Consider the following 253,702-nt stretch of genomic DNA (forward strand, 5'->3'; position numbering starts at 1 on the left):
CTGGGATTCAGAGTGGAGGGCAGAATATAAATCCAATGTCTTCTTCTTACTAAGAATTATTATTATTATTATTATTATTATTATTATTATTATTATTATTATTATTATTATTATTATTATTATTATTATTATTATTATTATTACGGACCGTGGGTTGACGACCCCTGCTGTAGATCACCTACTAGGGATGGAGAGGTTGTTAAATCTTCTCCTCTCCCAGCCACACCAAGATACAATGAGGGTACTTTTTCCCCCCTTCCAAAGCCACCCATACAGACTATTCTCAAATAAGGAAATCACAGAAATCTTCTTTCCCTAGTAAAAAGGTAAAGGTAGTCCCCTGTGCAAGCACCAGTCATTTCCGACTCAGGGGTGACGTCACATCACAACATTTTCACGGCAGACTTTTTATGGGGTGGTTTGCCATTGCCTTCCCCAGTCATCTACACTTTCCCCCTAGCAAGCTAGTGTGACGGAAAGCAATGGGTTAACCATAAGCTGAAGACGCACAGGGCTGCGTCAGGTGACCTGAGGGTGGGGGCAAAGTGCTCAGAGCTCTCAGGGAGGGAAAAGTTGGTTGAAGGAGAGAAACTGCTGAGGCAGGAGTTCAGTCAGTTGATGTCTGACAGAGTGGAGGCCTGTCAGAGAAGTCTGTCAGTGGGGACCTGACAGAGACTGAGAGAGTCAGTTAGTGCCGGCCAGAAGGGCTGAGAGGGCAGCTGATCCTGTGAAGAAGCTGGAGACGGAGACGGGGAAGTCTTCCAGAGACTGCCAGCTGGACAAAACCAGCCAAGAGGGCTGTGTGTGTGTGAGTCAGTTAAGACCGGAACGGTCACAAACACCTAGGAACCACTCTGAAGATCTAGTGAGGAGGTTGAGGGAGTGGATGTGGGTCTGAGACACCAAGAAGGGCTGAGAGGAGAGACTTCAGTCGAGGGGTGAGACTAGACACATCAGTCCCAAGAGGCCAGACCTTGGCTAGAGGTGGAGAGTGAGTTGAAGGGAAACTGTGAACCGTGTAACTGTGAAAGACTCAAGAAAGTAAAAGTGATTGTAAAGCCTGAAACAACAGAACAAACGTACTAGCCTATGTAAATATCTCCCATATCCCCAGTTTAAGACTTTTTGTTACAATAAATCTGTGGTTTAAGTTAAAGTTCTCGTGAGCCTATATTTTGTGGGAAGAGCAAACAAAGCTGCTGTGGTCCCATCAAAGAAACAAGTAAAAATACCCCGAAGAGACTAAAATATAGAGATCCAGTGAGGCCGTGAGGCGGGCGCTGCTTTAGCTAGATACTCATTTTACTGACTTCGGAAGGATGGAAGGCTAAATCAACCTTGAGCCGGCTACCTAAACCCAGCTTCCGCTGGGATCAAACTCCGGTCATAAGCAGAGAGAGTTTGACTGCAGATGCATAGGTACCCTACCGCTGTTTCTAGAAACAAAACAACATCTCGGGATCCAAACATGAAAATTCTATTAGGGGTGCCAAATGCGGGTACAAAATTCTGGTTTCCTAGTTTATCCTGGGGACCCAGAAAACTGTTGTACAGAGGGATAGCGGCAGCGTCCCTGTTCCAATCTAGCATCGTGTGTGTGTTTTTCTGAATGGGAGTTGGGGCCCTGATATGGTGACTTCAGCAGCCCTGACTCCCTCAGGCCACTGTGGTGATGTTTTACCTGAGGCTGGGGTTGCCAGCCTCCAGGTGGAGCCTGAAGATTTCCCACTATTACAACTGATCTCCAGACAACGAAGATCAGTTCTGCTGGATAAAATGGCTGCTTTGGAGGGTGGACTGTATGGCATTGTACCATTTTGAAGTCTCTCTCCTCCCCACATCCTGCTTTCTCCAGATTCCACCTCCGAAATCTCCAGTATTTCCCCTCCCAGAGCTGGCAATGGCAACCCTGCAACAGAGATCAGTTCCCCTGGAGAAAATGGCTGTTTTTGGAAGCTTGATTCAGTGACATTGTACCCTGCTGAGGTCCCTCCCCCAACTCTGCCCCTCCCCCCAGACTTCACCCCCCCTCCAAATCTCCAGGTATTTCCGCACCCACAGCTGGCAGCCTTAGGCTCAAACTTCCTCAGGTATGGGATCTGAAGGTAGTTTGTGATAAGAGGCTCCTCTGCCCTACAACAGATGGGAGGCCTCTGCTTCAAAGTTAACGTGAGCACTTCATGCAGACTGTCAGTTCCTCAGCTGTTCCTCTAGAGCCATATCTGGGCAGTGTCCACACTCTCCAGGCCCTTTTACTGCTTGCTGGAGCAGTCTGAAATTGGCAAGGAGCAAAACAGAGCCAGTCAATCTGCCATGAGGGTCGGCTGCAGGCCTGTTCTTGCCTGAAAATGCCATTCCGCATAGCTTGTCTGCGTGTTTATTGAACTGCTTCAGACTGCAGCTGCTCCGGAGGGCTCGGTTTGTTAAACAGACGCCACACACAGGGAGGGCATAACAGGGAGTTGCTTCCAAAACTTGGCTTGAAGTGAAATCTAAACTGAATCTGGAGAGTTTGTTGATCAGAGCTAGGGTCACCAACTATGAGGCTTGGAAAATTTCTAGCGTTTGGCAACGGAGCCTGGGGAGGACAGAGTTTAGGGAGGGGGGAGTTTGGCAGGGGAGGGACCCCTTGATTCCCCTCCCCCCTTTTCAGATTTCCACCTGAACATATACGAACATATGAAGCTGCCTTATACTGAATCAGACCCTCAGTCCATCAAAGTCAGTATTGTCTACTCAGACTGGCAGCGGCTCTCCAGGGTCTCAAAGCTGAGGTTTTTCACACCTATTTGCCAGGAGCCTTTTTAGTTGGAGATGCCAGGGATTGAACCTGGGACCTTCTGCTTACCAAGCAGATGCTCGACCACTGAGCCACCATCCCTTCCCCAATCTGGAAAAAAAAACCTCTTGGAAAAAGGATTGCAGAATTACATGTTGTGTAGTCCTGCCCTGAGTGAACCATATGCAAGCACAGGTTCTGCAAGTAGTTGTGTTGGTTTGCAGACAAATTCCAAAACCACAAATCATGCAATTATCTTCTATTAGGACCAAAATAGTGTGCATCTAATGCACAGTGCAAGCTTTAAACTTCTCTGGAACTGTTCTTCAGGCTGGACATTGGGGGAGCCAAAAAAGCAGGAGGATAAAAAAACATTGTTTCAAAGGGAGGGAGTGGCTCACTAGTAGAGCATCTGGTTTGCGTGCACAAAGTCTCAGGTTCAGTGCCTGGAATCTGCTGGTTTAAAAGGCTCCCATGATGTGAAAGACTTTTACCCTAGATTTTGGAGTGTCAGAGTCTGCAATATTGATCTTGATAGACCAATGGTCTGACTCAATAAAAAGCAGCTTCATGCATTCAAAATACAACGACCTGCACTTGTAATTTTGACATGGAAAACAAGATGTGCTGCAGACTAAATTGGACTAATTTAGATGGCGTTGGATGCAGAACAGGTTTTTAAGTGTACCAAGTTGCTGGAACAAAGGAGGGTGGAAATGCCATTCTTCCTTTGTGAATATGAGAGGCAGCAAAAGGGTAAATATCTCTCCAACATTAAACGAGACGCATAGATCCTGTGCAAGGCAGTGAGCAAAAATGAAACGCGATGCTTCTTATTGAAGCTGGAGGTTAGTTTAAGGTGTTGCGAAAGGTAACGAGCCAGTGGAATTCAAGTGGGTTACAGACAGCCAGTGTCATATAGTGGTTGGAGTGCTGGAGCAGGACAATGGAAACTTGGGTTCAAATCCCCACTCAAATTTATGAAGTCACCTTGAGCCAGTCATTCCTGTCAACCTAACCTACCTCACAGGGTTAAAAGGAAGATAAAAGCTCTATGGATGCTGTTCTGAGTTCCTTGGAGCAAGAGCGGAATTTTAAAAATGTGGTAACTACATATAAGCTACCACAAGGACGGTCTATTATTATAGGGTTGCCAATCTCCAGGTGGGGGCTGGAGATTCTCTGCAATTATAGCTGGTCTCCAGAGTACATAAATATCTTGTTTATTTATTTAAAACATTTATTTCACTTATCCTGAAGAAAAAGGTTTTTTTGGAAGGGAGATTGCCTGGATTAAGATCCCAGTAAGGTCCCTCCCCTCTCCAAAACCCACTCTCCCAGGCTGCACCCTTGAATCTCCAGGTAATTTTGAACATGGAGTCGGCAACCTTAGCTGACATAAGGAAAGATGCAGAATAGTTTTTTGGTGAGAACAACCTTTGGAAAGTTGTTCTCTCTGGATTTGCTAAAAGGTTTCTTCCCCACCACTCTACTCTTGGCAGGTAAACACGAAGAGCAACAGGAAGAAGGAGGAATAGTCTCCAAGAACTTCACTAAGAAAATCCAGTAAGTACAAAGACCCTTCTTGAGCCAGGCTAACTCTAGGCCAAACCAGGCCTGATTTGGTAGTTCTACAAATTGAGCTCCCTGCAATTGGTCCTTTTCATATACCAGGTGTGAGAGAAGCTAATTTGGATTGGGACCATGGCATGAGAGCAGGGCTGGCTCACCTACTAGGCAAACTAGACGCTTGCCTAGGGCACCGGGAGCGAGGATCGCCAAATTGGGCTCTCCCGCCACCCATGACAAACGCCTAGTTTGCCTGCCTGCCTCTCTCCCCTCCGTCACCGCAGCACTTTTCCTTCCCTTTCTGCCTGCCCCCCCCATTGCTGCCGCCGCTCTTTTCCTTCCCGCCCGCCACTGCCGCTGCCATACTTTCCCTTCCCTTCCCATCCGCCCCCACATCACCGCCACCGCTGCTCTTTTCCTTCCCTTCCTGCCTGCCCCCCATTACTGCAGCCGCTGCTGCATTTTTCCTTCCCTCAGGCCAGCCCTAGCCCTTCTAGTGTATCCCTGCGGCTGCCGCCTACTTGCGAGTAGGCAGCAGCTGCTGGGCTACTTGTGATTAGGCAGCAGGCCCAGTGACTGGGGCAGAGCTCTGCTGCCTAGGGCGCCAGAAGGGCTAGGGCCGGCCCTGCATGAGAGAGTGGAAAGGAGTTATGTTCTCCTCTGTGCCTTTTTCCCATCCTGAAATGATGCCACATAGATACTATTTGCCTCAGCCTGGAAACATAACTAGTATCTTTCCCCACATGTAGCAATCCTAAATTGCACCTCTCTTTTCCGACTGGAGCTAATAATAGCGGGGGGGTGGGGAGGGGTGATGCTCTCAGAGCAATGGCACAAAGGGAAAGCGTTAACTCCCTATGTCCCAACACCAATATTAATTAGAATCCACCATGGCTGCTTTATGATGTAATACATAGTTCAGCTCCTACACTATCACTTCTTAAAGCCCTATGCTAGAAAAAACTGAAAATGGAGAACTATGCAACTTGAAAGCAATACAGATGACTGGCTTACCATGGGGTAGTGGTTTCTGTCACAGTTTGGCTTGTCTGTTTCTTTGTTTGGGTATGTGTTACTATAAACAAGCACAGTAACTCAAGCTGGCAAGCACAGCAACTCATGGGCTACCTGTTGTATATAGGGTTGCCAACACAAGGAGATCTCCCAAAATCACAACTGCTCTCTGGACAACAGAAACCAGTTCCTCTGGAGGAAATGGCTGTTTTGGAGAGTGAACTCTATGTCTATGGCGTTAAGCCATGCTGAGGTCTCTCACTTACCCAAAGCCCACCCTCTCCCAGGTCCGCCCCCAAATCTCCAGGAATGTACTAGCCTGGAGTTAGCAACCCTGGTTGTATACACCTGCTCCAGACTCTCCTATGATAGCAAGATTGTCTCCACAAAGTTCATTCCATTCACACATCCTGCTTCCCTCCACCCAGGGCTGGCACATGGGAGTAGGCCAAGTAGGCAACCATCTGGGGCACCACTTGGCCTAGAGACACCATGAGACGGCCCCACGCCCTGCGCCTGCTTCCGTCCTGACTTTGCCGAGGCTTCTGGAAATCAGGTGGCCTCAGCAAAGTTGGGGGGCGTGGCAGCGAGCGCGCTTTGAGAGGGCGCGCTACCTTCCAGACTTTGCTGAGGCCTTCCAAGGCTCGGGCAGACTCGGCAAAATCATGCGTGTGTGACAGTGATGTCATCTCTTGCGCAAATTTAGCAATGGGAGGGGTAGAAAAGCAGGATCTGGCCTGGGGCGTGCGCAGGAACCACATATGTTTTTGCTTCTTCCCTCCCTCCCTTCTTTTATTAACTGTTTTCCCAAGCTCACCATCACCACTAAAATCTGGTTCTGGTTCTGCAAGTATGATACCTATTTGTGGGATTTGATTTATCAGTCAAAGACCATCCATAATATTCTACTATGGATAAGCTCCCTGGCTTTAAAGCATCTGTTTATCTGTGGTTGGGATCATGGTAGCTACAGGACAGGTGTTTCCAGATTTATAACCCACCCTAAGGCCAAGGATGACTCAGAAGAACCTGCAGGTGCTCCCAAATTGTAGGCTCCTGGCCCTTGAAGGAAGGGGAATGTTGAGAAAGCAGGTGGCTGGGTGGGGGTGACTTCCTGCTTAGGCTTAGAGTTACCCTAGAAAGTGACTAATCAGCATCCATTTAAAAATCTATTTAGGAATCCAGGCATCACACTCTCAAGCCCCCACTGTTTACTTTTAAGCACTGAGTCATGCTCCAGAACTTTCTCTGTCTGAGGATTGCAAGGCTCAAAGGATTTTTCGAGATGGAATTGACCCCTGTCTTATTGCCAGCCTGCCCCCAGCACATAGACGCGGCATAGGCAGATGGGGTTTGTGACTCTGCCAACAGGGCAAGGCAGCCTGTAGGGTTGCCAGCCTCCAGGTGGGGCCTGGAGATTTCCAGATGGCAGAGATCAGCTTCCCTGGAGAAAATGGCTGCTTTGAAGGGTGGATGCTATGGCATTGTACTATGCTGAGGCCCCTCTCCTTCCCAAACTCCGCCCTCTCCCAGATCCATCCCCAATGTATCCAAGTATTTTCCAACACAAATCTAGCAACCCTAATTGACTACTAGACTACCAGTGAAATCATAGTAGGCAAGGAGGAGGATGGTGCAGGCTGTAATGTAACCACATACTGCATCTGAAGAAATGAGCAGTGACTCACGAAAGCTCATGCCCCACTACAAATTTTGTTAGTCTTTAAGGTGCTACTGGACTCTTAGACTGATTCCTCATTAGTGGTTGCTCTGCCCCCAGGCTTCTGCTTTTCCCAGCTCAAGTGATCAGTTCCCCACCAGTTGCTGCACAGGCACATTTTGATCCACAGCTCCCTCCAATTTTGCTCGTGGTTTCTTGCTCTTGTTTTCTGGAGAGCAAGAAACCGTGAGGGAAACTGGAGGGAGCCAGGGCTTTTTTTGAGCAAGAATGCACAGGAACGCAGTTCCGGCTGGCTTGGCATCAGGGGGTGTGGCCTAATATGCAAATGAACTTCTGCTGGGCTTTTTCTACAAAAATGCCCTATGCTAAAGAATGGTGATGTCAGGGGGTGTGGCCTAATATGAAAATGAGTTCCTGCTGGGCTTTTTCTACAAAAAAGGCCCTGGAGGAAGCCATGGATCAAAATGCTCCTGTGCAGCAACTGGTGGGGAATTGATCACTTGAGCAGGGGAAAGCAGAAGCCTGGGGGCAGAACAATTACCAGTGAGGAATTAGTATTACTCTTTTCTTCTGCTACAGACAGACTAACATGGTTGGTTACCCATTTCGATCTATTTTCCATTTTGAACATCTTGTTGCATATTTGCTATTTGGTGATTGCTGTTAATACAGTGCAAAGTTGGCCTTTAGATTTTGGGCTAGAACTTGCTGGAGTGAGATGAAATGTAGTGGAGATGGGGAATAGTAATCGAGTCACAGGTGGGGTTGCCAATCTCCAGATGGGGTCTGGTAGGCTTCCCAATCCCCAGGTCCCAGCGGGAGTCATCTGGTTTTACAGTTTTCCCCCGCCCCACAGCCAGCTAGCCGGCGGGGGGAAGCCCCACCCCCCACAGCTCTAGATCTCCGGCAGTTTTAGGGAATTGATCCACGGATATCAGAGGCTCTAGGGGGGCTATGTTTTGAGGTAGAGGCACCAAATTTTCAGTATAGCATCTAGTGCCTCTTCTCAAAATACCTCCCAAGTTTCAAAACGATTGGACCAGGAAGTCCAATTCTATGAGCCCCCAAAGAAGGTGCCCCTATCCTTCATTATTTCCTATGGAAGGAAGGCATTTAAAAAGGTGTGCTGTCCCTTTCAATGTGATGGCCAGAACTCCCTTGGAGTTCAATTATGCTTGTCACAGCCTTGCTCCTGGCTCCACCCCTAATGTCTCCTGGCTCCACCCCCAAAGTCTCCTGGCTCCATCCCCAAAGTCCCCAGATATTTCTTGAATTGGACATGGCAACCCTAGGGTCTGGCGATCTCCTGGAATTACAACTGATCTCCAGCTGACAGGTATCAGTTTCCCGGGCGAAAATGACTGCTTTGGAGGGTGGATTCGATGGCAACATATCTTGCTGAGGTCCCTCCCCTCCCCAAAGCCGACCCTCCCTAGGCTCCACTCCCAAAATCTCCAAACTGGAGTTGGCAACCTTAGTCATGGGATAGCCAGAGCACAAATATGGCTGAACATTTGGGGTGCAAATAGCTTTTGAACCAAGCAGGAAATAACACCTCATCACTCTAAGATCTTTATCCTTCCACTCGAAGCCCTGGGGGGGAGCGGCATAAGCTACACATTATGTTTTCTTTGCTCCCCCCCCCCCCCCCCGGCTCCTGGCGATCAGATGCGTGCTGCAATTTCTGTGCATGGAACTCAGTTCCTTCCCACCCTCAGGGCTGAATGCCTCTTCTAGAAACTTTCTGCCATTCCTTCTTTTACACATTTTTGTATTGAAAATCCTTTCTTTTCTTAGTGTCATAAGGGCTGCCCTTTTAGTCAATCTAAATGTTTCAAATGTATTAAACTAATTAATCTAACCTATGCTCTAGAAGATTCTGTGGGACTGTACCGCATACTAAGAAACTGCTTTCTCCACTCTGCTAAAACCTTGCACCTAAATCAACTAAATCCATGTTGCTTTTAGAATAATTCTGTTACAATGGTTATATTGTTGTGGGGAGGGTGACAAAAGAAAAGAATGTATTTCAAGGACAACATCTAGAAAAACAAGCAATTTATTTTACAGCTTTCGAAAAAGTGTGTGGTTTAAAAAAAAAACAGTTTTTAAAACAATTTCATCTGATGGCAAGGTAGCAAAGATTTACATCAGTAAAGTTGCACTGAAATTACTACGAGTAGAGTATGCGAGTAGTGTAGCGGTTAGAGCAGGGGTGTCAAACGTGCGGCCCAGGGGCCAGATCAGGCCCCCGGGGGGTTCCTATCAGGCCTGTGAGCAAGTCCTCTTTCTTCTCCTTCTCTCGTTTCCTTCTGTGTCACAGCTTGCTTTTCCAGGCTTGCTCAATTGCACAGGAGCTACAGAACAAAGCCTCTATTTTTCCATTGGCTGAGGCTCCTCACTTGGGGAGGAAGTGGGGGGAGGAAGACCTTGCTTTGCCAGACTCTCTCAATTGCATAGCAGAGCTACTGAGCCAAGCCTCTTTTCCTTCCATTGGCTGAGGCTCCATCCCCTCATTATCCCCTGGGGAGGGAGGGAAAGAGACAGCTTCCTTTGCCCAGTTCCCTCGCTCATACAAGTGATATACAAAATCTTTAATTGTATTTGTTTGTGTCCTTTATAAAGTTTATATCTCCGCTGCCTGGCATTACATTTTGACACATATGGACTGGCCCAACAAGGTCTCAGATTCAGCCCTCATAGCAAATGAGTTCGACACCCCTGAGTTAGAGTGTTGGACTAGGATCTGGGAAGTCCAGTTTTGCATCCCCTCTCTGCCATGGACACCTGTTGGGGACCTTGGGCCAGCCGCACATTTAGCCTAACGTTCCTCACTGGCTTGTTGTGAGGACAGAACAGAGGAGAGGAGAATGATGTAAGCTGCTTTGGGTCCCCACAGGGGAGAAAAGCTGTGTATGAATGAAGTAAATAAACACTTCTGGGCTCAAAGCCTGAATGTTTCTCATACTTAAGGGCTCAAGAGGACCTTTCTTTCTATGCATGCCTCTTTGTTCCAACTGCCCCTAACAAATTGTTCTGGTCTCTTTCCCTTGTAAAATTCTGTCCCTGTTTTGCCTTGGAGGGGAGATATTTAGCACGTTTCCATGGGGAAGGACTGTGGCTCAGTAGCAGAACATCTGTTTTTCATAGGGTTGCCAATCCCCAGTTTGGGGAGGGGATCCCCTGGTTTGCAGGCCCTCCCTCCCCTCAGGGTCATCAGAAAGTGTGTGGGGCAGAAATGTCTGTTGGGCACTTCATTATACCCTATGGAGACCAGTTCTCATAGGGTATAACGAAGAATCAATCTGTGGGTATCGGGGGCTCTGAGGGGGCTGTTTTTTTGAGGTAGAGGCACCACATTTTCGGCACAGCTGCCTGGAGCAAAAAAAAATCCTGTCCCTTCAATGGAGGGTTAATAGGATGTTATTTGCCTGGTGAAATATGCCATGAAAGGCTTTGGCTGCCCATTTTCATTAAGCCTCAGTTACAGGGACAAGACATAGGTTCTCCAGTCGTGTTGGCAACCCTGTGGCCCAAGCACAGTTTTGCTACCTTACTGACAAAGAGACCAGTCTTTGTTTCTCTCCTGGGTATTACAACTGCCAGAGAAGGAGCTCCTTTTTTGGACATAGATCATTTCTGCTGTAATGCAAAACGTTCTTGGTTGTTCTTGTGCTAGGCTTAATCTGCCCCAGCAGCCAGTCAAACTGGGGCCTGCCAAGGAATTTACATTGATTTATACAAAGACTTCTCTCACACAAAGCCAGAATTACGATACCAGGAGGATGGGTTTTCCTCAGCAGAAAAGCGCATAACTCTTCTCTCACCTTTCTACCCCTCTTCTTCAATTTCATGCTAAAATAACCCCTATAGTTTAAGCAGGAGATTTCTTTCAGTAATCACTAAACTAGAGCTGGTGGGAAACCTGTCAATAAGTATATTAACTTTTGATAGGGGGACACCCAAGTTCAAATCCCTGCTCAGCCTTAAACCCTGTGGGTGCAAACCTTATTTCTCCATTGTTTAGGAATAGGCTAGAGGTAGAGTTGATCATTTGCCTGTTTAAAGAAAAAAGATTTGGTCAATTGACTGGTCAAATTGGGCAAGTATTTCAAAACTTTTAATTTTATTGGACTAAGTTTTTAAAAAATACTTTAATTATGTTTTTGAGACCCTGCTAATCACAAAAACAAGCTAGTTACTGTGTGCTGCAATGAAATAGACTTTTCAAACCATGTAATGAATTTATTATAACTTTTCTAGGAGGTTTCTACAGCTGCCAGCAATACACTGAACAGCCCTTTGGCTTTTGTCCTGGAACACCAGGGTCAGCCTATGGTCACAAAATTTAAAACAATGGAAATAAAATGGAAATAAAGCAAACAGCAAAACCATTGTCAGTGTTTAAAGGCAGCTGTGCTAAATAGACAGTAAGCCAGCTATTCCTTGTTTGGAGAGGCCTGCAGAGACTGTGTGGTGAGAAGGGAGTCTTTTGCAGAAAAAGCCCAGCAGGAACTCATTTGCATATTAGGCCACACCTGCTGACCAATGTTCCCTCTAAGTTGTGGAGTTTTGTGAGCAAAAATTCTATTGTGTGAGCTACTGGCATTAAAGTTATGAGCCTGCCATTTGGCTACTGCATAAATTAGTTTGTTCTGGGGCCATTTTTCCTGAGCTAAGACAAAAATGTGTGAGCCAGAGGCTAAAAAACTGTGAGCTAGCTCACACAAGCTCACCTTAGAGGGAACAGTGCTTCTGACACTAAGCCAGCCAGAACTGCGTTCCTGTGCATTCCTGCTCAAAAAAAGCCCTGATGGTGAACATGAGATGTTTTGCTAGATTTGCAGCTGCCTTTCTGCAAGCTATTTAACACATTGGTTGGCAGCAAGCCCAGGTCTGATAGGTAACCAGCTACCTGAGCAACTGTGCCCATACAAAAACTTGGTTTTGGTTGCCTTTGCAGTGGGCATTTTTAATTTTACACTTAAAACATTTCGGAAGCATATCCCCAAAATGGAAAAAGTGAAAAAGTCCTCAAGCATGGCCATTCAAATCAGTTAAATGGTCTGTCTACTGTATATGCATGCCAAAGATGCCAATTCTTTTGCTTCAAAAGAAAAGCAAATGGTATGTGCTGATAATATTGCTATGGGTTTTAGGAGAGTTTAGTCTAGGACAGTGAGTTTATGTTTTATTCTGATTTATTTAAAATTCTGTATTTTATCTATATAGACCCTAGGATTACCATTTGCCTGCTTTCTGTGCTGGCACTCAGTATAGCAGTGGGGGGAATATGGAGGGGGATGGAGTTGTATGACACTATGACATCATTTCCACCTGAAAAACTGGAGTGTGCAATGCTCTAGGAGTCTTCCTCATCTACATGATAAAAATCATAGAGATTGGGAGGTTCCTGAAGCTTTGCACAACTTGGTGATGTCACTTCCTGTTTTCCAGCCAGAAATGATGTCACAGTGTTGTACAATGCTACTGACAACTGTCTCTACCCGACTCTGATCCTTGATTGCCAGCTAAGGCCAACATTAATAGGCACACCTGTTAACAAATACCAAAATGCTATAGTGATGGTTTTAAAAAATACTGCAGATGCTGTTAGGTCAAACCAAATTTTCTTGCAATTTAATCCAGAATATGTTCAAGAACAGGTCTTTTAAGTTTGCCCTGAGACTAAATCAGAATACTTAACTCAAGGCCTTTTTTGAGCAGGAACACACAGGAATGCAGTTCTGACTGACTTGGTGCCAGGGAGCGTTGTCTAATATGCAAATGAGTTCCTGCTGGGATTTTTCTACAAAAAAACCCTGACTTCACTAAATGTTCCATTTCATTTTTCCCCCCTAGGCTTCCTGGAGAGGTGGATCCCACCACAGTGTTTGCTTCCTTATCACCAGAGGGGCTGCTGATCATCGAGGGTCCTCAGATACCTCCCTACTACCAGTATGGAGACAGTAGCTATGGTAACGAGATACCCGTGGACAACCAAGAAACCACCTGTGCCTGAAGCCTCTCATTGCATTTCCTCCCCTTCAACCCTTGCTCTTCCCTCCTTGTGTGACTGCGTTCGCCAAAAGCCGATTTGATTTTGTACATTTTCTTATAAGATCCTCTTTTGTAAAAACATGTCCTGCTGCTTCCCAAGTTCTAGTCAGATCTCTGTGTTGTTGGGAGAAGGTGAGTGTCCTGGCACCCTGGAAACCACATGTCCCATGGTTCCTTGTGGCTCAGATACTGTTGTGAGCATGCACAGCTGCATCCCAGGCCTAAAGAAGCCTGGGACATCTATCTCAAGTTGGAGGCTTTTTTTCTCGGGGTGTGTGAGTGTGTGTGTGTGTGTGTAAAATGCCATCAAGTCACAGATGACTTATGGCAACCCTGGCAAGGGCTTTCAAGGCAAGAGAGAAGCAGAGGTAGTTTGCCATTCTGTTCCTCTGTAGAATCGTCCTTGGCAGTCTCCCATCCAAGTACCAAACCCTGCTTAGCTTCCGAGTTCTGACTATATACCATGCTGCCTTCCCTCCCGTTTCCTTCAGCAGCCATTGTTATAACATCTCACATGTTATAACATCCCATATTTTTGATACAGCTCCTGAGGCCCTATAATAGTGGCCTTGAACCAGAGGAACACCATCCAGCAAGACCTGTAGCACTTCCAAACACACTTGAGGCCGATTCTGAGGAGGAAGCTTCCTGAAGACATCCCCAAGGAGCACAGGATGCCAACTTCTGACCCTAGGACTGGTGTTTCAGATCTTTCTGGCAGGGAGCTGGTTCCAAACTATATTGTCAGTTTCCACTGATTCTTCCTACTTGTAGATACTTGAGGTTCCCTCTCCCCCCACCCCTGTCCCCTGGAAGCAGCACTTTTTGGAGATCAGTGGGTAGCAGGAAAGTTCCATACTACTGATGAAAAATTTCATCTGCATCCAACCCAGGGAGTTTAAAAACCCAGATTCATTAACCTACCTAAGGAAGTCTGGATGTTCTACAGGCCCCCAGCTGAGGAGGCAACAGGCTTAAGAGCCTGCAGCTAGCGACTTACTTGCTAGACCTTTAAACTCCATGCACCTCATTCTTAGGTGGCAAAGATGTGGCAGTCATCGGTCTTGCTCAAGGTACCTAAGGGCTTATCGGAAATCCACCCGCTGTGAAAGCCAGACTGCTGCTCTAGCACTCAAAATTGGTTTAGATATGGAATCCCTTGCTATCTACCATGGAACTCACAACCTTTTCTGCTTGCTGTGCCTGTTTGTCTGATCCCAATCTGTACCCTTTTCTTCTTGCCTCTGTCGTCCTTATTTGGCCATCTGAAGTTCTTGCCAAGCCTGATGTGTGTCTTCTAAGAGCTTCAGGCCTAGAATACTAGCCATTGTGCATATGCAGAACCAGATATAGCTCCTGCCTCAAAGGTATCAGCCAAGGAGGTAAAGGATCTCATGGGCAGCAAAAATAATTTCTGCAAGTTCACACACTGCTGGGATAGCCAGCCCTTGTTGAACATTTACCTTGAATTGACCATGATTCTCAGCCCCTTGGATTGTGGGGCTACCAGTGACCCATCAAAACACTTACCAACCTACTACTGATTTTGCACTGAAATTGCTCCTGCAATTGGTCCATCTGAGTTTACAGATGTTTCTGGAGCATCAATGCTGAATTACTGAAGAAGACAAGAACATCTTCATCCTTGAGAGCGGTGGAGCCAGCTGGCATCTCTTCTTCACTACTACCACAACGACCCTTCCAGCGTCAGGATGAGCCAAGCTAGTCTTTTTTTTTACAACTGAGACTGCAACAACATCACAGTGGCTTCTCCTTCCTGTATAAGCACGCTCTCCCACATCAATTAACACCCTTTATGAATCACAGTCCCATCAAGGTCTTACATGCTCCAGTTTTTGTTTATCCAAGTATATAGCAACAAGTCGTCTTTGTCATTTGTTGGATGTCAGTGTATGTGGAATATTTATGGCAATAGGAAGAAATAGCTTTAAATGTTTATTATGGTCCTACCCATATGTCACTTCCCCCATGGAGTAGGGTACTTTGTTTCTATTGAGAAAAAAACACAAGAGTATGTTGTAGACTGACAAGCTGTCAACAGACCAGAACTATTTTAAAAATATATAAGACATAACTGTTTAGACCTATTTCTTTTTCTTTTTTTCAAATGAGATTTGTGCGTTTATTTGATTAATAAATTCAAGGTGAAATTCTTAGCTGTGTACGTTTGAATCTTTACAGTTTAACTTACCTTCTAAGCAGCTAGCAAAGTTTCTGCCATTCTAGCCATGTATTTACGACATTTTCATACTACCCTGTCTCCAAAAATGTACATGATCTTTACCTCCTGTTACTCCTGCAAGAGCCCCATAGACTGGAGTATGTTAGACCAAGAAAGTTGAAAGGTAAACCCAGAAAGACTTGTGGCTGAACAGGTTCCCATATCTTAGGATGAGCTACAATATACATTTTTTGGCAAGTCAAGTCTGCCTTCCCACTCACTCCCCCCCCACCACCATCTCACAAGCATGTGCTCAGCTCCAAATAAGGCAGATAACTCCTCCAGGGGCCATTTTGGCTTGAGAAAATGGCACAGGGGCAGGCAGGAGCTCTTACATGCTGTTTTTCCAAACCAAATTACCTCCCCCCCACCCCCAGTTTTTAAAATGACATTATCTCAGAGGCAGTCAGTCTATGAGCAGCAAAGGCAGCTACCCGGGGCCTCATGCTGTGTGCAGCCACCCACCCCCTAGCCCTCACTGAAGAGGGGCGGCTGGTTTGGCAGCAGTTGCTGCTCTCATCTGCCCCCTCTAGGCCTCCAACAGCTGGCTCAGCAGCAGTGGCCAGAAGGAAGGAAGGGGTGGAAAGAAAGCAACTTTAACTTTAAATGCATTCTCTAAACCACTGGCTGGCTTGGCTTGGAGAAGTGATTTAAAGAGAGAAATGCCTTCTCCAAGCTGTCCAACATGGTGGTGGGTGTTTCAAAAGTGTGTGAGAGCCACATGTGGCTCCTGAGCCACGGTTCGGCCACCCCAGCCATAGAGTATCCATTTTTCTCCAGGGAACTGATATCTGTAGTCTGGAGATAAAGTGTAATCCTGGGGGTTCCTCCAGTTCCACCTGGAGGCTGGCATCCCTATCTGGGGATAACTGATGCGGGGGAGGTGTAGAGTGAAAGCTATCATTTTAACGCTGTAGTGAGCTTACCACAAACACGTTGCGGTTGAAAACAGAACACTGGATTAAAAAAAACTTTCCATCTGATCCAGGAAGGCAAGTTTTATACTTTCTTCTTACAAACAATAACAGGAGCCAAGATTTCATAGCCATGATGTAATTTGACAAGGGAGTGTCATATTTACTCTGTTGTGTAAGGGGGCATTTTGATCCTCATGGGCTTTCACACTGTAAGCTTGTTTTGAGCAGAAAAGATAATTGCCTTGAATCATTCATCTTGCACAATCGCCATCCTTTTTCACTACTACTAGACTCAAACTTTGTTCTGCTGCTTCAGACCAACACGGCTACCCCACCTGAATCAGCTATTCCTGTGACTCTACCAGCTAAATAGGAATGTAGCCAAGCTCTAGGATAATCACTTAGGATTGCCAGCCTTCCAGGTGGAGCCTGGAGATCTCCTGTTTTTACAACTGATCTACAGCTGACAGAGATCTGTTTCCCTGGATAAAATGGCTGCTTTGAAGGGTGGACTCCATGGCATTGTACCATGCTGAGGCCCCTCCCCAAACTCTGCCCTCTCCTGAATCCACCTCCAAAGTCTCCAGATATTTTCCAACGCAGAACTGGCAAACCCTATTTCCACCCCACCTGTGGGAAGAGCTCCTGCCTTCAATGGCAACATAGACAGTTGAGGCTTTCCCTATGCCTTTCTTTTCATACTGGAAAATGCAGTGCCTCTGGAACTTTGACCTGCCATGCAGCTGTTAAAATCATGGTAGTTAAAAAAACAAACACACACATCTCTTGAGTTTGACAAGTTTGGCAGCCCACGAAAAACCTACACTGGCTGACCTGCTACATTTATGTAGTTCATGTAGCTTGTAAGCAGAGTGTTCCTGGCAACTATGGGAAACCCCTCTCTCCTCTAACTTGACTGTCACTAGAGGAAAATTCCATGCTTACTACCTCAAGAATTCTGTGATGATTTCTTGTTACTGGGACAATTAAAACATTGGCATTGGAAGCTTTTAGTGTCTTGTGGTTCTCAATTGTCTAAAACAGGGGTGGCCAACGGTAGCTCTCCAGATGTTTTTTGCCTACAACTCCCATCAGCCCCAGCCATTGGCCATGCTGGCTGGGGCTGATGGGAGTTGTAGGCAAAAAATATTTGGAGAGCTACCGTTGGCCACCCCGGTCTAAAAGAACAGGAACTATTTCCATCTGTAGTTGAAGATGAAGATGAAGATTATATTGGATTTATATCCCGCCCTCCACTCCGAAGAGTCTCAGAGCAGCTCACAATCTCCTTTACCTTCCTCCCCCACAACAGACACCCTGTGAGGTGGGTGGGGCTGGAGAGGGCTCTCACAGCAGCTGCCCTTTCAAGGACAACCTCTGCCAGAGCTATGGCTGACCCAAGGCCATTCCAGCAGGTGCAAGTGGAGGAGTGGGGAATCAAACCTGGTTCTCCCAGATAAGAGTCCGCACACTTAACCACTACACCCAACTGGCTCTCCAGTTACTATTCCACTAGAAAATTCAAGGGCTTCTACATGTTCATATAGAAAAGTGGCAATGATTTACGGGAAATAGAATCTCTAGATCCCTGGGCAAAGTTTTTAAATAATCCTCTACACCATGAAATGCAGATTCAGGTTGGCAACAATCTAAGTCCTCTTGCCAGACATTACATCATGACCTGGAGTGTGATAAGTATATTGTTTTGAATACTGGTTCTCTTTGCATCCATTCTGTTTTCTGAAGATGAGCTAAGAATTCTTCCTCTGAAGCCTAATAGTCAACCTTATTCTAGTTTGGACTGGGTTGTTATAACAGCCTGGGAATAAGGGATGTCAGCCTCCAGGTGGGACCTGGAGGATCCCCTGGAATTACAGCTCATCTCCAGACTACAGAGACTACAGACTCCTAGAGAAAATGGATGCTCTGGAAGGTGGGCTGTATGGCATTTTACTCCACTGAGGTCTCCAGGCTCCATCCCATGGGCACTCCATGAAATTGCTGAGCAGTTGGGTTAGAATGCATAAAAGGAAGTACTTCACCCAAAGAGTGATTAAAACATGGAATTCACTGCCACAGGAGGTGGTGGCAGCTACAAGCATAGATGACTTCAAGAGGGGATTGGATAAACATATGGAGCAGAGGTCCATCAGTGGCTATTAGCCACAAGGTATAGATGGAAGTCTCTTTCTGGGGCAAGTGGTGGGGTAGGGCGGCATATAAATAAAATAAATAAATAAATATTCTTTGGGGGGGGGGCAACAGTGGGAGGGCTTCTAGTGTCCTGGCCCCACTGGTGGACATCCTGATGGCACCTGTTTGTTTGTTTTTTGGCCACTGTATGGCAGAGTGTCGGACTGGATAGGCCATTGGCCCGATCCAACATGGCTTCTCTTATGTTCTTATCGATCCCCAAATGTTCAGGAGTTTCCCAACCTGAATTTGGCAGTTCTGCCCCCCATCTCCCACCAGTTGCTGGGAGCAGGGCTTTTTTTTTCCTGGAAAAAGAGATGCTGGAACTCTGGGAAACAAAGGAGAAACACATGGGTGCCCCTCATGAACTTTTAAACATTTTTTTGAGAATGTTATTTCCACAAAGAGGTTCTATAACTTCATTCCTCCAGAGAAAAAAAGCCCTGGCCAGGAGGGAACCTGGCAACCCTAATCCTCCTAAACTACCATTACCTGGTTCTCAGTCAAATAGTCCCAGTGACTCTGCCATTGCCCCAGGACTTAGCTTGGCTTGTTCATAATCACTAATCTGTGTCCAGGAGAGCAGCCAGTAGAGAATGACACTTCACCCACATGTGTGTGCATAAAAAATGTACTGCTTGAGATGGAATTTAACAGTTGTACCTTGTTTACACTCGAAGTTAATTTTCATGGGCAGGTAAAACCTTGCAGAGCAGGTTTTGCCCATTAACCTCTGGGCTGCCTGGGTGTGAAGGCCTTTCGTATATAGGGCTACCAATAGGCCTGATTAAAAAAAATGTCCTGTCTCTTTAATGGAGGTTTAATGTGTGGAAGTAGACAATGGATGCTTTTCATGGCATAGAATTAAATGCTGTCCTACTAAGCCTCTATCAAGAACAAAGGAGTTGCTTCTTGTGGCCTCAAGACTCATGAGCAAGGGACACACACAAATATTCTAGAAAGAGATTAGTAATCTTCTGTCAGACAGGATGGGTGATGTCTGATGTTACTTAAAGCAGACATGGAGAATTGGAAGAAAGAAAAAGATGTTGCTTTGGAAGGAGAAACCTGGAGGAACAAAAATGGGGGAGGAGAAAAAATAAATGGCTTAGAAAGAGAGGTTTAAATATGGCTTGAAACAGAAATCTGGTAATTTTCATCGAATCATAGAGTTCGAAGGGACCTCAGGGTCATCTAGTCCAACCCCCTGCACAATGCAGGAAACTCACAAATACCTCCCCCTAAATTCACAGGATCTTCATTGGTAGCCAATATAACTACCCTGGCTACCTGTTAACTCACAATCATTCAGGGGTAAATTTAGGAAGAGAAGATTGCTTTTAGTTCCTTACTTGTCCTTTACTCAGTAGTTCCTAGACATTTTCCACAGCTGTATCAATCACTGCAAGATACGAGTTAACGTCACCCATTTATGAAAGAGTGGTAAGCTTCAGAACTACAGTCCAAGCCCTGCTCATGACCTGAGTTTGATTCCGGCAGAAGCTGGTTTCAGGTATCCCGCTCAAGGATGACTCAGCCTTCCATCCTTCTGAGATCAGTAAAATGAGTCCCCAGCTTGCTTGGGAGTAAAGCGTAGATGACTGGGGAAGGCAATGGCAAACTACCCTGTAGAAAGTCTGCCATGAAAATGTCATGATGCGATGTCACCCCAGAGTCGGAAACAACTGGTGCTTGCTCAAGTGACTACCTTTACTTTTCTATTATTTATGAAAACAGTATTATGGTCGTCTGCACCTATATAAAGCTTTTCAGATAAAGCTTCATGATGTTGAAATGGAATAGCATACATACCTTTTCCCATTTGTACAACTTTACATCAGAGGGGGGGGAAATCTGTTAATTTCTGCCTTGAGAAAAGCGACAGTCCTGTTTATGAAAAGCCCTAATTCATATGAGTAGCAATCCAGCAAGCCAAGGGAGGGTTGAGAGTAAAGCCTCTCTCTCTCTTTAATCAAATCTTTATTGAGCTTTTAATCTTCAGATAAATAAAAACCAAGTCCTACTGGGATGTGTTCCTAGAGCATGCCAAATTAATACAGCTGTACAATGGTGGGTACAGAGTGCTGGGCTGTGACCAGAATTGCAGGATGCAGCATCATGGCCTTCAAAGATGTGATGTGTCATTATTGAAAATCATGAAGTGTGAAAGATGCGCCAGTAAACACCTATCATTGTGACGACTCTCTGACAGACAATGCACAGTCACGCAGGCAGCTGCCTTCTACTGAGCTGCGTGGCCTGATGCTGTGGACTCAGAGAGGCCAAAACCACACAATATGTTTTTCCCAGATGTACAGATGTGTTCTGGGAGCTCCATGCTTCCTACATAGGGCTGCCAGATCCAGGCTGTGAAACTTCTGGAAAGTTGGGGATGGAGCCTGGGGAGGACAGGGACTGCAGCAGGTACAATGCCATTAAAGTCCAGCCTTCAAAGCATCCATTTTCTCCAGGGGAACTGATTTCTGTGGTCTGGCAATGAGCTGTAATTCCAGGGCATCCTCAGGTCCCACCTGGAGGCTGGCATCCTGATCAGGCCATTCAGATTGGGACTGTGGCATGCATGGAAAAGAGGTCTTTGACCTCTTCTTGTGTTGCTTTATGTAGCTGAAATAGTCCTGCTGTAAGGGTTAGGGACACTCATACCTGGCAATCCCCTGGAAGGAATTGGGAGAGGATAAAGATGGGTGCACTGGTGCATGTAGGCTTGCCAGCCCCTCACTGGTGGTGGTGGTGGGGGGGTTAATCCCCCGACTCCAGCCAGCAATTCCCTACTGCTTGCTCAGCAGGCCAGTGGGGAGGAAATGGTGCAAACAGCGGGAATGCAAGCAGCACCCTTATGAACTGATGTTATTCCCCATTAGGTTTGCCAGCTCTGGGCTGAGAAATACCTAGATATTTGGTGGGTGGATTCTGAGGAGGTGGGGTTGAGGAGGGGAGAGAATTCAGTAGGGTATAATGCCATAGAATCCACCAGTTGTAATCCCAGGAAATCTCCAGCCACCACCTGGAGATTAGCAACCTTATTCCCTGTCTACCTAGAAGTGACATCAGTGCATTGCCGGGGGACGTTGAAGATGCTCTTGTATTTAGACAAAACTCTGCCATAAAGATTTGCCCAAATGTCAGATCATCCCCAGCATCCCCCCCGCAACTTGCTGATGTCACTTCCAAGTGCATGGGAAATGATGTCAGGACATTGCTGTTAACATCATTGTGTCACTGGCAAGGCCCCACCCTGTAAATTCCCCTGCCAGTTGCCAGGTCCCATACCACTTATTTGAGTGATGGTCAACAGAAATCCTCTCCTTACTTTTTCACCACTGGAAGAGCTGGTCTGATCCAACCTGCTAGACCTTTTTAAAAGACTTATGGGACCCAACCCACCTGCAATTACAAGACAGCGCAGGATGGATAAGGAACAAAGATTCATATACTGAGGTGGTTTATGCAACAAAGTCAAGCTTGTATTAAAATTTTTTAAAAGCATCAGTATTGTACACACAAATGCACAAGAGTGGCTAAGCCACATATATAAAACCTGCAAGAACATTTGGGAGTAAGAAAATAACAAGTGAAAACACATCCAGTTAAACTTAACTTGACTGGAAAACAAAGTAATTTCTTTTAGTACAATCTGGTTCCTTTCTCAGGTCAGCTGCCTGCCTTTCTTAAAGCAGCCAAGCTCTCCAGTACAGATTTCTCTCTTCCCAGGTGCTCTGGCCCTCTTATTTCAGTTCTTGCTCTTTGCTCTCGGATTCCTCTTGTTTATATAGCTTATTGCTGGTACTCCCTCCAATCCTAACCCATCAGGAAAGGGGCATCCCTACTCTTCAATTCTTACCCCCCCCCCCCAAATACTTTAAGCTTCATTTCTCCACTTCCCCAAGGGCCCCTCTTTTTTGGATTCTGTTTCCTAGGCTGACCATATGAACCCTCTGCTTGAACCTGATCAGAATCATTTTTCTCCCCAAAGACAACCATTTTAAACATTAAATAGAACAAGAACCAAATACAAAATGATGGAAATAGTTCTGTTCCTTTACAGTCCTACTGCACTGTTTTTATGCTGCCCTGGCTTTTTACAATTCTCCCTGTGGAACTGGGTCCGCTTGCACATCAGTAAAAACCCTGGTCCCATTTGTACCAGGACTGGGACTTTTGGCCCTTCCTGTGATTTGCAGTCGGTGGGCCAGAGCCTAATGTAAGTGCAGGAAAATGTACTGTACATTGTATTGTAGAAAGCTTTCTTTTTGTTATTCTCTCTACTGATTGTTCTGCCTTTGCACAGCCTGTTAGACCCCTGTTGGGCATTGTAATCTTTCTTCCATTCATTCCTGTATTCAGACTTGTTCCTTTCCCTTTTGAATAGCACGAAATTTTCCCCTCCTACTGTTTTCCAATGGAATGATGCTCAGTCTAGGCTCTGCTCATTGCCTTAAGGAGCCTGTGGTTGTTTGAACCTCTGCATGTTTACTCTAAAGTAAACCCCACATATTTTAGGGAGAAATCTGCAATGGGCAAGACTGCACACATTACAAAAGGGGGGGGGGAGGAAGGAGGGATGGAGAGAGAGAGAAAGCACAATCCTGTTTCATAATACTTTGACACAGAAACCTGAATCTGAAACCATGCATCTATTATGCAAATTAGCTATTTGTTTGGCACAATTTACTCTTTTTCTGATAATAATCTGGAGCGAAAGATACTGCTCTGGGTGGATGCCTCAGAGAGCAAAGCCGCAGCCTGACTGCCCCAGTCATCCTCTATCAGGCTTGAAAGGACATCCCTGGAGCCTGCCTACTCCTGGTGTCTGGAAATAACTACAGCATAGGTGGGCTGTGGGCAAACCTTGGGGCATTAGGACTGCATCTGGATCTCTCTACCCACCTTTGAGGGCTTCAGGTTGTATCCCGGCTTTTTCTGTGTCCAGCACCAGGAAACAAGAAAAGCTAGCATCCAGCTTGGAATGCTAAAAAAATCAGCAGAGACTCAGATGTGGCTGAAGTCTATTTCCCATTCTCCTGCTCTTAATGATACTCACCACAGGCTGCATAACAGTTTTGTGAGAGCACTGGCCTGCTAGCTGATGTTGCAATCTGCCAGGCCAGTTCCCTCCAATAAACTGATAAACACCTTGAGCCTGCATGAAAAGCTTCTGCAGGCTGAATGTGATCCCTTGAGACCATAATATTCTCTCAGGTATAGACCACCAGCAATGCCTAGCTCCTCTGTTACATAAGAATGCCTTTCTTACTTCATAGTCAGTCCGCTTGTGGTAACTAGGCCACAGTTCACTGCTGTAGTGCAAAAGCAGCCAGCCACCTTTGTAAAGCAGAGATCCTCCTCAGAGAGATGAAACAGTATAGGAGATACTAGAACCCAGTTGTCTGAGGAAATGCATAAGGCCTTCATGAGTGAAGGACAATGGATCTAAGCAGAGGGGGCATCTTGATACACACAGAGTTAATTGCTTGGAAGGTTAGGATTTTAAGCTAGCAAGCCTGTGTGTGTGTGTGTCCATTTATGATACTTTGAGAGTTGTAGAAGCTTCAAAATCATATCTATCCCTCTCACCCACCCTTTGCTGATACAGAAGAGAGGATCTTAGAAAATTCTATTAGCAGATATGAATGCTGATATCTTTCATTACTATCCTCTGTAAATCTTCTCAGGTCCTAATTACACAATTACGTCGTTCTTAGTTTGTGTCCAGATCCACCATGAGGACATTCAATCAGACATACACTGTGTATTCTCTACGGGGAACTGAATTCCCAGACACATGATGGGGGATTGTGAAGGTCAGGGTCTTATACGATGCTGAAACAGAGGGGATTGTGAAGGTCAGGGTCTTATACGATGCTGATGTAAAGAGGTAGTGTGTGTCAACCAGTGTGGTCTCCACCTGACAGAGTTAAAAGGCCTTTGAATGTAATGCATTCAGCAACCCTGAGGGGATGGGCAAAGAATAATAACTTTTAATTTCTCCCAGAGATAGGGGAATAAGATATTTCAGAAACTAGGATAGACGTGATGTAACAGTCTTGCTGGACCATTCTTTTTAAGAATACAGTTGATAATCGAGGAGAGCAGAGAGCAGTCAGCAGCCAAGTTTGTGCCCTTGAGGTGAATATTGGCCTTCCCTCAGCCCCAGGGTTCTCATAGTGTAAATGTGAGCTCCTCTCAGAAGTCACAAATCATTCACTAGTTTTCCTAAGATACAGATGCAACCTCTTCCTCAAGTTAACTTGTTTTATCACAAAAAAGAGGTCCCAAGACTTCCAAAGTCTCCTGAGACAAGTTATCTCCCAATGAACTCTGTGGAGATAAAAATCCTACCTCCACACATTCACTGGTTTAACCTGCTGACCCAAGGCAAACTCTGAGACAAGATCCCTCTAGTCTCTTTTTCTCTGAAGGTTCAGACCCTTATCTGAGCTGAGACGGCTTTCTGTCTCTTGCACTCCACTCTCATCTGGCTTCTCCAGTCCTTCCAGGGATCCTGGTTGACTCCAAAATGTTCTGCTCACACACTGAACAGGACTAGATGTGATTGGTGTATTTCAGAAATACCCATATTTGCCCATCTATCACAGGGACCAACCTGGGATAAGGATCAGCACATGCAACTCATGGGGTAGGCGCTCCTTCCTTGGAGGTTATTAAACAGAAGCTAGATGGCCGACAGCAATGAGGATCCTGTGAATTTAGGGGGAGGTATTTGTGATTTTCCTGCATTGTGCAGGGGGTTGGGCTAGATGACCCTGGAGGTCCCTTCCAACTCTTTGATTCTATTATTCTAAGGGGGCCTAAGCCTTCCCCCATACCTTTTTCCCAACCTGTAATTATCCCAGAAGGTACTTGTTTGCTCCATTGGGAAAACTCATATGTGCCTCATCAGTTTACATGGAGACCCACAGTGAGGCAAATAGTGGCTCCCTGGGGCTGTTTCAGATCCTCCTTCCTTCCATCCATCCATTTGTGTTGCAGCTTGCAAACATCTGATGTTCATGTCTTGCAGGTCTCAGACATCTGACATTTATTCTATGTGACTCTTACATTAAGCAGGTTTAGCCTGTAGGCACCTTCATGTATGTTCATGTGTGTGTGTGTGTGCAGAGGCAGGGAAGTTTAGTCATGGCTTTCCTCACGTGCAATCTGAAGTAATCCAGTACATAAGTAGCTGATTCTTTAGACTGAACCCATCAGATTTCACAAAATATTACATGTACACTCTCAAACTTATCTTTGCCATCATAGGTCCTAGAAGATTTATTTCATGTTAATCAAGCGAAGGTTGAGATTCTTAACAAAACAGAACTCCATGACACCTGCAGCTTTTCTGGACACCTGCAAAAGCACAGCATCCCCAGGATATTTATGGAATAAGGAGCTGCACAATCTCAGGACGGACAGGCTCAGTCTGTTAGTGGGGGAGGGGAGTGAGGTCCAGATCTGCATTCATCAGGAAGCAGGACTCCTTCTGCTATATCATGAAACAGTAATGGTTATTGCTGCCAAGAGCGTCGATGAAAATACTCAATGGGTACCTTTCTTGGCATGCTCAGTTCTGCCATCTGTGTCTTACAAACAATTTTCCTTCAGCAGGGAGCAATGCCAGAATTAATATCCATACTGTTTTCTTGTGATATCACAGTTGGTATTCTGGCTTAATTCTCAGACCCAAAAATTCTGGCAGAGATTCTCCAAACATACTTTTTCTTGACTACATGTGTAGGGCATTTGGAGGGCAACCCAGATGGGATGCTGGCTCTCCCATCTTTCTAAACACCTCTCAGTTCCTTATTTCCTTTTCAGTTTTTAAATTCTGAATTTTTAATCCTAAAGCTAGCTAGACTGCTCTTTAAAGGACCACTAAAGCAGCCCAAACTGGGGGTTTCCTGCATGCTTCGGCTTTTGTTATCCATACAGTTGGAAATCTACCCTGCAAATCATGCTAGAGGATGAAGTTTCAATTGATAAGTATGCATTGGCAAATAAAGCCTTATTCAAGGGGTTGCATCAATAAAGATTACTTTAATTTCCTTGCAGCGAAGCAACGCAACCCATAGTGATCTATTTATAGTCTTGTGCTGGCTCAAGCTGTGGTTTATGGCCAGAGCTCTAACATGGTCTTGGAGTCCCAGGTTGTGGAGAGTAAACAACTTCCAATTCACCAGGCTCTTGCATTCATACATCAAGGGAAACCATTGTTTCTTTCAGACCATGAATTCTTTAGTAATGTTCTGCACAAGAAGGATTGAGAGGAGCAGCCAACCAAAAGAAAGAAGCTGTGTTCAAGCCCATCCTGGCAGATTTGCAGCTTAAAGTGACATCTGAATACACTCGGTTTCCTTCATAGAAGAAACAGTAATAGTGTCTCTGAACTGTAGTTACAAGGATACAGGTTGCGCAGGTCTTAGAGAGGTGCAATAGCAATTAACACAAACTGTACGAAATAGTACAGTTATGTCAAGTGAGTTGACAGAGGGCAGCTAATGATTTTAAGTAGAATTCCAGAAATAACAACTAACCACCAATTCTGAACCTCTTTCCCTAAATCTTAAACAATTCTTTGCACAGTTTGGCTGCCAGGCTGCATCTAGTTTTCTCTGAGCTTCTTCATAACATTATTTTTTGCTCCTTCTCTTTCCATGATTTATTTTTTATTTATCTGTGCTTTTTTCAATTGGATCATCAAAGGTGGGTTGAGAAAGCACAGAGAAACAAGGAAGGAACTACAGAAGGAGAAGGAAAGGAAAATGATGTTGTAAGGAGGGCAGAAGCTCAGAAGAGGGGAAAAAAACTCTGCAATATGGCATTCAAAACACAGGAAAATCTCTATGAGCCTGAGAAATGCTCTTAGTTCCCACGCTTTATTAACCCAAGTATCTTGGGAAAAGAAGTTTCAAGACTGAATTTTAAAAGCTTGTCATTCACCAAAGGCTGAGAATCCTCTTTCACACAAGAGCAGCACATTACAGGGCAAAGCATCAGGACTGTGCATTGCCTGTGAATTTCCACGCAACTGTGTGAGGTCAGCAGAGCCACCATGGCAGATATCAGGGCTTGTTTGTGGAGGTATAAGTGCTTAGTTATGGTCTAGACTTGATGGAATCAACTTCTGTGGTTCCTGGGAGTGCATCCTTCACAGGCTCTTTTGCTATTTCTCTATAACCTACCTTTACTTAAGAATTAACACGTTGTATCCGTGTTGGAATACACCTGGAGAAACCTGAGTTTAAATCCTCACTTTGTCATGAAGGTCCTGGAGGACCTTGTGCCAGCTGCTCTTGTTCACAGCCTAATCTACCTAACACAGTTGTTGTGAAGATAAATGGGGGCCTCTGTGTGCTCTCTTGTGGAAGTAAAAATGAACCAGAGAGGGGACGAGTTAGAATGGTGAAGTCATGCAGGCTGGGCGGGATGTGCTGTGAACGCAAAAATAAATGACCTCGAAACTGGAACTAAGCGGTTAGGTTTGGATCAAGCCATGACCAGCTGCAGAGAAAAGATACTAAGAAGTCAGTTTCACTGAAAAATTCCAAGTTTAAATTCTAGTTGCCCAGGCTCATCTGGGGGACTATAAATGTTCTTGGGGGGGAGGCCCTCCCCTTGAATGCTGTATCCTACAATTGTATAATACAGAATTCAACAGTTTTGGAAATTATTTTAGTGTCTTTCTTTGGCACCCTAAACTCCTAGGAAGAAAGGTGAGCAATAGATTCCATAAATATACACTTTCATTATCTGCAGGCTTTTACTAGTTATTTAAAACTTTCCAGTTGAATGTTAGTACACCTGCCACGTCTGGCTTTTTAATACAGCGTTAACAGTACATTGCGTCACCGTTCAATGTCACATAGACCTTCCTATCTATAGGTCTCTTTGGTGGGACAGTTTCCTAAAACAACATGCCATTGCTTACGAATCATGATTACTGGCTAAGCAGGATTGACCCTGGCTAATATTTGGAAGGGTTACTTCCAAGGAATACCAGGGTCATGATGCAAAGGCAGGCAATGGCAAGCCATCTCTGAAACATCTCTTGCCTTAAAACAAGCCTAGCTGGACAATCTTAGTATTCCCTGGCTATTCTACACACAATGCCATACAATTATTATTATTATTATTATTATTATTATTATTATTATTATTATTATTATTATTATTATTGTTGTTGTTGTTGTTGTTGTTGTTGTTGTTGTTGTTGTTGTTGTTATTATTATTATTATTATTACTATTACTATCAACATCCAGAGCTGCTCTTTTCTCTTCACCAGTTGGAATGTTCTTGAGCATTCTGTGACAATATGGTAGCTGATCAGTGCCTGAAGTAGAATGGAGGGGGTGGGGAGTCTGCAGGCAAAGGGCAGGCAGCTACCTACCTACCCTGGGGGATACCAGCCTTCAGATGGGACCTGGGGATCCCTTAGAATCACAGCTCATCTCTAGACTACAGACGTCAAATCCCTTGGAGAAAATAAATTCCTTAGATGGTGAGCTCTGCGGCATTGTAGTCCAGGCTCCATTCCCAAATCTCCAGGAGTTTGTTTCCCAACCTGCATCTGGCAACTCTACCCTCCATCCCCTCCAGTGGCCAGGGAGAATCCAGCAACCCTATACTTTCTCTGGGAGCCTAGTCTGGCTCTGACCCTTCTTCTCTAGCTCCTTCTGTATTTATATATACGCAAGGCTGGCTCCCTCCCTCCCTCCATTCCCGTTAACCTTCGATTTGGCTGTATGCTGCTGCACGGAGAGGAGTCAACTCCTCTAGGAATAGAAAGAGGGCATGTGAGGTCATTCCGTGGCTCGAAGTCTCGGGTAGCAAAAGAGTTTTTGATGTTCTGTTTGCCCTCACCCAGGCTGTTCGATAACGCTTTCAAGCCGTTAGAGCCATAAGAGGAGAAAAGATAATGGCCACTGAGCCAACTACATTACATTTTATGGTTCCGTAGCAATTACGCTGCATTTTATGGTGTCATAACATATTACATTTTATGGCTTAATATCTGCTTTAATACGGAGACGCCAATGCATAGAATCTTAACGAGGGGAGCTGCTCCCGTTTGGAAGGGGAACGGGGGCTTCCGACACGGAGGAGCTGGAGAGGACAATGCAATCGAGACGGGCAATTACCCTCAATGGCTCGGCCTCCCTGCAGCCAGGCGCCTCCACTCCCGGGCCTCTGCTCTCCGTCCTCAGCCCAGCACACACCGAGGAACTGCGAAAACCTATTTTTTTGACAATTACTTTGCATCTGACGCATTCAAATGGAAGAGCCCCTTTGGCTCAATTGGACGGAATTGTTTTCCAAGACGTTTGGAAACACAAACTTTACCCTCGGTACAATTCCTCTGCACTCAGATTAACCTCCACATAACTCTTTAAAAAAGGATCTTGCAGTTTTGAAATATATCATGGCCCAAGCTATGCTTAAGGGTCCAATAGGGTTGCAGCTTCTGGGTGGGGCCTACACATCTGATCTCCCGGAATTACAACCAGTATTCCCTCTAAACTGAGTTAGCGTGAGCTAGCTCACAGATTTTTAGCCTTCAGCTCACACAGTTTTGTCTTAGCTCAGGAAGGATGACCCCAGAGCACACTAATTTATGCAGTAGCTCACAACTTTAATGCCAGTAGCTCACAACTTCATTGCCAGTAGCTCACAAAGTAGAATTTTTGCTTACAAGACTCTGCAGCTTAGAGGGAACATTGATTACACCTTCATCTCCAGACTAGGGAGATCAGTTTTTCTGGAGAAAATAGCTGCTTTGTAGGGTGGACTGCATGTTGGCAGCGGAGGAGAGGACTCACAATAATGGGTTTAAATTAAAGGTGGGACAATACGGGCTGGATATTAGAGAAAACTTTTTCACATTAAGAGTTGTTCAACAGTGGAATCACCTACTGAGGGAGGTGGTGAGCTCCTCCTCACTGGCAGTCTTTAAGCAGTGGCTGGACAGACACTTGTCAGGGATGCTCTAGGCTGATCCTGCATTGAGCAGGAGGTTGGACTAGATCAGGGGTAGCCAAACTTGCGTAATGTGAGCATAGAATAAATGTCAGATGTTTGAGAACCAGAAGACATTAACAAACAGTACACACATAGCTTTATTAAAGCTCTTAATACTTTCTGTGCACAGAAAGATAAAATACATGTGCATGCACTTTACAACATGACTGTGCAAGAAGGAGACTTTTTAAAAATAGCTAGGCATAACAGTCCGCACAAGACCAGCACAGGGAATTATTTTTTGGCACCAGTGGGAGAAGAAAATACACATGTACCATCAGGGCTTTTTTTGAGCAGGAACATACAGGAACGCAGTTCCGGTTGGCTTGGTGTCAGGGGGTGTGACCTAATATGCAAATGATTCCTGCTGGGCTTTTTGTACAAAAAAGCCCTGTGTACTGTACAAATCACTGACCACCGTTTGCATCATTATGGATCTCTCTTTGCCTTGACAGCAAGGTTAGTAAATGCAGCACCTACAAGAGCTATGAAACTGGGGAACCCTGTGCTACCCTCTTTAATTCCATCCCTCCTTCCAATGGCTCCCTTGGCTCTTGTGCTCTCTTTCCCCATTCTAGGTCTCTGTGTGACCTCTGTGGTAGGACTTGCAAAGCCTGCCTATTTTCCCCTCCTTACTCCCTTCAAACACAGCAGAAATACTTGCCAACCTATGGGTCAACACTCAGAGACTGACTGTGGTCACAATGCTTTGTATGTTTACTTGAGAGTAAGCCTGCATTAAGTTCCTCCTTGGTCTCTGGGAGCCACACAATATGTGTGAATGAGTTGCATGTGGCCCCCAAGTTGCAATTTGGCCACCCCTGGACTAGATGGCTTGCATGGCCGCTCCCATCTCTATGATTACACCTCACTGAGCCCACTTCCCTCCACAACCCCACCCTCCCAGGCTCCACCCCCAAATCTCCAGGAATCCCCCCCAATGTTTGAGAACCCTGTAAATAATGGGCTCTTGCAAGAAAAGTGGGGGGATGAAATGAGAGGCTCAAAGAAATATGATAACATCACTGTTTTTTTTCTATTCTGCCAGTACTTAAGGTATAAACTTTTTTGGGAGGGGGATCCAAGTGTCAGAAATGGTTGTTCTGTTCTTTCAGCTCTTTTGCACTGCTCTCCCATGAAGAAGTCTGATGTATGGCAAGCCATTTTAGGGTATTTCCAGTGCCTGCTTGTAGAAGGCGGTGCCAGCAAAGAGACCTGCCCCTTTCTTGTTTGTAGGGCTGCCATCATTCAGGTGGGAGCTGAAGATCTCCCAGTATTGCAGTGGATCTCCAGACGACATCATTCATTCATTAATAAATTAAAACAGTTATTCCACTTCTCCTGGAGAAAATAGCTGCTTTGGAAAGTGGACTGGGTGTGGCATTAGAACCTACTGAGATCGTTCTCCACTCTAAACCTCACCCTCCCAGGCTCCACTCACAAATCTCCAGGTATTTCTGAACCCAGAGTTGGCAGCCAGGAGAACACACAGAAGAGCCTTCTCCCAGGAGACCTTTTGTTAATTGCATGGCTGTTTCTATGGTTCAGGGACGGCAGGCCGCTGTCAGAGGCAGATTGGCCCTATGTGCCTTATCAGAAACATTCCTGGAGAGCTGTTGCCAGGAAGGAACAAGCTGAGCCAAGAGACCCCCTATGGGGCTGGGAGCCCCTGCTTGGCTGGGACCCTGTGGTGGCAACAACAACAAAAAATGGGTGTCATTGATCAGCCTGCTGCCACTGCTCTTATTGCGGTCTGACTCTGAGCTGAACAGACAGCTCCTGCAGAGCTGCCAGCACAGCAAGGGGTCTCTTGGCTCTGCTTCCTCCAGGACCGTTTTAATAGCCTGGTCTGCTTCTTGCTGCTGTTTTCCAGAGGATGGTTTCAATGGCTGCTTTATCCTATGCAGGGGGTTTTTTGAGCAGGAATGCACAGGAACTCAGTTCTGGCTGGCTTGGTGTCAGGGGGTGTGGCCTAATATGTAAATGAATTCCTGCTGGGCTTTTTCTACAAAAAAGCCCTATATGAAACAATGGTGACATCAGGGGGTGTGGCCTAATATGCAAATAAGTTCATGCTGGGCTTTTTCTACCAAGAAAGCCCTGATCTGATGTATGGTTGTTGGCAGGGTTTTTGGGGTAGAAAAAGCCCAGCAGGAACTCATTTGCATATTAGGCCATACCCCCTGCCACCAAGTCAGCTGGAACTGCATTCTTGTACATTCCTGCTAAAAAAAAAAAGCCCTGATTGTTGGTGTACTTTTGTTATCCATCTTGGACTTACAATGTAGTCAAGGGCAATCTAGAAATACTTTGATCAATAATTTTGTGCCAATTTATATTTAGAATGATGGACCCTTGGGATCCATTCCACTCACTGTGGCATGTTCTTCTAGTGCAAGGAGATTTCCACTGATAAATGATGCTCTCCAGAAGAAAACAGAACAAAGGTAAAGTGGTCCTTTGTTTTATTTTGTTGCAGTAGACTAACTTGGCTGCTCCTTTGCAGTCACCAGAGAAGAGTGAAAGAGATCAGATGCTGCACATTTTATCTTTGGTTTTTCTATAACCCTTCTTTATCATTACTATTAAACACCACCTGAAATCAGTTCTGCAGCAACTTGGGCCTATCGTCCAAGTATAGAAGTGCCATCACAGCAAACAGCAGGTGATTCTTGTCACTGATGATCTCCGAGATGATGGTTGAGAGATAAATTCTCTCCAAAAGTTTTGTAAGAGATGATTCTCTATTTAGAGCTAACCCAACTCGATTTTTTTCCTCTCCTCCCTCATCTCTGTGTACCTCTTCACCTCCTTCCCCTCCTTTTATGCATGCAATTTGATTAATCCATGAGGATTAACCTCTCTTTAACTCCTTGATTAGCTGCATTTTAGAACTCCATTTGTTTTCCCTTTTCATCAAGACAGACTAATTTACATCGATATAGACATACTGCAATCTCAAGAAAATCAGTGCAAACGATGAAGAGACATGACTGGCATCTCAATTTCACCTTCCAGATGCAACATCCTTAACACGTGCATTTTGCTTTCACACAGGCACACTATTTGGGTAGGAAGAACTTTTTTTCTCCAGGCAGAGTGGCCAGAACTCAAGTAATGGGCAGCGGGCTGGGGGGGGGGGTGGGAATCTCCTGTGGTATTCCCCTAGGACTTAAATCATAATTTTGATTCCCATTCCTCACTGCAACCAGTGGAAAGAAGTGCTAGAGCAGTAGAATACCTTGAACAGAAAGAACCAGTTCATTAGAGGGTCCTCGGTGCCTGCTGGCTGTGGAAGGTTGTCAAACAGCCTGATTCCCCTCCACCTGGCCCCTGTGGACAGCTGGCAGCAGGAAGCCTGCTGCATCCCTCAAATGGTGGGACAGGTGATAAAGAGAGCATGTGCCAGCTGCCTGGGGAGAGGAGGATGAGCAGCATCTCCCAACCTCCTCCCATTCCCCACCTCCTTGTGCCTGGGGAGGGGAAGTGGGGAATGGGGGGAGGTTGGGAGACACTGCTCATCCTCCTCTCCCCAGGCAGCCCTGCCAGAGGCAAGGGAGACTGGCAGTGTCCTCCTACTCCCCCAACTCCCTGTAGCTCAAGAAACATAACCTTTCTGCCTCCCTGGGGGTGGGGGAGGCGGGGCTTGAGCACCCTTGCTTGGATACCCAAAATCTTCAGGCCAAACTTTTAGAGGTGGTACAGTGATATAATTTTAGACTCTAGCTAATGGTCTTTGGCTAGGGGATCCATTTTTGATAGTAACATATACCTCAAACATAAAGCTATATTCTGCTTTTGGGGCCTAGCAATGTCCCGCTTTTACTGCTGATCTTCAGCTGGCAGAGATCAGCTCCCCTGCAGAAAATAAGGGTAAAGTCTAACAGTGACTGCACAGTTAAAGAATCAAACAAAAACCAAGTCTTTAGGAAATTGTACGAATTTATATCAGAAATTCTCAATTCATGCAATAAAAGAGATCCCGCACATATACAGACCACAAAAATCCATTCTGATATGTCGACTCCTGAAAAATTTGCAACTCCAATAGGGTTAAAAAACCTCCTTCTTCCTTACGGCACACAAGGACTCCAACCAACGACGTTGGCTTCTAAGGTAAAAATCACCTCACATGATCACTAGCTTGAACCATGTTCCACTATAGATAGCTTTTTCGAAAGCTGAATGATAAACCTTAACGCATCATTCTGTCACACTCTTATCAACGTACATTCTTAACTTCTTAAAGACGGCTTCAAGTTAAGAATGGGCGTTGATAAGAGTGTGACAGAATGATGCATTAAGGTTTATGATTTGGCTTTCGAAAAAGCTATCTATAGTGGAACGTGGTTCACGTGAGGTGATTTTTACCTTAGAAGCCGACGTCGTTGGTTGGACTCCTTGTGTGCTGTAAGAAAGAAGGAGGTTTTTTAACCCTATTGGAGTTGCAAATTTTTTCAGGAGTCGACATATCAGAATGGATTTTTGTGGACTGTATATGTGTGGGATCTCTTTTATTGCATAAATTGAGAATTTCTGATATAAATTCGTACAATTTTCTAAAGACTTGGTTTTTGTTCTTTCTGGCACAGTTGATTTTTGTTTGACCCCTGAAGAAAATGGCAGCTTTGACTGTACCGTGCTGAGGCCCCTCCCCTCCCCAAACCCTGCTCTCTCCTGGCTCCACTCCCAAAGTCTCCAGGTATTTTCCAACACAGACCTGGCAACCCCAAGTGGGACATTCTCCTTAGAAGTGCTTTGGAAGTCTTTGGGCTGGATGCAGCTGTCCTTTGGTTCATGCTAAGCTCTGCTGCTAGCTGTGCTGCTCCCAGCAGTGTGGCAGTCTTTAAAAAGCCACCAAACGCTTAGTTGTTTTGGTACCACAGACTGGCACAGTTCTTTTACCAGCCCTTTCCTTTCAACAGCTTACAGATTGCACTGGCAGCATCCCACAGCAAGGCAGAATCTTGTCTGAAAAACCATTTGCTCAAAACTTTTGCAGTTGGTTTTGAAACAAACAAACAAACTGGTTTTTCAAGAGTTGGACATAGGAATATTGCCGGCAATTTTATTTGAACTCATTGGTCTTCTTTTCAAAATAGTCAGGTTGAATCCTTCTTGGAAAATCTGTGGCTGCTCTAGTCCTGAAAATTAGTACAGAAACTAAAGATTTGTATTACTGAAAGCAATGGATGGCCAGTGCAAGGGAAAACAAGGAGAAAATAAAAAGGAAGAAGAAGAAAGTACAAGTCTGGAGGAGGCAGGAGGCATGATATGTGTTCACATAAGCTGTTATTGTTTAGTTTAGTTTAGTTTAGTTTAGTTTATTTGATTTATATCCCGCCCTCCCTGCCAAAGCAGGCTCATGGCGGATCACAATACACAATAAAGTCACAATAAAACAATTAAATTAAACATTAAATTAAAACAGTTAAAACAATTTAAAGAATTGATTGCGAATTTCCATTAGTTACAGATGGCATTCAGTGTTCTTAGACATCCATTTAGATCTAATAATTCTGCAGTTTCAGTTAAAAGCTAGCTGAAATAATATCGTCTTGCAGGCCTTGCGGAACTAAGGTCCCACAAGGCTCTGACCTCCTCAGGCAGTTGGTTCCACCAATGGGGGGCAGCAACTGAAAAGGCTCTTTCTCTGGTTGTTTTCAGTCTTGCCTCCCTTGGCCCAGGAATCGATAGTAAGTTTTGCGTTCCAGATCTAAGTACCCTCTGGGGAACATGTGGGGAGAGACGGTCCCTAAAGTACAATAAATAAGTCAACAAATAAGAATGCGCTAAAGCATTCTTGCTTTTTCCCTTGATATTTCTGCCTAATCCATAGTCTAAAACCTTCTGTTTCTCTGAACAATCGTTCGATGAGCTGGAAAACGAGATGCAAGAGTACAGAAAGGGAAACGTCTGTGAATCTAAATGGTTAACAACTAGGGAATCATGGGAAAGGAGGTGGATGTATGTGGATCACTAGCCAATGTCTGTCTGAGCCCTGGCGCTCAAAATTGTGAAACTGACAAAGAGAAGAGAATCTTCAACTTATGACCTCAAACTGGTTTTTAGAAGGCTGATTACCTTGATGGTAGAAAGAACAGCCATTTTGTGATGCAGTGGAAGGTCTTGTGCCCCCGGCTGTGCTGGCTGTGGCATTGGACACCTCATGCTGTGGTGCTGGTCTCTTAGCCCTCCAAGTATATCAGGTGAATACAGAACAATTTTTTTCCAAGAGGTTTTAAGTGCTTCTCAACCTTATGGCTGAGATCAAATGTAGTACCTGTTCTTATCAGTCTAATATCTAATACATTCTCTGGGTGAGAACTATATATTAAATGGATTTTCGAAAGTGAGAGCTGGAATAGGGGCTTGCTCCATCCACTCCATGCACTGACCTGGTATTGCAGTACCTCCAGGAACTGTGCACCTCCTCTTGGGGAGAATATATATGGTTAAAAAACAGAAGAGAATTTTTGTTTTTCTTTCCTTGCTCATTGTTACATTTTACTTTTAAAAACACCCTGGAATTTCTCACATTCCTCTATCATAAACACTGGCCTTGTTCCATTTACACTGGTGTCCAGTTTGCCTCTGAGCGCTATTCAAGGTGCTGGCTTTAATATTTGAAGCCCTGTGGGGCTTGGGGCAATATACTTTAAGTAACTCCTACTCCCATGTGGACCTGCTCTGGTTATCTTTGGAGGCCCTACTCTGGGTGCTTCCACTATCTGAGGCGAGACAGGTGACAATCCGAGAAAGGGCCTTCTTAGTTGTGGGCCCAAAATGTTGGAACTCTTTCCTCAGGGAGATTCACTTGTCTCCTTTAATTATTGTCTTCCATCAGTGGGTGAAGACTCTTTGGTTTGGTTTGGTGTTCCCCCACTAGCTGTTATTCCTGTGTGTTCACAGACTCCTATGCATTCCTTGGACAGCAAAGACACCATAGACAGTCTGAGCATGGAACATCTCAAAGACACAAAACAAGATCAGAAAACATGGAGAAAGCTGGCCCATAGAATCGCCAAGAGTCGGAAACAACTGAATGGTAAACGTTTTATTGAAATATTGACAGAAAAGAGAAAGGAAGGTGCTACTCCCTCCAGGGGAAGTGTTCTCTGTTGTCTGGACATCAGCTGTAATTCCAGCAGAACTCCACACCCCACCCTAAGGATGGTTGCCCTAACAAGGGGTCAGGATGTTCTCTTCTTCTGTAATCTACTACAACTTGTTGCCAGTGTTCCCTCTAAGCTGAGTTAGCGTGAGCTAGCTCACAGATTTTTAGCCTCCAGCTCATACATCTTTGTCTTAGCTCAGGAAGGATGACCCCAGAGCACACTAATTTATACAGTAGCTCACAAAGTAGAATTTTTGCTTACAAGAACCTGCAGCTTAGAGAGAACATTGAGAATTATTGCTGATCTGATATACTTATGGAGTTTATCACCTTTTAGGTCTGGTGAGAGGGGAGCATTTCTCCTTCCCAGGGAGGGACTGAGCTCCCCCTCCCAATGCAAATTTCCATTTAGGATAGCTTTTTCTTAGCCAGCCATACTTCTGCTGGGGTTGAAACACAGACACAAACTATAGCACTCTCTTGGTGGTCTCCCCCCCCCCCCACCATCACCATCATAGTCAGCCCTCCAATGAGCCAGACAGGTACCCTCCTCTTCCTGTTGCTAAGCAACACCTCACAGACTCTTCACAAAAGCACTCCTTTCCCAAAGGCAACATTGTTAGATCTGTCATTTCTTAAATAATTATGGTTATTTATTATTTCATATAATCAAATAATTAACTAGATGATACAGATCATTCCAGTATACACCCTGGTTTTCTTTTGTTATTGTTAAAGTAATGGAAAGAGAGGGTGGAAGTGGATTTTCAGTCTTCTCTGGGTAGCCTTGGAAGAACAGTCCATGATCAGGGATGTGTGTATTCTATAAAATCACTGAAAAGCAGAGGGAGACTATATTATATTGGGTGCAAACAATTCCATACTTTGTAAAAAGTGAAAGTTCTGATTCTTCAGATAACATATCCCTACAAGCACAGACATCTCTGAAAGTCTAAATGCAATGATCGTTAAATTCTTGGAAACCAGAGGAATTGTGTAGTGGGATTTAAATGGAGGAAGTTCCTTCTTTTCAGGACTTTTTTTGTGATAAGCTAATAGGCAATACTAAACAGAGTTTCATCCTTCTAAACCCATTGATTTCAGAGGACTTAGAACAGTGTAACTGTTTAGATTTATTCTGTAAATATAGAAAATAGAAAATAATAAAATTGCTTGCTTTCATAATATGTACATGCATTCCATAAAATCTCAATTTTTATTGTTACCTTGGGCAGGATATTGTGTTTTAAGTGAAACTAGACCCCACTCTCTTGCCTATAATTTATTGCTGTTCAGGAGAGAGTTTGGTATGGTGTTATCTGCAGCAAATGGATATGTTTTTGGAGGACAGCATTAGGTAATGTATTTGACAAATTGCCTACTCATGACTTACTACCTTTGGTATGTTCTTTCTGCAGTTTTAGTTCTTCTGATGAGGTCATTGGGCCCTGGAGGGATTTTCTGAGCAGGTTTTACAAAGAATGCTTTCCAAGTACTTTAAGAACATGCCAGAAGACTGAATTGCAACTTCTTTTCTGCTTAAGGAATACTCTTGAGGGTGAATTATCATGATTTGTAATCTCGTGATTATAGAAAACAAGTGTGCTAAATAGTACAGAAATTACAAAGACTGTGGGTAATTCCAATTAAAAACAAAAACAACCAGTTGTGTAATTGCTTTTTATTTGTGCCAACCAAAACAGCACACAACAGCAAGCTTGCAAGCGCTCCAGAATTCTTTATCAAGCTGAAGGTTCAGTCAAAACAAAAGAATGGGGTAAAGGACAGAAGAGAATAAAATCTTTATTGATGTTCTATGGCTAGCTAAGTTACTAAAAGATAGTTTTAGGGTTTCATGGAATGTTTCTTCAGGCTCAGCGCTTTTTAAAAAAGCCTGACAAACCCAAAGATTTGCCAAGCAGCAAAGGAGCATGAGGAACGTCTATCTGTAACAGGGGACACTGACTGTTAAGAGAATTCTGAAAGCTGTTTGTAGACTGTTTTTGTTTATTACACTGTTTTGCCATTAGATCCTAACTTTGCATCATTTTACATTCTTGACACTACCCACCAGCTATACGAAGTTCACTTGTATCCCATTCCCTCGCTTGAAGAAATATGCATGCATACAAAAGCTTACATTCTGAATAAAACTTCGTTGGTCTTAAAGGTGCTACTTGACTCCTACTTTGTAGACTGATTATGTTAGGCTTTAACTAGACACAACTAATTTAAAGAGTGTAGCCTTCCCCTCCCCCCACCCCGCCAAGCCCGTCCTGAATCTGCCCAGGATGAATCCTATCCACGTTTCCTCGGGTACAGCCCACACACCTTTCAGAAGCGGCATTTACTGCCGAGTAAACACATAGGGTTGCCAAGTCTGACTCAAGATATATCTGGGTACTTTGGAGGTGGAGCCAGGAGACTTTGGGGGTGGAACCAGGAGCAAGATTGTGACAAGCATCCAAAGGGAGCTCTGGCCATCACATTTAAAGGGACCACACTCCTTTCCTCCATTTGAAATAATGAAAGATAGGGGCACCTTCTTTGGGGTCTCATAGAATTGGACCCCTCAAGCCAATCTTTTTAAAACTTGGGGGGGAGGGGGGTTGAGGAGAGGCACCAGATGCTATGCTGAAAATCTGGCACCTTTACCTCAAAAAACAGACCCCCCCCCCCGAACCCCAGATACCCACGAATCAATTTCCATTATAGCCTATGGGAATCGGTCTCCATAGGGAATAATGGAGTGCCCAGCAGACATTTCCCTCCCCCTCCCGCTTTCTGATGACCCTGAAGCAGGGGGACGGCCTCTAAACCGGGGGATCCCCTGCCCCCACCTGGAGATTGTCAAGATAGAGAGCTCACAGGTATGAGCTCACTTTAAACTTTTGGTGAGCTGCCTGAAGAAGGCACTCCGAAAAGAGGACAGATGCGCAGTCCATTTGCAGCCACACCGTGGAAAGCAGTCATATCTATTTTGGAAATTCTTGGACTTCGTGTAGTTCTGCAAACAAAAAGAGAACATTGTACATTTTTTTGTAAAAAATAATTTCTGGAATACTATTGAATATTGTTTAGTAAAAAATTGTTTTGGTATTATATGTTTTAGTAAAAACCCTCAAAGAGTGTTCTATATTTTTTTTGCCCACCTGGAGATTGGCAACCCTATAAACACGCATTAGGATGGTGCAGTGATCAGCGGGGGGGGGGGGGGGGGAGGATCATTCCGCATCAGATAGCCTTGCCCCCACGAAAACTAATCAGTTAAGTCCACGAATGCAAAAAAAGTTTGCTCCGTTCCTCCAGGAGGAGCCTGCATTCCTCTGCACAAAAATCAGCGTAGGGCAAAATCGCAAGACGGAAACAGCGTCCGCTACAGAAACCACGACTCTCCTCTCTGGTTTCCGGGTTTCTTATGGTGCCCGCAGAAACGGTTGTCAAGGGCAACGCGCGACGCCATTTTTTTCTTCTCCGGCGGCCGCTGCGAGAGTTTCCAAGTCGACTAGGCTGCAAGGGGTTTTGATGCGTCCATGTTGCATGTAGAGGGGGCAGGCCTCGGAAAGCCGGGGAGGGAGGACTGTGGAGACTAGAAGAAGGGGAGGGGGGCTTCTAATGGACGCCTTAGCTGCAGTTTCTTAAAAAAAAAAAGGAAAGTCCCATCTAGGGGGTGGGGATCGGTGGGGAAGCCCCAGTCAGAGAAAGCACCTCCAAATGTGGGGCGGGGAAGAGGCATGCAGAGATTCATAAATACTGGGGAGGAGCGTTTAGAGTAACGGGGTTTACTGAGGTGATCCCTGGGAGAGAATTGTAGTAGCAGCTGGGTTGTCCTGCCGACTGAAACTTCTGAGAATGTGTGCGGCGGGGGGAGAAGTCGTGGGATTTAAATTTGATAGTCCTTAAAGAAAAGAGGGCGGATGTAGTGTTCTGATCTTGGGACTAAGTTAAAGTGTCTGTGCAGTTTCAAAGAGAAATGATTGGCAATGTGGCTGTATGCAGGCACTGGTGTCAGAAGTGGATCTGAAAGCATCCAGGAATGTAGCAAGCTCTTAATTGTGGCAGATGCTGCTTGCTGGGAACAGAGAAGAGGCAGATGAGCTAGCCTTGGCTAGAGATGATATTAGAAAGAGTCAACCAATAACTTTGGTTCATGGTGCACCGAGACGCTGATGCATAAGTTTCCATGCAGCAGCTTGATCTGATTAGAGAAGTTTGGCTATTTGTGCAAGCCTTGGATGATGTGGTTTTATTCCCCTCTTGCTTGTCAGAGCTAGGTGTGCAAAGAACATACATCTTTGCACTAATCCTTGTTGGCCAAAAGAAGTTTGCTTTTTTAAAAATGCTTTTCCCCTAGTTGTCTAAAGTAAGCAAAAAAAAAAAGAGAGCTATTCTGCCTTAGCAGCTGCATGGGGACAGGATTGGCAATAGCAACTGAAGCTGGGGCCTGTTGAAAGAGCTGTTTGACAAGACAGCTGAGTGGCGACACAAAGATGCCAGCGAACCCAAAGACAGACCCTCGTTACTTTGTCCTGATCAAGCCTTTGCCCATCCCTACCCAGAAAGGTCTGAAAGTCCAGGCACGAAGCAGCACCGTCTACAATTGCTGGGACAACACAAGAGAGCATGTTTTCCGGGAGAACTATCGCAGGAGGGTCAAGCAGGTCACTCAGCAAGGCTACTTTACCCCTAGCTGGAGACCTTATCAAGATTTTGGAGAGCCTCTTTACCTTGAACCTAAAAGACTCACTCTCCATGGCCTGGGACAACTGCCCCCGGTAGGTGTGCTGCTCTTCCAATATTTTTCCATTTGGAGGTGTTTTCTGTTATAGTTATTGGGCCTCCTTGTGGCAAGGATGTTTTGTTGGAAAGTCTCTGACCGTGATTATTAAAAGAACAAAGGAAACAGGCCCTCTGTTGCTAAGATGGTGGTGATCGCACCTTTGTAGTATACTAGCATCCTCTGCTGGTAGCCACTTCCTCCTGTGAAGATGCTTTAGGAAGGGGGGAATTTCATACAAATGTTCCCTTGCACCCTGATTCCACTTACTTTTCCAGACTTCAACCTTACTGAGACCTCAAGGCTTCAGGGCAGAACCTGATGGCTTGAGGCTGTGACCTAGTCTGGTGAGTTGTCTGTGCGTGCTTGGGCCTCAAAGTTCTCTTTAGGTGTAGAGGAAGTAATAGCCTTAGCTACTGTGAGTAACAGGCAGTATGAAGCCTCTGGATTGGTCAACCCTGGAATAAATAGTAGGAGCATGGCCTTCTCTCGTCAATGGAACAGGACCTTCTGCTTCTAGCCTTGTGAATCTCTTGGGTGGCCCTTCAGCGAGGAAGGATGAACTTTGATATGGTTACCACTGGTGCCAGCTGGCCATGATCAGCAGAGTTGGAATGCTTTTCAGAACACAGCATTTCCAGTCTTTGAGTGTTTTCTTGGGCAATAACTTTCTGTTATACCTCCCTCCTTGCTATTCTGAGGCTGCCCCAAAATGGTCCAACTGAGCAATCTGCGCATTTGTTTAAGAAGTATGAAATGTCCCAGTTTAGTTTTGGTATCATGCCTCCTTCTCTGCAGAGATGTGCACATGTAAAGCAGGCAGTTCTGATTCATTGCAAGTCAACAAATGCTGCTTCTCAAACAGCATTTTGGTTACCTGATTGTTTCCAAGCGCTGTGTTAAAAAGGTCTGATCTGATTCCTTAGCAGACCTCTGTGTGTGTGTTTGGAGAGTTAATTGCCATGGCAAATTCATCTGCCAAACCCACAGGGGTGGCTTGTTGACTTAAAGAAAAGAGACCTTTTTATTTTGAACACTCAAAACAATTCTGTCCTTTCCAATGTGTACTTTCACCATTGCTCCTGCCCTGCTTTGTATTTATAATAGGATTCTCTTGGGTAATTATGTGCTGTACATAAAGCAGATGTGCAGTGAGATGGATAACTGCATCCACCCACAAAGAAACTGTAGAAGAAAACGAAGCCATTGCTGTTGTCAACATTAGCATTATGTGACTCCTGTAGTTAAAGAGCTACAGGGGCTGCTGTTAAAAATTGCATAGATATGTCCCTGAAGACTCCTTGCTGGCAGCTAATGTATGTGGAAGGGCCAGCAACAGGAGCTTCACTTCTTAGAAGCCCGTAAGACACTATTATTGATGTATGTCACCCAGAGCCCGGCACTAGCTGGGGTGGAGCGATTAATTAAATCAAATAAATAGTAAAAATGATAATAATAAAAAGACATTTTAACTCATTTCTCCCTAGTGCAATAGCAACAGAAGTGCCTCAATTGTGTTTTCTCATAATGCACTTTAGGTGCTTGCACATCCCTTTACTTCCTTTTTACTTGCATAGGGAAGTGAGCAGCTAAGGTGCATATAATGCTGAGAGCTTTGCCCAAAGCTTTTGCTGCAGGTCCTTGGCCTCACTCTGAGCTCACACTGGAGAAAGATGGCAAGCTATTTAAGGGGTAGTGATCTAGGGGTCAAGTGCTTTGACAGGGGCCCTGATAAGAAGACCTTGTGGACAAGGAAATTAAAGTAGGTAGAAACTGGGTTTTAAAACTTTTGTTGGTTTCATGCACCTTTCTTGGTTACTGTTCTAGAGGGGGAGCTACCATGCATAGGAAAAAGGTTAGCCACCCAGAATTCTTCCCGAAAGACTGACACCGCTTTCACACGTTAGCTAATGCGCTTTAACTCTTGTTTGCAGCCACTTGCAAATGGTTGCTAAAGTGCATTTGAATGGAAAGCAGCTGAGTCACAGGGAGGAGTTGTGGCTTTTATCAGTGATAAAATGCCTGTTTTGCATGCAGTTCCCAACAGTTAAAAGCAGGCTGTGAGTGAAGTGCAAGATCTCTGTGTGATAATCTGGAGAGCCGCTGCCAGTCAGAGTGGACACTACTGACCTTGATAGACAGTGACCTGATTTGGTATAAGGGCACTTCATGTGGCTTAGAAGCTCACTTGTATTCTCCAAATGTCAGTTTTCAGCTTGGTGAGGGTTTTGCTTATATCTTTGTTATAAACCCACTGGCTGGCTTGGGCGTGTCTCCCTCAGGCTCAGTTTCCTGGTCTGTTGAGAGGAAATAACTGTGTTTCTCTCATATGTTTCTTATGTGGATTAATGCAACCCCCCCACACCTGTTAAGCACTTCTCTGAATATGGAGTTGAAGAACCCTTGTTCTATGGTAGACAAGTGCTCTGGGGATCCTTGGCTGTTGCCATGGCTCCATGGGAGATGTAACTGAGCATAGCTGCTGCAAATGTATCAGTTGGTTTTATATCAGTTTCACACTGCCTTATAAATGGACAAGTTCCTACTCTCCAGCATTGGATTCAGAATTCCTTCTGAGCAACCAGGCGGGGGGGGGGGGAAGTTTCTGTGATTTCAAGGAGGTGTTTCTTTTTAACTTTCAGACCACCAATATATTCACAAATGTAATTTCAAGAGGATGCTTTTTTCTTTCAGGCCACTAATGTATCTCACATAAGCATGTGGAAGGTGGGAGACAGACTGATTAAAAGCTACCCCCCCTTTTTTTTGCAAGGCTAAGGATGACAGCTTTCTACAGAGAATTCTGGGGATGGTAGTTTGTTATGAGTGTTTAGACTAGTTCACTCTTGGCTAAATATAATCATCTGTACAGAACTGCAGTTCCTAGAGTTCCTTTGAAGAAGAAAGTGGCTGTTACACCAGCTTTAAATTAAGTACAGGGCTTTTTTTGTAGCAGGAACTCCTTTGCTTATTAGGCCATACACCCCTGATGTTGCCAACCCTCCAAGAATTTACGGGGTTCTTAGCACACCACCTACTGTAAGCTCCAGGAGGACTGGCTACATCAGAGGGGTTTGGCCTAATATGCAAGGGAGTTCCTGCTACAAAAAAAAAAGCTTTGAGTACAGGTTATGATCAAAGGCCTTGTATTCAGCAGCACTAAATCCTAAATCAGAAGCACAGGAGGTTTTTTTTGGGGGGGAAGGGCTTATTTTCATTCACAGAGTCATTAGTCTCATGTTTCAGTGGCTTCTTATTATGATGTCTTCCATGCTTTGTGATATGAGGCTAGAAATGTGATGCTTGGAGCTGGTGACCAGCCAACTGCCAGATCAGTGCTCTTTCAGTCACTCATTGCAGTTGAGCTCTGCACAACTGGCATAACTTTCCCCTTGACACTTTTGATCATTTGCCGTGTTTGATTAAAAGCCCACAGTTGTCTGTGGGTGAAGTTTAGAAGTGGACAGGGAAAATGAACTAATTTTTATACTATCACCAGAGCTATTTTTGTGGATGGCCTTGTCCTCCACTATTATCATGCAGCAAGCTACGGCAGTTAGCAATGACAGTTAATGATAAAAATGAGGAATCAGGGATTCCTTATCCAAGTTCACAAAATCCATGCCTGGGTTTGCTTTTTTCTTCTTTGACCGTTTTTAAACTATTGCTCAGTATTTTCTACCATCTGACCTCTGATTAACTTTTCGTCTCAGTTCCAGCATTGTCATCTAAAGGCATGCAGGCCCTTTAGATCCTTCTGGATCTATCAATGGCCTTTGATACAGTTGACCATTTGTTGCTGATCAACCAACTTGCCTTTTTGGGGGAAAGGGGCACTGCACTTGGTTCTCCTTGTTCCTCCAGAGACTCTCTCGGAGAGTTCTGAATTGTGGGGCCTCTTAGGGTTTGATCCTCTTTCCAATGTTATTTAACACACACACGCCCTCTTGCTGAGACTGTCATGAGGTTTGGAGCTGCTGATGACACTCAGTTCTTCCTCCTTCTGGATAAGCTGCTGAAGGCAGGACTCTTGGCACTATCCCAGTGCCTTGATGCAATAGTCCAGTAGTTAAGGGGGGAGCTGCCTGAAGTTGAATCTCTCCAAGACAGAGGTCACATGGCTGGGAAAGACTGAGAGGCTAGCTGGAAGCTCTCTCCCAAGATTCCATGCCAGCTGCACACTCTGTAAAGATCCTCGTGGTGTGGTTGGATTCTGCCTCATCTTTGGATAACAAAACAGGAGAGACCATGAGAGACAAAAATAATCACAGTGCATTGTAATTAAAGCTAATAGCAAAAGTAAATACAAACTTTAAATAACATCACACATAAATATACAGTAGAAACAATATAGCCAAACCATTTATAGTCCAATAGTCAAAAATCTTCCAAGGCATCCACTCCATCAGAGAAGTCTTCATAGATAAAGTCCTAGGTACAGTCTTCTAACAGTATTTCTTTAGGTACCCCAGGACTTCAACAGACTAGGAGACATGCATCCAGAAAAGCCAGAACTAAGACCATAAACCCAACCATCGTTTCAATTCAGATTATTTGTGGTCCTTGCTCTAGTATGGTGATAGCCATATATTTCAATATTATAATGTTATTTGTTTTTATATTGTTTTTACTTTATTAGTTTTAATGTTGTAAGTCACCACAAGACCCTTCGGGTGACTGGCAACTAAAAAAAAGGCAATAAATGAATAAATATTGGGGAGAAATAACTTTTTCCCAAGTAGCCACTTATCAACTCATTAGAACTTTTAAAAAAGAATGTGTATTTTCAGGTGTCCACATATGTTTTTCTGGCCAGCTCTGCCCTTTGTTCTGTTGCACGGGTACAAGAGATTCTGGGTCTGTAACAGCACATGCAGTGTGACAAGCTGGAGCCATATTGAGTTGCTGACAACCTTCAGCTGCAGAAAGGATGATATCATCAGATCTCTGGCATGAACTGGGTAGCCCCAACTTTAGTCAGTTTTTCAAATGGAAAACTCAAGGGGAAGGTTTTTACAGCTTTCTCTTCTCCACCAGCAGATGGAATTCAGTCTCAGAATGGGTTCAGTTACATTCTGTTGGTATGTTTAAGTTATTTCAAAGGTTCCCATTCTTGCTTTATCCTAGGCCAGACCATTTTGTCGCAACTGAGAAGTTAGAATGCCAGTTACAGGTGACACAAATTTTGTACTTGGAAATAGGTTTCTCAGTACAGAAAGTCATGTCTGACGCACAGAAACTTACCATTCTAAATTTCTTGCCTGTCCTTTATCTTCCCTGCCTAATTTACTTTAGGTGTTGGATTGTTTGCTGTTGCTTTTTGTCTCTTTATGTGGTTTCATAACCACCATCAGGTCTACTGTTCCGGTACTGAGTTTTCTGTCTTTTTTAAATGTGCAAATGAACACCTCAGAGTATAGATTTGTACATTCTATGGCTTTCTGGCAGTCCTTCTGCCTTGTCCTCAGTTCCTGTGATATTACTCAGTTGGTTTTCCCAGTATTGGCTTGTCAGTTCAGGGTCTGGGCCTATCCCGATTGTCCCTGCATAGCTCATGGAAGTGTTCAGGGCTGAGAACAACTTGCTCAAGGCTATGCAATAATCCTGTAGCAGAGTTGGGACTTACATCTCATTCTACCTGTGGGAGGGTGGCTTTTGCCCTAAGTTCCTGCTCCCTCTATTTTTGGCCTCCCCTGAAAGTATCTGCCTCTTCTTGTTTATTTATCTATCCCATCTGCATTTGTTATTTCCCCCAGGATGCTCAGGCAGGCGTATTTCCCAGCGGCCCTTGTTTAGGCTGGCAGCTAGTGACTTGCTGCCCATAATTTGCAGCTGAGTGGAGATTGGAACCAGTCCGTGCCCAGCACTCTGTCCACTGAACAAAACTGGCATAACGCTGCCCATTCCATTGCCTCCTTTCCCCTTTTTGTTCTTGCTGTGTCCTTAGTTTCCTTAGCAACTCAACAGGGAGGCAGCAATGCAGCATCTTCTTTGGGGGCTCCCTTCAGGCAACCGACCCTCTTCGCCAGCTCGAGGAGCCGCAGCCTGTCACTTTGAAGCCCATAGGGAACAAGTGGGAGCTGCCCAGTCATGGATGCCTGACATTGCAGTGCCACTTTTGAGCATGGCTGCATTAGAATGGCCAGTTGCCCCCACTGTGAATTTTAAGAAACTTGTAATTTTTTCCACTTCCCTGCGGGGGTTTGCTAAAGATGATACTGTCAGTGAAAACAATGTTTTAATGGCTGTGTGACATGAAAGCCCTGAGACTAATGGAACACAGCCTAGAAATCGAAGCTGAGTGAATGTTTAAGGCTTCTAGACTGCAATTATGATATAGTCTCTGCCTGCAGCTGTCATTACAATCACCAAATGTCAGCAGCGATTAGTTCTCTTTCGGAAGGTCAAATAACAATGGCGAGGACGTCGGAACAACGATAGTGAGCTCTACTGGCAGGCAAAGCATGGGCAGCCCTTTGTTTCTCCCCTAATGCTTTAAACTTGAACTTAGTAAAAATATTGTTCTTTGAGTGTGTTGGTAGACCCTTTCCAGGTTCAAGAAGCAAGAAGTTACTTCCGGCAGAGTTCTTTGAGATTGTTCTCTACTGGAGCTCCACTTTCAGGACTGGCTCCAAATTCTTTCCCCCTGGGTCAAGATTTGTCAACAGGCTATGCTAATGAGCATGAAATGGAGATGGATGAAGCTTACAAACCAAAGGAGAGCTTTAAATTGCTCCCTGCCACCCCCAGCTCTTCAGTGTTCTCCTCGTACTTCACCACCACATGCATCAGGTCCTGGTCCCAGAACAGCATAGTGACTGATCCCACTGCTTCAGCTCACTACTGCTTGAATGGAGATCTCTCCATCTGGCAAACTGGCCAAAGCTACAGGTGTCCCAACTCAAGAAGCTGACCTCTCTGAAGTAAGACTGGCAAAACCTGAGACAAAGTTTTCAGTCCGTGGCACTGAAACTAAGGAATATCTGTCACCTGAAATCCTTGTATCCCTTTCCATTTTGACGTTCTGGTGGAGAGTTAAGACCTTTGGATGGCCTTCTAGCTGCACATGAAGCTGTTTTATACTGAATCATATATATTATACTGATGGACTCTTGGTCCAGGAAGGTCAGTATTGTCTAAAACAGGCAGCAGCTTTCCAGAGCCTTAAGCAGAGGTCTTTCATATCACATATCCTTTTAAGTGGAGATGTCAAGTATTGAACCTGGGAGCCAGCGTGGGGTAGTGGTTAAAAGCAATAGACTGTTATCTGGAGAAATGAGTTTGATTCCCCACTCCTCCGCTTGAAACCAGCTGGGTAACCTTGGGCCAGTTACAGTTCTCTCAGAACTCTCTCAGTCCCACCTACCTCACAGGGTGTCTATTGTGGGGAGAGGAAGAGAAGGCAATTGTAAGCTGCTCTGAGACTCCTTCGGGTAGTGAAGGGCAAGGTATAAATCCAACTATTCTTTTTCTGCATGCAAAGTAAAGACTCTTCCATTAAGCCACAGGCCCTCCCCTAGGTTGATGGATTTTTACAATGATGTTATGCTGAGTTCATATTTATTTATCCCGCCCCTTCTTCACAGGCACTCAGAAAATACAAGAACTGCATTGCTGAATCAGACGAAAACACCATTATTCCAGCATCCTTTTATCAACAACAGCCAGCAAAGGAGCTTCTGGGTGCCCACAAGCAGGAGAATAAGCATCTTCTCCTATGGTCTAATATTCAGAGGTGTACTGGGAGATTCCAGTTAACTGTCTTGACTGACTACTGTTGATTAGGCCTCACAGTGAATTTATTTAATCTTTTTTTTTTCTCTAATACCATCTAAGCTAGTAGCCATCCTCACATTTTGTGGTGTGCGTGCTCCATAATCTCACAAACCCAAATACATGGTGCCGTCTCATGAATATTTCAGTCAAGTCAGTCTGTGTCCATAATCATTCCTACCATCCTCCCACTCTTCAATCCTTTCATTCAGTTTTGGTGAATTTCATATGTTTTCTGCCCTCTTTGCATTTGTCACTTGTGTACATGCTAAGGTTTTTCTTTGCATGAAAGGGTTCTTAAAATCTGCCAGAACCAATCTCCAGAAACCCATTTCCAAGAACCAAAATCAGGCAAACCTCTTTTTTCTTGGTTCAGTCTGCAAATCTCTGGCTCCTTGTTTTCTAAATATTTCAGGCAGTTGTTGTACCTGTCTGGGTGCCAACTTGCAAGTGGGCATAAAGTATGGCTTCTATGATTTGGCTCCTTGTGTGACATTTTAAAAAATCAGCAGGCCAATGTTTTTGTTCTTCTGAGGCTGGACCAGCTGTTGTGTGAGGAATTAGTGCCAAGAGGCTTGTCATGTTGCATTTTTCAAGTTGTCAGGATTTATAGTGTATTTATTTCTTACACTAGAAGCTAGTGTGACACTTGTACATTGAGGTTCTCAAAGTATTACATAACCCCCTTTGGGATGAATTTGGAGGTTGCTGGCCAAATGCTTTGTTCATGATTGCTTTTGAAATTCTCAGTGAGGGCTTAATTTGAGCAAGGTTTAGCCCCGGACCTGTCTGAATTCTACAGTTTAATCCTGGAATTCTAGGAGGAGAGGTTGTGGCTCAGTGATAGTGTTGCTATGAAGAAGATTCCAGGTTCAGTCCTTGACATCTGCAGCTAAAGAGATCAGGAAGAAGATATTGGCTTTATACCCCACCCTATACTCTGTAAGCCACTCTGAGAATCAATCTCCTTTATCTTCCCCGCCACCCCGCACAACAGACAGCCTGTGAGATAGGTGTGGCTGAGAGAGCTCTCCTGGAAGCTGCCCTTTCAAGGACAACTCTGCAATCGCTATGGCTGACCCAAGGCCATTCTAGCAGCTGCAAGTGGAGGAGTGGGGAATCAAACCTGGTTCTCCCAAATAAGAGTCCGCGCGCTTAACCACTATGCCAAACTGGTAGGTAATGTGAAAGACCTGCCCCTAAGACCCTGGAGAGCCACTGTCGCATCTAAGGCCCTGAAGAGCCCTGGAGATAGGACTGACTTTGATGTGTCAGTGGTCTGATTCAGTATAAGGCAGCTTCATGTGTGTTCAGCATGTGAAGGGAATGGTCATCGATCACATGCATCTCAGCTCTTCCGCTGAGGAACTCACAACTACAACTGTTCCTTCAAGCAGTAGGTTGCATGTTTGAGTGGATGATCATAGATAAAATGTCTATCCCTCAAATAAGCTTTAAACACTTTTTTCAAATATCTATAGATCGAGAGCTAGAAAAGATCTCTCATTTGTCCCAGAATATACTTTTATCTGAGAATCCCACTATATCCTGTTACCTGTTGCTATGGGTGAGGCCAATAAAAGGAGGGCATTGTCCAGCGTTGCCTGGATCCAGCTTCTGCTGAGAATCCCTGTCCCAAGGAATGTCTTATATTAAATCGTAATTGTAGTTTGTAATAGATTTTGATTGCTGTGAGCTGTTTCAGGAGTCAAATTTTAGCAGAAAAGTTTTATAAAGAAATATTCTAAGACTTAAGTCTATGTGGGAATCATAACTTCTAACCTACTAACCCACTTCTTACAATCAGGTTTGGGTTAAGAACATAAGAGAAGCCATGTTGGATCAGGCCAATGGCCCATCCAGTCCAACACTCTGTGTCACACAGTGACCAAATATCTATATGTGTGTGTGTCTATGTATATAAATATATATACATAGACACACACACACACACACACTGTGACTAATAGCCACTGATGGACCTCTGCTCCATATTTTTATCCAATCCCCTCTTGAAGCTGGCTATGCTTATAGCTGCCACCACCTCCTGTGGCCGTGAATTCCACATGTTAATCACCCTTTGGGTGAAGAAGTACTTCCTTTTATCCATTTTAACCTGACTGCTCAGCAAGGGCTGGAGCACTTTCCCTATGAAGAAAGGTTGAAACGCTTGGGACTCTTTAGCTTGGAGAAACGTCGACTGCGGGGTGACATGATAGAGGTTTACAAGATAATGCATGGGATGGAGAAAGTAGAGAAAGAAGTACTTTTCTCCCTTTCTCACAATACAAGAACTCGTGGGCATTCGATGAAATTGCTGAGCAGACAGGTTAAAACGGATAAAAGGAAGTACTTCTTCACCCAAAGGGTGATTAACATGTGGAATTCACTGCCACAGGAGGTGGTGGCGGCCACAAGTATAGCCACCTTCAAGAAGGGTTTAGATAAAAATATGGAGCACAGGTCCATCAGTGGCTATTAGCCACAGTGTATGTGTGTATATAAAATTTTTTGCCACTGTGTGACACAGTGTGTTGGACTTGATGGGCCGTTGGCCTGATCCAACATGGCTTCTCTTATGTTCTTAAATCATTAATGAACCAGTTAAAGAGCATGGGACCCAGCACTGAGCCCTGCGGCACCCCACTGTTTACCGTCTTCCACTGCGAAGACTGCCCATTTATACCCACTCTCTGCTTCCTATTAATTAGCCAGTTTTTGATCCACAAGAGGACCTGTCCTTTTACTCCATGACTCTCAAGCTTACTAAGGAGCCTTTGATGAGAAACTTTATCAAAAGCTTTCTGGAAGTGAAGGTAAACAACATCTATTGGGTCCCCTTTGTCCACATGTTTGTTCACCCCTTCAAAGAACTGTAACAGGTTAGTTGATTTCAAACAATTTTTATTAGTAACATATGGCAATATATTCAATTTCTTATATCATTAATAACTACTTTTTAAAATCCCATATATTACTTTCTACCTACCCCTCCCCCCTTTACTTGACCCCTGCTGGTGTACTAAATTCAAAACATCATTTTAAAAGGTACCCCTAATTAAAAAGAACCCAAGTTCATATCTTCCCCCCACTTATACTTAATCATTATCAAAGATTGTCCAATGTCCTTTTATTTTCCATTCTTTTTCTCCGTATCTTCTGAACTTCTTCCACTCTATCTTAAATACTTCTAAATCATAGTCTCTTAAAGTTCTTGTTAACTTATTCATTTCACTCCATGTCATAACTTTAACAATCCAATCCCAAGAACTGTAACAGGTTAGTGAGGCAAGATCTTCCCTTACAGAACCCATTCTGAGTCTTCCTCAATAACTTGTGTTCATCAATGCGCTTACTCATTCTGTCCTTGATAATGGTTTCTACCAACTTTCCTGGTATTGGAGTCAGACTGACAGGCCTGTAATTCTCCTCTGGAGCCCTTTTTAAAGATGGGAGGGACATTTGCTACCTTCCAGTCCTCAGGAACGGAGGCAGATTTCAATGAAAGATTATATATTTTTGTCAGGAGATCCACAAGTTCAATTTTGAGTTCTTTCAGAACTCTTGGATGTATGCCATCCGGACCTGGTGACTTATGAGAGCCAGTTTGGTGTAGTGGTTAAGTGCATGGACTCATATCTGGGAAAACTGGGTTTGATTCCCCACTCCTCCACTTGCACCTGCTGGAATGGCCTTGGGTCAGCCATAGCTCTGGCAGAGGTTGTCCTTGAAAGGGCAGCTGCTGTGAGAGTCCTCTCAGCCCCACCCACCTCACAGGGTGTTTGTTTGGGAGGAAGATAAAGGAGATTGTGAGCCACTCTGAGTGGAGGGCGGAATATAAATCCAATGTCATCTTATTAGTTTTTAATTCGTCGATCAGTTGTAGGACCTCCTCTCTTGTCACCTCAATCTGACTCAGGTTTTTCAACACCCCTTCCAAAATTAGTGGTTCTGGAGCGGGCAAACCCTTCTCATCTTCCACAGTGAAGACGAGGCAAAAAATGCATTCAGATTCTCAGCCATTTTCCTATCCTCCTTCAGTAATCCTTTTACTCCTTGGTCATCCAAGGGCCCCACTGCCTCCCTGGCTGGTTTCCTGCTACTATTATATTTGAAGAAATTTTTATTGTTGGTCTTTATATTTTTTGCAATATGCTCCTCATAGTCCCTTTTTGCCTGCCTGATCACAGTCTTGCATTTGATTTGCCACAGCCTGTGTTCCCTTTTATTAATCTCACTTGGACTAGCTTTCCACCGCTTAAAGGAGTTCTTCTTACCTTTTACAGCTTCCATTACTTTGTTTGTTAACCATGCAGGCCTTTTCTTATACCTGTTTGTGCCTTTCCTAACTTGTGGTATATATTTTATCTGAGCTTCTAGGATTGTAGTTTTAAATAGCCTCCAAGCTTCCCCAAGAGTTTTGACTGTATTTACCTTTCCTTTCAGTTTCCTCTTCACATGCCTCCTCATCTCAGAGAATTTACCCCTTTTAAAGTTAAACATGGTTGTGCTGGTCTTTTGGGGCAACTCCCTATTTATACAAATGGTAAAATCAATAGTGTTATGGTCACTGCTCCCAAGCAGTGCAATCACTTTTACATCTCTCACCAAGTTTTGGGCATTACTTAGGACCAAATCCAGGATCACCCCACCCCTGGTAGGTTCTATGACCATCTGCTCCATAGCACAGACATTGAGAGCATCTAGAAACTCAATCTCTTTCTTTCGACCTGAACACATATTGATCCAATCAATCTGCGGGTAGTTAAAATCACCTATTACAACACAGTTTTTACGTTTAGCCACCATCTTTAATCCTTCCATCATATTATAATCGTCCTCTATCTTTTGATTGGTGGGCGATAACAAACTCCCATAGTTAAATTTCCTTTTGGGCCCTCTATTTCGACACAAAGCATTTCTAGAAGGGAATCTAATTCTCTGACCTCTGTCTTACTGGACTGTATACCCTCTCTGACATACAGAGCCTCCCCACCTCCATCCCTTCCCTTCCCTATCCTTCCGATATAACTTGTATCCAGGAATCACCGTGTCCCAATGATTCTCCTCATTCCACCAAGTTTCTGAAATTCCCACAATGTCTATGTTTTTCCCCAGCACTAAATATTCCAACTCACCAATTTTACTTTGAACACTTGGTAAGCTTGGGTTGGTAAGCTGTGCTCAATACACACTCAGAGATGCCTTGTTCATAAGTTCTCTGAAGTAGTATAGTTTGGAGCTGGTGCAACTTAGTGGCTAAGCTTGTGAACCCTGAACTGGGAATTCTTATCCTTCCATCTACAATAGCGGGATAGTAAGACTGATCTACCTTGATGGCACATTATCTGAGAAAGTTAGTTTTTAAATACCTGGGCAATCAAAAAGGCTGGTTGCTTCCAAGGTTTGTTACATCTGATGAAGTGGACTGCGGCCTATTAAAGCTTCATGTTGCAGTACATTTGCTTTGCCTTTATAGTCCCACAAAAAACTTCTAGGTTTATTGAGATAATATCTAGTAAGTTACAAAAAGTTATTTGTAAATGATAAATATTGCTATATTATAGTTTCCAAATATATACTCATTATGTTTTATTCTGACCTAGGTTTTCCTCCCCCTTCAGCAGTCTCTCATCTAAGAGATCAGTCTGTTTGACACTTACCCAGCCTCATCAGTTCTGCAACACCAGATGTTCCCAAATGGGCACCATTATTAATGGCACTGAAAAAAGCTTATGGGGCCAAGGCCTGCCTGGAATTAAGTCCTTACTCTGGCTGTAGTTTACGTGGTCAACAGTGACTTTGTGAACATGTACCTGACATATTTTTATACTAACCATACTGTGGTGAGGGCTGATTACTTCTAGGTAAATACTTTGCAGAAAGGAAATATCTCCAGTTTCCTCTTGAATGGGGGTGGATGGAAAATGAAACACTGAATGGGATAGATAAAGACCCTAGGAATGGAACCGTTTTGTTGGCAATGTTCAACAAACAAGATTTGGGGAGGGTTGTGGGAAGCAAAAATCTTTGGCGTTCATTCTAACAGCCATGGAAATGGAATGAACAAAGCAAAAGGAATCTGAGAAGCAGAAATAGAGATACTGTGTACAATAGAATATTTTTTATAAAAAAATACAAAAAAGGAAAGCGTTAGCTCATGTGGCTACATTTGAAAAACGCTGTGCTTTTCAGATACCCTGGCTGGGAAGAGAACCAAGACTGACCAAAATAACACAGGGATTCTAAGGCTGTCTGTAAGAATGGCATTAATTGGATTTACATCAGAAATTGCTTTTGCATTTTAATTCCGAAAGGCAGCAATCCAGAACTAATTTACTGCAGAGCAGTCCTGTTAAAGCCATTTGGACTGCTCCGGAAGGAAGAGGGTTGTGGATTTATAGTGGATGGCGTGCAACATTTTCTCAAGAGGCAAGGAAATGGAAAAGGGACCTGGGTGGAAGTGAGAATATAATGGAAGAAAATGAGACCATTGGGTAGCTCTTTTATTTTTCCTAACAGGGGTCCCACCTGAAATTTCCATGCTTCGGCGGGGAGGGCGGGATATAAATACGAAAAATAAATAAATAAATAAGTGTACATAAGCTGAGAAAAGAAGCCTAATACAAGACATTAAGGGCACATGCCCACCAAAGTCAGCAGAGCCTGCTTTGGCAGGGAGGGCGGGATATAAATCAAATCAAATAAATAAAGTTAGGCACTTCAAAGTCCCAGTGATTTCACTGGGCAAGTTCAGCCAGAAAAATAAGAATGCGCTTATGTCTCTCATGCTTTCCAATGTTTCACAAGTGAAAACAGGGACATATTTATAATACACTTATTTTTGTATCAAGGATTGCTGCCTGAATTGCCTCTCAACACACATCATTACTCCATGCGGAAGGTGCCTGTTATATGTCGATGTTGTAACTGGTTATTCTTCAGTAGCATCTGGATGGGGACCCGTGGTAGTCTGCAGCTACAAAATAAAACTAGTCCCTTGGCACCTTAAAGATTAAACAAAATTTGTTTCAGCGGATGCTTTCATGAAACAGAGCTCACTTCATCAGATGCATAAGAGTGCAGATCCATCAGGTCCAATTTATATAGACAACAGAAAGGGGAGGAGGTATGTTTCAGTTATCTGATAATGAATACTAGATTCGAGGCATCTTTACTGTTAAAATTATACTACAAAATCATGATTCTTACAGTATGTTAGCTGTTTGAAATACATTTAAGCAACTTCAATGCATGAAATGGCAAACTGTGCTCAGCCTGGTGTCATGTTTTTACCCACATGGGCATTGGGACCAGTTGTGTCCAGTTCCCAGAGATTTAATTTCCAGAGATCCTTAGGGTGACTGGTGAACATTTAAGGAGGACAAACCTAAGTTTCTTGCATGAATAACATTTTAACATGGAATCCACAGAAGGCAAAAATAGGGGCAGCTTACAAAGATCAGATACCAGAAAACAGTAGCTGTCTATTGTGGATGGAAATAGCATGTGCTCTCTCCTACTGAAATCCATGGGATTTACAAAACACACCACTCAGATGTTATGTCTCACAGTCATTGTTGGAGCTTGTTCCCCAGTAAATGTGTTTAGGAGTTGTAACTGAGTTGGGTCTTGTTCCAACTCTTTAGCTGAAGACCATCAGGATTTTTTTTTCCTTAAGATTAATTCATATCCTATTTGTTCTGCTTTAATTAAGATTCCTTATTTCCAGGGAGATGAGAATTTAGTAAAAATAAATGTGAAACTGAGGGGGAAATGAAAGGGAAACATTAGCAGTTCACATTAATAATGCATACATTAAAAGACTCTTGGGAAAACATACAGTGTAAGTTTAAAACCTCTTTCTAAAATGGCAAAATATGAAGTGTTCCCCCATCCCAGTTAATAAGCCCCAGTGTGGAATAGTATCTGTGCTGTGGAATTAAGCTTCCTGAGAATTTCAGTCTTCATGTCTTTTAAGAAGACTGCAGATTTATACCCTGCCCTTCTCTCTGAATCAGAGACTCAGAGTGGCTTACAATCTCCTATATCTTCTCCCCCCACAACAGACACCCTGTGAGGTGGGTGGGGCTGAGAGGGTTCTCACAACAGCTGCCCTTTTAAAGACAACTCCTACGAGAGCTATGGCTAACCCAAGGCCATTCCAGCAGCTGTAAGTGGAGGAGTGGGGAATCAAATCCAGTTCTTCCAGATAAGAGTCCACACACTTAACCACTACACTAAATTGGCTCTTAAAAAAAATTGCAGACTCTTAGTCTTCAAGGATGCATGGAGATTTGTTGCTGGTACAGAGACTCTAGTTTACACATGTGCAGAGGCTCCTTTGCACATCATAAGAACTTATTTGTTCACTTCAATGGAGGGGATGATATAATCCATGCACAGGGAAGCAAATTCATGGAAGTGAATGGGGAAACCACACCTGCACGAGAGTTCCATGTAGGTAACATGGTAAGATGAGGCCCTGAATCAAGATGAGCAAGCAGAAAAGCCTGTCTTGTTCTGAAGATGTAGCAGGGAAAGACTTCTGTGTGGGCTCAGGCATGGATGGATGGATAAAGGCTCAGGATAAAGAGTTTGTATGCCATCTCTGCTGTGAGCCCTTAAGATACAAGTAGGAGAAAATTAAAATAAAGAAAATGGGCAACATTGGGTGCTGAACCTTACAGGTCCCTAATCATTCTGTTTTTACAGTCTGCTGTAACTGGACGAGCTATCTTATAGACACTCTGGACTTGCAATTCATAGCTGTTGTAGAGTTGCGGCGGGTATGTTCTAGGTTACACTCAGTGTGTAAGGGGCTGTGATGAGGCCCAACAATGCTGGTCAGGAACTTTTGCATACAGTGTATATTTAAAACACTTTAAAAGTCCTGCTCATCTTATCAAGTGTCTTGTTTCCCCATGGTCAGCTGGATGTGTCTCTGAATCCCACAAGGAGGGTATGAAAGCAGTAGCCATTTTTACTGATGCCTATACTCCAGAAGTGGTGTTCAGGTGTTTGCTGCCTCTGATTGTGGAAGTTCTGTTTAAATGGCTACTAACTACTGATAGGCTACTCTTCCATGAATCCCCTTTTCAATTAAGCCAGTTGCCATCACTGTGACCCATCGCAGCAAGTCTCACTTAACTATTTTTGTTTTGGGAAGGGGTACAATTCTCTGTCCCAAACCTACTTCCAGTCCCTCCCAGAATCCTCTGTATTCTGCAACAAGCAAAGCTTCGGGGGAGGAGGAGAGAGTTCAGTGTGCCAGAAGTTCCATGAAAGTAGAAAATTTGAAAGCCAACACACAACGGTAGAGAGAAGGATCTAGCTTTCCAGTTCTCCATGTGGAATCATGTTGCACATAATGACTTTTATGTTTGGTTCAGTTTTGTATTGATTTGTTGCAATTGCTTTGGGCAGTGGTGTCACTTTGCTTGAACTTGGCATTAGAATGGTAAAATACGGATGAATCAAGATAATATTTTAAACTGGGATTTCATCCCAACTTTGCATGCTTACTTTTTTGTGAATGTGCCAATGGACACAGGTGGATCCAGATGAATTTGGAGGGCACCCTCAGAGCATATCCCCAGTGTCCTGGTCACGAATGTTCCTGCTTATTGGGGGGGAAATGTTTTTGCTTGTGCAAGTTTGGCTTCATCTTCTGCAACCTTAATAGAGGTTTTGCTTTGATGAGTCGGAACATGAATCCTTTCTCCTGTTCTTTCTTGTTCAAGGCTGCATGAAAAAGGGCTGTACCTTAAGCAATTGCTGAGGGTGGGGGAGAGAAGGGAAGCATAAAAACCAACGACTGCCCTGGGATTCCATCTAATGCCGCCTATAAAAAGCAGCGTTTCAATCGCAATCTGAGAAGACAAGCAGAGGTCTGCCAGACTCAAAGTGTTTCAAGAGAACTGATTGCTTGTATTTATAGAAAGACAATTCATTTTTACCAGGCAGATTGTTCGTTTGCTGCTGCCCTATTAAGTCTGTCGTACGGCTAATAACTACTCTGCGATGCACACTACCCAGATTCATTTTGATAGCACATTTTAATCTTTTGCGGCTCAGGCCTTTGCAACAGCTCAATTAGGAGGTTTCAGGCTCCCCCTAGTGCCGTTTCCCTGCTTCTGGTGTGGGCTCTATAGTAGATGCATTTGAGTCTGTACTGGATACCGGCAGCATGAGATTTGGCCGGCTGTTTTAGAACGCCGCCACTGGTGCCTGCTTTAGACCTCTTTGTCAAAATTCACTTCTTCTTAGTACAACGCATGTACTGCACTGTCTCCCAGGGCTTACAAGCTTACCTTTAGGATTTCCAGGTTCAGGACTGGATATGGTGATCCACTTGTGCAAGGAGTATGGCTATTTTCTTCTCCCCTGGCAGCCCCTTCCAACTCTGGGGAAACTGATTTCTGGTGTCAGAGGACCCACATGGAGTGATAGTTGTCAAAATTGCTTTTCCTGCCTCTTCCATTGGCTGAGCTTCACGGAAGATGGGGAAGGAGGCAATTTTTCTCACTGACCCACATGGCTATTGTTCTTTGCAGGTCCCACAATGCTGGGAATCCACTTTTCTGGGGTTGGAAAGGACTGCTGGGGAGAGGGGAAGGCTGGGGAAAGTGTCTTCCACTGACATGTCATTGGATCCAACCTCCAGAGTTTGAGAGTCAGACTGATCTAACATATACCCAGGACTTTTTTGTAGAAAAAGTCCAGCAGGAACTAATTTGCATATTAAGCCATGCCCCCAGAACCAGATTAACAATTAGGCCAAGTAGGCACTGGCCTATGGGCCCCCATACCTTTAGGGTCCCCGGACCAGCCCCCCCCCCTGTTTCCCCCCTGCTTGCCATCCTCCCGGCCTGCACGCACAGCCAGCAACTGAGCTGCTCTTTGCCCAACTTGTTTGGCGCGGCTGCTGCTGGTGTTGTCAGCAAGTTTGCCCCTCTCTGCCTCTCCCTTGCAGCTTAGTAAAAGGGGCTTTTAAGAAGGTGGCTGCAGCGGGGTCTGTGGGTGGCATGATCAGCACTCAGACTCAAATAATTTGTGAGGGGGGGCCCAAGATTTCAACTGCCTAGGGGCCTCCACAGGGTTTAATCCGGCACTGCATGTCCCCTGACACCAAGCCAGCCAGAACTGCATTTCTGTGTGTTCCTGCTAAAAAAAAAGCCCTCCATGTACCACTTAAAAGTGTTGTTGAGCCTGATTCCTGCTGTCTCTGTGAACATGTGGAAAACAGAGGTACAGATTTAAATGCATTTGGTCTGTTGTTGTTTTTTTAAATCAACTTGATGGCCATAAAGAAGGTTTAAAATTGTATAATCTCAGCCTAGCTGTGGTTTCTGTGATACCTATGAAATATATAATTTGAGGATATATATTTTTATTTGCCCTTCCTCCAGGGTGATTAACTGGGGAAATCATATCTTGCATATGTTGGCTATAGGGACAATTCCCAAGTGCTTCGAAATGGCCCAAATGAGGAGACGGACCCCTCACTTCTGTTCTTGTGAGCAGTTCTCCATGTTCTCTTGCGCACAAAAGTGAAGCCTTTGAGTTAACGGTTGTTTGTGGAAATAGGCAGCTGATGGATTGTAAGAATCAGTTCTGAGAGAAAGGCGATAATGATTTGTTGCTCGTTTGGAGTCATATAGTGCCCTCTCCTAAGGTCTCAGGGCAACTTTCTGCAGTTTAGTTGTATGTGTGGATCTGTATTTCTTAAATGGCTTACTAAAAATTGACCACATAAATAGACCTTGGGAGGGAGAGGAACAGCGAGGAAAGCATCAGCCATCCCATACATGGAGAATGCTGAGTTCCCCTGTAAGTGGATGAGTGGATCTGCAGGAGCAATGGAGAAGTGATCCATGAGCAAGTGTGTCACTTTTCTTTGCCTTTGTCCCTCGTACAGGCAGGAAATATTGTCTCAACACCCCTGTTTTCCTCCTTCTATCTCTTGGCTGTCCTGTCTAAAGCGGTTAGTCTCATGTTCTTAGTTAAACCAGGCCAGAACACTTGTCATCCTGCCATGTTGCAACTTCAGCGTGCAAGCACAATGCCTGCCTTGGCTATGAATATCTGGGGTTTTCTCATGGCCACCCTTTATTGTTAGCCCTTCCCCCCCCTCTCCTCTGCTCTCCTTTGCCTGAAGTAAGCTACACTTTCTTCATGTGGGTTTTCCTTTTCTGGTCCACAGCTTCCTCTGTCACCTTCCTCTAGCCTAGCTCTGGTTTGCTTCTTACTTCCTAGAACTCTTCATGCTGAGCTGATCAGCCTTCCTTTCCAGAAAAAGATAACATTTCGTATCCCTAGGGCAGGGGTGGGGAACCATTTTTCTGCCAAGGGCCATGTGGATATTTATAACATCATTTGCGGGCCATAAAAATTTATCAACTTAAAAAACAGTGCTCCGCTGAGGAAGAATGATTCAGGCCAGCAAAATTAATGCAAATAATTGTTTTTCTATTTGAAGTCATGTGAGGAGAGCGTAATCTGGCACACACCCACCCGGCCCGCTGCCCTAGGCAAATTCATAGGTCCAGGGCTTTTTTGTAGAAAAAGCCCAGCAGGAACTCAGTAGCATATTAGACCACATCCCCTAATATTAGCATATTAGGTAACACACTCATTAGCATATTAGGCTACACCATCTGGGATAATCAAGTGCAAACTGAACTGGGACAGTAACTTTTCCAGGCCCTGCAGCAATTTTGGCCGGCCAGCCAGGCCCCAGGGAGGCTACCACACAGTACATCTGGGCCCTGTGATTCCCTGCCTGGCCCTGGGGAGGCTGCCACATGACTCAGTTCAGCTCAGCAATCCTCGAGGGCCACACCAAGTGACTTCGAGTGCCGTATATGGCCCTCGGGACGGAGGTTCCCCACCCCTGCCCTAGGGCATTGTGTGGGTTTCCTCAAGCCAAGTTGACCCTTAGCTCTGGGCTTTTTCTGGCATTACCATTAGTGGCACAGGAGCAGCTGCACATTGGCCAGCTCAGAGGACCCCATATTGTGGCTTCCCCCCCCCCCCCCACTTCAGTGTTGTTCCCGTTTATGGAAGGGGCAACACTGATGTGGGAAGGAGCCATGGCATGGATTCCTCCTATGTGACTGTAGACTTCTGGCTTGCCCATTAAAGGTAATACCAAAAAGGGCTCTTCAGTCCACGGTGGTAGAATTTTGCAAACATTCCATTGCTGACAGCTCCCCTCAGAAGATAGATGTTGATGAACGGCTTCAGCCAAACCAAAAGGTGAGAGAGGCTTCAGTCCCATTATATGCCTTAGCATATTGAAGCATACATATTAAAGGATGAACAAGCTACTCCTGGAAGTTTTCCCTCCCTGGATTCCATAGGTGCTTGGCAGTGGCACAATGTACTGATCACATGTTCTGCTCATTTTATAGGAGCTCCTCAGAGATGACGTCTGCTCTGCTCTGGAAGAAGTAGTGGAACTTGAGGAGCCATCAAGTGTTAAGCAGATTCCGACAAAGGTAAATGTAATGTCTCCACTAAGTACCTGTTACTCCCATCCCAATGCACTTAAATCAGTACCTCCCAGCATGGTGTTGCATGTTGGCATGGGAGCAGTGTATTTGTTGCTATGTTTCTTTGGAGTGTAGTTTGAATTTCCTGTGTTATGTCTTCTTGGCCCAAAGGCAGGGCTTAAGCCATATCTGCTATACTCGGTCCATTGGTCTGCAGTGGCTCTGTATGGAAAGCCTTCCTCCCATGTGATTTCTGTTAGAGGTATCTTCCTTTCCAAATTCCGTATTGTGTTATTTGGAGCTTGTCAGGCCAATATTTTAATTTGATTTTGTTGGTATTTTGTATGTGCCCTGTAGCATATTAAGCTTGTGCAAATGAAGTGTCCAGTGCTTTGCTTTTTAAATATTTATATTATGGAATTTTAACTTTTCCCCTCATTCTGGACAAATTTCAAGAGAGGCATATTTGAAGATATTTATTCTGATTTTAATATTTGGTTGTAGTGGTGGTGAAACAGGCAGGTCTAAAAGTTGAGAAGTATGAAGCTGCTTTGAGTAATTTACTGGATTTGTCCAGATGCTTTTGGCTTTCCTTCATCAGATATTTTTCTTGAGCAGTATCATCCCCAAATTTATTTTGGTGTTGACTTTACTGACAACCTTGGAATCTATAGAATGCCCTGTCAGAAAATCAATCAATTAAAACTTTTGGCCTCACTCAAAATCAATTAATCTCTGCCCAGAAATAGTTGCTAAACTCTTTTTGGCTTTTGGCTTTAGTTATTTGCTCTATCCATTACGAATAAAGCTTTGTTGCACTGTTTACAGCATATGGTGACTTTATGAGAGGGACCATGATGATTGGTCCATTCACCAACACATCTAAGTGTTGTAATAATGGCTTTCTTCAACTGCTCTCAGATTGGCCGGGAAAATGTGTGTTAAGGTGATGACTAAGGGACTGAATTCCTAGACACCATAAATGGGTGTGCCTTATAAGAGTTAAATCATGGAAGAGGTTAGATGGAGGATCCTGGACTGGGAGCATGACCTAGTGCTAGATGTGAGTTTTGCTGGAACAATGACCCCAGTGCAGCTGTTCAGCATTTGTGTAAATGGAAAGGTGCCCAACACAACAAAGCCATGTTTGTAGAAAACTTCAACAGCCTTTTGGGGTTGATTGAGAGCATTTGCAAGCATGTGAATAAGGGTGGAAAAGCAGACATTATATTCTTGGAATTCCAAATGAGTTTTTGGCAAGGTCCCAAGTTTTTGCCAAAAGCTCCCAAGTAAGCAATCATGGAATAAGATAATAAGTCTTCTCATGTATTAGAAACTCATTAAATGGCAGGAAGCAGAGAGAGCTAAATAGTTCTTGCAGTGGAGGGAATAAGCAGTGAGGTTCTGCAAGTATCCATATAAGGATCGGTGCTATTTAATGAGTTTATAAATGTTCTAGTCTCAAGTGTGAGCAGTGAAGGGGCCAAGTTTTCAGATGATACCAAATTATTCTGGGTGGTGAAAATCAAAAGGAAATGCAATATAAGGATTGCTCTAAACCGGGTGTGGACAATGAAGTTCAATGTAAATAAGTTTAGAATGACACCCAATGAGGCAAAAAAATCCTAGTTGTGTGAAATGTACTATTGGCAATAGCTGACCATAAAAGAGATGTCCAAATTGTAGTACAGTAGACAGCTCAGTGAAGATGGGTGAACTTAATGTGTGGCAGCTGTGAAAAAGCAAATTCTATTCTAGGTCTTAGGTCCAAGATTGAAAACAAAACTGCCAAGATTGTAATGACATTGTATAGGTCTGTTCTGGTCCAGGTGGTAGCCTGCATCATGAAAGGGAAGAAAGGCAAGCCAAAATAGCTTATGCAGTCCTTAGTCAATTCCTTCCCTCAGTAGCCTTTACCACTGCTGCCAGGTCGACTGTTTTTCTCTTCTTTGCTTCCAGCCAACAGCCTTTTCTTTATAATATTATAAGTTTCTTAAACAACCCAGTAATATTACAACTACCAGACAGCAAGGTGGCTTTAGGCATAGGGTATGAAAACAAAGCCTCAGAAACGTACTGATTTTTATTTTAAGCATGCAATAACACACACACACACACACACACACACAAGTTCTTAAGCAACATATTCAAAACCACAGGAGCATTCAGGGTAAGAAAATTAGATTGTTCCCTGTGTTGCTAGATTCTAAAATAAAAAGTCTTTTAGCTCCATCTGGTTCACTCTTTGCTCTTCTTGCTGTAGCAATGTCCTTATTTCCATGCTTGCTTTGTGGCCTTTAGTTCTTCTTGTTGATATTAATATAGATCAGGGATCCTCAGCCTCTTGAAGCCTGCAGGCACCTTTGCAATTCTGGCACAAGGTGCTGAGCACGACCACAGAGTGGCTGCCGCAAGGAGGCGGAGCCAGCCACCAAATGTCAGAGAGTGAGGTTATGCATAATGGTAATAGTAATTCTCCAACATTTCAGGCAAAAACTTGGTTTAACAGGTTTAATGCATTATAAAATGAACATATTGTTGAAAATTATTTTATTGCATGGAGACATTTTACCTTCTTTGTTCTGTGGTGGCAGTGGCTGCCAAGGTAACTTTTAAAAAACAACACTTGCATAGCCAATCACCTCTTTAGTGGCCAAAAAAGAAGCCTTGCTGGGCAAAAGCCCCACCTGGCCCTATCCATCTTCCAAAAACATTTGGCAAGTGTCGGGGTGCCACAGTCCCTATAGATGCCACGTTGGCAACCCCTGACTTAGATCTTGTACTTCGTCCCAGATCTTGACAGTCAGTGAAGGTATCACTGAATGTCAGTTTCACTTCTCAAAAACTTGCTTTTTAAGTCACTGGGTGACCTTGGGCCAGTTTCTGTCAGACTATCTTGCCTCTTATGGTAATTGTAAGGATGAAACAGAGGAAAGGTGTCACATGTACACCAGCCTGAGCCCCTAGAAGAGAGGGCGAGATTAAATTGTGATTGATTGGTATTGATGACAGTCATTTCCTTTATGCCAGATCATTTCTGTTTTTTTCCTGCAGGAGCCTGAGAAGAAACCTGTACATTTTAGATACCTAGAAAAGGATCTGAGGAGCCTCCATAAAGACCTTGTACACACAAGGTAAGAACAATGATGTTGCAGCACGTGATAATAGGGAAAAGTCTGAAGGAACGCAATAAAGCATCCATTCTGAAGCTAAGTATGCTAAGTGTGGTCAGTTCTGAAATAGGAGGTACCATAGAAAACCTGTGCCTTGAAAGCCAAAGAAATTTCTTTGACAGAAATAAACGGCTTTTGTGAAGAAAGTGAAGGAGTGTAGATGCCATTTAGAGTAGGTGATAACCCTGCTTCCTAGCCTTGATGATCCCATTATCAAGGCCAAGGGCTGATTTTTTTTTTGCCCTTGATTGCAGCTTCTTTGTTCCATAGAACTCAGCGATTTACAATCTCCTTTATCTTCTCCCCCCTCAACAGATACTCAGTGAGGTGGGTTGGGCTGAGAGAGCTGCTTGGCCCCTCCCTGGCTTATGTTTTTTTACATGTGATAATAGCATGTAATATCTTTCAAACTGCTGTTGCTCATTAATGTCACCTCAGTAGGAATAATTTCTTTCTACATAGGATCCTTTGAGCCTCCTGGTGTTTGGTTAGTTAGTGGGTTTGCCATAATAATATATGGAATAGCTTTTGTTGAATCAGGCCAAAGGTCCTTCTAGACTTGTACACCAGACTGTCTTGAATCTGACCTCAGCCCAAGGTTAACTTTAAATAGAGCTCCTTCTGAGTAATACATCCCAAGCTACTTTTCCTCTGACCTGTCATGTTCCGTCCTAGAATCAGAGCACTGGTGTTAGAAAGAGCACCAGAAATGAAACTATCAACTAAGCAGCATGGAGCAAAACTGCTAAATCCTTGTTTAAAAATGTAGAGTAGATCTTTTTGTGTCCTGGGTCTTCTAGGGAATGCATAAGCTCCTTTGCAGCAGCCAGCAAGCTGTTGGTGGGCCATGAGCTACTGAATCCACTTACTCAAAGGTCTTCATAGCTGTTGGAATTTAAACCTATGGATATGGAAGTGCAGCAGACACTACGTATTCCCACTTTATTTATCTGTACTTTTCAGCCCAGTCTTCCCAGAGCTGCTTGCAGCTATTAAAATAAAAAATCACAGATAAAACAGGAATATGTGACTTGAGTATGGCAAGCTCTTCTGGCTCCTGACAGTTGTCGTCACAGTCCAGGTTGCAGTCCCTTCCTTCCAGAGGGCAGCAGCAGAAGGACTTGCAGGTGGACTGACAGTCGAGATGACGCCTCACAGGCTGGTCGATGAGAACGATGCCAGCCCTCAGGAGCCGCCTTTCCATTGCTGTGCATGTTTTCCCTCATGACACAGTGAAATGATAATGTAGGAAAAGTGTCACGTATCAAGTGGCCCTCAGGGACGATGCTTTAAAGCTGAGTTAGAGGTAGCTTAAGATTCATTTGTATTCTCTTTGGAGGGGGACAACTCTTTTGGTGTTTCTGCAGTCTTTAATTTGAATATTAGTCTAACACTCTTACAGCACAAGCATCAAACGGCACTACAAATGTCATGATTTACTACTGCTGTGGTTTGGTAACAGCCTTCTGCAAATAAACACTGACAAATTGCCACTGCCAGCAACAGAAGGGCACACATTATAACACAAGTGTTTCCACGTAGAGTAACTCAGTTTAAAATGTTTACAAGGCATTCTGCAGAGAACAATCCAAGTAAACAAAACAAAGAAGGCTGATACGAATCATTCTTAGAGGAACTGTGATCTTTGACCTGCACAGATACTGTAGCCTAATTCTCCAGAATGGCTAGCTCAGGTTTCCTTATATTAACTTTACTCAGGAGATGTGTGTATGTGGGGAAAGCATTTGAATACTGGGCAGGCACTGAGGTCAGGAGCAAAACAGGAATGTTTTAGTTCTATTAGGTGCTGCCATTTCCCAGAGAATAGGTTGGATTCAATCAACTTTTCTTGTGGTGCAAAAAAGAAGGGCCTTTGACCACTAGGGATCATGGGAACAGCATGGATAAAAAACATGTGGGGTAGGGGCTGTAGCAAGGAAGGAAATTAGGTGAGATTGAGTAAAAAACCTGGCTGGATTTAAGCTGATGACTGAAGAAATTCCTGGCTTTCCAGAGGATGCTAGCTTTCCTAACAACAACAACTAGGAAAACTGATGTGTGGAAATAGAAATGTAAATACACCGTGTAACTGAATCTCAGTAAATACAATATTTAACTACTGTTCTCTGAAGTCCTCTTTACCTTGTGCATAAGTGCTCAAGTATCAGTGAAGTCCATAAACACTATAGTTAAACAATACAAAAATTAAAGTGTAACCCAAGGTCTATAAGAGTCCACACCCGTCTCAAGAATAATTCAACAGGTGGACCACAATTCTGCAGGCCGAAGTTCAGTCCAAACATGACAACATGCTTCCTACGTTAAATTGCATGTTTCAAAAACATACATCTTCCTCTGGTCATGATTTAGTCTGGAACCACTGGTCACAGAAACATTCACATAACAAGGTTGCTTCCACAGTAATTGTGGAAGCAACCTTGTTATGTGAATGTTTCTGTGAGCAGTAGTTCCAGACTAAATCATGACCAGAGGATGATGCATATTTTTGAAATATGCAATTTAATCTAGGAAGCATGTTGTTGCGTTTTGATTGAGTTTTCCTGTTAAGGCAACCCCAGGCTAATAAACAAGTGCTTGACTGTCTTTAAGACATTTCTCGTGACCCCTTGTGAAGAGTGTTCTGTGGAACCACATGGGTCCCAGAGAGCTGTGTGCGCATGTCTGGTGGTGTTCGTGGGAAGTGGGTTTCCAGGTCCCTCCAGGCATCTGGTGAGGGATAGGGGGTGAGCTTACTGGGAGCTGGGAATTTCTTTGCGTATTTCAGCGACGTGCCCACGCGACTTCCAGTGTGACCTGGAAGTGACATCGGGGATATCAGGGCGATGCTCTTGGTTTTGGGCAAAAATTCTATGGTAGAAGCTAATTCTACCATAAAGTTTTTGCCCCCAAACCCTGATATGCCTGTGTCACTTCTAGGTCATGTTGAAGTCACATATGCACATCGTTGGAATGCTGGGTGAGAGCCAGCTTGGTATGGTGGTTAAGAGCAGTAGACTCTAATCTGGAGAACTGGGTTTGATTCTCCAGTCCTCCACATGAAACCAGCTGGGTGACCTTGGGTCAGCCACAGTTCTCTCAGAACTCTTTCAGCCCCACCTACCTCACAGAGTATCGTGAGGAGAGGAAGGGCAGGTGATTGTATGCTGCTTTGAGTAGTGAAGAGTGGGGTGTAGAACCAACTCTTCTTTTTCTTCCTCTTCTGCTTCATTTTTTGGGTAATTTCCTCCCACTAGCCAGCTGATCCAGGGTGGAGAGGTGGGGCCTGATAGTAGGGGAACTCCACTCCCACCGGGGGGTCAGGCACTATGGGGAATCTTTAATGTCAACACATTTACAGCAGGTCCAAGGTCCTAGTTCTTGATTTTTATAGTTCAGGCTCATGGATGATTTCTGGAATACATTGTATGATTTCACACTAGCTGTTTAGTGTGGAATTGTCACTCCATTTTTAAAGACAATCCAGATGAAGATGATGATGTCAGTCTTCTGTTGCGTTCTTCACTCTCTCCAAGGTTTTTCAGACCTGATTTATGGTGATTATTCTGCCAGGCACTGCCAGCCATTGGAGAGTCAAAGAGTTGTAGAAGATTCTCAGGGCTCCTCTCCATTCAAAATTGTGTCCCTTCTTGTCCTTCCAGTATAATTAATTACTTCCTGTTTTATCCTGGCTGTTGGTGACTGTAAATTATAAGCTCCTGTTTGGGATGGGAGTCGATTGGGAATTTAAGTACCGGTTTTCATTTTGTGGGCTGATCCAAACCTTTGCAAATTTTTAACTTTATCTTTATGATAATTATTTCATAGCCATGCTGTTATGATCATAAGTAATAAATGCAAAAAAACCCCCCAAAACCTTCAGACTTAGGCTTGATCCTCAGACAGCGAGAATGCCAGAACCTCAGAGATTTTTTAACATTAAAACATCAGCACACCTGCCTTGCGGAAGGAGTACCCGTTTCTGTTGTAGATGCTGCCTATGGTTTTAATTGATACAAATCCGGTGTGATCACAGGCTATTAAACTTGAGTACTAGTGCTATCTGAATCAGTAGAAATTACATTTAATTGCTTTCTTATCACAACACACACAATTACAAACTACAAACAGTAGGGAGTTGTCAGGTACAGATTTAAGGCAAGATAATTAAAGTCAGGTTTCTCAGTGAAATGGAGCACAGAAGAGTGCAGAATGTTGTTGGCCTGTCCAGTTGTACAGACTTTTAGCAGGGAGTCAGCAGTGGGAGGCAAACTCACATATTTTTGGTAGATGCACAGCCCCCTCCGTCTCAAGCACAGGGTAAATTTGATCTTCCCGTGTAGAGCCAGAGAGTCTGTGCCCCAGGGCTGTACCTCCCACTAGGCGGCTTAGGCAATCACCTAGGCTAGAGTGCTGTGGGTCCAGGGTGCAGAATTGGACTGAGAGAACTTCTCAACCCAGAATTGGCAACGCTGTGTGTTAGTACATGATTTGGAACACAAATGAGGAGCTAAACTGGAGGGAAGCCAGGCTGAATCCATAACAGAAAAGAACCGCATCAGCTCTTGTTTGTAGGTATGTCTGCATCTAGCAAATGGACAGAAGGAACTTTAGGACCAAACTACATCCAGAAGCAGAAGAGAGAGAAACATAGATGGTGGCTGTGACTCAGCAGGTTTAACCCATTCCCCCCCCCCATGCTGTTTTTTTCAATCTATTGCCTTCCCCAGAGCTGTTCTTTGCCATTTGGGTTGGCATTTGAGAGCCCTGGGGCTATTTCTACCACTTAAAACATGCAGGAGATACGATCACAGTTCTGCTAAAGCTATGTTTAGTAGCCCACTATTTGACCTGAGGGACAGAGGAAGGAAGAAAGGCAGCACCAGATATGCTGGAGTGGTACCGAGGACCTCAACACAGAATGTAAGATAAGGAGCCTCTTCGAGAAGTACCCACAGGAAAAATTTATCTTCATACCTTTAAACTCAAAAGCATCTTGAATTTTAAATTGTTCTCTTTTTCTAAAGAAAATCCACAAGCCATTTTAAGCCCTGGAATGTGCGTGTTCCCCATATCTGAAAACACATCTGTGCTGAAGAGGCTGAGCACAGGAAGTTCACTGGGCGAGACCTGGTGTCATGATAGCTAACACCAGATTTTTGCTAGGCTAGTCCTCATGCTATCTATTGCTATTGGACACTTGCCTGGAGCTTCTGATGCTTCTTTCCCGCTGGTCTGATACAGAAATCGCAAACTTCTACACACAGCATTTCTGATGTAAGGCTTGTGTCATGTTGAAGCAGCTGGGCTGAACAGTTCAGGCGGGGGAGAAAGAAAAATAGGTCAGCTAAAGTTCCTAACTGTTTCATCTCCCTTTTCCATACAGTGGAAACACATAAGGATTTATGAATGTGACATATGTCAGCTAAAGTTCCTGTTTCATCTCCAATTTCCATACAGGGGAAACACGTAAGGATTCATGAATGTGATATATGGGCCATAGCTAACATGCTCAGGGTTTCCCACCCCTCCACCCCCGCTCACAACTACACCCTGGTGTCGCTTCTGTGCCTTAATGGGATATATCCTTCCAAGATGGATTAGCGACCTTGGTGGTTGTTCCCACCCCAGAGTGGGGATTGCTCAGACCTGGTCATCGGCTGTGTCAATGCCTGTCACCTCCTCCCACACCAGCCACCAGTCAGGTCTGAGCTGAGTATTAATCTATTATTCATTTATACCCCACCTTTCTTCCCAATGGGGACCCAAAGTGGCTTACATCATTCTCCTCCATTCCATTTTGTCCTAGCTTCAATCCCATGAGCTAAGATAGACTTAGCATATGTGACTGTCCCAAGGTCACCCAGCAAGCTTCCACTGGGGTTGGAACCTGGGTCTCTGTGATCTTAGTGTGACACTCTAACCCCTGTACCACACCGACCCTTGTAGGGCTTATACATGGGAGGGAGGAGCAACAAACCATCCTGACTATGCCCATCAATGCTGCTTTTGGCTATATCCAAGCTGAGAAGCTTCTATACACTGGGGCTCAGTTAGGCTTGCTCCAGGCTCCTAATAGTCCACCGGGAATTTTCATGGTGTCCTGTATAGGTGTCAGGGCCACCTCCCAGGGCCAGAGCAGGGGGGCATGGTATCCTCTTGTACTATCCCTAGGAGACCTGGGTGAAACTCAGCTGGTGCTTTCAAGCACAGAATACCAGTATAAAATCTAGCAGTGCTGCAGAAGCATCAGTGCAGACCTAGGATTCAGCAGGAGCTCACAGGAGTGCAGCTTCTGAACCTTTCCTCCTCCCCACCTACCTTGTTCATTGAATAGTAGGTGCAGCTGCATAACAATAACTGGATTAGGAGATCAGGCAACCAGCTAGGCACCAGGGGCTTTGCCACACCCACAGCAGCCCTGTTTAGTCCTTGGAGAAACCCGTGCCACCCTTTCTCCACTTCTTATATGATTTTGGGCGGCAGGTGGCTTGCTGGCCTTTTGACTGGGGTGGGGTGGCCCAGGAGAGCCCCAGGAGAGTGAGGCCTGCTTGGGCTGGCTGGATTTCTAGCCATCCCAAACAGACCTCGCTCGCCCGGGGCTCTCCTTTTTTGCATCAGGTTGCTTTTGGGTGGGGGGGCATATGCTGATGAACTCCGCCACCTATTTTTCTACAAAACGACCCCTGCATCAGTGTATCATCATTATAAGTTTTAAAAGCTTCATTAAAAAAAACTCACTATCCTCAAGATTTTGTCAATGGAAACTTAGGGGGAGGAGTGCTTTGTTTTCTAAAAAGGGAGGCACTGCATGAGAATCCTGGAAGAGAAGGCCTGCTCCAAGTGTATTGGGATAGGGAGTAGTGGTTCATTGGTGAAGGATAGGTCCTCTGCAAAAATTAGACTGTGATCCTGTTCCTTTGAAGAAGGAACATAGCCAAAGGTTTGTTGCTAAATTAGCGCATTTAGAGAAGAAGAGTGGGGAGCTACAAGATGGACCTGAAAGAAGGATATGCACACTTATGAAACTGCTGCTTCACTAACTTTTGCTGCCTACTGCAGTGCAGATGAACAGGAGTTCATTCTGTAAACCAGTTGTATCCAGTTTATGCCAGAGGGCTTTAGTTTAGCAGGATTGTGTAGGGTGAGGGTCATCGTTTTTCCTTTCAGCAGTTTCTGCAGTGTACCGGAGAAAGTGCTATGGTGAAGCTTAAGCGCCAAGAGTCAGCCGCAAAACCAGACACTCTGCTCAATGTCCTTGAAGTCTTGTTACTACTCTGTACCGATTACCACAGTAATGCATTTTTTATTGCTTTGCTGTGCCAGGTCACTTGAACTGGAATTCTGCCAGGCTTAAATCACTTTGTTTGCTTTCTTCTCTTTCTTTGCAGCCACTGCCCCTCTAAAAACACACCAGCTGAGTCTATAGAAGATAGCCCATTTTCTCCATTTGAATGCTGTCAAGTCTCGGATGCTTTATGTCCCCTATCTCTTCTCTGCAAATCCATTGCATAACTCTCTCTCCCCCCCCCCCCCCCCAATCTTCTGCCTCCCATCCCACACAAACCAGCCTGATGGATCAAGCTGTTTCTGTAGCAGTGATCATGGTAGGGGGGATGATTGGAGTTCAGAGAGAATAAGGGGAACAATCGAGCCGCCGCTTGGGAAGGTGGTATTATCCGCCAATTCTAGTTTCCACTGTAGCTAATGCTTAGTAATGTTAGTTGCTTGGAAACAGATATTCTGTTGCCTTCTTTTACGGTTTGGCGGCCAACACTCTAATTGGCATGCTTCTTGCACTGTCACGGCTGGAGGTTTGCAAAACTCTTTTCCAGAAGAAGAAGAAAAACTTTTCTTTCCCCCCACAAATGACAGCTCACATTAATTAGACAGCAGACAGGAACAGGCAGCTACTGCAGTGTATGGATGGTTGAAATATTATCTATACCATCAGTCATGGAAGGAAACTATTATTTTTGGTACCTGTCAACATCTCCGCCTTCCCTGGTTGTTTTCTTGAGTCTCAATGTCTGCATTTTCCTGCGGTAGAACTCTGTTCTAATTTCATACTAAGGAGCCATTTGTCACTTCTTGGATTTTGCCATCTGTGTAAGGGTTTTACAAAGAGTAATACACCATGATTGACATGTGTGCGCTGCTCTACTGGTGGTTGAACCCAGTGGTAGATGTAAATCTAGGTTTTAGGCTGAGTAAATTCACATGATTTCCTGATTCTGTCACAGTGTCGGCCTGATTAGGTTGTGCCCTTGTGGCAGTTTTTCTTTAAAATGGCATAGGTGGCTACAGGTTGGACCTGTGATCAGGCCAGTGTAGTTTGGCTCTTAGTCCACTCATGTGGCTATAATCTAGTCATCCAGACCATCTCCTTCCATATGTCACTGTGCGTCAACTATGGTAGTCAGGTAGCTACGCATCTGTTGGCTGTCCTACCACTTAGGGTGGCCCATCTGGCTTCAACCAGATCCTGGACCTTTTTCGTTAGAGATCTGGCTTTGTGGAATGGGCTCCTTGAAGGGGGAGCCCCCCCCCCATCCCTGGAGATGCTTCAATTCCTGCCTGTTTGCCAGGGCTTTTGAAAAGGTGTGAATGGTAGGTGTCTTTTAAGGGTGTAGGTGGGGGGACAGAGATCTGAGGTGTGTCGTTTTATTTTGGTTTTAATTGAAAATGTTTTCAAACTGTTGTTTTAAGCGGTCTTGAAGCATGAGGAAAAGAGGGGTCTAAATGTTAGTATTTATTTTGATTTATTATAAACATATTATACCACTTTCCACCCAATTGGGGCACCCAAGGCAGTGTACATTAAAACATTTGAACAGCTTAAAACAGAATTTTTATTATTAAAATGTAATTCAGTAAAACACAGACAATACCAGAAGCAGTGGGGAGGGCCAATAATGGTTACTGGGGGTATGCCAAACAAAACAGAAAAGAAAACAGAAAACAGAAAATGTATTGGTGGGTAGTTTTAATAAATACATGCATGAGCTCTCTTTTTGCTTTTAGAATGGGCAAAAATTGGAGACAGTAGACAAACATGATAATTGTAGTCTTATCAAGTTCTATCATTCCTATTATGGTGTTCTCTTGACATCAGATCAATGCCCAGGAAGTCCTTGTACAGTGAAAGCCTATATGTGTTTGCTTGGAAGTAAGTGCTGAGTTCAGTAACGCTTGCTCCCAAAATAGTACACATAGGACCATCGCTGCATCTACTCACGGTACCAGGATGCTTTCATCTTGGAGGCAAAAACCTGACTTTAATTCATTTGTCATCCTGTATTACAGTTAATGAATTGCTCAGGGGAAAATAAAAGGGTTTAAAGAATAATTAAATTCACATGATGTTACATTAAGCCCTAAAAATGTGCTTATAGTCAACTCGCTGTATACTTTGTTTGCTGCTAGGTCATTTTTATTTTGGTACAACATGAGACTGACCTTTATCTATATTAATGTAATCTTATAAAACAGCTGGAGCTTTCTGCTGAAAATGATTAGCACTCCAAAATCTCTCTTAATTTCCCTACTAACAAAGATATTAGTTTACAAAAAAGGCACGGCCTTTGTCTGGAAGGTGGCGGAAAATCCGTGTTGTGACTTACAGTCGGCTGGAGCTCAATTACTGTAATAAATGTGTTCCAAAGTTCATCTCTAATGCATTTGCATTTTAATGAATGATTCTTACCTCCCCCCTGTCAAGTTGGTAGCAAAGACTAATTTTATTAAGTTGCTATATAAATGAGACTGTTTGAAGTTGGAATATTAACATGCAAATATATTTGCTTTGCCCCATGAAAATGAGCTACTCAAAACAGGTAGGATGATCCTTTTATTTGTACTGCTTCAAATGGCACAGAACAGACTTCCACTCGTTATGGCTTGCCTATGATCCACCAGTCAGAGAAACAATTGCCATTTGCCTGGGATTGCACAGGGCGCGCATATGTGTGTGATTCTATTTCAGTTTATGAACAAATTTGGCTTTGTTCATGATGAGCAGTACCCTGGTTGATTGTCAGGCTCAAACTCACCCTCCCCTTGTACAGTGCGCCCAAGTTCTGTCTTCACTTTTATTCCCATTTGTCGTGATGTCTGGCCACATCACAAACTGACATGTTTTTCTTTCCCTGTGCCTTGGAATTCTTAACCACATTTTTAATCCAGTTAAGAATCCCAGCTATTTCAATAGATGGGACCTGGAGGGAAGGCATTCTTCCAAAGCACCCTGTCCTTGCCACTGCCCACAGTGAGAAGGCATGGATGGCCACAACTGGAGCTGCTGGGTAGAAGCAGCTTGCTAGGAGCAGTGGGGAACCTTCTCAGCCCAAGGATGCTGATCTTGGCCCTGGTCAGAGCGCTTGGAAAGTAAGATCTCAGCCTGAAATTTTGCCGGTCCAGCTTTAAACCTGAGAGCCCTGAACTGATGCATCTCAGCAGCCCCTTGTTTTCTCACAGAGCTTCTCTAAGGCTTCACAGAGAGGCTAAACTTTCTGTAAGAACTGTAGGAACTGAGGTTTGCAGTTTTTCAACCTGAAAATGGTTCCTTGAGAAATGGTGTGTGACACACAAGGGCAAGGTGAAAAAAGGTTCACCTTGAACTTGAGAAGCCCCTCAAAGTCTGTGTCATTTGTTAAGTGTCTCACCCTCGTGGATTTAATGCATTGCTAGTACAAAAGAGGATGGTTCAAACTTGGCACAACCATTACTTTAGGAGGCATGTTACATGCCACAAGATGGATGCGCTTGTCTGATTTGGACAGGATAGCAACGTGTTTTACACACAGGCTGCCGAGCATTCTGTTCTGATGGATCCATTTTGCTGCCATCGTGCATCCTCATTTGTCCATCTCATCTGTCATTCCACAAAAGGCTTTGTTTTAAATAAGAAGGGGGGGGGGGAGAAACCCTTCTACTGGAGACCCACAGCCATAGCAACAGTGGAGCCAATTCTTTTGAATCACGGTGTGAAATTCAAATTGATCCTCTTTTTTTATACTGAAGCCCTTCATTTTTATTTTTTTAGGCTCTAGGTGATATTCTCTTCCTTATTCCCCTTATAGCAAAGGTCAGAAATGTTGTGACTATTGGTGTTCACCAGGCAGAATTAACAATCCCAGATGGGTTTTTTTGTGTGTGTGTTTGGATGTCAGTGTTCACTGGTTTATTCTTATCAGCAAGGAGATCATAGATCTCATTTTGAATACAGCATACTTTCCCTAAGTCTCTTCTCCTAGCTTCTAGGCAGGCCCTGCGTGAGGGAATTCTTTCCACCCAACTGACTTTCCACTTCCCTCACAGCAGTTGGATTGATCTGTTATTTTACAAAATTCCTGTCAGTCCACATCACAAAAATGATGAAACACACCTGCCCTTGTCTGAATCAGTAGGTCAAACTGCAACGTGTTTGGAAATAAAATTACAAAAAGCAGATATGTATATGGTAAAAAGTCTCTAGGAGGGTTCCTCAGACTTTCCAGGTATGAATGCTAGCATCAAGCTGAGACCTTGGAAAGCTCTCCTGGGTGGTTTTGACTTTCAAGCCTGTAAAATATATCCACAGGGAAAAGCTGTATGGCAGGGGTGGCCGACGGTAGCTCTCCAGATGTTTTTTGCCTACAACTCCCATCAGCCCCAGTCAGCATGGCCAATGGCTGGGGCTGATGGGAGTTGTAGGCAAAAAACATCTGGAGAGCTACCGTTGGCCACCCCTGCTGTATGGTGTTTGGTCTCCTTTTGTTGGTCGTCTCCCTCAAATTCATTATTTAATGAGTAGCAATACAGATAACGTGTGACATAAATATTTACGTCACCAAAATGCCCATGCCTGTCTCATATACAAATGGCAGGACAATTTGCAGGGCCACTTTGCTTATACAGAGCACTGAAGGCATATTGTAGGGTTTGGGGGGAAGGGAGAACAGATTTCTGCCTTCCTCACTGTCTATACTCTGACCAAACTGTTTCTTCAGTTTTCTCTAAATCTTGGAAGCAGCTATTATGGTCAGTCCAGGGAAACCCTATTGAACAGGTCAAAACTACCAAATATCTGGGGATTAATTTTTCCTATAATGGGAGCTGGGCAACACATCACAAGTGCGCTCTAACAGTGGCAAGAACTAGTGCCTTGGCTATTGCCCATTTCTTTTATCTGAAAGGGAACCGATATGTCCCTTTGGCACTAAGAGCTTTTAATGCGAAATCTAGCCCCCAACTTTTATATGGTGCCCCCATATGGATCAGTGCCTTCGATCACACCACTGAAGGCCTACGATCCTTCTTTTTGAGGAAAATTCTGGGACTACCCAACTGTGTTCCTTATGCTGCAGTTTGCATGGAAACTGGACTGTTGCTGCTGGAAACTCGCGCCTGGCTTTTGACCTTTAAGTTTTGGCTGCGCCTTTTATTTAATTCTGATCAGAATTCTTTCACCTTTTTGATGCTGATGAACCATTATGCATCCAAATGGTTGACCCTGATCCAAAAGAAAATCACATCAATAGGAATTTCCTTGGATGCATTTTATCTATCCTCTGCTTCTGCGGTATTTCAATCCATCAAACGTAGACTACTAGATATCCAGATGCAACGTCTAACAGGCAGCTCGGAAAACTTGCTCCCCAAGCTATCTGGGTTTATCCCAGATTCCTGGCCTTTTAGCTCCCTATTTCCTCTTTTTAACTGATCCTCACCAAAGAAGAGCATTCATGCTGGCTAGATTTAATGCATTACCATTGGCCATCCTTTTCGGAAGATACCACAGAATCCCCCGCAATCTTAGACGATGCCCTTTTAGTCAAGGAGTCATCAAAACGGTCCCTCATGTTCTTTTGGACTGCCCTTTTTATAGCAGTCCACGTGCAAGATACCTAGATGCACTGCTTTCTGACCATCAAGGCCTTTCTGACAATGCCAAGGTTCGTTTTTTACTCCACGGGAAACACAACTTTGTCATTACTCATGTTGCTTGCTTTTTACAGGTTGCGATCCAAATCAGAGAGGCTTTTACTCATGCATAGCCTACTGCTATTTTATGTCATTTAACTTTTGTAGGTTTTTTAAGGTTTTATTATATTTTCTAGTGTCACTGTTGGTTTTTAAGTATACTGTATTCTTGTATTAATGCCAATAAAGGTCTATGGTATGGAATAGCAATACAGATACGTGTGACATAAATATTTACGTCACCAAAATGCCCATGCCTGTCTCATATACAAATGGCAGGACAATTTGCAGGGCCACTTTGCTTATACAGAGCACTGAAGGCATATTGTAGGGTTTGGGGGAAAAAAGGGGGAACAGATTTCTGCCTTCCTCACTATCTATACTCTGACCAAACTTTTTCTTCAGAGACCCGTTGTAAGGCAGGCAGGGGTCATGTAGGTGGCTGCTAGCCCTTGGCCATCATTTCTTACAATTTTCATTTTTAATCCTACCCTGCTTTCAAGAAGCTTTGAGTGGCTTATGTTGTTCTTTCTCTCCCCTCCCCCATCTTTTGCCTCACCTTGTGAGAAAAGTGCAGCTGAGAGATTAGCAACTAGTCCTGTATCATCCTGTGAGCTGTGTGGGGACTTGAACCCAGATCTTCCCCTATCCTAGTTTGGCACTCCATCAGTCATCACTAAAGAAAGACATTTAGCTATTAGCTATACAAAAGCCGGAAGAGAAGGTAATTTTTGCATGTTATTGTGGCCATTAGGATGTTTTTGGGCCTAGGAAAGATGCCCAGTGCTTGCAGCTGCTTTCAGGGACACCTGATAAATCAGAAAGCTACAAAGCCTTGTCCACTTGCTAACAAGATTCTTCCATTATTAAGTCCTTTCCTCAAACACTGTACCCCTTAATGGTAGACGAACAACTGGGGACGTTACTTGGGCAATTTGAATGCCATTAGCCGTGTTGCACAAGCAAGTCTCAGACCCAATTTGTTTTCATTGTTTGACCATCAAGAAACAGCTCTTGACACAGGCACGTTTTACAGTGATGGGCTTACAAAGAGGATGTCAGCTAGCCCCTCATGGCTAATCCCTCTGTTCTTCCTGCCTTCTGTTTGCAGCGACTGTTAAGAGGCGGTGGGTGCAGTGTTGCAGACAGTTACACTTGAGGAGAATTAGGTTCAAATGTTTCCTCAGCAGTGGACTCGCTGGATGAGATTTAGCAGGTCAGGGCCAAACAGCACATTATATTGGGAATCTTTGATCAGATTGGCTTTTTATTAAGGGGTTGATCCATGGTTTTATGGTCTTCAGCCTGAGGGCCATCTTCTGCGTTTAATGGCTTCCCTTCCCCACTCTGCCTTATAGTTAATGGCCTTTTTAAAGGCCCTGGCTTGTTTTTAATGGGAGTGTGGTTTTATGGTATTGTTCTGGTAGAAGCACCTCAAAGCAGGTCTGTAGAGAGCCAGCATATACATTTTCTAAATAAATAATTCCTTAACAAGAGGGTTAACTTTAAAAAGCAGTCACAGGGGATTCCAGTTTTGATTGGAGTTGCAGTACTTTGGGGGGGGGGGTGTCGAGGCCCTAACTCCTTCCTCTCTATTGAACTCCTCTTCCTTCCTGTGGTTGCTGTTAAACGAAAAGGCAAGAAAACAGCGCTGGCCCTAGACTGTCTTGCACCCTAGGCAAGGCTAACTTCTGTCACACACACACACACCCCGGACTGATAATGTCACTGAATCACATGGGGGGTGCCCAGTTTGGTGCCCCCTGAAGGCTGGCACCCTAGACAGCTGCCTAGTTTGCCTAGTGGTAGGGCCGGCCCTGTAAGCAAAGCTTGTCTCCATCCCCACTGGGGCTAATAGCAGCCACAGTTTGTGCTTTTTTGAGGGGTAATCATGTGGGAGAGAAAGCCATACTTCTGCAACATTGTGCCCCCCTTTCAAATCACAGGGCCCTGAAACTGCTTTTTGTGGATGTCAGTGTTCACTGGTTTATTCTTATCAGTAAGGAAATCACAGATCTCATTTTGAACACAGCATACTTCCCCCAAGTCTCCTCTTGTCCTGGCTTCCAGGCAGGCCTTGTGTGAGGGAATTCTTTCCACCCAACTGACTTTTAAAAATCCTTCTGTCTTTCGTAAATGCTGTAAAATAAATGTCTGAGGCTGCTCCAGAGCTGGGGGAGGCTGGGGAACTGTATTTAGAAGAACGAAGGCATCTTGAGTCTCCCTTTACATGCATCAGAGAACAAAATCTTCAGCGCACACTGGCTGTTTCTGGTAGAAATCAAAGAGAGATAATTATTCCTGAGGAAAAAAAAGAATACCTCTCTATCATATTGCCTTATTTATATACATAAATAAATCTCTATCATTTTACTTTTCATATACTAAAATAAGTACATCAGACATAACATAGTGTGTTACTCAGTTTTTTTCTCCCATCAATGTTTGGTCTCTTGTAATTTTTAACAGGCATTTAATAAACTCTGTGAAGATGGGCCGAGGGTATTTCCACATGATTCACAGAGAAACGCTGGAGAGGAAGAACATGTTTATGTTAGAGCAGGAGAAAGAAGACCAGAGGCGGAGAACTGAATTCCAGCCCCCCAAATATCCAGGATCCTCGTCATCTGAAGAGGACATATCCGATGAAGAAATAACTGAGTAAATTGTTTTCAGGACTTCTCATATGGTGTTCATCTATTGGCATTTTCTTTTCCAAATGCAATGGCACAGCTAGTATCTTTAGGTGTGACTGAGGCTGGGTAAAATTTTCAGCCTAAAGATCCCATGTGGGCCTCTGTCTGTTTTTGAGGGCTCCATGTTGGATACCAGTTCTAAAAAGAAAAGCTATTGCCCAACTTGGAGCCCACAAAAGCACGTGGAGTCTTAGCTGTTGCTGTTCTTTCCCACTCTGCTGCTGTAGGCACCCTCATTTTCAAGTGGTTTAATACTTTTTTGGGAGTGTCAGCCGCTAGCTAATGCTGCAGCCTAGTAGGCTGACACTCCTGACAAATTGTTAAGCAACCTGAGGACCAGAGGAATGGTTCCCACAAGCCGGATTTGTCCCTAGGCTGCAATTTATCCAACACAGAAGGCAGAAGCTGGCAGCAGTCAGTAGGGGAGTTATAACCTATGGGCCAGGATTGTACAAAGACCATCAGTCCTCCAGTTTGTCAGATAGCTTAACCAGTCTTCTGCCAAATTCACTTCTTCCATGCAAGAGAAATGGCAGTGCAATGCACCTGAACGTAATAGGCATGTCCAGACCAGGCAGCGGCTTGCCCTCCTAAAACAAAAACTACAATACTCAGGCTTCTGCCTCCCATGCACAGTACCTTCCCTCTACTGCACTGTTCCTCCATCTCCGTCCAAAGGGGTGGGGTATTGTCCAGCAACTAGTAGCCACCAATTGCCAACAACTATTAATGTCCACTTAAGAAAGTATCTTCCAGTCACCACTGTACATTAAAGAAACACCCTTAAATATTAACTATTGAATAACCTAAGAAAAGGTCAAAGACATTCCTTCTCCACTCAACAGATGCTGTTTGTAACTATATCAGCTCAAACTGGTTGAGAAGGTCCCACGCTCCTCTTTGTTTCTGTAGGTCAAGATACCCTTGAGAATGGAGAGTGCACAGAGGCAGATGGAAAAGTTCAATCAATAATGCCAGAAAAGCACATGCTGCACTTTCGTCTTCTAACAGTTGTCTTTCTCTCTCCCCCCCCGCCCCCCATTCTTAGCTTTTTTTTAACAGAATGTCCCCTTCTGAGGGAGTCGGAGAAAAAGAAGAAGAAAATTATCCGACCTTTCACTCCTGTCCATAACGGATTGATAGCTTCAAAGCATCCGGAAGCGCATTTGTATGTTCTAAGCCGCATCTCCTATGTACAAGAGGAAAATGAGACTTGAGTGGTTAATGCCTCTGCTTCATGGATTTTAGTGTGTGAAAGGGCTAACCATCTTAAAATGTTAAGAGGCCAAATTTTGACTTCAAGCAAGCCAAAAGTAGGACTTCTGTTTGCTGAAGTTGGTCCTTTTATGTTACATACATCTGGACGGTCATGCATCTTTGGCGGCACATAAGCTAATTGCAGCAGCATCTCTCAGGATGTGGCTGTGAAATTCCATTTTTACAGATGCTGGCCTGAATCAAAGCTCTTCAGCAACTCCAAGGCACTCGGGGGAGATCTGTGCAAGCAGAAACTGTCCTTTCAAAATTTGGGGGAAGCTCACATTTATTTCTCTGATATGGGGTGAGGGGTGGGATGGGTTGAGGTGCGGCTGCCTGAGCAGACTTGTGTGCACTTATGTGTGCACACGCCAGAGCTTCTGGCAGCACTAGACTGAGCTACATGTCCAGTTCTCAAACTCATTATTTCAGCTGGTGCTAAGGAGAACATTCATGAGGAAGTAACTTGAGGGTTTTAAAGGCATGGAAACTTCTTGTACTCCCAGCATGCTGCTTTAGTGCAAAACTAGTGGTGCAGAAAGCAGGAAATGGGAAAGACTGCTGTCATTGTTACTCCATTAGTGTGCATGGCACTTTACTGAGTAACAGGCAAGACAACTCCCTGCCCTAAAGAGCGTACAATCTAGTTTTTGTCACAGGAGGGTGCCAGTGAAGGTAAAAAGAACATGCGTTCAGTAGTCTTACAGAGACTTAGATATAGTTTCAATTGTGAGTGTGGATAAAGGGATTGTGGTAAAGATTTCACTGGAAGGATGGGCTCTAAGGAGGAAGGGGTGGAATCAAAGATACCGTATAAATCCATACAGGGAGCATCCTGCCATCAACTCAATCCTCTGGCCATCTGCTTAGCCTTCCTTTCTTCTTCTTCAGGCAGTATTAGATTTGGGAATGTCTGCTCTTGGAAATTCGCTTCTGACACCATGGTAACCTTGACCCACATCATATCTTCTCTTTTGTGCCTCTGTACAATGTTCATACTTTCCTACCCATTGCAAGAATACAGAGATCTATGCTAGATGTGCCTAAGGGCTTGTTGACTTTTGGAACATGTCTTTTCCCCCTTTCAGTATCACTGACTGCATTTGAAACTTCTTTAGGTAGCTCAGTGTAGGCAGAGGCTGCTATTTTGGATTGGAGGGGAAAGTGATCACTGATAGATTAGGGCTGTCATAAAATTGAGCAATAGAATAAATACATCACTATACAATTTTTGAAGTTCAAAAAAAAGTTTTGTTCCATGTTCCTGTTGCCATGGGCAATGGGGACTGTGTTTAGTTTTGAGAAAGTGGTATGCTGGGGTTCTGGCTAAGGCACTCCTGCCACTTCATAGCTGTTACTTCAAAGAAGGGGAAGATGGAAGGAGGTGGTGCAAAATAGGTGCAATTAAAGAAGTGGAAAATGGTTTGTCATATAACACCACACTGGATGCCATTCTTTCTCTATTTCTAACTTGGGAGTTAGTTGGGTGTCTATCACAGGGCCTTCTCTGTGGTTGCACCCCATTTAAGGATCTCCCTCCCAAAGAAACTTTGCCTGTTGCTGCCTTCAGCCTCCCTGGGTGGAGTTTCTTCTGTTTACCTGAGACTTTGGTGCCTCTGTGTGTGTGTGTGTGTGTGTGTGTCTTGAGCTGTTTGTTTTATTTAGGAATATGCTGCTTTTCTCCTGAAGAACCCAGTGGTTTACAGAAATGTTCAAGTTGAATTAAACAATATAAATCAAATAACCATCTTAACAAAAAATAAGTATGTCCTGTTGGTGGTGTTTTATGGGAAAGTGGACAGAGAAAATTGTGCCTTTCCCTTCCATATTTGGAGAGTTCCCCATGGCATTGATGGGCAAGAAAATTCTAGACCAACAGGAGAGAGTATTTCACATAAATCACAATAAATTTGTGAGGCTTACTGCATTCTGTGGAATGCAGTCTGTTTGTGCCTTTCTCTGTCAAATGAGCCCATCTGTCTTCCTTTGTTTTTGACAGTGAGTCCCTGTTTCGGCAGCTCTGCGCTCTCCATTGGTTCTTGGAAGCCTTGACTGTTGAGCCCAATATCAGCATGAAGCCTCTGATCACCTGCTGGAATGCAAAGTGAGCTTGGGTGCAAGTGGGAATGACAGTGGTGGGGAGGTTGAGTCTGGAAAACGGGAGTGGTTGACATGGTAAAAATCTCAGAAGGGGACAAAGTTATGCTTCCATCCTATGGGAGCAGGTGGATTTCACTGCCTTCAACATCTGAGTTTCATCAGACATTGCCACACACATTCAGGTGTAGCTTTGGAGCTTTAAGGGTGTTCAATGAAAGCTAGCTTCTACTGCCAGTACCACCTTGTATTGTTTTCTGCACTCCTGCAGAACTGAAGGACACTCCTAACCCTACCTATAGATACTCCAGGAAGGAATTTTTTTCCCAGTGCTTCTCAAAGACACTTGGTATTTGGACAAAGACAAGCAGCAATACCTAGTCTTCCTGGAGCTGCAAGCTCCCCTTTGTTCATTCATTGAAGCTCAGAATGGTAGTTCTCCAGAGCATTTCACAGAAAGAGTTTTTCCAAGACCTTAGATGGTTTTTAGGCTGGAGGTGGCAGGAATTGGACCTAGTGCCTTTCTTGCACACAAAACATTTGCTCTGCCACTGAGCTACAGCCCCTCCCTTGGAAGAAGAAAGGCATTCTGTAGATACTCAGCAAAAAGTTCATGCACAGATGTGCTGTGCACATTCAAAAAATGGGCTTTGCTGTGAAACATAGTGCCTGTGGCAAACCCCAGGAGGAAATCCAGCAAAAATGGGGTCAAAGCTACCCCTAACAAAAGTGCAGCTGGGAAAATGGAAATCATTATGTTTCCCCCCTCACTTAGGGATTATGGTGGAGGCAGAAATTCCTTCAAGGTGGTCAATAAAGAAAAGAATGTGAAGGCTCGATGGGAGCACTTCCTCACCCACACAAAGGTAACCTGGAAAAGTGTCATTCAATGAGTTTGTTTCCTTTTTGTGCTTTATCTGGTGCTTTGAAAAACTTGGAGCATCTCTGCTCTCACAGATTTTTAATTGGTTTAATAGCCATCCCCTCTTCTGAAGGGAGTCCTTGGAACTGTAGTTCTGTGTGGGAAGCTGTGTGGAAATTCTCAGCAAGCTTGTGCTTTCCCTCCATTTTCCTCCTCAGATGTTAGTTTTCTCTATTCCTCGGGCTGCCAACCTTAAGGTGGGCCCTGGAGTCCCCCTGGTCTATAGAGATCAGTTCCATGGAGAGAGGAAATGACAGCTTTCGAGGGCAGATTCTGTGACATCTTATTCCTTCTGAGTTCCCTCCTAACCCCGCCTCTAAACTCCCAAGCCATACCGCCTCCCTTTGCAGGGCTGCCCTCGATGAAACCTTATGCCTGCACTGATGTTTATGTTAATCATGGTTAACTTCAGACTCAGGTTTGCAATCCGAATCTGAGGCGGACTTATAAACCCTGCTTATAGCTTGCCGTGGTTAAGGTGAACATGGGTATAGACATGATGCTGCTCCCTGGTTAGTTCGGAAAAGGGGGTGAGGAATTCACACCTGAGAGGGGAGGAGAAAGGACAAGGAAGCGCACAAGCTCATAGCAGACGGGCACACTGATCTGTTGACTCTCAGCAACTGGGGCAGACCTTAGTGCATTTGTCTGTGCCTCTTTGGTGACTTCTATTAATTGTCAGATATTTGGCAGAGAAGTAGCAGTTCAGTGGAGTCCAGCCCTCACTTTACACAAAAACGATTCGGAAATTGTTTGGCGCCTGCATGCATTTTATAGCCCACGATCATATCTTAAAGTTTTCCCATTTTAGGACCTATACTCCAGCCAACTGCTTCCTGGTGCAGACAGCACTCCAAAACCCAGCAGGAGAGTTCAGGTGGGATGGGTCATTGCAGCAAAGACAGCAGTTGGCCTCCAATAACACCCAGCTTTCAGATTGCACCTCTTCAGGGGAACCAGACCTTTTGTGAATCCAAAAGATACATGTCTGGGTGCTGTTTTCTTTCTCTCTTTGTTTGTTTGTTTTAAATTAAATTGTCTGTTTCCCTGATTACTAACTACATCGTTGCAAGTTTTAAAAAGAAAAATATGTGGGAATAGGTGTTCTCTGTATCAATAATTATAATTATAATACTTGACAGGCACTAAATAGTGTTCAGCATGCTGAGCAACTGTTATTTGAATCGTGCTTACAACACCCATGTAAGCTAGCTAGGTATAATTATCCCCATATTGTAGTGAAGGAGGCTGGGTCTAAGGGAGCAGTGGCTTGCCTGGGCTCACCAAACAAGTTTGTGACTCAGATGCAATTTAGACTGGAGACTCCCCGGGGCTCACAGTGGTAGCCACAGTACCAAGGACAGACGGTATTACTGTTTGAGAGAGGGTAAGGCTTGCAGGCAAAGGGGGCAGCTCACAGAGTCAGCCACTGCATACCAGTTGTTTTTTCTGGTGAAAAACAGCCCTTGACCCTGATGCACAACAGGCCACCCTCTCTGGATGCTTCCCTAAGGCTTCCCACTGTTCCTTCCAGGGTAGAAGATACACCCAGAAAACATTCCGTGGTCTGGGCCCCAAGAAGTTGTCCAAAAAGGCATCCACCATGAGCCTCTCCAAAATGAGCGGGCTGTCTTCCCCACACAGCAAGACTACTCTGGGCAGCACCAGTTCCCTGACACCTGGTTCTGAAGAGGTGGTCCAGCATTCTTCAGATGGTGCCAAAGAAGGTGAAGAGATGGATTCTAGTTACGGCAAGCCAACTAAGGAAGTGAAGGAAGAGGAAGAGCCTATGAGTTACTGTGAGTTCATTACCACAACCCAAGAGGGGAGGAATGCTGCGATGCAGCTTCTCAGCAGAGAGCACATTCCCATGGAGCAAGACTTGTCCTGACTTTGGGTAGTCCTGCAGCTGCTCTGTTTCTCTTCCTTTTCCATTGCAGCGGGTCAGCATAGACATCATAGCACTGATCCTGGAATGTTATTCAACCTCCTGGGCAACATTTAAGTCTTGTGTTCCCCACCCCCACTTCTGATTCAGCATCAAAGTTCTAGATGAGCAAAACTTTTGATGTGACCATACTTAAGAGGAGCTTTTCCACAGTTTGCTCAAGTTCACAGTCCATTCCAGACCCAACAGTCATCTCTGTTGGGCCCAGCACTTTTGTTCATTTCAGTGGGGAAAGAAGGTGTAAGTGCCTGTGGATCTACTCTTTCTGTGTTGCAAGAGGTTGAAGTAGCCTGGCCATGTGGCAGAGGGCCGGGGCTGGGCTGATGGGTCTGCAAGGTGATCAGGAGGGAAAAGAACTCAGATTGGCAAAAGGGAAGTTGTGAGAGCAGCGGTAAACCAATGTCACCCACAAGAAGGTATTTTATATACTTCTAAAAGGGAGTTGAACAGATGGATGGAGGATAGGTCTGTCATTGGCTGATAGCTCAACAGGGGCTCTGAGTTCACAGGTGAAATGCTTCTGGTTGTCAGATGCTAAGGAGCAGTCAGCAGGGGTGGGATGAAGTCTGTGTGTGCTGTCGTCTGTTGTTGGATTCTCCTGTGGGCAACTGACTTGCAAACGGGATGCTGGACTAGATGGATCATTGGCCTGGTCCAGCATGGCTAGTCTTATGTTTTTATAAGTTACACGTTTTTTAAGGTTTGGGCTATATCTCTAGGATTGTGTCATATGAAAGGGCAGCAGTGTTTAATTTTTAAAAGGGTGCAAGAAACATGGCCTCTATGAGAACCTTTGCCCTAGAAAGAAGCCCTTCTTAGTTTGGAACATGTATCTATACTACCAAACTGAAACTAATATAAGCTCCCAGAGCTTATAGGGAAGTACAGGGCCTACTGTAAGGAGGATTGGCTACATCAGGGTTGTGTGGCCTCTTATGCAAAGGAGTTCCTGCTACAAAAAAAGCCCTGAAAATATATAGTGTCACATGAAATATATGCTGAGTGTGACAGGTCAGGTGTTCAATGCTTGGCAGTAAAGGGGAAACTCTTTGTACCTGTTCAAAAGTACTTTTCCTTATTACAAGGCAACTAAGAACATATTTAATGTCTTAATCCGGAAGTTGCCACAAGTCTCCTTCTTGCTTTTGGGGCTACAGACTAACACAGCTGTTCTTCTGGAATGTCTTTATCCTCTCTGGAAAGTGTGTGGCCAAGTGAGCATGACTAGAAGAGGAGATGTGGCTAGAAAGGCCAACACCAGTCCAGACCTGCAAGAGGTTTGCTCTGCTTAACTCCATAAGAACATAAGAAAAGCCATGTTGGATCAGGCCAATGGCCCATTCAGCCTGGCACTCTGTGTCACACAGTGGCCAGAAAAACCAGGTGCCATCAGGAGGTCCATCAGTGGGGCCAGGACACTAGAAGCTCTCCACTCCAAATAGACGAGGTGGCAAAGCTGAAGAAATGGTGGGCTTGGATTTTTAAAATTTATTTTGTTCTTCTCCAGATTTGCAGACATTGCTCCAGATGATCCATGAAGATGTGGCAAAGAATTTTAGTAAAGAATATTTGATCTCACACCCCAAACCACCCTCGTACGTCACATAACTGGCTTTCATGGAAACGGAAGTATTCCACTGTTTACAAAGCTCTGTGTTTTTTTTATATTCAGGGGAGTAGCAAATTAAATCTAGCATCCCAAATATTTGAGGGTTGCTGTATCACTTTCCATTTTGTTTGCCTTTTTCCCTTTCCATCCTGCTGATTTGTACATGCAGGTATAAATCTGGGACACTGGTGCTGGCCCCAGTCTGTGGGGTGACAATAGTGTCATTGGCAGATCTACAATTACTTTAATGCCGGGATGGCTCCCTGTGATTTTAGAAATGGGTGGCAAGCCCCTAAGCCTGCCCTTCTCCAGCCAGCTAGTAATGCCTCTGACTCCAGGGAGTCCCAAGGGGGCTACTCTACACTATAGCACCAATTAAGGTTTGGGAGAATGTGTACGCTGCTTGTAAGGCCAAATTTGGGGCTTCTTCTCACATCTTTGATTGGAGCTCGGGGCATGTGCATGATTCAAATCACCTTCCTTGCTTTGCAGCATGCTGAGATCCGATCCAGAGAGTGACTTGTCAATCGGACAAAGAGTTAAAAGGTAGGAGTGATGCCATACATGCAGCGATGTGATGGAGCTGTTTGTGACCTCATTCATTCATCCACTTCTTGGGGTCGCGGTTCAGACAAATGCCTTTCCGCATTTCATGCAGGAGTTGTTCCGTGTGAATGTCACAGGAGAACTGTTGGTTCTGCCTCACTGGCAGGACTCTGTGAAATTGTTTCCAGGCCCTTTAAGTACCATGATCCCAATCCTTTAAGGACTTTAAGAGTAATAATCAGCACTTTATATAGTGCTCATAAGCGAACAGGCAGCCAGTGCAGGCTTTTCATTGCCACAGATACACCCTTCATAGCTACCTCTGGATCGTAATGAAGCTGCCGTATTTTGTACCATTGAAGCTTCTGAGAGTCTTCAGAAGCAGCCCCACAAAGGGCATATGGTGCAGCAGTCCAGTCTGGATATGCTCTGAACATAGATAACTAGCTAGACCAGGGGTGTCAGACTCATTTGTTATGAGGGTGAGAGCTGACATTTATACCTTATTGGGTCGGGCCGGGTCATGTGTGTACCTATTTAAGATTAGGTAGCAGGGATATAAACTTTTTAAAGGACACGGACAAACATGACTAAAGATTTTTTTTTAAAAAAAACCCATTAAAATAAAACATGCTTAAAACATTAGCACTTGTTGGTCTTAAAGGTGCTTTCTTTGTATTTCTCCCATGGGATCCAGAGACTGGGCAAAGGAAGCTCTAGCTCTTTCCCTGCCTCTCCAGGGGACCAGAGGGGGAGGCGTCTCAACCAATGGAGAAAATCGAGGTTTTTGCTCGGTAGTTCCTGTGCAATTGAGCAAGCCTTGCAAAACAAGTTGAGATGCAAAAGGAAGCAAGAGAGAGAGAGGAGGCAGACAAAAGCCAGTTGCTTGGGGGCTTGATTTGGCCCCCAGGCCACATGTTTGACACCTCTGAGCTACAGCCTGCTTGTCAGGGCTGAGGGCACTCCAACCAGAGTTGGGCAAAGGCCCTGCATGCCACAGAGAAGCCCTCTCCCTCCATCTGCAGGGCACTAGAACTATGGGGACAGCAGCAAATCTGTTTATATGAAAGGCAGAGGGAAGCTGAGCTCACCCCACTGGACAGTTTGGGCATTTTTTAAAGCAAAAATATGTGATCTGCCATTTCAGTGTACATCCTGCTTTACCTTCAGTCATTGCTGAGTGACTCCCTGGGCTGCATTCCTGATGCAGTATCTTGCTTTGTCTTTCTGTTCAGCTCACATTCGTCTTCAAAGGAGGAGAGAAACAGCTCGGGATTAATGAGAGAAGAAACCCCAGTGGAGCAAAAGCCAAAGAGGTAGAGAGCATCTTGAATTGTGCTTTTCTTAGAGAAGATCAAGGCTTTTTTTTCTGCAGGAGCCCACAGGAGCGGAGCTCTGCCTGGGCTAGCCAGGGCTTTAGCCAGCCCAACCCGCCATGCAGCAGCCATGTGCTCCCAGGCCAGGCAGTGCGGCCTAATATGCAAATGAGCTCCTGCTGGACTTTTTCTACAAAAAAAAAAAAAGCCCTGGAGAGAATCACATAGTGTGCAAGGGTGGGTAAGCAGGGAGGGCTGTGAGGGAGGCAGTTGTCACTCTACAGAAGAGACATGCCACAAAGAGCTCAGTGTTGGATAGGAAAGTTTGCCAGTGTGAATGGGCACAGAAGTAATCTTCAGCAGGCCATTTCTGCTCAGTTGGGAATTTCATGGCAGGCAAGAGAAGCCCAGTTCTGCATCCATCGCAGTGTCACAGTGTTTCAGATCCATTCCACAAGCCAGTGGGTAGCTTGCCTGTCAAACAAATTGTTGACTGAGATGAGAGTTGTACAGCCATCATTTGATGTTGCCAATAAATACTTGGTCCTCAATTTTCCTATGAAGATAGGTTAAAACGCTTGGAACTCTTTAGCTTGGAGAAACGTCGACTGAAGGATGACATGATAGAGGTTTACAAGATTTTGTATGGGATAGAGAAGGTAGAGAAAGTACTTTTCTCCCTTTCTCACAGTATGAGAACTCATGGACATTCAATGAAATTGCTGAGCATTCGGGTTAGAACTGATAAAAGAAAGTACTTCTTCACCCAAAGGTTGATTAACACATGGAATTCACTGTCTCAGGAAGTGGTGGGGCTACAAGCATAGACAGCTTCAAGAGGGGATTGGATAAGCATATGGAGCAGAGGTCCATCAGTGGCTATTAGCCACAGCGTATTGTTGGAATTCTTTGTCTGGGGCAGTGATGCTCTGTATTCTTGGTGCTTGGGGGGGCACAGTGGGAGGGCTTCTAGTGTCCTGGCCCCAGTGGTGGACCTCCTGATGGCACTTGTTTTTTTTGGCCACTGTGTGACGCAGAATGTTGGACTGGATGTGCCATTGGCCTGATCCAACATGACTTCTCTTATGTTCTTAATTCAGGACAATGATAAGGAAGAGACTAGCACCAAAGGGGAGTGGCATGAAGCCATACTCCAAAATAGCAAACTCTAGTATTCTTGAACCTGTACATTAAAGCTGTCCTGTCAGCTTAACTTAGCTCACTGGGCTTTGTCTGGTTTTCTTTTTGCATAGCATTAATTAAAAATGTTGCTGGGTTTCTTTTATTTGCTTTCATCATATTCTAGTTCACTGGCAGTGCAGGTGAGAGAAGATAAAACGACAACAGCAACGTACAAGAAGGAGGACAGCGCAGAAAACCTTGGTAGACCTCACAGGTAGCCATGCCAGACACAAGAGGCTTGCCCTAGTGTCAGTCTGATTGTGAGCAGACTCCTCCCACAAACTGTGACATCATCGAGAAGGCGGAGTTCACAGTCTCTCAGTTCTCACTTGTACCCAGCATTGAACTTTCTTTGATTCGTATGTGCCACTGGACTCAAACCTCATTCCCGTATCCGTTCATTAACTCTTGTATTTGTATGTTAATTTATTGCCATTCCTGAATCTTTCTTGCATCCATTCTCAGTAACAGTCACCCAGCACTTACCCATCTTTATTCTAAGTGGCCCTTCCCGACAGCAAGTTAGGATTTCTGCCTATCCTGTGAGCAGGGGTAAGGCAGACAATCTGATAAGGGTTTGTTTGTCAACCTGTCCTCCAGATGGTGTTGCCATTCATGGTGGAAGTCAGTGTTTTGATCTCCTTCTCCTGCTGTGGGAACGAATAGTTCTGCATACTGCAGACAGTACCAGAATACAGATGGTTCTCTGCTCCTACCTTCCTGACGGACAGGGGACTGAGGGGAGCTCCCTGCTGCTGCTGTGAAAGTCAAGCTACCCGCTCCATTCTAGCAGATTATAATTAATTTGTACCCCACCCTTCATTCGGAGTCTCAGAGTGGCTTAGAATCTCCTTTCCCTTCCTCTCCCCACAACAGACATCCTGTGAGGCAGGAGGGGCTGAGAGAGTTCTTTCAAGAACTGCTCTTGAGAGAGCAGCTCTGAGAAAACCGTGACTGGCCCAGGGTCACCCAGCAGCTGTATGTGGAAGAGTGGGGAACCAAACCCAGTTCTCCAGATTAGAGCCCACCACTCTTAACAAAAACTGGCTCAAACTGGAAGTTTGTCAAGATTGCAGTGATGTGAAGGACTGGGTGACTGAAGAGCCTGCGGCAATGCAAGCCATCCTCATCACCTATATCTTCTATTTTTATCCTACCCTCTCTCCAAGGGGTGGGGGTCCATGGTTCTCCCTCCCCCTCCATTTGATCTGTGAGATAGATTAGGCTGAGGGAAAGTGATAGTGCCTGGGTCACCCAGTGAGTCTTATGGCATAGTCACAATTTGAACCCAGATCTCCCTCATCCTTGGACAGCACTCTCACCACTACCCAACATGTGAGACGCTGGCAGTGATCTGGCCTTCTGGCTCAGAGCAGCAGTTTTTCCATAAATGTTTCCAGCGTCTTATTGTATCTGTAGAAAAAGTTCCCTTTCTAAAGGCTTCATTGTTTTATGAAATGAGTAGCAATGAATGGATGCCATTGTCAATTCAGTACTAGGCAAGTTTCACAGTTTCAAAGTTATAGTTAATTTTTTTTTACATGATTGTCCCTAGAAATTGTGTGACAAGTCCATGCACGTTTCATTGACTGGTAAATTGCAGTGGGGTGGACGGGGGAGAGAATAAAACTGCAGTTCCATAAAATCTGAATTTAAAAAATCAAATTCACCTGATTGGCTGTGAAGGTCAAATCAAAACCAACACAGCATTTCTTATTTATGTTTCCTATCATGTGGTGGAAGGGATGGAACTAACCAGTAAGGGAAGGGAAGCTACAGAGACTGACAGTGAAAATGAGCTGCCCTGCAGTAACAGAGTTACACTTCTCTAAGTCCATGTGATTCTGCTTAGGATGGCACTGCCAATGACCGTGGAAGAAAATTAAATTCTGTGGAAACAGAGGAGTGGACAGCCACACCCACAGCATTCTGTGCACAGGTCTTTGGTTGCACAAAAATTAGTGGCAATGGTTTTCAGTAACTTCAGGGTTTGTTCTTCAAGTTGAATAACATAAGGAACGGAAAGGAGATTGTAAGCTGCTTCGAGGCTTCTTAAAAGGTCCCTTCGTCCCATGGTCTAGTCATGCACCTTCCCCCCCCCCACCTTCTTCCGGTTTCTCAACAGATGCTTATAAGACCTGGCTAGGGTGATTCCAATCCATGTTTGTGAAGCTGTGCAAAAGCAGGAGGTGGGGTGAGTGGGAGGGATTGCTTTTCAAGATTAACCAAGACAGGCTGTGCAGGGTTGTGATTTGGTAGATGTGTAGCACATGGTTCCTACTAGCAGGACACCCCATGCCAGCTGTTCTTGTTTTCAGACCTAAGACCCGATTCTGTTCATTATCCCCATGTGGTTTCCCACGGACAGGGCGATCTGTTTCAAAACTGGCATCAGTACATCACTCAGGCGAAGCTTGTCTCTCCCTTGCTCCAGCAGCCCTTGTAGAGATGCCTGACTGTTGCCTTTGTGTCTCCCTGCTATGCCTCCTTCTCCAGCTCTTTCATCAGGCGAAAGGTGAACCTGTGCAATGAGATGAGGGAGCTGTTTTATGATGTGACCCTGGAATCTGCTTTCAGGCTGCACGACCAGCTGGACATCCTAGAGAGGTACAGGCTTAACACTGTCTTCTGTTTCAAGACCTGTTTGCCCCTCAGATTCATCACAGTCCTCTAGTATCCTTCTCCTACTGCAAGGGTCACTTTCCAGAAAGTACCAGCCATTTGTGTGGCTGTTCTGCTCATTATAACCACACAAAGCTCCCTTTTGTCAAATGAATCTTGCTGTCCCACCGCAACAAATGGACTCAGGCTGCTTCCATGCAGCAGTGAGCCTCCGTGTGGCTCGCATGGCTGCAAATACAGCAGAGCTCTCCCAAGGCAGTTTCCCCAATGCTTCCTTTGCCTCAGCCATCTGTGCCTGCCATTTCCCCCTTGACATAATAGGGCTTTTTTAAAAATCAGGAGTTACTAAGTCACTGTAGTATAATAATGTTATAATGATCTACTGGCACAATTTACTACCTCCTCTGAATTCCCAGCTTTCATTTTTTAAAGTATGTATTTAGTCCTTTTCCTTGTAAAGATGTAAGAGGAACTGTACCAGAGTCAAGGCTAAGAAAGTGGTACCCATGTGGAGTACCATCAAATAGGCTCTTTGTGATCTTTCAAAAAAGATCGTATCAAACACAAGTTTGGGAAAGATGGTAGCAAAGCAAGGGGAAATTCAGGAAACAAACAACTGGGGACAACATTGTGTGAGTGATTAACAAAAAAACCCCCACCATAGTTTGAATGCTGAACTGGAACAAAACCTTTGTATGGAAGCAGCCAGATTGTGTGCTGCCTTGCCACCATTAAAATTAGAAATGCTGCAGAACATGGCCCTGATCACAGAACTCAGCTTCCTAAAGATTCCAGGAATAATATATATATTTAAAAATTTCAAAGTCTCTCAGAGCAGCATAGGTACATTTGGAAGGTTGTAGTGATGCCCAGTAAAATCTTCAAGAGAGACAACAAGATTCGGCAGTCTTTAGCTAAATGGGGCAGTGGCCTGATCAGGTAGAAGGCAGCTTCATATGTTTATAAATAAATACTGTTCCCACCCCCCCCCCAAAAAAAATAATAACCCCAGGCCAGATTTCTAGTCCTTTTGGTTGCAGTGCAAACATGTGCTTGAATGTTTGGGCATTGCTAATAACATCTCAGAAGATTAAAAGGTGATGCGAAAATTTAGACTTTTAGGACATGCCCATTGGGGGAAAGTGGCACTTTTGAACAGTTGGCTCATAGTGATTTTTGTGGGTGATAATTAAGACAGAAGGTAGTTTAATGCTGTTTCTAACCAAGTCAGCTCCCTTCCTTCTCTTCAGAATTCTTTGAACTCTTATCCAAAAGGAGCACTAGGGCCATTCCTTTTTAAAACCTCGCTCGAAGGTTTATTTTTTTAAAGTATACAAGCTGAATTGGCAGGAGGCGAGAAGAGAAGAGCGTACAGAAATACCGGTGTCTGAAGCAAATAACAAAGTTGCGGAAAGACCTCGAGAGAATGAGGCAGGCAGCCCTGGAGCATGAACCAAAGCAGGATGCGGAGGAGGAGAACTGGTAAGAAAGAGCTACAGTCAGCATCCTGGCCACGCCAAGGTTTTGCAGGACAAAGCGTAGAAGAAGAGGTTGACTACCGATAGTCAGCTTTCCTTTAAAAAATAAAAATAAAACAAGTTTCTAGTCCTTGGGCTTGTAAGGATTGAGAAGGTAGCTGTTGCCAGGTGAAATCTCAGAAGGCCCCATAGCTAACAGGTTTTTTTGGGGGGAGAGGGCCCACCCCTCCCACACAATTTATATCATGCAGGAGGGGTGCCCAGGAGCAGCTGTTGCCCACCCTGCACAATTTAAAGGGGCTGCCAGTCAGCTGATTGACAGACTGTAAATCATACTGGAGGGGCTGCAGGAACAAGTGTTGGCCTCCCGCACAATTTAAAGGGCCCACCTACTGCATGGGAGGGGTAGCAGCTGCTCCTGCATGCCCTTCCCATGCGATTTAAATAGTGCAAGATAGGCCCCTGGCCTCTCCAACTTCCTGCTCTCACCCCTGTGGCCCCCTCCCCCCATGGCCCTTAGCTACAGAGCTGAATCTCAGAAGCCAAAGGATTTGCTGTATGTGACTCTACTCAGAAGGGAGAGGAGTTTTCCAGCAGAACAAGATGAGAAACGTTTTTTTTAAAAACCTGCAGAACTAACAAGATAAAATAAGAGAAACTGCGCAAAACGTGGTTAATTTGCACAGGTTAACTAGCATGGCTTCTACGGAGCAATGAATGAGCCTGATGTATCTCTTGTTACAACTGAGAATGCCTGATCTGCAGCTGCAATGGAGAATTCACAGGGAAGTTTCCCCACATTCCCTGCCAGAACCCCACTCCCATGGCCATTGTCCTTCTCCCCTCCTCCGTGCCACTGGAGGGCTTGTTCAGCCTTTTGAAAAAAAAATCAGTACTTGCTAGATCTCTATAGAATTATAATCTGTATACACTACCTACTAGTTCCTCTGAATCACCAACTTTGATTTTTTAAAAGAAGTTACTAGCTCACTTGTTGTTCAGATACTTTTCTCCTATATCTGCAACAAACAGGACTAGAATCTTCTGTTTTAAAAAAGTTGGAGCTTCAGAGGAATCAGTAGATTGTGGCAATTTGACTTCATTTAAATTGCATGTTTTTTGCCAATGGGGTCCCAGAGTGACTTCATTGTTCTCCTCTCTTCCATCTACTCAGCAAGCTTCCATGTCAGAATGGGATTTGAACCTAGGTCTCCCAGATCCTAGTCCAGCTCTCTAACCCTGGCTCTACACTGGCTTGTTAAAATGTTATAAAATCAACTCCTGATAAAAAATAAAATGCTAAAACTTGCCCTTGGGGTGGGGACACAGCAGGGAAAACAGAATTTCTGTGTGGCTCAGGGAAGGAAAATGGCAGTGATGCGGCAGGACCTTAGATTATGCACACCTTCTTGTCCAGACCACTTGATAATGCATTTGGATTGCGCTATTCCCCAGGGTTTTCTTTAAAAAAGCAGGCTTGGAAGAGTGTATAGCAAGGCCAAGCAAAAGAAAATTGGACCATGACATGGTGTGGCTGCCCTATCCCCATCTCAAAACACCGCATTTAGGTAGCTGAAAGACAAAAAAAACTTCTTGTGAAAGAAGTCCAGGCTACCAAAACTTCTACCCAGAGAAAAGCGAGAGGTTTTCCCTGTAAAGATTTGGGCTCAGCTATGGCTCCTGAGACTTCCCGTAAAGCGATTCTGTCTGTGCCAGGTCTTGTGTGCCGTGTGTACTCACAGGGAAAGCTTTGAACCCTGCATAGGTACAGAATCTGAAGTGTCGGGAATCTCAGGTCTGGTCTACACTTGCAGCAAAATGGGATGGCTGCACCACTTTGGTGGTGGTAGAGAGGGACACATTCTGAAACATTCTACTATGTGATGAGAGCGAGAGAAAGTAGAAAAACAGCACAGGTGGCAGAGACCTTAGCAAAACCCTTTCTTCTTGCTGTACTAGTTAGATTTTACATTGATTGCCAGTATCCAGATGGGGCCTGGAGTCCTTTTGAAATTACAGCTGATCTCCAGGTGACAAAGATCAGCTCCCCTGGAGGAAATGGCTGCTTTGGAGGGTGGACTGTATGGCACTGTACCCCACTGAGGTCCCTCACCTCCCCAAATCCCACCCTCGTCAGGCTCCACTCCCTAATCTCCAGAAATTTCCCAGCCAGGAGTTGGCAACCCTAGTTCTACATCAGGTGCATTAAAAACAATAACCCTCAGTCATCTGGTGTTGCTTCAAGGTTTGTTACCCTTCTGGACAAGATCCCCGATGATGTCATGGCAGACCACCGGACCCAAAAAGTCCTGAAGAAGCTGGAAAAGTTTGCCAGAAATCCAGACTTACGAATCCGACCCCCCACCTTCCTGAAAGTCTTGGGGGAACTCCGTGTTTGGGAAATCTGTTCTCCAGACATCTGTGCAGCTATACAGGTAAGAGTCATGCAAGGAAATTGCCCACCTCTTGTTCAGCATTCAGTGATCCAAGGCTAAGTGCTGTTTCTTAAGACCCCCAAATAAAACTCCCATAAAGAATGACATTAGGGTCTGCTGCCAGGGTCTTTGGCTCCACGGCAGGCATTATGTATGGGCATTGGCATCTGCCTGGAAGACTGCACATACTGCCTAGCACTGGCATAGAGCTTTAGAGTGTTCAGAGCGCTTCACAAACGTGATTTGAGCAACCTGCATCTGAACTCTAGGGCAGATCCCAACACTGTTGTGAAGTTCACTAGGCACTCAATCACTGTCTTGCCATAGCCTACTTCAGAGGGTTGTTGTGAGGATAAAAGAAGTCAAGGATGAACCATTATGTCACTGTGTGCTCCTTGGGGGAAGGGTGGGGGGGAATATTTACCAGATTGGGCATAGTACTCAAGTCAACTACATGCCCAAGAAGACACCCTTCATTTTGTTTCCAAGTTGGCTAGATGTGCTCCAACCCAGGGGTTCCTTATTGCCATATCACTCCTACTACATAAGTAGAACTCTTGTGAAATATTCACATGGCACCAGCAGTGCAACATATGAGTGAATGACACAGAAGAGTCTTGCATCCCCTGAGCCTCAGTTAAGTATCATGGCAGCTCTAGCGCAAGACCAGGTGATGAGTCTTGCCCGCATAAAGGCCATCCAAACCCACAAAAAAGCAGTGGAGTGGGAAGGTGATCTCCTTGACATGTGACGGGTTCATACCTCCCTTTGAGAAGCAAACTGAAGCATAGGTTTTTTCCCTTTACCTCTTTCAGGTTTGCATATACAGAGAGCAGTTGGGGAGACACATCTAAACACTGCTCCCCAACAAGAACTCTGAAGATTCATTTCCTTATTTACTTCATTTTTACCCACCTTTCCTCCAAATGGGGCCCCAAAGCAGCTGACCTAGTTCTCCTCTCCTCTGTTTTAGCCACACAACAGCCCTGCTAGGTGGTTTAGACTGAGAGCATGTGAATGACTGACAGTCACCCAGCAGGCTTCCTAGGCAGAGTGGGGATTTGAATGTGGGTCTTCCAGATCCTAGGACAAAATGGGCAGTTGTGTTAGTCTGTAGCAGTAGAAAAGAGCAAGAGTCCAGTAGCACCTTAAAGACTAACAAAATGTGTTAGGCTGTGAACTTTCCTGAGTCACTGCTCATTTCTTCAGTTATAACTAGAATGTGAGTCCAGCTGACCTGTATAATGGAAAGCACACCCACATTCTAGCTGTATCTGAAGAAGTGAGCAATGCCTCAAGAAAGCTCCTATCCTGCCACAAATTTTGATAGTCTTTAAGGTGTTACTGAACTCTTTTCTACAGATTCTCAGCTGACATGCTAATTACTACACTGCTTTGTTAGAACTTCAGCATTAACAGACATTGTTTTTGAAGCAAGTTCAGCTGCACTGTTAATATACACATTCTCTTCTGCTGTCAAAATAAATATTTCCCCTCCCCCATGGCTTTTGCAGTTTTTGCGGGAAAATATTGTGGGGATGCCTGAGGAGGATTACAAACAATGGCTGCAGAGTCGAGTTCCAATCCAGAAACGAGCCCGCAGTGCCCCACCACTATGATCTTGGAGGTACACGGGGATAGCAACATTTTTGAAAGAGATGATGCACTTGCTGTTCAAGAGCTGCAACAGAAGAGCGCAGGGGCAGCCACTGAGATGGCAGGTGCTGAAAAATACATTTCGCTGCTCCTAGGAGATGTGAGGGGGGGGGGAGACATCTTCTGAGTGCAGGAACTGCTCATTCTCGAAGGTTGAGAATTGCAAATTCCCTGCAAATTCAGAACCAGAGAGAATTTGAAACAGCCAAAGCCTGTTTCAAGTTCTTGCTTTGAATTTTTCAATACTATGTTTTTGTTTAAAGTTGTTCATGTTCTACATTTAATTTTTCTAGATTTGGGGGAGGGAGTGAGAAAGGAGCAATCTTATGGAATCGTCTCTGCAACCGTTTTGGGTCAGTGACAGAAACTGGCTGATTAACTTTCTCCATTGTAAAGACTTTGGCACAGTAGAACTGTTGCATCTGTGCTGCATATTTTTCAAATTAAAACTCTGCTTAAACATGTGTTCTTGCAAACTTAATATAATTAGCTTGAGACTCTGGAGAGCCACTGCCAGTCTGAGTACACATTACTGACTTTGATGGACTGAGGGTCTGATTCAGTATAAGGCAGCTTCATATGTTCTATAGCTTCCAGTTGGGGCTTCATTAACATTCTAGTGTTTACTATGTCTGCCCCATCACTGCCACCAAATAGAGGTTACAACTAAATAATCACCAGCAAAATGTTTCAAACAAGAAAAAATTGGGTATGTAATAGTGGTTATTGGGGATAAAAGTATTTGGAGACAATTTCAGCTGCCTGTCTTATGGCAGCTAGAACCAAATCTAGAGCTCAGTGAGATGGTAACCGTGTACCTGAGCTCAAACCATTTGAGCGAGTCCATCTTCATACTACAAAAAAATCCTACATCCTGAAAAATAGCATGTCTGAGATTGCTCTAGCCTAGATTTTTGTTGCAAATATGGAAGTGTTCAGTCATCTGAACTATCACTTCACTGCCTTAGTGAGGGCCAAACTGCACCTATCACTGTTCTACGGCTGTAGCACTAGATGCGTTATTTGCAACCCCGCACGAGCCAGCAGAGCGGGATCACAGCAAAGGTATTCCTGCTCCCCCTCCCCTACCCACAACATCTTCTCGTCTTGAGGCCAACCTGGGTTTGAGACTTCAGTTTGGCAATGTTGTGGTACACAAAGGCCTATTTGTCATGTGATGCTAAAATGGTAGGGTGAATGCTTCAGGGGGGGGGGAGGATATTGAGCCGCTGGTGTGTATGTTTAATAGAGAAGTCTGAAGGTGGGTGTAGAGGGAGAACAGCCTTTGAAAGGCCTTAAGATAAAAATCTCTTTTCTAACCCTGAAACTTGGAGATGTGGCCCAGGTGAATACCACCACAAATGAATTATAGAATTTTAAGTACTCACTGAATGGAGAGTTCCTTTTGCCCATCAGTTTCTTTGGCTGCTCCTAAATTCCTGTTATCACAGGAAAACAAGAGGATGTGTATATATTTAAAAAACTTATCTCATATCTCCCCTTAGTTGTCCTTTTTCTAAACTGCAAAAGCCCCAGACTCTTTGGCCTTTTCTCACAGGAAAGGTACATCAGTCCCTTAATCATCCTGATTGTCCTCTTCCAAACTTTTTTCTACCTCTGCAACACCTGTTTTGAGATATGGGGACCAGGCCTGTAGACAGTACTCCACATAAGGCTTTCACCATAGATCTTTATAGATCAACATTGGCCATTTTATTTTCAGTCCTTTCCCTAATAATCTCCAGCATGAAGTTTGCCCTTTCCCCTGCTGTGGCACAATGAACTGACGTTTTTATCAAGCTAGCCACGACAACCCCAAAGATCTGTCTACCTACCTATCTGTCTTGGCCAGTTCAGACCCCATCAGCATATATTTAAAGTTAGAATTTATAAAAAAAATCACTCCAGTGTGCATCACCTCACATTTCATTTGCCTCCATGTGTCAAAGTGTCACTAGAAAGGAGAAAATTGGAGAACTTCCTGAGAGGAGATTACAGCTGCATTCAACAGTGTCAGTCAAAGACACTCAGAGAATTATGTGTTTCTAGGAGCTCAGTAGCCAGAAGGTCACACACTGAACAGCCTCATAGATCAGGGTGAGGGTGCTGAACAGCCTCTTAGATCAGAGCGAGACCTAATCTAATTAAAATCTTTTAGAGGTCAATGCTGAATATGGTGTAATTATCAAGAAAAGGGGAGTGTCTTCTGACCTCAGATACACATCACTGAATTCTAGCAGTTGTTAAGTGAGGCAATCTATTTCATTTTGTAAAAGAAAGGGAAAAAAACTTTGCCACCAAGGTTCAGTTCAAAGCTTTTTATTAATTAAACTGCCATTTAAACAGCCTGGTTTCCACCCTCCTCCAATGCTAAGGCTCTTCAAATATTTTCACTTACAGTTTTCAGGACTGTAACCGTGAGCAAATCAGCAGTACATCAAAACACCACCGCTTGGCTTTCTGTGAGTTCTAATTCTCATGGACACACACACACATGTTGAGTGGAAATGGCTCCTGTAACACATGGGGGGGGGATTCACCGCAGCAGCAGCTACCAACTGATAGGATTCTCTCTCTTTGCTGTGCATTCTGTATTCCAAAACAAAGGGGCAAATTCTGAATTTATTTTTTTTTTAACTAACAGAACTTTAAGTAAGGCTATTCTGGTATATTCCTTGTATTAAAATACTCCGGAAGCCCTTTTCGTCAGCTCCCATCAGACTTAGCATTTTCAAAAACGAAAACGTTTCCATTGGCTTCGGGTTGAAATGCTGATGCGGTGATGTGCCCCCAGGGGCCACCTTTCCCTTCTGCATCCCCCAAATCACGTCAGGATAGTGTCATCGATCTGTTCGACAGAGTCGGCTTGGCTGGCGAGCTTCTTCAGAGATCGCCGGCAACTCTCGTTCAGCAATTCCAAGCTGGCAGCATCTAGGATCTTGGAGATGGACTGCAAGGAGTAATGCAAAAGGAGAAGTCATTGCTTTCTATTACTCAGCATTAGCATCTATGTTAAACCAGACAAACAACCCATCTAGTTCAGCACTCTGCCTAAGAACAGCTAGCCAAACCCTGCATAGCTTTTTCCCCGGGCACAGCACATTGGCAAAATCCAGTCCCTTACATGAGGGTCTGTTTTTCTGACTGTAGCCCAGCTTAGCTATTCTACATTCCACTTCTTTCTCTTGTTTTTCATCTTGCTCTCCAACCTCTCTGCCCTCATATCCTGTTCTTCTTCTACCTTTACTCCTCCAGCTTCTGGCCACCTGGGAGTCCCTCCCCTTATGATGACACTTATGTCCTGCCTGCCCTTCCTACCACCACTTATGCATGAAGCCTTTGAAATTTTGCCCAGGCAAACACTGGCTTTAATTCATCCCTTGTTACCCTTGTGCTCCAACCTCCCTCAATAGAAGGGAACAACCACTGGTGCCCAACCATACTAGGGGGGAGCTGAAGATCACTGGCTACAATACCTGCAGTCTCCACTATACCAAGTCAATCTGTTCAATCAGTAATGCCCACCTCAGTGGTTGTCAGACACTAGGTCAGGTGCAAAAACTGGGTCACAGCTATTGCAGGTGTGCTATGAAGGCCAAGAGAGAGCAGGTAGAACAGAGTGGGCTAGGATAAAAGCAAGCTTGGGTTTGCCTCTGTATAATGACCATAAATAGCCATTAAAAAAACATAAATGGTTTTTTAATGGCTGAGGAAATGAACATGGGGCATTTATGTTCTACATATAGATCAGGCTTCACTAAGTGTCCTACTCCTGTTGCAAAAAACAAACAAAAAACACCTTTTGAAACGCACACATACCCCTCCTGCCATGTGAAAGGCATTCATTCCTATACCAACACAGAACCTGAGGATGGTTCCTCTCGGCTCTTCCAGTATGTTACACCCACCCTACCTGCCACTATCCTAGCACTGGCGTAGGCAGTGGACAAGAATGCACAAGCTTCAGCCTCTAAGACTGAAGCAGCAGCAGAAACCTCCCAGTGCTTTATGACTGCAGAATACAGGAGTAAATGAAAGGGAAGGCAACTCCCCCACCCAGAATCCAGAAATACCTGAAGCACTTCCTCGCCTTCTCTCATCTTCAGGAGGTTAACAATGGCTTGGTCACTGTAGGCCCTCACGCTGGTGTTCTTGTCTTTTGTGTTGTCCAGAAGGGCTTTGAGGATAGGCTTAGCAGTCTGAGGGTCCAGGGCAGGGAGGGGATTTTTATTTGCCCACCAGATCATCTTTTCTGCAACTAATTTTATATCGCTGGATGGATTCTGGAGACACTGTAGGAAACAAAATATGTACCTTGGTAGGATATAGGACTGGCAAGTCTTATGGATATGGGGGGTGTCAGGGGAAGGAGGAGAAGACCTGGATTCTCTTCTGAACTCTTCTATGAAAACCAGCAGCCTCTCCTCTGGGGCTGTGCATTTTAGGCAATGGGTAGGGCAGCTGCCTCTCAGGAAAGACTGTCCACCACTGGCAGTTCTCTCACTGGAGAGACCTCAGTAAGCTTTCAAGCAAACTCATGTCTATTGTAAAGAGTCCAATAGCACCCTTTAAGACTAACATATTTTGTTGTAGCATAAGCTTTCGAGAAACACAGCTCTGTTTGTCAGATGCCGCTCTCTTCATCAGAGCTGTGTTTCTCAAAAGCTTATGCTGCAGCAAAATTTGTTGGTCTTAATGGTGCTACTGGATTCTTTACTATTTTGCAGGAACAGACTAACACAGCTAACTCCTCTGGATCTATGATTATGTCTATTGTGGCATTCCTGCTGTACTTCAGTTTTCTCTTTCTCTTTTTTGGCATGCTAATTACCCATTCTACAGTAGGTTTCATTTTTGCTTCCACTTGACAGTATGCAAACACCAGGAGACAACAGGAATCATGCAGGCTGTTAGCTCATGTGGAGGCACCCTCTCCAAGAATGCACCCCCAAGGAGACACAAAACACAACTGACTCCTCCATGTCTGCTGGGCAGAAGAGGCAAAAAATGTAGGGAGATTGATGTAGAAGGGTCTGTTCTACTGGCCCAGGATAATAGAGGCATACAGAAATAAATGATTTGAACGCTGATTTATCTGAGCTTGGAGCTCAGGAGACCTGCAGGCACTAGATTCCCAGCCCAGAAGTAGAGTGTATCCAAGGACTGAGAGCACCACTCTGCCCCTTGCAGAGTATATCTGCCTCCAGAGAAAGGAACAGGAATGAACCCAACTGTGGAGGTTGTCCACTGCAGCAAGAAGAATTGACTATGCTGACCAAGAGCCATTTGATTCCATCTTACAATAACGGGCATGCTCGGGTGGTTTTGTTTGAGGAATCCTCACTAGCGTGGGTGTTTCAACCCAGATAGGTCCCCAAATTGTCCGTGTGACAGAGTTACTCGTCTACGGATATCTGAAGCTTCTACAAGACTTCCACTGTATGAGAGGAGCAGCTCATCCCAAGATGTCTTCACTCCCATCTGATGGAGAACCTTTGCTTCCTGTACTCCAACACTCCACAAGGAGAGCAGAAAGCCTCCAAAAGGATATGCTCCAAGTTACAGAAGTTGCACACTCATATCAGGCATACTTAGGGCTGCCTATCAGGAAACAGCTATATGGTCACCAATCGGTCAATTTGCTGTGGAAACCAGCAATCCCACATCTGAAACACTTACCTTAATGAAGAGGTTGGAGAGTTTGGGTGGCAAGTTTCCTGCATTGGCCTCTATGTGGTGTTTCATGAGGAAGCCCATCCCTCTGATGCCGCTGATAGCAATTGGGATCTGCAGTGTCAGGAAGAAAGCAAGAAAGTGAACTGTTGGGGTTGTCTGTAGAAGGCTCTTCTGAGCCAAGCAGGCTTGAGAATTCTGAGCAAATTCCAGTAACGTGCTGCAATTCAGAGATGTATTCAAACACTGTTCTCAAAATGTGGCCTGATTCACTTGGCTGTCAACTTATTTACTGCTCAGCTGAATACATTACATTGTTTATTTACAGCCCACCTTTCCAACAGGCACTCAAGGCAGATTACTCATAGTGAGTCAGTACAATCAAGAAAATACACAACTTCCTTCCCATTATGAGTATTCTACCCAAGATAACGGGATAATGAAGGCCGTGTCTGCAGGGGCTCATTCACAAATGCTTGTGTGAACGCTGTCTCCCCTCAAGCAGATTTCAGTGCTTGCTTAAGAAACAATTCAAAGCCAATTCCCTTGACAGTTACTTTCAGTACTAAAAGAACAAAGTCCAAGCCTAGTGGCACCTTTAAGAACTATAAAGTTTTATTCAAAGTGTGAACTATCATTCTGCTGCTTCGGACCAACACGGCCAATCACCTGAATCGACCTTTCAGTACTATGCTAAAAGTACTGGGGACAATAAACAAAACAAACTGGAGCCCTACTCTGGAGCTCCACAGTCCACACCTTAATCTAACATTCCATTTCCTCCACTCTCTGCCTTTGATCTGCCTCTTCTGTACAGAGAGGCCACAGAAGAATCTGTCAAGCTGCTCTTTGTCTCCTTGAGCCTGAGGCAATTAAAGCCTGTATTCCTTGAGCCTGGGGGACTCTGCCCAGGCAAACTCTGAGCACTGATCAACCCAGTCAGAAGAATAACATGCACCACACTCTTAGGAACACTTTGACTGCAAACTGGGGAGGGGGGTGTTTGCTATATGTTTCACCTCCAAGTGAAACCTCCCCACATGCAGAAAATCAGGGGGGTTCTAGCTTAGTACTCTTTCTGATGTCCTAGACTCTCCACATTCAGTGAGATATTTTTTAAATGTCTAAAACAATCAAACATGCAACGTCCAGCTTCAATTGGAAGCAGGCCACTTCTAAGAATCCAAGTGGTATGATTTTGTTTATTTACTGTGTTTCTTGCTTCTGAGAAAACCCAACTGAAAACCTTACAAGGAGCCCCTAAGAAAAATTTCTCCCAGCCACACCAAGTATGGAGATGCTTACCCGATCAGCGGTGGCATTGCTGAAGATCATTTCATGGACACTGCTACAGTATTTGGGGTCACACACTTTGCCAGAAGCCACGTTGACGGCCACAGAAAGTGCCAAGCTGCGCCCGTGCCTCACCATCCAGTCGATGCCAGAGACATCAGCTGCAAAGGAGGAGCAAGATCCTAAGTGCATCCCCAGCTCAGAAAAGGATCCTTTACGCTGCAATCTCAGTTCTCAAATATCGATATAATTGGACTCGGTGAGGAGGCTCATTTATGTGTAACGTGCCAATGCCACCTTTTCAACCATAACCATCAAATTTAAGCACTTAACTAGACCAGGCAAAGAAAACCAACCTCTGGCATACTGGCCAATTTGATGTCCGCTATCATAGACACTTAGAAAACCCTGATCAGGATTAAGCATACTTTTCCCCATCTCATGGGAATCACTGTTCACAGTCTGCCAAAGCATACCTAATAAATGATTGAGGAGAACGTGGCTCAGTTCTTCTTCAGTCAGAAATGCACATAGCTCCCCCAGGCAGCCAGCTGAGGCCGTGCGGGTGGCATCCTGATAAGGAAAGGAAATGGAACCTTTGAGAAGAAAGATCGCACAGCTGGTTCACACATGCATCTGTCCCTGGATCATGGCAAGGTAGATTTTTTGGCCTCTCCATGAGTTTTCAGTTCTATACTTGAAGTTATTAATGCTGTATATTGAATTAATTTTTTCCCCTCTCCAGGTACAAATTGTAAGTCATGTTGTTTATTTTAATTTTATGCAAAGTTGTTTATTTTTATCAACCAACCAGATGTATAACTTCTTTTTATTGTCATACTTACTCTACTACAGCTTAGGATGGATATGATTATTTTCCTCTTTTCTTGGAATTGTTATAATGTGTTTTTGGTACTTAATAAAAGTTTGAAAAGTGAAGGGGGGGAGGAAAAGAAAAGAAATTCTACCTGGCATCGGTTCTGCAAGGACTCATTTACATTTGCTCATCATCAAGGGATGAACACACATGCACAGACCAGCCCAAAGTTGAGAGAGAATGAGTAAGATTTTTTTTCCCTGCTCTCTCAGCTTGCAGGCCTGAAAGCCAAACTCTGTACTGATGGCTTTATCTGGAGGAGGTTACAAAACTGCCTACAAAAGACAAAAAACTTCCAGGCCTGCAATGCTCCTGCTCTGGTCCCTCACAATGACCCAGCATCAGGCTGGATTCTCCTGCCAATCGGTACCTCATCATGTCCCAGCATGCCTAGAAGCACTGTGGTGATATTCTTCCGGACTGCTGCATCCACTTTGGCCCCGGCTCCCTGAGTCACGAAGCGCAGGGCCTGCAGCATCGTGTCCCTGAAAAGCAAGTGCAAATGTCTGTCAGAGGAGCTCCTCCACCTAGTCCCCACCTCAGAAAAAGGGGGAAGAAAGTCAAATTCCTGTCAGGACCCAGCCCCCTCCCACAGCCAACTCTACCATGAGCCAACCCCTTCAGGAGGTGGATGGGGGCGGGGGGGGCAGGTGAACAGATCCATTTGGTTACAGTCCATTTGGCTGTTCTGCACAAGTCCCAATTCCCCTTCTTGCTCAAGACGGCCTTTTTTAGGGGCTGCAGAAGGGGAAACGAGAGGAGGACATCAGCAAGCTGCCATGTGAAGCATCTGTCACTGATGCCAAAAAGTCTTTGCTCACAGCAGGCGAGACCAAGCTAAGTGTCATGAATAGCACATCAGCTCTCTGAAACCCGGAGTTTCTGAAGGCCTCAGGAGAGTATGAAGATGAGAGCAGCTTTGTGCCAAGGAAAGCAAAGAATGTGTTGCTTTTCCAGCAGCAATGGAAGGGTGAGGGGAAAAGCCAAAGGCAAAGAGGTGATTATGTGATGCCCCATCAGAACTGATAAAAAAAAACCTCTGCCACATTTGCTGAGGAGAAGCTATTTTGGAAGCAACTGCTAGAGGCGGAGGAAAGCACAGTCACATCATCGACAACTTTAATGGCAACCCCAGAGGGTTTCCAAGGCAAGAGACAAACAGGTGGTTTGTGATTCGCTGCCTCTGCACAGCAACCCTGCAATGACTTGGTGGTCAACCATCCAAGTACTCATCAGGGCAGACTCTACTTGGCTTCCGAGATCAAGCTAATCTGGGCCATGCTGGAGACAACCTGAGGATGGACACCACTCAGACCCGGACTGGTCAGGCCCTCCCTTTGTATATGGTGGAACAGCAATAAAATTCTGCCTCTAATGACATGAAGACCCCAGTTGCAGAAACTCTCCTCTGAAGCAGGAAGAAGGCTCCAGAAGGTGGGAACTTTGGGAAGCGGGGTGAAATTCCAATCCCATCTCTACAGGCCTATACTGGCTCTGAGGTTGGAAGAAAACAGGGCTGGATCCGGAGAATAACTTCAGCTGGGGTCTTCCTCAATGATGCCCCTTGGTGCAAACCTCACCATTTGCTGAGGGGGTCCAGGCTATTTTGGGTGCATGTGTGTGTGTGTGTGTGTGTGTGTGTGTGTGTGTGAAAAAGCCTCTAAACCCTTCAGAGGGAAACAGCCTGCCCTCAACAGAGGTGGGAGTTTTTCTCAACCAAAGTTCCAGAAACTTCTAGAAGTGGGAGGGAAAGTTGCTTGTAACAGGCTGCTGTTCTACGCTTTCCACAGCTGTGCATAATGAACAGGCTATAGGCAAAATCAAAACTTTTGGGGCTGAGAGGTGGAAAAATAGCCTTTTAAATAAAGAAAATCTTTGTTGGCTCAGCTTCATTTGAACCCCAGAATGCTAGTCTTGGGGAAAGAGGGTTGAAGTTGTTTTAGCCACACCATTTGATGCTAGCAATGACACAGCAGCAGCTCAAAAAGAATGCCCAGCACTGCCAAGCAAGCAGGACGGGGTGGGGGGAGAAATGCTACAAGGATTCCTTTTTCCTTTGCATGGCCCTGCCTCCCAGCATCCCCTTTTCCACTGACAAAGCCAAAGGGGCATTTTCTGCAGCTGCTTTGACTGCCCGACTCACCTGACTCCAGAATCTTCACTGGTGCGGATGCCATTCAAGAGTTCTGTAAAGAGTGGATCAACTTTGGCATGGATAGTAATCAGCTTGCCGAGGGCATCTGCAGCCTTGAGACGGACCACCCGGTTGGGGTCCTGCAATGCTTTTGTGAAGGTTGTTTGCAGCTGAGGTAAAAAGGGCTTCAAGGCAATGCCCACCTGCACAGGTTGGGGTGGGGGGGGGGGAAAGCAGAGCTGCTAGAAGAGGGTGTGTGGGCCTTTGCAAATGGCACCATGCATGCAGCAACCCATCAAGCCCACATTTCAGTTCAAGCAAATTTAATTCCCAAACAGAAGTCTCTGAAATACAGCAAAAGGCAAGCTGCAAGGAATTTTTGCTCTAAGGAGACCACTGGCTCGCTTAGGAAACATGAAATCACCAGTTTGTTTTTATGGGTAAAATTCCAAGCCTCAGTCTCAGTGGCCAGTGTGAAAAGGTGATGGTGAAACATCCCCCACCCCAAATCAACATTGAGCAACTAAAAGGAAAAAAATAAATTTGAATTCCCCTCCAAATTCCTTGCTTGCAAACTTTCATTCTTCTCCTCTCCCCGTCGCTGCACTCAGGTGTAGGGAAAAATTCCCGTTTCAAAAACAGAACATTGCTGGATAAGCATAAAAAAGATAACCAGCTGTAGTGTGGAATCTGTAATGTGACATCCAAAACGAGGTTAAATATATGCAACTAAAGCCTGGTGGGCACAGGGACTCTTGTAGGTCAACAAGACTGGCCTGTGTTGAACAAGCTTGCTGAGGGCCGTAGCAGAGTTTCAGAGTTCTTTTAAACCATATATTCTGAAATTGGTGCTTTCGCTAGTATCTTCTACAGCAACATTTCATCCCACGCGTACACACACGCAAGATTGAATATTCATATTGGACCAAGACCAGGTTACCAGTCTTACCAGGTTTTCCACTTTTAAAAGCCACAGCTTTTAAAAGCTTGGAAACAGCCACTTTTGTGATTGCCTTTGGGGAGTAAACATCTTCTCCAGATGATTAGGCACAGAAGATTTTTTTTTAAACTGGGTTTCTATTTTCTTTTAGGGCACAAACGGGCATACTGTGGCCATGCTGGCTAGTTTACATGTCCATTGGCTTGTGCTGAAAAGGTTCAGTGAGACTTCCCCACAGGGTTGGGAACTGCATGCTTGATCTGCCACAAGTAATATATATCTCAAGTAGCTGAATTCCTGAAGGCATGGATCAAAGTGACTTGACAGCGAGAGCTTGTGTTTCAAGGTGCTCAGAAATGCTTTCCGCCCCAACCATTTCCCCACTTACCTTGGCCAGCAGAAGGCTGAGGGTTTCCAGAAGAGCCACCTTGACGTTCCAGCTGAACCTGTCTCCCAGAATGCGGATGAGCGGCCCCGTAATGCTCACGACAGAAGGCTTCAGGGCATCCGCAGAGGTCAGTTTAATCACCAGCCCCAAAGCCTTGGCGGCTTCTTCCTTCTGCTCGGAACTGCCCGTCAGGACGCCCTCCCGCAGCACGGGAAGAATAGAAGTCACTCCCTGCGGAAGAAATCAAAGCAGGCAAGCTGGAGGCGGAAAGGGAAATTGGGCTAATGCTGCATTTGCTTCCTGTTCAGCTGAGAGGGGAGGCAAGCAGCAAAGGGTCACGTCCAACTCCTCCATCCCAGAAGGCAGGCCCAGCAGACAAATCCTGTCCTCCCTTCCTGGGGTCAGCTCTGCTTTCTGACCTTCAGCCAGCTGAGTGATCTGCCTGCCTTTTCACCCTTAAGCCTCCCCCTCACTTTGCATTCTCTCCTTCTCCCATTGGATTAGATGGCCAGAAAAGGGAAAGAAAGAGCTGGGAGCCATCCACTAAGGCCAGAGGGTCTCAGACTGGGGGCTGCAACTTTCTCACAGACGGGTCAAGAGGCAAGCAGGGAAGAGAAGGAACAGGGTAAGCTGGAGTTAAGAGGGTGCAGAAGGCTCGATGGGAAATTTGGGGTTGCCTCTGCATGACATGCAAAACGGCAATAAAAGGAAACATTACTATTTATAAATGCTAAACTTGAAACATACAGCATCAACTTGGATTCTTGTGTCTCATGCTGCGGAGGGGGAAAGCAGAATGGATTTAAGTTTGCAAGTGGAGCCCAAAATGTCCGGCACATTTAGAAGTGGGTTCTACTTCAGAAAGTTTGAGAGCCACTAACATAGGCCAAGGTGTCCCCCAGTGTACTATGCTCAATTTCTAACTTGTTTCCTTCTGCCTTTGCTCCCTTCCCCAATTCTCAGAAAGGAAGGAGCACAGCAGACACATTTTCCAGCAGGGCACCTTCCCCCCTTCTCATGGAGGGGTCCAGCAGCCAAGCTCTGGGCCTGCCTACCTCTTTGCTCACCATCCCCAGAGGGAAGGTGGATCTGCAGCGGCCAGGGAAAGGAGCTCCTCCTATCAATGCAGTGGGGAGGAAAGACAGATGGGCCAAAACACACCTGAAAAGAAAGAATCTTCTCTTGCTAACACCCTGCCCCTTTGGCCTTTCCCTGAGGGAAGCATGGAGAAACAAAAAAGGAAGGGTATGGCTCAGTGCTAGAGCATCTGCCTGGCATGTAGAAGATCCCTGGTATCTCTAGTTAAAAGAACTAGATAGGAAATGATGTGACCACCCTCTGATCGTAACATTGGAGAGCTGCTGCCAGTCTGAGTAAAACTACAGTGACTTTAAAGAATCAAGGATTCAGAGCTGCTGCCAGCCTGAGTAGACAATACTGACTTTAACAGACCAAGGGCCTGATTCAGTAGAAAGCAGGTTCATGTGTAGAACTATCCTCTTGCCCCTTAGTGTGATATTCCAGCTGCCATCTGTCTTCCACTTTTCCCCCCTCCGTCCAAAGTGCAGAGAGACAAACAAAGCGGGCTGTGTTGTTGAGCAGAAAGATCTCCCACATGCTGGAGAGCTCTGGTTTCTGCTTCCCACCAACCTCCCCAAGGAAGAGGTGAAGCAGTATCTGGAGATATTCCTGGGGAAGAGGCTTGGCCCACCGCTCCACCATTGAAAACAAGTTATTGCATCATGGAGATAAAGTCTGCTTTCAGTCTGGCTGAAGCACACAGGAAGCCCAAGTCCTTGGTTCAATTAGAACAGATCCTGTGTCCCTGGAACAACTGACAAGCCCATAAGAACATAAGAGAAGCCATGTTGGATCAGGCCAATGGCCCATCCAGTCCAACACTCTGTGTCACACAGTGGCCAATATATGTGTGTGTGTGTATATTCCTTCTTGGGAATGCAGAATCCAGGCACGTGCTCTCCAGCGGCCTCATTCTCCACCATGCGAATACACACACACACACATATATAATGTGGCTAATAGCCACTGATGGACCTCTGCTCCATATTTTTATCCAATCCAATCTTAAAGCTGGCTATGCTTGTAGCCGCCACCACCTCCTGTGGCAGTGAATTCCACATGTTAATCACCCTTTGGGTGAAGAAGTACTTCCTTTTATCCGTTTTAACCTGACTGCTCAGCAATTTCATCGAACGCCCATGAGTTTTTGTATTGTGAGAAAGGGAGAAAAGTACTTCTTTCTCTCCTTTCTCCATCCCATGCATAATCCCATCTGCCATGGAACTAAATGAGTGGCATACACCATTTTTGGGGGGGGAGTCAGGAAGTTCTTTGCCTTTGACTCTGCAAAAAGCAGAAGCCAGCCCTAGTAGACTAGTAGGCCTCAAAGTAAGTTTGGTAGGTGCTGGCAAGATGCTTATACAGAACTGCGCCAGCACTGTGTCAACAGGTTGACCCTCCTGACTTAGTCAGGAACTGCTGTGATGAGCCAAGATCTCGCATGCGCACTTTACCCTGCAACAATTACCTTCTTGGGAATGCAGAATCCAGGCACGTGCTCCCCAGCGGCCTCGTTCCCCACCATGCGAATATCCCTGTGGAGATCCTCAATGAGAGCCAGCTGGTTTCCAGCATCTAATTTCTGCAAAAGGAAGCAGAAACAAGTCCTTATTGTGTGGATGCCCCACAACAAGCAACACTCCCTTGCACTTTCATTAGGAAGGTGACTGCATGCAGGCAGCGGTGAGTTTTCTTTTCACATGTGGTTACTCCAATATAGGGACTGCTTAATGGCACAATCTCTGGCTACAGAGGAAAAACATGTACAGCTTGGAACATGCGTGAACTCATGAGATCCAGGACTTTTTTTGAGCAGGAACGCATAGGAACACAGTTCCAGCTGGCTTGGTGCTGGGAGTGTGGCCTAATATGCAAATGAGTACCTGCTGGGCTTTTTCCTGATGGAATCTGTGCATCTCGTTTGAATGGTAGAGAGGAAGTATATTTTGCCACAGTTTGAGCTAGCTCAGCATTAAGAATGTAGTCCTAAGAGTTGAAATTAAAAAGCCAAATTGGCATGGGAACTTCTTGTTAGAGTCCAAAGTGGGTATTTGTGTTGTACTAACTGGTCACAAAAGCAAGGTCACTTCCCATGTTTTATTTGGAGAGAAAAGCAGGCCCTAAAGGTTTTAAGCCATCATACTTGCCCCAAACACTTTTATGTCCTGTCAGTGAATCCAAGTAATGCCATGAATAACGGCCTAACTATACATATTTGAGGAAGTGTCAAACCTTGAATAGAACTATTTTTGTCTTTTTCCCCATCATGTTTGTTGATTTCAAAGGTCCTACTAGACTCAAACTTTGTTCTAAGGCATAACCATAAACAGCTTATCTTATCTCTGATCCCTAACAAGATATTCTAAAACTCTACAAATGAAGTGAACAATCTGCAACCAGAATAAAGCAACTATGACTTCAGAGGAAATACATCCTGCTCCTAATTTTCTTAATGAACTCCAGTGGCAGAATCTGTAATTTGTAGGGGCAGAGTTTGAACTAGGCTACATGATAGTTTTGGAGGCAAGCCGTATTGATCTACAATAGAATAGTTAGACTCAAGTCCAGAATTACTTTAATGTCCAGCAAGATTTTCAAGGTGTAAACATTTGAGAATGAAAGCTGCCTTTGCCAGCTTACACCCCTGGTCTCTAAGGCCCTACTGTACACAAGTCTAGCTAGACTAGATGAAGATTTCAAACCTACATAAAGCTTTCAATAGTGTCCCAGTACCAGTGAGGGTGGGGATGTTTGCCAGCAGAAACTTAGAGGGGGAAAGCAAGAGAAACTTCTCCCTTCCATCCAGTATTGCAAAGCTAATATCAAATACCATGGAGGCAAATCCAGTGAAGGACTTATAATCACGCAAGAGAACATCTTTCAGAGAACATCTTTCTGTTCTAATTAGTGAGATTAGGACCTTCCTTGATTGGCTCTGCCATGCTATATCTGATACTGATTTCAAAACAATTATTTCCATTAAACTTTGTAATAATATATTTATTACATGAACTCATTCGGTTTGATTTTTTTTAAAAACACTGTTTTGGGGCGCTCTCCTGGTTTCTCAGATCCCATCCCGAGGACAGCAGTCCACCAAGCCTGACCTCCCAGTCACTCCCTCCCAGAAACAGCCTGCCCTCCCTTCCCTGTCCTACCTTGGTGATGGCGTTGAGCGCATCCCAGCTTTCACTCAGAACCATGGGGTTGGTGTCATTGAAGAGCTGGATCAAGCCCAAAACCAGGTTCCGCAGATGGGCCGTGTAGTCGGCCTTTGTCTTGGAACAGTATATGTTCAGGATGGCAGCTGCCGCCTGCCGCAACCCCACCTCTGGGCTGCGAGTGGCCTCCAGCAGGTCTTCGATGATAATCCTCTGCCCAGCCTCGTCTTCCACGGACAGGATGACAGCCTGGCAATTGGCCATCTCCTGAAATGTCAGGGCAGACAAAGCCTTAAGTTTTGGGCCAGGATTTTAACCACCCACAGTAATCTCTCTGAGACAGATGGACATTCAGTGAGAAGATCGAGAATCCCTTTAAGCAGCCTAGACCATGGGTGTCAAACTCATTTGTTAGGAGGGCTGGATCTGACACAAATGGAGCTTTGTGGGGCTGGGCTATGAGTGTCAAAAAAATGCAAGGTAGTGGAGATACAAACTTTATAATGGACACAGACAATTAAAGATATTTTTTTAACTTAGTTTAAGTTGGAAAGGTGGGGGAATAGTGGAATTTTGCAGTGCAATTTTAAACATAAAATATCAAGAAAAAGCACAAGGCTCTGATTCTGTGGAAACAATGAAATGGCATTGTAAACTTCTCCCAACCCCCAGTCTACTCAGATTATCCCCCATTCAGCAGAGATAAACTGGCTGAAAGCATGAACCCTTTGTGTGCAAGGACACAAGTCCAGAAAGTGTAAGTTTAGGTAAGCTGAAAATGTAACCATCTCTGGTCCATTTGAAACCATTGCAGAGCACAGACAAAGCTGTGCTTACAATCCACCCCACATTTTCCTTGCAGCAGCCAGCAAAGAAAGACAGGAAGCGCTGGGGAGCTGAGATTCAGCCTTGGAGCTTCAAAGGCTGGGACCGAAAGAGACTCAGCTTCAAAGGGTAAGAACAGGAGGGGGAGGGGGGGAGAAAAGAGCCCCGCAAGCCTGATCAAAGCCCTGGGCGGGCTGGTTCTGGCCCGCGGGATGGATGTTTGACACCCCTGGCCTAGACTGAATCATCAAATTTCTTACCATTTACCATTTATTTCTGTTGTTCAAGACCAAAAGACAGCAGATCAATGTATTCAAAAGATACAGAAAGATGAATAAAATCTTTTTACCACCAGCTTTGGCTCACGGGCTGCACTTGCTTCACGCTGGTGTTTTCTGCACTCACCTCCTCCTACCCTACCCCGTGACACTTTTCCCATATCCTCTGGTGGCTTCTCACCTGGCAAGAACCCCACTGAGCAGGAAATCTGACCCTCTGAGCACACTGACTTGCCTCAGCCAGGCTTTCTCTGGCCAAGCTTAAAAAACGATAAGGACCATCATGCGCTGCTGCTTCCCATGCCGCAGGGCAGCCCTGCTGTCAGGAAAAGGGAGATTGTACCTCTAGAAAGATTTCCCATTTCCCCATCCCTCCAGAGAGAAGCCATGCCTTTTATGTGGCTCCTCGGCCAGCCAGCCGACCTGCTCTCTTCAGTGTGGGAGATACACCTCCCTGTCTGAAGAAGAGCTGGACTCCCTTCACTTGGGAGTCTCAGAGCAGCTTACAATCTCCTTCCCTTCTTCTCCTCACAAAAGACACCCTGTGAGGTAGGTGGGGTTCTTTCAAAAATTGCTCTTGAGAGAACAGCTCTGAGAGAACTGCGACTGACCCAAGGCCACCCAGCTGGCTGCATGTGGAGGAGTGAGGAATCAAGTCCACTTCTCCAGATCAGAGTCTACCGCTCTTAACCACTACACCAAACTGGCTCTCACCAAGGCTGGATATACTCATCAGTGGGGCTGAAGAAGTCTGCCATCCTCATTTCTATAAAAGAGAGGTAGCTAACAGTAGGCCCCACAAAGCAGCCCATGTTCGTTGTGGCCTGGCTACCTTCATGTCTACAAAGCCCCATCCACCTGCCACTTGGTTTCCACGGATCACTGTGCTGTGCACAAGGGGGCGGTGCCCTGCCATACAGAGAGTTCCATGACATCATATCTTCATAGGGGTTCCTCCACTTGGGAAGCCACATGTGAGTAGCAACTTCCCACATGGTTCTATTAATGCCATACAGTTAACGGTACTCCCGCTGTGGTAGCACAAAACAAACAGGTAGCCTACAGTCCACTGCACACACGTGATTTCCCCTCTTGTGGAACTGCTACTGTGCTGATGGAATTCTGGTTGGCTTCTACACAGCAGCTATTTCATAAGAAGGTGGCCTTGGTGACCAAGCTACTAAAAATCTCCTCAGTCCGAGCCAAAGAAAGAACTTTGCCTCTGCTGAATTCCCTCTCTGAGGACCTACCTGCTGCTCTTCACCTGTCCCAAGCTTCTCCTTCAGTGCTGACATCATGGCAGGCAAGATTACGCCAAGGTGCCGGGTGAGAGCATCCCCAGCCACTGTTGAGAGGAATGCCAGGACCCTCGTGTTCACAGGAGGGGAAATGAGCTAAGGGGGGAAAGACAAGGCTACATTATTGCATATCTTGAATCCATGGCCCTTACGCTGCACTAGCATTAAGCTCTGTTTTGGGGGAACCAAACAAACAATCCTTACTTTGAACTGTGACCAGCGTTCCCTCTCAGCTGAGTTAGTGTGAGCCAGCTCACAGTTTTTTAGCCCCGAGCTCATGCATTTTTGCCTTAGCTCAGGAAATATTACCTCAGAGCAAACTAATTTATGCAGCAGCTCACAAAGTCGAATTTTTGCTCATAAGACTCCACAGCTTAGAAGGAGTATTGACAGTGTCCCCAATTTTTTAAGGACCATTTCATACAAATCCGAAGATACTGGTATTGGATTTCTATCCCACTCTATACTCTGAATCTCAGAGCGGTCACAATCTCCTTTTACCTTCTCCCCCCACAACAGACACCCTGTGAGGTGGGTGGGGCTGAGAGGGCTCTTACAGCAGCTGCCCTTTCAAGGACAACTTCTGCCAGAGCTATGGCTTACTCACGGCCATTCCAGCAGCTGCAAGGATGCCATTAGTTGGACGCTCACCCAGCCACAGTGTTTGGATGACTGAACCTGTGTGATGCACTTGTTTTTTGGGCAGTTTTAAACTTCATATTCATACTTTACATTTGTAAAGGGTAGGCCATGTCTCAGAGATGAAACATATGTCTGCATTGCAAGGAGTTCCAGATTCAATCCCTGGCACCTCCTCTTAAGAAACATCTCTGGGGAAGCCTTGGGAGAGCGGATGCCAGCCGGAGTAGACAATACAGGGTGAGAAGATCAATCACTGGACCCAGCAGGAAGCAGGTTTTGTATATTCAATGCAATCCTAAGCAGAGTTACACCCTTCTGAGCTCAATGAAGACAAAGATTTTGAGAGGTGTCATTCTACTTAGGACTGCATGGCTAGACATCTGGATGCGGTGCATGAACAGGTCCCTTAAGAACAGCTTCAACAATGGAGACAGTGTAAAGAGATGACCTTTCAATGATCTAAGAAACTGTTTGCTGCTATACCTTCGGCACCAGGTAAGGCAGCACCACTCGGCTCTTCACAGCCATAACCTGCTTAAGGCCATCCAGAGCAAACTCAGATGTTTCTCTGTCATCCTAGAGAGGGAGGGAGAAAAACAAAGATCAGGCTTCTAGATGGAATGCCAACACAGCCATGAGCGCTGGCGGTCCAAAAGCGACACAGTGAAGCTCTTCACAAACATGGGATCGAATTTACTTTGCTACCGCCACAGAAGTCCAGATACCTATAACCCTTGGTTCCTGTTACTGCAAGAATCTCTACTCTTAACTGCCCCAAAGGAAAGTAAATGAGGACACAAGAATCATCTTGCTGGATCAGATCAGTCCCAGAATTCATTTCCAAGACCCAGATGCCTCCAGGAAGCTCATAAGCAGGGCCTGCAACTGATATTACCATCCTCAACACCTGAAGCTCAGAAGTCAACTGCATCAGAACATGGAGGTTTCATTTTGCTACAAGAACTCCTAATAAACTCATCTTCCATGAGGTCCCCCAAATTGTCAGTTTTGGTCACTGTTACATTTCCCCCAGTTGCTACCAATCCCGTCCTCCTAAATCTGCCAGTGATACAGAATTTTGTAAACACTCTGAACCCAGCAACATCTCAGTGATTTACCAGCTGCTTCAGCAAGAAGGGCAGGATGTCTTCAAGAGCCTGATATCCAATGGTGGAGTGCAGCTGTTCAAATGTTTTGGCTGCTGCTTCTCTAACCTCTTCTAGGGGGTCGCACAGAGCCTTCCTCACTGTTGGCACCAAGGACTCTGAGAAACACAGCACCTGAAGGGACAACGATTACTCTAGAGGGAATTTGGGAGATGTATCCAAACACCTGAGAAACCAAACAACTTTAACATTTAATTCGCATTAAATTACAACAGATTATTCAGAATAGCTTCATCTTGTAGGGAAAGCTAATCTTAATGCAATATTTTCTATATTCCATTTAAAAAGGAAGCATTCCATTCTTTGTCTCCACAATCTGCAGACAAAACCAAGTCCTTCTAGAGTTGCAAGAGTATTTTCATTTGTCAGAAAGAGGTAGCATGCAAGCCCAATCCCACATCGAACAACATAATCCCAAAACGGCAATGGGTAGAAGAATAATTGGCGGGGGGCAGGGAAGAGAGGGGGAGAGAGAGAGTGAGAGAGAGACGGCAAAAAAAAGCTTCATTCCCTACATTTCTCAATATGGAAATTAAATGCCACATTGAAAGGGGCAGTGAATAAGGAAAGCACAGAGACAAATAAGCAGAGGATACACTGCCCTCTGGTACCAAGTCCTAAATATATACTCTACCCTGAGATTTGTAGGAATCACACAGCCGTTAAGAGGCTCAAGACCCACCAGACTCCCTGCTGTAAAGGGAAGCAAACTTACTGCATCCCTGCTGGTGGACTTCATGATCTCACTCAGCCCAATGCAGACTCCTTGCCTCTTGTCGCTCATCTCAGACCTCAAGCCCTCTTCCAAAATGGGGATGATTTCCGGGAGGATCTTTTCACCCAGTTTTCGGACAAGGTCTCCCAACGTCCGTGCTGCAATCTGCCACCACAGAACAAGAGAGTCAGGGTGAGTTCATTGGGACAGATACAGTTGCAGTTGTTCTAACCCCTGACTTTCCATGTGGAAGAGATTAAAGCCCTATTCTATGTGGCTCTACCTGGTTATACATGGCTCTGCCTTTACATCCTGCTCCTGCTCTCCTCCAGGGTCTACAACATTCAGTGCACTGGATGTCAGATGGACTAGAGGAGCCTTTATGCATCAAGTCCAAAATACACAGGCCTGAGCCATGTGATCCCTATTCCTGCTCCACATCCCCAGTTTGGTGCAGTGGTTAAGTGTGCGGACTCTAAACTGGGAGAACCAGGTTTGATTCCCCACTCCTCCACTTGCACCTGCTGGAATGGCCTGGAGTCAGCCATAGCTCTCGCAGGAGTTGTCCTTGAAAGGGCAGCTGCTGTGAGAGCCCTCTCAGCCCCACCCACCTTACAGGATGTCTGTTGTGGGGGGAGAAGATATAAGAGACTGTAAGCCGCTCTGAGTCTCTGGTTCAGAGAGAAGGGCAGGGTATAAATCTGAGTCTTCTTATTCTCCCAATTGAGGGAGAAGGACCAGGTTTATACATGCTGGATTCCATATTTCAGCATGACGTACATATTTCAACGTGATGTATAATCCCAGAAATATTAGGATTGCACAACATCACTCCTACACCCATAGCAGGTAGAGCCAAATGGGAGCAGGGCTCCTCACAAGTAAGTTCAAAAAGAGCATACATTTACTAACAATGCCAAAATGGCTCCTACATGGTAGGAACAGACCCATCGGTCCAAATACTTAACTGTTCTCTTGTCAGCACAAGTACTGGCCAAGAATCCCAAAAGGAGGCCAAAGAGCGTTGGCAGAATCTCCCGGAGCGTGCGGGGTGTGTTTGAGACAACAATCTTCCAAACGTGCAAGGACGCTTGGCGAACAACCAGCTGGGTATCCGAGCGGCCCATGTACAGCCCTGCCAAGACTCTGTTCCTCCGCTCCACGCCAAGCACATGAATGATGGCCTAGAAAAACAAAATTAACACAAAAAGGAAGTTAACAAGGAAACAGCTATGGGGGGGGGGGTTGCCAATGGAGGACCAGGCAAGAACCCTCTGCCACCTTCTTTTTCTTGTAAATTATTCTGTGGCAGTGGCAGACACAGAAGAATAAACAGCTCTTACTTTATTGGACTGGGCTGTGCCAAAGTTGTCATCCTCAGAGGCAGTTTCTGTGGTCATTTTTCCTGTGACTCCAGAGATGTGGAACAAGAGGTCTCCAAGCAACTGAACAGAGCTAAACCTGAGAAAAAGGAATAAAGACAGCGGGATAAAATCAACCCAGCTGTTACACTTGAACATGCATACACATGGCCAGACCAATTCAGCTGATAGACTAACCCTCCGAGAATTGTTCAGCCATTTTAAAAAATCTTCCTAGTGGCCCCAATTGCATCTTGTAGTATAGAATTCTGTCCTGTGTAGCTCTCAGAAGTCCTAGGCCCACATCCATCCCACTGGCTGCTGTAGGAAGACAGAGACTACCCGCCTACCTGAAAATCAGCATCTCACCTGATGCGCCAAAGGTCGTCAAAGAGACCCTGCTCCAGCTGAGGCAACAGTAGTGCAATGGCTGTCTCGGCATACATGCTTATAATCCTCTGTCCAGCACGCAAGGCTGTGTCTCGCACAAACTCATTCTCGTCTGCCAGTGCCTAAGGAAGTGGATATGAATTATGGGGTGGTACCTTTTGAGGTACAAGACAGAAGCCCCAGGAAAAGTGCAACAACCCATGTCCAGCAGACACGGCTCCCGATAAGCTTAGAAAAAAGCCTCTAACCCCCTAAAAGAAAGGATTCAAACATCCAAACTGCTTCCTACCTTAAGGATACAGGGTATGATGGGTCCAACGTAAGGTATAAACTTCTCCCCGAAGGTAATGGGCAAGTAGTTGAACATCATAATATAACCATCCCGGACATGCGGAGCAATGTCCACTTTGCTTGCTGTAGCCACAATTTCTGGCATCAGTTTCTCCAGTTTTTCTACCCCTAAGCCTGCCATGACTTCAGCCAGACCTATATTGGTAGAAGGAGAGGAGATGGAAACAGTTCAGTGTTATAAAGATGAAGTTATTATAATCAGGGCTGCATGTGTGTTATGTTCCCACAGAAAAGCTGCAGAACGTAGTACTACCCGGAGAATCCAGCTTCCTAACTACCTCAACTTTTATCTCTTTAATATGCATTTCTTTTAGCGTGGACCTCTTGTGGCTTTGATAATTATTCATCATTCCTATGGCACATTTCAATTAAGAAGTATTTGGTAACCTTTACTGAATTAACCTCCGAACAATCTTGAGAGGTCGGGCGATGTATATGGAACACCAAGGCAATTGGTTTCTTGCCCCAGGCTGCCTGGCATGCTCATGGTCCATTACTGACTCTCTCGCACCTCAATTCAGTACTTAACCAAGAAGACAGCGCGAGTCCCTATCATCCCATGCACAATCTGCCAGACGACGTGAAGGGAAAAGGAGAAGAGAACTCCAGCATTGCACAAAGCCAGTCATTCTTACCTTGTGCAGCACCAGATCGATCCACCGAGCTCTGCTCATAGGTCAGGGTCTCCATCAACCAAGGCAGCAAGTCCTCAAAGCAGGACTCACCCATCCCCTTCACCATAGCGCCCAGTGCCTTTGCAGATACCGTGCGCACCTGCAGATTCAAAGAAAGGGGTAATGAGAACTGGAGAGAAGCAAGGAGCCAATAACTCAATGGCAAGCATGCCTTTTGCCCGCACAAGGTTCAACGGCTGCCGTAAGGCTGGGATTCTGGAGAGCTGCTGCCATTCAGAATTGATAGCCCTCCTGAGGAAGATGGGCTGAGAGTTCCTCCTTGGTGCTGCTGGCTCAGTCGGTAAAGCACACAGTTTGTATGCAGATGGTCCCAGGTTCATTCCTAGCACCTCCAATTAACAGGATCTAGGGGAGGGAACTTGTGGGCCTGTCAGAATAAGCAATGCTGTGGTAAATGAGCCACTATTCTGACTCGCTGTAAGGCAGCTTCAGAGGTCTAACAGTAGACTTGTCAGGGAGACATACCTCAGGCACCGGGTCCAACAAAGACGCTTTCAGTCCAGGAGTCACACTGGGCAAATAAGGAGCCAGATCCTGAAACGTGATAATGGGTGAGTTGGAACAATTGCGTGGGGAAAAACTGGACAGGGAAGCAAGGTGGTTGTACCATAAAAAGAAACGCTTGGGGACAGCTCTGAAACAAAATGCATCTGCTGAAGACTCACTCTCAGTTCACTCCCACTGGGTACCACCACCTCCCCAATGCCTATGTGAAGTATGATAAAGGGAAAGGGCAGCAGGTAAGCCTGCCATCCTTGGAGCATGACAGGTCAAAGTTGTGAAACTGCAATTGACAACCCCCCATGCTAGCTTGAAGGAGTGATGTGATCTGCTGCAGCTATGAGGCAGAACCTTTAAATGGCAACAAAGGGACAGAGTACAAGACAGGCAACTCTGCTTAGCAGGAGATACTCCCAGAGAGAACTAACCCAGGAGAACTGTTGCCAGGCTGAGCAGACAATGCTAACCTTAATGGACGAAGGGCCTGGTTCAGTAAAAAGCAGCTTCATGAGTGTTTATGGGTGTGTTCATAATGTACTATATTCCCAGTATGGTACATTACAGTTCCTTAACTGGATCTGCCTGCCCTTCTACAAGGAGCCTACAGCGGAAGAGTCTGTCCTCAGCAGCATACCTTCTGATCCGTCAGTGAATACATATTCCCAATTATCTGGGCTGCCATCTTCCTGGTGTCGGTGGAACGATCTTGGAAAGCTCTCTGGACAATCGGCATGATGAGGGCTAGAGAAGGCGCATCGATGAAATGGACAAATTTGGTGTCCAGCAGAGTCTGCAGACACTTCTGAGTCTTCCTGGAGGGATCCGTCAAGGCATCCAGGAGAACCGGCGCAATTGCTGAGGGTTGGGAAGGAGATGGAACAAGGTCACCGAAAGAGGCCACTGTTGTGCTAACTGCAATGGGATCCCTCTTGATAAAAGGTCTCTCCCACTATGAGAACGACCGTCTTGGATCAGATCAACAATCCATCACGTCTATCATCCTCTTGCAAACAAAGACCAGCAAGATGTCTCTGAGTACTCAGAAACTAGGACCGATTCCACACTTAGCGCTTGCCTCCCTTCTGTGTGTGAGAGCCAGTTTGGTGTAGTGGTTTAGTGTGTGGACTCTTATCTGGGAGAACCAGGTTTGATTCCCCACTCCTCCACTTGCACCTGCTGGAATGGTCTTGGGTTAGACATAGCTATCGCAGGAGTTGTCCTTGAAAGGGCAGCTGCTGTGAGAGCCCTCTCAGCCCCACCCACCTCACAGGGTGTCTGTTGTGGGGGAGGAAAGTAAAGGAGATTGTGAGCTGCTCTGAGACTCTTTGGAGTGGAGGGCGGGATATAAATCCAATATCTTCTTCTTCTTCTTCTCTTTTTCCTGGATTCTGCATTGGCAACTCTGGAGCGGGGCTGCATGCTCCCTGCTTGCTCCCTGTCCCGTGCAAACTCGAGAGCCAAGAACAAGACTTAGACAAAGGCTAATGTGGAATCAGTGTAGGTTCATCCCTCGAGGAGGCTAACCTGGTATGCGTAAGGGTCACAACTAAATAAATTTGATTGTACCATTGGCTTCTTACCCATTTTTTCTTGCTCATGAACAGGACATAAAAGTCCACCCCACTGAGCAGCTGGTATTCAAAAGTATACTATCTCGGAACACAGATGTTCTAGTTAGGCATCATGACTGGCAGCCACTGATAGAATTACATTCACAGAGAACAGATCTTTTCCAAAAGCTGTTCAAGCTAGTAGCCCTCACCATGCCTCATTACAGCAAACTCCACAGTTCTGCATGATGTGAGGTTCTTTCTTTTGTCAGCCCTAAACCTACTGATGGCAGCAAGACACAACGCAACCATCTCCTCAAAAACCTACAACAGGGGGAACCCACCGGGGACTCAAATTGGAGGCCCCAGAATTGCTTCTTCCTAGCTTGCTACACCTTCAAGCCCCAAATGGCACACACAGTCCCAGTGTCTGGCTCCCCATCCATCCTTATCTGCAGTATGTGCTTATGTTCTACCCACCTATTTTGGACATAAAAATCCACAGATATTTACTCCAGCCTAATCAAATGGTTCTGGGGTGTGCCCAGAGATTCCAAAGCTCATGGAAAGGCCCTGTGCTCTCCATGTTTCAATGTTATTATTACACTTATGAGTGGAAATGCTGATGCCCTTGGTCTGAAATATTCTGCATGACAGATGCTTACCTAAAATCTCAGGATTTCTGATAACCGACCCAATCTGCCGGAGCGCCTGCTGCCCTGCCTTCTGGACCTTCACGTGGGAGTCTGTGAGGACTTCGGTGAGTTTTGGCACAATGTTTGGCAAACAGGACGAGAGCTGCTTGGGAGCGCAGTAGGCCATGGCCCCCAGCAATTCCACAGAGCCTGAGGGAGGCAGGAAGTAGGACATTAGCAAACAACTCACTGGAGCAAAGGTAAAAGTCAACTAACTCAGAAGGTTTGGGTGACATTAACTCAGAAGGTTTGTGGACTGTGAGGCTGGGAGTTCTTAAAGTAGAAAGTCAACTGCATCTGACAGGAAAAGAAAGTTCGTACAGAACTGACAGGATTCTCCATTCGCAGGACTGTTTAAGCCTCCTAACTCTTCTTTGCAGGAATAAGACAGATAAAATAAATGTCATGCATTTCAGAAAACACAATTCCAAGGTTGTTAATCTGCCACCTGTGTGACAGTCTGTGGTGAAGAAGATGACCCTCCAGCAACTAAGCACAGAAACCTGACAACAGCAGGGGGTTTATTTCTTTTAATCCATCAATAACTAACTATAGCCATGCACAAAGACAGCTAATGCATTTTTTGTAGGCTGGTAATTTCAGTGGACTTCTTCTCAGTGCTGTGCAAGCTCTGGAGTTATGGAGAGTTATGCAGAAAATAGGAAAGAGATTTAAGAAAACAAGTTGCACATACACAAACTTCTTTCCACCCAGCCATTGAGCAGAACCTTTTTTGCAAACATTGTTTAAAAATCTAAATTGTTTCTGCTACAAGGACTAGAAACTTATTTTATCTCGCACACGGACAAATGCACACAGAGAACCTTTGACTCCAAGCCTGTTTCCCCAATTCCACACTGCAGAGGCACAAATTCCCAGCCTGTTGGCAGCATGAAGCACAAAAGAAAGCAGTTTCCAGATAAAGCCTGGCTGAAGAGGTCAGCCCTCTTGACAACAAGTCAAGGACATCTGACCAAAGATCATACCAGCTTTGGTTCTCCAGGACTCCTCCTCTAGAGCAGCCAACAATGATGGCAGGACCAGCTTCACACCATGGGCACTCAAGTTGCTCATCACTGCTTTGGCACAGTCGTCTGCAGCCTGGAGGAACAGAAGACTGGGTTTAGGATCTGCCTTCCATTTTTGTCACGATCCAACCGTCAAACATAATTCTAACTTGCATTGGAGCAGGATGAGGCTGGCTTCTAGCAATGGCAGTATAAGTGCAGAGGTGGTGCAGGGGAAGGGGAGTGAGGATGAAAACCACAGCCACAGACTCAAGGATAAGAACAGTAACAGTCATGAGTATTCACTCTCATCAGGAGTCAGACTGGATCCTGCTGCTCCCACCCCATTAGGCAGGAACACTCTGGGGTTTTTTGGTGGTGGTGTTGTTCAGGGAGTTTTTTTGTATCTTTGTATTTCTGTGTGCGTGCATGTGTGTGCACACCTGGAAGCCATGGCGATCTCTTGCAATTGATCCCTATTTGGGGGCATGGAGGCTATTCAGAGAGGTGGTTGAAAAAAGTCTGCCCCTGCCTCCAGCTCTGGTATTCTAAGGAGCCAGGGTCAGCCCTGCTTAGCTTCCAAGATCTGATGGGATTGGGCTTGCCTGGGCTATCCAGGTCAGGGCTGATCACTCTGGTTTTTGAAAGTGTTTTATTCTTCTACTGGCAAAAGAAGCTAATCAAACTTGGGTCTCCTAGATCTTAGTGCAATACACTAATCGGTACACAGTGTTGCATACTGTCTGACAGGTCCTGCTCCCTGGCCATGGAGCAACGTAATACCAGGGAGAGGGAGAAACGGGAAGATCCATGGAAAGAAAAGGCAGATTTTGCAAGAGATGCTTATGACCCAATGCATGCAAAGCAGGTGGTCTAGCACTGATCTGTGTTCCACCCCATTCTCAATTATGACCCCTTTCCTTTCAGTAGCAGGAAGCCTATCCTTCTCACTCGGATTCCATGCCATGGAAAAGCAGGTGGAAAGGTTACAGCTCTTTGTCAAACTGCCTGCCTGCTTTCTTGGGAACACCATGCCCCTTACCTCTCGGACGTATTGATTTCCATCTCCAAAGCAGAGCAGCAAGTGGGGTAACACGTGAACCACATAGGGCTCAAAGAGCTTCCCGAGCATGATGCAGAGCATCTCAAAAGCAAACAAGGCCCCTAATGAGAGACAGAACAGTCAACAAGGACAACATATCAGCCAGCCCGCAGCTGAATCATTTGTCTATGCTAATTCTCAGATACTGAACCAGCACACAGCTAATTGAAGGAACACACCCTTAATAATTAAGAGCAATGTAAACTCGACTTGAGTCCTCTGGAGTCAAGCTGCAACCTGACGTCCATAGGCTATGTTCAAATTGCAGCATCTCAGCAGCAGAACCAAGACAAAGTCAGGGATAGCTGCTTTATACCTTCGCTGGAAGCAATGCAGCTATAAATGGCCATATTCAAACTTGCAGCGCCTATCGGGCTGCACTAACAGTACCCCTGGTCTAAGCTATGTAAACAGAGCAGCCCAGGTTGAGGAGAAAAGCATGCTCAACTCACCTTCTCGCCGCCGGAAGTTCTTCTTATCCTGGATGGCATCGGTCAGAGTGGCCATCATTTCCTGCTGCTTCAGGGAGAGGATGCCGAGGCCTTTTACCAGGCCGGCTAGCCCATAGGCGGCCCCTTTCCTTTCAGCGTACTTATCTGATTCCAGCAGCAGCTGCATCAGTTTCTGGATCATTCCTCCCGCATCTTCTTTGATTGCAGGCACAAGAGGTGGAAGGCAGCCGGCCACAGACTCCTGAACCTATGAGAAGTAGCCCTTGATAGGTCACTGGATGTATGCCAACTGACGTAATGCAAAGCTCTGATCTCTACACTCCTAGTAGCTGCAAAAATGGTGATTGCTTTTCATTGGAAACGTCCTGGTCCTCTCCAATTAAAATCTTGGTATGCAAAAATCTGGGAAATCTATGCAATGGACACAATCTCTGATTATGTCACCTCTACAGTAAATTCTAATTCCTCGAATAACCTACTATATAAATGGCTTCCCTTCTCTTCCTAGAGAGCCACTATGGTGTAGTGGTTAAGTGTGCCGACTCTTATTTGGAAGAACCGGGTTTGATTCCCCACTCCTCCACTTGCACCTGCTGGAATGGCCTTGGGTCAGCCATAGCTATCGCAGGAATTGTCCTTGAAAGGGCAGCTGCTGGGAGAGCCCTCTCAGCCCCACTCACCTCACAGGGTGTCTGTTGTGGGGGGAGATGACATAGGAGACTGTAAGCCGCTCTGAGTCTCTGATTCAGGGAGAAGGGCGGGGTATAAATCTGCAATTCTTCTTCTTCTTCCTTGAAGCCTTTTACTATCAGCAGTGTATGGCTAGCTCATTTATTCCTAGTCAGTTTTGTGATGTTATTAACTGCATGTGAAATGTGGTAATAGTTTAAATATTAGTTACATTCTTTGTTAATTGTAATTAAGTCCTTAATATCTACTTATATGCTTAATTTATTTCATTTTATACAGCTCTATGTCTGTAATCTGCCTTTTTAGCTCAATGGGACGGTGGCTCAGTGGTAGAACATCTGCTTGGGAAGCAGAAGGTCCCACGTTCAATCCCTGGCATCTCCAAAAAAGGGTCCAGGCAAACAGGTGTGAAAAACCTCAGCTTGAGACCCTGGAGAATCGCTGCCTGGAGAATCGCTGAGAAGGCAATACTGACTTTGATGGACCAAAGGTCTGATTCAGTATAAGGCAGCTTCATATGTTCATGTTCAATGCTGCATTTGTTGACATTTACTGTTTTTTATTAATTTCAAACAAAAGTTAAAATTAAAAAAATGAACTTCTGATAACTGAAGAATATTATTCCAACACGAATCTCTCCTAATCACATAAGTAGCAGTTCACTGCTCAGTTATCTACATCAAACAGATCTCCAATAGGGTCACACTTCTTTTCTTTTTAAAAAAAAAGTAAAGATGTTTTGACAATTGCTCAGTCTTAAAATATAAAAATGGATTACTGTTTATTGTAAAGGGAAGGTGTTTGTTCCTGTTGGGTCTCTTAGACTTGTGCAATTTTCCGTCCAACTAAAATCTTCCAGAAGGAAAAGTATAAAATACATATAGTTATTACTGCCTTAACTGTTTTGGTAAATGAGTTTTCATCCTCCTGAGAGCATTAAGAAGACAAGTGCGCCCTCAAGTGGCCAACTGTGGATATGCAGCATTTCACTTTTCCCTGGTTTGGATCTAACAGGTTCCACTGCCATTTTAAAGAAACCCTCCAAATTAAAACACACAACAACCCTTTTTACTAAAGGAGAATACTTGAAGCATGACATAGCACCAATCTGAAAGGAAGTTTTACATGTTTTTTACTCCTTCCCCTTGGGGTCTGTTCTAAGCCCTGCTGTGCAGAGGAGGAAGGGCTAGAAATCAAATAAATAAATAAACCCAGCTAACTTCACAAATAGGCTGCCTTTCCCCAAATTTGCCAAAAAATCTACACAGCAAACCTCCAAGACCCCTAAGAAATACAGCTGCATCCTGGTTTTAATACTCCAGTTCAAACTCTGTATGATCCCAGTGCATACTTGTCTACCAATTTCATTATGCCCATCTATGGAACATGAATTATTACTGCCATTACTTGTTCTTTGTCTATTGTTGGACTTTTGCTTTCTTCAGGTTGTATGTGTACTGTGATACATTACTGTTATTATTTACAAAATTTGTAGATAAATAGTATTATATATAAAGTGCCCTAAAAGGTAAAGGTAATCCCCTGTGCAAGCACCAGTCATTTCCAACTCTGGGGTGACATTGCTTTCACAATGTTTTAATGGCAGACTTTTTTACGGGGTGGTTTGCCATTGCCTTCCCCAGTCATTTACATTTTACCCCCAGCAAGCTGGGTGCTCATTTCACCGACCTTGGAAGGATGGAAGGCTGAGTCAACCTTGAGCTGGCTACCTGAACCCAGCTTCCGCTGGGATCGAACTCAGGTTGTGAGCAGAACTTGGACTGCAGTACGGCAGCTGTACCACTCTGTGCCACAGGGCTCTAGAAAATGCCCTACTGAACCACAATAAAATTCAGCCCACTGGGAAAACCATTTGAAACAGCCAAGAAAACTAAACCAAAGTAGGGCCAAAGCAACTTCTTTCCTTTAGGACAATGCCTCAATGGAGGAGCCATCAAAGGCAGACCTCTGCTATGCCTTAGTGCGGAAGGGAGGCAAAAGAGAAGGAAGGACTGCAGGGAATTTAAGTCTTTAAAAATAATAACAGGCACCACTGAAAAAACTGAGGCAGCAGATGCCCAATACCATTTGGCCCCTCCTGCTCAACCCCCCCCCCCCCCACCTGGCTGGGAAATTGCTTTATTTCATTGTTACTGGCAGGGAATTCGTTTACCTGGGAACCCTTGGACCTGATTATACCCAAATATCTACAACTTTGACACAGACCAGGGATGTCATGTTTTTGTAGACAGCCATCTTTATTGCTTTGGATTGGATTCTTTAAAAAGTTTTAAGCTGATTATTGTTATAGTTTTTATGTTGTGATCCACCCTGAGCCCATTCGCAGGGAGGGCAGGATAGAAATTAAATAAATAAATGTTTCAAAATAACAGAACACTTTCGTAGGTGAGCGAGATTTTGCTTAGTATGCTCCCTACAATGGCTTCTTGTGTTTGTACTTGCAAGTTATTGCATGAAGTGGGGACTTGTGCGTATTCTTCATGGGAAGGTCTTCAAATTTGTTCTGCCATTGTGGGAAGAAAGCAGAATACACTACCTGTTGGGATGGAGTGGAGAGTGCCGCTATCAGTTTGGCAACGATTGGTTTCACTTTAGGGTCGCTCTTGTCCAAATGTTTGGCCAGAGACCCCATCAGAATAACCACACTCTGCCTGACGGCATCATAGCTGGCATCGTTCGGTGCGTTCTTCAGGAACTCTTCAAACACTGGCAGCAGGGAGTTAACACTGTCCTGAAAGTCGTCAAGATATTGTTACCCATGACCAGAAGAAAACCCACTTAAGCACAGCTGGGTACTGGAGGTGGAGCCTCTAATCCACAATTAAATCTAAAATTACCCCACAGAAAAATCTGTTCTTTTGTATTTCTGGGAAGGGGGGGGGCGACTATTCGAGAGACTATAATTGCAGGCATTGTTTCCTGCGCTCTCAATTGTTGCAATGGGAGGAGCACAATAAAAGTACCACCAGAAGTAATTCTGAGGGCAGGGGGTCATGGCAGCAGAACAATCTTTTTGCATAAAGTCCCAGGTTCAATCCCTTCCGTCTCCAGTTGAAAAGAATAGTGGATGTTTGGAATGACAAACTTTTCTCTGCCAGAAAAAGGAATGCAGGTTTTTCTGGGAAGATTTTTCGGTTCAAACTGAAATAATGTTAGCAAAATTTAGGTAATATTAGCAAAAGAAGACAAACACACCACTTAGAAGCACTGGGTTTATCCATTTCCTATCCCATGCTTAACCCTTCTACCATGACTGATATGCAGCATAACAGATTGTATTTATATACATGAAGTGGAATTTTTTCCTTATGACCAAGCAAAGAGGTCAGTGTTATTCCAACAGTACAGATGGGAAACTGAGGCTGAGACAATAATGGCTTGTCATTACCAGACCACTTACCAAAGGCTAAGGTGAATCTGAAACTGGGACTTCCTGGTTCAGAGCTCCTGACTTCTACACCATACACGCTTGGGAATGTATTTTCTAAACACTTTTTAACGACCTGGGTTTCAACACTGCACTTCATTCCCTTCTCAGACATCTTATATCGAATAGTGACATGTGGGCCCATCTACAGATCAGGATTAGGCTCATTTACATAAAAGGAAATTTTTTCTACAAACTTGGGTAATGCCCCAGGACTGCAAAAAAATCTGAAAACCAGGAGGGAAAAAAAGATGAATGGACAAAACAGACAAGTTTACAGGGGAAAAAATCCAGGATCTTAAAAAAAAAAATACACAGGAGGGTTAAAAACTCAAAACGATAGCAGCACCTGTAGCATTAAGAAAAAGATGCCCTCGGTGGCTATTGCTAGGCAACCACAACAGTTTTGCCAGCATTCCATTCTGTTACTAAAATGTAGGGAAAGAGAGGAGGGCCCTTTCAAGGCTCTTTTAGCCTTTGAGAAAGGACTCAGTGGGGGCCAGGCCCATCAGCAGCCACTGGGTGACTTGATACCATGCAGTCTGCATAACTCACGCAGGTCCAGCTGCTTGCTATTGTGCAAAAGCAGTTGACGCACTAAAGCCAGAGTGTGGTGTAGTGGTTAAAGTTTCAAACTGTGCTTTGGGAGACTCAGGTTTGAATTCCCACTCTACTGTGGAATCTCAATAGATGACCTTGAATCACTCACACATTCTCAGCCTAACCAACCTCACAGGGTTGTTGTGAGAATAAAATGCAGGAGAGGGAAATCATGTAAGCTGCTTTGGGTCCCAACTGTGGAGAAAGGTAGCATATAATTGAAGTAAATAATATAGTTGAAGATGGGGGGCAGATAAAAGGTGGATGAATTCAAAAGAGAGGAAAAAGCAGGGGAAAGTAAGGATATGGGAGTTGCTAGGAGGTGGGAAAGAGGAAAGTGGAGTAATGGTAGTCCTTGCAGGTTCCCCCCAGTGCAGAACTGGACCAGAGTTTCCAAGGGAAAGGCTGCTGGGGGAGGGAAGGAAGGAAAGCTCAAGGTAGGGAAGCAGATAAAGGTAGGTTGGCTGGTGGCTGGAAAGGAGAGACGCAAGCAGGAAAAGAGGAGAGGGGAATGGAATGGGGGCTTTCAGGAAAGGAAAAGAAAACAGAGCAGAATAGGGGAAACTGGATGGACCCCATAAGTCCTTGCAGGTCTCTCATTTGTACCTACTTGAATGCTAAACAAGAGCTCAAATCCAACTTGCCTTGCCATGGGTATTGAGCGCAGAGAGGGCTGCATCCAGCATGCATTTTCGGACCTCAGGATTGCGATCATTAAGGGCATCAGGGACAAAGAACTGGAAAAGAGGCTTCACCTGTGAGCTATCCAGATGCTGAGAAAGTTTGTTCAGGGCCAAAGCAATGCCACACCTGTGAGGATGACATGCTAGTTATTATAATTTCATCTCACACTATATTTTTTTTAGAGAAGAGAAAGCTTGGAATGTTTTGTTTAGATTAAGAGTGTCAGAATTTAAACAGGGAGTACCTGGCTTCCCACTGGTCAGGTGGAGATTCCGATATCACACGTCCAAGAGCATCCAGAACTGGAGGGGGCCTCTGGTGAGAGAGAAAGAGGTAGAAGTCCATCAGTGGGGGGAACTGCTCAGGCACCATGTGAGGCAGAAACAGCAGTTTCCATCTGCACAGGTAACGTTATTCCTTGGAACTTACATAGAGTTTCTCCTGATAAATCTCCATCAGTTTGGTCATGACTTCCCTGGTTTGGCTTCGGTACTGTTCAACGCCCTTGGAAAGCGCCTCGGCACCTGCCTGCCGCACGGCTTCCTCGTAGTGGATGACATCTTTAATCAGCACCGAACAGATATCCGGCTGCAGCTCCAGCCCCATCGACTCCCACAGCCTGCAAGTAACCAAGGAAGTGAAATGGCCATCCTCCATCTTGCATTGAGACAACAACAATACAGAAAACTTTTTTCAGGGCAGTGTACAACATTCTAATACAGTTCTAAAACATTTACCAGAACTTTTAAGCGTAAAAGTCGCAAGCACTGTATTAAGTTGGGGAAATCACTAATTGGGATTTTATTGTTTTTTTCATGTTTTTAATTATACATTTTAAGTCACCTTGGGCCATGGGGAAAGATGGAATAAACTTCATAGGGAACGTAAAACCTACATTCTGGAGTTTTTGCATTGGATGTGGGAGAAGGGGGAATGACACATGTGAAAACTGAGTATTTTAGAAAAACATGTTCTGGTCCTCCACCACAGCAGAAGATCAAAATACCCCACAACTCAGTGGTTCAGCATGCACTTTGCATGAGGACTGCCCAATTCCTGGCAACTCCAGTTATAAAGTCATCTTAGATAGCAGGTGCTGCGAAAGACATTTCTCTGCCTGGGACTCTGAAGATCTGCTGGCAGTAAAAGTGGGCAAATGCTCCAATTCAGCCAAAGGCAACTTGGTTTGTTCACAGGTCATGAACATACTACTTCAGGTCCCAGAGAAACGATAACCACTCGCCATTTGAACTATTTTCCTGAGGGAGAAAAAAAGGCCAAAAATTATACCTCACCTCTCTGCCAACTTTCGAATTTCTTCTTCCTTGTCAAAGTTCACCACCCAGAGACGGCGCAAGAGGTTGAGCCCATTCTTCTCATCGCTATCTGGAGTTGGCAGCACCATCTGTAACTCCATCAATCCCTGAACAGAAATCAACCAGACAAATCAGCGCAAAGCTTATCTTCCGTTTCCCCACTGCTTGGCATCTCAAGGCTTCCATCTGTCTGGAGAAAGCTAAACTAGGAAGTGGCTGAACTCTCTCTTCCAGCGCTTGCAATTTGCATGTTGAGCTGTTCACCCATTGCTCCACATGAGCAGCATCATACTTCTATGTGTCACTCTTTTCACTGCCTTTCTTACTATGGCAGACAGCCACAACCACAGGATGCTGCAAAGAATGCAAGGAAATTTTGACAGTGGCCAGACTATGCAATGTTCACAATCAAGGAATTAAGACAATGGCTCTCCCTTTTTTTTGTTCCCCGGTACCTGGCATCCCCCTTGATCCTGAACACTGGATTTAATAGTCCCGGTCATCCTTCCATATTCATAATCCCCTAGGGGAGTTGTCCACCTGCCCCCTCATCACTGTTTTCCATCAGCAAGCAAAGTCCCTTCTGTTTTGTCTGGTGTACCCTCATTGACTGACCCTTCTTCTTTGTTCTTTGCTTATTTATATGATGTTTGTTATATAACATTTTTTAAAATGGTGCCACCTCAAGGGCCCTAATTCAGCCCAAAAGCAGCACACTTTTGGTTTAGGTAAATAAATTTAGCATAAACTTCAAGACATGAGGAGGCGTGAAGGATGGTAGCAAGCAAAGAACCCCTCCTGTCCAAGAGAGGATGTGATTCCAACGGACCCGGAGAGCTGCATCGCGAACGTTCATGCATGGAGACTGAAGGGCTTGGAGGAGCACATCGATTTCCTCTTGCTCTGCATAGGCACAACCATCCTCTCCACTGCTGCTGGCGCACAAAGCTGTCAGTGCATTCGAAGCCAAAACCTGAGAAATGTCGACGGATTTAGAATGACTACCCAAAATTCACTTTCACAACTTGAAGATTTATTTGAGTTATTCATATGCTGCCTTCTGAAGTTTGAGAACTGCCCAGAATAGAGATCATATAAATGAGCTAACCCCAGCACTGTTCTAAGTGAATTCTTTGCTATACAACTTCTCTCAAAGCTATCCCTGGCCAAGGAAAACCTGCCCACTCCCCATCCCAACTAGTAAGAAAAAACAGCATATTCTCATGAGATCAAAAGTTCTACAGGGATCCTTGAACCAAAGAAATTCTAATCCAGGGTTGGCCAAATGTAAAAGCCACATAGAATAAATGTCAGATGTTTGAAGAAGAAGAAGATATTGGATTTATATCCCGCCCTCCACTCCGAAGAGTCTCAGAGTGGCTCACAATCTCCTTTACCTTCCTCCCCCACAACAGACACCCTGTGAGGTGGGTGGGGCTGGAGAGGGCTCTCACAGCAGCTGCCCTTTCAAGGACAACCTCTGCCAGGGCTATGGCTGACCCAAGGCCATGCTAGCAGGTGCAAGTGGAGGAGTGGGGAATCAAACCCGGTTCTCCCAGATAAGAGTCCGCACACTTAACCACTACACCAAACTGGCTTGAGAGCCAAGCTGTTTGAGAGCCGCAAGACATGAAAATTACACATGTCTTTATTAAAACTCTTAATACTTCCTTTGCACAGAAAGATAAAATACATATGTATGCACTTTACAACATGACCACACTAGAAGGAGATTTTTAAAAAAACAAAAGCTGGACATAACGGTCCCCATAAGACCAGCATAGGGAAAGGTTAGGGAATTATTTTTTGTGGGAAAAGGAAACACACCTGTACCATATAAATCACTGTAAATAACAACTCCAACAAGAGCTATGAAATTAAGGTGGAACCATGCACAGCACTCTAATTCCACCCCTCCTTCTAGTGGCTCCCTTGGCTCTTGTGCTTTCTTCCCCTGTTCTAGGTCTCCAGGCGACCTCCAGGCAACCTCTGTGGTGGAGGAGAAGAGCTTGCAAGCCTGCCCATTTCCCTCTCCTTCCCAATTCACACATGGCACTCAGAGGCTGACTGAGGTCCTGATGTTAAGCACACTTATTTGAGAGTAAGCCCGCATTAAGTTCCTCCTCAACCTCTGTGAGACACATAATATATGTGAAAAATCTGCATGTGGCTCCCAAGTCACAGTTTGACTATCCCTATTCTAATTAATGGATTATGAAGTACATTAACGGTGGGCAACTAGCCACCTTGCCAAGTACTGCCTGTTTAAGAATGGCATCTGATTCCCCCAAGGTCTCATGAAGAAGTCCTCCCTACCCTGCCTAACAGATATTTCTGGAGTTATTGGCCAAATGCACAACTACTCAGCACCACAGGGCCATCCATGCACTAGAACTGGGATGGCCAATGTCTATAATCCTGAGCACTACTCCATAGTCCCAGACAAGGGCTGGAAGGGGCCAACTCCATGAAGAAGTTGGCACCACATTGCAGAAAGGGCTTCCCAGTGAGTGAAATGCTTGTGCTCAAAGAACATCCAAAACAGATATTATGTAGTGTTAGAAGTACAGAATTCCTATTGCTAACAATTCGAAAACATTAGTGAGGTCATCAGGGACAAAGGGGCAGTAACTCCGATAGCCTGCATTTGACCCACAGGCTACCTTTTGGCCATACCTACACTGAAATAACTGGCCAATTCACCTGCAATCGTGGAGAGCCGGTTCCAATCACTTTAGTCAGGAGCAGCAGCATATCTGTACGAGGCAGTAACTCAGGACCGTTCTGACAAGCATTGAAAAAACACAAAAAAGCAAAGCATGAACATTTGTCATGAAAATGCCTTCATCTTATTACTGAGAGCAGCAGCAGCACAACCCACGGGGAACAGACAGCTCGCAATCAAAGTTAAGTGCTCCTCTGTCCAGGACCTGGGACTTGGCAACTATTGTATTTCCCTCCATAAGCAAAAAAAAAAAAAAAATACAAAAAAGGGAGGAAGAAAGAACTTTCTGGGGTATAAGTCAAGGAAATCGCAAGGACTTTTTTGCCATCTGGTCGCAGCCAACTTACAGACACCCTGTAGGATTTTTGAGACAAGTGATTAGGCTGAGGTGGTTTGCCACTGCCCGCCTCTGCGTAGCATTCCTGCACTTCCTTAGCCATCTCCCATCCAAGTACTAATCAGGGCTGACCCTCTTTAAGCTTCGAAGAGGTCAGGTCATCCAAGCCAGTCAAATGGATGGGGAAGAATTTAAAAGCGCCCTGGTGTGCCTGAATGACAATAACTTAGGAAGAAGATGATTGGGGACCATGATGCTGGAGGAGGCCTGGGAGTAGCTCTCAAACCAAGAAGTGCCAGATGGGAAAGAGAGTGAGCGTGCAGACCAGTAAGTTTCACATTTTAGATTTTCTTTCCCAAACTTCACATATTTTTGGTTTACCTTTTTTAACCATATGTTTAATAATGGTTTCTGTTTATCATACGTTAGTTAACATTCTGTTTACCAGGACTCACTCAGAGCCTGCGCGAATGAGAAGGTTTCAAAAGCACAAAAAAGGGTAAAGATGCCTCTGCACATTTCTGGAAGACAGAACCAACTCTAACCTCATCAACCAGCAAACTCTGGTTATTTGTAGATGACCGAAGCTGTGCATGCACTGTGATGGTCTGCAGAACCTTGACCAGAAGTTCTTCTTTCTCTTCACTATCATTGGGAGTTTCCAGCAGCACCATCTTTAGAAGAGGAAAAACTAAGGAAAATGCTGGAGCCGATAATGGCACAGGGCCTGCAAGGAGCAGAAGAAAACCAAGAAATGTCAGTGAGGAAAGCAGCTTCCACACATGCTGTGGGGCAGGCAGAATGCTTTGGCTTGTTGCATCAGAGTGCTGGGCAAGGACAACAGTTTTAACCTAGCCCTCTCCTCACTAAGCTAGTTGTCTTTCATGTTGAGGAACCATTCAAAATGAAGGGCAGGACCATGGTTCATTCGGCTTTGCAAGCAGAAGGCCTCAGGCTCAATCCATGCCTTCTTCACATAAACGATCCCAGGGAGCAGGTGTTTGGAAAAGCCCTTCTCTGACTGGGTCCATTGGAAAGCCAGTGATGATCAGACCACTAACAATACTCCCTCTAAGCTGTGGAGTCTTGCGAGCAAAAATTGAACATATGAAGCTGCCTTATACTGAATCAGACCTTTGGTCTATCAAAGTCAGTATTGTCTTCTCAGACTGGCAGCGGCTCTCCAGGGTTTTCCACACCTATTTGCCTGGACCCTTTTTTGGAGATGCCAGGGATTGAACCTGGGACCTTCTGCTTCCCAAGCAGATGCTCTACCACTGAGCCACCATCCCTCCAGAATCCCTCAAAAATTCTACTTTGTGAGCTACTGGCATTAAAGCTGTGAGTTAGCCATTTGGCTACTGCATAAATTAGTTTGCTCTGGAGCCACTTTTCCTGAACTAAGCCAAAAATGTGTGAGCTGGAGATTAAAAAACTGTGAGCTAGCTCACACTAACTCAGTTCAAAGGGAAGACTGAGACCACACAATACAAAGCTAGAAAGACCAATGTTCTGGTCTAGAAAAGTCAGCTCCCTTTGAGATCTGCCACCTATAGTCACAAGTGATGAGGAGCACTCTGCCACCCCCGTAGATGCCTCAATCTGCTGAATGTATAGATAAGGCCAAAGCTACCTCTGTAACAAAGTTTGGGGCTTGACTAGCACATGGAGGATCTTTTTCTGTTTCAGTTGAAAGCAAGCAAGCAAACAAAAAAGACCCAAGAGATGAAAGCAAAGTTTCCACAAATTGAAAAATCTGAAAGTTGCCTCACCAGCTGCCTCCCCCTTGCTCATCCGGCCAGGAACAGTGTTTGCGTGAAGCAAGTTAACCACTCGATGGACAGCAGTGGGCAGGTCTTCCTGGCACCAGGATTCTTCCAAATCACACTCCGGCTTCATCAACCGCAGAGTCACATGACTCACTAAGGTCCCTGCAAAAAGGGGAAGAACAGCAGGAACTTGGGATTTGGCTTGCTGCAAGGGTAGTCTTACAGATGCAGACAAGAAGCCAACAACAACAAAAGAATGTTAGAAAGCTGCACTGCTGTGGCAGTACCACTGAATAAAGAACACAAACTGTGCTCTGGCACATTTGGTTAAAGCTCCATATTCTTGACTTTCTTTTAAAATGCAGTGGGGCCATTTTTATTCTTGGAGGCCAGAACAGGAATGGGGAAGAAGACAAGAGACCTCTTCAAGAAAGGCACCAGCGGAAACAGAAGTTATGAGAGAGGGTACTCAGGTTATGAAAGTTATGTGAAAGGTTTAGAGAGTTATGTGAGAGGGTACTTAGCAGCTCAGGGTACTCTTTTCCTCTAGGTGAAAACGAGGAACTCCCTCTCACCAGCAGGGGGCTAAACACACAACTCAGAGCTCTGCCTACATAGCTGCTCCCTCCAGGGAGAAAACAATGCTTGCGGGCTGAGCTTGGACCATAAGTGGCCAGCTGACTTGTTTTGTTTGGCACACAGACTATGTGATCAATAACTTCAGGGATGGGAGTGCAGATGCATACTGGAGCCAAGGTGGATGAGTGGAGAGGAGACTTCACACGTCAAGGTTTCTGCCCCTTTACTCTTATGAACACGTCTGCAGAGCACCACCATAAAAACATTACTCCTGCTATAAATTGCCAGTCAAGGGCTGGCAACCCCAAAGCACTATGGAGGGTGGGGCTTACCCAAATGGCATCCACTGATGTTGCAGTGCCACATCCTGCTGTGTAACCAATGAGACAATGTCACCTGGGTTACACAGCAGAAAGTGATGTCACAGCACCAACAGATGCAATTGTTGCTCCTGTTTTTCTCCCACTCCCTATGGAGCAGCAGCAGGAGGCAGAGGTGATTGATGCTATGCTAGCTATGCTTTGTGTGCAGGGACAGGATTTTGCCTTTTCTCTGGCTCTGCTCATGCTGCAAAACTAACGCAGCTGGCCTTTTTTGCCCTTGCTCAGATCACAGCAAGGCTCCTGTTAAAACACTGGCTGTCAAGTAGGGCCCACCTTAGCAGCTTTCTTATTCTAAACGAAAATCTGCAGACAACATTGATGTCTTAATTGCTGTTAAGTCATATGCCCTGTTAGTTTTTCATGATAACATTCTAGTGAGCTTTATTTCATGTAAGCCATTTTGAGCCTCTTGGGAAAAGTACCGTAGTTTAATAAAACCGAAGCTTTATCAACACTAACCAAAAGTCTTCAAGTGAGCAGGCATCACACAAGACGCCAAAGAAAGGAAAGGGGTCTTAATCCGTGGAGCAGCCAATGGTGATTTTAAGAGAGGCAGGAAGGAGCCAACGAGAGCAGGGATGTACTGAGAGAGACCAGGTGGGTTCCTCTTTAGAACGGCATCTAGAAGACCCAACATGAATTCCAATTCATCATCGAGCTGCAAGAAGACACAACAGAGGTTACTTTCGAAACATGATCTAAAGAGAAAGCCAGCGTGTTCTGAATGAGAACATACACATAAATGCACTCCTGTATTTTGTCAGGGCAAACACAGAACAAACCATCAAAGAGTCCCATGGCATACATTTTTATCCTGTCCTTCCCCCAAGGAACTCACAGCAGCATACATCGTTGCTTATTTCACATTTTATCCTTACATCATCTCATGAGGTAAGCTAGGCTGGGACAGTATAACTGGACCCAAGATCACCCCATGAGTTCCTGGTAGGGTTGCCAGGTCGAATTCAAGGAATATCAGGGCACTCTGGGAGTGGAGCCAGGAGTAAGGGTGTGACAAGCAGAACTGAATTCCAATGTGAGTTCTGGCCATCACAGTTAAAGGGACTGCACACCTTTTAAATGCCTTCCCTCCATTGGAAATAATGAAGGGTAGGGGCACCTTCTTTTGGGGTTCATAGAACTGGACCCCCTGGTCCAATCTTTTTGAAACTTGGAGGATGTTTTGAGGAGAGGTACCGGATGCTATGCTGCAAATTTGGTGCCTCTACCTCAAAAAACAGCCCTCACCCCAAGCCCCAGATACCCACAGATAAATTCTCCATTATACCCTATGGAAATTAGACTCCATAGGGAATAATGGAATGCCCAGCAGACATTTCCCTCCCTCCACCACTTTCAGACAGCCTTGAAGCAGGGGGAGGGCCTCCAAACCGGGGGATCCCCTGCCCCCACCTGGAGATTGGCAGCCCGAGTTCCTGGCCCATTTCTACAACCCAGGTGCTGGGTGGAAACATTCAGCTATCACTGACAGGAATGGGGTGCCTGCCTGCGCTCCTGTGACAGAAATCCTAAAGCTTGCTAAGCTTAAGAGTGCCATTGCCAGGTGCTTGACGAAGGTGGGGCTACATTGTATATGGCTCTGATCAGTAAAAGGAGCCTCTGACATCAGAGGCGGAGATTTGCACAGGATTGGAGAAATCAGTTTGTCATTCTTGGAAAGGAGGCTGGTTTAGGTCCAACTTCATTTAGCATAAATATATATGGGCATCTGGGATTTTCCCTTGTTTTTAGTCTCCAGCGAAACTGGGTCCACAGGAAGTTGGGAAGGAGTTATGGACTCCTCTGATTTCTTGTTACTGCAACAAACTTTGCATATGCTCTAAGAAGTCATCTACAGCATAGGTAATGTAACTTTAGCTTAGTAAGTTCAGCTGTATTGCTTTTCATTTTAATATATCTGTGCTGTTGTTGCTATGTGCTTTTCTTTGTATTTTGTTTTGCCTTTTCCACCCCCTTTAGATCCAACTACCTTTCCCCTTTTCCCCTTTCTTTTATGATAAACCCTTGTATAAATACTTTTTTTTTGCTTTGCTTAGATCAATCTATTGCGATGAGATATTTCTCTTAATCTCTCCCCCACGTGCTAGACTGCAAAGGTTGGTTATAAATTATTGCTATTGCTCTACTACTGTGCTAGAAGACTACCCTCAGCAGGTCAGTCTACAGGTTCTCAGAAGGACCTGAGTGATAGCAGCTGGTTACCAGCGGACTTTCCAAGGAACCTTTGGTCTAACGAGTTCCAAGCAAGGAAAGGCACCACTTTCCCCTTCCTACTGTAACAGTCTCAAGTCTTCATCTAAACCAACATCATTCTCTCCAGAATGATGAAGAAACAGAATCCAGGAGAGGATTACGTGAAGGATTCCTTCTATGCAATTTGCCAAGGGCAGGAAGTCAACTGGAGGAAATTGGGAGGTCAACCAAGTGCTTCTCCTGACTCTTTTACTTCCCCAAGAAAAATAAAGCACTACATTAGCGACACAATTGCAGTGAGGGATGAATCCGCTGTCCAACCTGACAGTGAGGTGGGGGAATGCAACACGTCTGTTAACAAAACATGCAGAGACACCACAATCCCCAGGTATCCTTGCAGCACAGAGATCCTTTTTGAACCTATTCTGCCTGTCATCACAGCAAGCATTTTGCTGGAATTGTGAACGCCCAACCAGGGTCTGGGTTTAGCCCAACTCTGTCCTCACTTGCCTCTTTCAGTTCCTTCCTGGTACGGGATTCCTTTTCCAACTGGGCATTCAGCATCTCCTTCTGCTTGCTTGTGAGCTGGACCTCTTCCTTAATCCCTTTCTTCTTCTTTATCTCCTGCAGAAGACCAGTCAAGTTATTTTGTTAATAGGGAAACCACCTTCAGAAATGTAAAGCTAATGAATAAGCATGAGAAACAAAAGGAGACTTAAAGACAGACCTAAGGTGGATGCAGCAGCAAAATGTGTTTGGGGAGAATCTGGTGCCTTAAGGGGCTTGTTGGGAGTAGCCTGGGGCCCTAAGGGGCTTACTGCTAGCCCTGGGCTTTTCCCATGCAGTAGAAGCACAGCCACCCACTGGAATTAACCCATTCCTGGAACATATTAATGACTCCTCCCTGGATCACACTCCACCTGTACTTAGTGAAAACACCTAATAAATTTGGATCATATACAATCATGGCATCTTGGAAACCATTGCATTCCACTGTTCTTCAACTACTGTTTTATCTCTGTTTGTCTTTCCACCTCTCAGGTTATTTGTCGTTTTCACAAAGCCACCCAAAGTCGGTGCTCAGACTTAAGAGAGCAAAGATAACAAGCTTCAAAGACTGCCTGTGCTACTAGTTTGATTAACCTTTCCAGCATTTTTTTAAACAAACATGATCACATCCTCTGCCCTGCCTTCCTCCAAGGAACTCAAGGTGACCTATATGGAATTCTTCCTAAGTTGCTGCCTCTAAAGCAAGCCAAGGTTGATAGATGGTGACTGGCTACAGAGTTCAAGAGGAATTTGTACCTGTACCTCTCCACCACAATATGTTGCCTATGGCTGAAGACAGCTTTTAATTAGCCTGGCCTCTTATTAAGAGGGGATTGGATAAAAATATGGAGCAGAGGTCCATCAGTGGCTATTAGCCACAGTATGTATATATACTGTATATATATATACTTTATATATATGTATGTGTGTGTGTGTGTGTATGTATATACACACACACACATATATTGGCCACTGTGTGACAGAGAGTGTTGGACTGGATGGGCCATTGGCCTGATCCAACATGGATTCTCTTATGTTCTTCTGCTCACTCCCCCTTAGGGAAAAGCAAACTGACTCAGACATCATCTGAAATTGTCACTGAAATTGTTTTACTGTTTTTAACATTTTTAAATTTGACTATGTTTGTTATTTTGAAAGTTGTACACCACCCTGCACCCTGAGCCCCAAGTAAGGGGAAAGGTGGTCTAAACATCTAACAAATCAGCTCTCCGTTAATTTCTGCAGCACATAAAGCCTCACCTCCTTCAGCTCCAGCTCAATGATCTGTTCCTTGAAAGAATAGGCCTTGTTCTCCCGTTTCATGTTGGCCTTTTTCAGGCTGTCTTGTTGTGCACTGACACAGAAAAATACAGAGGAACATGAACTACAAGAGCAATTTCAAAAAATCAATTCTGCTACAGTCACTCATCCACCCACCCCTTGGCACAGTAACGTCTCTGAACACCCCAAAAATGTTACACATCAAATCTAATCAAATTTTATTCTTATATCCCGCCCTCCCCCGCCAAAAGGCGGGCTCAGGGCGGCTCACAGACATGGCGCGCCATGATTTAGTTAAAACAGATAAACAATACTTTAAATATGGTACAGTTACATAAATTAATTAAAATAAATAAAAATAGGTGCTATAAATTCTATCAATCCCAGTTACATCGTATCATACATCAGTTTCAATTATACATAAGATGGCTAAAGTTGCAATAATTTAATCCATTTTTCACCTTTGCAAGATGGATTTGTCATACAGCTCCCCTTCAGGGGTCTTCATGATGGCAAACTCCTCTAGCGTCACCTGACCCAGAGCGGGGTTTTCCAGAGAGGTGGAAATGGTGCTGATCACTTGAGGGAGCACCCTGCCAGGAGACAGGGTGGAGAGCAAGCCCACTGCATTCAGAGAGGACTATCAAAGAAAAGAGGTAGATTAAAACTCCCATCACAATTCCATATTGCAGTACCATTTCAGCGTGCTAGTGCCCAGGGCTGAGTGCCCTCAGGGGAAAAACATTACAATTCTACAGAACAACAAACCACAAGGAGCTACATACTTCACCCTTGTGTAAATATGCATCAAGGTATTTCTTATCCTGCAGAGTAAGACTGCAGATTAAAGTATTCTGCATAACTTGCTTGGGTTTTGCTCGTCTTGGGGTAGCAATGGAGCTGTGGTTCCCAGTGCAGCAGGCACTACTGCTTATTTAGAAGCAGATTTTTGAAGTCAAAATCTATTTACTGAAATGCAGCAGGGAGTCATTTGGAGAGGGGCCATCCAGGGCACATGCTATACATCCACAGATCCAAATTCTGATAGCTCAAACGGGAAGACTCTTGCTCAAGGCTCTGAAGAGCTACAGCATGTTTCACCATATGACTGACCTAGAAAGAGCAATAGTCTCCCTCATCCTGAGGTAGCCGCATACCTTCCCAGCCGTCCCACTCCCAAACACATGCTTGCTCAAAGATATCCCTGGAAACCATTCCCAAAGAATGAAACTGGTTACCTTATTCATGGGTCTTTGAGCCACGATTCGGTCAAAAATGTTCCCTAGATGTTTGGTGACGAAATCTTCGGGGCTGAGCTTCATCTTGATCAGGAGGGCTGGCCATAGACCAGACTGCCCTGCCACTGGAAGAGAGAAATGGCTAAAAGTGACTTAGAGGAGATTCCAATGCACACCCACCCTGGCCTCTGAGAAGACAAGACAAGCCCACGTCCAATGGCAGTCCCCCAAAAAACTCACCTAAGGAAGGATGATTGCTTACAAGTAGCATCTCCAAGGCCAGCTGCTCCTTCTCCTCGGGATCTGCATCCAGCCCTGCCACACACGAGACCACGCACAACATCTCCCGAAGGACTCGAGGGGGGATGTATGTTCTCCCCTGTTCAGACAGTTCCCCAGACTCTGTCACCAGCGCCTCGGCTGGAAGCACCTTGGGGAGGACAATAGCCAGTTTAAGGCCTCGTGGAATGACACAAGGACCACTGCTACTGCAGTGTATGAGCTGGGGGGAGGTATCACTCCTAAAAATGGAGCCCCTAAACCCCTTGGGTGCAGAGAGGGCATAACAGGATAGAGATAGGAAGGAAAAATACAGTGCAGCAGAAGGTGGAGGTTGAGCGAGTATGATGCATCAAGACGGGTAGCCATGTTAGTCTGTCTGGAGCAGTAGAAAAGAGCAAGAGTCCAGGAGCACCTTAAAGACTAACAACATTTGTGGCAGGGGAGGAGCTTTCGTTAGTCACAGCTCACTTCTTCAGATATAGCTCATTACCAATGCTGATTTCTCCATGCCTACTACCCCTCTGCATGTGACGCCTAATCCAATCATGCCTTCTACCATCAATCACCTTCAATTGTCATTTGGCATCTGAAATCACTCCACTCTCCAAGATATAAGGATAGACGGATTCACACGCTAGCTGTACCTGGAGAAGTGAGCACCTTAAAGACTAACAAAATTTGTGACACGGTATGATCATTCCAATTCCATAATTCTATGTGGGTGGTTCATGAGTAGGGAAAGAACACATGGGGAGGTGGTGGGGAAGGGACCCCCAATCCTCTTTTGCTAAGAGAGCAGGGAATGCAACTTCTAAAACAAAGCTTGCTTTTTACCACTTTATATGGATTTCTATTACAAATCATCTACTGCCTAATTAACTGGGGGCAAATCAATTCCTGTTACTCACTTGTCTTCAACCCTTGGGTCAGAGCCTCAAATGGGTCACAAGGCCTCAGTATCTGGGCTGCAAAGCCCTCGTACTTGTGGTTGCCACTTTCTGAAAGGACCTGCTGCTGGTGCACATGCTTAGAGAGCAAGGGCTACTAGATGTCCTGTTCCTTAGCATATATACTGAGGATAGTGAGAAAAGGTCACACATTGATGTAGAGGCTTCCTTCAGGACTCTGCCCCTTGGCTTGCTTCTGACTATACTACAGTTTTGGATACTGGGTTTATACTTTATTTCCCTAGCTCTCTTTGAGCCAAACTATACATTACCTTTCTCCAAGCATTTTCACATTCCCTGCAACCACACACCACCAGCAGACTCCCCCCTCAGGCAGTTACCTCATGCAAAACTATGCTGGGGGGGGGGGATACTCTCCATGGAGCAGCAAAATTACACACCCCCCCTCCAGTGTGGTTATTGTTTAAGAAAACTGCTAGAGGGGGGAGGCAGGAACCCTTCTTCCCTCTTTCTGCGGCACCATTCCAAATCTGTTTGGGCCCTCGTCTTTTCTTTTTAAAAAAAAGCAGTTCCCCACAGCTGCTGGCTGACTATGGGGAAACACATTAAAAAGATCATGCATAAATTGACGCTCTGTCTGCTGTGAATGGTTCTTGCCTGGACACCAGTGAGGACTTGTGTGGCAAAAAAATAATCCAATGCTAAGTCGTTATTATAACAAGATTGCATTTGTAACAACAATCATTCATACATCAATGACAATACAATGTCATAACAATTCACATATCTTATTCATATATTCATAGTCCATACTAAAAAAACACCTCATGAGTCGTCTGAGAAATCCTGCCAGCAAGTCCTCCGTGACATGCTGATATAGCAATTTTGAGTTTATTTATTATATCAGCATGTCAAGCCTCTGGCTGAAGAAGGTTTAAATACCAAAACCAGTGCCTTTGCTTCTACTTCTGCTTCAAATGTCTCACGGAGGACTTGCTGGCAAGATTTCTCAGATGACTCATGAGGTGTTTTTCCTAATATGGACTATGACTATATGTGTAAGAGACTGACACATGAGTTCTTATGACATTATTTATTGTCACTGATGTATGAATGATTGTTGTTACAAGTACAATCTTCTTACAATAATAAGCATTCGATTATTTTTTGCCACACAGTTGTCATTCGTATTGCATTTACACTTTAAACCGTGTTTCTGTTTTTGTTATATGGAAACCAGTGAGGCCATAACTCTGGCTCCTTGTCTTCCTGTCATGTGACCATGATGTCAACTTCTTGCAAAGAGTTCCTGGGACTTAAAGGTGGGGCTCAGCATTTTCCAGGCCTCAGTGAACGAACACTGATTAAACACTGCAGCCCTGCTAACATTATCTTGCCACTTCCAGTTAACCGACCCATCCTGCACAGCAAGTCCAAGAAGCTGGAGAAACGTTAAACTTCCAGCTAGACCAGGGAACATTTACCTTATGAGAACTGAGAACTGCTTTCAGCTCTTCTAAGAGCCCGTAAGCCAACTTGAAACCTCCAGGCAAGGCCAAGAGCTTTCTTGCAGTCTGTTGGGCAAGCCTCCGGACACACCACGGCCGACTGAGAAGGACTGCGGAAAAGGCTTTGTGATACTGTCTGAAACGAGAGAGCACAAGGTAGGAAGGGGAAGGGGCAGATGGCTGGCAGAACGGCCAAGTGAAAAAAGGATCCTGGTCGTAGTTTTGACAGTGTCTTCACTTAAAAAGCTCAGTTCAAGTTTATGCTGCCCAAGCTCCTTATCCCTCCCTTAAACCCTCCTTCCTTCTGTGCCGAAGGTGTCTCTGTTGCCCAAACCCCCAGGGTGCTGGTAGGAAGGTTCAGTCAGGAAGGGAGTTATATTACTGTCTGGAAAGACTGTCATACTCCTCCCATAATCTGACCATTCTGACAGGTACATAATAAGCCTGGCCTGCCAACAGAATTACCTTTGCATGGTCTCCCCTACACCTCTAGACTGGCCTTAAACCCTCATACGATTGCATGAGGGGAAGAACTCCCCTTGTTTCCCACTTGAATTAAGACACTGAGATGTCCAGGCTCCGGGTTTCAAATTACCTATAAAAAGAGCTCCCAGCCACTGTTCTTTGTTTTGTTTTGTTCAGTTCAGTGATTTAATCCATGTGCTGTTCTGACTAGGGAGGAGACCCGACCCATGGCCAACACTATTAGGAAATACATCCAGTTAGCTAAATGATTTATATTCTTGTTTCCTTCTTGCCTTTGTGAGTTTTATCTGCATTCTTCATGGCTTCTCAGTTAGAGCTATACTAATTCTACCACCACTCATCCACTTCCTTTTTTGTACTCAAATAATCTTCTGCTTTTGCTTGAACTAAATTGCTGCCATTTTGTTTTTACATAGCTTTCTATACATGCCCTGGAAATTCCTCGGCATTGCACTACTATTTTGGGGGAACAAGGAAAGGGCTACCTTTCCATCACAGGGATGTTAGCACAAACGGATTCCTGTTCAGAGTCCTGAATCAAGAAATATAGCCATAGACACATTTCTTTCTGTAGCATTCCATGACTGGTGGCAATAGGGGAAAAAATATTTCCCCCCCCCCCTCTTGCCAGGTCTTTGGGCTTCCTATACCAGCCTGAGGAATAATCCTGAGTGCAACCAGAAGCATTTCTAGTGAAGAAAGAAAGCAGAAAACACCTGTACAGCAAACAAATGAGATCAGAGCTAAGCATCTATTACTCCTGCATTTGAAAGCATTCAGTCTGATCATGGACAGATGTGTAAGCTTAAAGGGCAAGATTCGAAGAGTAGCAGATTCACATCTAGCCCAGAAACTTGTGTATTGCACTGTTTTTAATTTTGTAAGCTATTCTGGGTTCCTAACAGAGACAAGAGCAGAGTTACAAATTCTCAAGTAAATAAACCCCTTTCCTTAGGCCACCATAAAGGTATTGGACTGAAGGGAAAGCAAACCAAACAATACATACTGGACTTTAGCACCAGGCAGCCGATGCTCATGGTCCAAGAGGAGGCGCTCTGTCAGCTGCAGGACAGTACACATTGCTGCAGAAAACAACAACATAGAATGATGTGGGTTTGGCCAGGGCTGCAAGTGTTACATGTTGCCACAGGACCACAGAATCTGTCTTCCTAAAAATCCCAATGTTCATGTTACTTCTCAAAACTTTAAATGAGCAAGTTTCAGTTTGCTTCTGTTTTTTTAAGGACAACTTTCTAGCCTGTGGCTGCTGAGCATCACACAAGAGAGGCAATGCATTTTCTTGAAAAGATCTTTTAAGACATTGAGAAGTAAGGTTCTTCAGGTATGCAGAGGTCTTTTGGGAGCTTCAGCATTCAAAGCACAGATGAATGTGGGTCAAGCTGATGGGTGACCTAAACAAGTGTGCAGTTTTTGCCCAGAAAAGAAGCCGTGGGAAAGCTTGTGGTTAATAAGCCTTTTAAATCAAAGGGGGATGGGTGTCTTAATCCACTGTACAAGTATGCTTGAAACAAAGGATTGGAGAGATCTTTCACTTTGCCCCATCCTTTAAACTTATAGTTTCACCAAACTATAGCATGCCCCAAGCAGAGGAAGATGGAGATACAGTCACATGACAAAAGGAAATTTGAGGGCAACTTCTGAAATATTACAACTCACCTTCTTCAGATGCAGATTGCAGGAATTTCTCTGAAGTGAAAATCTGCTTTTTCTCATCCAGAATCAGTTGCCAGAAGCTATTTAGTTTGTTTTCTGAGAAGCAAAGTAAGGGAAGAGTGTTGTGTGAGCAAGACAAGAAGAGAGTCCTTTGCAAGGATCTCTGGCAGACCAGGCTGCTCTTGTCAATTGGGGTACTTCTTACTATTCCATATTAAAACTGATACCTTTTATTAACTAAGATTAAAAACCCTTTGATTTACCCAAACAAGCACCCTCCCTCACTGGCCTAATTTAAATGGGTGTTTGCAGGAGTTTGCTTTTCTTGTTGTAAAATGTGTGTCACTTTGGCGCAGAATTATTTCAGAGCACGAAAATTCACACCCACCTGAAGCTTAACAGGTCAAATAAAAAAGTCTGGAAGTGTTTTCATACACAGCCCAATTTAGGCTTTTACAAAGCCTGCAAGGGGAATGAACTCCATTGCTCAAGAGCAGACACTCCTCTCTCCAATCACATGCTATCCATAGCACATTTATTTAAAAGCATTTATGTGTCCCCTGTCCACTCAATAGGGTCCCCAAGGCGGCAAATTATCAAAGCATTAAAGCATTTCAACACTGCAGAGGCATTGTTTAAAGAGCATGCTTGTGATCAAAATTCCATGATGCAATTCTGGTCCAATAAGGATGTGACGTTCCAGAGACTATGTACTTTCCTCTCTGCTTAACACGATTGTATATGGATCTGCATTTAAGGTCAGCATTTATTGTAGAACTGTCCTATAGTTCTCTAAGAAATGGATAACAGTTGTTTCATTTATCCTTTCAAAAGGAAGGAACCCAGAACTGGCAGTCCTGCACACCAGACTATAAAAAGGTTTACCCCTTAGCATTTTCCAACCAGTACTAACCTGCATAGTTTTAATGAAAATCTGAAGCCTGTATCTATGCTTTGGGCGAGAGTGAACCTTGGTAAGCATTAACTATGTTCAATGGCCAGGCCCACACAATTTTTTACATTACTTATTGCCACTGAGCGGGGAGGGAACATTCAAATGGAAAAGACTGTGTATCTCTGCAGTTTGTGTGTGTGTATGTGTAAAGTGCCATCATTTTGTGTTTCTGCAGCTTGTGTGTAAAGCACCACCAAGCTGCAGCTGACTCACAGCAACCTCAAAGTGTTTTCAAGGCAAGAAACATTCAGACGAGGTTTCCTATTACCTGTCTCTGCATAGCAACCCTGGTATTCCTTATAGGTCTCCCATTCAAATACTAACCAGGACCAACCCTGCTTAGCTTCTGAGATCTAGTTAGCCTGGGCCATCCTGCAGTTTAACCCCTTTCCAATTTCTTCATCATGGCTAACTGGTGGGCACAAAGTATTGTGGGCTTAGGGCAAGACTCAACAAATTCCAGGTTACCAGGTCTCCATGGTGCCTTGAAATTCCTCTGCAGCATCTAGCAAGCTGCTTTGGATCTCCACTGGGGAGAAAGGCAGGATATAAATTAAATAATTAAATAAATTGCAGGGAGCATCATATGGAAGCGGGCACATGTTGTTTAGGGCTTTGTGAAAAGCTAAAACCAGCACCTTGAGATTGGCTTGGAAACATATAAAACAGGGCAACTGCATTACAACAGAAGGGCTTCTGAATGATGCAGCCAGCTTAACACAAGTTCATCTCTGCCTATTCTTCCTAAGCGATCACATCACAAAGAAAACTTCAGAGTCAAAAGGAAAACTCTTAAAAACGAAGAACCATTTCAGGCCTCCAGGGATCTGCTCAAAAGATTACCTATTTGTGCGTCAGTCACAGACAGCCTGCAAATCAGCAAAGCTGCTGCAACGCCTTCTGTTACGAGGGGAACCTGAGTGCTCTGCGCCGCTGCTTTCTCGACGGTCTGGATCAGCAAAGGCAGCAAGTCTAGTCCCTGAAAAAGTACATTTCCTGTAGGGAATAAGAAGGAGGAAAGCAGCACATCAGGAATCCTTTTTCCAGAACTGCACTGAAACAGGATGTTAAAAAGATCCATTGTTACCATAATAGGCAGAACATCCCAGAAAGACTCTCTACAGTATTTGGATTTCTCTAAAGTCAGTGGTTTTCAAACTGTGTTCTCAGGTCAGTGGTGCTCAACCAGAGGTATGCAGAAACAATCTTGGCAGGATGCAGGGTCTTCATAACAGTTACTAAGAATTTGCTCTCCCTCAATCCTGGTAATACTACTTCAGGTTTTTTATCTTTTGTATTTTACATTGTATTATCTTTGCATTTTACAGTTCTACAGCATCCTGGCAACCATTAAACACTGAGGAGGAGGAGGAGTATGCAAACTAGTTAAACAATGAAGATCACCCTATTTATGATGTCTCTATGCAGTCTTGTTTGTTTATACCATAACAGGAGACAGTTCATCATCAGGAAAAAAAGGGGAGGCTGACTTTGAGAAATCTAACACATCATGGCTGTGCCTTAGAATGTGTGCAATTCTTCTGCAGTTTGAGAGAAAACAATTATAAGCTAACACAGCTGACAATCAGCGTGATCTGTACTTGCAATCAAAGTACCATAAGTATCAGAAAATATAACTTGCAGATGGTTAGGAGAAACCAACTATGTCTGAATTATGAGTACCTTCAGCGAACAAGGAGAAACCTTACCTTTGAAAGATGACAGCATGCACTGGAGATAGGCATGTCTCACAGCTGAAGTACAGGTTTTAAGGCTGAAGGCTTTCTTGAACCATTCAATCAGCTGCTTGGGCACCTCAGTGGTGAAACGGGTACACCAGAGAGCAAGGACAGAGATGGCATGAACCAGGGTACCTTCATGGACTGATGAGAGAGGAAAAAACAACACAAGACTTGGGTTGCATCCAGATGCAACGAACAAATCGTATCAAACAACAGTCGCACTTTAGAATTGTGCACTTAAAGGAAGAGAGAAAAATGAAGAGATGCTGACCTTCCTGCTGTAGGAATGGGATGAAAAGTTCTGCCATAGCTGTGCTTAAAGCTTGGTTGGATGACCCAGAAACTGCATGATGGCTACAGCTGCCAATCCCTAGAAGCAAAAAGGGAAAAAAATGAATTCTAGATTAAAGTTTCTTCTCTTGTTTGTGGTAACACGTTATACTGGCCGCAAAGTTCAGAAAGACTATGGACAGCCATTGCTTATCAAAGTAGCTAGCGTTGTACTAGACAGACCAACGGTCAGATTTGCTGCAAGGCAACTAGCAAGATCTCTCCCTGCAATCACAAGGATCAAAAAGGCATCAATGAAAAAAATGCCTGGGTTCCACATCTGGTCTCACAGAAGACATACCAGCTGGGATTACCAGATTATCTGGAGCACCCACACAGAATTCGTACCTGAGAGGACACTGATCTTCTGTGCCACAACCGTCAGCTTCCCTTCAGCACCTATCAACAAATATTAGGGGAGAATTGGAGACTCAGAGTTGGAAGAGAGACATGACAACCATCAAAATTGACCCTGCACACTGGAACTGCCCACTGTTCAAACAGATTCAGTGGCTAAAGAGAGGGCAGTTTCTGCTGATATGTGCAAAGCATGAGATGGAACAAAAGAATGAACACAGGAAAGGCAATGGAGTCCAGTTTTTAATGCTCCTTCACATTAAAAACTCCATGGAAAACAGAGAGCTAGTGCAGCAGGAAGAAAAATTCTGCCCACTTTTCCCTTGCTTTGCTTGTTTTCTGTTTGCAGTTGGGGGGCGGGGTCATATGTAGAGAAGCATTTTGAAATGCAAGTGAAGCAGTACAGTCCATACACTATATCATTCTACCACTTCATTCCCCTGCATGTATGAACCAGGCAGGGAAGGGGAATGCCAGAAAAGCCTGAACTGACTACACAGAAGTCACTGCAAGGAATGATATGGGCCAAAAACATAATTTATTATTTTATTTATTTCATTTACTTCAGTTATAGCCTCCCTTGTTCACTGAGACTCAAGGCAGATTATGGAAAATAAAGCAACCAGACAGAAAAGAACTCCAATTAGCAGTGCAAAAGGACTAGGATTACAAAACTGAACAACAATGCAAAACAACTGTTTAAAGCATGAAATACCATAATAGAGAAAGCAGGTATTAAAAGGTGTAAAACAATGCATTAAAGGGAAAGAGTTATATACAAAAGACATTGCAACTGGTTGCACACCTATCCCTAAATTTATACTGTAATTTAAATTTTAAATTTTAATATAATCGCTGCTTTAGGAAATGTATTTTAATGGTTATGTTGTATTTATTGTTATATCATGGTGTGACCCACGTCCTGTAAGCCGCCCTGAGCCTGCTTCGGCAGGGAGGGCAGGGTATAAATAAAAATGTATTATTATTATTATGAGGCAATCCCATATGCTATTCCAATATACTACAGTTCTAATCCCTTTACAAAAATGCCCTCCTGAACATGTCTGTTTTGCACATTCTGCAGAATGACAGAAGTGGGGGAGGGGGCTTGTTGACCCTTCCTACAAGGGGGGAGCCACCACTGCACATGAACAAGCAGTTGCTGGACCATTTGCCGGTTGGCGCCTTCAGAAGGTTTTGCTCATATGCCCCAAAAGTAAATACTGCTGCATTTTCAGCCCTCCCCATTACCTGATCAACTCACACAATCCAGCTCCACGGTACCCCAAAATCAGAAATTAGGTACTTTGCAGGAGAGGTCTCCTACAAAGTAAGATAGCTGCAGGAGCCACCAGCAGGCCAGTCAAAAGAACTATAACAATAACTAACTCCCCAAGGAAGGAATGTTAAAATCCTTGCCCCAAGGAAAGAGCCACTCACCTCCCAGAATGGCAAAGAGGTGCCTCCCAAGTGACTCCACCGTTGATGGGTCACTGCACTGCCGAGCCAAATTCTTTAATGCGACTATAGCTTCGTCCATCAGCTGAGAACTGTTGGATTTCAACTGGCCTAAAATCAAACACAAAAATAGCAAATCTCATAAATATATAGCGTGCAAATTACTTTTCTGAAAGGGGGCTTGGGGAATGGAAGACAAGAGCATAAGTGCAATCTGGTTGATTTCTAAAAAATATTAAAGGCTGCTATTTTGATGTAATATATGTGATGAAACCAAGGCTGATAATGCAAGAAGGAGTTTCTTAAACCGATGGATCATATGCCTTTTAATAAAAAAAAAAACCCTGATTCATTTAATTAAAGTTGGGAATCACCAAAACTTCTATATATGCCATTATGAGATACTGGGGCTGTGCTGGAGATCACTAACAATTTAATAAAAGTTATCACTGTTAGCTGGAAGGAAGTGCAAGTAACAAGCCAGAACAAAAACAGACACAAAACAAAAAGAAAACAATCAACAGCATCATCTTTTAAAATTCATCCTCACAGATTAGCACTGGCCTCTGACTAATTAATAAAACTGTAAAGCAACTGCACCAGTTAAATGTTGCTGTTCTATTTTAGTTTGATCAAAAGCAGGTATGTCAATGCACAAGGGTGGTAGGGAGAGGATGGACATTCATGCATGCCTCCAGTAGAAGTCTCAGATCTATATGGGAACACCGTCACTAATCTCAAAGCATCCATATAACATATGGATATATGTAGCTGCCTTATACTGAATCAGACCCTTGGTCCATCAAAGTCAGTATTGTCTACTCAGACTGGCAGCGGCTCTCCAGGGTCTCAAGCTGAGGTTTTTCACACCTATTTGCCTGGACCCTTTTTTTGGAGATGCCAGGGATTGAACCTGAGACCTTCTGCTTATGAAGCAGATGCTCTACCACTGAGCCACCGTCCCTCCCCAATCCATGGTCACCCAGCAAGCTTCATGGCAGGCAAGCCTTCAAATATGCTGCCGTAAGCCATTTAGGGGTTTTTAGGAAACATCTATGAACTGGGACTAGAAGCAAACTGGCAATCAAGTGTATATTTTGTTTCAATGGCAAGATTTGTTCTCAATCAATCACATGAACTGTTCCATCTTTCCACAAAGCAACTGTCTTCTGTGTGAAATGGGTGCCGAGCATCAAAGGCTTGGAGGAACAATTCCATTTCTGTTAAAACAAAATTATTCTCCTCCTTCCTCCCAATGCTAAGCAGTGCAGGGATGGTGCAAACAGTGCTGCAGTAACTGGGGGGAATTTCCTGCGGGGTTCCACATTTGCAAACGACATAACTTACTGGCCAAGCCTTTCACTAGGTCCAGAGCATACTGGCTGAGGTCAAGGGTTACAGATGCCAACAGACAGGAGATCGCTGAAGAAAGAGGACAGAAAAAGGCATTAAAGTTGTTGGTTTCCTGGCATGGCCTATGAGGCTACCAAAGTCAGCTGCAACATGAGCACTTCCCATATGCCCAGAGTAGCCAGATAAGGCAGCCTAGCAGACAACAGTTCAGATGCTGCCTAATCCAATGAATAACCAGGCTTCACTCTTGCCCAGGCACTCAAGCACCAAGGATAAAAATAAAATCTGCAAGGTGGCCAGAAGCACTGAAATCCCAAGGAGATAAAAAAAACCCTGGTCACAGATCTTAACTCAGCTGAACCCACTGTGAGAAATCACAGCCACTCACTTTCAATGGCATTCTCAGGGCTCCGCAGCAGGGACTTTTGCAAGGCTGGTAACATGAGGTCCTTAAATTCAGAATGAGACATGTATCGAAGCAGAGGAGCACAGCTGTCCTGCAAGAAACCCAGAGTTGATAATATGGAATACAACGTACACAGCTATAGGAAGAAGTAGGAGCCAGTCAACCCCAGACAAAACATTTTTCCTTGGAGGATAAGAAAAAAAATCACGTCTGCCTTCCTAACAAACAGAGAAGCCAACTGGACTATTGGATGGAGTCAAGCAGGGAGAATAATAATTTGCCTGGCCGCATGGGGAAGATAGGAACCCTCCCTTCCACACACAGTGAGTGGGCGTTCACTCCGCTGCAAAAGAACTGCCTTGCCAGATCAAACAAAAGTTTTGTCTCATTCAGCCTTTTCTTGCCAACAGTGACTAGCCAGGCAGCTTAAAAAAAAAAAAGGGGTAAAGGTAGTCCCCTGTGCAAGCACCAGTCATTTCCAACTCTGGGGTGATATCGCATCATGACATTTTCATGGCAGACTTTTTACGGGGTGGTTTGCCGTTGCCTTCCCCAGTCATCTACACTTTCCCCCCAGCAAGCTGGGTACTCATTTTACCGACCTCAGAAGTATGGAAGGCTGAGTCAACCTTGAGCCGGATACCTGAACCCAGCTTCCACCGGGATTGAACTCAGGTTGTGAGCAGAGTTTGACTGCAGTACTGCAGCTTTACCACTCTGCGCCACGGGGCTCTTCCCAGATAGTTGTGCGAGCTCACAAACTGGGAACAGAGGTGATGGGCAATGGCTGTTTCTCCCCACATGCACACACCTTGAGTACTGAACCCAAATAAACCTTTGGTTTGGAGGTGAAGTTCAGCTGAACACATTCAGTCAACCATCACCATGGAACAACCCTGGAGTAGGGAAGTTTCATTTGGGTTCAGGGGAAACATGGTATTTTGCCCCTGGAAGCACAGATACAGCAAGGAACTCAGCTGTTTAATGTGCATACTGCTAGAAATCTGTGTAAGTGAGAAGCAGGTAATCTGTGCTATAATACGCACACACTTCTCTCTTTTCTCAGATGGTTTAACAACTAATGTGCCTCAACTAACTGCAAAAAAAAGCAGGGGGAAACAGACCAAAAGTTTTCCCCTGATAAACCCTACAGTTCTGTAGCAGGCTTTGAGGGTTTCTAGATTCCAACTTATTTGACAACTGCACTATCACCACCACACACACCAAGAGCATCAAGCTATTTTCATATTAGGTTCAGGGAATTCAAATAGATATAATACACTTAAAGAAAAGTCTAATGAAAAACTAGTGGGGAATTCAAATAGATATAATACACATAAAAGAAAAGTCTAATGAAAAACTAGTGGCATGACATTTGATATATGAGCACCATTACTAATGTTTTAGAGGAAAGCCAGGTGATTTTTTTAAAAAGTCTGAAATTGACTATTATACTTGACATTTATAACAATATAAACTGCGTAGATAAGTGGGGAGAAAGAAAAACTCTCCAGCTGCATTAGAACTTAGATTACCCAATGAAAATGACCAGCAGTAGTATCAGGACAGAAGTGGGGGATGGAGTTCTTCTTTTATATAGTTAACTTATGGAGTCTGCTGCTACAAAAACTGGTAATGGCCATTGGCTTAGGTGGTTTTAAACAAAATCATGGAGGGCAAATCCATCAACGCCTACTAGCCACAACAGCTAAAGAGATTAAATATACTTAAGAACATAAGAGAAGTCATGTTGGATCAGGCCAATGGCCCATCCAGTCCAACACTCTGTGTCACACAGTGGCCAAAAAAACCCAAGTGCCATCAGGAGGTTCACATGGGGCTAGAAGCCCTTCCACTTTGCCCCCCCCCAAGTACCAAGAATACAGAGCATCACTGCCCCAGACAGTTCCAACAATATGCTCTGGCTAATAGCCACTGATGGACGTCTACTCCATATTTTTATCCAGTCCCCTCAAGCGCCCCAAGCGTTTTAACCTTTCTTCATAGGGAAAGTGTTCCAAACCTTTAATCATTCTAGTTGCCCCTTTCTGAACTTTTTTCAATGCTATAATATCCTTTTTGAGGTGCGGTGACCAGAATTGTACACAATGTTCCAAATGAGACTGCACCATCGATTTATACAGGAGCATTATGATACTGGCTAATTTGTTTTCAATTCCCTTCCTAATAATTCCCAGCATGGCATTGGCCTTTTTTTTTTTGCAATCACACACTGTCTTGACATTTTCAGTGAGTTATCTACCACGACCTCAAAATATCACCTGCTGAGCAGGGAAGAGGAGTTAGAAAACGAGAAAACCATGTTCATGGGCTTTGCAGAAGCATCTGGCTGGTCACTGCTGGAGAAAAGGATACTGCAGTAGACAGGCCTTTGGTCAGATCAAGCAGGACTTTGCTTAGGCAATGCTTGTTCAGACAAGATAGGTTTAGAGCTTTTTGTGGAGTAATTCTTGGACTTAGTTGCCAGCTGTGACTCTCTCTTTCTCACCAGTAGATGCTTCTGAGGCTTTGTCTTGCTCATCAGGATGGTCTTCATGTAGAAATCAAGGAGGGAACTCTGAAGAAGCAGAAACACTCCAGTTACGTACCTACAACAACACACACTATGCACTTTGCAGAAAAGCCAGAGAATAAGGAGTCTCAAATTGCTTACCATAACTACTCTGCTCTGGTCCCAACTGCAGGTTTTCCCCTTGAGTGAAAGCTCAGCCTCTAGTGACGTGCTGTAACTTTCTCACATCCCAAGCCCACCTTCCATACTCACCTTGTATCTGTTAATGATGCCGAGCTCTTTCTGGCTGGTACAAAACTGTACCAGCAGCCCCAACATGGCTGCATAGCCCTGGTTGGCTTCCAGGCCAAGAATGACAGAGAGGTACTTATCCACCAGCCCAGGGTTCTAAGGAGAAAACCAAGTAAAAGATCAAGAAAGTTAGTCCAAGACAGGCCCAAACCATCCAATTAATGTGAGCTAGACTTTCAGAAGCTGGACTTCACCTCTTTCCAAAGCCTGTTCAGTTTCTTTACAGCCCCATCCACCACAGGCTTGCGAGAGCCACCCAGTACCTCCAACAGCAGCACACACTGGACTTCCACCTGTTAAGAAAGAATGGGCCAGTGTAAGCCAGTGATACAAAATGGTTTCAAAGCCACATCTGGTTCCTTGACATGCTACTTGTGGCGTATCAGGGAAGCCAGAATACCATCTAGAGAACTGATTAGCAGATCTGAGTTTCATCACAGAAAAAAAAGAAAACCAGTCTTGTATGCTAGCGTATACGCATGCAGCTGTACAACCATATACTCCTTTTTAAGACCACTGTGCAAAAGGTTCTGAAGGTTGGATACAGCAGGATATATCAAAAGCCACAACAGTCTAATAATAAAGACTCCCTTTGGAGGTGGGGAGAATCCCACCTCTTCCCAACCCTAGATGAACTTCACATTCTGTATCATGGAGCCTACACATACAGGGCTAAATTGCACAGATTTCCTCCTCCACCACTCCTTGCCTCCAAGCATCAATCCCTTGAAGATGAGAAAGTCCAACAACCCAGACAAAAGTTATAGCAGCATGCAAAGAAGAAAGCCCCAACCAAGAAAAGCCGATTACACCAAAGCTGAGTATATCAAAATCAAGATCCTTACCAGCTTCTCCCAGGTTTCTCCTTGCCTCTTGTCATGTGTGGGGAAGACTATGCGAACCAGCAGACAAGTCCAGGATAAGGCCAGTGAAGCTGCAGATCCATTGCTCTTACTGTCACACAAGGAGGATGAAGGGAATGAGCCTATGACTGCAATGACACTATTCGGGGCCACAAATCGAGGCCAATCGTGTTTCTCAGGCTGCTGCTTCTTTTATTAGGTTCTAAAAACTGTCCACCTCTGAACAAAGAAAACCAAAAAGTCTTCAGTTGTGCTCTGCATGTGTGGGGAAGGGCTGAAAGAGAGCAGGATCGTAAGAATTAACCAGGTTCATAAGAATTAACCAGGTTCATGTCTGCTGCAATTAGACAAACAGTTCATCACATCTGAAGAGTTATGAATTGTTTGTGGGCATGGATCTGGTTAATGACTATGACCATGCCCTCCCTGCCTCCGTCTCTTCATGTGCAGAGCATAACTGAAGACTTCCTGGGTTTTCAAAGTCTTCTATCTAATTCCAGTTTGCCTTGATCTAAAAATGCCAGCTCTCAGATAAACCAGAGATCTCTGGACTGGAATCCTAAACTATGGTTTTCTCAGCAGAAAGAGCAAGAGTTTGGTAGCACCTTAAAGACTAACAAAATTTGTGGCAGGGTATGAACTTTTGAGAGTCATGAGTGACTCATGAAAATTCATACTCTGCCATAAATATTGTTAGTCTTTAAGGTGCTACTGGACTGAAGTTAGTCTTTATGGGGCCACTGGACTGAAGTAAGCAGTGACTCGTGAAAACTCATACCCTGCCACAAATTTTGTTAGTCTTTAAGGTGCTACTGGACTCTTGCTTGTTTCTGCTGCTTCAGACAGACTAACAAAGCTACTCATCTTGAGCTATGGTTTTCTCAGATATAAAAACAAAATGCATTTAAAGTTGAAAACTTCCAAATGTAAGGATCCTTCACAAGCAGAGAGGGGGCGTGCAAACACAGCAACCCATCACATCTGTGCTCATCCCAAACAAACAGAAGCTTAAGACGTCTAGATGTAGCCTCTTGGTTTTTAACCTTGCTGTCATGAGTATTCTCTCTTTTTTTTTCCATACAAAGGCCAGTGCAGTTATAACTGTGAGCCACAATTTTGGGAGCAGACTACAGGACCACATGCACACTCCCCCAACTGCTCTCCTTTTTCACAAGAATTCTCCCCGTGACCATCTTCCATGGCTTGGTGATATCCTGGGCCTTTGCAAAACCCAGTTAAAAGCACAGCAGACCTCAATTAAGGATGTACTAAGAGTTTAAATTCCAAGCCTTTCAGAAGCAGCCCCATTCAACCTGTGCTGGCAAACAGGCAGACACGCACAATGCTAAACCATGGAAGAGAAAGAAGTTTGAGTGATTCTTACCACTATGCAATTGTCCTTCCAGTACTGTCAAAACAAGTCAGCAGCCCTCTCACAAAAATAAAGTTTACATTTCAAGCTAAGACTCAGAAGGTGACCATCAGCTTTCCTGAAAACGGCTCTCCAGTGCCACAAGCAATGCATTCAGCTCTCACCTGGGTCCTCCAGCCTTGCTGCTGATTCCCGAGGACTGCAGGGACTGCAGGAGGTTCTTTGCGGTTGCTTCTGGTTGGCTTTCAGCAAGTTGCTGAAGGGCAGACTGGAGGGCTCTGTGGGATGCTGCATCTCTAGTGAGAGAAATTGAAATGAGGGGCTGCAGAACTCATCAGCTGCTCATGCTCACAAAATAACCATTCCAAGGACTTCGTCACCCATCTGGTCAAAAGCTCTTTTCTCCTTGCCACTTCAATGCTGAACGTTTACCAGTCATCCCAGGTCTCAACTAATCTACAGAAGCTCAGCTGCACAGAGCAAGGCATCAATACCACCAAGACTTACAGACTGCTCAAGGAAAGCAGCAGCTTTCCAAATATTTCTTGAACAAGTCCCTAAAACTTATATTTTGAAAAGGATGTGGCTGTGCTCCCAAAGAGAACCTGGAAACTGCTAGGAAAGGCAGATCCAGCACAATGAATCATATCATCATCTCAGAACTCTCTGGTGTGAGCTTTAAGGAAAAGCACAGGATGTATGAATGGACAAATGTCTAGCCCATCAAGTCTGTCTTCCACGGCAACCAGCCATAAACCTTCAGAATGTTCACAAGCAGAACTTGAAAGCAATGCTCTTCCCCATTCACAAATATATACTGACAAGCTGACCCAAAAATCTAAGATCATCTATCTCTTTATGGAACATCTTGAATTCCAGCAAGTACAAAGCAACTTAGTTTGGATAGGATGTCAGACTCTGCAATCCTAACCTCTCACCTGTATCGATGAAGAGTGAGGCAGAACAGCTTACAGAGGCCTTTCACTGCACCTTCTGGCAGATCTGAAATGGATTAGATCCCCAAGAGTTATTTGTCAATCTGTATTATCTGGTACATGAACATATGAAATTGCCTTATACAGATTCAGAAAATGGGTCCCTCTAATCCATTACTGTCTGACTAGCAGAAGCCCTACAGGATCTCAAGCACAGAGAAGTCTTTCCCAGCCTCACTACCTTTGATTCTGTTTTAACCGAGGATGTCAGAAATTGAACCTGGAGCCTTGTGCATGAAAAGCATGTACTTTGCCACTAAGCCAAGGCTCTTCCTTCGGATTGTTAAATTTTTTTCAAAGTATCACCAATAACTACACTTCAGTCACTATCACAGGGATGCAGAAGTGGGCACAGTCCTTCTTCCATTATACAGCTCAAGGCACTGTACATGGGATTTCCAGGAGGTGACCCATCTAGGTACTGTCCACAAGCAGCCCTGCTCAGATTTAGCAAGAATGTTGAAAGATCTCCCAGCTATCAGCATCCATCTTAGTTACAGTTGCCTTCTTATGAACTCCCAAAGAGCTACTGGCAAAATGGGAAGGGGGAAATTTCATCTTGGCTAGGGTTCCCAAGTCAATACTACCTTGTTGACAAGTGTGAGTCAGACATCTTGTCATCCCCAGCCCTGACAATATAAAACAATATACTACTCATTGATACAGCGAACAATTAACAAAAAACCCTTAGATGTCACCACTTCAGAAAACCCAGAATACCAGTCCTTAAAATAAATCTCTGGAATTTACTTCATTCCTTGAGACTAAATTGATTCCCTTGGTCAGCACCCAGGTTTCTGGAAGCAAATGGAGGGGGCCGGGCCCAATGTTTCAACTTGTATGACTTTTTGAAAGAGCCCAACAGTCATTCCTGATGCAGCTTCCTCCACACTTCTTTTGCCTCCATGTAGGCAAGGAACAGCCAACTGACATGCATCAATCAAGGGGCTGGTTTTGGCCCAGTGGCCTCCAATCACTAAACCAATTATATATATTGGTGATTTCAAGGAGGAGGAAGAGACTGACTTTATACCCCACCCTTCACTCGGAGTGGCTTACAATCTCCTTTCCCTTCCCCACAACAGACACCCTGTGAGGTAAGTGGACCTGAGAGAGCTCTTTCAAGAACTGCTCCTGAGAAAGAAGCTCTTTCAAGAACTCTGACTGACCCAAGATCACTCAGCAGGTTCTTGTGGAGGAGTGTGGAATCAAACGCGGTTTTCCCAGATTAGAGTCTGCGCACTTAACCACCACTCCAAACTAGATCTAAGCCACCTCAAGCAGGATTCTGAAGAGGCTGCACAGAAATAAAAATAATAATTTACTGCTTTTATAGCAAAACAAATATACCTTTTCCAGTGATGCATCTTCCAAGTTCACTGAGGATTTCTCTTCGTTCCTTCACACTGGATGTGGTCACTTTCACTGCAAACCTCTTCAGGGTTTCAGAAACCTAAAGTAAACAATTGAAAAGCAGGGTGGAATGAACAACCAAAGTAAGAGGAGTCCACGATTAGACCAGAAGTCTATGCAGATCAACATTCTGTTTCTTCACAGTGGTTAACTAGATAGCCACAAGCAGGGAAGTTACTCTGGAATCCTCCCCTACAACTGCTGTACTATCTTTGAACACAGAGTTTCATTTAATCATCATGGCTAATAACTTCTGACAAATCTATTTTCCATGAGTTTGTCTACTCCCTTTAAAACCAGCTAAGTTAGTCGCCATTGGTACATCTGGCAACAACATAGAACTAAATTACACTCTGTAAAAAGAAGTGCTTTCTGTTGTCTGTCTTGAATTTACTGCCTATCCACTTCATTAAATTTGAATTCTAGTGTCATGGAACAGACAGAAAAAGTACCCAAGGACAAAATAGGCAAAGAGATCCAAGCTGATGCATCTATACCAAGCCTGAAAAGAACTGCTAACCTGGCTGTCTGAAGTGTATAAGAAGGGCCTACAGAGAAATGATGGTTCTTGCATATGATGGTTCTTACCACAAATGACTAAAATAAGTATGCATGGACAAAACAGGTAGTACAAAATGTGGGCGTATTTGTAAAATTGGCCAACAAGTAGCTTTATTCAGTGACACCACACAACCTGAGATAGCACAAGATTAAAACTTCCAGCTGATGGATAGTACTAATGAATTTGCCTGCACAGACTTTCTGCCTCATTTGTATATCACATGGATCACCTGCAAGATCACCTCAGGGAGATAAGAATCCAAACAACCAGAAATCCTGCTACTTCCTGGCTATGGTGTGTTCTTGTTTGTTGTCTCTCCTGTTCTTTGTGAACTGGGAGAGGGGGGAATCTACATGTACAGCAAGTTGTAGATATAATACATTTAAGAGCAACTATAAAATCAGGCAAAGGGGGAGTGGTTTGGGATATAGAATTATAAAATGGTGCCACTGACATGAAGAACTGAAAGCCATAAGGCTTGTGCATAAGAAAATAATTGGGATCAAAGTACAGTGCTAGCAGGGATAAACCCAGAAAATAAAACCAGAGATAACTAGGGAAGCATGTGGAGGAGGCTAGGTTATGACAACAAGAACTCCAGTTTCCCATACATATTTTAATAATCCTTACAGTAACATTTTAAGATAGTTCTAGCCTCTTGCCATATTACAGATGAAGAGGCTGAAAAGATAATAGCTTGACAAAGACAACCTACTGAGTTCATTGCCAGAGCAGGGTTTGAATTAGGTCCTTTTCTCATCTTAGCTATTTCTAACTTTCCATAGTACAATAAAAAAGTAATTCCATAGCATGAAGCACTGCATTTTAAACAGTCAAATTACTGTTATACTATTATTATATACTGCTTTTTAATTTTATCTGGCACAAGACTCAGGGGAGCATATGTAGCTCCTGCACCACCACACATACACACACAAAAAAACAACATGCAAAGTAGGTCTTCCTGCGTCTGGCAGTCTATCCAATACATCAAATATGTACCACCACTACTGATATAATATTTTAATGTATTCAGTTTCAGGACATCCCCAGCCTAACTTACATCACCAAGTTGATGTGAGGATAAAATGGAGGCAAGGAAAACCATGCAAGCCACTTTGGGTTGCCACTGAGAAGAAAGACAGGGCATAAAGGAAGGAAGCCATCATAATCCCTGTTTTACAGTTGACTGTGAATATCAGTTCTACTGAAGGTCAAAAAATGGACACATAACCCATCAATGATAGTGGACATAACCACTAGAACCAACATGGCTTCTAAGATATAACATTCATTGACAGGAATGTTATTTCAGGGGGTAGTCAAGTAGGTCGGCAATAGAAAACAGCTAGATCCAAGTCCAGTAGCACCTTAAAGACCAACAAGATTTTTCAAAGTATGTATCTTGAAAGCGTTATGTACTTTTATAAAATTACATATGATTCAGGAGGGAAAAGCATAATGACAGAATGACTATCCCTGGTTTTAACACTTGAACTCAGGGCCAGTCATTGAAACTAATGTGCAGTAGATTTGGGGTAAACAAATTCCCAGCCACAAGTGACAGCTCGCCTTACAAGGAAAGGAGTCAGATTCCTGGCTTATTTAATACCTTATTTAAAGGTAGCATATCCCTAATACAATTTGCTGAGACAATACCAGAGGTTGGACTCTACACCCTGCTCGTGGGCTTCTCAAAGGCAGCTGATTAAACACTGTGGAAAAGCAGTAGAATGAACTTCGGTCAGACCTGCCAGGTCTCTTGCGTCCTTAAAACAAACTAGGCGGCCACAGTTCTCAACCCTAAAGGAAACCCGCTTTCTTTTCCCTCCTCCTCCTCTATTAAAACAAGGACTCTTCAAGCAGACTGAACTACCCCTCCCCACCCTGTCAAAGGACCGTGAACCTCCTCGTGACAGGTTAGCAGGAAAGAAGGGGGACAGACAGAAGCCGTTTCAAGCCCAAGAAAAGGAGGTCGAGGGAGCCAACCGCCCTCGCCTGCTCAACCTGGGCTCCGTTCGCCCCTCTCCTCTTGCCAGCCCCCCACCGCAGCACCCACCTGCGTGTCAGCCGCCATAGCGCCGGCTCCGACCCGGAAACAGTATCAACATCGCATGCCGTGTGGTTGGCGCAGTGTGCTTACGTCAAAAGCCCGTCAGCGTACGAAAGAACGAGAAAGGCCTGCGCCGCCTGCCACGCCCTCAGACTTTCCTCTCCCTTTCTACAGTTGCTAAGCGACAAGGCGGGGGGGGACAGGGAGAGGGTCCTTTTAACAATATTCGATTAGGCTATAAGTGTATCTTTCCTATACAGAAGTCCTGATGCGCGAAGCGGGGCGCTGCTGGACTGCTGTTTTATTTTACTACAGTAGACTAACACTCTTACCCCCCTGGTAACCTCACCATACAGATATTTTGTGTAGGGTTATAAAAATAAACAGCAAGAATCGTGGGATGTAGGAAACACTGTGAAATGTTGTTATGTAAAAATTAAAATCTAATTCATTAGTTAGGTGAACAATGTTCCCTCTAAGCTGCAGTCTTGTGAGCAAAAATTCTACTGAGCTACTGACATTAAAGTTGTGAGCTACTGCATAAATTAGTATGCTCTGGGGTCATTCTTCCTGAGCTAAGACAAAAATGTGTGAGCTGGATGCTAAGAATCTGTGAGCTAGCTCACACTAACTCAGCTTAGAACAGGGGGTGTAGAACTCATTTGTTATGAGGGACGGAGCTGACATAAATGAGACCTTGTTGGGCCAAGCCATGTCGGGCGGGGCCATGTGTGTACCTATTTAAGATTAGGTAGCAGAGATATACATTTTATAAAGAACACAAACATATATGTATATTTATTTATAAAATTTCTCTTTGCTATATATATTTTAATTTTTTAAAAAACAACTTAAAACATGCTTAAAACGTTAGCACTCATTGGTCTTAAAGAGCTCTGGCTTTTTCCTTCCTTCCCCAGGTGACTGGTAGGGGAGGAGCCTCAGCCAACAGAAGGAAGAGAGGCTTGGCTCAGCTCTGCTGTGCAATTGAGAGCCTGGCAAAGCAAGCTCTTCCTCCTTAAGGGAGGAGCCTCAGCCAATGGAGAAAAGAGGTTTTGCTCTGTAGCTGCTGTGCAATTGAGCAAGCCTTGCAAAGCAAGCTGTTATGCAGAAGGAAGAGATAGGGAAAAGGAAGATGACAGCCAGTTGCTCAGGGGCCTGATAGGAGCCCTCCAAGGGCCTGACTCAGCCCCCGAATTGCATATTTGACACCCCTGGCTTAGAGAGAACACTGTAGGTAGGTGAACATCTGTAACGGGGAGGTCCCTGGTTTTATTAAGAGAATTGGGGTAGTAGTTAGATAAAAACCCTATATTCCAGTTCAAATTTGTGGGAGTGTGGAAACTTTGCTAGATCAGACTGACACAGCTGCTTCTTTCCAGTGACATTACATTTAATTACTGATTTGTGTCCCCTATGAGGATCCAAAGCAGCTTCCTGTATTCCTGGTTCTCCCTTTTAACCAGCCAATAACTCAGTGAGGTAGGTGACTGTCCCAGGGTCACCCAGAACACTTCTAATGGCAACCTGGGTTTCCCAGATCCTCATCTACCACGCTAACCACACCTACTCTCTTTAGAACGAACTACTTACAACTACTTCTAAAAGTCATAGAACAGTGATCTACTTTTCAGGTTTCTCGGATCTCTGAGGCAGCCGAAATGTCCACCACCACAAAATGGTGGACTGGGGGGGGGGCGGTGTTGTATTGTGTCTTTAATGAAGGCAACAGAAAATACTTCTCCACACCATTCACTAACTTTTCAAATTTACAAGTTGCTATGAAGGCTTCTAAAATATGTGCCTTCAAAGATTACAGTTCCTACGGTTATCAATAGAACTGTGGGGAATTCCTGGAGATCTGGGGTAGCACTGGGAAGGCTTGTATTTGTGGAATGGAGTTCAGCAGTGATGTAATTCCACATAATAAAATAATAATCATATGGCACTGTGTATGGTATAGCCAGGAGATCCAAGTTCTGGCAGCCAAGTTCTAACTCTCTTGCAGCAAGCTAGACTTATTTGGGGGGACTGAGAGAGCTCTGAACTGTGACTGACTCCAAGGTCACCTTCATGTGGAGGGCAGACTCTTACCCAGTTCCCCAGATTAGAGTCTGCCACTCAACCACCAGATGTTTATCAAGTAAGCATATAATGTAAATCAATCTTTTTGTTAATGCAAGAATTTCATGTCCACTGTTCTTGGTCTTCTAGGGTGCCTTCTTTTGGTGCTTTGTACTTAATTAACTGCTGGTTTTTACTCTCAAATGGACACCATCTTTCCTCCTTCTTAAAGGCTAAAGTGAAACCCACTCCCAATTTATCAAATCACGTTTGTTGTCCACACAAAGGAGGCAGAAAACAAACCTCAAGCATAGCATTAAACACTTCTCCTCCACTGGGGCTTTCATACACGTCATATTTTAGATGGTCCTAAGAAGGCACTAAATGAGTTACTTTTTGCTTGCTTAGGTGGAGTATGGTACTGTAATACCTTTTCCCCAACAGTCTGGACCGGACATGTAAATTGAAGTCTACAAATATCAAAAAGGACAGATTGTTGTGTTAGTCTTTACATCAAAATTATACAGGAGCCTAGTAAACATCTTGCTGCATAAAGTTGCATCTCATAAACTCCAACTCACAAATGCTATGCTGGAATTTTAGCTTTTAAGGTGGTATTGACTTTGTCAGATTCAACACAGGCACCTCTATCAAACTTGCCCACTGTTATGTATCATTTGGTTGGTCTTAATAAAAGGTATTATGTGAACTGGTGTTTATCAAAGGCCAGGCAAAAGTTAGAACTCAAATTTATAGAAATTTACGAAATCTATCCAAATACTTTCAATGACGCTTGCAGTGTTGAAGTTGTTCCATGCAATACACTCCAGTCTACATGCGGCAATCTCCTTCAAGCCACTGTACAAGAATGAGTTGAGGTTAGAAGTGCTACAAGTAATCATTGATACTGACAAATCTGAGTTCTGGCAGATAATATTGGCATTGTCAGAAATGCTGCAGTGAGCTATAAACCTCTCTAAAAGGGCCTTTGCAAAATAAACTGAAAGTGGTTTTGTTTTTTTACATTTTTATCAGGGGGAAGTATATTTATTACACAATAACACTGGAATCAAGCAGTTTATTCCCAAACCCCACCCAAGACTGAGCGGATTGTGAGGTTTTTTCCTCCCTCTGTTCAGTTCAGAGAACAGCAGCCCAAGGAAAACCTGCTCTGTAACCCACAAAATCTGGTCATCACTCAATCCAGATCCCAAGGTTAGAACTTAAATCATAGGCAAGACCATTACATGCCTCATCTTCTGAAAGCAGACACTGCAATATGACACAGGTGTATAGAGAAGTAATCTTTATTCTTATTCTTTCGCTCTGCTCTGGTTGGCACATGACACAAACCAGCAGTTTAGTCAAATAGACCAAATCCCATGTCTTCATCAGACTCTTCAGATTCTTCTTTCACTTCTTCCTTGGCTGGGGCTGCTGCAGCAGGAGCAGCAGTCTCAGCTGCCACTGGGGCAGCCGCCACAAAAGCTGAAGGATCAGCCAGGAAGGCCTTCACCTATTAAGGGGGCAAAAGGCACCAATTAGTTTCAAACAAAGATGAAGTGGATCCACTTAGTATCCTCCACAGGATCCATCAAAAATGACATTTGTGTCCCTTGTAAGGAAGCCATTTGCTTTCTAAAGATCCAAGTGGAAATGACTTAAGGCAAAACACAGACAGATTGAAAACAAGATCTGAGCCTTGGAAACCTCATACACTCAGGGCTGAACATGTGACATAATCCCATTAACACAATAAAAAGTCACTGGGTGTGGTAACTGCCAAAATGCAGCTTCTTCCAAAATCTTAAGCCACATTCATTTAAGCTTCTAGTCCTTCTGTTTGCAGAGGTGAATATATGAAAGATGTGGACAGTGCCTGAGGCAATCTCAGAAGCCAGAAGTTACTAAACGTGTTTTCCACTAGTTAAGAATAAGGCTTCAGTCCTCTGTATTAAAAGAGTGCCCTGCTCATGAGCAGACAAAAGCAGATTACATATCATAATGCTAACGTGCTGCATTATAATGACCGCTGCTGGTTGAAAGTGTTGTCACAGCTGATTTATGGCAACCCTGTAGGGTTTCCAAGGCAAGAGATCTTCAGAGGTAGTTTGCCATTGCCTGCCTCTGCATCACAATCCTGGTATTCCTTGGAGGTCTCTCATCCATTTACTTGCCAGCGCCAACCCTGCTTAGCTTCCAAGATCTGGCAAGATCAGCTTAGCCTGTGATTATAATTATTAGCTTCCTCCACTGCAAATATTTGGATTACTCTCACAATTTGAAAAAATGGAGTGTTCAAAGCACTTTACAAATACAACAAGTAAGCCTTACAATGCTCCTGTATGATGGGCCACTATAATCCTCACCAAGCAGATAGAGAAGCTTGCTTTAAGTCTACCCAGTTTGTCTGTAGCTCCAATCAATTAACTGAATAGGGGACTTTGTAAATACACACCCCGCACACATTCCACAGGACTCTAAATGCCAGTTCTCACATAGTTCTGGTCATAGGACAGTTTAAAGTTCAACAACCTGCACCCCAGAACCAAGCTTAATCAAATCAGTTAGGAGCTGTGCTATAAGCATTAGAACTACTTCAAAACTTCTATTCAGGCTTTTTACCTTTTCAGCCAATGGGAAAGAGTAATCAGTTTCCACAGCCACAGCCAAGACTCGTTTGTACCCATTGATGATGGAGTGGGGCACAGAAGCAACAGTTGGGTAGCCAATTTGCAGGCAGACACTGGCAACATTACGGACACCCTAAAAGAGGCAAAACGTGTTGAGTCTCAGGATGCAATTCCCAGCTCTACAATGGTAATTGCAACATGGTGGGCCACAATTCACAATACAAATGAAAGAAGGATCTGTTTCCAAAAATGCCACTTGTTATACAACCTCTCTACAGTCAATTGGCCGTCATCGAACCAGCCAGTTTTAACTAGGGGCTATTAGACAAAACTGCAAATTTTGCTCAACTGCTTCTAAAAACTTGCAAATACAAATGTATCTCGCTTATGCTAAATCAAATCATAGTTCCAACTAGCACAGCAACTCTTCTAGGCCCCAGGAAGAGGTCTTTCCCTGCCCCCTACACTCCTGGATCCTTCCAAACTGGAAACTGCTGGAACTGAGCCTGACAGCTCACACAATCAAAGCAAGTTTTTTACCACGGACCCACACAAGCGCCATCAACAGTCCTGTGTTTTGCACCCTACACACCAACATATGCACATGAGAGAAGCATCTCTTACTTCCAGGAAACGCTTGTGTAAGGCCTCCTCAGTGATGTCCAAAACTTCAGGGTTGTAAATGCTGCCATTGTCAAACACCTGCTGGATGACGAGCCCAAAGGAGAAGGGTGAGATGTTCAACATGTTCAGCAGTGTGGCTTCACTGGCACCCACTTTGTCTCCAGTCTTGATCAGCTGCACATCACTCTAAGAAATGACACAAAAGACATGTGATTCCACCACCACAGTACACAGCCCCAACAGTCTGGAAAAAATATTTTAGGAACGCCCCTAAAATAAACAAGCACTGCCCAGCAAATGATTCTAGATAAGCACCAGCTCATTCTACATGTTGTCCAAAACAACAAGAAAGCTGATGCCCAATCGAGAGATGGTATCATCATGGGCCTTACCAGGATTTCAATGGTGCCCCTGGAGATCTTGGTGGTGATGCCCAAAGCTTGGAAGAAGGAGGTCTTCTCAGGACCCAGCCCTGTGTTCTGGGCTGGCACAGTAACATCACAAGGCGCAATAGCACCAGCACGAGCAGCAGCTGGCACCTAAAGAAAAAAAAACAGAAAATCCATTGGTTTTTGTAGTCCTGCAAAAGTTACAGCCATTTCTTTTTAAAATCACTGAGCAAATCAGGACACTGCCCCAATGGCTCAAGCTGCAAGATCCATCCATCACAGACTCTTATAGAGGTGCTCCCACCCTCACAGGATGAACACTCTGACACTCTTTCCTTACAGCTCATTATTAATGGCACTTTAAATTACAGCTGATTTGTCCTTTACCTTATTGGCCAACAACATGTCCCGGATTTCCGTCAGATCCTCCTTTGTGAACACAAACCCCACGTTGCCACGAATATGAGGAAGAAGCCTAAAAAAGCAGGAAAGATGGTATTTGCATAGTCAACACACTGCATCATCCCACCTAGAATAATTGTCAAAAGGTAAACCAGTACTAGCCCTGCACAACAGATTAAAGAACGAGTATCAGGCTAGTCTACAACATCCTTGTGAGTTTATTGAAGGCAAGATTCAAACTCAGAATTATACCAGCTGATAGAATGACTAGGTATAAAATATTTGGTCTCAGCAAGTCAGCAGGAGACCCTGTCATCTTTCTCAGTCCTCCCACCAGTCAGAAAGTGAGCTGGCCAACTAGGATATGCTATTCAACATCAGAGACCCTTTTTCACCAAAAGACCAGAACTGCTCACTTCTCCAGAGCAGGATTGTTTTCCAGGTGTCCTCGGATAGCCTTGCGCATCATGGTGTTCTTCCCCATCAGGACGACAGCCTTCCCACGCAAAGACATACGGATTTGTTGCATTTGTTTGGAACCAACGTTGTCTGCTCCCACGATGAAACATTTTGGATAATCATCCAAGAGTTGCTACAGAAGCAAACGACAACAAAAAAGCCATGAAGAATTTCAGACTTGAGACCAGCACTTTGTGGTCTGGTAAAGAAGGTGCATTTTTTTCATGACAACTGTCACCACTAGGGGTTCTTACATGAAACTTAAGGCTTCAAACTTGATCCACTATCAGCACTCTATAAGTGTCTTAAAATGAAGTCACTCCTTCAACAGCAGGTAACTACAAAGGAAAAAATATTTCCTACACATCCAATGCATGCTTCTGAAGCATTCAAATCAACTTCTGAAAGTGACATCTCAAAGTCAGAAGTTGGTACTTGTGCAGTTTTTTTCCCACAGGCCTATTTCTTAAAGTTCAACCGATACTGAGAATTATTCTATCACATCACGAAATAAGTACTACCACCTGAACAGTCTATCGTGCGCTGTAAGAGCTCAGTATGCTATCAGTAATGGGCTTCCATTGTTAACGCTGTCTAACTTTGAGACAAAAACACACTCTACACATGCTCAAGAAACCTTCACTTAACGCTATGGACCACATTGCATAAAGCCGTTCCTTCGGAGCACTCCGCAAGTATTTGCAAACCCCCACTATTAATACCCTCAGCCTGACTACTGGCTCTGGTTATAAGAAAGCACTCTATGCGTGCTCAGAAGAACCCTGTCCCTTCCCGCCTCCAATGACGCCCCTCGCGGAGAACTCACGATAATCTTAAGGAAGTAGTTGGACTTCCACGTGGCTCGGTCTTCCCTGGGCATCGCGGTGACCCAAGGATCGCGCAGCGGCGGCGGTTTAAAGACAAGGGATGTTACCTGGATAAGGGAGAGGAAGATGAGTCAGCACCATTGACCTGAGCTGCAGCCACGGCCGCCCCACCATCGGCCTTGCCTAACCCAATTTCTCCTAGGCCGCAGCCTAAAGGCCCAACGGGCCTCCTACACTCACCTCACTCACGAGGCCTCCGTGGAACAAAAGGGCGAACGCCGCCACCTCCCTCCTTTATATACTCGGCGCGCCGCAACCAATCAGCAACAAGCACAAACTTCCTTTCCGCCTCGCAGTTAATTGGGCGAGCGGAGATGGCCAATAAAAGGGGAGGGAAAGAGAAGGCGACTGTTGTATGTGATTGGCTTTGGAAACTATCCTTCCAACAGGAGCTCCACCTCTTAAAAGTAGAAGCCAGAAACACCGACATAGCGTCTTGCAGGCGCGCCCTGCTGGTGGGCGTACTTAAACGCTCGCTGAGTTGTGGAAAACTTTTCAAAACTGCAGTCTTGTGAAGTTCCGTAGGAGTTAGCGATTAAGTGGGACTTGCTTTTCAACAAACATGGAAAGGGTTAGGCGGCTAGTGCAGCAGCTTTGCTATTAATATGCATACTGCAACGTTATTATTAAATATAATACCGTTTTCGCACACAACTTACCTCGCAGTCACAATCCTGTTCCCTCTGCAGCATCCAGCCGGATTTCCCACCATCTGTGCCGGAGTTACAGTTAGTGCCGCGGCTTTTGCATAGCAAACGTAAACCGCTAAAACCCAATAAATAATGCACTTAGAAAAAAACTTTCAGCGAATGTTCCAATTTGATTTTGCCAGTCACACAGTAAAACCCAGTTGGAATGTGGTTTGAAAAGTGCATTATTTAGTGTCTTAAACCTTCAAGGGCTACAAGCTTCCTGCATATTTTTACATTTATATTGTTTTGTGTATGTATTTAAATTAGCAGACTGAGTGGAAGTCACTATCAAATCTTAAATTGTTTCCCAGTACCTCATTTAAGTCTCAAATCAGCAGACTTCTTTAAAACAAGTGACTGATCCCTCAAATAAGCTGTGAAACACCCTGTATCCTACATCCCCATGATCTGCTGACTGCCCCCTGCAAAACACAATTATAACTAGTCCAAAATTTTATTTGGCAACTCATTTTAATATGCGATGCCTCCTGCAAAACCCTGGTTCCTTATTCATGGGTGCAAGGGTGGCTGGGAATACCCTTATTTTAAAACAATACTTTGGATCAGACAGAATGGAGGATTATTTCATAGAGGACAGAAACTCTTCTGTGAGGGTGTCTCAATTGGCATGGCTAGAATGACTGGGGTTCAAAACTAGTAATCCTTATTCATAGGTATACCGGCAAGGAAAATGCTGAATCTTAAGTGAGAATGAAGCTGCAGTCGGTTCTGTTTCTACTGCAAATAATGTAAAAAAAAAATCATTCTCTTTTGCTTCCATTGTACAAGAGGAGCAGGGGAGCTATGAATCTGAGTGGCAAGGCCAACAAGACAGAGAGCACCTTCCCCTTGTAGGTTGCCTCAGTTCTCTAATGGACCCAGTTCCTCCCTTTGGCTCTTATGGTTTTCTGCCCATCAACACTGCTACCGAGCACTTTTTTGGTAGAAAAAAAAAACAGCAGAAGCTTCCCCATGCCTTTCCAGTGCTGAAGCCATTGGAAAGGTGTTTAAAGAAGCCTCCCCACGCCTTCCTCAGCATGCCAGCTGGAGCCTTGGTCAGCCGAGACGGAGCTCTGCTCCTGCGTGCTCCTGCCCAAAAAAAGCCCTGCTGCAAAGAGCAGAGGGCCATCCCAAGAGAGAGAACTTATCATTACCTCTTGCCCAAAGCTTCATTTTTGTGCAAGTCACACATTTAATTTCACTTTATTTCCAGTCCACCTTTCTCTTCACCCAGCTGCAACTACCCCAGGCCTTCACACATGCAGTTCCAACCTTCCCCAACTTGCAGCTGTGCAGGAAGAAACAAAAAAGCTATCTCCTTGGAGTGCTGAGCTTCCAAGGAGTGTGAAAGAATTGTTGCTCTGCTCTCTTCACGACAGAGAAGACAGGACCTATCAGCTCCTGTTGTAGGGACCGCTATACCAACTGGGATGAAAAAGTACCTGGAGAATGTAGGACTGGGCAGTGGTCTTGTGCTTTGCTTTTTCACTACAAGGTACTCCTTTCTCCCAAAAGGAAAAGAGAGATAAGATCAGTACTGTCCACCAAGGGAAGGGGGAACACCCAGCTTTGCTAATCCCTGATTCCAGCACTGAATATGAACCTTACCTCTAGCATATTGTAAAACCTTCACAGACCAGCAAGGCTAAGATCTGAACTATGAGCATGTAGCCAATTAGCACAATTTTTTCGTCTGAACTTACAAAGTAGGTTTTATTTGATGTTAAATGTTTATTAAATTTACATCCTGCCCTTCCCAAAGTAAGATGAGGAGCAAGCTCCAGTTCCCAAAATAGTTTGTTCTCATTGATCCATGTGTTTACAACCTACAGTGTGATTAGGTTTCTAGCAGATTACTTAAATTCAACCCATTACCCTGGGAGGATAACCAATAATCTACATATACTTGGTAAGGACACTGAAAATTATGGCAAAATTTTATTAGCATCATCACAGGAATTTTAAAAGGGGGAAAAGGCAGAATTAGAAGTTTACAAAGTAGAGGGGGAGGAGAGAAAATATGTCAACCCACAGAAGAACCTCCCCCACTTGCCCTTCCCAGAACGGTTGTAGATTGAGACTCCTTTCATTCTTATATTGTACAAGAGTTAAATAGAGAACAAAGGCATACAGAGGCAACAGTTTACAGAGTGCAGAAAAGATTTTTCTTCAGAGAAAACCATGGCACATCTTCCTCTGATACTCAGCTGCCACTCTGTGAGGCTCCAATACTATAGATAAAATGTCCCAGACTTCCAAAAGATGTAAATTCACACAAATTCACACAAACCTCTACAGCCTGATCAATCCAATGTTGGCCCTAGGCTGAAGCCAGAACATGTAACTTATATGGTGAACCCAATGTGGATCTGCAAAGTGAATTCATGGGACAAATTCATTCTTCCAGTTTCCCGGGAAAACTTGCCTTTTTTGATTGGCTGGTCCTTGTGACAATCACAAAGCCACACCCCCTGTTCCCCAGAGCAACACTTTATGTTTTTTGTTTTTAATAAGCAATAAGTGGATCACTAAGCCAGGGAACTGGGAAAGAAAAGACTGAAATCTTGCCTGAAGTTTGATGAGGAGGGAAGGAAAAATGTGCTGGCACCTGATCCAAGTAAGTTTGTCAGCAGACATGATGGGGAAGGAGAAAGCAGAGCTTACCCTGCAGCAGAAAAGTATGATCAACTCTTGGGAGAAGATGGGAGTAGATCTTACCCCTATACTGAGCAATTTTTTTTAATTAAAATACCTTTACCCCACGGTTTACCCAGGACTTTTTCCCCAGCAGGAATGCAATTCTGGCTGGTTTGGCATAAGGGGACATGGCTTAATATAAAAATGAGTTCATGTTGGACTTTTTCTACAAAAAAAAAGCCCTGTGTGAAACAATGGTGACATCAGGGATGTGTGGCCTAATATACAATGAGTTCCTGCTGGGCTTTTTCTACAAAAAAAAGCCCTGCCTGTACCCCACCCCTGACCAATAGCCCAGGCCAGCTCGATCCTGTCAGATCTTGGAACCTAAACAGGGACAAACTCCAAGGAATACCAGGGGTATGACGCAGAGGCAGGCAATGACAAAGCCACCTCTGAAATGTCTCTTGCCTAAAAACAAAGTCTAGCTCACCACGTAGTGGTACATAATGCTAAAAGAGCTAGAACTTCTGGCTGCCAAACAATCTTAGGATCTCCTAGTTATATTACACACAATGCCATATGGTAATTATTACCCCCATCTTTTCTTTTGGTTCATGTCTGAAGCCTTCTCCCAATCTAAGGAGATTTCTTGCAAATTAAGCGGCTCTTCCCCTGGAGAAAGAGTCACTTAAAGTGAAAGAAGGCTTCTTAGGCTGGAGGCAGGGTACTTGGAGGATGGATGAATGCACTCAGATATGTCTGCCTTCACCCTTCATTCCAAACTTCATTGGACCAACCCAATGGACTGTTCTCAAAACTGCTTAAGATCTGGCAGTATTTTTGCAAGCCACTATGTTGCTTCATTCCCCATTCTATTTGGTAATGCAACTGGCTACAGAAAACGTACACGAGCTGGTTAAAAAGCAGCCACATACAAAATTTAGTGACTCATTCTTCCTTGTTATAGATACAAACTCCTCCTCCTCCTCCATTTGGTTCTCAGTTTGCAAAACTTAAGCCTGCCTAACTGTGCCCCACAATCAGAGGTGAAGGGAGCACCCTCGGTTTAGATACCTGCCATCTGAAGACAGAGAGCCCTCAGATACTAACACACAGGGGTTGAATTCTAGCAGGAGTTCCTTTGCATATTAGGCCACACACCCCTGATGTAGCCAATCCTCCAAAAGCTTACCAAAAAGAGCCTTATAAGCTCTTGGAGGATTGGCTACATCAGGGGTGTGTGGCCTAAAATGCGAAGGAGCTCCTGCTAGAATTCCACCCCTGCTAACACATGAATGGCCAGGTGGCGGGAAGCTCCAGTGGCACAGGAAAAGGGTACTTATACCACGCCTGGACTAGAACAGAAGGGCATCCAGGGTTGAATGTAGCATAGAACCAGGCTGGTACACCTGTTACTCTCTCCATTTCTACTTGCTTCTTTGCGTGCTCAGTAGCAACAAAAGTACACCAAGGCACCAATGCGGATGCATGCATATACACGCATACATACTTCAATGCACACTAGAGTTGCAGTCTCTTAGACTTTGGACATGAGATATGGTACATTTGTCCAAAAAAGGCTAGCTACCGCCACCACAGTAGCATTATATGGCATGTTGATATGCAGGGCCTAACATTAGCCACTGACAGAGATGATAAAACTTGACCCCAGATGGGTTAGCTTGGAGCTCTTTCTCCCTAGTGAAGGAAGTTCAGACTCGCCTAAAATTCCAGATCTCTAGCTTTGAGAGAAAGGCGAGTAATTCCAAATACAGCAGTTTACAGGTCATTTTTTTTTTAAAGTCATTTCCAGTTGAGCGCTGATCAATACAAAAGCTACTTACTAAGCAAACAACAAAAAAACCAAACCAATCCATCTCTCTTTCACACATGCACACAAATACACAAACACACACACTGCTTGCATTCTCTTCTCCCACCCCCAACCCCCCGGTTTCTTTCTTTCTTTTCTTTTTTTTTTACAAAAGACAAGTTATTTTAATAGTTGTGTTTAACAAAAGCACTGAGGCTATAAGATGCAGGAACCAACACACCTGGGGCCCTGCCCAGAACAATCAGATATGAAAGTCATCAGTTGAAAATTATTTTTTTAAAAAACCTAAATTTCATTTCAAGATATTTAAAAGTTCTGCTATTAATTCAATACTCAGTGTAGAAATCAACATTCCCCCCTCAGATCCAGCCCACCCACCCCCAAACACACAGTATTCGGTTTAATAGCAAAAAGTCAGTCATCTCTCACACAAACCACTGCAGAGAGGGAGAACTGAAGGATTCATTAAACTAGTAAGTCAACAGATGAAAGGATTATTGCTCAGAAGTTCTCCTCGAAAGGGCACATTAAACAAGAGCAAGAGAGTGACTTGTTTAATAAGGACAGAGAAAGGACAAAAGCTAATGCTAATATAGCTTAAGTTTCTCTTGCCTTCTGGAGGAAATCAGAAAATGGGTTGCATCCTGGCATGAAAACTTCACTCTCCAGGAGGGCTGGGATGACCTGCTTATCTGGATTTTCTCATACAATAATTGTATTATTGTTTTATGCCCACTCAAAGCACCTGGAATTGGAGAATGATTGGGAATGGGTGGTAGCAATAGTGGAGAATTTAGCATCCCAGGAAAAGAGCGATGTCCCCATTTCAGGAAGGTGAACACACAGAATCAGTACTTCCTGTGCATAACATATGGGGGCAAAATGCCTGGTATCCCTCCTGACACTTCCAACTCAGAGGCAAAGGCTGGAAAGCACTGTTCCCTCTAAGCTGGGCACATGAGCAGCCACTCATTAACTCAGGAAGCCCTGCTCAGCAACAATCTGGAGTCATGCAGGGTCATGAGAACCAGTTTGGTGTAGTGGTTAAGTGCGCGGACTCTTATCTGGGAGGACCGGGTTTGATTCCTCTCTCCTCCACTTACACCTGCTGGAATGGCCTTGGGTCAGCCATAGCCTTCACAGGAGCTGTCCTTAAAAGGGCAGCTGCTGTAAAAGCTCTCTCAGCCCCACCTACCTCACAGGGTGTTTGTTGTGGCGGGGGGGGGGAGGTAGATTGTGACCGCTCTGAGAGTCTGAGATTCAGAGTATAGGGCAGGATATAAATCCAATATCTTCTTCTTGCACTGCCCATTTTAAGATTACAACAGTTATATTCTGCTCAGGATGTGAACCACTCCACTCAGTAGGGGGGAAATTAGAAGGAACATTGGCGGAAAGAGAGCTGAATGCATGTCTGTGCCACTGAAATCACCACCCAGAATCTTGCACAGATCAGCACCTACAAATATAGCTCTCGTAGTACCTCCCTGGAAAATGGGATCTCTACTCTCCTGTTCTCCCATGTGTTCTTGGGAGAGAAAAATTCACACCTCCTGTCTCCAAGCTGAATCCATTTTGCACAGTCTGAATCCTCACTATCAAGAACACACAATGCAACCAGCCCAGGCTTGTCTTTCAAAACCCTCCCACATGAATCCCCTTGGCTTGGCTCAGCTGTCAGTCTGCGCCATTAGCAGCAGCCCTCAGCATTCCCCTGCTAAAAATACACCTTTGAACTGAATGGACCATTGGACATCTCTCTCTGGATTCCTCCTCTTTCCAAAGCAGCAGGTAAGCATCCCTGTCCCATTTCATTCTACCCTTCACATACACACACACCACACACACACACATATCCTTCTCCTCTTCCAGCCCACCTAGGCCACTGGTGGCTGAATTGTGGCCATGTTCAAAGAGCTGGGTTCTTCCTGACAGAATAGCAAAACAACGCTGACTCCAGCCTTTAACAGAAGAGTTTCAGGAAGCAGTTCTGGCAGTAGGGCTTGTCATTCTGCTCCTTGAAGGTTCCTTTGTTGAGCTGCTTGAGACAGAAGGCACAGACGAAGTGTTCCGGATGAAATTTCTTGGCCATCGCAGTAATGCAACGCCCTGTGATGGGCTTCTGGCAGCCGGAGCACAGCGAGCCACGGCGCTCGTGGTAATGCACCTCACAGTAAGGCTGCCCATCATGTTCAAAGAAGCTGCCATTGACAAAGGGAGTGAAACATTCCTATGAGGGAGGAGAAGGGCATCATCAGCAAATTAAGGGAAAAGAAAAAAGCACAGCGTTAGTTGCAAAGAGAGGCTCCATTCTAGGGAACATCAAGAGCAATTCTTACTCCACTCTAAAGAAGACAGAGGAGGTAAGCAGCCATTACTGCATCAGCCGTTTCCCAGTGTTTTTTTTTTAATAGAGGCAACCAGTTTGTTCCAGCAGCTTTAAAAATCTGTAAGGCCAAACTAATACCACAGTTATTGTATGGTATTCCAACTTGGATTAATGCCTTTGAGTCCAATATCAAAAGAGTTCAGTCCAAATTTGTTAGGAAAATCATGGGCTTACCATTCTGCGTCTCATTTGCCACTCTTTGTCTAGAAACAGGCCTCAGTATGTTAGAAACTAGAGCATGGCTTATGTCAATCAAATATTGGCTACATGTGCACTATTCCACTAACTGTGGGAGTTATTTATATCAAATGCCTCGTCCAAATGGATTTCCTGCTCAGAGATGAAAATAATCACCTTAGGTTTGTCTATGGATTCTCTTTATATGCTTCCTCTTACAAACGCATATTATTTAATTAAACGCAGATATTGAATTATAAAAACTAATGAGTGCTGCAAATAAATCTTGCTGCCCTCTGAATTTTGGAATTTCCCCAACTATTGGTTATTTGCCTTCTTATTAAACAACTCTCCATGTTCCAAAATTGTGTAGAGCATTTACCCTTGCCAGATGCAATACAATTCCATCAGCAGTTATCTATGGTAGATATACAAAAATCCCACTTTTATTAAGACTTTGTATATGTAATTTAAAACAATGAGAGCTTTCACAGTTCTGCAGGGCCTGTAAAATGGCACTCTTCCGCCATGCCTTCCCGTAATGGTAACTCCTATAGCAACAAATTAGGCCCATAAATCTAAACATTACTCTGGATTTATCTTACCATGCTATGGCAACCTGGGGTCCTCTTTGGAACATCTAATACTGACCATCCAGTTATATTGTTTCCATTGAAATGTTAACTGTTTGTATGAACTACTGCACTAGCACCTATTGATACTGATGTTTTAATAATTGTTTTTATGTTTTATTGCTGTTTTATCTTGTTTGGTTATTGTTTGACCCCAACCTGTAAGCCGCCCTCAGCCTGCCTTCGGTGGGCAGGGCAGGATATTAAATAAATAAATAAATAAATAAAATGATTATTGCAGAATACTACAATCCTATTCCATTATAGGGACATCCTCTTGGAGCGTTCTAATCTGATACAGATTAGAATGCCCTTCTGAACATCATTGTTTTGCACATTCTTCAGAATGACAGAAGTAATTTTGAAGCAAAGAAAGCTAATATTATTCATTTGAAAGTTTTCCGAGACATGTTAAATTTCTGCAATCTTTGGGGTGTTTCAGAAGCTAATCGTATTTCTTTTATACGGACAATGGTTAATATGGGGATGTAGCCATCCTTCTGCCCCACTTTCTCCTCTATAATACCAATGGCAGCCTTGGGGATAAGCAATTTCAAAGGAAGGAAAGGAAGGGGAAAATCTGAGGTGCACTTACCCGGCAGACAAAACACTCAGGGTGCCAAAGGGTATTCAAGGCGGAGATGTAATTTTCCAGGATGGCCCGGGCACAACCTCCACATTTTGGGGCAAACATGTCAAAGTAATCCTTGCGACAGTAGGCCTTACCATCTTTCTCATGAAAGCCTGCCATGGGAGGAAGAGACAAAACAAAAAAGTCAGCTCGAGCTTGACCTTTGTACTTTAGCCTATAATCTTGCAAATTTATAAACTATTTTTCTGAAGGTCAAATTGGTATACAGAAAATACAACAAATTAAGATAAAAAATTAAAAGAACCAATGCAAGCCCCCCACACACACACACATACACAAAATTACTATTGTAACAAACAGAAAATGCCCAGTTGAAATACTAGGCTGCAAGGTGGAAGGTCTGAAAAAATAAGAACATGATTGCTTAGTATGAAAAATTCCACAAAGATATTGCTCAATGACCCATCTTGAACACTGTTGGTGCAGTGCTGGATTTGAGAAAAGAAAAACAGAGAGGGGAAAGAAACATAACCCAAAAACTGGAATCAAGAACCTAAAGGTTAATATACAATAAGGGCCAAAAATTAAAAGCAGAATTTAAAATAACAGCCCAAAATACGTGTATTTATTACTGAAAGTTAAAAGCATTTAGAGGCCCATCATTAGAATCCTGTGCTGCATTTGGTCTGAGCTTACATTGATTTAACATCCTAAAAGGGTAGGAACTGGTGTAAATCTTCTCAAAAACCTTTAACAAAGGGTCACAAAGGAGAAAGTGCTTCTTGGAGATTCTCCCCTCGAAGCTACATATTGCATTATTCAAGAGGAAAAAATGGGAGGTAAGCTGCAGCACATTCGTTGACATTAAACAGGTCATTTCTCTTTGGGGGAGGCTCAGAGAATGCATTCCATCGTCACAAGGTTTAATCAATAGTCAGATTTAGATTAGAAACACTAGCTGGTGATTCCTGAAGAGGTCTTGCTGATTTTGTGCCATTTGGATTGTTCAAAGTGATTCAGATACTGTGGCATGATCCCTATTTCTACTATTTGTTATACTGAATACTTTTAATACAGACAAGGGTGAACTGAAGCGTTGGCTTGTCATGCCAAATTGCTGTGAGAAGGACTAAAACTTGGATTTCCAACTTCTTACATCACAGCAATCCATTTGATGTATATTTCAAATATCAGCAGTTCCCTATTCTTGGAAACATCAAGCATGCATATGAAGCTGCTCTGTACTGAGCAATACCTACTCAGGTCAGTACCGCTTACTTTGAAGGGCAGCTGCTCAGGTCTTCCCCAGCATCTACTACCTAAGAACCTTCAGCTGGAGATGCCTGGGAGTGAACCTGGGGAGCTCAGCACGAAAAGCACGTGCTTCAGCACTGAGCCAGAGCTCCTTCATTCACAGCATTTTTGAATGGAGAGTAAGTTTTGAGCTAGGGTTTGGGTGAGCAGTCAGATCTTTGACTCCAACTGATTGTGACTGCAGCGGAGTTGCAGATTTTGGCAGTTAGCAAAATTGTCTTTGGGCTTATGAAAGTTTAATTTCAGATATGCTGTGCTTTTTTGTGTTAAGTGCCATCAAACTGCTTCCGACTTATAGTGATCTTATGAATAAATAACCTCCAAAACCTATTGTTAACAGCCATTCACAGGCCTTGCAAATTGCAGACTGTGGCTTCTTTTTGGTTTTTTTTCTAAATATGTGTGTGCGTGTGTGCACCTGGAAGTCACGGTAACCTCTGGTGACTGTCCCTACTGGGGGCCTGCAGGAATTGCAGTGTGGTGGTTGAATAAAGCCTGCCCCTGTCTTCCCGAGTCGACTGCTGGTATTTCAAGGTCTTCCATCCAAGTATTTGCCAGAGTTGACCCTGCTTAACTTCTGAGATCTGACGAGATCAGGCTTGCCCAGGCTATCCGGGTCTGCGCTGACTGTGGGTTCTTTTATTGAGTCAATCCATCTCATTATTGAGTCCCTCTTTTCCCACTGCCTTCAGCTTTATTGTCTAGCACTGCCTAGCATTGTCTTTTCCAGTGGCTCATTTTCTCATAATGTGATCAAAGTATGACGGTCTCAATTTGGTCATTTTAGCTTCTAGGGAGAGTTCAGGCTTGGTTTGATCTAGAACCCACTAACAAACTGATCTCTCTGTGACTCATTTTTTTCACACAGCACCTCTGATTCCTGAAAACAGCACTAAACAACCATATGCAATCATACTGCCCTAAGATGATTTGCTCTACACAGTTTTTTTGTGATGACATTAAGAATTATTGCAGCATAATGGCTAGGAGAGATGGTGCTATGGATTAGAAAGTCCCCAGTTCAAATCTTACTTCTGCCACTGAACATAATAGGTAGACTTAGGAAAGCCACTCTTTCTTTTAGAATCCCCATCCACACTATGGGCATAATAATGACTGCAATACTCACAAGGTGTTATAAAATTTACAAGGTAACCTTGGGGACCCTAAACTAGGTGGAAAGGCAGCATACAAATGCTTTAAATTAAAATACATATATATTCTTTATTTTTAGTTGTGTGTGTACATGTACGGGATATTTTTTGAATTCTTGTCTACATGTATGCGAAGTTCTCTGAACCCCCAACAGCATTATGTAACTACTAGATGTTTCTATTATTAAGGTTACCCAAATGGGCTATGGACTAGAATGGTCCAAGCTAGCATATTGTCAGATTCAGAAACTAACCAGGCCCCGGTTAGCAACTGGATGAGAGACCACTAGGGAAATCCAAAGTCATTGCACAAAAGCAGACAATGGTCAACCACCTCTGAGACTTTTTTGCCTTGGAAACCCCCATGAGGAGTCACCATGACGACTGCGATTTGAAAGCACTTTATGTACAAAAAAGGGACACAACATTAAGTTTTTTGCATTGCAAAAAAGTGGCCACAGTTTCAGCACCAGCCACTGTATTTTAGTATCTTTTCATTATTCCTGAAATGCAATACTTGGAGGTGGTTTCAAAAGATAGCTGTGTCGGTCTGAAGAAGAAGAGCTAGATTCGAAGTCTGAATAGGCTGTGTTGGTCTGAAGAAGAAGAGCCACCTTACACACCAACAAAAGTTTCAGGGTATCTGTTGGAGGCAACTTTGACTCTCTAAAGTTCATACTCCAAAAACCTTGTTGGTTTCTAAGATGCTACTAGACTTGAACCTGGCAGTTCTGCTTGGAGGCAATTTAACACATTTGGTTTGCATGATTTGTCAGTCAGCCTCAACAAACATACCTTCAGGGCCAAAGAATGCTCCACACTGTGCACAGAAGAAGTGTTCTGGGTGCCATGTCCGATCCAGTGCTGTCACCACTTTCTGATAGGGAGAAACCATAAGCGTTACGCATGTGGCCAAAATTAAAATGACATAGCAGTCAAGGTGGTGAACTAGGATCTGAGAGACCTAGGTTCAAATCCCAACTCTGGATGACCACTAGGCCAGTTCCCTCCACTCAGTCTAAACAACCCTGTGAAGGAAGTGTGGGGATAAAATGGAGGAAGGGAGAATGATGTACACTGCTCTGAGCTCCTGGTTGCAAGGGAAGCCAGACAAAAGCATACTAACTTTAATAAATAAATCAGACCTGGGGAGTATGGGGGAATACAAGAAGTAACCAGAGCAGGAATGCATTTCAACCTGGGGAGCTGAATTCATCTGTGAGACTGACCTGCTAGCCATTTATGGCCCCCCATCTGCAGATAAGTAAATTCACACATGGAGGCTAAACAGAGGTTTCTGCAAACTCAAAGGACCCCCTAGGTGTGCTGAAAATTCTGAAATCAATATATAAGGGGTTATGATAGACCTTTAAAGGATGCACTAGCCTGTAAATGGTGGACACCTGCATTGCTGATAAGGATAGTACTTACTATGGCGTTCCTACTATTATGCGTGCTAATGAGAGAAAGCTAGGGTGAGTGATTCAGACAGTGAGACATAAATAATTTTCATATTTTTCAAGTTATGAGTATTTGTAGTATGCCCTATCTGCATGTTATGTGGTTACTGTTTTGTAGAATTCATTTGGCACTAGTGGACCTGGAAAACCTGTACAATACTCATAAGAATGGTCCCTAGAAGAAGGATTTGAGATCCGAAACGGCTTGCAAAGCGGACTGGTTCTCTGTTGGACCATCTATTTTTTATACTGGACTGAATGTAATTGAGTGGCTTTCAGTCACATAAGGGCAGTAGGAGCACTGAGTAACTTCTGAGGTTTTAACTTGGTGATACGTACTGATAATATTCATTTTGTATTTGATACTTATCATTCACAACAAGTTAAAATTGCATTTTACATGGAGAGTTCTTTCTTTTTGTTGTGGCTTAGTCTCTCCTCCGTGGTCCCGTTTACATTGTGACGGCATTGGGCCCTGCAGCAGAGGAGGATGCCAGCAGCTGCCTATCAACCACAATGAAAAAATGCCGGCAGCAAAGCTGGGCCAGCCTCAGCACAGAGGGATGTTGACTGCTGCTCTGGCCCAGATGCAGCAGTGGTTGCTGGCAGTCTGTGCAGACCTAGTGGGAGCAGAGAAGGACGTTGGCCACCACTGTGGACCAGGGTGCAGAGGGTGCTGCCAGATGCTGTGGGCCCAGGCACAGCAGCAAACAATGCTGGCAACCACTGAGCGGTGGTGGAGCCTCACCAGCTTCAGTGATGGGGAGCATATGGGATTCCCCCCCACAAGACTCCCACTCCCCCCACTGAGCCATAAGGTGTGGGGAATTGGCACTAATGGGGGTGAGGGATTTCTCCCACACACAAGTATCACGGGTCCCCACCTGTGAAATTCTAGAATTTTCCAATCCTCAGCCTTCTTGGAAGATGTCTTACAAAAGAGCATTTCCACTGCCTACTCAAACAACATGAGCACATGAAGTTCCTTCATGCTGAATCAGATTAGTGGTTGGTCAAGGTCAGTGTTGTCTGCTCAGACTGGCAGCTGCTCTCCAGGCAGAGGTCTTTCACATCACCTAGTCCTTTTAACTGGAGATTGATCCTGTGACCTTCTGCATGCAAAGCAGATGCTCTACCACTCTAACTTCTATACCACACTGTCCAACTCCTCAGTAGTTTACAGCAAGATAAGGGACAGGGGACAAACAATATTGAGACATTGAAGAGATTAATCGCCTTATAGTCCTGTGACCTCACAACCATCACAGCCTAGAAATGTTTTTTAAAAGTGAACTGAGAAAGTGGTAGGCAGAGACATCACAGGTTAAGACCCAGACAGAGAACTGAAGACAAATGGAATGCTAAACAGCGAGTAAAACTTAAAGAACGCCATTGGAAATAACAGTTCCTCTGCCCCAACCATTGATTGCATTCTTGTTGTGATGAGGCATTTGAAGCCTACAAAGGTGACCACAAGGACAGAACCAAGAATGGACAGATTATTATAAAGCAATTAGACTGTGATCTTGGCTAAATACCCTGAAGGGTGTAAACTTGACATGTCTTTGGCATAAGGCCAAAGGAATTCTAAACCTACCACCTGAAATAATCCTGATATATAAGCTCAGAATTTTCCCACCTGTTTCATTTCTGCAGGTGGGGCCTGTGGCTCAGTGGCAGAGTATCTGCTCTGAATGCAGAAGGTCCCAGGTTTGAGCTCCAGCATCTCCACTTAACAGATCATGTAGCAGATGATATGAGAAACCTCTGATTAAGACTCCAGATAGCTAATGCTAGCCTTGACAGATCAATGGTCTGACTTACTATAAAATGTTTTGTTAAGTCCTCAAAGACTGAATTCTTTAAAAAACAAAACCCTGCTTTTAAATATTTGTATAAGGCATCTGGTATCAAAAGCCTCTCGTATTCTAAAATACCCAAGGAACCAGCTTTTCCCCATATGAGCCTGTGACACAAATTATGACATGCAGACAAGCAAGCCCCAACTGGAGGCTGCCCCATTCTAAAAAGTGAGTACTGCAGTGCCACAGGCTTGGGCCATCTTCATGAACCAGCTCAGAATGCTTCATCCCTCCAAGCCTTTTTGCAAGGTAGGCAAAGTCTGGCAAAATATTTGCTTCATGTCACTGTTATGATTTGGAGGTACTAGATTTAATTGTATCAGTTCATACTGTCACTTATTATAGCAATATGGCAGGGGTGGCCAACGGTAGCTCTCCAGATGTTTTTTGCCTACAACTCCCATCAGCCGCAGCCAGGATGGCCAATAGCTGGGGCTGATGGGAGTTGTAGGCAAAAAACATCTGGAGAGCTACCGTTGGCCACCCCTGCAATATGGTATTGAATTCTTTCTACTGTTCTGAGTTTCGGAAGAACAGCATAGGTGCTTTGAGACACACAGATCAAGACTGGAACTGACAAAAATGAAGGCTGTGAGTGACTCTATAAGCATGCATGATGCCAAGCTAGACTACAACCTATAAGGAGATGAGGGGTCTCCTTGACTATTGTGCAGCAGTTTTCAGAGGGTAGTCATGTTGGTCTACAGTAGAACAGCTACATTCAAGTGCAGTAGCACCTCAGAGAAAGATTTTCAGGGTATCAGATACTACGCAGCAGATTCTGTGCGATAGCCAGGATACAGTTAATCCTAATTTAAAGGTTACTGGTTACTGGTTGAACCAGCAAAAAAGAAAAAATATATACTAATTAAAGTATGTGCTATTGAAGATAATGTGACTGCAGCTTCTCTATTACATAATATGGAAGAGTCCATCAAAACAGGCAAAAATTAGCACAGATTTGCTCAAATTAGCATAAAGATCTGGCTGACTTCTTGGTCCATACCTCTAGACCCTCACCAGCTACACCTCTACATTGTCTCCAAACACCACAGGTAAGTAAATGCAAGAATGTCTACCTATTAAAAACTGGTGTAGCTTGGTGGTTGAGAGCATACAAGGTTGAAGTCATGAACTCAAGGAAAGCCCTCTCAGCCTCTGCTTTCACTTGTAACAGGGCCTAACTTCCAAGGTGGTTGTACAAATTAGCTAAAACTGCTCAGATCCAGAATATTTCCGATATCTTTTTACCCATCCATTAATTTCCTCAGCTGAGGCCCTGCTCCAGCTTCCTCCTTTTTTAGACAACAAGAAGCAGGGCCTTTTAGTGGTGGTGCCCCAAACTTGGAATACCCTCCCCCCAGCACTAAACCTGATTTTTTTTTCTGACCTCAGAAGGCCTTTTTTGTTCCGTCATGCTTTTATATTAGCTTTTCTATGTCGTTCTTGCCACTTAAAATTGCTGTGATTATATGAACTGTTTTAGAATACTTTTATATTGTTCTTTATAAGAGATGGATTTTCAGGGTATCAGAGATGGATTTTTCATTGTGGCACTTCCTCCTGCCTGGCACTGTGTACAATCAGTTCTGTTTGCCTGAGTCTTTTTAATGTTTACTCGTCTTGAACTGCTTCATATCTGTTGTTTTACTTGGTTTTATTTTATGACTGTGATCAGTCTGCTAAAGACTTCACAGTGACTGAAACTGGTTTGTTATTAAATCAATCCATTATTAAAAGTCTTCAGCTGATGTACTTTGCTAATTTCATATGTTTCCATTGACAACCCTGAAGGCCATGGGTTGGATGTCATGTGTCCATAGCAAGAAGCCTCCCATTATGAGAGATTCACCTCTTGCAAAACAAAATAAACTCCACAGTTGCCTTAACTAACCCCTTAGCAATCATCTTTTGCAGCAGGGAAAAATTTGCCTGGAGTGGGGGGGGGAGTGTCACAACTTGCAGATGGATCCATGGGAACCCATATATGATGGAAAGGCAGGGTTTTAAAAGAAACCTTGCATATATATGTGCATTATCATAAAACGCAACATGATAGTCGGAACTGGATTGCCAACAATCACTGAATAAGATAACAGAAAGGAAAACACAGTGTATTAAAGGGCAAGAACAAAACCAAACCACAGTAAATACTGGCTGATAAACTAATGAAATATATCCTGACCTCTTATTCAGTAACTCATTCCATTATTTGTGAAAAACATTTATAAGTCAGAAGAATAGCAAAATGAATTCAAGTATAAACATAGTTGTCACAAAATACCACACAATTACTGACTTAATAGCCACTTATAATGAGAAGCCGGAATCTGCGTTTCTAATCTCTATTGATGCTGAGAAGGCATTTGATCGTGTGGACAGAGGGTTCCTGAGGAAGACGATGACATACCTGGGCTTTCCGGAAGAATTCCTTCGGTGGACCCAGTTGATATATCAGAATGCGACCTCGAGAATTAGAGTCAATGGAGAGCAGTCTGGAGTAGTCGATCTGGCATGCGGCACAAGACAGGGGTGTCCGCTTTCCCCACTCCTGTTCAATATCTGCATTGAGCCTCTCGCCCAGGCGGTGCGCCAAAGGACGAACATATATGGTATGAAGCACGGTCTCAGCGAATTTAAAATTCTGTTATATGCAGACGATGCCCTTTTGATGGTGACTGAGCCAGAGTCCTCTTTTCCAGCAATTATTAAGCTTACTGAAGAATTCAGCCAACTTGCAGGCTACAAAGTGAATTGGGGGAAAACTGAGGTACTCCAAGTGGGCGGTAAGAAGATTCCTGAGGCAGTTGGAAGGCGGTTTAGACTTCAGGAGGACTCGATTCAATACTTAGGAATACAAATTCCCAATCGAAGTCAAAACTTAGTGGGGATGAATTTTAGAAAGCTCCTGGAGAAAACACAAGCTGACTTCACCCGATGGAAACCCATCCCATTGTCATTGTGGGGTAAAGTGAATGCCCTTAAGATGGTTACATTCCCCCGCTTCTTTTATGTTCTCCGAGGTCTCCATCAGTATATTCCGCAGAAGTGGTTTAAAAGAGTCAATACTCTAATAACAAACTTCTTGTGGGAAGGGAAAAGGCCACGACTTTCCTTGGCTAGGCTCCAGCTCCCAATTGATCAAGGTGGCTTTGGTATGCCAGACTTAAGTGTATACCATAGGGCCTATATGTTGGCAAGTGTTAGTAAGTGGAGGCAAGATGTAGGGAAGGAATCTCCAGACTGGGTGGCCCTCGAGGCTTCAACAGTGGCCCCTCTTTCTACGCTAGAGGTTTTGGGTTCGAAGCACTACCAAGGGGAAGTATTGCTTCCAGCAATTCAGGCCACCAGGCGATTATGGCAGCTAATAGGGTCCAAGCAAGGCTTTAACGCCTTCTTACATGGATCAATGACTCTTTGGGGAAACCCAGAATTGAGGATCGGAGGGTGCCAAGTGGTTTGGAAGGGTTGGATTGAAAAAGGGATAACAACTCTTGATCATCTACGAGACCCAAACAGAGAAGAATTCTGGACATTTAAGGAGCTTCAAGACAAGTATAATCTTGAATCTAACCAATGGCTACATTATTACCAAATAAAGATGGCGCTGACGCAGCTGCTGGGTCCGGATGCCTTGGCTGCCCCTGATCCACCATCCCTTTTAGCTGTATTAAGGCGGACATGGCAGCAAGATAATCCAGTGCAAGCCCTGTACACGTACTTTCGATATGGGACGCAACAACAACAGTTAATTGAAGAATTACGGGTAAAATGGGCAGATGAACTGAACCTTAGTATTCTACCATTCCAATGGTTCACAATCAACAGGGCGATCCGAAAAGTTTCTAAAGATCAACGCTTGATATTAATTCAGCAAAAAATTCATTTCCGTATTTACTGGACACCTGTTCGACTACACAAATTTAACCTCTTGACTTCACCAGCATGTTGGCGATGCCAGGGAGGTGAAGCGGGGCTAAGCCACATGATTTGGTCATGCCCGGTGCTGCTTGATTTCTGGGGCGATATACTCAGGTGGATAAACCGCGTATTGGGAGGTCAGCACAGATTCACAGCCATGCAAGTTCTTTTAAACTACTTCCCGTCAGCATGGGTGTTGTCTCGCCCACAGCGATATTGGGGATTTCGGGCACTGATGACGGCAAAGAGGATAATCATGCAGATGTGGAGAACGGAATTTTCAGGAACCGTAGCGCAATGGCTGGAGGACATGCTGCGATTGGCGGTGGATGAAAGGCTGGTCTACCGACGAATGATGCAACAACAACAATTCGAGGACATTTGGGCACCGTTTTTGGCGGCTGTCAATAATTTACAGGGTCCGGGATGTGAATTTGAACATAGTTCCCTCTAGGCTGTGGGGGCCAAGGTGGTCCAGAGAGCTATATCAAGTATTAGGCATACAATAGGCAGAGATAGATAAGTATGGGCAACAAGGGTGATGGGTCACAGGGTGCTGGATGAGTGGATAATTGTGAACTACGTAATTTTTTGTTTGTTTAATTGTTAAATATTTATTATTACTATGGATCTGTTACATATACTAATTTCAATAAATGATGAATATATAAGGAAAAAAACAAAACAAAATACCACACAATGTAGAAAATTGAATAAAACGCAATGTTGACTAAATCAACTTTATACAGAACATCTGAACAATTCCAAATAGAAACTGCATCAAGAAATTGCATCTATGTAGTTGATTTGACTTTGAGGAAGACCATCAGTGAAACAAGATGAAACCTGGGTGTTTGTCAGTCGGAACTTCCATTGATTTTTGATGCAATTTCTGTTTGGAACTGTTCAGATGTTCCATGTAAAGTTGATTTTGTCAGCATTATGATTTATTCAATTTTCTATCCACATAGTGGTATTTTGTGAAAATTATATTTATACTTCAATTAATTTTGCCATTCACCTGACTTATAAATGCTTTATACAATTGATGGGATGAGTTATTGAATAAGAGATCAGGAAACACTGTTTTAGATAACGATCACTGACTAACCAAAGGATAAAGCACAGCTAAGCAGGTTTGATGTAGCCCACAGGCCACCTACTCAGAAATAAAAGCCAGCATGGCATTGAAAGTTAAAGTGTTGGACCAAGATCTGAGAGACCCAGGTTCACATACCCCCTCTGACATGGAAACTCACTGGGTGACCTTGCGCCAGGTCTTACTTAGAGCCAGTTTGGTATAGTAGTTAAGTGTGCAGACTCTCATCTGGGAGAACTAGGTTTGATTCCCCACTCTTCCGCTTGCATCTGCTGGAATGGCTTTGGCATAACTTCAGCATAGCTCTTGTAGAGCAGTCCTTGAAAGGGCAGCTTCTGGGAGAGCTCTCTCAGCCCCACCTACCTCACAAGGTGTCTGTTGTGGGGGAGGATGGTTAAGGAGATTGTAAGCCACTCTGAGATTCAGAGTGAAAGGCAGGGTATAAATCCAATATCATCTTTTTCTTACAACTCAACCTACCACACAGAGTTTGGTTGTGGTGCAGATAAAATGAGGCAAATGACGCTAAGTGGCTTTGGGTCTCCAAATACACTGGATATAAATTAATATATACACAAATCCAAATGCATATAGAGCACTACACACATATCAGGGACTCACATCCAAGATGGGGCCATTGCAGTAGTAGCAGCGTGGAGAGAAGAGGTTATGATAGTCCTTCTCGCAGTAGGGCTGACTGTCGCGTTCAAAGAAGTTCCGCGACCCTATCTCCTCCTGGCAATGGGTACAGACAAAGTGCTCAGGGTGCCACGTCTTCCCCATCGCTGTAACAACCTGAAGGGGGTGAGGGGAGAGGAGAGGAAAGAAGAGAGACCTGACTTCAGCAGATGCTTCACCTCCCAGGTGTGGGCATCTCACATGACAACTCATCAGGCAGAGCTCAGCACAAATCAGAGAATCTTCTACTAACTCGGGTGGATCCTTGGACTGGGGTAGCATGAAAACTGAATTACCTATCATCTCAGGAGAGGGCAGTCCCTCAAGGGCAGGGCAGAGGTCACTGGAGGAGCTTACAGCGTACCTGGCCAGTGGATAAATAGAGTACTTCAGTTTCTTCGGCATCACCAGTCCATTCATCCATTTGCTTTTAAAAGCCCTCCCAGGTATAGCTCAAGATTCTCCCATTGGGGGATGGTTTCTTCAGACTCACCTGCCCAGCAATTGGTTTCTTGCACGCTCCGCAGACACCTTTGGCGACTGTCGCTACTCCGAGTTTGTTCAAGTCAGATTGGAGGCTTCCGAGCATGCTGTCCAACTGGCTGCCAGGCTTTGGAGGAGTTGAGGATGGGTAGCTATTCCCACCTTTCCCTTGGGACATGAACTGCAAGAGAGAGCCAAATCAGAGAGTGTAAGATGAGCATTCTGCTTTAAGCCCTTCTCCTCACAGAAGACCACCATGCCTTCTTGTGATCTCTTGGAAGTGGATAGGAGAATTACTATCTCAGACACAAAACTCAAGCACAGAATGCAGCGAAGACTTAAAAGAACAAGGCCAGAATGAGAGATTTCAAGAACTCTGTCAGAGCAAGCTGCCCAAACCAAGAAAGTGAATGGTTTGAGTATCTCCAAGAGCAACTATTAACAAGCAAAAGACGCGTCCTAAGCAGATTAAATAGATAAACGGTTATGTGAGCTAATGGTAGGGGGCTTTAAAAATTTCTCAGGAAGACAGGTAAGGATACTTTCCAAAACAAACTGCTTTGTAAATAAACAATGCCAAAAACGTGCAAGAAAGCCACACAATATACTTATATATTACTTTTTTAAAATTATGGAATTCAGGACAACATACACAGGATTCTCCCTTCAGGCACTGACCAGGTAGAAACCTATTCAGCTTTAGCACAGCTGTCACATCATGCGCCCTCAGTCCAAATGCTGAGGCAGTGAGTATTATCTCTTCAACATGAATCAGAAGTTAATCTGTGACTCAGCTGTAAGTATATGAGGATTTATGCTGCACACTTTTAAATACTGTCTTTTAGGGAAAGAAAATATGCCTAATCTGCCAGCTGTTCCAATGAAGACTGGGGCAGGGAGGGAACCAACGGAGAAGGACAAGCACACCACAAACCCCACCTCATACATGCACAGACATGTACAGAACATGTACATATGCACCCTGCCATGAGCTTCTATGGCAAAAACATGATCAAGATGTGATGGCATCGCTTTACTCTGCTCTGGTAAGACATCACCTGGAGTATTGTGTTCAGTTTTGGGCACCACATTTTAAGAAGGATATAGACAAGCTGGAATGGGTCCAGAGGAGGGCAACAAAGACCAAGTCCTATGAGGAAATGTTGAAGGAGCTGGGGATTTTTAGCATGGAGAAGAGACGGCCGAGAGGTTATATGATCACCATCTTCAAGTACTCGAAGGGCTGTCATATAGAGGATGGTGTGGAATTGTTTTCTGTGGCCCAGGAAGGTAGGACCAGAACCAATGGGTTGAAATTAAATCAAAAGAGTTTCTGGCTCAACTTTAGGAAGAACTTCCTGACCGTTACAGCGATTCCTCAGTGGAACAGGCTTCCTTGGGAGGTGGTGGGTTCTCCTTCCTTGGAGGTTTTTAAACAGAGGCTAGATGGCCATCTAACAGCAATGAAGATCCTGTGAATTTAGGGGGAAGTGTTTGTGAGTTTCCTGCATTATGCAGGGGGTTGGACTAGATGACCCTAGAAGTCCCTTCCAACTCTATGATTCTATGTCTCAAACAGTCATTTTGCCCTTCAGAGCTTGTGGCAACAAAATTCCTCCTTTTGCCTTCTTCTCCTAGAAAAGTCAGTTCATGCTCAGTATTTAACAGAACCCAAAGTCTGCATTTAGGAAACTTCTGGCATAGAATATTATGGTCTAAGGAGGAATACTATGGTGTAAATGATGGATAATAGTACTTCACAAGCCAGGGAGAAAATGCAAGAAGGAAGAGAAAGAAACAACTGGAAAGTTCCCTACCCTTAAACCAAATCTCCCTCCTCCAGATACTACAAGATCTTAGGAACCCGAGCAAGCCAATTTCTCTCATATCTTTCTGGTTTTCCCCACCCTCCTCATTTTTTCCTTCACTGTCAACTGCTCTTAACCGTTTATGTCTTCTAGAGCACATTTGGGTCTCCTCAGGCTATTTTCTTTTTTTCTTTAACTAAAACATTTTTAATATTTGGGGAGTCCCCTGAATACATAGAGAGACCCCTATGCTGTCTGTGGATGTCCTGGTCTTTTCTGATTGGAACAAACAATGTAATTTACTAGTAGATATAGTATTTACTAGTAGATAAAGTCAGCTGGAACTCATTTGCATATTAGGTCACACCCCCTGACACCAAGTCAGACAGAACTGCATTCCTGTGCGTTCCTGCTACAAAGGAACTTTTTTTGAGCAGGAAAGCCCACCTTTCTGCCCTCACCAGAACATAATGACATGAAAGCTCTGCTTTTGGCTGATGTACAACTTATTTGCACATGTGTACACACAATATCAGCTTCTGAGATTTCATCTGGTATCAACAGCACGCTTTCAGTTATGTCTTGGAGCTGGTGTGATACAGTGACTAAGAGAATAAGCACAATCTGGGAAGTTCCTGGTGCAAAGCTTCCTAGTTTGGTCTTCAGTCAGCTCCTCTCCATCCCATTTCTGCTGGCAGGCTTTTTCTGCCAGCGTCATCAAACAACTCCATACACACTAAAGAAAGACCTCTACAGTTAGAAATGGATTTGCACACCAAAAGACTGACAACACTCTTCCAAAGTAGGGCTCAACCAAAGTGTTTGGGCCAAAGATGGAAAACCTCCCTTTAAGTGACATGGGGCACACCAGTGAGCTCCCTCGCACAAACTTCCTAGAAATAAAAGCAAATGTTGCACAGTGCTCTAATGTAGATCCCCTACATTACAAGGACACTTGGGCCTCATGGATCAGAAATAAATATTTCCTATTCTATGACCCTTCATGACATCCAAAATCTGCAGCCCAAGGAAGACCCTTTACCATGTTTTGGTAAGACTTCTCTATGCAATCAAATCATTTTGGGAGCAAGCTCCTTAAAGATAATACACCATATGAACACATCCTGCTTAGTAACAAAGCTGGAGACACCAGAGGTGTTACCATGAGATTTATCCATGCAACATAGGAAAGAGTGGCAAGACACCCAACTGGTTTATCCTCTAGAACAGCCAAATGACTAGAGAGAATGCAGACTGTCCAGAAAAAAAACCCCTCACATACAAAAAGCATTATTATGGGAACAAATAGGTCAATGACCAAACAGCAAAGCTATTCCCATCTCTTCCAGAGGAATTCAGTGAACTTCACTGTGGATTCCAGAAGCATTGTGTCAATTCTGCATGGCCATCCCTTGAATTACCAAATTTAAAGAATGCAAAGCCAATCAAATCTGCAGTGGCTAATCAGAAGTACTGCTGAGTGGAAGCCCCACCTTACCCTGCCCATTTTCTAAAAACACTTGGGAGAGCACCAGGGAAGGTACTGGAGGGCAATATGGTGCCCATAGTCACCATGTTGGAGACCCCTGGTCTAAATGGACTAATGGTCTTGATAAGTATTGGGCAGTTTCATATCTGATGGAGCACAACAGCTCACAAAGTAAAACCTGTTGCTCTAGAGGGGGGTCCACAGGATGGTGTCCTTCTGCAAAGATATCAGCAGGGCTCTTTTTCTAGCAGGAGCTCCTCTGTATATTAGGCCACGTCCCCCTGATGTAGCCAATCCTTCAGGAGCTTAGAGGACTCTTAGTACAGGACCTACTGTAAGCTCCAGGAGGATTGGCTACATCAGGGGTCGTGGCCTAATATGCAGAGGAGCTCCTGCTAGAAAAAGAGCCCTGGATATCAGTTATGGATGCAAAAGCCTTTTACAGACAGGATTTATATAATAATAGGCATAGGAGCCTGCAAATAAGTTGATCAAAGTCACTAGTTCACTTCAAAAAAACAAATGGTCTGCCTAACTTCATGTGCCTATCTTAATCACCTGTGATGTAAAAGAAACTTGGGTTTTGTACCATTTCCCCAGCTGGTCACTTGGAACAATCTTTACTCACCAGAGGACCAGGCAAGTGACAATATACAAGCATCCATCCCCACCCCCCAGAAATGCACTACTCCACCAACATGAGCCAAGAAAGCAATTACCACAGTGACAAACAAACATCCAAGCCATGAGTACCAAAGCAAAGTAAACAAAAAATCCCAAAGCATTCCCAGCCCATACGCTCTTCATTAGAGATATTATGTAAGCTTTCTATTTGAGTCCTGATCTCTGTAAGTTTCCAATATAAGCCTGCAACATGCCAGCATTCTTTAACTCATTAAACTGATTGAATTTTCATTGCCATTTCTCCCATTCTCCAGCCAAACTCACATCCTTGCAAAGGTCATGCCACAAGTTTTGTGGACTCACGCCTGTTCAAAGAAGGCTCCTGCGGCTTCTAAATTTAAATGTATGTTTCAGAAACAAGCAGGCCATGCTTCAAGAGAAATCACAATCATATCTCCCCCCAGTTCTGTTCATGCCACAGATCAACTTCTACGCTACAAGAACCATTTTCCACACGGCATACTAGAGTGGTAATGAGTGAAAATATCCTGCCTTCTCAGGGGTGGGTGGGCGGGCAGCAAGGACACAAGAGCCGCGGTCCAGAAGAGGAGTATAAAAGGCCTGCAAAACACAATTCATAATGAGAGCTGTTCGATTGTAGCTGCATTCATTTCAGATTCAGCACAATCCCCTGCAAAGGTTCAGGCAAATCCTAGGCTCTAGTCCTGGCTCAGCCACAGGCTGATTGGCTGGAATGGAGCAGAAGCCATTCACTAACCCTCAGCTTCCACATCTGTAAAATGGGAGTAATGGAACACTATCCATAAGCATTATAAAGATTGAAAGAGAAGGAAAGGCTAAACCAAACAGAACTCTAGGTATAGGCCAGGGGTGGCAAAACTGTGGTTCGGGAGCCACATGTGGCTCTTTTGCACATATTGTGTGGCTCTTGAAGCCCCTAGCACCCCGTTGGCCAGCTTGGAGAAAGCATTTCTCTCTTTAAATCACTTCTAAAAGCCAAGTTAAAGTTGCTTTCTTTCCACCTCTCCCTCTCTTCCTTCCAGCTCTCAAATATCTGATGTCCATGTCTTGTGGCTCTCAAACATCTGATGTTTATTCTATGTGGCTCTTATATTAAGCAAATTTGGCCATCCCTGGTATAGGCTGAGATATTATAAACCTAAGCAGGGCTTTTTTTGTAGCAGGAACTCCTTTGCATGTTAGGCCACACACCCGATATAGCCAATCCTCCAAAAGCTTACACAGCTCTTTTTACAGGGCCTACAGTAAGCTCTTGGAGGAATGGCTACATCAGGGATATGTAGCCTAATATGCAAAGGAGTTCCTGCTACAAAAAAGCCCTAAACCTTAGCACAATCTCTGTGAAACCTTTTCTGCGCTGAGTCCTGATCTCTGTAAGTTTCCAATATTTCTGTGTTGATATGCTAACATACAGTGAATTCTCCTCTTCTAACTATTTCCACATGAGGAAGGAAGACAAATGAACACTCAGCCATGTGGAATTTGAATGCTTCTGCATAATTTTTTCCATCCTAATGTCAAAAATTTAAAGCCATGGTGAATGGAGCTAAGCACGGAAAGCTAAGACCATTCTCGGCAAATGCATGGGAACTGTTCTAAATGTACACCTCTATAACCTTATACATCTCCTCATAAGCAAGGAGGTAAAGTTTTCCATAGGCCGTGTTTATAACAGGCCCCAACACAAGAACATTATTTCTGCAAGCCTACTCTTCAAACTCCACAATCCTACCTGAGAAGTGCTCACAGATGAAATTTGGGACAAGAGTTCCCTCTAAGCTGTAGAGTCTTGTAAGCAAAAATTCTGCTTTGTAAGCTACTGGCATTAAAGTTGTGAGCTACTGCATAAGTGAGTGTGTTCTGGGATCATCCTTCCTGAACTAAGACAAAAATGTGTGAGCTGGAGGCGAAAAATCTGTGAGTTAGTTCACGCTAACTCAGCTTACAGGGAACACTGCTAGAGATATCCTAGTTTGGGAGAGGGCCCCCACTCCAAATTGTTATTTGGCCTAACACCAAGAGATTATTTCAACATATGTCACATGCTATCTCCATGGCAGCCAGTAGACACATATGGCAATGGATTATTGCACCCATGTGTGAAAAGCACTGCTATAAAAACTGATAGTTGTTTTCTTCCACTAACAATATTTTCCCTTTGGGCTCAGGATCAACTTGTCTCTGGCTGGAGAGTCATCGTCTATGGGTGCTGAGTTCAAGTTTGCCAGAGTACTAATAAACCAAAGCCATTTTTAAAAAAGCATGCCTGCTTGGGTGTGAAGAAAGACTCCTCATCTGTTTGGCAGCCAACCGACATCACTGTCTTGGGTGGAGCAGTGGCTGCCACTGGCTCTGTCTGGATCCATGCCTGGGGAGAATGAGTGTTCTCCAAAAGCATTTCCCATTGGAGCAGAGGTTGGGAAGGTGGGGTGGAGGGGGCATAGCGCAGCTGCGGGACATGTGGAGATGGTGGTGGAGGCGGTGGTGGAGGCAAGGGAGGAGGTGGTGGAGGTGGTGGAGGTGGTGGCGGGTGAGGGCTAGGAGAAGAAGAGACCATGGCATTGACAGAGACAGCCTTCGAAACATCTTTAGGACACTGTGGTGGGGGAGAGGGTGGAACAGAGACTGTTCTTCTCAGAGGAAGGGGAGATTCTGCAGGAATTATAACCTAGGAAGAGAGCAGGAAGAAAAGTGAACAAGTTTAGAGGCAGCTTGCAAGAATCTCAAATATCAAGAAGAGACAACATGGGACAAAAGAGGGACAAGCTATTCTACCTTGTGCAGAGGCTCTATTCCACCTCAAAGCAAGCACTAGTTTGTTGCTATTTTTTTTTTTTTAAAAAGACCTAGTCCTAGAGCCAAACAGAATTGAAAGGAAAAACAGAGAAGCCAGGACATTGTTTCCATGAATTTTCATCTGGAGAAGTCAAAGCAGCACAGAAAGGTACCCAAAAAAATCATGTTTAGTTTAGCAACAGTTTGGAAGGTCAGGTTCTATGTCTGAACATATACTAAGAGTGCTAAAATTTACCTATACTGTCTAATAGCTGGCCCTTATGCTTTTAAAGTTTAAAAAAATGCCATGTGAAGAAGGCAACATTACTGTGATGAGAAACAGTCCCTCTCTGTAACAGAGGGATTTGGGTCTCCAGACAGAAAGACAGAAACTGCTAGCTGACAAAGAGGACAGAGCTTCTATCAGGTACAGCTTCTGAAGATTACAAAGTGCAATGCCATCAATTATACTACGCTGAGACTTTACAAAAGCTGAACTTTTCATAACTTCCTTAAATTTAGCTCTCCTAGCTTCAGATACTTTAAGACACTATTACTAAGTATCTGGAAAGCAAGACATCTTGTATTCCACTTCTATCTTCTGGGTTTTGATGCAACACTGTTAGGCAGGCTGGCACAGTGTTAGTTCTTGTATGAGTGCTTACTTCTAAGGATGTGTGCACATCCTTTTTATTTTAGGGGCTGGATACATCACTGAACAACTCATCTGTTCCTCTCTGCCCACAGGTATTGCAGATTTAGCCTGTGCTGCTTGTCAAACATGCAAAATGACTGATGGGAATGATAATAGAAGCAAGGCAAACCATGCAGCTTACACCACCTTCTTTGTTTAGGTGTAAGGTTGACTGAGAAGAGGAGACAATTCCTGGGCTTCCAGGTGTATGCACTGCCTTTCTGAAATGAGACACTGGGCAGGTACCATGCAGATGTCCCCTAGGCCAATTTCATGATACCAAATGGGAGACTCCTTCAGTGGGTGCAGAGGCAAAAAACACGCAAACATACACAAGGTGTTACTCTCTACCTTTTCCACCTGCTGGACACCATCTTGCTGTTTCTTTGGAGGCCTGGAGATGATGATGACCCCTTCAGTCAACCAGCTGTCTTGTCTTCGCCACTCCTCCTGTTCTGGTTTGCTAATCCCCAGCCTGTCTTGCAGCTCCTCAATCAAGCGGTCTTGGGAGACAGACTTGTGGAATATGGCAGGCCCCAGCTTGCGTCTTGGTGAGAGGTCCCGGCACATGGGGTGCACATTGGAGGTCTCTTTTGTTTGCTTGATAACAGACTTTATCTTAATGGGGGGAGGAGGAGGAAATGACAGCCTCAAAACACAACAACTACAACTAACTGAAGAGTGAAGTACAAGCTTCATACTCAACACAGTTTGCGGCCATGCACAGGGAGTGGGGGGAACAGAAGCCATTCATTTCTCGGTGGGGAAAAAAATGGATTTTGGCAGCCACCATAGGCATTGGCTCACTGTTTAAGAAAAGTCCTCTAAAGAGAGCAATGTCAGCTGAACACACACAGCTCTGACTACAGAAAGGCAACAAAGCCACTGCAGTAGGCCAAGTTCAACAGAGGCCATCTCATCAGGTTTTTAAAACTTTATAACCATCATAGCCTATGATGACCTCCTTAAGCACTATAAGCTTAGGGGATTCTCCAATCCAAACAACTTGGAGATGGTGTTAAGGGTACACATCATGCAGAAGAATAACAGCAGCCATTGACAGCAGCAAAATAACTTAAAGGCCTTAAAAGCCTAGACGTCCATTTCCCATCATTGCAGTACAAGTTTTTATAGGCACAGCCTACCACAACTGCACAGAATAATTCCAGAACTATGCCACATTCTAAGCCAGCAAGGTTGCCAATGTACTGCCTGAGTGATAACCTGGAAAAGATTCTTTCCATTGCCATCATACACTGCATAGCTCTTCTGAATCCTCTCTCTAAGACCTCATCTGTGGCTCATGTCCCACAGCAGACTGACTGCAAGCAGCTCTTCATTCTCATGTCCCAAAGGAAGCCAAGCATCAAACCAAAGGGTACCATCAAAACTTAAGAGCAGTTCACAGCCCCATGCAGCCGTTACTAAATCTACTTTGGCAAAACATGCAAGACAAGCTTATTTCAGGATACCAACTCATTATGGGAGAAAGGCCAAAGGCACTTATATCATGCGTAGGCAAACTACCTGCATCACTAGGAGGTTTTCTAACTAGACACTTGCTCCCCTCCCCTCTACATTCACTCTGATGCATGCCTGGCCTGACGTAGAAATCCTCTCCATAGGAATCCTGTAAGTAGCAGGGAGAAGATCCAGTTCCTCCTTTCCAGCCTTTCCTGTAGACTCTGGAGCTACTATCTGGGTGCAGAGTGACTCCTTCTGCTGGTCTACTGGTATATTCTGAAGACTGTTTTTCCTGGGAGCCCTCTCTTGACCATGCCTCTTCTCAGCAACATTAGGACAGCTGTTTGCCCTAGCCTGTTGTTGGATTTCAGCTGCTTGCTTTGTGACTTGCTGTACAGTATGGTTCAGCTGGCCTTGGGCTCCTGGGAAGTTATCCCACTGATCCACATTCCAAAGATCAGGCTCGTACACTGCTGGAGCAACATGATTTCTATTAGGAGGTGTTGTAGGTGTAAGCCAAGGCGTTTCTGAATGGCTCAGCTCATTGACAGCTATTTTGTCAACCTCATTCTTCTTGGAAGCAGCAGTCATTTGATCGAACATAACTCCCTGTTTCAGCTTTGTTGGGACCCTGTTGGTTATGCAGGAACTCAAAGCAGAAAACGTTGCAACTTTGGTTCCATATCTCTGGTCCTCACTCTGAAGCTCTTTCGGTTCTGCAAATGTCCAGTTCTGGCCTCCTGTACTAGAGCACATAGACTGCATCTTAGAAACCGAGAGAAAAGCACCATTGGATGTGGGTTTTGTGCTCAATGCATCTGACCCTGAGAGGGCAGCGGATGCCTCTGCAAGAGGTACTTCAGCCCAGGGTATACAAGGATGTTGTAGAGTGGTAGGAGGATGTCCCAGAATACCAGCTATGGCCGGGTTGCTGCCTTCCTCTTCAATGTGAAGGACCTCCAGTGACATAGGTGCCAGGGGGGCTGGGACATCCCCATAATGGCCTGTGGTTTGTTGCTTTGAGGTAGCCGGGGGAGCCATGCTGTCAGCTACATCTGGGCTGACAGGGCCAGGAAGCAGCTCCAGGGAAGGTTCAGAGGTCAGTGATATAGTGGAACTGGTCTGTGGAAAGAGAAAGAAATGGGGGTCGAGGAGAGATGGGGGGGAAAGGTGGGGGAGGATGAGAAAAAGACGGAAACAGAATTGAAGAAAGAGAGGGAAGTAGTGACAGGGGGAAAACTGCATAAAATGACACTAAATCAAAAATGTATTCAATGTAGCCAGAAGGGAAAATATCATCTTGAGGCAGGGAAGAAGGTGGAAATGGAGCTACACAGTTTCTGACAGTAAGCCAGCCTCTCTCTCTGCAAAAGTAGGTCATGAGAACAATTGAACTGAAACCTGAAAACAGAATCCAACGGTCACACCAAGCCACCCACTAACTCAAGCAGCCCTGCATCTCAACCCTGTCCCCTGCTCAACTAGTTCAGTTAGAGACAAAAGATCCAGAAGGGTGAGTGGCTTTTCCTCCACCTTGTTCCCATGTAACTAAATCCAAGAACAGTGTTCTAGGTCAGAGACTGCATCCTTTTAACCAAACAACTCAGCTTTGTTCAGAAGTGTGGAAAGATTCAGGTGCCAAGCAACACAGGACAAGGAGTTTTAAATCAAGGATGCTTGTATAGCAAGTGATCCATCAATCCTCTTGTCAGGACCCAGTAGTCAGGAGCTTGTCCATAGCGTGGCAGGTCCTTTCAGCACCTGGGCTGTGCCCAAGCTGGGATCTTGGCCCAAAACCTAAAAAAGCATTCGGAGCATAGAATCTACCTACCTAAGAACCTCAGTTTTCTTGGAAATATAAAGTCGAACCAAGCTTTTAGCCTTTATTCTACCAAGATTTTGGTATGATTTTAATGTTTACGTATATAACAAATGTCTAGATTTTGACTATATAAATTATGAAATGTTAACTTTTTATGTTTAACTTTATATTTTATGTTAGTTTTTATATGTTGTAAGCCGCCCTGAGCCACCTAGTGGGAAGGGCGGGATATAAATTACAAATAAATAAATAAATAAGATGCTTGAAGTGCCTGGTGGACTCTTGGAAGCCCAAAGGGCTGTTGAATAAGTTTTCAATGGCCAGGGATGTTCTTGCTCATTCTTATGACTAGCAAAATAAATTGTGCAAAAATAAGTCACATGGCACAACTCTGCTTAACTGAAAACAGAACTTGGAGGTTCAGCTTTCCTTGGCATACATTTCAGGTTACCATCAAAAGCTTTTGCAAATTAAGCCATAAAGTCCAGCATGCCAGACAGGAGAGCATCAAGATAGGACCCTGTCAGAAGTGTCAGTAGAACCAAGGATCTGGGGTGACAATATGGAACTGCCTTTACAGTGTTAGAATGTTGGTCTACTCTGACTGGCAGTGGCTCCCCAGAGTCTCAGATATCTTTCGTATCACCTTTTCATATCACCTAACACTGGATCCCTTTTAACCACAGATGTCAGAGATTGAACCTAGGACTTTGTGCCCGACAAGCAAATGTTCTACCACTGAGCTCTCTTGTAATTGAACACATCACCTGTTCAAATACAATCAGCACTTTCCGGTTTAAGGATCTCTTCAAGTCCATAGAAGAATTTGTCTGCGAAGGACTAATCCATAGCCAGCAAACACAGAGCTAGCTGGACTTTGCCCTCTGCAGTTACATTTTTCTTAAGTGTCTCTGCCTTTTCCTTTGCTTCTCACCTACACTGTCCAATTAAATTAATGGCAAATTGCAGAAGTAGTAGCATAACACTTAGCAATGAATTTAGCGCAGAGAAAGAACTAAATGATGATCAGAGATCAAAGTACAGGTGATAATATTTTGGGATTCTTAGGAGTACACTTGCCCTAACTCTGATCCAGTACTGATGGTGTTACGCTCATCCAAGAGTAATATGTGGAACATGGGTGTGTAAAAAAAAAACGGGGTAGGTAAAGGTGAAAGCCTGTTCAGTCCCTTTTAAAAATGCTAAAATACAAACAAGTCATATAAAGAAGCTTTTTAGGATACACACTATGTATACTTCCTGTTTGAAGAATGCAACAGCACTCCTTAAGCTGCATCTTTACATGAGACTTTCAGAAGGCAGCAAGAGAAATGAAGCAGAACTAAAAGGATAAAGGCTCTCTCTCAAAATACAGCAACCTCCAGGCTTTGTTAGGTTTCTATCCCTGTTCTGTCCTGCTTGCACCCTCTGTTTTTTTCCTCCTTGCTTTAAAATCCTGAAAATATAATGCAAAGCATCAACAACAACTCCTGCTCCCTTCTCATTTCTTCACCTTTCATTGCAAGGTCACCTGGAGATGGTCAGAGCATTTTTCTTAGCACAGACAGTTTATCAGAGACACTCCAGGTGAAAAATTATGAATAGCTGTAATAGAAGAATGCATGTGGGTGCTACAGAAATTACTGGAGTTCAAGTTCACTACAGAACTGGAATTGAAAGAAACAAAACGTATTTATTTTAGATTTCTAATCTGAACCATCCCTACAGTAAATACCACTATGGGGGGGGGGGAGGGTAAGATATAAAAATCTATATAAAATTCTCATTATATTCTACTCTGCATTGTGTTTTACCATCCTCGCTTAACTACTGTCAGAAGAGTTTTAATAGGGCCTTAACTCCCATGTCAGAGTAGTGCCTGGATTTGACTTAGGAAGCATCTTAAAAGAAAAGGCTCAGAAGAGAGAAATCTCCAAATTTCTCTTGCACACTGTCAAATGAATTTGCTAAAAGATAAGAATAATAAAATACGATTCCTGGAAGAATTGAAATTTAGGACCAAGCTACGCACTATGTTTTTTGAGAAGCTAGGTCTGGGTTCCCCAAAGTCATGCAGCAGCTGCAGGGAAAATCTCCTGCCTTCCCATACATGCTCCTTTTTAAGCAGTTTCTTACACAAATATAGTCTCTCAACCCCCCCACTTGCACCCTGTCTTTGTTTGTCATTTGGCAAATATTTAGCTAGGTATGAATCAGAAACATGCAAATGAGCCCCCAAATGTAATGTGAAAACTCTGGAGTTCCTTGAGGAGACAGCCTAGTTGTGCATCAGAACAGGAAAACTCTACGTCCAGCTGCAAGGGCCCGTCACACAAACCATGCTGTGAGAAGGGCAACAACAGAACGAACCACCAAGGAACAAAAGCACCTTGGGGAGGGATGACAGAAGGGCACTTGGGCACACAGGGCTCTCACAGAAGGTAGGGGAAAGGAATAGGTGAGGAGGGACACACAGACAGGTGAGTGGAACATGCCAGGCATTAGACAGGGCACCTTGAAGTCAGACAGTGAAGCCATCAGCTCATCCAGTTCCCTCGTCGCCGAAGAGGCAGAAATGCGAGTCTGCTGCTGGCTAGAGGTGACCCTCTGGGGGCTGCTCATCTCGCCTTGATTCACAGTGATGGCTGGACTGACCAAAAACAAAACAGAAGACAGCAGATATTCACATGCTGCTTAGATCTGCTATTTCCTCCAAAAAACGAGAATAAGGTTTACTTCCTGGTCCTATATAGTATGTTAACTTGTTTTAGAGCCAGCACAGTGTGGTGGTTAGAGACTTGAATGGGATCTGAGTCAGATTCAAAACCTCATTCTGCTATGGAAATTTACTGGGCAACCTTTGGCCAAGCATATACTAACTTAACGAACAAGAATGCTGTGAGGATAAAACAGAGAAGAGAATATTGTTACCCACTTTGGGTTCCTGTTAGGCCAAAATGTGGGATATAAATGAAGTAACTAAACTGTGGACTGAAGGACAGTCTCTCCCCATATGGCCCCAAGCACCAACTATAGCCTTTTGGTCGCCACTTTCTAATTCCCCTGCTTAAGCTGGGCCATTTTGCATCTGCTAGAACTCATTCCTTTTCTAATACGGCAACTAACTTGTGGAATGGACCCACCAAGTAGGAAAAAGGGGGGAGGTTTGCTGAAGTTTTGGGAGGTACTGTAAGGCTGTTTAATTTGCAAGGGTTTTTAATGGGGTTTAAGCTGCAGGCACTTTCTTGGGGAAAGAGATAAACATGGCATTGCTGTATTTTGTATGCTTTCAATTTATGGAATTATAAACTGCCTTGAGCCACTAGAGAAAGGTGAGGTATAAATCTTTTAATTAATAAAACACATGTGTCACATCTGTTATTTAGAAAGGCAATAAAAGCAAAATTTGAGATTGTTGCAGAGACCAAAGCATCCATTAGCTGAGACACCCATGGGCATGGAGCCCATTGTGAGTAACCTTTGTTTCCTACTTCCTAGGGACAAACAAATAAAATGAGCAGTTTGGTACCCACAACTAGCCCACCTTTATTTCAGATGCTGCCACAAAGCTGTACCATCTGAAAATGTTGAGCTCCCAAATCCAAATATGTCTTTGCACAGGAAAGTTTCTCACTGCAGATTAAGTAAAGACAGTGATGTGTGGATCTGTAACTCCGTTAGTCCCCCATTCTTCATCACACAAATTTCTTCACTCTCTGTTCTAACAGAGTTCCACAGCATTGTTTCCTCAAGTTAGTAATCATGGTGTTATCTTTTGATCTTTCTTGTCTACATGTTCACTCAATTGCTTACTGCAAAACCAAAAAGGACATTTGTAAAAATCCATACACATGAACACATGAAGCTGCCTTATACTGAATCAGACCACTTGTTCATCAAGCTTACTACTGTCTATTCAGACTGGCAGCAGCTCTCCAGGGTCTCAGGCAAAGGTCACATCTCCTACTGCCAGGTCTATTTAACTGGAGGTCCTGTGGACTGAACCTGGAGCCTTCTGCATGCCAAGCAGATGCTCCACCACTGAGCCCCTGAGCCCTCTCTCTACCCTTTTCCCTCTACTGAATCCACTACAGATTTTGCTTATGCATTATTACTTGTGTAAGATACCTTCCCACCTCCTCCTTCATGAATTCTTACTAAACCCATTCCTCCTGATCATCATTATTATCTCTGCTACAGAGTCCTAAAAGTCTGTGTTGTCTCTCTATCCCTTCTCATTTTCTCTCATTTTGTAGGAACTCTTTTCTTTTGAAATCCCTGATCCTCGGGTTTGCTTAGTGAGCACATGACATAAACAGCCTCACTGAAACTAAGCATGCCCAGGTCTGGTCAGTGTCTAGACGGTAGACTTCCTGTATGCTGCCTTGAGCAAAATAGGGCATACACTTAGCAAACAAACCCCACATGGTGCCCTCCATTCTCTCACCCTTCTCTCACCCTGCACCCTTTTCCTCTTCCATCACTTATATTACAGCCCTTCAGCTCCAGGCATGCACTTGGCTCTTCCCATCACTATGCTTGTTGCAATCTCACCTGTTCAGAACAGGATATTCAAACTGATGTCCTAGCTGTCCTACCTTTCCCTTCCTCCCTTGTGTTTTAACCCCTGAGGATGTAAACCAGAAGGGGCTGGACCTCTATAGTGTATTTTACTGTGAGTGCTTTATAAAATCATCACCATTATCCTCATTGCCAGCGCATGGCACAAAAACTCAGCCTTCTGAAAACCAAAATCTAGTCCTCATATCTGCAGAGAAAGCCTGAGATTACAGGCCTGGTGAAAAATCAGAAGGACAAGAACACTTTTAGTTGTTATGGGTAAGTGCTATCCAAGCTTTTAAGATTCACCAGTTTCCATTTCTCTTTGGCAGGTCCTCACTTTTGAGGAAGCAAAAAAGTCCCAACAGATGCCAAGTGGAATGCCACTACTTTCTCTATCCCGACACTCATGCAGCCCAATGACTACTCACACTGGACTAGGCACTGAGCTCTCCAGTTCATCCAAAAGGCTCTCCACACTAGGACACACGTCCTCGATGTCATGCCCTCCATTCCGCTTGGGTTTCTCTTTCACAGGGGCTGCTGGTTTTGTGTTCAAAGAGGTAGTGTTCTCCGGGATGCCATAGTGAGAGCCAGTCCCACTGGGCAATGAGATGGTCCGAGTGGTTTCATCTTGCAAGGAAAAAAACACAGGTAGGCAGATAAGAACCAATTGCAACAAAGCAGGCACAGGCAAAAGAAGGCAGGGCAGGTAAAGAGGACTTGGAAGAGAATACTTTTTATACATGACACATTCTCTCCCTTTTTGTACCCAAAGCTTCACCACAAGCTCCCACATTTCTATCGCTCAAAAGATAATTTAAGGTTTACACCAGGCCACTAAGGATCTCCCCTCTCCTCTCCGACCTCACAGGTTTTGTGCTGCTCCCAGTGAAGTGACAGGTATCCCAAGCTCAACTATAACACTCCCCGCGGGACAAGTCATTTATAGTAGATGGAAGTTCCACAGTCCACTTCCCCCACAATTTAGTAATTTAGTTATATTATTATATTTGGTAGATTTATATTCTGCCCTTTCCCATACGGGCTCAGGACGGATTACAGACATAATAAAAACAGTTAAAACCCAAAAATAAATGAATAATATACAATTGAAACAACACAACTCAGTAATTATAACACAGATGGAGCAGGCACATTTTGCAGATTAAGACAAAATTATTGGCCCGAATATAATAGTCCAGATGGTAAGTCATTGTGGGGGAGGACAATAGATGGTATAGACAGTAAACAAAGGATGCCTGCTTGCCTCAACTGAAAGCCTGGAGGAATAGCTCCATCTTGCAGGCCCTATGGAATGGTAGTAAGTCCGGTAGGGCCCAGATCTCCATTGGGAGCTGATTCCACCAGGTCAGGGCTAGGGCTGAAAAAGCTCTGGTCCTGGTCGAGGCAAGTCAGACATTCTTTGGGTCAGAGATAGCCAAAAGACATTGATTAGCAGATCACAACAGTCTTTGGGGCTCATATGGTGAGAGGCGGTCCCGCAAGTATGTCGGTCCCAGGCCACGTAAGGCTTTGAATATCAGTACTAGAACCTTGAAGCAGATCCGGTACTCAACTGGTAACCAGTGCAATTAGCACAGCATCAGTCAACTGCTTGTCCGTATAAGCAATCCAGTTAATAGCTGCGCTGCCGCATTTTGCACCAGTTGGAGTTTCCGGAACAGTCCCAAGGACAGCCCTGCAAAGAGCGAGTTACAATAGTCTGGTCTGGAAGTGACCATTGCATGGATTGCTGTAGCTAAGCCCTGGGGAGTCAGATAGGGCACTAGCTGTTTGACCTGCCGAAGGTAGTAAAAGACAGATCACGCAACTGCTGTGACCTCAGCCTCAATGGAAAGGGCGGCATCCAGTATCACTACCAGACTCCTCACCTTCTGAGCTGGCATTTATCTACTTTCTGCTGCCTGATACCACTGAAGCCACTACTCCTTACCTGCTGAATAGCCACTAGGAGGATTGTGCTGAACAGCATTCAGTTCCAGTAGCAGTCGGTCCAGTTCTGATAGGTTATTGCCTAGTGAGGAGCTCATCAGGGTGGGAGAGGGTTCAGCAGACTTCTGCTTATTAGGGAAACTGGAATTCAGAGAAAAAGGAAGAGGGTGAGTCAGTCAGTCATGAACTTCCACCACCAATGCTCTTTCTAAAAAGATGACTTGCATTAGCGTGTGTGTTGTGTGTTTGCTTGTACAAAAATTAGTTCTGGTAAAAGCCCTAATGCAAAGATCCCCAACATGGTGCCCAGGAGCACAATAGCACCCATTGATATGTTCCCTAGTGTCCGCTTGCCTCTTGAATCTTGCAGATAAAAACTAGCAGGTCTTGAATGGAACAAGAAGCTCCAAGTAGGGCTGACCCACTAGCAAAATGTTAAGGTTATCTCAGACAGGCATGTCACCAGGGGTGTTTTCTGAGCAGGAATGCACTGAGGGTGAGGCCCAATATGCAAATGAGTTCCTGCTGGGCTTTTTTTTTTAGAAGGCCCACACTCTCAGCCTAGCCACAAGCACACCCTTCTCTTGGCTTGGCAGCCTCTAGCTGTGCCCTTGCAAGAGGAAACCATCCCTTTCTTTGGAAATCTAAACTAAACAGCATATCTTTCCCAAAGCAAAGAGCCAATGTTGGCTTTCCTTTACTTCCAAGTAACAGGTGGTGTCTGAAAAGAACATAACTTTGGCATCTCTAAGGGGCTCCTATTGAGAGCAACTTTATCCATCATACTAGGCCACCTGGCTTGGAATTTCCCAGCACTCTGTGATTGGCTCCACCCCCCCCCCCACTGCAGCCATTTTGTAATGGTCCCCATTACCTCTTCACAAAATTTCAAAACTGTGTGGACAACATCTCCCTTTTCAGCACAGAAGACTACAGATAGTCCATTCACACATTACATGGTATACATGCATGTTTCTTATATACTGCTGTAATCTTGTTTTTTTAAACTATAAATGCCATAAGGTATGGAGAGGAGAATCTGTAACCATATGGTGAATATGGCAGACACACATGTTCTCCTCCTCCAAAGCCCTTAAGTCCACAAACGAAGCAAAACACACATAACCACACTTGCACATATTCATCAGAAGTTATCATTGCCTCTTCCTTCCTTTCCTTGATCTCACTGTTGCTTCCATTTTCAGCATTTAGATTGCAAAACCCTTGGGGACAGCATCTGACTTTTTATCTACATTATTCTATAAGGCATCAAGCACACTAGCAGCTCTAAACAACAAGCAGCATCAACAGCAGGAAGTTGTGATTCATCACATGCCCCTGAACACATGCAGCTGCCTTATACTGAATCAGTCCATTAGTAGATCAAGATCAGTATTGTCTACTTTGATGAGCGCAGGCTCTGCAGGGTTTCAAATAGAGGTCTTTCTCATCACCTGCTGTCTGATCCTTTTTTTAAAACTGAAGATGTCAAACACTGAGCCAGGGGCTTCCCTGCATGCAAAGTAGATGCTTTAACACTGAGCCAGGGTATTTCCCCAGCATGTTTATAAACATGCATTTGAGCTTCAGTCTATGTCATTTATCCTGGAAGGTCCTTGCTGGGATATTCAGTACTGCTGTCAGAAAGATCATCATCCATCTCCCTTCAGCATGACGTGATAACTGGTGCACATGGAAAATGATTTACTAAGCAGTAACTTGCTACTAAGTCAGTTACCCATAATGTCCTGCCAAGTCAGGAGGAGGATTTTAATCCCACACCAGTACTTGATCAGAAAGAGGGCAGTAAAATCCTCTTTGACACTTGATAGGACCTTACTGAGCACCAAATACAGGTGACTGAACTATCTCCAAATAAATTCTCACCCTAGAGTAGTATCACTATCTGTATCATCCTGCCAAGTGGTAAGTTAATACATCAGATGTAGTAAAATGGCCCATGCCATTACCCAGAGAACCAGTTTACTAAATATTGACACATATTATAGTGCACTATCACTTGATAAATGGTCATTTGTGGTTATATAAGCATTTTTTGAGCACAGATCCATGTAGCCCAGTATTGTCTACTCAGACTGGCACTGGTTGTTCAGGGTCTCTGGCAAAGGTCCTTTTCAGTTTAGCTGAGGTCATGTAACTGAAAATGCCAGGGATTAAACCTAAATCCTTGGGCATGCACTGTGTGCTCTAACACTAAATTATGGTCACCCACAAACAATGAACTTCTTTCTATTTCCTGGGCTAACTGACACACTTCCTCTAGTTACCACTGGTCACAATTACATAGAAATGAAAAGGAAAGCAAAACATACTCTTTCCCTACTCAATCTTATTGTTTTATGGCATCAGAGGCTGCAATAATTAAAAATCAGAAGTTAGATGACACAGAACTTTTCCCTTCCAAAATGAAGCATTGTTTGGACTGGATGAAATGGCTTGTTAGTTCTGTAGCTCATCAGGTAACTTTATAATCCAACTTGTGGTCCATTTTGTGGGTTAACAGACATAGAATAAATGGTTCTGGGGAAAAGATAGGTGATAAAATTCTCACTTTGCACTTGGAGAAATAGTGTCATGCATTACATACCTTAACTAAAAGCAGATCCAAAATTACTGTCAGGCTACAAAATAAAAACTAGGCCTCCTAACATTGCTGCCATGCTAACCTGAAAGCATGTGATACTACCTTGAATATCACAGAAGAAAAGCAAAAGATTTTAAAGGGATAAGCAAATGTTTTTAAACAAGCTGAATTTCCCCACCTTGACATTTCATTTATGAATTTTATTACATGAATATTCAATGCAATAAGAACCCATCTGCTGGCCCCGACATAAACAGGAATTGAGGGAGGGAGAGTTTGAGAGAAGGAAGTCTACCTGTACACGTGCTCCTCTTCACTAGCACGTATAGGAGAGATGACACACTCTCTGGAAACAGAGGCACTGGAGCTGTACACAGGAGACTGGGACTGTGGCTGTGGATAAAGGTTGTGGAAATTATTTCAATTTATGAGGATATATAAGACACATGGACAAAAAAATCTTTCTGTCCCAGAACCAAGCCCTTATATACATACACACATTGCAAATGGTGTGTGTGCATGTGTCGAGGTTGCTTTTCTAAGGCTATTTTGTGCGTTCTTAACCAAAGGCAGATTCAAATAAGGGACCTCCTGGTTCACAGCTCATATTCTGAGGATCAGATTTACACATTCCATGCAACTTTGTCTCAACAAAGCCTCAGGAGCAGACCATAATCACAAGCTAAGGAAAGGTGCGTGCATGCACACACAACGGTAATTATTCTTCTCAAAATATCTTTCCCCAAGATGCTTTTTTAAGGTTCCTGTGTCTTTTTTCTCCAGTTGATAAAAAACTAGCATGCCTGTGAAACGGAAAGACATCAAAAAGGAAAAACAACACGGAAGGGAAAGGATTACTCACCCACTACCCAAGCAATTTTCTCTTTCTCCTAACTGCATCCTCCAATACCTGCATTTTGTTTGTTTTGTTGGGTTTTTTAAAGTTTGGGAAGGTTATACAGAACTCTGCATAACACATAGTTTGGCCCTCAGTTGAAGTGTTAAAACAATTACAGGGTGGGGGGGAGAAAAAACAGGATGCAATGGCCTGTTCTGCCCCTTATATCTTGGAGATGAGGATTCAGGGCCGAATTTGAGCCAGGACTTAACCCTACAGCCTATTCTGAATCCATCCCCCTGGAACATATGAAGCAACAACTACACCTTGGCACAAGTGCAGAGTACCATTCCCTTTTCATTGAATAACTGAAGCCAGCCCTTGCAAGTGATGAATTAGAAAGAAGGGCTTCTGGAACCTAAGCTGCGGATTCCAAGCAGAACTTAGTCCTAATTTTGTTTTTAAAATTTAACGAGCAAACAAGCTTTAGTCACAGCCTCACTCCTCAGTCAGTCTCCCTTAAGTTTGCATAGCCTCTAGTACAACTGCTCCATTTGGATTCAACTCTAGAAGCATTCCACAACAAACATCAGATCTGGTGACTGAAGTGTTCAAAAAACTGAAGGGCATGCTTGTGAGCAAGGGCCTCTCCTGTAGGCTTTTCATTAACTGCTTGAGTAAAGAAAGACCCAAACAATTCTGAGAGCCAACTGTAAGGTATCATGCGTGACTGAGACCCTGGAATGTGGAACAAACAGGATGCAGCCTGCTAACAAATTGTTCTTCCCTAGAACAGGCACTCATTCCCCCCTCCAGAAACACATACTTCCTCCAGTTTTATCTCATGCCTCATACACCTCCGAGCTACAGAAACCATCTTCTCTTTTCCCAAGGCTGCAAGGTGAGTGATTAATATCCACCTCATTCTGCTGTGGTTTGTGGCATAACACTATAAGGGCTGCTGTGACTAGCACTTTCAGGGTGTGGAACTATAAGGCCAGTTTTTGGGGCAAAAAGAAATCCTAGCAACTTGTGTACTCTGCCGTCAATTAAGGCTTCTGTAGTTAAATCAGAAAATCTGGAGTATGGTGAGAGAAAAGAAGAAACAGTAGGTTTCCAGCAGAAAAACAGAAGCACCACGGCCCAGCTGGTAATGCAATGTAAATATCACTTGTCAACTCACCATACAACACAATTATAACTACCAGCCGAGTAAGTATTGGCTTCTTCTAGTACAACATAGAAATATCCAATAGCACTCAGAAGTACTTGGCAAGCACCTGCCATCCAGCTGGGAGACAGGAAATATGGAAGACTCAGGTTTTACGATCAAAGCAACTGGAGAGCTATATCTGGAATCTTTAGTGGAAAGATCTCTCCCCCTCTAAATAATGCTGACATGACTGAATATCAAACCTTCATCTACCTGCTTCACACCAACTCACTCAGCAGACATTATCTATGAATTCCTTGCTTCAGTAAGCATAACCAAGACAACCTGCACCCTCCCCCAGCAACCCCTTACCTGCGGGTGGATATTTCTGGAGATGCTTGGTTGCCACTGGTCTAAAGGCTCAGTCACGGTCCCATTCAAGGCTTCATTAGAAGGAGGTGGTGGCACAGGGGGAGGTATAGTGATTTCTTGGTATGTGTGATTTCCAGTTGGGTAGGAATAAGACGTATCCTCCGAAAGGAAGACTGGCCGCTTGGAGATGTGGGAGGTAGTCGATTCCAGGTCTGCTAGCAATGCATCTGTACAGGAGACACATGAGAGAAGAATTATTCTTGTGTCCACACGCAAAGAGTTAGCTCCTTCCATCTCTTCTACCCCATGCTGACAACTACCATGATCCTGAAGACAGACATGTGTGGAATTTACTCTTCTGGTCTTTTACACTGTTTGCAAGGACATCTATAGGAAGCCTCTGTTCTCTCCTGGATAGCAGCAACAGAGTTTTTAAACAAAACTTCCCGTATCTTTGCAAAATAAATAAAGTCAACTGAGATACTAAAACAGCCAAAAGGCACTCCCAAAAGACAGGCCTGACAGCAATGATTGCTCAGAAGTCTTGCTAAAGAAGAACCCAAATAGACCAAACTCAGAGACAAATCCTTCGAAGTCTGAAACAGACTAATTGCTAGTTCTGTGTCATGAAGTAATTCAAAACGTGGCCAGAAGTGCTGCTTTTTGCAGATCTCTAGGGAGGCTTTTCTCCCTCAGACTGTGGCAAAAGCCAAGGAAGAGTTTAATCAGGTCCACAAATACAACATCATACAACTGCTTCCCAGATGCAAACAGTTAAACATGGGCTCCAGTCCCTGTCAGGTAAATGCAATTTTGTCTCCTGCAAACAGCTCTCAACGTGCTGGGTCAGATCACAAATTCCTGAAGGAGGGAAAAACCTCTCCCAGCTAAGAAACACACATACCCTTCAATGCCCTGGTGGGGAAGGGGGGGGGGGGAGGCAAAAAAAAAAAGAGAGGGGGGAGGACAGAAAGAAATTAGGTTACTTAAGCTAGCTACACAGTGTGCTGTTGTTTACAGCAGGTGAGAGGTTTTGACTGTGACCCAACAAACAGAGCAGAGACAATCAATGCCAGACACAGTTGCCTTAAAAAAAACAAAAAGGCACGTCAAGGAAAGAACAGGGATCACCTTTCAGGAACACAGAGCCAGCATCAAAATACACAGAGTAAAAAAAGCTGAATAAATAAGACAACACATTTCTATTTAGTCGGCTCCTGGAAGCAAGCTATTGAACCACACAGAATTCTTCTACCTACCAAACTGTTCAACAGAGCTTACATTGTAAGGGCAAAGCTTACCTAAACATCCAATGACCTTATTGGAACAAAGAGACAATAAATCAGTGAGCAGGTATTAACTGGTTTATAAATATCCAAAGATTATAATGAAGGTGACCACAAATGACTTTTTAAAAAGACTGGGCACAAAGTAAATTTATTATTATTACTTTAAATCAGCTGCTCTTTCAGATTTGTGGGTGCATGACCTCAAACTCCTAGCTATTTCTGCACAAAATGATTCCTGCTTGAGGATAACTTCCATGTAGGAAACTACATGCCTCCCCAATAGGAAACGACCTCATCCCTGCAGCTACACATTTACCATAGGAAGCCTTTAGAGGTTCAGACTTTGGGGGTTGGAAGGAGGAAAAATATAAATGTTCCATCATTAGACTGATGTTTACTTAGTTACAAAGTTTATGCATTGCTCACGCACATCTGGTGCTTTCAGGTGAAGTCCATGGGCTATGTTTATCCTCACTTCCTCTTCCCACTGAATGCAGAAGTTATTTGAATATACTCTTCCTGTGGCTCTCCATCAGGGCTTTTTCAAGGAGAGTACAGAACTCCCTATAATATATGGTTGCCAATTCCCAGCTGGGGGGGTCAGGAGATCCCCTGGTTTGGAGGCCCTCCCCTAGGGTGTCGAATGTCTGCTGAGCTCCCCATTATACCTCATACAGACAGGTCCCCATAAAGTTTACTGGAGAATCAATTTGTGAGTATCTGGGGTTCAAAGGGGCTGGGGGTTTTTAGGCAGAGGCACCAAATGTTCGTCATAGCATCTGGTGCCTCTCCTCAAAACACCCTCCAAGTTACAAAAAGATTGAACCAGAGTGTCCAGTGCTGTGAGCCCCAAAATAAGGTGCCCCATCCTCCATTATTTCCAATGGGAGGCAATTAAAAAGAGTGCAGTCCCTTTAAATGTGATAGCCAGAACTCCCTTTGGAATTCAATCATGCTTGTCACAGTCTTGCTCCTGGCTCCACCCCCAAAGTCCCCAGATATTTTCTAAGTCAGACCTGGCAACTGTACTGTAGCAGCCTCAGTTCAAGCATACATCTACACACGGTGAAAAAACGCATCGGACCAAGGCTTGCTCCCAGCCTATCTCACATACAGACAGGGGTGAAATAACCTCTGCCCAACAACCTTTTAGGACAAAAGATATAATAGACATTGAGTTGAATTATCAAAAGGTCTGGTAAACACACGTAAAGTGCAAAAGACGCCTGCAGGGACACAACAGTAAAAACATACTTCCTTTAGAAGTATAGAATATTGCCTGTATTGCACCATTCCAGGGACACAGGAAACAAACAACAAACTTGACACAGACACACATGTTGAAGGCTGTAAGTCAGAGAAGGGGTCATTGCCACATGTGGCAGAAAATATGGGCTGGCATGATTCCTTTCATCACTGTGTGAAGACAAGTGAATAACCCTAAAGTGAATAACCCTAAAGCCTAAAATGATTTATTTTAAAAGTGATTTAGTGCCAAACATTTTCAAGCAGAGGCCATTTTGCAGTCTCTTTCAGAACAGTCCTTGGCTATTTATAATCTAATTAACATAACACCTGCTTGTTGGACTTCCTGCTTCTTTGTTCCAAAAGCTCCCAAAGAGTACTCAAAGATACTCTTACCACCATTAGCCACCCCTGTCCCCAGAGTAGGTAGTGGGAGGAGAACTGAGAAACAGAACTTTAATTTAAAAGAAACATGCCGCACCCCCCTGCCCTGCAAAAGGACACTAAAGAAACATATACATACCTCGGAGTCGATGTTCCAACTGGTGCAGCTCTTTGACTGTGTGGCAATATGTACACAGTTTATGATTCAAGATTTATCAGAGAAGGTGTGGTTTGGAATGACACAAATCTCCCCCCCCCCCCCCCGAATCACACCCCCACATACAAGCGCTCCATGACGCTGCAAGCTAGTAGAAACCAGGAACTTGCAAGCTGCAAAGAACAGGACAATTTGTTGTGTGGCATCCCTTGAAAACAGCTTCCCCTATACACCTTTCTTACCCCCACAGCTCTTCTGTTTTGTTAAGCATTTTTTTTTTAAGCTCAGGTTTGCAAGAATCTTTCCTCCTCTGAACCTGAACGCCTGACTGCTTTGGTAGTTTACAGATGTAGCTACTGCTGGATGCACTACTGCAGTTTTTTTCCTCCTGGGGTGCTTGGAAGATGCAGTTCTGGAATAGATTATAACTATTTCTATCCTCCTGGACAGAAACAGCTGGGATGAGTGTTCTTTTCAAAGGGAATATCCCCCTATCTTCCTTTACTCAACAGAAGGGCTCATGGAATAGCTGTTTCTTTTCTTCCCAGTATGGGGGCAAATCAAAGTGAAACAGCAGCCTTGGCTGCAAGAACCTCAGCCAACACATTTAGAGATTAAACTCTTGCTGAGAAAAATCCCACAATTTATGGACCTTGGTGAATTAACTTACTATTACTTTGGCCCTTTTGACTATGAGATACAATGGAACATATTACATACATGCCTAGCAGTGGTAGTCGCACCACAGAGAAGATTTTACTCTTTTAAATGTTGTAAGGTTTTGTTTGATTTTAATGCTGCCGTTTCTCCCCAAGTCGTTCATATGTACTAGTCAATGCTTCAGGAAGGATATTTATTTATTTAGATCAGGGGTCACTAACATGGTGCCTGCTATGACACCCATTAACAGCTGCTGCCCACCTAGTGTTTTTAGAAAGTGGGCAGGGACAAGTGGGGCTTGTGAACAGCAAGGCTCCTGATTGACAACTGAAGATATGGTTGGCTGTACAGATTTTTTAAAATGTTGGTTTGGCAGCAGCTACCAAAAGGATCATCATTGTGTGAGTGAAAGTAAGCTGCAGTAGCCATTTTGTGCCTGATTCCACCTTCTGTGGCAGCCATTTTGTTCCATGCTATGTCAGAATTCCAAAGGTGCCCACAGGCTCAAAAAATGTTGGGGGCTCCTTCTTTAGATATTTATACCACTTTTCCCTCCAATGGGGGCACAAAAATGGATCAAACTTTCTGTAGTATCAGAAAAGTGAGATTAATTTTTTAAAAAACACTACGTTAAAAAAACCATATCCAGAAATGCTAGGATGTGAACAAAGCATTGTGCCTCACCTTTTGTTTTGTGTGGAACTGCTCTCACCTGTCTTAAATCCACAGGATGGACAACATACTATACATAACCATGCTGTGAATTTCATATGAAGAGTGCAGGGTATGAACGTTTTAAAATAAATGCATACAGGTTATGCATAAACTCCATTTAGAGAGCAAAGAGTTTGGGGAAAGTGATCTGAACATCCTATTCAGTAAAAATTAGGTGACACAGCTGTGCTCTCAGAAGAAGCTCCTGTACCAGTCTGGTGTTTTGTGCGCATAGATAAAATAAAGATTTCTTTTCTTACATTTGAGTCATATTCTGTCATACACATGGCCAATGGCTGGGGCTGATGGGAATTGTAGGCAAAAAACATCTGGAGAGCCACTGTTCCTCACCCCTGCACTAGGTGATGCCCTTAACATCTTAGTCCATGTATAAAGCAATTATTTCAGCAACCAAGAACCAAGAGTTCTCAATGTCTAAAAGACTGCAAAGCCAGCCAACTGTTTTTAAAAAAACAAAGAACCAATGTAAATTAAAACCTTCAGCCAGAAAGGACGAGATCTACAGGGTGTAGGGAACAGCCAGGTTAACAAACAAGCTTGGTGAGAGTACAACAAAAGTAGATTCTTGAGCAACATATGGTGAGGGAACACTGAAAGGTATACAGACACATTGCTCTGTGCCCCACATTGCAAGGCATATGCTGTAGGGCACACGAAACAGCACTCTTACCAGCACCCAGTGGGTCTGGTTAATACCCAGACTGAACAACTCCTGATAACTGTATGAAAACTGCCGATTAAAACTGATTGCTGGAAGTGCCACATCCATGCACAGAGAACATGACCCATGAAACAGTTAAGCAGCAGATGGTACAAGTTTATGCATTAACTTCCTCCACTCCACATCCTGTCTCTTCCTGACTTTACAAAAACACTCTGCAGCAGAGAAACAGGAAGTTTAAAGAGCAGGGCAGCATAGGAAATAGTGCGATCATTCACAGCTACTCCAATCAGAAGGGCTGGCGACAAAATTATGTTTTAGCATGACCAATGATCAGTGTCGTAAAGGAGAGCGTTCAGACAGAAAAGAAGAAGAAAATCTGTGTAACAGAGGGATCTCATCTGCATAGCTCCAAGCAATTAGTGCTGACAGGATCAGATTAATAGAGTGTCAACATTGAGCCTGAACACACAGTACCATAGGAAAAAATACTCCTTGTTGCTGGGATCCCTACTGCCCCTGCAAATACCATTCTTCTTGAGACATTCCCATACTTACCACTGTAAAACACTGATATTGGCACAGAACCAGCTCACAGTCGTAGTGCTTAAACTGCACCTCCTCCACTCACATGCACACTAGGCCTATGAGAATCAAAAGTGCTAAATAAAGTGGCATAACTGATGCCTAAAACTAAAGCAGTCAAGATATTCTGTTTCTCTTGTGTTCCTATTCTTAAGAAACAAAGAAGCTCCTTAATGAACTGTCCATACATTCCAATGAAGACCAAGAAATCAACTTCAAGCACTTTGGAAATGTTCCTCAAGAAGCACCTGCAGGCTCCTAGTCTTCAAACAAGATGTTGCTCAACTGGCACGTACTGATACCATGAGCACCCATATGGAACTGAGCTATCTCCAGATGTCTTCCAGGTGATGCTAAGGCTTGGGCAACAGATTTAAACTGCATTTCTTATGCCACTACAGGAGTGCTTTGTAAAGTATGAAGCAGAACCTTTCACTACACTTTTTTTTTTAAAAAAAATGACACATCTGAAGAATTATGCAATGTGTGCCCCAGGGGGAGAAGAGGGCTATCTTATGAGGCACTAGGAAACAACATGTAATCTGAAGCAGCAGGAGGTGCCAGTGTAATCTCCACGAACGAGCCCCAGTTATACAGAACACATTCCTTCTCTATCTTTTCTGCCAGACACACCCAGTCCTATCAGACAGGGGAAGAGTTCATTCATACCAAGGAATTTGCCGAAAGCATTCCAGCAGGTCCCCAGCATGTTGGCACTCGGCAGCCTCGAAGTGAGGACTCCTTAGGCATAAAGGAGCTGGGAGGGAAAGGGCACTTTTCATACCTTCCTCAAATTTCTCCAGGAAAAATGTTGACATCAAACAAAGATGACGAATGCCACTGCTATTCACTTACAGCACAGGTGATGATTCCAACTTGTTACAGATTTTAAAAGTTATGTGTTTCTTCTTCTAAGCCACCGCAACATGTATAAACTGATTTCATGACAGTTGACATTGAGTGGCTCCTCAATGGAACAGGCTTCCTTGGAGGTGGTAGGCTCTCCTTTGAAGGTTTTTAAGCAGAGGCTAGATTTATTTATTTATTTATTTGGGATTTATATCCCGCCCTTCCCATGAATGGCTCAGGGCGGCTGGCCGACAGCAATGCTAATTGTGTGAAATTAGGCAAATAATGACACAGAGGGATGAGTCAGTGCTCAGCTCTCAGTTTGGTGTAGTGGTTTGGAGAGCCAGTTTGGTGCAGTGGTTAAGTGTGCGGAGTCTTATCTGGGAGAACTGGGTTTGATTCCCCACTCCTCCACTTACAGCTGCTGGAATGGCCTTGGGTTAGCCATAGCTATCACAGGAGTTGTCCTTGAAAGGGCAGCTGCTGTGAGAGCCCTCTCAGCCCCACCCATCTCACAGGGTGTCTGTTGTGGGGGGAGAAGATATAGGGGATTGAATCAGAGACTCAGAGTGGTTTACAGAGAGAAGGGTGGGGTATAAATCTGCAGTCTTCTTCTTCAGTGCCCTTTCTTACATGCCCACAAGGAAGACGATCAGCACTTTGGGGTCAGGAAGGAAGACTGCCAGGGATATGGGAGGCTTTTTGCCTTTCTCTGGACAGGGGTCATTGAGAGAATGTAAGGGAGGTAACTGTGAATTTCCTACATTGTACATGAGGTTGCACTAGGTAACCCTGGATGTCCCCTTCAGATCTATGTTTCTATGATTCAAATGACTCTGTGCAAAACTTAATGGTGGCATTTTGTGTATTTATATAAACTGGAAGGTTGAGAAAGAGATGTTCAGGGAGCTCTTTCTCTTAAGCTGCCTTACCATTGCATACGTTCGAATGAGTGTGCAAGTGACAAGAGAGAATGTGAAAAAGAAAGTGAAGTCTCTAGTTTAAAAAAAAAACAACCACAGGTGTGCAGCTGTTCGAAGTCTGTCATCTGAGTCAGTCACCATCTGGCAAAATGGGTCCCATTCTCCTTCTTCTCTCTAGCACAGGTAATGCGGTGTCAAGACTGGGGACTGTGTATAAAAAGTTATGTCTTCCTCTTTAACAGCTTCTCCTCTTCAAGTTACAAACTTTGCTCAAATTTTAATCACCATCTGGTTGTTCCTTTTTCACACCTTTACTAACAGCCCTTATCTTTGTGTTTCATGCACATTTTATTAACAGTCCTTTAACCCACGTGAAGGTGCCTTATACAGACTCAGAACCTTGGTCTATCAAGGCCTGTTCTGTCTAATCTGACTTGGCAGGAGCTCTCTGGAGTCACAAACAGAGATTTTTCACATCACCTATTACCTGGTCCTTTCAGATGGGATGCCAGAGATTGAACCTGGGACCTTCGGCACGTCGACTACACCGCTGAGCTACAGCCCATCCCCAGCAACAAGAGGTTCTTATGCAAAGCACATATGTTCCTTCCTTTGGGCTATGCATGTTCAGCCAGAATTAGACAGTCTTCGGTAGACACATTCAGTAGAACACTATTAAAAGAGTCCAATTATCTTTATGCAGACACCTACCTCAAGGGTTTGTGCGTGCTATTGCGTTTCAGCTCCTGCCCCTCAGCAGAAACCTCCTATGCATCCTTGGAATGTCCTTGCTAAAAGGACAATATAAGCTAAACCAAGCAGTGTAGCAGAGCCCAGCAGACTCAGCCAGCAGAAACAAGAAACTGTTTGCCCTCCCTACCCACCCAAATGCACTTGTAACATAAAACCATTGTCCATTCTCCCAAAAGTGCATGAAAGTCCCCTCCACACACACACACACACATCAGTCAAGTTCATTATATTCCTCCTGACTTTTCTTCCCACATCTTACAGAAAACTGTAAGGAGGAGTTTCTGGCTGAGTGCAGGCCTAGCTGTCAACTAAGTTCAAACCAAAATACTTCAGTTAATGGGCTAGCAAGAGATGTGTACACATTAGCTAAGGATGGTATATGATGGTGGTGGTGGTGGGAGAAACTGATATTAATCCAAACAAGGAAAAGACCAAATCACAGGTTTGGAGGCCACATGTATGGTTTTAATCATGGTCCACTTGTAATCTGTTGGCAAATGACTTTGCAGAATTGCTTCACTGCCATGGAACATGGAAGGAGGAACAAACACTTCACACTTCCCATTTGGCAACCTCACATCTAAAAGCAAAAAAATGCAAGCTCCCAGTACATGCTGAAAAAGTGACTTTAGAATCACTTGGATGACTAATTCATTGCAGTGTCCTTAGAATGAATACAACAGCAGAGAAGCTCAGACAGAAGTTGCTGTTTTTGCAAGAAGACTGTCACTCCATCAACTCACTCCCATCCCCTTCAACTCAGAGCAAACTGGGCCTCTCCAGCTCAGACAACTCAGTCCCTCGTTTAAAAAAGAAACAATCCCAGCCAGTAACCCAATCCCTGGCAGGACAGTTTTACATAGTGAGCAACTGCTGAGGAATGGGAAACGTGGGGTATATTTATCCCTTTAAGCACACGTTCAGAAAAGACACTGGCTGCCGTTCTGTGAGCACTGCCCCAATGAAGAACTGCTGGATCCTCTTTTACCTGAAAGGCGTGTGTTTGCCCAGGGATCATGACTCATATTGGATTGTGAACTGGGTCCCCAGGACAGACTGAAAATAGAGAAGGTAAGACATCCAAACATAGTTTGGAGCTGCAATCCCATATGGTAAAGCGGCAGCAGGAACCTCCATATATAATGGCCAGTTGCAAATGTTTTATTTCTTTGTCATGTTCTCACAAAAGAGAGGAGAGCCAGGAAATAGGTTCTAGGGACAGGGAGAAACAATATGTTGGAGATTCACTGATTCCCCTAACCTAGAAACTGGCTTCCTGAAGAACAATTCACATGGATGAAGAAAACACATTTTAGAAGTAATGCTGTGCTGCTGATTAACTGTGACTGAGGATAGAAGGGTATTTCTAGCGATAGGTGAAAAGTTGCTTTTTGCTAAAGACAGACAGGGCAGTACAGTAGCTAAAGTGTCATACTAGGATCTAGGAGACCCAGGTCTGAATACCCACTCTGCTATGGAAGCTTACTGGGTAACCATGGGCCAGTCAGATACTCTCAAGCCTAACCTACTTTACAATGTTATTGTAAAGATAAAATGAAAGGAGAACAATGAAAGCTGCTTTGGGGTCCCGACTCCCACTGGGAAGAAAGGCAGAGCATAAATGAAGTAAATAATACTAAGGTGCAAAGCAACATAATGGGTGAATCTTCCTTCTGCTCTGCCTGTGTTTTGGATTAAACCATGGTCAAGGAAAACATTCCCAGTGACTTCTGGTATTTGGCGACCAAGAAGCAAGCCAAGCTGATTTTCCAGGAAGGGGATGTGTACAAAAGAAAGGAAACACAACAACAGAGTTTGCAGTGCCGGATTAAACCCTGTGAAGGCCTCTAGGCAGTCAAAATCTTGGGGGGGGGGCTCTCGCAAATTATCTCGGAGTGCTTGCTCCATTGCCTACAGCCCCCGCTGCAGCCTGCAGGCACCTTCTCAAAAGCCCCTTTGACAAAGCTACAGGGAAGAAGCAGAGAGAAGCAAACTCGGCAATGACACAAGCAGCAGCAACTCCAGGCAAGTTGGGCAAAGAGCAGCTTAGTTGCTGGCTGTGTGTGCAGGCTGGGAGGGCTGCAAGCAGGGGGGAAACCAGGAAGAAAAATCAGTCCAGGGCCCCTGAAGGCATGGGGGCCCATAGGCCAGTGCCTACTTGGCCTAATTGTTAATCCAGCCCTGACCTTTAAATGGCAGCCTGTATATTCCACAGTTGCTGAAAGCTGTGCTCCAAGTGAAGTTCCTACATATTCATACATGCATACGAGTTAATACATGTGCAATTATCAACATACGGTAATAGTTTGTGAAACTTTTCCTTAACTTGCTCATCTTTCCTTAACTATGCCCACTTGCACGGTCACCCATTCCTTCTGCATAAACTTGGGGAAAGTGCTGTTTGCGACCCATTTCTTCTCTCACCATTTCCACCCCAAAACGACAAGATTCACTCCACTGAACACCAGCCCATTTCCTCTGCATGCACTGCCTTGTTCAGCAGGACCAGATCTACATGTTTTTTGAGAGGGGGCAAAATTAAAAAATGATGCCCCCTTATGGGCTATTCTATCTTATGGTCCCACAGAATACAATGGACTCCATACCCAATTTGGTGTCCCCCCTCCGTTGATGCCTGGGGCAAGCACCCCCCTCTGCCCGCCCCTAGGTCCGGCCCTGTTGTTCAGCTCACTCAATAAGAAAAAAAAATCCTAATCACTGAAAACAATTTTACCAAGCAGAGAACAGGGCACAAAGTGCACATCAAGGGAACCTCTCTATTCACTGTCCAAGTTCAGGACATTCTACAATTCTCCTGAAGGGGTAGGAAATGTTGAATGTGGACAATTAAGACAGGGTTTGAAAATAAAGGGAATGAACATAAAACAGCCAATATTATAATACTGGCTGTGGTGCAGCTTCATTTGGAATACAATGCGTAGTTCTGGTCACCATTTCTTAAAAAGAATATTGCAGATTTGGAAGAAGTACAAAGAAGAGCAATCAAGACAGTTAAGAGGTTGGAGCACTTTTCCTGTGTCTGGGACTTTTTAGTTTTTAAAAAAGAAGGTTGGGGGAGGGAGACACGACCAAGGTTTATAAAATTATGTAAGTTCTGGAGGAGTGGATAGGGGGAGCTTTCCCCCCATAATATTACAACTCAGGGGCATCCAATGAAGTTATTGGGAAATAGGTTCAGGACAGGAAAAAGGGAATAATTCTTTATTCAATGAGTAATTAAATTGCAGAATTCATAGCAAAGGAGGCAGTGATGCCCACAGGCATAGATAACTTTTAAAAGGGTTAGATAGATTCCTGGAGGAATCCATCAGCAGCTACTGGCCATGGTGGCTGAAGGGAGCCTTCATCTTCAGAGGCACCATACCTCTGAATACCAGTGCTGGCAGCCAGCAGCAGGAGAGGGCATTGGCCTCTGTGCCCTATTTATTTGGCCATTTAATTGGTCACTGTTTGAAACAAGATGTGGGTCTAGATGGACCACTAGTCTGACCCAGCAGGGCTCTTCTTATGTTCTTATGCCCAAAGACGCAGCAGCCCACCCTATATCTAGCTCTCTCCACTGCCTGATCTACTTTTCTCTGGAAACATTACAAAACCATGCTGTGTTTAAATGAGAAAAGGCAAAGTTGCACAAAAACCAAAAAATGTGCAATGGCCCTATAAGAGAAAGAAGTAGTGTGCTGAAGTCTCACTAAACAAGAGGGGCATAAAGTCGCCGAGGAAAGCAGCAACAGATCAAGTGAGGAGAAGCCAAACACGAGTGGTACAAAATAACAGAAGGGGCAACACATGCACAAACATATTTTTATCAAAAATGTTACTAAACTAAGAATGGAGGAAATGAAAACTAGAAATAAGATGGAGTCAGCTCACCAAGGAGACAGGCTGACTGTGAGATAAATGTTCCTTATAAAGCAGTGAGCTGAATTTTAAGAGCCTACAGACAGGAAGATTGTACCTGAAAAGCCAGCAGTCAAGCAAGATGTTGTTTTCCCAGGCAAACAAGCCAACAGGATGGCCTGGATCTCTCAGAATCAGTGAAATTGCATCCCATATTGGGAGCTTCCAGGTAACAAGTGCCTTACCCCCTTCAAGGGAAGAGACATTCACCTTACACTTCTTGTGGCAAGATTCGCAGATGGACTGTGCTGTTCCTACTCTAAGAGGAAAGTCTGGAGTAAAACCATCTGCCCTTGCCAAGGACATCCTTGCAATTATGGAGGCTGTTCAATGTCATCAGGAGGAACCTGGAGCACACATTCCCCATATTCAAAACAAATGCACCAATACATAACTTGGCTCATATATGTGATAACAGGTATATCAGCAGCCCTGTACTTAGAAATCATTGGGGGAGGGACAATCAGCTAAACAAGCTTTTAAGAAACTTTATATATCTAAAAAAATTAAATTAATTTATAACTTGTTTTTCTATCAGGTTGACTCCCAAAGTAGCATAAAATGAAAGATCTATCTCCTTCTTTTAATTAAAACCAACTGATGAGATGCAGTTGTGTTTTTTTGGGGGGGGGGGGGTCTTGCACAGTAGAAGCGGCTTGAAAAGCACAAAAGTAGGCTTGAAACTCAACATCAAAAAAACTAAGATCATGGCATCCGGCCCCATCACACCGTGGCAAATAGAAGGGAAAGATATGGATAGGGTGACCATAATGTCTGAAGGCCAGCCAGGGACACATTGGGGGGGGGGGGGAGGTAGGGGTGCGCGCGGAGCGCGCGCGCCGCCGGAAACAGGAAGTGATGTCACTTCCGGTGACGTCACTTCCGGTGACGTCATGCCACCACAGGAAACAGGAAGTGACATCACTTCCTGTGACATCATTTCCCCGCGTCACCTGCCGGAAATGGGAAGTGACATCACTTCCTGTGACATCATTTCCCCCAAATGACATCATTTCCCCCAAATGCCACTGCCGGAAACAGGAAGTGACTTCACAGCACTTCCTGTGACATCCCCAAAAATCCCCCAAATATCACCGCCGGAAACAATTTTGTTCTGAAATCCTGTATATACTTCATCAGTATATGGGATAAGGCACTTTCTCAACTGTGCTGCATAATGCAGCCTATTTATTTTGTCCTGTTTGCTCTGTTGGCTCTATCTGCGCCACCTTCATCACTTTCGGGGTGTGGATCCCCCAGTGGGGTGGTCTCCCGACTCCCTCCGCCGGCTGTTTCTGATAGCCCTGCGCCCCCTCTTTCATTTGATATGTGTCCCGTGCGGGTGCCACCCTCCCGCCGGGAGATGCCGCAAAATGAGCCCCCTTGAGGCTTATGGCGGCAGGGCTCGGGGGAAGCGAGCTAGACTGCTGTTCTTTTGAGGGGTTATAGAGTGTTTCGAGCCCGTCCCTGTGGCATCGGTCCCATCGTTGTGGGGCCCAGGGGGCCGGCGCAGCGGCACGCCGAAGCAGCCTGTCACTAATAACACAGGTCGAGATGCAGGACAGGAACCCGGAAGTGACCGACAGGCTGCTTCAGCGTGCCGCTGCGCCGCTGCTTCAGCGTGCCGCTGCGCTGCGCCTTCCGGGACCAGCGCCGGGTGCTCCGCGGCGTCCCCGCGGCCTCCGCTGGTCCCTGGAGGCCCTCCAGAGACTCTGGAGGGCCTCCAGGGACCAGCGGAGGCCGCGGGGACGCCTTCGCTGGTCGGCGCTGGTCCCGGAAGGCCTTCCAGAGGCTCTGGAAGGCCTTCCGGGACCAGCGCCGGGTGCTCCGCAGCCTCTCCGCGGCCTCCGCTGGTCGCTGGAGGCCCTCCAGAGTCTCTGGAGGGCTTCCAGCGACCAGCGGAGGCCACGGAGAGGCCTCCACCACCGCCGCCGGGGCCCGCGCTGGCGGGGAAGGCGGCGAGTGAGGGAGGGAGCGTCCCTGCGCAGGCGCAGGGACGCTCCCTCCCTCACTCCCCGCCTTCCCCGCCGGCGCCCGCGGCCCACCGCCTCCGGGGCTGGCTAAACCGGGACCTTTAATGGTCCCGGTATAGGCAGCCCGGGAGGCGGGATTGGGTGGCCAGAACCGGGACATTCCCGGGCCGGTCTGGCCACCCTAGATATGGAAGTAGTGACAGACTTCACATTTCTGGGATCCAAGATCACTGCAGATGGTGACTGTAGCCATGAAATTAAAAGTCGTTTGCTCCTTGAGAGGACAGCTATGGCAAACCTGGGCAGTATAATAAAAAGTAGAGACAACACCCTGCCAACAAAAGTCCATATAGCCAAAGTGATGGTATTCCCAGTAGTAATGAATGGCTGTGAGAGCTGGACCATAAGGAAGGCCGAGCGCAGAAGAATAAATGCTTTTGAGATGTGGTGCTGGAGAAGAATCTAGAGAGTCCCTTGGACTTCAAGAAGATCAAATCAGTCAGTCCTAAGGGAAATCAACCCAGTCTGTTCCCTGGAAGGTCAGATGCTGAAGCTGAAGCTCAAATACTTTGGCCACCAAATGAGAAGGGAGCACCAAATGAGAAGGGAGGGATGGTGGCTCAGTGGCAGAGCATCTGCTTGGGAAGCAGAAGGTCCCAGGTTCAATCCCCGGCACCTCCAAATAGGGGTCCAGGCAAATAGGTGTGAAACCTCAGTTTGAGACCCTGGAGAGACACTGCCAGTCTGAGAAGACAATACTGACTTTGATGGATCAAGGGTCTGATTCAGTATAAGGTAGCTTCATATGTTCATATGTTCACTCACTGGAGAAGATCCTGATGCTGGGAAAGACAGAAAGCAGAAAAAAAAGGGGATGGCAAAAGATGAGATGGCATTACTGATGTAACAAACACGAATTTGAGCAGACTTCGGAGGATGGTAGAAGACAGGAGGGCCTGGAGTGACTTTGTCCATGTGGTCACAAAGAGTCAGACTCAACTGTGCGACTGAGCAACAAAGAAGCAGCGTCCTCAGACCCTGCATCATCTCAGTGGCACTGGCAAGAACAGTGAGAAGTAGCAGCAACTATCAGTAAGTAGCTGGAGAGGACTGTGAGGGAATCATCCCAGAAATTAGACCTCAATGTTCTCCCCGACCATCCAGCTTCCAGTAACTTCTAACTATGATTTTTTTTTTTGCTAAATATAAATGAACATTTCAAGCACTGCGTTCTGTCCTCGCTAAGAAATGGCATACACCTGTTGTTTCATTGGCCTTCACTGTTTATTAAAAGATGTATACCCTGACATCCCACAAACTTTGGAGTAACGTACCCTTCACTTTTTATTAAAAGATTTATCCCCTGTCATTGCACATACTTTGGCGTAGCAAACAATTCAACAAAACAAGGTCAGTTTTGCACAGCAAAGTATAACAACCTTGAAAAACAAACATTAACATACTGGGCATGTTTGCCTACAGAATAAAGGCCTAAAACAAGCAATTGAAGCTTCAAGCTAAACTTCAGCGCAAACTTGTTTCAAACAGAACAGCTTTGCAGGCCTTCTGAACTACTTATAAAAGCCAAATCCAAAGGATGGGAATGAAAATGGAAAAAGAACAGCAAACAGCAATGCCATAATTGGAGCTGCCATTGCAAGAAGGAACTGCAACGCTAAACAAAGATGGTGCACAGGTTCATATAAGGAGACATATGTGGGTTCCATGCCATGAAAGGCATTGTAGTAAAACTCTAGTTCCTTTAACTAAGTCTGGAAGCGCACTGGTAGTCAATGCAGCTATTTTAGTATTAGCATTTATAAGTAGAGTAACCAGTCTCAGGCAAAAGACTGACCACTGCATCTATATATCTAATTCTAAACATGGCCCCAGAACATGGATCAAAAAATCTGCACAGTGGAGCCATGTACAAACAGGGACTGGGATTTTTCTACAGACCTCTGGGAAACCCTCTGGGGTTGCCTAGCAACTAAGGCTTGGGAGCCTGGGCCCAGTCAACCCAGGCTGGATAGAAGAATGAGGGAAAGTACCAGCAGCAGTGTTGGGAGACAAAGCAGGGAGGGGGAAGAAAAGGCTGGGAAGCAAGAGAGTGAAAACCAGAATGGGGGTTAAAGTGGAGAAGAAATGGCTGGGAAGAGAATGTGGAGGGCTAATTTGCTAGGGGATAGGATTTCATTCTTCCACAAGTCTCACGGGTCTCCAGCTTGTTCTGTACAAAACAAAACCTCTGAAGATTCTTCAAGAGCAGCCTTGTGTAGAACACATTAGAATAATCTAGTCTAGAGGATACAGGAGTGTGAATCAGTGTGGCCAAATCAGCTGAGTCCAGAAGATAAGACAGTCGGCAGACAAAATGAAGATATAGAAGCCATACTTAAGCAACTAGTTCAAACTGCTTTTTCACTCATTGTGCTATGTTCATCCAAAGGCTTGGCTAATGAAAAATATATCAGCATGAAATGGGCTGGTTACTGAGGAATAAAGTGAACAATAATATTTTAAATATGAATGATAATGAACAGAAAGTCATATGACCTGTGCAGAGGTTCTAAAGGGTTTTTTTAAAAATGTCTAAAGGAGGCTTGCTGTGTTTGAGTGGCTTGACTTTAAAAGTTTAAAGACTTCAGTATATTTTCCCACTGTGGAAAGGCCAACACTGGGTAGGTAGCACTGTTGGTCAGGCTCTCCAGTTCATTTCTCAAGACAAGGAACTGCATTGTGGGATACAGTTAAGAGAACCTGCGTACTAATGCAGCAAACATGGCTTCTTGCCCAAAGTGGTAAAATTTAAATATAGACTGCTGTGGTCCAACCATATCCAAACTGAAAGGATGCAGATCATTGGTTTTCATCCATCCTTGCAAAAAGAACCAAGAAATACAATTTCAGATTTATAATGGCAAAGTCCCATTCTTCAATGTGATACCCCTAGAAGAAGATTCACCACAATAAAATATTATAAAACAGTTATACCCTGCCAATGCAACTCACAACTATGCATGTGACTATCCCTTTGAATGGAAAACCTATCTGAACTTATTGCAGAAGGATGCAGAAACTTCCCGAGGGCTGTGTGAATGCTTGGATGAAAGGGGTGGTGGTGGTGGGAAGGTTATGGATAGAATGCAGTGATTTCCAAATTCTAGGCTCAAGCCCTGGGATTTAGCCACAAACCCATCATCTGTCTTTGAGCAAAATCATTCCCTCTAAGGGCCAAACAAGATGTGACTGCACTATGGCTGACATGAGGATACAACCAATTTTTAAGTAAAAACCTCTATGAGGGTCAAATCCTGACTGGGTCCACTGGGTGGTGTGCTTTTTGCCCCTTCTTCCCACATCTTTTCATGTGATAAGGCACAAAGGAGACAAGAGTGCCTCATCTATTTTTAAATTATTTTAAAATGCCTCTGGCATTCCCACAGTGGCCACAAGGTTGCTGGTACATCAAGTTTGGCCAAAAGAGTCAGCATTCATGAGATTCTCTGAACAGGAAATCTACCTAAAAACAGCTTCCCTGAGGCTATCACACTACACCATGCATAATACCTAGATTGGCTTACCATATGCATCATAAACAAAAGTCTACATACCCTCCCTGGAATTCTTGGCAGACAATGGCTATTATGCATCATGGGTTTGTTATAGATGCCACATGGAACATGAGCCAGAGAGTAGCTGTTTCCTGTGGCCTCCTTGTGGTACACATAACATAAAGTACCAAACCTTAGCCTCTTCTTCTCCATGTATTACTTAGGCCATGGCTATTACTATGTTAGGCACCTTTGCAGAAATTATAACACGTAGCCACACCACAAAGCCTAATACCACACAACAGATGAGGAGAAGGGATCAGGGCAGAGGGAGAATGCATCACATGTTAGATCAGGGAAAAGAAGGGGGATTGTGACAGAAAAATAAACAGTTCAGTTTTTAATAAATTCTTCAATGCAGGAAGAAAAAAAGTTGGGTCAATAGAAGAAGAGCATTTGAGGTATACAGAGCAAAAAGGTTAAATGAACAAAGCCATGAAATAGGACACAAGAAAAATATCAGTATGTGGACAGTAAAAAAGAGGAGTGTAAAGAGAAAGCAAGGACTAGGGCATTGGGATATTTAATATAACCCAGTAAGGAAAAGGAAATCAATGCAAATAAGATAACTAAACTAAGAGGGGAGAAATCAGCAAGTAGAACAATTCAGGAGAGACATCCGGGGAAGCTGAAGTATTATAGTTCTAAAAGTAAGCCTCATTTTCTCATTTGTAAAAGGGGAACCATGACCTCACAGGGAGATAAAGAGCTTATATAAAAAGACTATCTGTTGCAAAGAGTACAGTAAAAAAGTAAAGGAAGTCCCCTGTGCAAGAACCAGTCGTTTCCGACTCTGAGGTGATGTCACATCACTACACTTTCACTGCAGACTTTTTTACGGGGTGGTTTGCCATTGCCTTCCCCAATCATCTACACTTTCCCCCCAGCAAGAGTACAGTAGTAATAGGTAAACTGTCTCTAGGATTCCCAAAGGAAATGATAAATGTCATATATGAACAGATAGTGCAAAGACAATTTCCAAAGTTTTGTTGGAACTAGTTTAAGTCAACAAGCATCTTGAGCAACATCAACCACTCCTGGGCTTGCGCAAGTAGCAACTGCAGACATGCCAGAGAGTTTTAAAAAAGCATTTCTGTCCCACCCTTCCATGCTAATGCCGTTCCCCAGGGCAGGTTACAATAAGTTTAAAACAATATAAATATCCAAGAACTAAAACAACAACCAGCTTTTTTGGGGAGAAGGCTAAAAATGATAACAGAGTTGAAAGGTAATAACAATCATCACAAAAGCCAGTGAAAACACAATTAGCTAATACCATACTGTTTATTTATTAAAACATTAATATCCCACCTTTCCTAATGGTTCAAGGAAGCTTACAGTAATAGTTGAAAAATCCCCTGGTAAAATAACAAGCCCCAAATCCCCTGTTAAAAGATGCCTGATATTCAAATCCCCTCAAAAACTCTGGCAAACAGGTCTCCAAAGGGGGGGGGGGCTAGCCTTTTTAGGAAGCCCATTCCACCAGGCCAGAGCCTTGATGGAAGAGCCTGGGCTCTAAGTGGTAGGATAGCCAACAAATGGATATTATAACTTGGATATTAACAGAATATTCATAAATGTGACCAGGCTCTTGTTATCTCCATGCAAGAAGTGTCACAGTTAGTATAACTAGCAGAAGTTGGCAAAAAGTTTTCAAGGTTGACTTAAGGAAATATTACACTCCTTAAGTTAGCTGTCAGAACTCTTTCCCAAGATGACTGGCACAATAAATTTGATGATGGAATGAACTTGACAAGAAGATAACCAGCAGGATATAAAGCAGGGGTGTCAAACATGCAGTCCAGGGGCTGAATCAGGCCCCCGGAGGGCTCCTATCAGGCCCCTGAGCAACTGGCTGTCATCTGGTTCCTCCTCCCTGTATCTTCCTTCCTTCTGCATCACAGCTTGCTTTGCAAGGCTTGCTCAATTGCACAGGAGCTACAGAACAAATCCTCTATTTTCTCCATTGACTGAGGCTCCTCCCCTGGGGAAGGAAGGAAAGAGCCAGAGCTTCCTTTGCCCAGTTCTCTGTATCCCAGATTCCCGTGGGAGAAATACAAAGAAAGCACCTTCAAGACCAACTAACATTTTGAGCATGTTTTTAAAAATATATTTGTTTTTGTGTCCTTTATAAAGTTTATATCTCTGCTAAAAAAAAAAGGTAGTCCCCCATGCAAGCACAAGTCGTTTTTGACTCTGGGACCTAATCTTAAATAGGTACACACATAACGCAACCTGACATGGCTCGGCCCAACCCAACATGGCCCAGTCCAACAAGGTCTCATTTATGTCAGATCCGCTCCTCATAACAAATGAGTTTGACAAATCTGATATAAAGGGTCAGAGACACTACAAATGTCTGAAAATGTGCAACTGCTCTAAGGTCAACCAGTGAATTTCCATGGCAGAGTGGAGAGTCACACCTCAGTTTCCCAGATCCTAGTACAACACTCTAACCATCATGCCATGCCGTCAGAGGCACATAAACAGATTTTCTGCACCATAAGCAGTGAATAGTTCCAAAAAGGGGATGGAACTGGAGGTAGCTGGAGAACCGAATTCCTCCTGGCTAAGAACTCTCATTAGTTCACCTTGAGTCCTCCCCACAGTCCTACTATCACAATCTGATTTCGGGGAAAAGGGGTTCAGAAAGATCTGCCGCTAATGCTAATAATGGTTCCATGTACACAAGTTTAAGATGTCCTCTCCCATTCCGCTTTACACCAATAATGATGCATTTCTATTCTCAGTCTCATTAACAGAAACATGTTGCAACATGCACATGACTCCATAAGGAGATTTTCATCTATTTAAATGCTGAACAGATAGCTGGCATTGTGTGTGTTGAGTGGAAGATATTCAAACCTAGAAGGGGGAACTCCTCGTGAGCTCATCTCTGCTATGGCATTCTAGAGATCTACTATTCTTTACAGTGCAGTCCAGTGCAGAGTTATTCCAGTCTAAGTCTACTGAAACCAGTTATTGGATGGAAGGGCTGTATACAGGAATCGCACTTTTAGCTTACAGCTGTGGCCAATGCAAAAAAACAGAGCGAGAAAGAGATTTTAAGAGCAGATGCCTTTGTTTTTAAATTTATTTGGACAATTTCTATCCTGTTATCTTCAGCAGGAAAAGATGAGGTAGCTGACAGGATTTTTAAAAAAAATATATATAATCATATCTTTTAAAAAACAATTACGGAAATTAAACAGATATCAACATTTTCATTTAATTACTTTAGCTGTAGTCCACCTTTTTTACCGAGGTGCCAGACAGATTCCAAGATTGGAGGGGGGGGGGATGCAGTACAAACAGTACCATCCATTTGCAAGACCTGAACAAAGCTTTAAAGACAGGACATTTTGGAAATCATTAATTCATAAGATCAACATGAGTCGGAAGCAACTTGTTTGTACTTTACACACACACAAACAGTGTAATAAACTACAACCCTATGCCGTTTATGACAGTACCTCCTTGCCAATTCCAGTCACCATAAATCTATCCCCCCTCTTTATTTAAAACTGGGTAAACAGGTACATTTTAGCTAGAAGTGGACTTAGCAGCCTTTCTGACAGGTGTTTCATAACAGAGGTAAATGGCGGAAGACATCAAGCAAGGCCATATCCACAGATAATTCCCACTACAAATGAACACCAATAATCAACCACAGGAAACCAGGCAAGTGGTTAAGAATTGTCTCCAGGAAATAAAGTGAGGGGGGGGGGAGGAAACAGCTCTCTCCTTTCAGCTCACAAATGTTTGCTTTATCTTCTGCAAATTAAGAGGAAATATAATGGGGGGGGGGTTTAAATTAAGTATTTAAATAGGCTTACAAACCTAGCCAAGGATGGAGCGAGGTGGTACAGCTGTCCAAAGGGGGGAGGGGGGAATCACTCCCCATTCAAAAGAAAGCATAATTCTCATGAGGTGTCTTTCCATCAACATTTTAAAACCAAAAATGAGGGCTTCAACCAACACATTCATAGCGTTGGTGGATATGGTTGTCACATCCAGGTTGGGAAAGTCCTAGAGATTTGGGGATAGAGCCTGCATAGAACATAGACCTCAGTGGGGTGCACAGCTATAGAGCCCATCCTCTAAGCACCCACTTTCTCTAGGCCAGGGGACCGGGTCTTTGTTGTCTGGAGAAGAGCTGTAATTCCAGGGGATTCCCAGGTCCCACCTGGAAGCTGGCATCCCCACCACACAATGAACACTTGATAGGGAGCAACTACCCAAATACACAAAGTCAAAAACAGAACTGCAGCTTCATCAGCAGTGGAACTTGGAAACAAGAGCTCAATAAGTCATAGATCACATCATATCCTGTAAAAACAACAGTGGAACAGGCATTCTCTGTATGATGTTTTTTAGCCACTTTAATAGCAGGTAAGGAAGTAACCCCAGAGTTACAACAGTACCAAAGAAACCTGCTCCATGATCTTTGAACCAGTGTTTGAGGCTTAAAGATGGGACATGTTGAACTTCCTCAGTGGCCAAAGAGTATATCACCCCAGAAGCAAAGAATAATAATAATTTTGTTTTTTAAAAGAATAAAGTAATGAAATGACCTGACTAACAAATAAGCCTGGGGATCTGAGTTCCAAATAAAGCTCAGTCAGAGCTCACAGTCTTAACACGGTTAAGAATTAGGGATAGATAAAGTCACAGAAAGCATCCATCATTAAAAACAAATGAAATGCTTATCTACTGGTACTGTATTTATTCAAAAGCAAGAGAAATCTCTCAGAAGCTAAGCAGGGCTGACTCGGGCAAGTACTTGGATGGGAGACCTCCTTAGAATACCAGAAGTCAGAAGGCAGGGGCAGGCTTTATTCAGTCACCTCTCTGAATATCCTCCAGGCTCCCAGTAGGGGTCAGTCACAAGAGGTTGCCATGACTTCCAGGTGCACACACACACAATAACTAAAGCAGGGGGGGGGGCAGAGAGAAAGCAAAACAAACCTGAATGTAAGACTACACCTTTTAAAATGTTATACATAAATTATTATTGGACATAACTAACTTGTTTCTAAATGTAAGATACCCCCTCCCTTTTGATGGCATACGGGGGTAGGGGGAGAGCCTAGTCTTGCATTTGAATAAACACTTGTTTTTTATAAGTGGTCTTTTCCAACAGATGAAATGAAACACTCAGGGAACAGAAAAAGAAAGCCTCACTTGAAAAGTGCAACTAACCATAAACTTAAAAAGAGAGACCAATTTATTAACCACAGGAATCACTGGGCAATGGAACAAATTACAAAGAGAAACACTGGCAGCTTTTTGTTTAAAAAAAAACAGAGTTGACAAAAATGTGAATGGAATCAACTGGTTATAAATGGTTACTTTTTCTAAAGGATGACATTACGATATTAAAAAGTGCTGAAGCAATGTTAAAGGATCTGTGACCAGTGTTCCCTCTAAGCTGAGTTACCATGAGCTAGCTCACAGGTTTTTAGCCTCCAGCTCACACATTTGTCTTAGCTCAGGAAGGATGGCCCCAGAGCAAACTAATTTATGCAGTTGCTCACAACTTTAAAGCTAGTAGCTCACAAAGTAGAATTTTTGCTCACAAGACTCCACAACTTAGAGAGAGCATTGTCTGTGACCTATTAACAGCAATCCTTCTGAACCACTATGAAAGGAGAGTCAACAGCCTTCAACAGAGGGAAGCCTGATTCACTAATATAATCCAAGTCTCAGCAAACTAACAGGATATGGAGGAAATCACACACATTCTTCCAGAACGCTGTTAAGAGAGAGCTCTGATCACCATTATCAGCAATACTGCCATGCAAAATTCAAAAGTATATACAAGATAAGAACGGTGACCATTAATAGCAAGATGTAATCAGTGATTTTTTTAAAAAAAATCTACTTAGTTAGGTAAAGCAGTTTAATACCCATAATGATTAGGGCAAGCTGGTGTGTGTGTTTAAGCCCCAATGTTAAACCTACTGATAACTACAAACTCAGCAGTTTCATCCTGGAGTCTCTCCTTGAAAGTCTTTTGCCATATCATAACTTTTGGGTCAGTAACAGTGACCTTGTAGATAATGTTGCCTCTATTTATTGTCAGATTTGCATCCATTCATTCTTTTGTGCTGAGACCTACTCGTTTGTCCTGTGTAGACAACAGAGAGCCTTGCTGTGCCAGATCACTAGACACATCATGTCTATGGCCTTTTAACTCCAAGGTTCACGTCCTCTGCATTTGTATATCTCTCTGAAGACCATCTGATGAAATGATGTCTTCCTTCACACAGATCTTATGCTGGACCCCTTTAAAGTGCTACAGGACCCCTTTAAGGGGAAGAGGAATTTTAGTGCAATAGATACCTGTTTCACTGGAATTCGCTACCACCTTTACAGCTTTTTTCCATAAAGAGCAAAAACCTAAACTTCAAACTTGTGCTTCTCGGCATAAAGTAACCAGGGCAGAAGTTACTTCTACATTCTGTTCTGGGTCACTGGTATAATAGGACACCCATAATTTTGTTTGTTTTATGATCAAATAAGTCCACATTCCACATCAAGGCAACTGGGGCTTTGATCAGACATAATTTAGCAGAGAGGCCACAGAGAAGGTGCATCATACTGGTTTAGATGTAGTTTTTTTTTTTCTCCAGGATCAATCTCAGGGGAAAACCTGTTCTTTCTATTTACAGCAGAACCCATCCATGAGGCATTCAAACTGGCTGACCCCCTACGATGTCAAACTGTAATACACCTGTACTTTCAAAACAGTTTTTCTTCTGTAAAAGAAGTGATCGTGTTTTAAATAAAAGATCCAAAGGGCACCAAACGCAAACTGAAATGCATGAACTTTTAGGCAGCACTTTGGTTTTAAAAGGTGGACAAGCCTTTTAAATTCTGTAATCCAAATAATTACGCAATAAAATATATGCAATTGTGCTCTCATTTTGCTTTAATTTAATGCCTGTTAAAAAAAATATTCTGGTAATGGATGGAGAAACATGGGTGTGTATGGGAAGTAGGAATGTGTGAACAGAAAAATGACAACTATTACAAATGAGGAAACTGCAACCATGCAACAGAAGAGAAAGACTCTGACCTGAACAACAAACCCTTTTCCAAACAATGTCTGAGCATTATCAAGTTTCCCCACAACCATCAGTGCTAAATAGTTGCTGGGTTTTTTAAAAATGGAAATGGAACGTCTCAAGATTCTGCATTACAACACAATCCCAGTACAGAATCACAGAAAACAAAACAGCCCTCTTGAATACAGAAATATCTCCTTTCCCGACTACTGCATGGCCCTTGTCACAGTGTACTCTTTTCCCCACTATGTGTCCAAGTTTAATACTTGGAAAGAAAATGAGAACCTATTCAGATCCAACATCTAAAGAAGAAGAAAAAAACATAGCTGTTACTGCCAAGCAAGCACTGGACTATGCTACATTCCATTTGATTAAAACAATTACCAGAAAGGCAGCCAAGAATTACATAAAACTTCCTCTCTGCACCACCCCAGCCCCTTCCCTCCACCCACACGTACTTCATATACTTTCCCAGCACTGCTTATATCATGCACAAGGCTTGCCTGCAGGCCACTTCTGAAAGGAAGCAACACAAGCCCTTTAAGGGTCACTCACAGAACAGAAGCAAAGCAAAGCAAAGCAAGAGCTTAAAATGCCAGCATATCTTGCTGACCAAGCATTCTGCAACACACTGAACATGGAAGCCACCTCTGAAGACAGTTCCAAAAAGTCAGCTGATGCTGAATCTGCCCATCCCCCATGAGCCTGCGGCTTCATCCTATGAAGACCTCCAGAGCCTTAAACTCTGTCTTAAATCATACCAACTACAAATAAATGGGACTGAAGGAAGCAGTTCATTTTATCAAGGTTATCTACCCTGGTTTATCCACCCCCTTCTACTTCTGGTTCACTGAATAAGCACTGAGTCTGGGGAAGTTGCCATTCAAACTGGCTGACCCCCTACAATGCCATAAGGCAGTGGTCTGCAGTCTTTCTGAGCTTGCGGGTACCTTTGGAATGTTTACCCTGGATGGTGGGTGCAACCACAAAATGACTGACAGGGGAGGTACAAAATGGCTGCCAAGCTAACCCTCAGTAACACAGTAAGATTCTAGTGCTGCGATGGTAGCTGCAGCCAAAGCAACATTAAAAAAGAAAACTGCACAGCCAATCAGACACCTTGCTTGGCAAAAGCCCCACCTCCCCCCCCCCCCCACAGTTTCTAAAACCCTTATTGGGTGCCAAAACAGGTGTCCATGGATACTAGAGTGCCCATGGGCATCACACTGAGGACCCCTGCCATAAAGTGTTATTTCTAGAGTGAGAGTGTCACACTGGTTAGAATGTTAGACTTGGAGCTGGGAAACCCAGATTTGAATCTACATTCTTTCATGGAAACCTGCTGGGAGACCTTAGGCCAGTCACACTTTTTCAGCCTAACCTACCACAGGGTTATTTGTGAGGATAAAACAGAGAATAGGAGAATGTTGTGGATCCTCACTGGGGAGAGCTGAAGTATAAATGTAAAGTAAATAACATAAAAATATATCCACAGATTCCCAACTCTTGCTTCTGTCCTGCTCCCAAGAACCCATCACAACAAAGAATGGGGATAGAGTTTGGCTGCTGGTATACTTACAACCCCACTGCTCAGTAGCTATTACGGCAAAAATTTATTTTAAAAAAAGAATTCAAACCCTTCCTGACTATCCTGCTGCCCAAGTAACATTTTCCCCATTTATTTCTTCCCACACTAGAATAATTTAATGGCTGAATGTGTTTTACTGTGTTAAGTCTGTTGGCAACAGCGCCTGACTGCCTGTTGCCCCCCAACTAGCCCCTGAGGAAAGTTTGATCTAACATTTTTGAAACCAGGCTTAATTATTTCATACTAAAAAGAGACCATTACATAATACACTACAATGTTATTCAAAACAACTGTCAGTATGATCTGGAGACTCCAGCAAAAAGCTGCAGATTTAACGCTATCAGATCTGGCCCCAATAGGGACTGGCTAGCTGGCTCATTACAGAAAGCAATTCTTCCTCCATCCAGCTTTATGTCCACCACTTGGCTTACAAAGTCCATTCATGAGAAGTGGAGGGGCCCACAACCACTATGTTCTGCAATGTAACTTAATCCTATGCCCCTGAGAATCAAGTTTTCTGTTCCCCCAACCAGTAACCTTTCTGTTGTCTGTAGCTTTCCATGTGTGTGTGTGTGTGTGCATATCTGCCAACTAAATGTAACACTGGCCACATCTGACTATGTGGGTTCTGTCTCACAAAAATTTGCATGTAAAGTGCCATCCAGTCACAACCAACTTATTCAGAGGGGGTTGCCATCGCCTCTGCATAGCAGCCCTGGAATTCCTTGGTAGTTTCCCATCCAAGGCCACAAAAGCTTATGCCACAATAAAATTTGTTAAAGTTCCACAAGCTGAAGCAGAGTGACACTGTAAGTATGATCTTTGATGCTCTGGTTTTGTAAACTTGTTTACACTGCATCTAGGGCTGGAGCCCGTATCACCTCACCCTAACTATACTACTGGGACATGCCCTTAAATAAAGGGACAGCACAGAGCCGCCAAAGAGGACATCCAACTCTCAATTTAAACTGATCAGATTTCAGAGCAAAATACTGCCCTCACTACAACTTGGTGAATCAGATTTTCTCAGTTTACAACAGAAGCAAAAAAAAAAACCCAACTCACTTGTCCTTGGACATGCCTCTCAGCCATATGTACACTGATAAGAGGCAGTACGAGGTAAAAAAGGTGTTATTTCTTCTTTTCCTTTCCCCCACTACTATACTCTGCGGAGTTCCTTCTAAAGAGCTTACAGCTAGTCATAACACCTCCAGATTTGTAATGCAAGAGATTCTTTTGCAGCTCATGGGGATCAGCAACTGGAGGCTCCATGGCCAAATATAAGCCCCCCCCCCAAAGGAATACTAGCTGGCTAAAAGAGAAAAGACATGGAAGTAGGGAAAGGTGGTACAGAAATGGAACATCTTTGCACTCCTCATTAGGGTGGATTAGGCCAACCACCCTTCATGCCTCCTCCTCAAGGCATCCTCTCATAAAACTATTTGCTGACCAGAACTAAAGTGTCTGGATGCACAGAGAGTAACAAGCTTACAAACCACATGGTGCTCTAAAAGTAAGCAGACAAAGTAAGACAAAAAGGGAATGGGATTCTGGGAGGGAAAGGGAAATATTTCTACAAAGAGAGGCTCTCTTCTGCTCCAAAATTATTAAAGCTGCATTTTCCCTGGAGAGTTTGATTTAATTAAACCCTGCTTTAATGTGGCTAATGGGTAAAACGACTCCACAAAAACAACCCAAAAATAACAACTCCCCCAAAAAGCCTAATACCAAACTCAGGACTTTTTTTGTAGCAGGAACTCCTTTGCATATTAGGCCACACAACACTGATGTAGCCAATCCTCCAAGGCTTACACGACTCTTAGTACAGGGCCTACTGTAAGCTCCAGGAGGATTGGATACATCAGGGGGTGTGGCCTAAAATGCAAAGGAGTTCCTGCTACAAAAAAAGCCCTGCATACCACTCTGAAATAACCAAAACAAATAATATATTTCATTTCCACAGCAGATCTTTTGATAAACAAGCGTTTTACTAGTTCTCTCAAAAGAAAGCAAAAAATAATCTTCCCCAGGGCTCTCGAATAGACTGCATGAGGACATGTAAGAGCAGATGAAGAGGCCCAAGTAAACCAGTGCTTTGCACATTAGGGTTACCAGATGTCCTCTTTTTCTTGTGTCCATCCTCTTTTGGGCTCTTTTCAAAAAAATTGATGAAAACATCTTCTTTTGGGGTTGGAAGGTTAGGAATATTCCTCGCAAGTAGCAATGATCATGGCTTAAATTATAGGATGAATGGCAAAATTCATAGGTGCAATAATCAAGTACAAGAGAAATAATACTAAGATCTTGTAAAATAATGTTTTATTCTAAGTTCTGCTTAAGGCAATAGCCGTATAAGTAATACTAGATAGAGCTTAAATTATAGCAGGGTATTATAGGGGTATTTAAAGAGATTTGTCATAGTTCTCATTTGTTTAAAGTAGCCAGTTGAGAAAATATGACCCTTTTTTTACTTTTCAAAATATGGTAACCCTAAATACTGCAGAACATCCAGAGCGTCAGCTAACATGCTAATACCATAGAATCTGGTGCATCAGCTAACATCACATCCATGTTTTCAGACGAATATGATGTCAACAGATTGCACTATGTCATCTCTGTCCCTTGCCCCCTCCCCAAAACACCTGGGAGTGCTAATTGGCAGCCTGGCTTCACTAAGCCCAACCTTTCATGGAGGCTAGGTGAATTAAACAACCATGGACAAGTTTCTGGTGGACAGCTGTATTAGTCTGCTATAGTAAGAGTACAATTTGAGTCCAGTAACACTTTAAAGACTAACCAAGTTTTCCAGTGTATTTCTTTTCATGTATCAAAGCTTACTTGGGCCAGAAAAGAATATGGCATAAATCCAATGCAGCTCCCCAGGGGAGGCCACACAACTGCAGAAGAGACCCCAAGAACAGCAGCAATAGGAAGAGTTTAAAAGGCAACATAGGAAGCTCATGTTTGGATCGCTCTAGCTTGACAGAGGGAAAATAGGAGCAGTATAATAAAGCAGGAAGGGGCACAAAGAAAGTAAGTAAGGGATTAAAATATTTAGAATAATTTCCTTTTTTTTCCACTGGAGGGAGGGATGACAGAAGAGTGACTTGATCCAACGCAGCAGGGAGAGCAGATGCTTGCACACCCTGACCTCTCCCAGGGGGGAGACAAAGGAGTTAAAGTATCAGCAAAGTCCAGACTTTCCATGGAAATGCAAGAGCAAGGGGGAAAGGCCTTTGCATCACACACTGCTTGAGGCACAGGACTCTGTCCAAGTCCTGCAAGACAATAGCCCCCCTGTTTCACAAGGGAACTGAAACACTTGAGAGGTTACAGGAGGAGGGAAACCATTCCTCACTGGTGTGTGGGGGGGGTTATCCCTACTTGCAATTTTCACGCATTCCCCTGCTCAGTCAATGTTCTCAGGAATTTGAGCAAGCAAAAACAAAAACAAAAAAAAACCCCATCAACTTTCACATCCAAAGCCATTTCCAGGGGCTTCCCCCGCAAGGAGGCATCCTGACCAAAGCCAGTCAAAGTCCAGTACTAGATTGGCGCTTGAATATCTACAGCAATGAAGCCCACACAGACAAAGCCCTCTCTCAATGGAAACAGACAGGCAGAATGCCTTCACAAGCAGAAGCCAGAGCGCTATTTATTTATTTATTTATTTTTCCCAAGAGAGAACAGAGCAATGTAAGCACATTCGTTTCAGTTCACACATGGGGCCCAAACAGATCTCCCAGTGAACTCAGCAGGCAAAGATCTTTCTGTCTTCTACAGAAATGGGATCAAATCCCCCCCAAAAGGTGAAGGGTGAGAGAAACAAGACTGGAAACAAAGTATGGATAGATGCTGTCAATTGTAGAGACAAAACAGCCAAACTCAATTCCACACTTACATTTGTCCACCCAGTTTCCCCATCTTTCCTGCTGCTCTAAAGCAAAATCCACTGAGAATGATTGCCCCCTCCACACCCAGAATTAGAATCTCCTTGTAGAGATCCAAATGCAAAGATTCACGTTGCCCATTAATTCTGACACAGTGAACAGGACAACTAGAACCAACTTCTGGCGCAGTTCCCCTGACCTGTTTGATTGAACACAAGTTCAGCAAACATGAATCCATGGGTCAGATCCACTAGTGATTTCCAATGATAGAAGAAATTACAGTTTTCTCACCCACACCCTCTAACTGCAGCACCCTGGGGTTGTTTTGTAGAAAAATAGGTGGTGGAGCTCATCAGCATAACTCATTAGCATATGCCACCACCACCCAGCCAAAAGCAACCTGATGCAAAAAAGGAGAGACCCGGGTGAGTGAGGCCTGCTTGGGCTGGCTAGAGATCCAGCCAGCCCTAACAGGCCCCATTCACCTGGGGCTCTCCTGGGCCGCCCCCCATCCCCCGGTCAAAAGACCAGCAAGCTACCTGCTGCCCAAAATCACATAAGTGGAGAAAGAGTGGTGCGGGCTTCTCCAGGGGTTAATGGGGGCTGCTGGGGGCATGGCAAAGCCCCTGGTGGCTGACTGGCCACCCACTCTCCTAATCCAGGGATTGTTATGCAGCTACACCTACTGTTCAATGGACAAGGTAGAGGGGGAGCTGTGCTCCTGTGAGCTCCTGCTGAATCTGAGGCCTGGCAGCACCAAATACCATCTGAAATGCTGCTCCTGAGGGGGACAGAGGACCCCAAAGAACAACAAGAGGGGGAAGCTGGAAGTCTGCAGTGGGAGGGACAAATTGGCAAATCCATTCAACCATTCACAGACATATTCTGGTAGATCCAAACCCTCATTAAGTCAGATATAAAGGGCAGGCAACTTTATCTGTTAGCTTGTGAACTTTGATTATTAGGAAAAAATGATGGGGGAGTATACAGATACCTTAAGAATGCTTTATGTGAAATCCCCACATTGTGAACCTATTTGTGTTCATTTTTAAAACTCAATGTAACTGCTTTTTACATGTTGAAATTCATATTCTCCGTACATGAATTTATGAAAATTATTGCAGAAGTTATTGTTAAAGTGAACGGGATTGCTATTTTTGTTTGCTCTTGTGAGTAAAATCCTTTACAAACTGGCATCAAACGCCCCCAATTTAAAACAGGATCTCTAATATAACTCCCATTTTATAGGCTTAGAAACTGAGGTTGAGAAAGACCATCCAGCAAGAAAATATGTGGGCAAGATGACTAACCTCATTTCCTTCTTTGATTGAGTGATAAGCTTATTGCATCAACAGAATGTTGTTGATGTTTTTTTACCTGGATTTCAGTAAAGCTTTTGACAGGGTTCACCATGATGGTCTGATGGGTACACTAGAGGATTGTGGACTGGACTCTAGAATAGCTAGGTGGATAGGGAATTGGTTGGAGAACCGCACTCAAAGAGTAGTTGTCAATGACATTTTATCTGAATGGAGGGAAGTGTCCAGTGAGGTGCCACAGGGCTTGGTTCTAGGCCCAGTACTTTTCAATATTTTGATAAATGATCTGGATGAGGGTGTGGAGGGTGTGAAATCTGCAGATGACACCAAATTGAGAGAAGTAGAAAATACATCAGAAGATAAAGAATTCAGTGAGCTCTGAACACAATGAAAAAGTGGGGGGGGGGGGTGAACAAGATGCAATTTAACAAGGATTAAGCATCAAGTTCTACATCTAGGTAACAAAAAATCACCAACATGCATACTGGATGATGGATACACTTCTGGGTAGCAGTGTGCATGAACAAGATCTTGGGATACAGGTGGACTGTAAGTTAAATATGAGCAGCCAGTGTGATGCAGCAACAAAAAAAGCTAATGTGATCTGGGGGTGTATGAACAGAGGCATAACATCTAAATCACAAGATGTCATACTCCCACTGTATACTGCGTTGGTGAGGCCACACCTGGAATACTGTGTGCAGTTCTGGAAGCCTCACTTCAAGAGGGATGTGGACAGAATGGAGTGGGTGCAGAGGAGAGTGATGAGGATGATCAGGGATGTTCAATCTGGAGAAGAGGAGGTTGAGGGAGGACATGATTGCTCTCTAATAATTTGAGGGCCTGTCACTCAGAGGAAGGCAGGGAACTGTTTCTGTTGGCAGCAGAGGAGAGGACTTGTAATAATGGGTTTAAATTAAGGGCAGGAAAGTACTGGCTGGATATTAGGGGGGAGGATTTCATTAAGAGTTGTTCAGCAGTGGAATCAGCTACCAAGGTAGGTGGTGAGCTCTCACTCATTGACGGTCTTTAAGCAGTGGCTGGACAAACACTTGTCAGAGATGTTCTAAGATGATCCTGCATTGAGCAGGGGGTTGGACTAGATGGCCTGTATTGCCCCTTCCAATTCTGTGATTCTATGATTCTGTGTTTCTATGAACTTTGCAATTCCCCTCCAACAGGAATTCATAGTTATTATTAATGCACAATATATTAATATACATGAAGCTGGCTTATAGTGAATCAGACCATTGGTCCATTAAAGGCAGTATTGTCAATTCACTGGCAGCAGCTTTCTGTGGTCTCAGAGACCTTTCACATCACCTACTATCAGATCCTTTTAACTGGAGGTGCTGGGGATCAAACCTGGAACCTTCTGCATGCAAAGCAGAGTTTTTTTCCACTGAGCCACAGCCCCTCTCCAACCAGTATGCAATAAGCAGCAGGAAAAGGGAATACTTTGATAAACATTCTAAAATAACACCAGAAAGAAGTGGAAATTGTTTTGAGTGCTGCAAAGTTAACAAAACACATGACAGATCCACACAAAAGTCAAGCACACCCAGATTAAGCACCCTCTGATTAAGCAGAAAATTCAATGGTGGAGTGGCACACCATCTGACCAAACAACAGAGTTGCAAATACTTCAGTGAATTTATGGAATGCAACAGCTGTAGCTTGTATATTTCAATACTCATAGTGTTAGAACATACTGGAAAGTTTCACTCGTCTTTTCTTAAACGTCGTCCAATTGTGTGTGCCTAGCAGAGAATTCCCATCAAATTCTACACGTCGCTCACGAAAGTGGAGAACAACAATGGTAGGATATTTGAAACCAAAGGACCCTTCCAGTAGACCCATATATTTTATGATACACCTAAGTATTTCTTGGGAAAGGAGGAAGACATAAATGAAGGAAAACATAAGCCTCTCCCCACTCCATTACAAATTTAGCTTTATGCATAACCTTTTAACCACACACATTCTTATCCATTTTTACTCAGGCTATTCCCTTCCCAT

General features: G+C 44.2%; 5 protein-coding genes and 2 non-coding genes across 8 annotated transcripts; 3 read left to right on the plus strand and 4 right to left on the minus strand.

Annotated features, from left to right (window-relative positions):
* The first annotated feature begins 4,151 nt into the window (after positions 1 to 4,151).
* LOC132590803 (heat shock protein beta-8-like) lies at positions 4,152 to 13,198 on the plus strand. The gene is made up of 2 exons (XM_060263730.1): positions 4,152 to 4,345; positions 12,906 to 13,198. The coding sequence occupies exons 1-2, from the start codon at positions 4,188 to 4,190 to the stop codon at positions 13,063 to 13,065; spliced, it is 318 nt and encodes a 105-aa protein (XP_060119713.1). The 5' UTR covers positions 4,152 to 4,187; the 3' UTR covers positions 13,066 to 13,198.
* A 23,538-nt stretch (positions 13,199 to 36,736) lies between these two features.
* LOC132590806 (U2 spliceosomal RNA) lies at positions 36,737 to 36,927 on the plus strand. The gene has a single exon (XR_009556768.1). It is a non-coding gene; the product is annotated as a U2 spliceosomal RNA (small nuclear RNA).
* A 5,117-nt stretch (positions 36,928 to 42,044) lies between these two features.
* LOC132590802 (coiled-coil domain-containing protein 60-like) lies at positions 42,045 to 101,598 on the plus strand. 2 transcript variants are annotated; one of them, XM_060263727.1, is made up of 16 exons: positions 42,045 to 42,384; positions 63,575 to 63,661; positions 66,710 to 66,789; positions 82,258 to 82,449; positions 83,533 to 83,652; positions 85,741 to 85,845; positions 86,614 to 86,704; positions 88,295 to 88,559; positions 90,216 to 90,303; positions 90,810 to 90,863; positions 92,099 to 92,179; positions 93,486 to 93,575; positions 95,858 to 95,968; positions 97,334 to 97,465; positions 99,707 to 99,896; positions 101,411 to 101,598. In XM_060263727.1, the coding sequence occupies exons 1-16, from the start codon at positions 42,100 to 42,102 to the stop codon at positions 101,513 to 101,515; spliced, it is 2,076 nt and encodes a 691-aa protein (XP_060119710.1). In that variant the 5' UTR covers positions 42,045 to 42,099; the 3' UTR covers positions 101,516 to 101,598. The 2 variants fall into 2 exon arrangements, with proteins under 2 accessions (XP_060119710.1, XP_060119712.1); XM_060263729.1 differs by lacking the exons at positions 95,858 to 95,968; positions 97,334 to 97,465.
* Positions 101,599 to 103,855: 2,257 nt separating this feature from the next.
* LOC132590805 (stalled ribosome sensor GCN1-like) lies at positions 103,856 to 169,617 on the minus strand. The gene is made up of 58 exons (XM_060263732.1): positions 169,487 to 169,617; positions 166,803 to 166,905; positions 165,396 to 165,459; positions 164,622 to 164,753; positions 163,068 to 163,176; positions 162,417 to 162,515; positions 162,184 to 162,318; positions 161,908 to 161,976; positions 159,381 to 159,489; positions 158,987 to 159,061; positions 157,622 to 157,750; positions 156,173 to 156,223; positions 155,766 to 155,864; positions 155,462 to 155,635; positions 154,596 to 154,748; positions 152,801 to 152,893; positions 152,130 to 152,205; positions 150,614 to 150,773; positions 148,180 to 148,369; positions 147,940 to 148,064; positions 147,163 to 147,341; positions 146,681 to 146,774; positions 145,382 to 145,495; positions 143,117 to 143,315; positions 141,699 to 141,857; positions 140,472 to 140,653; positions 139,568 to 139,648; positions 137,694 to 137,837; positions 136,844 to 136,971; positions 135,978 to 136,167; positions 135,793 to 135,863; positions 135,509 to 135,674; positions 133,374 to 133,568; positions 130,127 to 130,373; positions 129,615 to 129,736; positions 128,552 to 128,666; positions 127,536 to 127,715; positions 125,955 to 126,175; positions 125,285 to 125,353; positions 124,760 to 124,898; positions 124,063 to 124,259; positions 123,753 to 123,895; positions 123,366 to 123,483; positions 122,991 to 123,206; positions 122,023 to 122,187; positions 121,260 to 121,421; positions 120,625 to 120,717; positions 119,452 to 119,595; positions 117,096 to 117,365; positions 115,406 to 115,519; positions 112,858 to 113,088; positions 111,539 to 111,732; positions 109,766 to 109,880; positions 108,995 to 109,091; positions 108,531 to 108,679; positions 107,232 to 107,339; positions 105,626 to 105,844; positions 103,856 to 104,502 (listed from the first exon to the last, which is right to left on the minus strand). Exons 1-58 carry the CDS (start codon positions 169,502 to 169,504, stop codon positions 104,377 to 104,379), a joined length of 8,019 nt encoding a protein of 2,672 aa, XP_060119715.1. The 5' UTR covers positions 169,505 to 169,617; the 3' UTR covers positions 103,856 to 104,376.
* On the minus strand, positions 158,532 to 158,598 carry TRNAM-CAU (transfer RNA methionine (anticodon CAU)). Its single transcript has one exon. It is a non-coding gene; the product is annotated as a tRNA-Met (tRNA).
* Positions 169,618 to 172,835: 3,218 nt separating the features above from the next.
* On the minus strand, positions 172,836 to 177,226 carry LOC132590801 (large ribosomal subunit protein uL10). Its single transcript, XM_060263726.1, has 8 exons — positions 177,119 to 177,226; positions 176,878 to 176,985; positions 176,009 to 176,184; positions 175,578 to 175,665; positions 175,194 to 175,340; positions 174,802 to 174,987; positions 174,170 to 174,310; positions 172,836 to 173,060 (listed from the first exon to the last, which is right to left on the minus strand). The coding sequence occupies exons 2-8, from the start codon at positions 176,929 to 176,931 to the stop codon at positions 172,905 to 172,907; spliced, it is 948 nt and encodes a 315-aa protein (XP_060119709.1). The 5' UTR covers positions 176,932 to 176,985; positions 177,119 to 177,226; the 3' UTR covers positions 172,836 to 172,904.
* Positions 177,227 to 183,961: 6,735 nt separating this feature from the next.
* LOC132590804 (paxillin) lies at positions 183,962 to 223,141 on the minus strand. The gene is made up of 11 exons (XM_060263731.1): positions 223,125 to 223,141; positions 220,068 to 220,294; positions 218,000 to 218,097; positions 215,101 to 215,240; positions 213,575 to 213,776; positions 211,098 to 211,233; positions 197,876 to 198,046; positions 197,326 to 197,499; positions 189,158 to 189,239; positions 185,898 to 186,046; positions 183,962 to 184,334 (listed from the first exon to the last, which is right to left on the minus strand). The coding sequence occupies exons 4-11, from the start codon at positions 215,195 to 215,197 to the stop codon at positions 184,068 to 184,070; spliced, it is 1,278 nt and encodes a 425-aa protein (XP_060119714.1). The 5' UTR covers positions 215,198 to 215,240; positions 218,000 to 218,097; positions 220,068 to 220,294; positions 223,125 to 223,141; the 3' UTR covers positions 183,962 to 184,067.
* Positions 223,142 to 253,702: the final 30,561 nt, after the last annotated feature.

The sequence above is a fragment of the Heteronotia binoei genome, unplaced genomic scaffold (genome assembly GCF_032191835.1).
Source record: "Heteronotia binoei isolate CCM8104 ecotype False Entrance Well unplaced genomic scaffold, APGP_CSIRO_Hbin_v1 ptg000807l, whole genome shotgun sequence".
Lineage (NCBI taxonomy): Eukaryota > Metazoa > Chordata > Lepidosauria > Squamata > Gekkonidae > Heteronotia > Heteronotia binoei.

Bases quoted from the DNA above. Each gene is read 5' to 3' on its own strand.
- LOC132590803 (XM_060263730.1), top strand. From the start codon at position 4,188: ATGCAGAATAGTTTTTTGGTGAGAACAACCTTTGGAAAGTTGTTCTCT. The intron at 4,346-12,905 runs GTAAGTACAAAG...TTTCCCCCCTAG, and splicing joins AACTTCACTAAGAAAATCCA to GCTTCCTGGAGAGGTGGATC.
- LOC132590802 (XM_060263727.1), top strand. From the start codon at position 42,100: ATGCCAGCGAACCCAAAGACAGACCCTCGTTACTTTGTCCTGATCAAG. The intron at 95,969-97,333 runs GTACAGGCTTAA...CTGAATTGGCAG, and splicing joins CAGCTGGACATCCTAGAGAG to GAGGCGAGAAGAGAAGAGCG. The intron at 97,466-99,706 runs GTAAGAAAGAGC...TGTTGCTTCAAG, and splicing joins GATGCGGAGGAGGAGAACTG to GTTTGTTACCCTTCTGGACA.
- LOC132590805 (XM_060263732.1), bottom strand. The intron at 141,858-143,116 runs GTTAGTGTTGAT...CCCTTTTTGCAG, and splicing joins TGCTCACTTGAAGACTTTTG to GGACCTTAGTGAGTCATGTG. The intron at 136,168-136,843 runs GTGAGGTATAAT...GGTTACTTGCAG, and splicing joins ATTCGAAAGTTGGCAGAGAG to GCTGTGGGAGTCGATGGGGC.
- LOC132590801 (XM_060263726.1), bottom strand. From the start codon at position 176,931: ATGCCCAGGGAAGACCGAGCCACGTGGAAGTCCAACTACTTCCTTAAG. The intron at 175,341-175,577 runs GTAAAGGACAAA...TTTTTTCTTTAG, and splicing joins ACATGTTGTTGGCCAATAAG to GTGCCAGCTGCTGCTCGTGC. The intron at 173,061-174,169 runs GTAAAAAGCCTG...CCCCCTTAATAG, and splicing joins CTTTCCCATTGGCTGAAAAG to GTGAAGGCCTTCCTGGCTGA.
- LOC132590804 (XM_060263731.1), bottom strand. From the start codon at position 215,197: ATGAGCTCCTCACTAGGCAATAACCTATCAGAACTGGACCGACTGCTA. The intron at 213,777-215,100 runs GTAAGGAGTAGT...TTTCCTTGCAAG, and splicing joins TCCTAGTGGCTATTCAGCAG to ATGAAACCACTCGGACCATC. The intron at 186,047-189,157 runs GTATGTTTGTTG...CTCCCATGGCAG, and splicing joins AGCATTCTTTGGCCCTGAAG to GCTTTCATGAGAAAGATGGT.